We start from the raw sequence: 245828 nt of genomic DNA on the forward strand, positions 1-245828 counted from the left end.
TAAATGCAAATTACGCTTTGCTCAGCTCAGTGCAGCTGTAGTGTAAACGTGCCTTAAAACACATCCATAAAATAGTTTCATTTTTGCTTGTTTATTGTTCACAATATTTCGGGCATATTGTCACCTTTTTGGTATCAGGACAGCGCAATAAACGGCCACACTTTTTTAGCAGGTCCTTGATTGATTAACGCGTTTTTTCGCGATAAGGCGTGTGCATTGATTACAACCTGCCTCTACACAGTGCACCTCTGGAAATCTCTACTCACCTATCTATCTGTTTACTTGGATTAACATTGTACAAGCCCATATAACTATTACTGTGAGGAACACTATTATACTGTCGTGCATTGGAAATCTGCTGGATGTTCTTTGAATTTTGGTAAGTTGTTTTCTGTGCCGACTTTCTTTAATGTTTCTACAATATTAAATAGGTTTTTCAAGGTACACAGACTACAGTATTCACATTCTACTCAAACCTTCTTAGCATTTGTGATAATATGTTTTCAATTTAGCTATAAAAGGTGAATATCGCAACAACCCATGTGGCTATTAAACTAATCTGGTTTTAGCAACTCATGTAATAGAAATACTTGTCTTTTATTCCAAAAGCTAATGGGCCTAATATTCGTTCAAAGTGAACTTTTTCTAAATTCATTTTAAGTTAGGTACAGACTATGCATGGATCTGTAATGTTCACATTAACTGAAGATTATACAAGTTCGTATTGAAACGTCCGTATAAAGATGATGTCGATCTACTTGAAATTTTTTGCTTTGCATATCATTAGTAAGCTACAATATTAAGTAATATTACAAAACTTTAGTGATATTCGCGTTGTTTAAACCTAGTCAAAGTCATACAATTGTATAAGATAACTTAACACCTTAAAAATGCACTTTAGCAATTCTCGTTTTAGAAATTCTGGTAACCAAAAACTATATAGTGAGCGTTATGAAATCGTCGTTCAGTAAAATGTAGCCACAAAATTTAGTATTGAACTACTGTACTTTTGTCAACATTGACCAACAAAATCAACCAACTAGGCTCAATGAATATACCTACTGCTAATTAACGAAAGTAATACTTAATAAGAAAATCCCATGAACCCTTTAAATCCGGCCCGCGGCTCATTTTCAATAAAACTTTTTAGGCAAAAAAGGCCTTGAATTTTTTTTATTTTGATTTTAGAATATTTTATTCAGTGCATAACTCTTAAAAGGCATCCGTACCTATTCCTACTTCTATAGTTTGTCAAAAAGTATATTAAAATATTTTTTTTTTTTTTTAAAGTTGTCACACGTTGTATTATGTATATTCGAAACCACCTTTTTTGACATGATCCCCCACATTTTTTTCTCCTGCATTTTCTTTTTCTCATGCAGCATAATTGCCCACCACTGCCTTAGACCCTAGAAAAGGATCCTTGGTTAAAACAATTCTGTTGTTTAAGTCTTACCTCATTGTACTGCCATATCTTGTCCCCCTTGATAAAGTATGTTTGCTTGTTTGCTTTCCAGATAAACGCTGCGTTTATTCCACCTTCGTCCATCGGAAGACCGAAGTCACTGATCGGTTTCGGGTAAGTCCCGTTTAAACGTGTTCCCTTGTACACCCAATAGTTTGTACCTGAGTTGAAATAAGATAATTCGAAGCTGTTAACAGTTCGACTTACCAAATGTTACACTGACAGCTTGAGACCATTTTTAGAGGCGTAAAGTAATGGTATAGTATCATAGTAATAGTTTCAAATAATTAATCATCCAGTATATTTTCTATGCTTTATGTTTAGCATCAAAGTGATATGAGGGTGGTTTACATTTGGCTGCAACATAAATTATGATTGCCACAAAACATTATTTAATATGAGAATACTCAAACCTTTTCTGTTCGCGTACAAACTGATATTTAGGCTGTTTAGCAAACACAGGTATAAAAGCACATTCAAAATCTTTAAAAAAGTACAAAGTGTATCTAAAAACCTCAACAAAACTACAATAAAAGCCATTGAAGTTGGAATTCTATTATGTAAGGCCCGCAAAACACATATGATATTAAGGTCCCCAATACCGACAAGCTTTTACGAAATATATGCTCGCGCCAAGTGGAAGTTTTTTCTCCATAGGCACATATCTCCACGTAGCTTACCTGAAAATATGAAAATCATTCCCTTTCTTGCGTAGACCGCGTCAATCGTTACGTCATCAGGAAACCCGACCCAGAACCGGTTCATTTTGACGTCACTATCCAAGTCGCCTTTCTTCTTGATGCGCCAGAAGTGGTTTCCCTGCAGAAAGGTAGGCGTTAAAGTTTCTAAAAGTCGTTTATCTTCTATTGCTATGTGCTTTATACTTTACGTGGGTGTATATGAAGGCAAATCACACATCAGCATTCATTAATGCAGAATTAGAAGGTGTTTAGTTTTCCGATTGTTTTCACAAAACGAATTTGATTTTACTAGTTTTAGCAATGAATTACCCTCATACTATACATGTTACAAACAGTCATGTGAGATCTATACAAACACCTTGGTTTGACGAACCCTCAAACAATTTAGGGCCAATTGATATCCCTAATAGCCTTTCCGAAGGCACGATCATATAATATTATGTTCTGCCATATTTGTTGGTCGATAAGTACTTAGCAAGGCTAGATCACAGTATATAACCAATGTAGATTCCATGGCACAGTTGCAATTCATTATTATATCACGAGAATATTTGAGTGGCACTTAGTAATTAGCTGCAACTCGTAGCACTTTATATTATTACTTTGCCAATACTACTTGGCTAGTTTTATCTTATTTGTGTTATCTTTATAGCAATGCCTTGAACTAAAACAACACGATGCAATAGGAATTAAGATTAAACTACGACAAAATATTAAACTTTTACAAAACTTAGATACCAGGGGTTAACAAAAACGATTAGATTTCGTTTTGATGGAAACTGTAGAAGAAACTTAAAGAACGAGATTTATTTTAGGTTTTCAACATTACATTAGAACTAATATAAGAGCAAACAAACAATTCATAAATTAGATTGGTATTAAAATTAGCCGCATTTTGCTCTAATTCATTAAATTAGAAAACTAGTGTTATCTAGTTGTCTGAGTGTGGTCTAGAAGCAAAACAATCAAGTGTTTTATAAACGGACATTTCAACAACTTAAATTTGCTAAAACAGCTGTTGTATTCGGCTGTGGCCCATGATAGTCTGTTACAAACAACAGCGTGTAAAAAGCCTTGAATTAACAGTAAAATTCAGCTGTTTAGGGCAAAATCAAGTTTTTATCGAACATGAAACATGAATTGGCAACTTTAGCTCAAGTTTCGATAAAGTTGATTGAATTAGAAAACTAGAGTTATCTAGGATTCTAGGTTTATTGTCAAAGCACAACAAAATTAAAACAACACGCCAAAGTAAAAGTACCTTGAAGAAGTAAAGTCCTCCCCTGATATTAGCGGCGGCGTCGAACGAGTAGGAACAGTTTCCTATTGGCTGATCGCTTTCGGTCACGCTTCGCTTGTTTTCACGTCCCACAACCTGACCGCTAGTGGCGGTATGGGGCGAGTCGGCTAGGATTGGTTGAATATCGTCGAGAAAATCCCTGACGAGACCCCCTGAACCTGGGTAATGATAAGCTGGGTAAGTCGGTGGTTTTCCACACATTTAAGGTCCTAAGGCGCCCAAAATGGAAAATCGTAGCAAAATATTGGGAAACCTACTAATAATCTGGGGCTTAATGGTTCGAGGTTGTAGTTAGAAATGAAAAGGCGTAGAATGAATATCAAAATCCCTTACAGAAAAATAGGTAGCAATTTGTGAACGTTTAAACTATCTGTTTATTTATTTTGTTAAAAATCAAAATGCCACCTACTTTAGTTTGAGCTTTGACATACTTACTACGTCCACTAATACTTAAATTAAAAATGTAAATGAAAACCTTGGTTGAACTGCGGCACCAGATAGATGAAGGATTTACTGGCAATCAAAAACTTTTAGGCATAGTTAAGCTCAGTTGGTAAAGCGGTGCGCCGAAATAGCTGAGGTCGTTAGTTCGAATCCTCACAGAGACCTTTTTTTCTTTTCGACCATGCCTTGTTGTTTGGAATATTGTAAGCTTGTTTTAATTTCTTAATCGCCAAAAAGTCTTTTAGTGGGCCCTTAATATTCCTGATCAGGGTGTGTATAATGAATAGCTACATAACGAATCACCCGCTTTCGTCCTGAATGATTTGGATTGGAATTATTAAAACAGTCTCACAATAATTTTTAAACGTCAGTTTGATTTAAGGTCAGTTAATTTGAATAATCCCTGTTAAGGCCCCTAAAGCACTATAGACACAAAATCAGAAAAAAATCCGACCAAAAGCCGTGAGCCATTAAGGGTAGTTGCACAAACAAGACAAGCCTAATCAAACAAGGCTGCGGTGGGATTCGAACTATAGACCTTAAAATGCGGTTTCCTAATTTACATTATCTCGTCTAATAAATTCTAACTAATGGCAAACCTGTAGCTTTAAGCGCAGATGTCGCGTGCCGCTAAAAGCTTTCGGCTTAACGTGTGCATCTGTCAAAATACGACGACGCGCGACAAACAACAAGAAAACCACGCGCGACGCGACACATTAGTCGCCAAATTGAATCAATTTCAGATTTGACAAATCCAATTATTTCATCATAACACAAGGGTCTCAAGCCCGGCGTCGTGAATTTTTCATGTCGCGGCAAAGGAGAACAGCGACGCGACACGACCGGGCTTTAGCGGGCGACGAGCGACACAAGTGGCGCGCGACATTTAACGGACAAAGTGTTATGTTTATGATTTGTGACGAATTAGGAAAAGTGGGACTAATAGTAATGAGTATGATGATTATTTTTTGACTTGTCATTACAAATTAAATCGTTTACAAATTGCCCGCACAACGTTACAAAATTTACAAAAACTGTAATAAGCTTTTTAAATTTGTTGTTCGGTTTAAAATTTTATGTGATGATAACTTAGTGATTAGTTTAGATGCAACATTGTAAATTAATCCATGCAGAAAGATTTGTTCGATTAAATTATATCACAAACTAAAAATAGTAAGTAGAAAAAATAGCAATAAACATAAAAACACCGAAAACTTCCTCATAGAATATGAGGAAGACGCGCCTAGTTACGTTAATGCATATGCAATGATATTAAGAACTGGGATCTAATAACCTGCGGGCCTAACTTGAACGGAAAAATACCTTTTGCACTAAAATAGGAAAAATGCCTTGTAATTTTGAACAGCCTCATTGAAGCCCGTTGCACTCAAATCCAAGATCTTTAGCCAGTGTTTTATCTAAACCTCGCAAATGTTAAACTGCGCAAATGAACCCCATTATAATTTACGCAATAAAATTCCAAATTAGTTTGTGCATTTCCGTCATGAATTGTGATCCAAGGTGGTAATTTCTAGCTTAAAAAGTAATTTTATCACAAACTGTAGGTTATCTAATTTTTTTTACCTGTTTACTTGTCTAAGCTTAGTGATGACGTCATTCGGTGTCGGACCAGAATAGCGATATTTTTTTTGTTGAAAATATAAGGTAACGATATCGGAATAAAACCCATCTGAAGTACGCAATTGCAACCCTTTAAGATCAACAGAAATTAAGGCATTTTCGATGTGGATTGATGCTCGTGAAGCAATTTATCACAATTCCTTTGATTGCCGCAGATTGAATTTCGATTCAACATAAAGCCTAATGTAATATTGATTTAACGCCTTGTGTACAAAGGGAGCGATTAAGATTAAGGGCAATTTGTATTTGATGCTCAGCTACTGGTTCAATGTCAACTCTTCAGGATTTTTACGCGATTTCCATTAGAAAAATGACACCTGTTGGTTAAATGAATGTTGGGGCAGATTTTTAAATGACATAATACTATAGTTAGGACTAATTGATACTTTTGTGTAGCCTATGCTTTAAAAAATATAATACATTCATTATAACCACAACGGATTGATTGTATAAAAACGCTTTGACGCCTGATCTTTTGAATTTTCAGTTAAGTTTATCAATTAAGTTCGATAAAAAACAGCAGGTTTACAGGTTTTCCGAATCTACTAGTAGAAAAAGGAGAATTGTTTCGTGGTTTGCTTGACTTTGAGCTTGTGAGGGAGGAATAGTAAAAAACTTTTGGAACCACTCGCCTAACCGATTTAAAATTTTTGTGTCGGACTTGTTTGACTTGGTTATTATTAAACGATGAAAACCATAACAAATATTTTCCACAATATGAAATGAGCTTTATGAAATCTCCGTTTGGTTCAAAATTTCACCAAAGCCTATATTTGCCTCCTATAAACGCTTACCGTAAAGGTTGTAGACAGCCCTTATGTCATCATCTCCAAGTCTAGCGTTGTGCTTGTAAGCTTGGTAGAATGGCAGCATCACAGAGTCCGAGTTGTTGCTATGTCCAAGACCCAAGGCGTGTCCAATCTCATGCACAGCAACCATGAATAAACTTGTACCATCTGCGGTAAGCAGCAGAATACTTTAGTAAAGCTAGCAATTTAGGTCAGATACTATCAAAAGATCTTGATATACATATATATTTCTCCAGCAAAGGCATTCGTCAGCAGGTATGGTATCTGTCTACAATACTTACTGCTGCGTTTTCAATTCAGATATACTGACGTTACCTTTGTTGGCGAAATGTATATCTATATCTTTTAAGATATTTCTAATGGTCAAGGTGATTTCCATTATCACATATTCAGCGCTACACCTGTGATTAATTGCGTAAATTAAAGTGTTTCACCCTTTGAGCTCCGGGCATTTGTTTATACTGGATAATTTGTTGAACAAATCTTGTTCCTCCATTGAGTGCAAATTACAAATAACCTTTTTTATCCCTGATTAACAGTCGTTGCGGTTATTAAAATAAGATGTGTAAAATCGACAAAACTAAAATGTTTGAACCTGCAGAGACATTTCGGAGTTTTGTTTTGGCTTGGGAATAAAAATGCTGCCAACAACGGCACTATAACCAGCACTCGTTATTCGTAACCAGCTACTTACTACTCGGTCCATAATAAGTTCTACTCGCTATCCATCTTAAACTCACTACTCATTATTCACCTATCGTTACTCTCTACTCATTTTTCTCTACACGTTACTCGCTACTCACCTTAAACTCACTACTCGCGATTCAATTTAAACTCGCCACTCGTTACTCGTTATAAGTTACTCACCTTGATTATCGCTGTATGCCCACTTCTCGTCCTCGTCGAAATGTACGTCACCACTCCGTGACCCTTGACCCGGGTAGAAGGCGTGTGCGAGGGTGTGTCCCCTGCCGTCGAACGGGTAACCGTCGTTATGGTAACCGCGCTCGAACGAGATCATGACGTCAGCGTCCTCGCGCCATTTCTGACGTCACAATAGGTGAGTTATAAATCGGCATTAAAATGGTTTTGAAATATTTTTAATGTTTTTTTGGTAAAGTTGTTTCTTTAATTTAAACCTGGAAAACAAGATTTTGGAACAATGAATTGAATTTGATAAAATACATTTTTTCGTAAAATTCATCAAACCTTATTTTGGAAAAGTCATTTAATTTGTTTTTTAATATGTGCCAATAATTTTTTTTTTTTTGTATAATATTTTAAAGAAAAAAGCTGTACGGGTGTAGAAAGTGAAAACGACCTGTAGTTGCGTCCTGAAAACTGTAAGAATTTTTAAGCAATCCGTAACTCCACAGTTAAACGGAAAGAGTTTCTTTATTTAATAATAAATTGCTTAAAATCTGAAGTTCGCTTTGCAAGTTTATGTCTGAGGTTTTCAACAAAAAACACTCTAATAATTTCAAATTGAGTATTGCTGTTACAACTTCCTCAAAAGTGGCACGCAAACTTATCCGACTGGGTTAGCGTAGAAATCCTGGAAATACCTCAAGTATTTTAGTTAGGAAATTTAAAATGGGAAAATTAATTGGTAAAAAATGTTTTTCAAATCCGAACGTATAATCTTACAGTTTCCCAAAAAGAATTTTTGAACTTTACAATACTGTCACCGCGTTGTTCCGTCATTCAAAAAATTATAAAAGATCAATTAATTATTAATGCCCATATAAGGCGTGATAGGACGCCCTGTCGCCTAACCCTTGTCTCCAATTTATATGCGACGTTTTTATGCATCGTGCGGTTTTTTGAAACCGTAAATAGCTGTCACTGTTAACCACGTCATTCGTGTGACGTCATACATTGTGATTTTATTCTTTTGGGATAATTAAAGGATTCAATGAAAACAAATTAACGCAGATTATATTTAAACGGTTGTGACTATTTTCACTTGATTAAGTAACAGATTTCAAAACTAGAATATTTTATTTTTAAGTTTTCCAAAAGAGGTTGGAAATCTTTTTTTGATTTTGAAATTAGACTAGGATTTGAAAGTAACTAATCTGCAAAAATATTCAACTCAAAATCAAACTAAAATAACATTTTGATTAAATAATGATCGACTTGGATTGATATTTGGGTTCGAAGGCATACATCAGTTGGCAACAAAATGAAAAATCTTAGATTTATATAGTTTAGCTCAAAAAAAAACATAGCTTTATTAGTGGTTCTCAATTTTTTTTTTTTTTTTTTTTTTTTTTGCGACACCTCACAAAAAGTTGTTCGACTTGTGACACACCCAGCGATAGGAGTTTTACTAAATTTCACTAAAATTCATGCAAGACATTTTATTTATTTGTATGTTGAAGGAAATCGTAATCCATTTACGGTAGATACAAAACGAAAACATTATGCGACGCCCTTGAAATATTGAAACAACGCACCAACCAGGGCGTAGCGACCACATTTTGACAACAGCTTATTAAATCTATAGCAGAACTTCCGAACTGGGAGTTTAAATTTCCTGAATTACCGCTTAAACCCAATTATGTGTCACTTATTACTTATGACAGACATCCCTCGTGGAATTGTGTAAGTTGTTCCATGGAAGGGGTGCCACCCGTGAAAAGTTAAGAGGCACTGTTAAAGGGTTAGTTACACGTACAATGAATATCCAAGTCCATACAGAAGTAGGTTGCATGTTAAACGTTTTAAATAAGTCTGAGAATAGCTGAAGTTTGTAGTCAGACATAATGCATAATAGATCGAATTTTTTTCATTCATTTTTAACGTCAGATGTTAAAAATATATGTAGAGATACTTAAGTTGCTTTTTTAGCCTGACCTTGCTTGTACTATACAATCCTAATCAGCAGTGTTGTAAACAAGTTATTTTAAATTCACTTAAGTCCCAGTCAAGTTATTTGTAAAACAACTTAAGTCCAAGTCAAGTGTTTTTGAATAAATAACAAGTCAAGTCGCAGTCCAAGTCACCAGTTGCGCAAGTCCCAGTCAAGTCATAATTAGAGCAAGTCAACTTCAAGTCATGTCCTTGTTAAAAAATAAAATTTTAAACTATTAAATTGTTTAAATTTGTATGATTATGAGCAATAACTGAACTAAAAAATAAGAAAAAAACGCAACATATAGCAAGCAATTTGTTTTATGTGCTAAAATTAGGATCAATTTTATACAAAAAATACTTGAAAAAAACGCTTCATTTTAACCCAAGTCATTTGTCCAAATGACTTAAGTCAAATCATTTGTCCGAAAGACAAGTCAAGTCAAGTCAAGTCGGTTGAAAACAATGACTTAAGTGCACTTAAGTCATTACAACACTGCTAATCAGGTTGACCGATTTCAGAAGGCACCTTGTGTACTATACGGGTGCCGTTATCGTTGGCCAAAACGACTTCAAAAGCTTGGTGACAGAATGATGTATATGTACGTTTCAGTTACTGCTGAATGGACGAGGGTATTCTTACAACACTGTTATAAGCCTTTATGCTTTACTGTACGAACTTACAGAAAGCTGCTACTTGTTGCACTTTGCTTAATTTACTAGAAAGCTTATATTAGTAATACCGACCACAAGTCATGTTACTTGCAGATGTGAAACGGGATAAACGAAACTCAACACCAATGTGGTTGCATGAATATTGCATTTTGAGCAGCACTCAAGCTGTAACCCTTGTTGCTTACTTGAATGTATAACGCAGTTCGTTGATTTTGTGAAAAAAAAACAGTTTACATAAACACTTAAAGTTGCTTTCCTTGCCTTTCAGGAATTCCTTGTTTTAAACCACTGGTCAGTTTTAGAACAAGCTAAATATTTCGACCAATCAGGTTAAAAAGCATAATGCTACCTTTTCCTTATTGCGTGCCTACATGAAGTCAAACCAACTACACTTTTCGATTGTTAGACAAATTTCTAATAAAAATGTGGCAATTGTGTAAATGTTCGAGTTTAATTGATTTTCTCAAACGCTAAGCCATAAAATGTCGCCTATAATCTTTGTCCCCGGCGTAGTAAAAAATAGTTTGAAACATATCCAAATGTCCACGCTTAGCTTAGTTTTGTATGTACCTATAGTTTTTTTTGTATTGATGCCAGGGGTTCTTAAACATTTCTAAGGCGGACCCCTAAAACATTTATTTTTAAGTAGAAATGTGCAGAAAGCTTGTCGAGAATACAATACAATTTGTTTTTTATATAGTGATATCAAATTACACTATTAGGTTTTCACGAACATCTTTCTGCGGTCGTACGCTAAACGCACCTGAGAGAAGGTGAGAGGCGTATCATCGCTCCAAACTGACAGAGCTTGCGAAATGACGTTTTGCTGCTGGACTGGCGAAAGACTTGAAGTGTAGCTTCGAAAACTAAAAAAAAGTTGTAAATACGACTATAAGATGATTTTCTGGGAAAGGTTTTCACATACAAATACCTCTAAAGTACCCATACACAATCAAAAAAGGTCCACTCTAAAGTGCATAACTAAAAATGGAGTGACGTGTTAGAAATATGACGTCATAACTGATAGGAATGTACGACCTTCGACCATATAGCATCGATACTAGGGCGGTATCGGTGCCGATCCGATACTTTGAAATTCATTATTTTTTCGTGTTGACCTTAGTAATGACGTCATTTGGTATCGGATCGGACAGCGGTCCGTTTTGTCCGATATATAGGGTATCGGTATCGAAAAAAAAATTCCATATAACACAATTCTATTCACTCATTTGTCAGTTTGACGTCGGATTTAAAATCAAACTGTTTAGAAAAAAAAATGTGCAATTCTGGTTATTTATTTTTGCATTTAGTATTTAAATTTAGTAAATAAAGCCTTACAACTTTTCTATTTAATTTAAAGCATTGTTATCTCAATTTTTCATTTAATAAAACGAATTTGTTAAAAATTGAACGTAAACAATGGTGTTCACTCACCCGTAACTGACTTCGGTGCTTGGCCACCTGCTCACCAGAGCGTAACGCTTCTTTCGTCGTGAAATCGATTCAGAAAGATCGGAGATTCTTGATTTTGCGATGTTTGTGTGTGGCGGCTTGTTCGAAGAGTGAAGTAATTTTAAACTTTCTGCGGCATCAAAAATCGTTATCGTTCTTAGCAAATCATAGTAGAACTAAACGATTTAAAAAGGGAGTTAGGATGTCCGAAAACTGAAATTTTATGTCGATATTATTTTGTAATGGATTTAAATGAAAATCGTTTCATTGGTTCGCCAGTGTTGTAAACAAGTCATTTCAAAATAACTTAAGTCCAAGTCAAGTGTTTTTGAATAAATAACAAGTCAAGTCCCAGTCCAAGTCATCGGTTGCCCAAGTCAAGTCCCAGTCAAATCACAGTTAGAGCAAGTCAACTTCAAGTCCAGCCCTTGTCAAAAAAAATAAAACTTTAAATTATGAAAACTGGCAAACTCCTCCGATTATTATGAGCAACTCAAGTTAAAAATAAAATAAAAGCAACATGTTGCAAGCAAATTCTTTTATGTGCAAAGATTGGGATAAATAACGTAATTATATAAATAATTGCTTAATTAATACAATTTATTTTAACCCAAGTCATTTGCCCAAAAGACTTAAGTCAAGTCAAGTCATTTAAAAACAGTGACTTAAGTGCACTTAAGTTAAGTCATTACAACACTGTGGTTCGCAAATCATGAAATTCCTTGAATCAATTGCTATCGGATCGGCATCGATATAACCCTAATATCGGACGAGCACCGATACTACAACTTGGTATCGGGTATCGACTACTATCCGATATATCTGACATCCCTACTTAAAGGGGGTAAAGTTTAGGGTGAACTATTATGTAACTCCATTCGCCACGTAACTCGATAGTAGGCAATTATTTTTGACGGGGGTCGCAAGAGAAACAAAACAACGGGATCTAAAATACACATATAATATAAAGGATCCTTCATTTGAAAAGAAAGCTGTATCCATCCTTGTTTTGCAAAGCTGGTAAGTGTAGGGTTAGGTAAGGATGCCTTGCAAGTGTAACTTATTCAATAAAATGATGCCGTTGGGGCTTATTTTGGCTGAAAAAGGTTTTCCGGAGAATGGGAGGCGGGTAAAATATATTGGTTCGCAGGCCTTCAGTTTGCCCAGGACGAGTCTTTTACCGCTTCTAAAATTGTTTCGCTTTGAATCGCGCTTTGTATGTTTTAGTAGGCATTTAAGAAATTATCGTAAAAAGTTCATAGCGACTTTTTCGTAGCTTTATTTCGTTTGGTAACCCTTCTTTTCGCCCGACCAAAATTTTAAAAAGCCTGCTAATTATGTCAAACTTTGCGTAAATATTTGTACGTTTTTAGACGAAGCTGTCTAAACACCCTAAAAATGTCATTTCGCAAGTTTTATGACAGAAAATCCTTTCATTTTAACTGTCTAAAAACAAAAACAAAAAATCCTCATATTTTCACAACCTTGAACATTATTTTTCGCCAAAGCTTAACCTTGACACCGTAACATGCTTTGGCCATTATTGGAAGTTTGTTTAGTCTGGCAAACGAAATTATACCCAACAACGTAAGCATGCACCCCAAACCCAATTATTATCGATACGCAATCGATGAGAAAATAGTATTTTCGAAAATACAACACGATACGGCACCACTTTGGCGCCAAGGCCAAATCTTTGACAAGTTTGAATTTTTGACGTCCAAGACCCGATTTGTAACATCCAAGGCCTATAATTTTACGTTCAAGATCAAATTTTTGACGTCTGAGTCCTAATTTTTCACAAATTGCTATTTTTGTTGTCTAAGAATGATTTTAACGCCTAAAATCCCATTTTTGACGTCGAAAACATAATTCGTTAAACCCTATCAAGTTAGGCCCAACATTAGGGTCTAAAACTAAATTTTTAACGCCGAAAGACTCCAATTTTTAAACCCGATCAAGATAGCCGCTGCTTACCCACCCTCACCAAGATTTAAACTTACACTCCCAAAATAATTTGCTTTTCCTAAGAGTTGCTAAACATTAAGATTGCCTTCCAGAATTGGACATTCGAATAATTCTTTTAAAACAAACGTTTATTAAATTTCTCATATTTTTATTTTTTTAGCGCAAATTCTTGCTATATAACTTAAGCAATGGCGTCTTTCGATAAGATATTTTTTTGATTATGATGCTAATGCTAATCAATTTCCGCCTTGCCTGGAATTAGACTTGCGGCAAACCTAATTAGATGAATTAAATGCTCCTTAAATTAGGATTTGTTTTAATTTCCTGTGTTTACTCATTCGGTAAATCCAATCTAATTTGCCAAGGCTAAAAAGGTTTAACACTAAATGTATTCCAACTTAATAAAACTTTGAAAGGAACATATGTAATGGGCCATGTAATATAGGCCCATATCAAAATCAAGCCAAAAAATATTAGGCCCTAACTAAATAGGCGTGAGTTTAAATTAATCGAATAAACAAATTGGACAACAGTTGTGATCACAATTTGCTCTGTTGTGGTTCGCCCTTCCCAGTTATATAGCCTTGTGCAATGTGCATACCTAGCAAATGTGGTAAAAGTGAAATTAAAAACAGAATTAGCAAAGCTTAATTCAGCAAGAAAAAGCCTACTTTTTATCCTTAGCCTTAGTACAATAAAAATAGAGCCCTAATCTACGCCGTTTTTTTTGTAAGTAAACCTTAATATCGCGTGTCGAACAGGGTTATTGGAATAACTTTACTCTATATTTGGCCTTTAATTGCAAGCCCTTGTCACATTATTTTTGAACCATCCAATGATTGCTGCATTTATGTTACAACATTACCTTTTTTGTCCAATTAAATCAAAGCCTATTTTATTACCTTGGGACAGATTTTTTTCCGTATACAAAAAGCAGCAACATCTCATTGAAAACCGAAGTATTTTAAAATTACCCACTCACCTATACTTATGAGATTATTATCGCACTGCATAAAATAAAAATTCGGGCAATTTAGATTACACAAGGACATTAATATTTTTGTCGCTTTAAAATAAAAACACGTTTTAATTTAACTTTATGACGCCATATGTGACGTCATCCCTCTATTTTTTAATACAACCCCAAACAAAATTCCTAGATCTGCCCTAACTCACCCCTATCTGTGAGATCAGCGTTGGTATCCAACTTTTGATCTGTGAGGCCACATCGGGGTTTGTGCATAAATCTGCGGGTTTTGTGGTCCATTTTTCCCGTCGGTTCCAGGCCGTAGCTCTGTTGAAACCGGGTGACAGCTTTTGTGATGTCGTACGTGGTGAACTTTGAGGAGCCGGGAAGGTAGCCGTATTGCACCAGGAAAGACTGCGAGAAAATTGCGGGTAGATTTTATATCAAAAACACTTTTTATATATTTTAATACATCTATAACTAAACTGTATAGTCTACCCAAGAAAACATCTGAAAATTTCTTCAGACCAACTTGGAATTTTTTTTAAGGGGGGGGGAGGGGGGTGGTCGACAATGTCACGTTTTTTGAAAATCTGTAGTAGCGTAGCTATACGACTCTTCTAATCATAATGTTCATTTTTAAACTACCAACCGACAAAATACAGAGTTACACCTTATTTACGTCAATTTGAGCCGTATGTATCTTGGATTATGAGAAAATTTTTATAAAATATTAAGTAAATACAAGAAAATTATATTATCAGGGAAAATAAATTTTAATAGGGAAAAAAAAAAACTTTTCTAAAACGACAAATATTTGATTCGTTTCAGGGACATTTTTTATCGGCTATTATAGTGTTGTGGCAAAGTAGTGTATAGACCAGGGTTTTTTAAACTGGGGTCCGTGAACTGATATTAGGGGTCCATGAAGGCCTAATTAAAGAACTAGTGTATACTTAAAATAATTAATTTTTAAAAAGAAAACATTTTAATTCAAAATTATACGGTTTTGCACTGAATGTATAGTTAGACTCCGTTTAACTTTAACATTTTTCGGACCGAAATAACAGAGTCATGAAGTCTATTTGTATTGTGACGTTAATTGATGACGTCAGTTTGGAGCATTTCTTGTCTACCGGGGTCCATGCAAAGCAAAAAAAAATTTTAGGGGTCCGCGGTGATAAAAGTTTAAGAACCCCTGGTATAGACAGTTCACATGTCGTCAGTTTTTAAGAAAAAATATACATTCGCAGCACATTTTTTGACGGCATTTATTTCAAAGGACACAGTTTAATCAACAAAATAAATATCTGAAACACCTTGGAAAGGGAATTAAATTTAAGGAACACAATTTAATTAAAGAGCACTGTTGTGTTTCGTGTTTGGTTGAATAACCTTAAACAAGAGCTTGTAAATGTGAGTGTAAATTTCAAGCGACGAGAACAATGTTTGTCGAGGATTCATTATCCGCCATTAATAATGAATGTGGGACATTGACGCCTTGACACCATCGTTTCAACAAACGGTAAAGCTACACTTTTAAATATCGCCAAGATTATTACGTGTGTAAAGAAAACGTTATTTCGTTTATATTAGAAATTTATAAAATATAAGTTGAAAATAGCGTAAATGATTTAAAAGGGTTTAACTTGAGTATAGGCTTTAAAATAATAAGCTTTTAAACATCTTCAGAGATTGTTACGCGTGTGAAGAAATTGTTACTGCAGTAATTCAATGAATAAGAGTTGGTTGAAGGTTCAAAATGCTGCCTTCTTCTGCATTGGATTTGATATTCTTTCTAGGTCTTACCACAACCTCCAACCTCAAAAGAATATTCCCATAACTTTCATTCCGTTGCTTAAAGGGTTCTGGTATACGAAACACATATAGCCTACTTAACACTAAAAGATTAAATCCCTTGCAAAGACACAACGCGTTAGTAAAGGTTGTATTTAAGGAGGTTTCGCCAAACTAATATGTTATGGTACACAAGTAGTTTTCAAACTGTGTACCATCACAGACTAATGTGCCTCGCGAGATTATAAAGTTAAGAATGTAGTCAACAGTTACTTCATACCACCTTTTGATTTTCTTTTTGATTTTTTTCGTAAAAATGGAATATTGCGGTTTTTACCTATTGCTGAACCTGTAGTTAGGGTAATTGTCAAGTTATAATTGTTTTTGTGTATTGGTAAAAGTGTTTCACGATTAAGTTGACTATGTTACACTGTGTGTTACTGTATATATCAGTATTTTTTATTTTTTAACCTCACGGCGTCCTTGGCGAAGGGGGAAGTTCTGATTTTTTTTGGAAATGCTTGGTATTTTTTTTAAAAGCCAAGTTTTTATTTCATAGACCTCTTAGTTGCTTTGTATTTAAATAACTGTGAGATAAATGGGAGAAACCTAAAGTGAAAAAAATGATAAACACATACAGTGAAGGTTTTATATTTTAGAATATTTTTACACCGGTTAAGATGCTCTGGTATGTATATATACTGTATCGTGAACTATAAAAGTGGAATAGTAGAACCCTTGCATGACAGACCTTAGTGAAGAGTGTGTATTCAACCGGGCAGCTATCATATAATCTGCAATCGGAAACGCAAATCTCGGGACTTAGCCTTGGAAAATAAATCACTATATGATTAGACGCTTTCCCAGGACGTGGAAGGCGATTAAATGCCCTCTAGGCTCCCGAGAGAAACGAAAACACGAGACGCATAAGTTCAAAATAGCCGGATAATCGATGCAAATTGAATGTACGGGTCGATCAAGTTAGGAGGGTTGCTGGTTCAATGGTCGATTGCTTGCTTTCCTTTTGTCTAAGAACCTCAACCTTGTCGTGCAATGTGCACTTGACATTGCTACTCCATCACTGGCTTACTGTCATCTGGCCCCTGCTTTGAAAATATTGAATGCGTTCGGTGTGTTCCTGATATTGAATTGGTTTGTAAAATTTTACATCGTCTGTGTCCTTACCTATACCTCAAAAACTGAGCCTCTATAATCACTGGCTTACTGTCATCTGGCCCGTGCTTTGAAAATATTGAATGCGTTCAGATTGTTTTTGAAATTAAATTGGTTGTGTAATAGTGTACATCGTCCATGTCCTGACCTATACCTTAAAATACTGAGCCTCTATAATTACTGACTTACTGTCATTTGGCTACTGCTTTGCAAGGACAATTAGATGTTACCTATACCTCAAAAAAGTGTTATGTTCGTTTCTAATATTGGATCGGCTCTGTAATATTTTACATCTTCAATGTATATATTTTTTTTAAAATGGGTGCCTCTAAAATCACTGGCTTACTGTCATTTAGCCCCTGCTAAAATATTGAATGCGTTCGGTGTGTTCCTAATATTGAATTGATTCTGTAATATTGTACATCGTCTATGTCCTCCTTGACAACTGTTCGTCGTAAATCACTAGCTTACCGTTCTTTTCAAAGATGTCAGTTTCAAGTTCAGATGGCATAGTGCGTGAATCGCATCAATATTAGATTATTTCACAGTGCAATGCGCCCATATAGTGAAACATTAAAAATTAAATGTAAATATCTTTAAAACGTTATGTGCTAGAATAAAAATGAGAGCATTTTTAGAATCAGCGCCGAAAACACTTTACGAATCTACAGTATATATCAGATATCCGTTTAAAATTTGCGGTTGACCAGTATAATTTAATCACGGTTGTCTGGTTGCCCTCAGAGTGACGTAACTTCCGGTTTGAAAACCCACGTACAAACCGGTGCTTTTTTTGTTGTTGGAATTTTAGCATTAACGCCCAAACAAAAATTATTTTTTTCCCAAAACACCAATTTTATATAAAAACTGTTCTTTGCAAAACAATTGTGTTTGTTAATCCACTGTTTAACTATACCTAATGGTGTGAACATCTAGTTATTGTGTATACTTTGGGGTTAACATTAAAATGCGCGACAAAAAGTGACCTGAAAGCTGTTGCCCAATGCAGGTCACAAACACTATTTTCATTTCTGTATAGCTAATTATAAACAGACTTTTAAACTTTCGCCACTAAAACAAATACATTTTTTTAAATTTACATTATAACAATTTTAATATGTTTTGATATTTGATTCTAATTTTACAATGGTGTATTACAAAAAGGGACGAAAAATCGTTATCTTGTTACAGTCCGGTAGAATAAAAAAAATGTCGCTAATCTACGCTACTATAGTTAGGTAATTGGTAAAGTTCATTTGGTATTCAATTAAAAGCAGTATATTTGCCCAGCGTTTGGATATTAGTTTTGGGGAAAAATCAGAAGTAGGCTACATCAAATAAGATTTACATCAGTAATAAAATGATAGAAACAGTTCAAATTCTATAAAGAACTTAAAAACGGAGTTCCGTTGGCATGGTAATTAATTATGGATAGAAATCGAATTTGCAAACAGGGCGCTGGTCTAAAATCCTACCACATTTTCGGCCAGGCGTTTATATTGCTAACATTATTTGGGCTACTGTGCAAGTTGGCGTTCGGATAGGTCAAATGTATTATTAGTATATTTAATCTCCCATAACTATTTCTTTCTTGCAATTGTAATTTTGACAACTCGTTTCGTTACTGCCGAAAAAAGCTGCAGAATTCTAGATCAGGGTCAAAAACAGAGTCCAATGCTCACCAGGTCTTTATGGTGTATTTTTTCGGGCAGGTTAGATTTTCCTGCATTCAGAGGCACGGCGTGCGAATTTTGGAGAACTGACAAGACTCCTAACGTCAGAAAAGCGACGATTCGCATCTTTAAATAGTAAACTTTGGGTGGATAGTTGCCAGATGTAACATCAACAATTTGACATAGCTTTCTTCTTTGTTGCAAGACGCGTGTATCCTTGATTAAATACGATAAGCAAACACCAGTGTCGCCATTAATCGAGTACAGCGCTACACTAAAAACACAGTCCTTTAAATTCGCGGCGAACACCTAAAAACAAAAAGCCTTTGATTTAGTCGACGCCGCTACACAGTATGTCCATTTGCAGTCTACAGCGGCTTCCAGCTACTGTTTAAGGCAAAATAAATCGCCTCTGAGAGAAAACTGTTTGTCGACTGTAGTTGCTTGTCACTTGCTGGTAAGTTAGGCTGCTGTGGCATTCAGTCTATTCGTAAAAACTTGGCGATTGTTGTTGCCTTTGTTGTCAAACAAACGCTAAATTTTAAAGGCAAACAGTGCGCCACGGGTCTATGTTTCACTGCGGGTAATTAAATTATACCAAACACACCTTTTGGTTTGTGGCAAACCAAGTATTGGCTTGCAACAGCGTAATTAATAATCTCAATATTTAACTAAATGTGCCTAAACTAATGACTTTAGAAATATATTTATATACATGCGCAGTGTTTTAAGGTGTTTTAGGGCCGGAAATGTCTCTCAATTTTTCCTAAAGAACGCCGCTTAAAGTATATCCTACTTCTGTAATTACCTCCGAGAATTAACAGTTATAGTCTTTGTAAGCGGGCCGCTCTGGTAACTTAAAATTTGTCGACGGTGGCCGAAACTAAACTTTAAAAATAACTTATAATCTTTAAAGTCGCACTGACGAACAATAACGTTTGGTCTAGGTAACTCTCAAGAACATTTTCGCAAAAATCAAACATTTACGCTGCCTATCTGGATTGCTTCTGTGCCTGCATATTGCCTGGAACTTTCATTGAAGACTGCGCCCAAGATGCAATTCAGCAATTAGGATTCCTCGAATAAGTTTCAGGTGACAGCACGAGCAGGAAAAGCTCTCTCACAAATCCCTAAAAAACCTTCTAGCTTTTGCGGACAAAATTCGACAACTTTTTCTCGAAGCGAAATTCAATTAGCGCCGAAGATTTATGCGTTTAGTGTCCAGTCCTGATGCTAATACAGGTAATGGCGGCCCGGAATTGAAATCGCAATGAATCATTAAACAGTACAAATCCTTGTTACTCTGCAGTTGTGGATTAGCGCCGCGAAACCGCGTAAATTCCCCTTGGAAATCATTCCATGTCGATTTGGAAAGCGCAAAATGCATCAGTATAGGGCCCGCGATTGTGACGCACTGATGGGGAATCTTGGATAAGCAGGTTACGTAGCCGCTTCTCCCTGATTCATAGAAAAACAAATCCTGAAAGTTTTGTTTTGGGGACTTCGAATAATAATAACGCGAAAGAAAAGTCTTATTTGTGACAACATGCCTAAAAAAGCACTGATATAATGTCATTTGTTGCCTTAATTGAAATCTAACAACACATAATGGCTGGACGTTTTAGTTAGACGTGGCTTTATTATCAAAACCCATACAGAAGTTGCACAGAATATGTGATAATGAATATTACCTTGACCTTTGCAAGATAAATGTCGACCTAAATTCCTGATCAGTAACCGCAGAGTACTCTAGCAAAGCTAACAAATCAGGCTAAACACTATTAAAATATCCTAAAATATACAAATATTTTGCCATTAAAGCCATCGTCAGAATCAAAGGAATTAAGATATAGACCTACTAATTCGAATTAAGATATACTGACGATGTGCTGGCGAACTATATTATATATATATTTGAAGATCTTTCAATAGTGTTTGGCCTGAAATTGCTAGCTTTAGTAGAGTATTCTACCATAAATACTAGCATTTGTGAACGTTTTGAATATATCTCAACATAAATGTCTGGAGGTTGTAGTTAGACGTAGATCAAAAGCAAAGCCCATATAGAAGGATGTAGCATATTTTGTTCATTTTGCCACTGGGTAAGTCAGTTTTAGTAAGTTTCACTAAATGCTACGTAATTTTGCTACGATATTTGATATCCATGCTACGACTAATGTATTCAATAGACATTAAGCAATCAATTATCACGAGGGTCAAAAGTTTGTCATAGACCCAAATTCTACTTGACTTTTACGTAAAGCCCAAACACATACAAATAACTTACACAACAGCAAATTTAAAACCATTCAGCCTCATGTAAACTAAATAAATACATTTTGTTCGCTTGGAAGCATTCCATGTTGGTTTATAACCATTTTTCTGATAAATAGCCCCAGCTAATCCTAGGTTAGGTTTGTGTATTGCTTATCTTCAACGCATTTAATAAGTCTAAATTCTGCAATGCAACTTACAAATTGGTCCACCAAGCCTTACAAAGTTTCTTACATGCAATTAAACTATTCGATATTCATGTTACGACTAATTTATCCAATGGACAACAAAAACATCAACCATTCAGCTTTTGCAAACTAAAAATATATTATTTAAACGCATACTTTAAAAAAAATAGTATCCGTAGTTTCCTATAACCACTTTCCTCATAATTAGCTTCAAAAACCTTATAGGTGTGTGTATTGCTTAAATGCATCTGCTAAGTCTAAATGCTGCAATGCTAAAATTGGCCCAGCAGGTCTTATCAAGCTACTTACATGCGATTAAACTACCCCCAACATACATATTGTTTCTACAGTCTGCTCCAGACCCAATAACAAATCCCGCTGAGCTTTAGAAAGCAATTTAAACTACTTTTTCGCGCGAGTCTATCTATTCCAGGTTAAAGGCTAACTCGACAGAAGGCCGAACAATTGATGCGATGCCGCCTTGAAAGAATTACCTTCTTTCTCTCTGTCTCTTTGATGTAAAAGCCCGTTTTGTGTGTGACCCTACGACAGTACAACCCAAAACTGTTGTGATTTCCGCAGTAGTACATTAGGTCGGGAAAATGAATCTTTAAAGGTGTTAGGCCCGTTTTAAAGGGTCCTGGGCCGTGGTTTTAACTTTAGATTGTATCTTATAATGTCTTGGTCACATTACAGCGTTTCTAGATTATCTACCTTCTATTTTGACGTAAATGGCAGACTGACAAAATGGTTAAGAACCGAACTTTTGTTTTTTCAGAAGAATGGCATATGGTGCAGTATTTATTCAAAACTTAATTTACTTAAGGACCAGAAAGCCAGGTACAGCATAAAAGTGAAAAATAACCTGGTACGCAACAGCTTATAGGTCGTTGGTTTCCCTTTTTTTCCCAACAGCCCATATGTCACTTTTTAACGCAGACTTCTAAAAAACACTTTGTCTCACTTGGATGAGAGTCGGCATGAACGTGACGTCACATATGACGTCATTGAACAAACAGACTTAATAAATCTGCTGTTTTCGGTCAAACAAATGTGAAACTGATGTCCAAGATCTAGAAAAAAGCACCCAAGCATTTTTTTTATTTTTGTATTAAACTTAGTTGATACCATTCTTTGAATGTTACCCTATTTCAATTATGTCTCTTGCACCCCCTTGAACTAGTCCACGTACCACAAGGAGTCTATGGACCCCAGTTTACGAACCCCAGCCATAGGTAAACCACAGAAACTTGTTAATGAGGCACAATAAATAAAAACTTACGGTTTTAATTTTTATTATTACCAATACACAAATAGAAAACCCTTTACGAATAGCAATGTAGCATATTTACCAAATAATACTTCCAGGTATTCCTATAAGAATCTACAAAAAATAACTGTAAAACGAATAGGACAGAACTTTTAAGGCGGTGTTCCGTTGAAAGGGTGAAGGGGGTCCATAAGTGCACTAAAAATCCTAGGTTTTATCAAATAAGACAGATTTCTTTAATGTACATTTTGTGTTTAAATAATTCTCTCCTCAATGTAGACGTAGATTTGCGAAACTTTCTGGTGATCGGTTCTTTTGAAAAGGAGGGTTTCGTCAACAGCCTTATAGTGTTTCAAATCTTGGAAATCCCTTCTCTAAACCATTTATCTCCATGTTGAATTTCTATATTTTTGCCGGCTTTGCTATAACTCCTAAAACACTTGACAGGTTTTGCGTTTTAATTTCGCATCCCTGATGCAGTAAACTGATAAGGCGACACGGCGTTAAACGAATACTCATAAAATATGCAGCAAAGTTTATACAATAACTTCATCTAGTCTTGCAATACACAAGCCTTTCTTTCTAGTGAGATTGAATAGGACTATATCGCTTATTGTATTATTCATATCGCTCTATCGATTCCAAGCGGTTTTGAAGACTTGGATGAATTTTAGGAATAACGGCCTCCAAATTAAAACCTAATAACAACGCCTAGGATATTTTGCCACTTTAGCGAGCAATGAAAAGGGTATAATGACTGATATTAGTTATTACTTGTACTCAGGGGATTTACCTACCGAAACGCTTAAAAACATTTAGATATGACGTCACAAAGTCATGTCATAACTATATTTCGAAAACAAATACCCTTAGGAAAACGTGAAGTTCATTCGATGCTGGGCACAAATCTTAGTGCAAATACATTTGCGGGATAGGCTTGTAAAAGAGGACATTCCATGAAAAAAAGAACTTTTTACCGGAACTTCGTTTCGCACCGTTCCTGCTAACTTTCATCGATTACCTTAACCTAGACCAAAAAAAACAACCAGTTTATCTCTTAATTTAAACAAAAGTGTTTAACAGGATTGGGTGTATCTTGATTTGATTGGCAATTACAGTATGTCATTTCCTATTTCGATAAAGTGTGAGTTAGACCTGTGTTAATTTATTATTAGCCATTTTTTTTTGTATTTTGATTAAAAGATTATTTTTGCAAGTCTTACTATTACAAGCTTCGCCAATGGTATGATTTGTTTTATTATAAATGTGTGTTGTTGTTATATTTTTTCTTGTTATATGATTTTTATAATATGACGCCACCAGCAAATAACAAAAAACATATATATTACTGGTATCCAAATGTGCAAATTCTTCTCTAACACTTCTAATTTGCTGAGCTAGTCCTACTAATACAGATGGCAAATATACCTTAGAAACTATGTTTGCAACTACTTTTCTAGGGCAACTTGAAATATATATTACGACATTCTAAATAACTCATACTTTGATTCTTTTCAGGTAAGTTTATTAAAAAGGTAAAAACGAATCCGCTATGGTTTCACAGTACAAGGTTAGCTTATAGAAATAAAACGCATCAAATTATAGAAAACACGCAAATAGTAGAATGACATGGTTCGAAAAAGATTGTCCACGTAACAGTTAAAGCATGGTTCTATCACAATGAAATATAGAAGTAAGAAAAACTTAATTGTCAGAGCAAAAGTGTGAAAACATAATTTCAAAAAATGACACTTTGTATAGAAGAACAACAAGAATAATGGATATAAAAGATTGTGATGTAAGAACATGTCATTGTTAGGATTGAAAGAGGTTCAACAAAGCAAGCAAGTAAACCTAAAGAACCAAAAACGGGATCACAGTAGATAAACAATATTTTTTATTTTAAAATCAGTGGCTTTTGTGACGTATTCTTACGTTAAAATATCAGTAATGTCACAATAAAAAAGGGTATATATTTTGGCCAATTAAAACATTATGAAACGTTGGCCTAGGTATTGAGTCAGATTTTTTTTTCTAAATGAAATGTGTTTATTTCCTGAATACTAGAACCGGTTAATTTACGAAAAATACCTTTTTTTAAAGCCCGGCCTACGCTTTGTTTTCGGCGAATATAACCAAGTCCAGATTAAACGGCATAAAGTGACAAAAGCTATAGGTAACTGGAAGAAATATATAGGTAACTGAAAGTGACACTGGAGCTACTGTACAGTTTACTACGTGAATATATGTGAGCTACAAGCTAGGTTAGTTGCAGGTGGCAGGTGTTTCAACTAATCTCGTTGTTAAGGTTTGAAGTGCTCTGATGAAAGTGCTTTAAAATGCGGCAGGTGAATCTAAACTAAATTGTTGGCAATCAGAAACGGGCAGGTTTCACATTATTTTACAGTAAATTGAGTTCTATATTGTAAAATAAATGGGTATGCGGTTAAGACAATTTTTTTTGGTTAATATAAGCTTAAGCATTAAAACTAGGCTAATACAAAAACGTTTGGTTAATTATATACCCTAAAAAGCGTATCAATTAGGACAAGGTTTAGAGTTGTGAATAAAAAATAACAGCCCTAAAGCCACTACTGCTGGCCAGAGGCTACTCCGTTCGTTGTGACTTCACAGTGACTAACACCTGACGACGAAGTCCTCGATTTCGTAAGCGGATTGTGGAGGGTACCTGGGAATAAATAAAGGTGGGCTTAAAAAGCGTGGAGTGACACATAAACCAATGCAAATGATCTTGAAATTTAGGTCAGTGTTGTAAACAAGTTAGTTTAAAATGACTCTTAAGTCCCAGTCAAGTCATTCCTAAAATACCTTAAGTCCAAGTCTTTCAAATAAATAACAACTCTAGTCCCAGTCAAGTCATAATTAGAGCAATTCCAAGTCTTCCTTGTCATAAAAATTAATCGTTAAGCTATTAAATAGGGTAAACTCGTCCCATTATGAGCAATACCTTAACTAAAAATACCAAAAACGCAATATACTGCAAGCCAATTGTTTTATGGCCAACAATTAGGATAAATAACCCAATTATACAAAAAAATGCTTATTGAAAACAATTAATTTGAACCTAAGGATTTGTCTAAAAGACTTAAGTCAAGTCAGGTCATTTAAAAACAGTGACTTAAACGCACCTAATTCAAGTCATTGACTTAAGTCATTACAACACTAAGTTAGATAGAGGGTTATCAAAATTAATTTAATCGCACTAATCGGACCGATTAAAAGAGAACGGAACTAATTAAATATTTAAAACACTTTTAATAACTTGAAAAAAAAAAAAAATTTGACTTTTGATAAACGTATATTGCCTTTGGCTTGCAGAATTGAAATACTAGCAGCAGAACGCACAAAAATTAATCAGGCCGCCGTTTGAAAATATGAGACTTATTTAACCAAAAACAGAATGAGCCTAAAACAGAATGAACAACGAGCATAGATAACTCACTGGTAACACATGTTGGAGACTGTGTTGAAGTCCTGTTGTTGTGAAGTATCGATGGTGTCAGTAGCTGGTTTCATACAAGTTCTTGGTCGACCATGCTTCTCAATGAATGTCGACTTGGTCGTTGTTGAGAAATCCTGGGCCGCCCGCAGCTAATGGGATAGAAATCGAAATAAATAAGATTTCTATTGTACGACCAAGCCGAATAATTATATATTACGGCCTTCTTTCTACCATACTAATGTTAATATTAGAAGTATTTTGGGACTGGCGAAAGTTTGTTGAGTCCTTACAGATTTTCGTATATGCATTAACTGTGTGTCGCAAGCTACGGGCAATTTCTAATTTTCAAAGGGCAAATTTGTTATTTTTGTAGGCAGTGTAATTGTGATTTATCGTTGGTGCTTGTGTTAATGTTGCAACTTATTGTAAGCGTCATTTCATGACCTTGCTTAAGAAATTTTCGAGTGGCATAGATGCTTGGTAATAAACCAGTGTTGTAAACAAGTTATTTTGAAAGTACTTTAGTCCCGGTCAAGTCTTTAAAAAGTTACAAGTTAAGTACCTGTACATCAGATGCCCAAGCCAAGTCCTTGTCAAGTCACTGATATAATAATGTTACGATAAACCATTAATATTGGTAAACTCGTTCGATAATAAACAATGACTCAACTAAAAAATACCATAAAACAACAACAGTCTTATCGTTTTGCGTTTAAAACGTGAGATAAGTAATTCAATTTTCTAATAATTAAGTGAACTTAAGGCAAGCCAATTAACTCAATACAACTCTGGTGCAAACTAAATTTAAAAGAGAAAATTAGATTTGAATAACAGTTAAAGGGGTCCAAGAATTAAAAAGTTGAGGAGCACTTTACTTTATTACACTGGTTAACATAACTTTATTTGAACTACCCCATCTGCTCACCTGTGGAATGTAGATCTGTTTACAAGCCTCGTGGAAATCACCGAACCTCTGTCTCGCTTTGGGCGCCCAGTCCTTGTAGGCGCTCTTGTTGGTTGTCACCCCTCGAAACTTACCCACGAACTCGGGTGAGTTACTGTGGGGTCGGTCTGCGGGGGAGGGACGGACCAGGGATATCTCCTTGGGAACGTAGTCGAACTGAGGGGTAAAACATGGGTTAAAATTAGATTTTTAGGGCAATTGTCAAAAATATATAGTTTTTTTTTTCAAAAAAGGGGGTTAGTTAGGAAACTATTTAATAAAGGGGTATATTTAAATAAATAGTAAAATAAAGGGTAATGTTAGGGAACCAGTCAATTGAAGGGGATTTTTAGGGACCAGCCAAAAATACACAGGTTAACAGATTTTTTTAGCGAGACACATAGGTTACAGTTACAGGGGTTATTCAGAAATTTGTGTATATTGGGTTGTATTGAAAGGAAGCAGTCAGTCTCGGGCAAAAATAAATGGCTTAAAGTGGTTTGTAAATGTTACCAGTGATTTTCCAAGTACTGACCAATCCTAAGTTATGCCAGCCTAATTTCATTCGCGTTTCACAGTGTTGTAAACAAGTTATTTTTGAAATAACTTAAGTCCAAGTCAAGTCTTTTGCAAAAATAACAAGTCAAGTCCCATGCAGTCCAAGTCATCGGTTGCCCAAGTCAAGTCCCAGTCAACTCATTATGAGAGCAAGTCAATTTCAAGTCATGTCATTGACATAAAAGTAAATTGTTAAACTATTAAAATTGGTAAACTCGTCCGATTACAAGCAACAATTTAACTGAAAAAACACACAAACGCAATATACAGCAATAAGAGTGTTTAATGTGCAAAACTTGAGATAAATTTAAATGAAAAACACTTAATTTACTCCCAAGTTATTTGTCAAAAAGACTCAAGTCCAAGTCAAGTCATTTTGGACAAAGGACTTCAGTCAAGTCAAGTCATTTGTAAACAGTGACTTAAGTGTACTTAAGTCAAGTCAATGACTTAAGTCATTACAACACTGGCGTTTTACCAGGAGCCGCACTGTAGAGTTAAGCATTTGCCTTACATTGGTGGTGCTCTTAGTCTGCATGGGTTCCTGGGACAGCTCGGTGTTGTCCTGAAGTTTGGAAGCATCAGGTCTCGGGAACTTTTTCACGTCCCACCCGTGGTACTGCTGCCTTTGTTCCGTCACAAACGGCATGCTGTAGTTTAAATAAAGCGGAGTGGTAAATGGTAATAAATTGGTAATTATCGCCCTATTTTAGCAAAAATGAAATCGTTGGAATCAAAAAGCAGAGAATAGTCAAACGCATTTAGAGCAACTCATTTAAGGCGCTATATTCAGATAAAAAGTCACCCTATTTTGTTGGTTCAATAAATCACACGAAATAGCCACTTTTTATACTTAAAAAACTTATCAACAATTATTAAGACTTTAAAAAAAGTCTATTAACTGTTTATACATTCTACTTTTGTATAATCTTGGGTATTATCCATTGTTCGCCGACAATGCGAATTATTACATTGGAACGTTTGAACAATGCTTATATATTCTGCTTGGTCCTATAGTGGTATTTTTAAAACATAATAATCCAAATTTTCATACAAAAACAAATTTTGTTCACGCCAAAAAGAAGCTTCATTTCACCACTACGACATACTTTTTGATCATTTTAATCTCGAGGGTGTCAGGGGCTGGGGTGGCTGGTTTGGGCGGCGCCGGGTATTTCCCCATCTTGGGAAAGTCGGCCTGGTACTTGCTGGTTAGTTCCATGGCACGCGTTCCCGCTGACCTTGCGTTCTTTGAAGGTCGCATGCTGACCGCCGCTTGACCTTGGCCGACCTTGAAGTTGTAGGTCGAGCGATGCGTGGTCTGCAGATTCCGGTCACCTGCGCACGAAACCGTGTGACGATAAAAATTGTATTTTAGGATGTTTTGAAAAATAATGACGTCACTGCTGTTTTGCTGACTGGTTATTTAGGCCGTTTCTTTGATGGTTAAAATGTTACGATTATGTTTGAGAAGTAAGGTGACTGAAAAGTTGCAATTGGTGCCTTTGAATTAATCTTTGAAAGAAATCATAAACATACGTGAGGCTGTGTAGCCTTTAAAAAGCCTAAAAAAACAATAGTTTCAGTACCTTTTGGAATATGCAACGAACAGTCTTTTGCATGTGGCCCATATGTAATTATGTATATGCTATACCTATAGTCTGCATATAGTTTCACACCACGCCGTCATAAATTGATAAAACAATATTCTAATATCATATGTTTCAGTAGTGTCGTCTAAATATCAACTTTGCTGCGGTAATTTACGATTTATAGAAAGAGTGCTAGAAGTAAGTCGGGACCGTGTTTCGAAAACTAATTGATGCAGTTAAACCGGTAACGAAATGCTTAGTAGAGTTATTTCAGTTGCATATTTGCGAACGACGCCGAACGGTAACCGAAGGTTACTTGTTTTAGAAGTCGCGTTACGACGCAACTTTGTGGCCAAGAGTTCCGGGTTAAGGTTGGTTCACAATAGACGCGTCTTGCGACTGGCGTTAGCGTTTGGCGCAAAACGCTAGCGTCGTCCAGTTCACACACAACGCGTTACCAGCGTTAAGGTAAAGTTTCCTCGCTCCTAAAAGTTAAAATATTTCAACTTTCCGCAACCGAAAGCGTTTTTTATGCTTTAGGCGTAAATGTTTTGTTGACGCCAGACACGTCTAGTGTGAACCAACCCTTTGTCCAGGTAAAACAATTGTACTACATTCACCCCTATAGTTTGAAATAAAACGCAGTTAAATACACGTTTAACGATTTTACAACACTCGGCCTTATCATAGATCGGATCTCTCATTTTTTCGTGTTGAGGATTATGAATTCTTAGCGTTTTCAATTGTGTTCACATTTAAGCAAACAATCCTAATCTCACAGTTATTCTTCTCACTAGTTCTTTAGTATCCTCAATGTTATCGCTATATCTTCGCAGCGGTTTTACGTTGTTGTGATCAAAGTGCTGTCAAGCACAAAGACCAAATTGTACGATGTGGGTTTCTTAAGGCAACAAAACTGTTTTTGAATGCTGAACCTTTTCACTCAGAGAGTTGAAATATCTTGAGTGGTTTCAAGATTACTGAATAAAAGAACGTCGTTCCGTGACGATGTTGTGATCGCAAAATTGATCGCAGTTCGCGATTTAAAACTTTCAAGTTTGTAACTCTTCGATGTCGCCATTTAAACTTTATTTTTGATAGATGTACTACTGTTTGATTCATTTGCTGTCGAATGCCAGCTTACAGTAAAAAAAAGCTAAGTTTGTAAGGTTAACCGTAACAGATCAATGTTGTTCCTACTAGGCTGTCTTAACGCTCTTTTTTTAATGCTTTACTTCGAAATTAAGAGTAAAAATACTTTATCCAACTTGATGTTGAACTCATAACTTTGTCAATAAAAAGCTCCTAATACTATTTTCTAAGGAAGGTATTGCTTTATTAAAGTAATATTTAAGTAAGAGTCAAAATAACTAACTACGAGTCAAAAATATCGTGTTGGGCTCGTAACTTCGTTCTTAAAAAGTTACTACCGGTAATATTCTTTCCAAGCAAGTATTGCTTTATTTAAGTAATTTCGTAATTGTCAAATAACCTTTGAAATTCAACATTACACAACTTTTGGGACTCATATCTTCGTTAGCGAAAAGTTCCTACAAAAAAATTCTTTCTAAGCAAGTCATCGCTTTATTAATTTCAAGGAAATTTCTAAAGTAAGAGTCAAAATACCTTCTCCAACTTTAATGTTCGGCTCAGCCGCTTTCACCATCTGTGGTTTAGGGATGGTTTTGTAAGAAAAGTCCGCGTGGCTACGTGACTGGAACAGGTCTTTGTCGTCCCGCATGGCCCGCTTGCCCGGGTATATAAGCGGCGCCGTGAAGGCCGGGAATTCCCCGTACCGCTTCCTGGCCTCGGGCTTCCAGTCCTGGTAGGCGTGCTTGTTTGTGGTCCGCGAGTCGAACTTGACTTGACGGGATTCGGGCTCGGTGTCTGTCTTGGGACGCTGTGGAGAGCGGGTTTGATCTGATTAAATGGCCTGTTCACATGGGGGATTTTGAATTGCTATATTCTGTCACCCTTTGTGATTTTCTAAAAACATTTTGCGGCCCTTAATGCCAAAATCAGATAGGCAAAACGTTTTCAGTTGTGGGTTGTGTTTTATTAGTTTTTACACTGCAATTTCAAAAAAATTGCAACCTGTATAGATGGAACTCTTAGTGTGCAGCTAATGTTGGAATTACCTCGTAAAGACACTATGTGTGGGAAGTCCTGTTATGATAAGCGTTTCAAAAACACAAACTTTTTTTAAATGCTTTATTTTAGTGGTTTTATGGCCCCTTGTTTTCAAGTGCCAATCTGACTTGGTATTTTTTATCTTTGCAATTTATCTTTTAATGTTCAGTTTGAAGTTTATTCTGTAAATTTGGTTTAATATCAATATCAGGCTGTGTTTGTTTTATACCCGTGATTGTAAAAAAATGCTTTTTAGTATTAAAGTCAATACATTTTATATAAAGGCGCATACTTAAAATCTTGAAACTTCTTTAGTAAACTAACTGATTTGTTAACTTTAAAAAAAAAAATGTCTCAAAACAAAACGTAAAAAATGTCTCACAAAACAAAACGTTCCATATATTACCTATATAAGGTAGAACATCATGTTAAATTAGTGTTTTATATTTGTGCAATTCCCAACTCAAGCTTTGGTAGTTAAACAAACCAAGTGCAGGTAAAATAAGTTGATATTTACCTAGATTTCCATAAAACAATATTACCTAAACTAAAGTGAAAGTACCATTTGAATGGAGGGAAGCACTGGCTTGGCTGGAAATTCATTCCTGTATTCAGTTACATTGCTGAAAGGTTCTTCAGAAACTTCATGCTTTTCCACCTAAAACATAAAACACAATTTGATTAGGTATTTTTACAAACAACTGATCTATAGCAAGTCATTAACTTTTATTGAAACCAAAAAACTGATGCACATTTTAACACTTTAATCTTTAAGCGCTGCAAATTACAACCTAAATAAACACCAAATTTTTTTACCAGAATATTTGAAAGAAAAACAAAAGAAGCTACGTAAAAATGCTTTTGGTGATGTATTTAGGATTGTAAAAGTTCTATATTGAATTAATCTTACAGGCCAATGGGTTTATCATCACAGCAGAATGTTACTTTTAATTCGTAATTCACCAACCGGAATTATCATTTCCCTTTTCGCTGCCATGTCCTTGGCTACAAAACTCTTCATTGTGGTCGTTTCAGTTTGCATTGCTGGGTACCGCGGTTTCACTGGGGTTTGAGGTGGTTTCAATGTTTTCGGGGGCTTGAAATCCCTTAAAAAATATTTCATTGAAACTTATGCATTTAGTTTTAGTAAACATTAAAGTTGTTTTTTCTTTGATAAAAAGCCAAGTTTTTAAAATTAAATTAAACAGCTGTCAAACATGGTTATAATATATATAAATTTTAAAGCCTTTTTTTAGCTGGTAATAAAGTACTTTATGGCTTGTAAAAATAGTAATTTTAATATTTATTCATCAAATTTTAAGGTAAAGAAAGCAAATGAGAATAAATTACATGAATTTCTAATGTGAATAATACTACTACTAATGCATTTTATAACACAAATTTGGTATACCTTACAATATCGGTACATTCGAAAGTCTGAAGCTTTATTTTAATAAGTTTTTCTACATACACAACACAATGTCTAATTAACAACCATTTTTATTATTTTTTGAAAATTAATAGTTTCTAATCTTTATCATTCCTAATTGAACTACTCCTTTCTAATTTAAGCCTAATTTTTAAAAATAAGACAAACATAGCCTACTATTGTTTTTAAACAGTGTTTGAAGAACTGCTATACGAAATGCCAAACAGGTTGTGGAAATCATTTAAATTGGATATTTGAAGACACGTTTCAACCAGTATCACTTACGAATAATATATTTATGAGTTACAAAAAAAACTGCCAACCTGTGTTCAATGTATGTTGATCCATAGGCAGTCTTGCTTCCACATAATTTGCCTTGATTTACATCAACCGACTTGGAAAAGTTACGAATAACTCTTGGACGACCCATATTCTAACCTACCCTCTTTGTATAAATAAAAACTATGAGCAATACATGTTTTTATACAACTATTTCCTAAGATAAATATTCTATTTATCACTATGATAACATCGGTTATGGTTGTTTTTTCTTTAAGTCATGTTTGAATAACACTCTGTTTTTTAGTTTGGTCAAGTTATTTGTCAAATTAGCCTACTTGTAAAGCAACATTAGACAGGTTGGAAAGTAAGGCCTATTTCCCACTCAGCCGTGGTCACAGCCGCGCATTTTATGTAAAATCAACATTAAATGCGATCAGCGAAGAATCGCTGAAATGCGCAAAACTTTCGTAGCACTAACGGTTTTTAGTATAATACTCCATTTTCAGCTGTCCAAATTTTACAAATAACGCTATTACAGCCGCGCAAATTTGGGCAGAAATGTAACTACAACCGCGCAATTTCAAGCTGCAAAATCGTCTCCCCCGAACAGAATCCAAACTTTCCAATCTGGATTAGACCTAGGTCCTAGTCCTACAAATGTCTGATTCACTAAAAATTGAAATCCAAGTGAGCCAAGTCTGCATTTCATGGCACTTCTAGTCGACATTTTTGATGTGCAGAACCAAATTTTGAGATTTTGTTTTGGAAATAAAATGTTTGGAATTAAAAAAAAATCTACATTTTTCCAAATTTAAACTGTGTAAAAAAATCTTGGGTGTGTACCTAGTACCTGCAACTTGCAGATTTGCTATGCCTAGATGTCCCATCATAAAATTTAACTGAATTAAAAAAGTGGACTTTAGTGTCTAGCTGCACAACCTTTATAAAGTAAAGCCCAACATTTTGTAAAATTTCTGGAGTGGACATTCATAGTTAATAAAATCCAATAAAAAATATATTCTGACAAAATCTGCATCAAGCAAATCATTGATTTAAACGTTTTAAACTACAACAATATTTACTGACAACAGCTACGTATTCAATAAAACAATGCAGGGCCAACTGACAATCGCTTAAGGTTGTAACGAGCAAATGTCTCGTTTGATCAAATATCAGATTTCAGGAAAATGGCTTCTCTAGAAACCGACCTAGTTACTGAGCGGACGCTACTATTCATAACGGTTCGAGTCGGGCGCAAATGTTTTTTGTTCATGCACCAATCCTAAAAAAAATAACGAAAAACATTTAGTTTTATAACAGAAAGTTGAAGTATTTCATTTTTTCTTATATTGTTGGAATGTAAATATGCACGTTAAAATTCAAAAGCATTTTTTTGTTTTTGTTCGACATTACGGCAACAATCTCCCTTGTTGAAATATAGGCTAAATACTTCGGGTCATATTGCCTGCAATTTTAAAACAAAAGGCGCTTAAAACTGTTGGGGCAAAATCAATTTTGTTTATTTACCTGGCAATTAACTTAGGCCAGACCGCTTTCGATAACAGACAGCGTTTCGTGTTTAACTAAAAGTTTTACAGCAGATTTCACGACAGAAGAAAACGTTGATATTGTGCTGCAACCAGACTTGCTCTAATCCCGAGGTTTCCAATCCATTTAAAGGAAGACACCAAACAAAGAAAACATAAATATCGCGACACCCTTCCTAGCGTTTTTCCTTCTGTTTCACCAATAATAATGGTTATATCAAAATATTTAAATGATTTGTGTACCTTTAGCCGTACACGAACAATTTTTTTGAGATGCTGACTAAAATCTTTGAGAATAAAAAACGGCCCTCGGCGACCCTTTGGATTGGTACAGGCAGCTAAACCTGGTAATAAATATCATTGAAAACAGTACACACTAATGGTTGTTGATGGGAACTTTATTTTGACGTCTAGACTACTGCGACAGTTGGACACATAAATAGCGGTTGGGCATTACTTAACGAAACTTTAACTATATGTTGGTGAATTGCGTTTCTTTCTGATTGTTGTTGTTTATTGGTAGTTGGCAGCAAATTCTTCGCCCTTCTTAATAGAACCCTTAAGCTCCGGCACACATTTCTCAACCAGAGTTTTCTCATAAGCGGTCAGATTTCCCAAACCGTAGTTCTCCTTCACTCCGTTGGGCTGAAAATTAAAAAAAGTTGTTCAGTTATTAGTTGTTATTACTACGGCGATAATTTTCTGACTTTGTGAAAAAGTCGAATTTTATTCGAAATTCACACGTCACTTTAAAAGGAAGTACTTGGCGACGGCAGCAGGTACTATCATAGGTAGGCCTACTAGGGTTTTCTATAGTTTTACACATAGCAATTACGGCAAACTGATGACTATATACATATATTGAAGTCATGAAAATCGTTTAAAACTAAGAAAGACATAGTTTAGTTGTACTGAGATTTGGACAAATGTATAAAACAGCATTGAAGTTTTAAATTCAAATATGCATGTCTAATCCTAAAGCACATTTATACAACACCTAAATAAAAGAAAAAAATGTCTTTCGAGCATAAAGATTTAAATAACGACTCTTTTATGTTAAGTCTGTAGTAAACAGATGTTTTTAAGATTCCTTGAAAAAATAGTCCTAATTAGACAAACTTTGCACTTGAATAAAGCCTCTAAAATCTAAAAAACAGGCGATGCGAGGGGCGACATGTGTTATTTGTCAACACTTCGACAAATAAAAGTATTTTTACTTATTGAAACCCGATTCATAATCAATTCTCAAGATAATTCTCTATACTTGCACCCTCCTTTTAAAATAATAGCCTTAAAGCACTTACCCCGAGGAGAAGTGGGGTTGAGAAGTACGACGCTTCGGTGATGGTTGACTGGATGAACGCACACTCAACCACACCTTCCTTGCCTGAGATCGCATCAAGAGCCGAAGCAGCGAAACGAGCTCCCGCGTAAGCCATCGACAGCGTCGCTGATCCCTGGGGAGAATAGAACGGTAAACTTACTCAGAACATAACCTTTGCCTTTGCCTTTGTTTTCAATTAGTAGGCAAAGACAGTCTCCATTCATTTCCAAGCGAATACTTTTAATCAGTGTATACTCCCATTTACCTTTGAGTGATTTAATATACTTAACAATTTCCCTCGCCTAACCTATTTAAGTTGTGTAGAGGTTTAAATTAAGCTTGGTACTACTAGATAGTGTTAAAAATAAACTAGCAATAAAGTTCAGCAGAGATGTGTTTAGATTGAGGTATTTTGTACGAAACAAAAGGCCCATCTAGTTCACATATTTTTTTTAATTAGGTTGCTTGCTGAAAATATTGTTACAAAAACACTTTTGCTTTAAATAGTTAAACCCTAATTATAACTGAAGAAATAATTTTATGATTTGAGCCAATAAAAAAGGGTAAAATGCAAATCCCTTTTACAGAGTGTAAAAACAGTTTCAAAAGTGTCTTACCGCTCCAGCTTTAGCCTTAACCACCTCGGTACCAGCATCCTGGATTCTCTCGGTGATCTTTTTAAGCGCACTTTCGTCAAATGACACCGATGGGTTGCATTGCGATATCAGGGGTATGATTGTTACGCCAGCGTGACCACCAATAACAGGGACATTCACCTGCGAGACGTTCAATCCCTGAAAAAATAAATTGGTTAAGGGTATGTAAAAAAAGGTTTCTAGGAGTATGTCTTAAAATGACTTATGTAATGTTCTGATTGGATGCTTTAAATTTTTTGTAACAGTTAACCACAAGATCAATTACAAAACATACACATATAGTTTGTTGTGACGAAGATTTATTAAATCTGATATAAAAATAATATGAGCACTTAAGTTTACCATATGATAGAAAGGTAATTATTATTTTTCTAACGTACCTTAGCTTCTGCGATGAAAGCATTTGACCTAACCACATCCAAAGTTGTGACACCAAAGATCCGACTAGTGTCACTCACACCAGCTTTTTTGTACATTTCGCATGCAATGGGCACAGTTGAGTTGACCTGACAACAATATTTCATGTTGCTTTATTAAAAGGTTTTTAACAAGTGATAAAAAAATTTAAAAGTCTAGAAGAGTCATTCCCAAAGTGAAGTGACATGAAGTAGAATGATTTTATTTTGTTAAAACTCAAAACCCAAATAAGATAACTTTGGAACACAATACACGGGTTTCTTTAGTAATTTCAATAAAAATATAAAAGCCATAATATTTGATAATCTTTATCTTCACTTGATTTTTACACTGATGATGGCAGGAGTTATTGCTGAAACGTCTGTAAATTGCTAAATGTCGCTTTTATCAAATATTAGGCACAAAAAACTAAATGTATCCCATTAACCTAAATTGCTATATTTTATTTATCAAATTGGCCAAAGAATCTGTAAAAATTTGCAAGTGCCAATTAGTTTTTACTCCCAGTCTAGGCATTTAAACAAATGACCAGCGCCAAAATCGCCCGACAATTGAGTTTGCTGCAATCATGCAAATTGACCCATTTTACAAATTAACTTTAACTAGGTAGGGCCGGTTTCATTCGTCAAAACAAATTGGGCATTGAATCAATTGTAATTCATCAAAATTATTCACCCCTAACAAATTAACACATCAGATTCTATACAAGGCAATTTTTGTTTCAAAGTATAACGCCTTTAAAAATTCCGGCAAATTATCTTATTCTAAACACAATGGCTGATTGTAGAGAATGAACATAAATATAAATACATTTATCAGATTACTTTTTGTTCAAAAATATCATGTATTTAAATAATGTTATGTTTAAAGTTACCGGATTGGAAATAATGCAGATGAAAGCTTTTGGGCAATGCTTGGCACAAGCCTTTGACAGGTCGGCCACAATACTGGCGTTTGTGTTGAACAAGTCATCACGAGTCATTCCTAAAAAAAGAGATATATACATTTAAAACTAAGAAGCTTGGTAAACATGACCTGGTACCATATTATTTTGTAGAAATGAGCATTCTACCCATATAACAATTTTTTTTTGTAATTAATAGCTGGAGAAGCGCTCCACTTTGAACAACAATCAGTCAGTAAGGCAAAGTTAAAAGTTTTAAACCTTGCCGACTGATTGTTGTTCGAAGCGGTTGTGCTAGTTAACTTTTAATGTCAGCACGTTTTGTTGAAGGGTAATAACACATACTAAGCGCCTGTAATTAAGTGACTATAACCAATATGGCGAAGGCCACAAGCCGCCACATATACCACATTTTTTACCTGGTTTTCTTGGTACACCGGCAGGGATAACAACTACATCACTTCCAGTAAGACAATCACCAATCTGCTCCATTCCCATGTGACCTGATATAAAAATGGTACACAATTATAAACACCTGGTAAACGTTCCTGTTTTATGCTAACAGTGGACAGTATTTGTTGCTAATTAATGACAAACAAATTTGCTTTAAAATTATATTTAAATTATTTTAGATGACATTATGACAAATACAAGATTTTTTGGTTTAAAATAATCATTTAATCTGTTTTACATAAAATATCAAGAATATCAAAGCCCATACAGAAGTTCCTATAATTTTGAACATTTTGAATATCTCTTTAAATATTCATTTTCAACATCTCAAAAAAACAAATCTTTTAAATTGCCACTTTATATTTGGAGCATAATGGTTGAAGGTTGTACAAGTCTAAGACGTAGAATGAATATCAAAGCCCATACAGAAGTAGCATTGTGTGAACGTTTAGAATAAATCTTAGATAATGGTTGGAGGTTGTAGTTGACGTAGAAATGAATACCGAAGCCCATACAAAAGTAAGTATCATTTTGAACGTTTGGAATATATCTTTATTCATTTTCAACATCTCTCTAAATGCTACTTCTGTATGGGCTTTGATATTCTTACTACGTCTTAGACTTGTACAACCTTCAACCATTATGCTCCAAATAAAAAGTGGCAATTTAAAAGATTTGTTTTTTTAATATCTTTTTCACTAAACCAAGACAAATTTAAAATGTTCCTTTCATTTTTTTACCAGAAACTTGGGCAGCGGTGTCGATGTGGCTGAGATCTGCCGCTACCCCAGGGGTGTGTGCGATATCATATAACGCTAATTGTTTGATGGCCGGGGTCTGCTTCAGGAGAAGTGACATTGGTTGTCCGATACCACCGGAGGCACCAAGAACCGAAACCTTGTAATTGCTCTAAAATCAAGTTTTAGGAATTTTATCTAAAAAATCATAGGTACATTTTAACCACATTGTTTAGCCAAAGACGTTTGTAATTGAGTACAAAATTTAATGTATATGAATTTTAAAGTGCCCCAAAAAAGAGTTGTTAAATATTGACATATTAGAGCTCCATTTAAAAAAACACAAAATTAAACTTAACTGAAATGCTTAGCTTAAAACAGTTTGCGTAAAAACAAATTTTTTTGTGTGTGTTTAGGAGTAATTTGTTTAAATTTTGTAATTGTATTGCAATAATATTAAAAAATATATTTTTATTTTAGTTTATAGATTATGTAAATGACATACCTGTCCAGAAACCGAGAAATTTCTTACGAAGGATTTGATAGCCGAAGGCCGCAACATCTTATTCAGGCTGGATGCCATTTTTAAAATTTATTTTAAACTATTGTCAAATTAAAAAGCTAACAAAATATAAATGCGTTCTACTGCAAAATATACGAGATATTTATGTTACTTTCAAAATCGGAATAAAAACAATTCGGAATACAAGGAAACTTTACTGAAATTTTAATTCAATTTTGGTGGTTAAAAGTGTGCAAAAAACATTTAACACAACAGTTTGTTTATACTGATTTCGCAAATTATTCACATATCATTAAAGGCAATTCAGTCGTCAAATATAAACATCTGTTTTCTTCAAATTTCACAGGATGTTAATTCTTTTTAGTAAAAAGACCTTTAGTCATGGGGTCAAAGGTTATTCGGGTTTTATCTAACAGCAAGGTCATCATGAAATAAATGGTAAACGGCCCAACTGATATTATGATTTTACCTTTCGTTTAATTGCAATATTTTTTGCAGTTAACAACTTCATCACAAACGAGATAAAACAGCTACATTATTTGACCCTAATAACTATCGTATATTGTGTCATAAATGGTTCGGCTTTGGGTTCTGCCAAATCATTTGCGAAAAACTTAATAAACACTTGTTTAAAGAAATTGTTGTCCAAGTGGTAAATTTAAGTTATATAACATTAACGCTAATTAATTATCTCATTCATTGGTATTTTTACCAAGTTACAACTTATTTTCAAATTATTAGATTGATCTGATTTTCTCATAGAAATGTATATATTTTGTAACTATGGCTCCGAAGTTGCTTTATTTTATTTAAAGCGGTTTCTAAACTGTATATTTTGTTGTGAAGCGAGTTTAATTATGGCAAAGATAGTTTTGATAGAACCTACAGAGCTATACAATATTTTAAATCAGCACACAGTATATTCGTGTTTAAGTGATCAAAACTTTCTTCTGCTTTTAGGTAAGCGATGTTAGAAATCAATTTTTACGAACAATTTTTTAAAGGATTTGGCGGTTCGAAAAGTTCTCCTAATCGTCAATATCTTTGGTTAAAGATTAGTTTTAAAATGTTTTTTGTTGGATAATGTACCCTGTTTCGATATTTTACTAGGTAAAAATATATTATTGTTAAATGTATTTTTAGATGCAAGAGACAAGATAGAATATGATGAAAGCCACGTAATCACAGCAAAACGAGCTCCTTTGGATGAGGATGGAAATTTTAAAGTAACATATGACGCTGAACTGGAATGTAAAACGCATGTCATTGTCTATGATAGCAACTGTAGATCCTTAAGAGAAAAAAGTAAGCTTTAAATATTAAAATAATAAAAATACAGTAGTCTCTTACAAGACATTAAATACAGGTTAAAATGAAGATATTCTTGTTTTTAACCCTTATTTTTAGTTGGTCTAAAATATTGTAAGTACCACCGCACCATATGTCGATATTCAAGGTCCAGTTTGCATTTCATGGTACACGCCTATATAATGTTTTTGCACACCTGAGATACGGATTCCTAACTTATTTTAACTATTTTTTAATATAAGTTTGCAATGTAGTAATTTAATTTATGTGCGCACCTGCCACAAAATGCAGACTGGAGATGAATGAAATTCAAAGCAATGTCACATATAAAATATTTTACAAAATTTTTAAAGCCAAGTGTCTTTATATTTATAAGACATTGTTTTGCTATCTTAGGTGCAGCGGTGTATTGTGCCTCTGTTATGGCCAATAATGACAGCAAAAACCCGGTTAAAATTCTCAGGGGTGGATATGAAGATTTCTCCGCCATGTATCCTTTCCTAAGAACACAGAAAATCATCTACATGCCCCAGGTACATATGTTTAGAGAATTCTACTTGCTGGGTTACCTTAAGTCTTATTTTAAATGACTTTTCATGGATTTGGTAATTAGAATCATAATGTTTTTTTAAGTGTTGAACTAATCTGTATGTGGAACTTAATTGAGGTTTGTATAATATTTTAAACGATTCATTATTATTTTAATATTGACATTAAAACTGTTTTGTATTCGATTTATTGTTGCATGCCTTCTTTTTTATTAAAAAAACAACTTCTAATATTTTTTTTTACTTTAGTTTATTTTATAGAAACGTTTGGTTACATCGTTTAAGGTAATTTTATGTTATTTTAAAGGAATATGACAGCATCCAGACTTTTCCTTGTGAGGTTTTGCCTGGCATAATGTACATTGGTTCCAGCAAACAGGCAAGAGATCAACTGATACACAAAGAACTTAAAATAAGAGCTCACATTAATCTGTCACTGGAAAAAGATCATTTGTAAGCAAACACTTTTTAAATAATAAAACATTGTTTATAATGAATGAATGCAAAATAGTTATAGGGAAATTTGGTTGTGGTTGTTATTCTACAGTGTTGTAAACAAGGCATTTTGAAATGACTTAAATCTCAGTCAAGTCACTTATAAACAACCTAAGTCAGAAATAATTTTGAAATAAATAACAAGTACTGTGATCAGGCCTGCTAATTAGTACTGGCCACTAATTACAGCATACTTAAATGGTTAACCTCGCCGCAAGCTAGTTGATTTTTCTTGCCTGGCCTTGCTTGCACTGTACCCCTGATTGCGCTAAATGATTATTGTAATAATACCCTTTCTGAAGGTATCTTTTATATAAATATATGCTGTTTACAGTTTTAAAGATGAAGACACTGAAACATATTTGCACATCCCAATTGAGGATACAGACAACGCTGATTTTACATCTCACATCGACAAGCTTGTTTCTTTTATCGGTGCGTTTGGTTGTAGAAACACTCTAACTTGATAATTTTACATTCTTGCTGTTGTATAATAACCTGATAGTTGTAATAACTCTTAAGCATAAATCTTTTCTTAGAGTTTAACAAAGCGACTGTGATTTAAAAAAGTTATGTTATTGTAGACACACTAAAAATGCGCAAAAACATCAAACAAACACTTATAAATTTTTAGATACCAATCGCAATGAGCTAAACACAATCCTAATCTGGTCATCAAACGGAATCAGTCGTAGTGCAGCAGCCTGCATTCTGTATTTAATGGCTTATTACAAATGGCCTTTAAGGGTAAGACAAAATGTCAGTTGATTTAAAAATGTGCAGTATATGTTTAAGATAAAGTTAGGCGCATAATAATATTAGTGGCAATGATAAGTTGACTATGTTTTATATAAAATAAAAATAATTCAAATAAAAATATAGTTAGGAACAAAATCATAAAAGTTTTGAAGTTCAATTTTTATACATTACATTGTGTATGTGTAGTAAACGAGGGCTACATAATTTTTAAATTGCATAAGCATTAAGTGAACCTTAATTTGCTTAAAGATGGTTGTTATTTTTTTTCTTAGGATGCGTGGAGACACATGAAATCTTGCAAGTTCACAATCCGGCCAAACAGAGGTTTAGTCAAACAACTTTCACAATTCGAGGAAAAGCATTTGGGGAAAGCAATGACAAATATTGCAGACCCAAACTATTAAGAGAAAAAAATCAAATTACTGTTTATTATATACTTTTATTGTTTTAATGTACAAATTTAATAAATTATAAAAAAGAGGAAACATCATAAAACAACTTTTCCTGAAAAAGATAAAGCTGTTTTAATTAGGTTTTCTCCAACAGGAAAAGTATCTTTTAAAAAGTTTGTGGATAGTTCACGAAATGTGCAGCAAAGTCTTCGACCAGAAATATCTTTCCTGAAATAAATATAAAAGATTACACATTGAAATAAACTTTTTTATGTTGGTTTGTTATTCACCAAACAGCGATGCAACTAATCTAAAATATATATATTGTTTAATGTGCTTACCTTTGAATGGCATGCTTCCATATGTGCCTTGCTTTGCCGCTTAGGACCACAAGCGATCGACGATGTAAAGGTATTTTAACACAAACTTGGTTACTTAAAATTTCATTTGCATTACAGTAATCGCTGTTTTTCAAATGTGCAACAATAGTCTGATCTACAGCTCCACTAGGAATTTCCTCTAGATAACAAGTCTCTGTTCTTTCACAAGTCATTGTCAGCCAAGAGTCCGACAAAAGGTTAAGGGTCACCAGACGTTCGCCCCATAACCAGCTATCATCAAAATGTGGGTCAATTGCTGAACCACGTGATTCATGATATTCCAAATTGCATTGTTCAACAGTTTGAAAATCAACTAACGAGTCAATTTCTTTAAACTTATCCACAGCCACTTGTTGTATGTACCTTGGTAGTCCAGTGAAGTTACTGGCATTGACTTTTTTCTTTTTAAAATTGACTTTAGGGCCGTAATCCTGTTTTCTTCGTCCCGATTGCGATTCCTTCCAAGAACTTGCGTCTATATTTTTTACCAGTTCTACTTCTTCATCTTTTGTGATAAAATCTTTAACAATCGTTACTCCTTCAAATGAAAAACCAGCATAGCTCCTGTCATCAGGCTGGGAAGATCTTTTGAGACATACCGCTTTACCGAGGGTTGACAAATATATGAAGGTTTGTAGACCCTGAAAATGTGCAACAATAAAGCATACAGTTGATGGTAGGACATTGTTAAATAAGATGCCCTTCATACTGAAGTAATTAGCAGAAAATAAACATAATACAAATAACATCAGACATAGGGAAAGTGCAGAAACCTTGGTACTTACAACTTACCATAAATTACCAAAATACCTGCATTTAATTTAAAAAAAATGTATATATATAACAAAAACAAACAAAGGTAACGACTAAACCAAATAGTTATTTATTTGCAACTTTGTTTGACAAAAATACCATACTTGTTTAAAACTAACAAGTTACCAGTTACCTCTTTTTCTTTTAGTATATCAGGGCTGATTTGTTCGCACAACAAGCAACTTCTACAACCCTTGCAACCGCACTGTTTCGTGGTCGACATTTTACAAACTACTTCAGAAACCTCTGAATGGCTATTAAGACATTTATTTAAAGATAAAATACATCTAAAAATTACCTACTAAAAATAGCAATTACAATGAAATCTATACTAGTCACTTCAAAGTTTAGTACGAAAAGTAGCATAATGCAAATACATATGTCAATTAAAACAATCAATTTGTCAAAAACACAATACGCTTAAAATTGGTTATAAAAATTAAAGAACATATTGAACCAGAATTGTTGAAAATATTTTGGCATGAATGTAGCATTTCAATATGAATTTCACAATACTACTGTATAAAAAATATAAAAAGTACACCCAACATAATAACCTTATATGCTTTTTTACTAGCTTCGCTACAAAAACAATACATGTCCTAAAAAGAAAAATTTTTAGTCATTTTAAATTCTTAATTTTACAATATGAAATTTCAAATAATACACTAAGCATAAAAAACACACAACATATCAACTAGACATCATATTGCTGCTGTTGTGAAACCCTTGCATATGAGTTTGACAATTGCTGGTCCCTTGCCCAAAGTAGCTCACATATTTTGTTTAAAAATGGTGCGACATCTTTAAAATGATCTGCGTCACTTGCAGAATGTTGTGTCAAGTTTTGGGTTCTCATCACTGGAACATTTCTAGTTTCAGCCAAGTCTTGTATTTCATCGTCACTTATATCGCTGTGGATATATTGATCTGATTTGGTTCCTATCACAAGACTTGCTGGAATTTTATCGACTCCATCCGTCAAACGGTTTAAATATTGTGAAAGCCCAGTGAAGCTTGTTCTGTCAGTGAATGAAAACAGAAACAAAATACAGTCGACTTGGTCTTTACAGGCTGGTAGAATATGGTCGAATTTCTGTATTGCATTGTCACCAACATCCCAAAACTGAAGACAGAAGAAGACAATTTGACCTGTGGTGATTAAACGTACTGGCCAATACACAGAAGTGACTTCAATGCCAATCGTTTCACCAACAACGTTTTTATGTACTTTACTGCCAGCCAGCTTTGCAACGGTTGCTGTTTTACCGACATTCGATTTTCCACAAACGAAGATCTTATAGTTTATAACGTCAACCACTTTTTGTGGAGGTAATGATGGTCTCTCAAGAAGACCAAACTGTTTTCTTTTGCCGTGGTTAAGTAGTGAGTTAAAGTAATCTTCTGATGATTTTGTCTTATACCATTCCCAGTCAATTATATCGGACATATTTACAAACCTATAACTAAACCGGAAGATTGCTTGAATCAGTTGTATTGAGAAATGTTTTTAAATAGAGCGTTTTAACAGTTACAAAAATCACCAGGGTATTTTTGTTGTCTTATGTCTACGACAATGGTTGCCACTTTTTTAGACTTTTTTTGTTTGAACTAAAATGAAATTCCTTTTTCCTATTACATTCTGAAAAAACGATAATATTTGTTTTTTGTTTTCCCACCTTAGGTTAAAACCATAATCTCTTTTGTTAAAACGAAAATCATAGTTTCGCAAATAAGTACAGTACAGTATGTTACCTGCCTAGATTGTAATAATATCAACAAACATTCATTACTGTACAACTAAGACCATTAATGAAAAAAAAATATTTTACCAAAAAATTTTACTCACTAATTTACAAAAGTAGGTAGTTGTTGTAAATATATTTGAATATTCTGGCTTTAAAAGTAAATTTAAACTATAAACGAATAAATTTTCGCATGTAGGATATTTAGTTGTCTCATTGGATTACAGATAAGTTTTATTTTTTGAAAGAAAAACTAAACTTGCTACAACTGTTTATCTTTGCAATGTCTGACGTTAGGCCATCTTGCCTTGTAATTTGTAGCAGCCATAAAGAAGGAGTTTGCGCCCAATCCTTTATACACGCCTTCACGCTCACCAATTCTGCCTTTACGCTTTCCATTGCCACGCCGCAGGTATGAGGACGTTTTCTGTTAAATCTTATTATGTTGGCCAAAGCACGCCAGACAGTATTTTTTTATTTTGGACCACAGAACAAATATGCCATTATTTATTTTCATGGTTATGTAAAAAAGGGTGCCGACTGAGTAACTTTGGAATATATTTCATGTTGTGCTTACAACACCTATAAGATTTACCGATTTAAACAACTTGTCACTTTTAAGTTAATTGGATTCTAAATTAAAATTGTGGTATTTACCTGTTCAAGATTAATTGATCCATATTTGCAGTCCATTTTTAAAATATTTAATTTGCTGATACCCACTGGTTTTAAAAGGTGGCCACATAACACCCAATTGCATTTGTGTGCCTTGCCGCCAAAGGTCTTATACATGAAATGCTTGTCAGTGGCATCATTTGGCATGAAATATTGCTGGCCTAGTTAATTTTCAATAAGAAATGGCTGTTTTGGGCATGTATGTTGTGTATGTCATATTACAGCAAATAAAATGTTCGCGTAAATCTAAGGCAGGCACACAATATGGAATGTCATTAAAATATCCATTTACATTTGACTACCAACAGTGTATATTAAAATTCAACTTCACAAAACCGTAATTTAAAGTTTTCTCTGGGTTTATAAAACTGTTTCATAAATATGCCATCAACAAAATAATTTAGGCTTTCTGGGTATATTTAAGATATCTTAACAGCAAGTTAAATGTTTTTTTCCTAGGGCAGGGATGTCCAACCTGCGGCCCGCGGGCCACATTGTGGCCCGTCTGAAATTTTTGTACGGCCCGCTAGTCATTTTTACTCCCAAGTACTGTTTTAAACGTTCAATATTAGCCTAATTAAAATGTACCAGTCAGCTTTTAGGGGAGCACTAATAGTATAGTACGGGTAAAAAAAATATATATAACTCTAAAGGCCCGTTATAACTTTAAACAGCAATACTTAATCTTGAAACTTAATAGGTTCTGCGGCCCATTAAATTATTTCAAGTGTCAATGCGGCCCACTATAATAAAATGTTGGACATCCCTGTCCTAGGGCATTCCCATCGATTTCATTAATGCTGATGATGCCAGTCGTCGTTGGATCACTGATTTCCGTACAAAGAGCTACGCTTCACCATTAAAGTTAGAATCTGTGGAACCTTCGCAATATTCAGCGCTGCTAATTCCAAGTTCTCCAGGGGCTGTATATGATTTGTGGAAACATGATTCAGCGATGCACATACTCAGAGCTTTTGTCAAGGAAAAAAGTTAGTTGTTTTATTTTGGTGTAATATTTGTTGCTGTTTAAAGGCTAAGAGTACTTTTAGATTTGATTTGTTTGTTAGGATTAGTAAACTGATTTTTATTAAATCTCGCTTTTTATTAAATAACAAATTATATTTACAAAATGGGGAATTTTTTATTTAGTTTGTGAACAGAACATAACAGTGGCTTTTAAACCACTTAATATGAAATTAAGGAGTATAAGAAGAGCTTCACAAATTTTCCTGGCCGTGCACAACGTGACTTATTTATTGTCACTGCATACCACCTGATTTCAAAAATGTTTTACTCAAATTTAGTGCGTAATAAAACAAAAAGTAAATTTAAAAAGTTTTTCCCACTTGCTACTGATTGTGTGCAACAGATCAATTGATCTGGCAACAAGAGAATGTAACTTTTTGCAGCTACAATAATATTATGTGACATGTGGTTATTTTTCCAAATGATTGTTTTATCTACCAGGCCAGGAACAGGTGGTTTCACAATGTAAAAACTTTACTTTCTTTATAACATTGGCTTTCTGACATAATGTCTTTTTCTTGTTGAAAAACTTATTTATTTTTAAACAGCATTATATTAACATTGTGTAAAGAAATTTTTTTTATGATATGCTACAGAGCCAATTTGTGCTATTGGATTTGGAGCTTGTGTTCTTGCAGCTGGAAAGTTTGAAAACAAGGAATGGTGTTTCAAAAACTACAGCTTGACCGGCCCTTCCGTTCTTGAACTTATACAAAGGCCTGATATAACAACGCTGCCAATCATATTTGAAGACTTTGCCAAAGACAATCTAGCCTCCTACACAGGTGCAAAATTACATGTTATAAGTTTGTTGTTTTATTAGACGTATAAGCAATGCAAGTTTAAAACTTGCTGGCTTATATATTTTAACATACCAAAACATTCAAAAATGCATTACAAAGTACATTAGACTTACATCTTAAACATTATTTTTAGTTTGTAATTGTTTTCACTTACTGATTTTTACTTTGTGTAGTATTAAATACGCATCATGTGGCATGGTTTTTGACTTTTATAAACATATTATTTATAAAAAGTAAAAAAAAAAACACTTCATCATTTTTGTAGTTTGTAATAGTTTACCTTGGGTAAGAATATAAATGTATCATGTGGTATGTTTTTTGGCTTTTATAAAACATTATTTAGAAAAAATTAAAAAAACAATTTTTTTTTTTCAGCAAGTGAACCAGACAATGTTCATGTGGTCATTGATCGCCATTTAATAACAGGACAAAACTCTCAGTCAACCCTAACAGCTGTGCAAAACCTAATCCTGGCCACAAATGGAAGATGATTTGCCATGTTAGCATTTGTTCTGTTTTTTTCTATTGTAACCATTTGTTGTTTTATTTATTTTACATCCATCATTATTATTGATTTTCAGTCAACTTTAATTTTTCAGGTTTTATTACAATCAAACTGAGTGATTACTTTAACCTTTTTAAAATGCCTTCTAAACTAACTCACTCAATCTTATGTAGCGACCCAATTTGTTTAAATCTTGTGTAAAATTTTATTTTGTGTTTTTATATTCTTCACGCCATTAAGCTTTCAATTACTTGCTTACAGCAAGGTATAAGTCATGTTGGTTGAATAACCATCATTTCAAAAATAATAAAGAATGAGAATATTTCTCTAAATTTTCACCATTTTGGTTGTGTTTATTAGCAGAGCATACTCCATTTCAGTAAGCCAAAAATAGTTTCCTAAACAATATTTTCCTTCAAATGCTCAAGGAAAAATTCAGGAATTTTTAAACCCTATATTTTTAAACGAAACCAAATGAAGTTGTAATTTCTTTTTGACAAACTGTTTTTCGGATGCTATTAGATTAATTTAACAGTAAAATGTTATAGAAATAAGTTTGCAAAAAAGTGTTGCGACCCCTGAAGCAATTCTTTAAAAATAGTCAACGATGTTCTTTCCCTGATGGCATGTTAGCGCTCCGGCAAAATAAATGAATTATCTCAGTTGTAATATGTCTAAGCGCATTTTAATAAATCGTTTTAAACCAAAGGTGTTGATGCGAATCATCGCACCGTTAAAAATTATAATTTTGGCGTTTTTCGTTCGCGCGAATCGCAAACATCTTTGTAATGTAGCTTTTGTATTGAAATTAATAAGTGTGTTGTGTTCTTCAGGTCGTTTCATTGCCTCGGCAATTCATGTTTTCGTAAAATTGTCACAGATCTGCCAATGTTTCAAGTTAAACTAATTATTCACTGTTTTTTCGGAACTTTTGCGAAATCAGCGAAAACTAGATTTTTGTTTTTATTACTGAAGAAGTGAACACTAGTTTGACACAAAAGTTTGCAGCAAGTCAGTCAATATTAGTCAATAAATCAGCCAGTAACCGCTTCGTCACATGCTCAATTTGTCGTTTGTTTGCTTTCGATGTGTTACTGTGTAACTATATATGAACTTAGGCCAGCTTTTGCAGATGAAAGCAAACTATGATTGAGTGGTTGGAAAATTGTTTTGCTGAAAATTAACGCAGAATAAATTGTTTTTATCATCGAGAAATTACGTAGCAGTATACACAATATTACGTAGGCCTACGTACGATTTACCAAGATATTAATAATGGTTTTTGCTTAACAGGGCTAGACTTGTGGCTGCTACTGTATTAAAAGCCATGCAACAGGTTAATCCACCAGATGCTAATGCACCAAACCAAAACGCAATAGTTTTTGAGGCAGAAAGGTTCATTTTAAGACTTGAAAACGCCCCTGCCGTGGTTACAGCAGCCTCAGATGCAGCGGTTAAAGTAGGGGTGGTTATGGCAGGGGGTTACCTTGTTTACAAACTTGCCAACACCCGTGCTTTCCTTGGGGCCTTAACTCGTGTGGTTGAAGGACTTGGTGAAGCTTTCATCGAAAAAGTTCGAGCTGGTTCGCTGGAAATAACTTTAATCGCTGAGAATCAACAAACCGCCGAAACAATTCGACAATTCTACAAGGAAGGAACTCTGTTAAAGCAATTCAACATCGCATTGCGCAAATATGGAACAGCTAACAACGATCCTCAATTGGCCTTCATAACGATTAGTCTTATTCAACCTACTAGAGTAGAAGTTAATCCACTAGATTTGCCAAGTCTTAGGTCAAATGCAGATGAAGAATTTGAAGAGGCCTCTGTTCTTGGGATTAAATACGAGGTAACTTAATTAAGGCAGCCCTGTAAGGATTTATCCAAGGGTGCTTTCATATCGTTAACATATGAACAAATTTGTGGGACTAAACACTTATTTTATTGGACCTGTTCCGAAGAAGTATCATGCAGAACTGCTTTTAAATATTAATACCTTCTGCTTGTTACAAAAAGGAACTCGTTTTCATTTCTTTTAATCGCCACCATTTTTACCATAAATCCAATATTAAGAACGAACCGCTGTTGTTTACCTACCCTATTGTTTAATTTTTAACATTTATCAAATATAGTTTCTATTTTTCTTTCTAAACTGTTTCTACGAATTTATTTGATGCAGAAAAATCCTTCCAACGCTCGAAATTACGTTGAAATACAGACGACCAAGGAAACTATTTCTAAGACCACCAGACAGAGTAAGTTAGCCTTTTAAAACAGTGTTTTTAAACTTTTTTAACTTGCTGTAGGTACATTAAATAAACAAAGTTAATTCGGCACACTTTTTGGCTCCTACATTACAAGCTTTCCTAAAAAGTTTGGTTAAACAATTCAATTTAATTCAATAAGTCCTATAACTTTATATAGCCTTACCAATAAGGCAAATATAGGTAAACGATGGATAATGTGCATTCAGGTCTCACAATCTCACATGCTTGCGTACATGTCTATTTGTAAGTCAAAAACAAATAAGCTATTTTCCAAACTAGCAAAACTCACATGGGTCGAGAACCAGCTGCTTTACAGTGTTCTGTCGAATTATTATTCGTTAATTAGTCCAGGGCTGCGGGGTCGGTTTAGTCCAGGGATGCGAGTCGGGACAGGAGTGCGACTCCAGGTAAAAAAATCAACGACTCGGCTCCGACAAAGCTAATACAGAAGTAGGCAGCACTTTGAACGTTTGAACGTTTCGAATTAGGCCTACTCTTCATCCATTTTCAAAATGCTATATGCTCCAAAGTTTATTGTCAGCCACTTACTATATGGAGAAAGAACGATGTTAAAAACAAATAAAGAGGTATTCGTAACGTTTAAAATACTATACCTACTGCTGTATGGGCTTTGGTATTTTTTCTGCGTCTAACCGTAACCTCCAGCCAATATGTTAAGATTTATTCGAAACGTTCAAAGAGGTACCTATTTCTGTATGGGCTTTGATATTCATTTTACGTCTAAATACAACCTCCAGCCATTATCTTAACATTTATTCGAAATGTTTTCAAAACTCTACCCACTTCTGTATGGGCTATGAAATTTAGACTTTGATGTTTATTCTACGTCTAACTACAACCTCTACCTCCAACCATTATGCTCCCATGTTTATTTAGAAACAGAAGTCCGATATTACAAGGATGAGGGCAACACATCATCAACTTCCGCTTGTGAATTACCTACAATTCCTCGCCGCGAACCACTTGCTGCTTCATCTAGTGATACCGTTAAAAGTTCATCCTGTGAATCACTTTTGACCTTATCACATGAAACAAATGTGACTTTATCATGTGAAATTCCTACTATGCCATCCCGTGATAGTGCAACTCATGAAGTGTCACAAGCCTCAAATACAACGCCTAAACAAAGTAAAGCATAATATAACTGTTTTTAATTTTACTCCATATTTTTCTGACTATAGCAGGGGTCGGGAACCTTTTTAGCTAAATGAGCCATAAAAGCCAAATATTTTTGTTTGTATTTCCATGAGAGCCATATAATACTTTTTTAACATCTACAGTTATAGGTTTTCAAAAAAAGTAAATTGAGCACTGAGCAGGGCCGGGATAACAGTCTCGAAAACAAATAGGATTCGCGCGAAGCGCCGGAAATTTGCTAAATAAAAAGAAAAAAAAGCTAAGAAAGCGGTTGTGGCCGCATGCAGTTTTATTTGGGATCATGCTAAGAAATAATTGCTTAGATTTTTCTGCCATCAAGATTCTTTCATCAAAAGAGCCATATGGCGTCACAAAAAAAAACCTATATGGCTCGCGAGCCATAGGTTCCCGACCCCTGGACTATAGTTTATTCAAATATAGGCTACTTGCTACTCCCTACATTCAAAAGCTAAATAGCGCAGCTAAGAAAAGGTGCTCTTTTAAGCCAAATGTAAATATAATGAAATATCCTTTTATAAAAATAATGTATCTCTTTATAGTTCTATTTTATGAAACAATCGGCGCTAGTTAGCAGTCTTTCGCAGCGGATAAATCATTTTTAGTAACACGATTTTTTATAAACAGTAATGTATTTCGGACCGATAGAAAATAGCTTTAATTGGTTTAAGCATTTACAACTTGACGCCTTTCACTGATGGTTTAAAAAAAATTAAAATGGCGTTCGTTTGTTTTAGCAGAATCGGGAAAACTGGGCATCAAGGACATAGAGTCGATATTCGGTAAGTGACCGCTTATAATTTTACCACTTATAAAACCAAATGATTGTTGTTCCATTCAATAAAGCAAGGGTTTTGCTGAAGCATCTACAACCAGGGCTGTGGGTTAAAACAACTCAGTCCGACTCATTCTGAAAAAACAAAGTAGGGTTCTTTTTTACCTATTCCGTGGAGTCCCGGATTTGGTTTAAAGTCTACATCCTGTATTCCACCAATATACGTAAATAAAGCAGGGCGCATACAGCAGTATTCTAGTAGGAGTGCAATATAACCCATCATTAAAAATATTCAAGCAAATGCTATTCGTCCCATATAATTTACAGTTCGACTCGAGTATTCTCACTCGTGTCCCGAGTTCCGACGCCGACGCCGACTCCACAGCCCTGGATACGAGGAAACAGTGTTTAAGTAAAGTTTCGGCTATTTTTGCAACGTCGTTGTACTTAAAACCACCATCAGGTTTATTGTGGTAACATAGTACATTTTTTTAGCCGCAAAAGACGAAAATAAGTACCAGTAACGACAGTAAACGAATTGCCTCGATGATTGCCTTGAAGAAGCAACTTTATACAAAAATGAATAGCGGAAAAGTAAAACCAAACTGTCCTAGAAAAATTAGCATTGAATTTGCAAAATATTCAAACATTCAATTTTGAAATGTTACAAACTGATACCCAGTCGACGCCGTTGCCACGTAAATGTAGAACGGGCAGTTTCCGATACTAATATGGTTATCGACAATAGACGAAATATATGTTTCGCAGGTGTTGTCGACATACTGAGCACTGGAAATCTCCACAAAGTTGAACACGTGGTCGGAAATCGAGTTTTGGACGAAGCAAAATTCACGATGATGGGCTACGTTCAGTTTCACAAACAATGCCTAACAAAACAACATTTCAGTCAAATCGGTTTGATAAGAAACAAAATGTTCAATTTAATGGAAACCAATTTTAATGTGTCAGGCAATGATCTTAAATCTCTCGCTGAAAAAATCCACAAAAATGGAAACGTTTACGAAGCGATTTTGTTTTACGAAATTTCCGCAATGTTTTATCTTCTAGATAATTCTGTTGAAACTAGCACCGGAATTCGTAACTGTTTGAGGGGCATTTACAAATCGCTGATGTCCCTCAAAGTTTCGCACAAAGCTCTTTTTAAACCAATCGCACGTGAATACGTAATCCCAGCGATTCTAGATTTACGACAGTCGGTTCAAAACAGAAAGAGAGAAGAAGTTGTGGTATATTGTCAGTGTTTGCGCTACATTGGCCATTGTTATGTTTTGGCTAAAGACTACGATAGCAGCTTGTCCACATATTCTGAAGCTTGTAGTCTTTTGCAAAAGACTCGCGTCAAAGACGATGCCGAAGCTGCCAAGGTTTATCACGTGCTTTTGAAAAACATCGAAGTCACAAAAAAAAAAAAAAGATGTCCAAATTATTCCGTATACACTATTAATTGTTTAGAGCAAAACAAACGTACAATAAGTGCTTCTAAAGTGTGAAAAACATAGCAGATTTTAACAATTTAGGCAACGTGGTTTAAAGTAAATGCAAAAAATTTTTGACAAAATAGGTTTATATACCTTACGAATGTAGCACTACGCGAATCTGACGTGCGCATGCGCAGTATAAAATCCGAAACCTATAAGCTTGCGTACCAACTCTAAAATCGTTCTTTAAATCACTTATAAACCACGTTTTTTTCTACAAGCTGCATTTTGCTACCCAACTTTATTCGCACTTACCCTGAATTAAATACCATATACGGAAAACAAAACTACAAACTAACGTGCTTATACTGTATAAAAGTATACCCTATGTATCAGGGGTGTTTAGGGAGAAGGGGTGAATCCAGGGGGTGAGGGACACTAGGCCAAGGTCAAACCAAGCTGTGTTTGTGCCCCTTTTTGCATGAATGCAAACATTTTTCTGGAATCTATTTTATGCTTCTACTATGCCTTGAACCGATTTTTAAATAATTTTAGCCCAAGGGCGTCATGTGCCTCATTGCTGCTTTAAATATGAAAGTTTAAGCAACTTGAACTTTGAAAGCGCGTTTTTGACGCGGTTCGCAAGTGTTTTCCTTCTTTTAAATATAAAAAAACGTCACTTGATGACGTAGTTTTATGAACCTCACGTTTTTGACGTAACTTTCTAACGTCTGCCATAAACGTGTTTCATGGTCCCCCGAACAAAAAGCAGCTGCATTTTTAAATCTATTGAAATTAATATAAACAATTGCAAATAATTGCTCGCCGTATGGAAGTTTGAAACGAACCGTCGTTTTTTAGACGGTTTCGTCTTATTCCACTCCCTTATAATAGTCCAACAAACCTACCCTTTCCTAACACACTACAGGCTTCGCGACGCTGTAACGACTTCGTGTGTTTCGCCGCATTTATGTTTGACCAGTTGTGTAAACTTACGTCGTCCTAAATTAGTTTCGTTTTTAGATTTTATCACTCTTGTGCAATAACAGATTGATTTAAAAACTCGTTCCGCTGTTAAATATTCAAGTTTTAAACTGAGTCAAGTTTGAAACTGAAACTGCAATGCTGGCCGCTCGCCGAGAAAATTTAATAAAACTTTTTTGACAATGAGGCTCTAAAAGCCGAATTCGACTTAAAGCAATAAATATACGTTGTTGTGTAATCGTGAGTAAGGTTTTCCCATATAGCGCAGTTCCTTTCGTACGTTTTTTTTACGTTATTTGAAAATATACTTTTACGTGTTGAGTGATTTTTCGCTTTATAATGCCCATCAGAAAACCAAAAAAACAAAGGACTATGAACTTTTTCTGAACCGAAATGAACTTTTTCTGAACCAAAGGACTATGAACTTTTTAAAACTGGTGTACGTCTCTTAAAGCGAAAGTTTTAAAAGTTGACAACTTTAACTGACAACTTTAACATTTTTAAAAGCTGACAACTTTTATTTCCCATATAGCGTAGTTCGTTGGTACGTTTTTCAACGTGGTTTGAAAATATGCTTTTACGTGTTGCGTAATTTTTCGCTTAAGGACTATGAAATTTTTAGAACCGGTGTACGTCACTCAATACGGAAGTTTTAAAAGCTGACAACTTCAACAAAAGATGTTTGTAATCTCTGAGTAAAATTAACTTCGAAAAAACAAAAAACTCGAAAAAAAAAACTTCGAAATATTTTAAAACAAAAATTTACTCGAAATTATTGTAACACGCATTAAGTTTTTTGATTTTAATTTATTTCATTCGACGAGAAAAAAATCAATGCTATCCAACAATTCTAGTGTTTCTCAAACTTTTTTCGCGTATAATAGGAAAGCTTTGGTGAGACAATTCTCTTTACTTAACTTTTTGTTAGGTAGCAAAACTTACGAAATCATTTCTAGAAGTTTAAAATTAACTAATTTGAGCAATGTTTTCCTATTGCTTCTAAGGTTTCAAATCAAATCTTGTGAATAACAGCTGTCGGCGACTAAACCAAATAAAGCAGGGTTTCCCAATCTGTGGCACGCGACTAGCCTCCGGTTTTTTCACAAAACCCTGGATTGACAACTTTTATATTTTGTTTACTTAAAAAATTATCTCGAAACTCAACCTTATTGCAACGTAACTATTCCTATTGTTTCGAAACAATGCGATCTTCAAAATACAGGCCATGTCAATTGTCGACAAGGAGCACAGTTGCTTTGTAAAGCCGTACAACGCTGTGGGATAGTGGTCCAAGGTTATTTCAAATGATTGCTCTTAATAGATATAATCTACTGTTTTTTAGCTCAATCTACAAATAGCGTTCAATAATTCTAGTTGTAAGCTAAAATAGATAAAAATATGATTCGATCAAATTAGTTTTCTGCAAGAAGTGGTACGCGTGGCCGTACAGAGCGTCCAAGGGGTACGAGATCGTAAAAAGGTTGGGAATCCCTGAAATAAAGCGACCACCCCGTTTTGGGTGGCGACCCATGGTTTGAGAAACACTGCTATTAGCGGTCATTAGGCTACCTATCGGCTTTATTGACTTAAAAGTCTTGGCTGTTCGAGTGACAAAGTTTAGGAGTAAAAAAACGAAAAGTCGATTTAGGAATGCAGACGAGCAGGTTTTTGAGTTGAGCAAAGCCAGGAAACATTTCTTGAACAAAGAAACCGTTTAAGTAACCCGAGCCCGCCTTCAATGTGAAACCAAACCCGCTCCGTTAGAAGGAGTGTGTTTGTGCTGGCTTGTAGGCGGGCCGTTACAGATGTTAGTCTTTGTGGGCGAGCGATTAGTATAAATTATCCACTTCATTTCTGGCGACCATCAATGCTGCGACGAAAGTGTCACAACAAACTTGCAGGAATTTTAAGCGCGCTTACGAGATTCAGGTAATTTTATATTCGCTACAACTTGCTTTGTCGATATCATTTGTAAACGGTTGTGTGTTGTATCGATTCTGAACAAGGTGGAAATATGAAATGCCCAAGCTTTGTTTGCTGTAAGTTAACCTAGATTGTGGACAATATAAAAGTGCCTAGCGATTTATTGCATGAAAAAATAAATACAGTAGCTTCCTGTTTGTAGACGTGTTCTGTTTGCAATAATCATTTAGGTGCACTACGGACGGATCTGTAATGTAGCTTGATAATAAATTTTAAAGCCGAAAAATTAGGGTAGATCGACATCTTCCTAATATAGACCTTTCTACGTAGTATCATCATCAGTTAAAAAATGTCACATTGACTGACGATGGTACAAGTTTGTATCGAAAATTCTTTATTAAGATGATGTCGATTTACTAGACCTTATTGATTTTGAGATTCGGTATCAAGCTACAATAACCATGTTTAACAATTAAAGCATTTTAAACGTTTATTTGACAGCAACAGATTACAATGAAGAAGAAAGATAGAAATCTTAGCATCGTCAAGAACTTAACGGCGGACGAAGTTGGATTGCCGGACAGAAGAAAATTCCGCTCATTTTCTGCGCAACCAAGGTTATTAAAAACTTTTTTTTGGACAAATGGACTGTAATAAGGCCGCAGATGGTCTGGAAACGGACTGAAATAACCACAATTTTTAATTGTACGGGCAACAATTCATAAATGTAACTTTGCCTAATTTTGTTATTTAAACTATGTAACTTGGGTCCGTAAACTTAATAATGTTTGAAATTGGTCTGAGACACAATTTATTTTTTTTCTGCAATATATTTTTTCCTAATTTAAAAGGTTACAAATGTTTTAAGACATTCATGATTTATTGTTTCTATTTTTGTAATTATTTTGTAGTCATTTAGGATATCCCCCTTCGACTTTTTATTGGCAGGAAATATGACCAAGTGATAAAATATATTTTAGTAGCAGTTCTTATAAATTCACCTTAAACAGAATGCTGCTTCGGAATAGGCTTTTTTAGGCTGTTATACTTAAAGCAGGCGTTATTGGCGGATTACAACTCTAACGACGTATTTTAAAAGCAAGAAAAAACAATATTATTCAGGCAGTTGTGTCTCATCGGTAAGATAAGTTGAGGAAAAATTTGCTACATTTGTTGTATTCAATAATGTAGTAAATATAATAAATTATTTACAGCTGTAAACAAAAAATAGGCACACCTAAAAATATAAGAGATAATAATCTCTTTTCCGTTTACATTTATCACTTCTTACTATGAAATCGTATCGTATTGGTTTGCTATCACTTGGTCCGTAGCGTTTCAACTTTTTTGTTTACAAATTTTTTCTTAACTGAAGGTGACAATTGATTGATTTGTTGCCCACGAAATATCCTCGAAGTTAATTAGTTCTACTGTCGTCGTTTAGTTAAACAGGGTCAAGAACTGTTGTAGAACGGCAAATGGTGCCGGTCTAGAATCCAACCACAGCGTACATTATTTGGGTTAAAGTGGGTCAAGTATTATTATTATTCAATAATGAATATAAAAATACTTGACCCACCCAAACCCTGCATTTTCGTCCGGAAGTTTGTAGCCTATTGCTAACAATATTTAGATTAGGGTGAAAGTAAGCGTTTGGAATTGGATGGGTCAAGTATTAATATTATATTTATTCTTACATACTTATGCCTTCCTTGCAATTTCAACTTACACAACTCAGTTGGTTGGTGTTAAAATAATTATGTCTAGGATTCTAGACCAGCGCCGTTTAAATTGCTATCAATATTTAGATTAGAGCGCGAGTTTGGGTTCGGGTGGCCAAGTGTTATTATCACCAGTTATTCTGACATGTTTATTCCTTCCTTGCAATTTCCATATTTGTTTCTTTTCTTGCAAATTGGTTGACAACTTGATTCTGTAAAAAAGTGGTAGGCTAGGGTTGTAGACCAGTACCTAGACTTGTTTTTATCATTATATTTAAAGTCTGTGAGGTTGTTAATACTTAATTATCACTTTATGTTTTGCAGATTTGCTGCCCTAAATAAACTGGCATCTTACAGAGAAAAGAAGATGGATGAAACAAAACAAAATGAAACTGACAAGTATTTTCATTTATCTATAAATGGATTCAGACGTATTAACGTTTTACCTGTTTAACTGTTCATTTAAATTTTTTTTTCTAAAATTAAGCAAGTTTATGTGTATTGTGCAAATTAATTAACCATTTTGTTTTATAAACAGCAAAAATTTTACCTGGCTTGTATGTTTCTAGTATTGCTTAGTTATTGTTTTCTAAATGCATAAATAAAGATAAGTATGGTATGTTTATTGTGGGCTTGTACTTTTTCTTTGAAATAGTTTTAAAGATACAATTTGTATTTGTAACTGACAACAAAATTCAAACTTTGGCAACTGTCTTAAATTTTCCAGTTGTTCAAACAAATATAGTAATTACCACATTACTACAGTCGCAATGAAATATGAAAAAACAGTGACCCATTTGTATTTTACTAACTGGAAACAAGTGCACCACCGTTTTATTATATTTTTGTCAGTGGTTAATTGAAACATTTGACAATCTTTGCTTTGTCAGTGTTGTCAATAACCTCCCTAAAAATATTTTCATTGTTTACTTACAATGCGTTTTTGTTTAGGGAGAGTTCCCAGGAACGACCGGCCACATCGGCCACGGTTTCTCTCGGCGATGGTCTGAGCACGTCCGGAAGCGAGCTGGTGCCGAGTAAATTCCATCCCGGCCGACCCGGTTTCGCTGGAAGCAAACTGAAAGTTGCTAAAAGAAGTAAGTTCTAATAACAGAATGTAGGAGACGTAATAAGAATAACAAAGCCCATATGGATATTATTTGGATGTTTCAAATAACTCTTCATTTGGCGTTGAAAATGGATAACGAGTTTTTCAAAACGTTCAAAATTATTCCTACTTTTGTATTGGCTTTGTTATTATTACTACGTCTCACTACAACCAGCCATTATGCTCCAAAGAATGTAAGAACATTCACTCTACTATAAGCTTACTCATGCAACTTCTCACAATATACAGCAAATTTAGAGTTTTTTGTATTTTCAATAAATTAAAGCTTTAGTGATACGATGTAGCCCATCAGTACATATAAATCTGATTAAGTGGTATATTGAATAATCTGGAAAAGTGAACATGCAAACCATTTGTTTTAAACAGCTTAACCCCCCAAAATAATCTTTAAAAGTGTTTGACAAAAGGAACAAAATTTATAGAATTTTATTATTTTTTTTTTATTGAGCACATTGAGCAAAGCCATGACCCTTGGTTTTGCTCTGGATTGGATTTCAATCTTAAGCCTTGTCTTAAAACATTAAATTTTCTTATAGTTTCGTTTAATTTTTCTTATAGTTACAAAAATGCCTTTTAAAAAAGACTTTATTTGTTGCTTACTAATTCCACCTTAATGCAAGTATGTATAAAAAATTGAACTTATATTTATGCATATGTGTTATTGTAGGTTACACAGCACAGCCGATCATTCCAGCCGACAGTGAGGATGTTGTTGCTGTTGCGCAATCAATGCACAGGGACAAGTTCGGCCACAGACTGAAGAAACTATTTGAACCTGAAACTAACGCAGCTATTCAAGCTATGCAGTCTGGTGAAGCAATTTATTTGTGCTTGTTTGAATATTTTTGTGAGATGTTTTTGGTTACTATAATTTGTTATATAATTATATTTGTCAGTAAATATCTCTAAAAAGGCCTCCTAATTTAGCTGATTTATTGCATATTTTATATAGATTTTATACAATTTAGTCCACCCATAGTGAATTTGCCAGCGGTTATCAAATTTATTTGCCTGACCCCTTTGTTTGCTTAAAATTTACATTTATTTCAAAACGAGTCAGTTGAATAAATCCTGGTAAAATAGCTCTTTGGCATTCGAACCACTGATCTAGTCTATTTCTTTATACAAGCTGTAAAATAATATATTTAAAAGCATGTTTCACAGACCCTAACAGGCTTGCCGGCAAGTTTTAGAACCACTGCCATTTTACATCCGAACAGTAAAATGTTTGCAACTCATTTCACTTTTATGTATACTTGAACCATTATAAATATTTAGTTCGATAAATTATAATTTTTAGGTGTCTATGTTGGCTGGAGATGTCCTGACTTCACATGGGATTGCATCAGAGTAGGAGACACCAGTCTTTGCTTTTGTGGGCACAAGCTTAATGAGCACAACCAATATGCAGGTAGGAAGCATTAACGTAATTTTATTCAATAATGGGACAAATTTTTCGGGATGAAGTTATTTCAAGGGCTTTGGCCTTGTAATGTATAAGTGCTCTGGACAGGATAAATAGCACACAAAATATATCAGCAAATATGATTTTAGTTTAAGTGTTTATTGGCTTGATGCCAGAAAAAATGTTGGTTTGAGATAATTTTTAATTTGTATTCCTTTTTCATAGTTTTTCTGCATTTAGTCTCTTTATAGTTTAAATAACACTTTTAAGTAACTCAAATACCTTTCAGTTGTCATAAAGCATTTTGTTATGAAACCAATTCCTTATGAAAAAAATGAGTTAAGATATTTTTGGCACCCTGATATGAACTTGTTTGGTCAATTATGCATTTATACCCACACTAGATACTCTTCAGATAAATCAATTTATTTTTATTACACAATATTTAAAAAAATATATATTTCAGGTGGCAAATCGCAGGTTCCTTGTTCGACGAAGGAATGTCGCTGCCGAGCATTTGCGTTTGTTCCCTCGCGACCCGAAGATGTCGGGGAATTCTGGCTCCAACGACGACCTGGATACGACCCAAGTACTTGGAAAGCAAAGTGCAGGTTTGACTATTTGTTAGTTTTACCCTACCTTAAAGTGGCACCAATCGTTTTTTGGTATTTTAATTAATAAGATCAATTTTTATGTCGAATTTGTTTGTAGTTTAATGCCTATTTTCAAGAATAATACATTCTGCCAAAAAATTGCCATTTTTTTATTTTGAATAGCTTTTTTCATTTAAACTTTTTCCTGTTTTAAGTATTTATAATTTTTTGTCTGGATTTTATGTTTTTACACATAACTATTTTGTGTGTTGATAGATGGCAATGTTCATTTTAATTATCAGTATAACTGCCATTTCATTAAGTGTGTGCATTAGCTGTTACAGCTGTGTAGGAATAAGGAAGTCTAACAGACAGTCATTAACCTAATTTCTTTTCCAGGCTGTATTCAGCTGCCTAATGTGTTAGGTTAAATAAAACGGGATTAGATTTATATATAGGCTTAGAAACTTGAGAGTTGTATTTAAATGTAAATGCATTGGTCATTATAAATAAATCTTTGACTTGAGGCCTCCTAAATGTTACTTTTTGTTTGTTTAGATGCAAACATCCACATACAGATCATTCTGCAACTGGTATAAGGCAATGCAATGCTAAAGGATGCAGGTAAACATATTTTGGCCCGCTTACATCTATGCCTTTTTAAAATTAGTTGGCCTAAATAGATTGTTTAAGCAAGGCAAGGTTAGAAAATCTAACCTTCGGTGAGATTCAAACTCACAGCCTTGGTCATACTGGGACTGCAGTTCTACCAATTGAGCTACGCAGGCTGAGTGAACACAGTACCATTGCCATCCTGTCTTACCCTGTGGTGAGAGGTAAACTCACATATCGGGACTGTCTCTCTACCAACTGAGCCACACAGGCTCAGTTGGAGCTGTTTCGAGAAAAATGCCATTTGGATTCTGCATTTGCAGTAAGGTTCGAACTCAAGGCCTCGCAGTAAGGTTTCAAACTCAAGGTCATACGGGGACAGGTTTCGGGAAAAGTGTCATTTGCTTTACACTGTTCCTAAAATAAACAGTAGTTGTAGTGCAAACTCACAACATCGCTGATACAAGAACCGTTGCCCAACTGACTGAGTTGCATAGGCTTGGTGGGAGCCGGTAGAGAAAAGAACATAGCAGCATTGACAACATGCTGTTAAACTAGATTGTGGTGAAATTCAAACTCACAATCTCGGTCTTACCAGGACGGGCACTCTACCTACTGAGCTCACTGGCTCAGTTTAACCAAGTCAAGTATTAATCATAGCATGTTTGCCTGCTGCGTCGTTTTAGTACAGTGTTTCTTAACCCATGGGTCACTGTTTGATTTACTTGTTGCCTTGTTGGGTCGCCTACTGAAGTAGTGTTTATTTGGTTCGGTTTATTAGGAGTTTGGAGCAATATTTTTGTTTGAAATTTGCAGAAGCAGTTTGACGACTTATATCATATTTGTTAAATTCAAACTAATTAGTGCTTTTTTTCTGTTTTGTTAACTTACAATCGCCAAAGCTTTGTTTATACTTACACCTAATATAAATATACTGTTGCTGCGAGCCATTCTTATAATTGTAAAACTGTTCTTCCGGCAACATTTTATTAAAGTTCCAACGATTTGACCACATATTCAGGCAATCTTCTTCAGGGCAATATTATTGCAACTATAGGCAAAAAAATATTAATATGTTTCTATTTATGGCAGGTGTGGTCAGTTCCAATCCAACTTTTTGTGTGCTGCTTGCGACAAACATTGGGAAGAACATGGAACTTTCTTCGATTCTGAAGATAACAGAGCCGAGAAGGGACTTCCCCATGGTAAGCAAACGCTGTGTTTTATAACATCAATATATTTAGAATAATCAGGTGGCACTATATAAAGACAAATTGTGTTGATTCTCGACAAGCTTTTACACAGCTATACTTCATGAGGTCAAAGTTAAAAAAAATAATATATATATATACCTGATGAAGCACTGTTATGTGAAAGCTTGTCAAGATTTCAAAACAATTTGTCTTAAAATAATGCCACTTGATTACCCTATTTAGAATTGGACAAATACAACTATTTACAAAGATTATTGTATTTGTTTCTATTCCTGATTATTGGGTTCAAAGGTGGAAGGAACATTTAAAATTCATATATTTGTTTTTTTTGAAAAAATAACCAATTTTAATAGGATATGTTTTCCTAAAAAAAAATGTTTTTTAAGTTGTTAAAATATTATAAAAAAATATTGGTTGGATTGCTAAGGCATGTTTAATGTTTTCTTGCTGACTTTAAGAATATTTTAGCACGAGGTATTAGAAGGTAGCTTATTCACCCTCTTGTTGTAATATTTCTGTAGACACATAGAAAGACGGTATTGTTGGCTAGTCTTTTGTTCCTAAAGATAATAAGCAACAACTAGTTGTGACTATAAATACCTCCCATAAAAACAAGACATCCTGCTTTGCCTGTGGGCATGTAAACTACTAAGCAATCTGTCTGCCTGTAAAAACAACAGCCCTTTTAGTTCCTTTAAGGAGGCAATAAAGTCTTTTTTGTTTATGTATTTATTTGTAATATGACATGTTACCCACATAATTAAAATTCTTTGTATTGTCCAGCAGTGAGTAATAGTCATTTTACTTTTGTGGAAATGGTTTTAATAACTAAACAGATTCTAATTGAAATTTAAGGCAACCTGATGGTGACATTTTGTAGTAACTGTCTACCAGTTTTTGCGTATTTTTTGTTACATTGGTGTATTAGCAGAATAGCCACCTTGGCTTGCCTTTGTCATTAGTATATTTTTACTGATAATATAATATAGCTGGCCCTTTTTATATCCCTAAAGGCTTAAATTGCATATTTTTAATCCCTTGAATAATTGCTAAATGTACTTTAAATAGATTTAGAGACAAATATATTTTTTAACTCACTTAGTTGAAGACCGTTTAATATGTCTTTTAAACCAAGATCTTTTTGCTTTTAGGGGAGGAATATCTACCTTTTGCCGAGATCCCTCGCCTGAGAAACATAGCTTTGACAGGCAAGAATGACAGCAGCAAATATAAAGCACTCACAAATGGTTCTGGCCCTAATGACGTACAACCTGCTGGCCATGTCGACAATAATACACCGGTGCCATTTGGATACCAAAGACCTAAACAGTCTCCTTTCAGTTAACCACCTTGTGGGATACTGGGTTTAGTTCAGTAGCTACCTCTCTAAACTAATTCCTTTCTAATTCTTTCAATATGAAATATATTTTGCCTAAAGAATCATATTTGAAATGGTACCTTTATATAGTGTTAATTTACAATCCTTTGCTTGGGGTTAAGACTTTGTTTAAAGATAACTGGGTAATAGGAAGTGGGGTTGTGCACGTTTTATTTCTTTTAATCTGCATTTTTTAACCCACACTGTTCTCTATTTTTAATGAAGTTTATTGTTGCAAAGGCAAATACATACTATTTTACTTGCTGTATATTTTTTATTTTTCTAAAAGTTATGTTATTCACAGCATAATATATAAAAATGTAAAATTTACAATAATCTTTTGTATTTAAAAAGTGTTTTACCACTTAAACCGTATGTTAAAGCAAACAGTGTTGCAAAACAAGAAGCTATATGCTAACTGGTGCTTTGGCTTAAAATTAAGCAAAATTAATGTTGTTTAAATCCATTTTTTATTTTATTTTTTACCCTTTAGTTTTAACAGTTAAACAGAACATGTCTTAATGTTTGGGAATGCAACTATTTTGTCAAGTAATATGCAACCCTTTTCCCCCTAATGTGTGTGAATCAGATGTAGGTCCTTAGTTTTGTAAGCTCTGGTTTCAATATTTAGATTTTATGCTGATAATTCGTGATAATTGGCACTGCTAGTAGAATTACATAAATGTTTGCTCACAAAAAGCTTTTGAAATTTTTTAGCTTAATTTTTCAACTACCCGCTTTGCCAACCTAGAACCTAGTTTGTTCAATTTCAATAGACAAACTTTTCTCTGAATTAATTTAAAAAAATATAAATTTCGCTTTCAGTGGTAAAAACTTTGTGCATTTGAATTAGTTGTATATACATATTAACTATAATTTGCAGCCATTTATTGCAAATTTTGTTTATTTTGCATGAAATGTTGGGCTAAAGTTTTTAAAAGCCTGGTGTTTTATGATTCATTATGAAATAATTTTCCTTTTCTGCACTTTTACCTAAAACAATTATCTATATGTTAATAAAATGATTTCTTTACACATTCAAGTACAATACAATATCTAATTCAGGGCTGTTGAGTTGGTTAAAAAAAAAACAAGTCTGACTACGGTCAAATGTGCGATTTCGTCAAGTCTCGAGTCAGGCCCCGACTCTTCTACAGCCTGTAGTTGCCAATTTGCGTAACTAAAATAACGTGTATATTCAGCAATTCACTTATAGGGGTGTGATATAATTTATTTACTCGCAATGCATGGTTGGAAAATATCCCACCATTACAATTTCATATCAGTTCTAAAACTTGACATGCATGTGCACGTCAGACTCGGGGTAGTTTTACGTGGTCTTACTAGAGTCTTGTGTTCGACTCCAGCAAAGCAAACCAACTCCGCACCCTGCGTTCTATCTACAAAAATGAGAGTAAGCGGAGATAGTCCAAAATTTATTATTTGCACAAGTACAAAAAAATAATTCTTTTACAAACCATGAATATTTGGTTACTGTACTACTTCAAATGCAGTAGAAACAAAAATATAACAAATATATATATATGCAATATGGTTTACGAAAGTGCACAATTTGAGTTGCAGCTTTAAGATCATAAGCGGAAAAATGTAGTAATTGGTTACTTAGCAATTGTGTGTTAGTTTATATAAACAAAAATGTTACATACCAGTTGCATGTATATTTGCTTTAACAGTTTACAGAAATGTGCAGAATTTAGCAAAATCCCTTGTAATTTACATGTTTGTTGTTGTTTTACAAGAAAGTTCACTTCTGCTGAATCATAAGATTTATATTTCATTGAGATGCTCTAATTTAGTGATACATCCTTAAACCATTTCATGCACAGGGCACAAGTTTTGTTGTATAGTTATTTAGCATAAACAAATCGCTTCATTGTGTTACTTCCATAGGATCTGCTGCTTGCTTTTCTGAAAGCATTTTATCGCAAGCAAAAATATTATGGATTATATCTCTAGGATCCATTTCAACACACAGGTCATCAACAGCCCTTTCCGTTTTACTTTGGGCGCTGTTTTTTAGCGATTCCTTTAAATTGATAATGTAGTTGACACTCCTGGAAAGCGTTTTCACTGCTTTCGTCAGTCGATGATCCAGGTTTTGAACCTGCAAGTTAATTTTCTCCAAATCTAAGGAACCGATTGGCCGCTGTGGGGTATTGCTTTTGGTTCGGAGAAACTCCTCAGCCACCTCTTTAGCGTTTGCCTCTTTGTTTTTGTAAGATTGAAGCATCGCCTCCCATTCTTTGCCTTCCTTCTCAAGCATACCGAACCACTGGAGGGCGCTGTTGTGTGCACTTTCATTTTCAACCTTGTTTATTATTCCGTCAACAGTATTTTCGGAAATATTACTTTGGTTGTTTGCGGATTGTGTGTCTGAGTTCTCCGGCGACAATAAGCGCTTGCGTTTTGGAGTTTCGGCCAGTGGGCTTTTTGTAGCATTTGGCAGGTTCTTTAAAGTTTCGTGCAGTGACTTGCGACGAATCGAAGAGCGTCGTCGTTTGATCGGAGGAAGTTCACAAATGTTAGGTGACGCAACGCGACTTGACTTTGATTTTCTTCTGCTAGATTTTGGGCTTTTAATTGGCACTGCTTTCTGTTCCATCATGCTCTTTGTAGCAACACAAAATTAAAAAAAACTTTGACCTACATTTCCTAGCAGAGAAAGAAAATGTTTTACACTTTTCACACATTACAATAATAATAAAGTATTTTATAAACAATCTTGAAACATGTTCACTGCACAGAAATAAATAAAAGAGAATTGTCAGCTATTCGCACAACATTTGAACAGAAATATTATAATTTACACGATGAAACAACAGTTAAGTAGTTTTTAGGACAGAAACGTCATTATGATGAAATATAGCAAAACTATTTAGGTAAAAAACAAGCGGTAAAAACAATAGCGATGTCCGTGAACTTAAAATCTTCAAGTTGCCGCCACCAAGGTTTTCTCTTTGGGCTCTTTTAGCTTCTGTTCTGGCTCTTCCAGCGCAGATGTCGGCACGTCAGGAAGATTGAGTTTCTCTTCCGCTTCTGCGTCTTTTCCCATCAGTTCATCGAGCTCTGCAAGAACGGATGACTCATCCTCTGGAGTGAGGGATCCGGCGAGAAGATCATCAAGCTCCTGCTGATACTGGATTCCCTCCTGGGTTTCTTCCAAAATCTTCTCCACATCCTCGTATGACATGATCTTGTGCATGTCTTTGAGCGACGCATTTCCCGTCTTCAAACCTTCCATGACGCTCATCTCGATTTGAGCGAACTCGATGTCGTTTGCCATCACTTCCAAGTTGTCGATTTGTTGGTCGGTTTGTGCCATTAACGTTTCCTGCCTCTTTTTCTTTTTCAAAAGCAGCTTTGCCTTGTTTTTCTCCCCATTTTTCAAACATTGTTTGGCGAGTTCACGCAGCTTCGATTGTTCAATTTCAATCCTTTTCTGGTAAATCTGAAGCTGGTCTCTCTGCTTTTTCAGCTGCAAAATAGCCTTGTCTTGCTCGGTGACTCGGCTGACCTGCTTTTTGCTTGAAGATGAAAATAGGCCACCCATGATTAGCTATATAGCTGTGTTATACAAAATAACTGTGAAAAAGTTGAGGTTTAAACACAATTCGCTTTGAGATAATTTAAAATAAGCATACTCAAATTATTTTTCCTTGTATGACAAATCTCTGCTCGATTGACAGTGTTGTAATTATTAAGTCATCGAATTGATTTAAGGCATAAAAGTTTTTGACAAATGACTTGGGTTAAAATGAATTGTTTTTATAAAGCATTTTTTATTATAAAATTGTGTAATATATCTTAAATTTTGGCGCCGAGTAGAATCCCACCACAGCGTTAAAACAATTATTAAAGCAACAAACATTATTTGGGTTTGGGTAGTTAGGCAATGTTATTAAATAATAATACTTGATCAACCCTCCCCAAACACAAACAATCCTATAGGCCTAACCTAGTCCTAAGACTCCAAACCCAAACATTGTGCATTGATTTGATAATTGTGTTTTTTTGTTTAGGATTCTAGACCAACGCCTAAATTTTGCTCATAAAACAATTTGATTGCACGTAACCGGACTAATTTACCTATTCTAATAGTAATGTTTCAACTTTTATGACGAGGACTTGATTTGAAATTGACTTGGTCTAATTATGACTTGACATGTATTTATTCAAGATGACTTGACTTGGACTTAAGGTATTTTACAAATGATTTAATTGCGATTTTATTCATTTCAAAATGATTCGTTAAAACACTGCTGATTGATCAAAACATAACTATGGGCGCAAATATTTAATCACTACACCCTAACTTGCATTTCTTGAAGAAAACTGCTGATGCGTACGCTGATGGCCTTTTGAAATACATTTAATAAATCAAGCGTAGTAATATAATAGCTAAGGAACTAATATGATGCGTTGTAAAAAAAAATAATCACATTGGTATGTTACATTGAACCGAATCAGTATCAAAACTTTACATTTAAAAAACAAATTATTAAACACTCTTACCAAATATCTTCACATTTTTTTGCCGCGCAAACCAAAAAGTTATTGCTGTAATAATTGTAAACGTATTACCTAAAACAAATAACTATGATGTTCAGCATAAAAATTTTGTGTGAAATAAATTAATGCAATGATTTTTCTTCCAATATTATTGTTAGCGACGATTTTTAGCAAATTGAGATTTTTACCTTTCTGAAGGCCGGTTACCGTGTTACTTCGCACGCTCGAAACATTTTGCGTCATGGTAACAAATCAGCTGAGAAAGTTGAAAGTTGTTTTAAAATACAAAAACTATAAATAGCTTATTGTAAAATGTAGAGCATTTGGTAAAAGATATATTTATTTGAACCCCATTTGCAAAAGGTCCTTAAAAATGTTGTTAAAAAAAAAACATGTTCTTCTTCATTGGAAAAGGTTAGGAAAAACTTTTCCAAAATATCAAAATATGATGTAGGGCATTTTTAAATGTAAGATGGCTTCCTTCCAAGACAAGCTGCTCTTTACGGCGTCTACGCCTAAGCTGCCAAATATCAACAGCAGCTCCATTGCAAGTTTGGGAGCGGGAGCATCCAGGTAATAATAATAACATGAAACTTAAATATTTGCAAAAATAAAAATGATGTGGCTATTAGGGTTTGAGTGGTTACATTATTAAATTCAATTCCCTGTAATAACATTTCCGCCTAAATTTGCACGGCTCTAATAAGGTTATTTGTAAAATTTGCAAGTCTGAAAAAGGATTACCATACTGAAAACCGTTCGCGACGAAAGCTTTTCCGCGTTTGAGCGATTTTTCAGCCTGGTTTAAACTACTTTGGTGTCCAGCAGGTTAACCGGTCTGTAAAGTAGGCACATCTTGCCAAGATCTCGCATGTGCACGTGAAATAAAAGGGATGACTTGGTAAAAGTAAGGCCCGCCTATAAAATACCCCGCCATTATAAAACAAGGAAAAGCCGGGTGCACATTTATTTTCTCAGGATGTAATAGTCTGTTGAATTGTTGGTGCACTTTCCATACTTTCCATATTGGCAGGTGAACAGCCTATAAACTTAATTAAAATCACTTACTTCTCTAAAAACTTGATTTTACCACAATGCAGCAGAGATAGGTGCTATTATACATATATATATATATAAGTCATTTAGTAAAAACTGGTTTAATAAGTGAAATTCATAATGTAATGCTAGTCAGAATTTGTTAACAGTCTTAGTTAAACAAGCCCAAAAATGTTGTTCTGATTTAAGTTAATGTTTTTTATTGGTTACATTTTGTGCAGAAAGCCACAAAGCATACAATGGCTTGGCCCTCTGAAACAGCGTTTGGATTATTCCCTTAACTACAGTGGGAATCCTCATGTAGAAGATGTTGAAGAACTAAGCAAAGAAATCACGATGCTAATGATTGCTGCTTTGCAACCAAATGCTTCAAAACAAGTAAATATAAAAAAAGAAAATACTCCAATACAAATAGAGCACCTAAAATTTTAATACTTTAGTTACAAAACCAACTAAAAATAATGTGCCTGTGCCCATTGATTTATTTCACAATTTAACATTTGTTTTTCTTCCTGAATATACAAAAAAGTTATTTTTAGCTTTTAAAGTATGTTTTTTTTTAAAGTTGATCAGACAAAATTTTTTGTATCACGATTACATTACAGAGTTTTAATTGCATTCTGAACTTGAATAAATAATAATATTATTATTACTTGTTTTGTTAATATCGGGATCTAAGCCTGTTCCGACATTTCTAATTTCATTTCAAAAACCCTACATTTCTAGTTTCATTCAAAAAGTTGTTTTGGATCTTTTTGATAACCTAACTTCTTTCAAATGCTATTTACTAACATATTTATGCTGACAACGAATATTATTTCTTCTTTAGATATGGTTGGACCTGAACCATGTACTTGCTGTGGTTTACCCCTACAAGGAGTTTCTTCGCACAGCGTCAATTTCTCATTATGTGGAGCGTCTTTTTCTCCACTACTCATCTAACATGGAAATGCTCTTCGACGTTCCAATTCTAGATAGTTTGCAAAGTGTAAGTCATATTTTTTCCTAAATTGCTGTATTATTATTTGTTTTTTGCTGGCTTAAAGTTTTGTAACTGTAAGTCAAAAAAACGTTAATTAAAAAAGTTTGTTTTGGTATGCACTTTTGCTTGGACTTCATTTTGTTTTTCAGCTGCTGTTTTTACAAAATAAATTTAGTTTTAATTTGTGAAATGTCAACTGTGCGAAGTTTCTCATTGGTATGGTTTAAAGTCAGACCGAAAAAGAAGCATACAATGCCCCAGTAAATTATTTTTTTTACTTATTTTAGATGTTTCCGTATGACATTGAGAGACTTCGTTCACGGCATGGAACTGCTGCTTCATCTCCAGAGCGTTTTGTTACAAGAATTTTAACTCAAAATACAAAACCAGACATTACAACAGAAATTGGTAAAAAGTTTATTTATAGTATTCATTAAATTTATATATTTTTGTAAATGCTAGATTAAAAGCTTAGTCTGTTTGTTTTTAATGAGTTATTTCTAATATTACTGAAGTAGCTGTATTAAGGTATTTTAAATATTTCATTTTAAGGTTTTATAAATATATTTAATCAATTTAAAATTTTTAATAGATAAAGAAAATACATTTTTTGTCAACCTAGAGAACTGTGAGTAAAGTTAGTGAATGAACAATTGTTTATTTCGGAGTGTTTTGATTTAAAACAGAACCAGATTAACTGACAACAAAGCTCATTGTTTGTAAAAAGCTTTCAATTAAATCTGATAACAACTTGATATGATTGAATGAAGGAAATGTATCACTGTTGTTGTTTGATAAGGATTACATTTCACACTTTTCCCATGAGCTAAGTTAGTAAACACTAAGCGCAGTTACTACCAACACTACTTCAACAAAAGGCTCTTGTTTAGGTTTTTGTGTACTTAAGGAGGATTTATTATACACTTTTTTCAAATTTATTTGTTAAATTTGTAGCGATCTGTAATGTAGCTTGAAAATGAATGTCAAAGTCAACAAGGTTAAGTAAATCAAAATCATCTTAACAAAGATATTTTAACATTAACGCAGGGGTTCTTAAACTTTTTTTACTGCGGACCCTTAAAATTTTTTTGCTTTGCATGGTCCCCTGTATACAAGAAATGCTTATAAATTGACGTCACAATACAAATAGACTTCATGACTCTGTTATTTCGGTCCGAAAAATGTGAAACTTAAATGGAGTCTAACTATACATTGAGTGCAAAACCGTTTAATTTTTAATTAAAGTGTTTACGTTTAAAAATTAATTACTTTAAGTATACGCTAGTTCTTTAATTAGGCTTTCATGTACCCCCTAAAGCTAGTTCACGGACCCCCAAGGGGTCCATGGACCACAGTTTAAGAACCCCTGCATTAACAGATGATAATAGAAGTGTGTAATAAAGTGTCTTTATTAAGATGATGTTGATCTACACAACCTTTTTGACTTTCAAATTTATTTTCAGCTGTTTTTTTCTCTTAAAGGACATTTTTTGTGATTTGTAGAGGTGAGTATTTTGTGGTGTATTATTTGTTTAAATAAGTTATAATATTTTTCCTTAACATTATTTTTTTCTTTCCAATTTTAAATATTAATTTGCCTTAAACAAAGCATTTTTTTTTCTACTTTCTGTGCACTTAAACACTAAAATAACTTTACCCCAAAGTCCCAAGTTATCCTGACAAATATTTTTTTCAGATCAAACTGAAACAGCTCCGCAACTTATTTTACCCGACGGCAGAAATCCGTACAATCTCATCAGGCGAGGCGATGAACCGGAACGACACTTCAAGACAAAGAAACTCACATTTAACACATTAAGGTAATTTCATATAACGAAAATGCTATTGATACTTCCGCTATTTGTTTATTAGAGTTTTTAAAATGTGATCCATATTGCATTAATACACACATCAAAACAAACAACTTGGCATTTTTAGTAAAACATAAAAACTTATCTTTTGTAGTAATAATATGAGCTTTGCTAAATTAATTTTGACAATTGGTGAAATGTATGATTGCTATAATATTTCAATATTCCACATAGATCTGATAAACTTCATGGATGCACATATACTGCAAAACTTTAGAAACAGCCTGGAGTAGTTTTAATTTTTTTTAATTTATAAATCTTTTGCAGTGACAACATTGGTTTTGTTGCTACGGAGACAGCAGCCAACGAATCAAAATGGCAAGAAAACGAAAGCACTACTGTCGCCGCAATCAAAGTTGACCTTCCAATGTCCTTTGAGCATGTTTCAGAATATGGGTCAAGGTTAGTCAGGTTTAAAACTGCACCTTTTCATTACCTTTTATGTTTTGGTCTATAAGGCTGTCCAGGTCAACCACAATCTTAAACTTTTTTAAGCTTGCAAAACACTTGGAAAATCTTAAATATTTCATGGCACACTTTGAAATGACCACAATATAGTTGTATCAATTTTGTAACAGATAGTGTATATTCAAGTCTGAAATGCTTTCACAAATGCATATTTGTAATACAATAAATTAGTTTAAAAAAATTAAATTGTAGATTAAAAGTTTTATTGCTGTATTTATAGTATGTTAAACAGTAGTACATATCATATTTACTAGGATTCAATCTAGTTTACAGTAGCCATTTTTCCACCCATTTTTCAAGGTCAACTTATTCCTAGTACATGTAATACTTTTATTAGCCTGACTGCACTTTTTGAAAGAGGTTTGCCTAAACTGGTGAAATCCAAATGAATCACACACTAAATATAACATAAAAAACATGTACGATTAATTATAAATAATAAAAAATGTTTTAAATTTTGTGATACAAGTTTAAACAGTTTATGTGTATCAAGTTAAATTCAACAAATTCTGCTTGTAGATTGTTGTTATAACCTGTAACATTTGATCTGTTTGTGAGAGTCACTATTTCGACTTACAGGGTAAAACAAAACATTTGCCCTGCTTTGTATGTTCAAAGCAGTAGTAGTGTTTTTTGTGCCCTTAACTAGCATAAACAACAGTCCTGTGAAATTTGATATCATCCAGAAACAACGAACAAACAAACAAACATCTCTGTCCAGTAAGCGTGTCCTTTTCTAGGACAAATGTGTGTATTCACATAAACTAGTGGCACCAAAGTTTTTTTTCATAAAAACCTGATAATTATTAGGCCTGAGTATCGTGGGCCAGTTAACTGTTAAGCCTGACCATCGTGGGTTGAATAACAGTCAGGATTTACTCTTACTTGCCGTATATAAAAAAAGTTTTCTAACTTTATTACCTTAATTATCCTTAAAAGAATAAAAACAAAAATAAACATGAAAGAAAACTTGTAGTGAGCCTTGGTAAATTTTCTTGCAGTTTAAATTTCATCAAAAATTAGTTTGGAGTGCATCTGTCTTTCAACTGAACTTCATCTTTATTTAAAAGGAATAATGCAGCCGGGTGGCAGAGGCGTAGCTAGGGGGTACATATATCCCCGGCCGCCAAGGTACAGGGGCGCCAAAATGAGGCTTTCAAAAGCCAAAATGAGGCTGATTTTTCTTTAAATACCTTGTTGTATTAAAATTTGATTTGTTTTTTCGTTCAAAGTAAGGTATATTGTGTTATTGTAATAAAAAATGTGATCAAACATTGATGGGCGGCGCCACTTTTATAGTTTGCCCCCGGGCGGAAAATACCCTGGCTTCGCCTCTGTCGGGTGGTAAAATTATCTCTCCGAGACAGATCTTTGGCCCGCAGGTCGCAAGTTTTGGTAAATAAAACCAGATAAAAGCAAGTTTTTTGCTAATTTAATTATGTTGATTTTGAACATATAAATTATTAAAAACGTTCAAAAAAGGATACTTACTATTGTATAGCTTTTGATATTTTTATTACGTCTTACCAAAACCTTCAACCATTATCTTAAGATTTATTCGAAACATTCACAAAGTGCTACCTAAGTCTGTTGGGCTTTGATATTCATTTTATGTCTAACTACAACCTACAACCAATATGCTCCAATGATTTAATTTTGTTTTTAGTCAAATGTCGAGCAGACATTCTCTGGACTTATCGCATCTACGTCAATCGACCTCTCCGAGGAAAAAAACGGATGATTTTGTTTCTATGAGTGGGAGGCAAGCTGTTGAACTCTTTCTCAAACACAAACATCTTCACAAAGTCAAGTTCATATACCTCAATAATGCAAAGAATAGACATTACAGGTACATGCCAAGTCAAATTCTTTGTCATGTTAAATAATAATGCTGTTTTATAGTTCATTCCTTGAAATAATAAAGGTGAACATTTTATATTTATCTTTTAATGTAAAAATATTGTACTAAACCCCAACTGCCAATAGTTTTTTAATTAACACTAAAATATGTATTTTTGAACATAGAAATATGCACTTGTACTGTAAATCTTATTAGGTTTGCAAAAAAATTAATTCAAACTGGCGTTAATACAAGTGTATTGCTAAAAGAATGTTGATTTCGTAAACCTAGTTGGCTTTAGAAATTCGATGTATGCACTTTAATATTTTGGCAATGGTTTTACCTAACATACCCCACATTAACAATTAATTTGTTATATTTGTTATTTTGTTTTTTTAGTTACTAAGAGATGTGCTAATATTATTATTTTTGTCTGACTGTACCTGCCAAAATATTCCTACAAGGCATAAATGACTTTGTTATTCTTGACTTTGGTCAAAGTATTTAAGAGTTGTACTAAAACTATTTACCCTCCCCAGACCGTACGACCTGGTGTCTGTTCCCCGCGATATGGTGAACAACGAGCACTTCATATTTTCTTCTTTCGGAGTTCTTCACATTTACCCGGAAGGTAACCATTCGGACACCTTAACCCTGGCGGACTGGAACAAGCACGCAGTGCTGTGGAACGCAATGCAAAAGATACCCTTCTTTAGAAATTACCTCATAAGGAAGACCTTCTCAAGGTAAATCTTCGGGAGAGAGAGACTTAAGTTTCCCAAACTAATCATTCTATGCAATAAATTTTATATACAAATATGTATTATTTTTTTTCACGTTTTACATTCTTAGACGACACACTTCTTTGTTTCACAATTGCTACAAGCTTTTTCACTATTCTACCATGTCACAGACTTTGGGTGAACGATTTCTTTCAAAAAACATATTTTGCACGCAGATGTGTTCAAGAATTCACTGAACGAAATACTTTTTGTAGTAAACACGTTAATTATGGATAGTTATCCATTGATGTATATTCGGCGTTTTAAAGCGCTCCACTGACGCTATTGGTAATTTTCAGCAGTTAAAACGACAAAATTAACTAAAATACAAGCTTCAACTGTTTCCGACTTTCATTTCAACAAAAACATACCAACTTCAACGAGCATATGGCGTTGTTGACCTCAACTCCTTACCACAGTTGGGTTGCTTTAGTGAAGAAATGTTTTTTTTTTGTAGTTCAATAACTTTAAACACTACATTCACTGTTACCCCACACTGACACTTTGCCACCGTTTCTCCTTAGTTGGGTTGCTTCAGTAAAGAAGGGGTTTTGTTAAGTAGATTTATAACTATAAAAACTACACTGAAGCTTATATAGCGTTGTTACCCCACACTGACACTTTGCCACCGTTCCTCCTTAGTTAGGTTGCTTCAGTGAAGACGGGGTTTTGTTAAGTAGATTGATAACTATAAACACTACACTGAAGCTTATATAGCGTTGTTACCCCACACTGACACTTTGCCACCGTTCCTCCTTAGTTAGGTTGCTTCAGTGAAGAAGGGGTTTTGTTAAGTAGATTTATAACTATAAACACTACACTGAAGCTTATATAGCGTTGTTACCCCACACTGACACCTTTTCACCGTTCCTCCTTAGTTGGCTTGCTTCAGTAAAGAGACTCCGCTACAACCGGATCCGGGATCAGATCTCCCTCTCTCTTATCCACGCGGTACCGGACTTCGGATCCTCACTCCTCCATGTCTTCCGACTCATCACGGAGCTCTCGGAGGTCAAACTGCTCCCGAACAAACCGACAACCGCTCTCCAGTACACCATCATGGAGTTTGAGTCTGATAAGCACAAGTGAGTGAATTCACGTAATCTATTGTATGAAACATGCGCAGTGCACACCATATGTGTGTTAACGACTGTGATCTAGCCCTTCTGAAGCTGTTTTTTCACCAACGATTGCAAGCATTTGCGTAAGGTTGTTTCTCGACTCGTTCCCTTCTGAGCCTGCATAGCTCAGTTGGTAGAGCGACGGTCCCGGCTTGACCAGAGGTTGTGAGTTCGAACCTCACTGCAGGCTAGTTGTTTTTCTTGCCTGCCCTGCTTGCATCATTGATTGACAGGTTCGATGAGTCTGCGATGGCGTTCGCTGTGCTATTTACGTAAACTAGTTTCAGAGGGTCGTTATTGGCCAGTGTTTCTCAACCCATGAGTCGCTCCCCACAATTGGGGGGCCATTTAATTTGGTAATTTCAGGGGTGCTTCTAGGCCTAATAGAAATTTGGTGTATAATTAAAAAATTAACTTTATTATAAAAAAAAAGTTTAATCAGTAAAACGCCTTTGACGCCTATGTCTTAAATGTATTTAGACTTATTCAGTTTAAACAAAAAACACAGGTTTCTTAAGTCAACCTTTGCCACGTTTCCATATATTTAATTGGATACTTTTAAGTTGTTAGATCAGTGATTCTCAATATGCGTCCCTCAAAAGATTTTCAGGTTGTGCCGCAAAAGTTTATTAACCGTAGTATATTATACCAAGTCAGGATTGCAGTGTCCAGGCTACAAAAACAAATAATGTGGCTTTAGTGCAATTGAGTTACTCGTTTAAATGACTTGTCACGACCTAAGTTGTTTTGGTAACATGACTTGGATTCATCGCGTATTGGACTATAGTCATTGAATTAAATGACTAGGGTTGAAAATAAATGTTTTTATTTAAAATTTCATTAAAAAATCGAGCTATTTAACTCAAGTTTCGCACGTAAAACTTGCTAAATGTTGTTTTATATTACTTTTTCGTTGAGTTATTGCTCGTAATTGGACGAGCTTACGTATTTGAAGGGTTTATTGCAGGGGTCGGCAACCTACGGCCCGCGACCTCTTTTTCAAACTAGACACAAGGCCATGCCTCACATTTTTAACTTTTAGAACCATACGAAAATGCAAAAAATGTTCGCGCTTCGCGCGAGTCGTCTTCTTCCACTTTTAACTACATGTTCCTTTAGAGGAAATTTTCTAAGACCAAAGGGTCTTGCGCATAAAACCTTTTTAAGTGGAAACTAATCCTAGCATGGAACACTCTAAAATGTACGTTCCCCAACTTAATCCTTATAATCCTTTCTCTCATGAATTCCGTCTTTTATGATAAAAATTACACCTAAGGGTATCAGAAATGTGTCTGATTTCAATTTTGTGTGTGCGCAATGCGTTACGTCTTCTTGCAAATTGAAAGGCAATTTAAAGTTTTAAAACAAACAAACGCATTTTTTTCGCGCTTTAAGTTTTTACTATAAAATAGATATTTGTATTCAATTGCATAAAACATTTAGGTCCGACTCCGATTCAGAGGTATTAAAAACCACACGTTTTATAACAAAATTTTTGTGAGAATTGATTGCGGGCCGCCGAGAACTTGCTGAGGTTGGTTTGGCCCGCGACTAGCAAAAGGTTGCCGACCCCTGGTTTATTGTGTTGTTTTATATCGGTGGTTTGACTTGAAGTTGACCTTCTCTGATATTCACTTGACTGTGAATTGACTTTTTTTTTGTATTTTTTTAAATTCTTGACTTGGACTTAAGTTATTTTACGAATCACTAAAAATGACTTGCTTACAAAACCAGCCTGCGGCGAGGTTCGAACCCACGACCTCGGCCATACCGTAGTATATTGTGTTAGTTTTGTATTTCATTAAGTCCATCGTTGTTGTATTTGTAGAATGAAGCTTGAGGCCACAGAGTTGCTCGACTTGTTTTTCCAATATTGCAAGAAGGTTGTGGACATGACGAGACAATCTTGCTTCGAGCAACTAAAGTATTACGAGTACCAGGTATGATTTTGACGCATAATTGTAGTATTTACTGGCAGGGTACGTGACACACAGCGACGTATTAGAACACAAGTAATGAATAACGAAGTACTGCAAGAGTGGCGCTTATATACAGGCATAGCAATACGTCATAAAGGTCGCACACAACAATCCTATACAACACAGTATTAGATATAACAACTCTACAATAATGGTTGGAGGTTGTAGTGAGACGCAATAAGAATATCGAAGCCCATACAGAAGTGGGTGGAACTTTAAACGTTTCGAATAACTCTTTACTCATTTTCAACTGTTTACTTTTGTATGGGCTTTGATATTCTTACCCCGTATCACTGTTAGAAACACATTAAAATAAAAAAGATAAATTCCGTGCTTTGAGTGGTTTTTGTTTTAAATCGTTTACTGCCAACGAAACTGTTTAGATTGTTTTAAAGTATATACAATAACTGTAGAACTCGGTATTTCAAACTTATAACTTATTTTAACTGATATTGCCCTTTTTTTAAGACAATTAAAAAAAAATTGAAAATAAATGAAATAATGAATTTATGACACATAGATGCCTTATCTGTTTTTTTAAGTAATCGACGCTATTTATGTTAAGTGTTCATTTTTATTTGACATACGCTGTGATTTCGCGATATTTTTTTCCGAATAAGAATTCGAAAACATAACTTCGTTTTCTATTCAATTTGCAGCTCTATTCTTAGTTTAACAAAGAAACAACAAGTTGTTTGTTACGTCACAGGCGAAACAATCGAAGCCATTGTTCTGCAAGGAGTCGATTTACATCCAGAGGCGAAAGCGCGAGGCTCGAACCAACAACCTCCGGAAGTTCCAGCTCATCACAAGGAGGATTCCAACTTTCGTTTCACTCGTCGATCAAGCAATCTCTGTACACTTGGTGGCGCTGGCACGGACCGCTGTCACTCAGTGAGTTTTGTTTTGTTTATTTAAAAAAATTAGTTTTTTTTTTAGTTATTACATTTATTTTTTAGTTGTTGTAGGTTGTTTTTATAGTTCTTCGGTATTTACTAAAATGCCCTAGTTTTTTATTGAAATCTTTATTATTATAAAAAAATGTTTATTTATTATATTTATTATTTTGTTGTTGTAGGTTGTTTTATTGTTTTGTTTTTTATCTTGTTACAAGGCGTTTTCAATGTTTCAAGTTTTTTTGGTAATGTTAATATGTTTTTAAATACGAAATATTATAGGCTACAATTTTTGTTAATTTTTTTCTTGCTATTATTTAATAATTTTATTTTTCGTCAAACAGGTTGTATTTGTTGGTGTAGGTTTTTTGGTGATGTTGCTGAAACTTTTTTTTATGCTTGGAGTAATTTGCCTTAAGATTTTTTAGTACCGATACTACTACAAGTTATTATTTGTTAGATTTTTTTTTCTTTGCTTACTGGCGAGTCTGTTTTATTTTAGGCAAACTAATAAGACCATTGTTAACATTAATATGTATACGAATTTGAACGCCAAACTATACTTTTGTTGCTCAACAGTTATGTTGAAGATCTGCTGAGTCATCTTGAAGGTAATGACGAGGATGCTGACGAAGAAAGTCTCTCAACCATGACCGAAAGTCACGTGACGAGCAAAGGTATTTTTTTATAGTTTTTAATAAATGTATTGCCCTTATTTTATGCTTGGTGTAATTAAGACACACTTGTACACTTTTAAGTAAACTTATCAACACAAATCTCGCTAAATTGAATAAGGTAATCTACTTGTGTTTCTAACGACGTTTTGTAACATCATTATACATTGAAAGTAAGTCTTGTTTTTTATAGGAGTTTACTGCACACATTTCTGTTTTAACACAGACTCAAGCCACTATGAGCTTCTTGAAATAATTCAAGTTGTCATTTGTTTAAAAATATGGCGTTAACTTACTTGCAAGCGTAAAGACCAGGATTATTTAATGGTCGAGGCATTTTAGGTTTTGTTTAAACGAAAAAATATATTTAAATAACAAATAAGTTAAAAACTTATTGGTCCACTTTAATTGAAATAAAATAACGTGTTTGTTGGGGTGTTTGAATCCGTGCAGAAAATAAAATAATGGAGCTAAATGCATTATATAGGAATTTTGTGATACTACGTAACAAAATAGAATGAATTTAACAATAAAAAAAAAAAACGTTTTAAACCTCGAAATGTCGATTTTATTGAATAGAATAACGTTAGTATTTTATTGAAATTATTGAGGTGGATTCAAAAGAAGATTTCATGTGTTTTTTTTTACGAACATTGCAAAACAGAGCACTTTTGACTCTGACCCCGTACATGTTTAGGCAGGTTATTATTCTAGGTGACCAACAGCGCTCGCAAAGCATGCTGATTAATTTGCAATATATTCAGAAGCGACAAGTTCGAACCGCGACCAACTTGAAATACTGGCTTCTGTGTTTGCGACGAAGTTCGTTTTCAACAGGGAAACTCACCTTCTAGAGATGCAGCCCTCCCCTGAAAAGTAAGCTCGTCTCATTATTTTCGGTGAATCTTGAAGGACGGCAAATCATTGCACAGCTTGTTATGACTGTATTGAAAATAGGAATAATTCTAGGAGAAAACTGTGAGTGATTTGTTTCAAAATCACGATAGCATTGGTTTTAAACCAATTTCTTCTATATTCAAGGCGATGCTATGATGTATCACTACGGATTTAATTTGATAAATTTTCAATATTTTTAAAGCAAAAATATAATCTTTTAAATATTTGTTCAAGATTCCGAGCGACATTACAGTCGTCGATATGACATGATTATTAACAGTGAAATATTCTAAAAAAGTCACCATTTAAAAAATTAAGTTTCCAGGCTGCGATAACATTGTCGACTATGACGTACACAATAGAAATTATTACTCAAAAACTTTTTCCAGATTTCAGGCGACATTACAATTGTCGACCATGAAGTTGTTATTACCAACGTAATAATAAAACAATGTCTTTCAGATGGCAGAATTAGAATCGTTAACTATGACGTCAACAATAAAAGCATCATTCAAAAACCTCTTCTAAATTTTAGGCGACATTGCGATTGCCGACCATGACATTATTATTAACAAAATAATAATAAAAACAATACCTTTTAGATTTAAAGCAGCATTACAATCATTACCTATGACGTCAACAATAAAAGCATCATTCAAAACTTCTTCCAGATTCAAGTCAGCCATTCAGTCTTCAGTGGAGGACACCCTCGACTTGATGTGTGGTTGCGCCCGTTCCATGCATGTCGTCATCATGACGTCACAGTCGTCCACCAGGCCCGGGTCGGCGCCGGCCTCCATCGGTTCCACGGGCTCCGACCCCTCTGACGTGTCCGGCCGCTCGTCCATTTCCTCTATGACGTCACAAAGCGAATCGGTGCAGAGGGGAAGCACGAATAACGCGGCGGCGAGAAACAAGGTGAGAAAAAATTTAGATAATTTGGATGAATTTTAGTTTTCAAAAACGTTACAGAGTAAGGTATGTGATTAATTTTATGATAAAATAATGCAATATATGACGAGGTGTTTTGTATTGCAATTAGAATGTGCCCTAAACAAAAGTGACAGCAGTTAATTGATAAAAAGTGGTTTCACGTGCTTAAATTTCTTCAGACTTTCTAATACTGTGTTCAAAATATAAATTTTAATGAACATTGTGCATGGATGTTACAACGGTATCAGTCTAGTTTTCTAGTACAACTGTTTATGACTTATATATGGCGTCTAATTCTGGTGATCTAAATCAGTGTTTCTTAAACTGGTGAATGGTTCACCCCAGGGTGAATAAAATGTTTGCAGGGGTGAACTAACCAATGGGGGTGAATAAGGGTTAACCGTCAGAAATGAATGATAGCTCCGTAGTAAATCGACAACTGAACTGTTGTTTCTTGGTGTGTTTTTTTGCTTATTGTAATAGTGAAGTTGGTTTGCACTGAGTGTAAAGTACAAAAATTTGGTGACTGTGTTTTGTGCTTTTGTAGCTTTATATTTCTGGACTCAAGAAATTGTAGATTCGCAATGGTAAAACTTAGCCTGAGTTGATCTTAACAAACGTCGAAACAACCTAAGTAATTTTGTGCTGTTATATGTAGACGAGATAGTTTTATCATATCATGAGACAAGGGTGATTGAAATCTGGAGATAGAAGCTAGGAGTGAACGAAACTAAAAAAGTTTAAGAAGCACTGCTCTACATGACCTGGCGATTATAGATGTCCGATATCAACCATATTTCCCGATACCCGATATTTTGAATAAAACCTTTCGCGATCCGATCCAATACTAAATGACGTCATTACTTTGCACAAGCGTGAAAAACTAGATGGAAATCGGATGTCCACCGATATCAGCCTAAAATATCGGACGAGTACCGATACTGTTACTTGTCATCTAGTATCGGCTCTGAACCGATATTATCGGACATGCTTATCTATTTTGAATGAGAATAACTTAACCGATTTTAAACTAAAAAGCATGTTACGTACGAAAATATAACGTAGTTTTTATTTTTAAACGGTATTCTGCTGATAATACCATTGATTAACATGTAAAGCAGTGCTTCTCAACCCATGGGTCGCGACCCAAAGTTGGGTCGCTGCTTGATTTGGTTGGGTCACTAACCACAGGAGTTTACGTGTCTATACTAATTGGGATTGGTTCCTAGCAAGATTTTTCAATCAAAAAAATCAAGGAAGTAATACAAATAATGTCTTATAATAATCACTAAATTTCAAATTATTTATGCTAATGCCTATTTTTTGTTCGCTTACAAGAAGCTAGTTTTTAGTCCGCTTACAAGAAAAAACAATTGGGTCGCCAAAGCTTAGTTGTCCTACTTACGCCTAATATATGGGTCGCGGAGAAAAAAGGTTGAGAAGCACTGATGTAAACTTTTGCACCAAATACAACCCAAGTCAAATTTGAATAAAAAATAACTTTTTCAAATGCATGTATCAATTTTGGTGCACTATGCAAAGATGATAATGAATCTCAAGGCCAAATTGTCGAGTGTATCGACATCATCTTTAAAAAATACGTTTTGATACGAACTTGTTTCATCTTCAGTTAATGTTAATACAGGTTCGCATCGAAACGTCTTTATCGAGTTGATGTCAATCTACCGGACCTTTTTGGGTTTAACATTACCGAGCTACATGTATCAGTTGGTATACCAAGAGTTGAACGCCATATAAACATTGCCATATTTACTTTTCACAGACGACTGGTACTGCTGCAAGCGGCAAGTTAACTGCTTTACAAGCCGCTTCAGGTAAGTGACCTACAGCGTTACAGTACTTTCTAAACCAGTGTTTCAAATAAACCTATAAGAACATAAGCTTAAAAATGTAAAGACAAGTATAAAAAACTTGATATCATAGTGTTAATTTTCGACGAAATATCATTTCTTGACAAATCAATTGTGATTCCTGTATTCTCCCAAAAATAATTCAACTTATTTTTCTCATGTTGTGTTTTAATGAAGTATTAGTTTAGAGGTTAATTGGGTAATATTTTTTCTTTTTTCTTTATTGTCAAAGCTTAAGCATTTAAAAGGATTCTTTAAATTTGCAGTTTGAAAGAAACTATGTCCACCATATGTTATTTTTATCGCCTCAAATTTGTTCGTAAAAAACAAATCATTATGTTGTCTCAATAATGTGTTCCAATACTGGGGTATATAAGATTATTTTATGCAAATCCTTTAGTTCATAGTTTTTTAAAGTTTCACTTAAAATTTATGTTTTAGCTGGGTCCCGTACTGCAGTATCATTTCGCAGTTAAGAATTCAGAGTATTTATATTTTTTATAATATGCCTATTTTCCAGTTTTAAGTCTTTATTTCGTTCCACAATCTAATCAACTTATTATAACCCTAGGATATAATAATAGAAAATTATCCGAAGAGCTTCCAGTTTGTATACCATACCTGGCAGCAATATCATACTCTAGGGCAGGGTTTCCCAAATGGTGGCGACTGCACAGGTGGTCCGTGGCGATATGACAAGAAACTAAAAAGTCGCACATATACGTTGTACAGTACCTATACTTTCGAAGATATTAGCCGCAGTTATTCACAACTTAATGATTTCGAAAGCTTTTGCTATCTAGTATCGCAAATTTCACTTGTTCCGCGAAGATTAGTGAGCAAAAAGTTTGTTGTGAGCCAGAGATGAGAAACGAAGTGAAGTTACAGGATAATTTAATTGTGTGATTATACTGTCATTGAATTAGTTGTTATGTTTACTAACTTAAAATGAAATTTTGCGGTCCGCGAATAAACAGATTCACAAATAGTGGTCCGTGGTCCAAAAAAGTTTGGGAAACCCTGCTCTAGGGCACATTTAACATAGACCGAATCCGCACTTTTGGACATATTTATCCAGAAACTATACACATCGATTTTTTGTCAACGTAGGCCTTACTGACCCCGCAATTTCACCCCGAGTCCTACCAACCAAAGAAGAGGACGCTGAGGGGGTAACCACCCCCGATATGATGCTTAATTCGGGGGCTGAGGGAACCCTGGGGATGGTGGTGGGGGGCCAGGGGATGATGGGGCACCCAACCCCCCTGGACCAAAGCAAACTAAAGGATAAGATGCTGGAAGACTCAGAGGTAAGGTTTGCATGGAATGCTTGATTGCAGACTTGGACAATAAGATAATTCTATAGTTTTCTAAATCAATGAATTGGAGCAAAATGTGGTTAATTTGAATTCTAAATTAACTTGTGAATTGCTCGCATGCTCTAATTCTAGTTCTAATCTAATTCGGATTTCACCAAAAATGTTATTTTTTTCAACGGCATTTTTAGTCTCTCAGTCGATACAATGACTTTAAATTAAACTCTTAAGGCATAAAAATTATCACACACTTTGCGATTTAAATTAAATTGATTGTAAATAGTTAAATGCTAGTAATTCTAGTTCTTTAAACTCGAGTTACGTTACACTGGCTTAAATATAAAATTAATCTTAGAAGAACACGAGCTAAGCGATAAGGTTTGAAACAAAATGCTAATCTGAACTTTACGTTGTAAAACCTAGATTCAGCGAAGAATATACTGGTTTCTTGGTCTTAATATTGTTTCAACTGATAGTTTTAATTTATTTATTTGCATGACCTGCGCTTTTATTCAACTGACAAAGTAAGATTTCCTTTAATTAAAATAGGTCCAAATGACTTTCGACAAGTGCCATCCGCAATTAATTCCACGCTATACATTTTAGTTAGGCACCTGAACACTTCAAATACATTAGAACTTTTTGCAAATATTTTCAGATCGTCGAGGCCATTGCCAGGCAAGACCAGCTCCTTTCTGACGCCATAAAGCAGGTGACGTCATTCTGTGACGAGCACAACTCGTGGCTTCGCGAGATTCGAACCTTCGCCTCGACATGGAACGACGAGGTTCTCAAGAAATGGGCGGGAAAACCTGCCAGGGTCATCGAGGAACAACTCAACAGGATAAAGTCCTGGATAGAACAGGTTTGGCGTCAGGAGAATCTCACTTATGTTTCTAGTATTTCTAAGCCAATTTTGTAACATAGATTTGGCCAATAGGCGTCCTGCGTCTCATTGCACCCTTAAAGATAAAAGTTTCGTTAACTTAAACATTGTAAAGGTCTTTGCGCGAATCGATAACATCTTTGTAATGAAGCTTTTTTAAAGTAACACCGCTTGAACTTCAACAAAAAAAACAAATTGCGTGATCTTCTCAAGGCTACTTCTTTATGACGTCGCGTTAATATGTAACTTTGTACCGTCACGTTATGACGTCACTGCTGAAAACAATGCATGCTGCCCCCCACAAACATCTTGAATCCGCGTCTGTCCATTATAATTTTTATAGGGTATGCTAAACATCTTAGAATTCATTTACTGCTAACTTTTTAAAGCCGTATTACTAATTAGTGGATACAAGCCTGATTTATATAATACCAACGTAAAATCATGAACAGATGTTGATTTAAATCAGTGTAGTTTTCTTCTTTTTATAAGTTTTCGCGTTTATTGAATCATTCGTGCCACAGGAAATGTTAAGTTTTGCAAATAGTTTAATTATAAACCTAGAAATGTAAAATGTATTTACTTGCCTATCAGCTGTTTTACTAATGTGTTTTGTTGTGCAGGTGAAGAACATGGACCGTGCCTTGGTGACCAGCAACCGACTTCTTTACGTGGATTGCAGAGCGCCTTACGTTTCACTTGTTCCCGCACTCAATTCCATCTTCAAGAAACTGATTGCTGGTGTAAGTTATACAGTTTGTTGCCCTTTGTTTTTTAATGGTTCGCAGACTGGGCTAATTCAAGACGCATTGCAGTGTAAAATTTAACGTTAATATTTTCCAAAATAAACATATGAAAGCAGTATAGATTAGGTAAAAAGTTTCAAAACAAAACAGGCTGTCAAAAGAAGACTATGGCTTTCTGCAAGGGGGATCTTAATATTTTCCTATGTTTTCAATTTTGTTATTAATTTTATTATTACTTTTGCTATGTGTAATTTACTTTACTTCCAGGAACTGACGATGCCAGTATCGGCGAAATATGTAACCCTTAAAAATGATGTTTAATCCTATGTCGGGTTGTTAAACTTTTTTATATGAAATAAGCTTTTTTTATTTGTTTACTTTACTTTACTACTCCTTTTAAAGGCCGTATTAGAGACAAAGCGTTGTGTCTATCGACCATATTTGTGGTACCTTTGTAACTATGATTCATTGTTTTTATAGCTTTTTGGTCATAAACTATTTTGTGCGTAGTTTAAAGTGAACGAAAACCGTTTTTCTCACTTTTGCGACCAAGTTTTTTTACATAGCTTATTTTTAACCCATGTACTTTACCTTCCTTAATTCCAGGCTGTATCAGAAGCAAAGCATTGTGCACTTAAGGTGACAGCCGAGGCAAAAGACGCGCTTAAAATCCTCAAGAACAAGAACACTGATATGAGGTCGTTCGCTGAGTACGCAAGAAAGGTCACAATGTCGCAGAAGAGTAAGGACTCTATGACCGAGAAAGTCACCTACATCAGGTCGGTGGTTTGGTTGATTTTTTGTTTTTAGTGTTGTAACTAAATGACTTAGAAATGATTTAAGTCCCGGTCAAGTCTTTTAAAAAATAACTGAAGTCCAGGTCAAGTCTTTTTAATGAAGTCCCAGTCAAGTCATAATTAGAGCAAGCCAATTTCAAGTCAAGTCTTTTTAATTAAGTCCCAGTTAAGTTTAATTAGACGATGTCAAAGTTATTGTTATAAAGAGTAAACGTTAAACTATTAAAATTAATAAATTTGTCCGAAAATTTGCAAGAATTAAAAATAACACAAACGCAACATATAGCAAATAAATTGTTTTATGTGACAAATTAAAACAAATAGTCCAGTTTTTATGACAGATGCTTGCTTAAAACACTTCATTTGTCCAAAATATTCAGTCAAGCCGTTTGAAAACAGTGACTTAAGTCAAGTCATTACAACACTGCCGTTTTTGAAGAAATTAAAAAGATAATCAGGAAAACCAACGACCTGCTAGGTACAAATTAAGACGACGAAAAAAAAATGTTGTTATAGCGAAAACTGCCTTGACTTTTGAAAACAATTGTTAATAATAAGGAAATGTATGCCACATTTTTTTTCAAAATGGGAACAATGATTTTTTAAAGATGTTCCCCTTGTAATATTTATTTTTATGATTTTTCGTGGCTTACATTTCAAGAAAGTAAATTTAGATGAAATTTAGTTTATTAAAAAACAATTTTACCCATTATATCACTATTCAATGTGTTTAATTTTATCGGTATAAAAGAGTGCGTTTGCTCACAATGTACAAATTAAGAAAAATAATTGAAAATATGCCGCATTTCATTTGTTTTAAGGTCGTTGTTTGAGGTGGTGCGTATGACGTACAGACAACTAACCCAAGATGAGGAAAAACTAGAAGAAAAAGTCAAGTCGACCTGGGAGGCATTCCTATATCAGGTACTTCCCCCTAGCTACCGGTAAACGTTTCGACTCTTTTACTTTAAACGCCCTAATGTAGTTGATTTTAGGTTGAAGTTAGAGTAATTTAGCTATATATATGTGGAATTTGTGACGTCACAACGAAAATCAACAAACACGTGGAATCGGATATTTTCGTTTAAATTTACATTTGCACAATTGGCGTTCTTCTGTAAGTTGTCGATAAAGATCGCCTTTAAATTAAGCAGATGCATTTCGATTGTAATAAATATAGCATTTAAAGTCGATAACTATACCGATGGAACACAACAAATAAAATAGAAGACTATACGAACTTTATCTATTTATCACTCCATTGTCATGACTTTCGTTCACATCCTACAACGACGCAAAAACTTTTTTAAAGGTCTAAAATACCTAAAAAAACACGTTTTTAGCTGAAAGACGCAAAAACTTTCTCTAATGTCTAAAATAACCACTTTTTCAGCTGAAAGACGCCAACAACTTCGTCACCAACCAGCGTCCAATCATAATGAAGCAGCTTGAATCAGTATTCCAAACGCAATACGCCAAAGCACAATGCGTTGCAGCTAAAGCGTCGGAGGGGATGGCAGTAGACCCTTCGTTTGACGCTACTGAGGTACGTTGCTGTGTTAATATTAACTGTTTTTAGGGCGTGACAGTAAGATATGCCGCTGTTAACAGTTAATTTAAAAAATCAATGAAGTCCAAGTCAGGCCTAAATAGTTAAAAAAAATAATGATTTTCTCGAGCAATATTATACTTAGCTCCAACAAATATCGTTTTTTCCTTCACTCGGTCGGGGATCGAACTATCGACTTCGGGAACTCGCTAATCTAATGTTCGTCTAAAATTTAAGCTGCTTTTCTAGCGAATAAACTTTTTCTGACAAAATCAGAAGCAATTTCAAGGCCCAAAAATATCGGTCGTTTTGTTTTCCCGAGGAGGTTATCGAACCATGAACCTTGGGAACTCGCTTAACAGCTGTTCCTCCAAATTTAAAGACGATTTTCCAGCAAATCATTGGCCTAATTAATACTGATCCACTAAACTTTCTTTCACACCTTAATCTTGCACAACCAGAAACATGCCATGAGCTAAAATTATCGTTGTTTTTTGGCTTTCTCCCAGTAGGGGATCGAACCCTGAATCTCAGGAACTCTCTTGACCACCTTATCAAACTTACAGGTGATCTGTGAGCTGAGCTGTTGCATCGAAGAGTTCCACGGCTTACAGGAACGTCTGAGGGAGATCAGTCGTTATCGTGAGTCTGTGTGTGGTGAGAAATACAACTTGGTCGACCTCGCAACTCTAAGGGATGGAATGGAGGCAAGACTCAACCTGTGGAAGAACGTTAGCGTGACTGGATACACAATAGCAGAGTGGAAGGCTGTTGTTTTCAAGTAAGTGAACTGTTAAGTTATCTAAATTGTTTAAGTGTTCTATGTTGTCCTTTCTCTCATGCGGTTTAATTCATGTTTTGGCCTCACGTGACCTTAATCTTAGTTTGTCCTTTATTTTGTGTTTGTGCTTCAAGCAGTAAGGAGCTCCAGCCTTTGTATTATAGCTTGTTGGTATTTTAAGTTGCAGTTGCGAATATGCTAATATGTTCATAATTATCATTATTATATTTACTTGTTTCATATAAAATTATTGTTTTATATTCATTCGAATTAAGTTACATATGTTACTGTGGTATAAGTTTATGTAATTATAACAAATAAAGACTTCTGTTTGTTTACGATTAAACTGGATTAACATAAACTGTTGTTTTTATTCTCTATTATTTCCCAGCTTAGGATGGCGCAGTTTTATTTGTATTGAGCCTTTGTAGAACAATTAATATTAAGCCTTGTAGAACAATTTTGAAACGTTTTATTTCAAGTATATTGTGAAGGCACTTGTTTTATTTCAAGTATATTGTGAAGGCACTTGGCTATATATTACTTATAAATTCCTAATTGACACGTGTTACTAATGTAGGATAAGTGCTTATAAAAAAATGTTCGCAATCAGATGTTGACCGATACCACTTTTTCAGACCGATACTTTATTTTATGTTTTTGTCAACCGATATCCCATACCGATACCGATATTTTTATATACTAGGAATCTTATTTTTCCGTAATTATTATATTTTTTTCTTCGTTAGTATTTTTTTTCCCTAATAAGAATCTTAGTTTTCCATATTAATAAGTATATTTTTTCGTAATGAACATTTTAGTTTTCCGTAACTAGTATTTTATTTTTCTTGTTTTTCTGTAATTATTATATTTTTTCCTGAATTTGTATTTTTTTTCCATAATTAGTAGATTTTTATCGTAATGAACATCTTATTTTTCCGTAATTAGTATTTTATTTTTCCGTAATTAGTATCTTGTTTTTCTTGAATTAGTATATTTTTTCCTTAATAAGTGTTCTATTTTTCCGATAATTTCGAATCCGAGTAGAACAATTTAAAACTAAACGTTTCGATAAAAATGATAAATGCTCCATTTACGGATTTTTATTCGGTCAAAATAGTTTTAAAATAGATTAATTGGTATGATTTTAGAAGGCCGTGCGTTTTGTTAAAAGAAAATTTTATTGGTAACCCATTAAATACAAAGTATATGCCATTGAACAATGAACATCACTGAATACGAACTATTAATAGACACATGGATTATAAGATATTCCAGTTATGAGCATGTGTTTTTTCTTGTTGTTCTTCCAGGAAATTCACAGTACAGAATGCGATCGACAAAGTCCAAGAATGGCAGCAAATATCGTCGACCTTCGTTGAGCAACTTCCTCCAAACGACCCGGTCTTCAACAGCTGGACTGAAGTCAGTTCTTTGAATTTGTTAACCGCTTTGTACAGCTTTGCAGTGTTTGTTCTGTAGGCTGAAAATTATTACTTGAATAATTTAAAATTTTAGTTTGTTTCCAATAATATTATTACAGGTTCTTTTCTTTTTTGTTTAAGCATTGAACCTTTTGTACGAAGTGTTTTTTTATTGTTTACGGAACAGACAGATTGTCAAAATTGCCCTATACATAATGGTAAAGCAACTTTGAATACTCCCTGAAGTATTAACATTACTGCTTTGTTTATTGTGATCGATTATTCTATTCCGAAGAGAATAATTAGAAGGGAATAATTTATTGATTTTACCGTTTTTTTTGTTTTTGAAAACGAAAAACTCGTTTTTTTTAGACTCTTGACGACATTGGTAAAGAGCTTCCTCTGCTGATGCAATTGTCGAGCGAAGCAATGAAGGCTCGCCACTGGAGGGAGGTATTCACGGGGATGGGGGAGACTTATGAGGCGGATTGGACTTTCACTGTTGAAGATCTACTATCGTACAAACCATCACAGTACACAAGCACTATTAAGAGGGTGAGTGTAGTTCCACTTTTTGCTTCTAAATAAAATTTGAATTGAAAAAAGTGAGCTGACATTAGCTAATGTAAAACAATTCTAACACCGGTGAAAAACTTTCACAAATTTGTACTTTATTTACAAGACAAGTTTACAGTCATATGCGGCTCAAAAGTAGAAAACAAAAATAATACTATCTTGGTGTTCGAAGCGTTTAAAATGCTACCTATACTTCTATATGGCTTTTGACATTCTTACCACGTCTTACTACAACCTCCAACCATTATGCTCCAAAACCTCAGGTCTTACTTCCTCTTACTTCAGATTTACCGCAACGCTAATGCCGAGTTCTCGTTGGAGCAACTTCTGCGCAAGATCAAGAAAAAATGGGAGGAGCGGCAGTTCCAGTTGGCTAAGCACATCTACGTAGTGCAAGTTCCCAGGAAAACTGAGACCACTGAAACTACGAGTAAGTAATAATGATTTTCGAAATACTGTAATAATGTAAATGTTGATTTCAGTCAAAATAAACTTTAATTATTCTTTTTTTCCTGAAACTACAAGTAAAAAATTATTATTTTTATCCAAATGCTGTTAACAACGTAAATGTTTATTTTTATCAAAATAAATTTTAATTTTTCGTTTTCTAAAGGCATTATGTATTTTTTAGTGAAGCAACAAGTAATAATTATAATTCTCTGAATGTAACGTAAGTTTAGTAGACTTATCTATTCGAAACGGAACTTGGCAAAGTAGGCCTATGCATTTTAATCTGGCCCGCGAAATACTAAGATGAATGATTTAAAAAAAACTTAACTGACTTAATATTGATAACGTCGATTGTCTGTGGTTCCAGGATGACGTTTCGATTGATGCTTGAATAAATATATTTGTTTATTATATCTTCAAATTTGTAGATACTTTATTAAAACTGCTAATGTGTTTTGCAATACAAGCATAGATTTTGTCATTTTCGCAAATATGTGCAGTTTTGGCCCTTTTACATTTTCTCACAAAAAGGCAACATAAAGGCACAGTTTTTTCGTTTGTTATAAAATATATTTACTGAAAAGTACTCAAATCAAGTGTTTTAAAGCAGTGTAGGTCTACGGTAGTCGGTAGTTGATTGTGAAACAGACAGCCACCGCCTATTGCAGCGACTGTCGGCTAAGACTTCGCAAAAGACTTCTCGAGAGAAAAGCTTAAAGCCGCTAAGAAACGACATGTATATAGCCAATACGTAGGAAGAAAAAGAACACGAAAGTTACGTCATATTTGACCAATAAGACTGGCCGGCACTCTGAAACATGGCTAGGCATTACAGCGGCCATTCTAAGGCCAATTTGCAGCGGGAGTCAGACACCAGCGAAACAAGTGGCTTGTTTTGCAGAACGTGAGAACATCGCCCACAAGACTGACAGTTATAGATTACGAGATTAAAGGTTACATGTCAAGTTTGAAACGAGGCGAACTGAAGCAGGAAAACTCAGGAATTTTACACACAACAATACGGAAAACTTTGCATCATCAAATATGATATTATGTAACTGAAGAACATATTTGGCAAACGAAAGCTGAAACGCGTAATCTAAAACCCTATTTATCACATCGTAAAATCACTTAATGAACTCTAAGATTTGGCTTATGGCAATTAATTAATTTGGGTGTTTAAGTGTTGATGAACACGTAACAGTGATACTATAAAAGACTTACCTCGGTAATGGATTAACAAATGTTTTTATATACTCTAGGCGGCCCCAAACCCCAGTATAAGAACCAGAAGCTCTTGGGACTCACAGAAGATGTTTTTATTGAACAGGTAAATATTCGCAAAAACGTTAAACTATAGAAAATACAAGCTGAGCAACAAAACTAGTTTTGACGTTCATAACTTTTTTTGATAAAGAAGTTAGTTATTATGTTAAAACATTAAATAAAGGACTTTAAATATAAATTTATTTCCTGTCTCAAATACAGCTAGATAAAAAGTTTAAACAGTTTGTTTGAATGTAAAAAATATTCGTACATATGCTGGCCTCGAAGGCATCTACTTCTTACACTTAAAATACTTTATATTTTAAGTCTATATATATATCAATTGCTTTAAAATAAAAGCATAAAAAATCTGATTTTGATTCAATACAATTTAGTATACCTAGTAAGTGACGCAGTTTTTGTTCCATAACATAAAAAAAGCCCTGTTTAAACTTAATTTTTGTCTCAAGGTATGTTCAGTTTTTAATATTTGTCAATATTTGTAGTTTAGTATACTTCGTAAGTGACCTAGCTATCAATAACATAAAAAAGCCTTTTAAATTATTATTTTTTGTCTCAAGGAGAACGATAGTGAAACTTTCACACTGGTTGGTGTGGATGAACTCTTGCGTGACGTATCGGACAGTCACGTGACCTTGCAGGGAATGCTCCAATCAAAACACGCCGTAGAGGTCAAATGGGACGCCGAGATATGGAGTGACACTCTTCAGCAGGTGAGTAAGATTGGCCAGTGTCGTAAACAAGTAATTTAATCTAAGGCAAGTCATTTACTTAAAATAATTGCCATAGTCGGATAAAACATTGGCGTTTCTGGATTAGCTAAAACGCAACTCTATGTAGTCGAAAAGACATATTGTTTTGCGGAACTATTCACACAATGTCATTACTCCTGAAAGCGTTTGCTTTTTTAACTTTTCAAAAATCGCTCGAAACACAAAAAATGGAACAATGATTTTTCACTGAAACGTCCATATACACAATGTATATTCTGTGAACAAGCCTTTATGAAGTCGTACTGGCCAAAGATAACATCACCCATTATATATAGTAACCCCTGCTCCCCTCAAGCCTGTGTAGCTCAGTTGGTAGAGCGATTGTCCCGGTATAGCCGAGGTTGTGAGTTCGAACCTCACCACAGACTAGTTTACGAACACAATGTATCAGGCCATAGTGCTGTGCTTGTTTCTCGACTTGCTCCCCTCTGAGCCTCTGTAGCTCAAGCGATTTGTCCCGCTTATGGCCGTGAGTTCGAACCTAACCTAAGCCTAGTTTTACCAACAATTTAGCAGGCAGCGATGCTATGGTTGTTCCTCGACTTGCTCCCCTCTGAGCCTGTGTAGATCAGTTGGTAAAACTAGGCTTACGAACAGGATACTGCAGGCAACGGTTTTAAGGTTGTTTCTAGACCTGGTCCCCTATTAGCCTGTGTAGGTCAGTTGGTAGAGCGATATGAGCAAGGTCGTGAGTTCGAACCTCACTTAAGGTTGGTTGTATTTGGCCTTGCTTGCGCTACCATCCTCAATAAGCCGACTGATTTCTGCAAGCTTTTCCGACGGCTTTCGGGGAACACTGATACATTTGCTGTATTTCACCAACATTCTTTTTCAGATCGGCGAGATTGTCCACCTGTGGATTTCCTGCCAAGACAAGTGGATGTATCTGAACAAGGTTTTCAACGCAGAGGATGCACTAAAGTTCCAGTTCCCCCACTTAGCAATACAGTGGAAGGTGGTCGACCACAACTACAGGGAGTTTATCAACGCGATGGCGTCCGACCCAAAAGTACTCTCTGTAATGTCGAGGTAAAAATTTACTTCTAGCAATAAGCAGTTAGTGATGTCATTTTTAACAAGGGTACGCACTGGTGGCTTTTATCAGCTTCACTGCTAAAGTTATTATTAAACTAATTTAAATAATTTCGATTTGTACCAATTCAATCTTTCATTTGAGGCCAGAAAAAGATCACAATACCTTAAAAATGAAATACCTTTATGAGTTTAGGATATAAAGGGCAAAAAACTTCTTTCTTTATTGTACAGAACAGACAACTTACCTTAAATTTAAGTGCAAAACAGTTTACAAACTTGCAATTCCCCTTTTCTAGACTTCACGGTCAAAAGGGTTGGAGAGATCTACAGGGCGATGCTCTTCGCCGCCACCTTGTGTCATGCATACATAAGGAGGAAGACATGGTTCAAGCGATTTCATCACTGCTGGACAACTTTAGAGCAAAGTTTCCGAGGTAAGTGTTACTTGATCTGTGTAGAGTGAATATTTATCCAGTTTGAGTATAAAATCCCAGTGTAATTTGTTTCAAATATAAATTAAGTCGTTTTAGCACCGTTTTTCTATTTTAGTAAATTTATAATTTTTAAATTGAAATCCATACCAGGTAAGTACGTTGGTTTGCTGCATTACTAAATCGTTTGGCTCATTTTACAAAAAATAACGTTATTTCATTTCTGTCGTGTGTTGTCATCTAAATCCTGTTTAAATAATGCAGTTTTCATTTGGAAACTTTATAATTCGCCAAAAGAAAAAAAATCGAGTTGATATTTTCTCAGATAGTTTAATTTAATAAAGATGTAAACAAAATAAAAACATTTGATTTGATATATATATACGTACAATGAATACATTTATTTTAAATACTTTTTTAATTTTTTTTTTGATTTACATATTTTTCTTTACTGTTTAATAATTTTGTTAAATCTTTTCTGTAAACTTACTATTTTTACCTAATCATAAACAACTTTCCTTCCAAAGGCTTACAGCAGGGGTGTCCAACAAGAGGCACGCGACCTAATAAAAAATGGCACGCAAGCCCTCCCCCCAAAATGCTAAAATTATTATTTAGCCAATTGTCAAAAAAGCTCAATTTGTTATTCAGCCAATTGTCAGAAAATACTAAGTTTGTTATACAGCCAATTGCCATTGTTTGTTCACAATATAAAACAATCGCGGCAATCACGACAACCAACGATTACTTTTGGTATAGTAACATTATACTGTGTGGAGGCTAGCATTCACATAATATTATATAGCTTGGTGTGAACAAACAAAAGTCAGCTCACCGAAAGACACTTTGATGTAGTGATGCGCATTTCTACTAGACAGTTTTTTTTCAAGTTTAAATAAACGTTCTGATTAAAAAGAATTGGTTTGGTTACGAAACTTTGGCACGGGAAGAAGTTATAAAATAAAAATAGGCACGCCGGCATGTTTGAGTTGGACACCCCTGGTTTATAGGGTTGACTTCTTACATTTTTACTTTTAGCTTGTTTTGTTACAAACAAAAAACCTTTTTTTCTTGTATTTTCTTTGTAATAAGTTTACCTTTTGTGTAATATTAGTTTTTTTTTAAATTTTTTGTAACATAATTAATTATCCCACTTTTCTTCAGGTTGTACTTCCTGTGTGACGAGGATTGTGTTAGATTGCTTGGAATCGCTCGTCAACCAAAAGCACTTGTTCCATACGTGAGAAAGTGCTTCTCCGGTGTCAAGTCGGTCACATTCAGTCTTCCTAAAGCTCTCAGGACGAAGCACGTGCAGGGCGGACTGACCTCGCTTGACCTTGAGCTACACTCACACAGGTTCGCGCGCATTTTGTATTGATATCAAAATATATTTTTTATTCAAGGTATACTTAATAGCAAACCTTTAAAATGAAAATGGCCTTTGAAAAAAACCTTAAGCCTTTGAAAAAAACCTTAACAATTTTAATTCTGAATAAAATTGCTAAATCAGGTCTGATTTTTTTTGATTACACGAAACTACTAATTTTTCTATGCAGAGCTAATACAACTGCTTCAATTATCCCCCAAAAAACTAAAATTCATCATAATTTTTTTTTTGCAATTTTAGATAAAAGCGTAAATATAATGAAGCTTATTGCTGTTTTAGAACAAAAAAACTTGGTAAAAAACGCTAAGGAACAGGTTTACTATCTTTCATGTAAAGGTAACTCATTTCAGTATTTATTTACGACTTAAAACATTTCTATCTATCACTGAAGGTTGCAGGCCGTTGCGGTTCTCGGCAACCACAAAGAAATCCTCGCGATCGAGCCATTGTCTGCTCATTCTGACGTCACAGTATGGCTCAAAATGCTCGAGAAGCGAATCGAGTCGTCACTTCGCGAGCAACTAAAGGAACTGATCGAACTGAAATTGCAAAACGGTAAGTTGGCCGGGATTTAAAAACCTGTTCAGAAGTGGATAGCTTCTAATGTCGAAAATAGATGAGTTTTTGCGCCGATTAAGTCCGACTCCGCAGTCTGCATTTCTCCCGTTTATACATAACTGAAATAGGGTGGATAACAGCCATCCACTCGTAGGGGTATCATAAAATTCATCCACCAACAATACAAGGTTGGAAAATATCCACCATAAGTTATTCCACCTTAACAATTTAAATTTTTCGGCCTTATGAGTTAGTACTGCGCATGCGCACGTCGGACTCGGGACTCGGGTAGTTTTATGTAGTCTTATACTTGATCCCCGATTTCTGAGTCCTAAACCAGCAAAGTAAACAGACTTCGTCTTTTTCCGAGGTTAAAAGACTCCGATCGTATCTTCCTTACAGATCTTCCCAGCATACTGGAAGCGTTATCAGATGTCTATCATGTCGATACAACTCTAGACGAGACAAGCCCCGAATCTCTGCAATACAGGTTAAAATACTTTAAAAAATAATATGTGTCCAATATAACTTAATGTTGCGTTCTTAATTAAATTGAATTGTTCTTTTTTATATCCAAATGTAATCTTCTTTTATTTATTGAACTGTTTTGTTCTTTTGTTTATCTATCTTCAATGTCACTTTTTGTTAAACTTATTTTTTAAATTTAAACTAACTTTACTTTACCACTTCACAGTTTATTTAAATATTTAACTTTTGTTTCAAAAATATTTATCAATTTAATGTTTAGGTGTTGATTTAACTTGTTATAAGTTCATGTCCAACATTTACATTCTAATATGAAATCAACCAGTTGATGCAGTCATTTACTTATACTACAAATATCCAACACTTCTGATAATTTATGTTTTATATATATAAACTATACACTGATTAGCATGAGAGTAGAGCTATTACACTCAGTTTCGTTTTAAAACCTTTAATGTTTGTTTGTCGCCTTCAAACAATTATAATGTATGTTTACTTTTCAACCAAGCACTAAGTTATACTAAAGGTCAATTTACCTTTACATTCATATCATTTCGGTAAGCCTGTTCAAAGCCATCTTTCGTACTATATATACGGTGCGTTGACCAGACTAAAGAAGAGCTTGACCACAGACTACACATTATGTTTATGAAATAAGCTATTGCTTCCAGGCATAATAATATATAACCGAGTATTTCCAGCAAGCAGCAGCAGTATAATAATCATCGACGTTTCGACGTCCTATACATAACGTCTTTATCAGGGTACTGGCGTATCATGTAAAAAAGAGTTTTTTTCTGTTGTTATATAATACTGCTGGATCAGCAACACTCGGTCATACATTATGTATATGTATGTTTCAGTATAAATATATCCAACTTATAATTTTTACTGAACACCCAGGCACTGGTTGCTGAGTTACCCCAGTCAAGTTGTTCTTCTCGCCAACTCTGTGATTTGGTTCAAGAATGTCGAGAAGTTCGTCAAAGATGGAGCAAGGAAAGCAGATTTCGAAAATCTCAGAAAGGAAACCGTTCACCAACTCAAGCAGTTCGTGTGAGTCTTAAAAAAAAATTGTAAAATAATAAAAAAAAAATAAAAAAAAAATTTGTAAAAAATATGCTTTAGTGTGAACAAGAAATTTCATAGCATTGGTAATGTTGGTTTGTGTTTTCTCCGACTAAAACAGCCATTAAAAATGCTGCCCCTTTTTTTAATTTAGCTTCTTTATGAGTTGAACCATCTTATGTATAACATATAACATTTAAACATTACCCATTTTTAGTTTTAAGCTTGCCATTTTATTACTTTTTTCATTTTTTTTCCATTTTGGTTTTGAATTTTTTTAGCATATTGATAAACCTCTAACCATTTAGATTAGCAAATTCCCTATTGAACAACCTATTTCTCATTTTCGTTTACCATTTTACCATTTTGATAAACCATCTTTTTAGTTGGTTTTACCATTTTTTATTGTTGTAACCATTGTGCCTTTTTTATTTTCATTTATCATTCAACCAATTTGATTAACCATTTTCCGACCCACAGGCAAGCAACGCAGGACAGTCTATCAGCGACATCCAGCTCTTCTGCCCAGAAACGTCTACAGTCAGTTCTTTCCAACCTCACAATACAAACAGCTTACCACAGAGATGTTCTAAAGTCGCTGGAAAAGTGCCAAGTCAAGTCTATAAACTCCTACGAATGGCAAAGTCTACTAAAGTAAGTTCAATCCTTAATTGTTTTGAAAAACACCAAAATTCAGGACTGTTGGAGGTGGAGGTTGCATTTTTCAAACCTTGCTACAAAATATATTCTTTATATCATTCTCAACTTTATTTAAATTTGAAATTTCAACTGGACTTACAATCCTGAGTTTGTGTGGATAATTTTTTCAAACTACGTACAGAGTCGTCCGGCAAACGAATTTAGCTCAAATATATTTATTATAAAAAATTCGTTAATCTCCTTAATTTTATGTTTTGTGTGCACAAATCCGTTTATCAATACAATTTTTTACCCGTTAATAAAAAAATTAACACAACCAAGTTTTTGCCTTTAGAAAAACAAAACTTACCCCAAAACACAATTTTCACCCTCTAACAACAAAATCCCCTTTAAACAAATGTTTTACCCTTCTTTAAACGAAATCACTTCCAATTTGAATTTTTTGCCATTTAAAAAGCAAAGTCGCCCCCGATCAAAAACGTTACCCTTTAAAAATACATTTTCTTAAACAAAATAACCCCTAACCTATTTTTTACCCAGACACACAGCAAACATCAAAGATTACTCCAACCTCGGAGTAAAACGCGAAGAGGTTATCGAAGGCTACCCGCATTCTGACCTCACAAAGGCCGCCATTGTCGTCGATTGTTACGTCAGCCAGCTGGAGCGGCGAACGCCTTACGGATACGAGTATTACGGAATGCAGAAGGGAAATGACTCGAATATCGGTGGAATTTGTGCTCCTACTGTCATCACCCCAATCACAGAAAGGTCCGTCGGTATTTTGTTTGATTTCAATTTGGTTACTTTTTTTGATTTTTTTAAATATTTCTATTTTTGATTTTGAAACAAAAAAAAATTACTAGTTTTTGCAGTAATTAAAAACAATGTTAGGGATTTGTGCTCCTACTGTTATAACCCCAATTACGGAAAGGTTCGTGTGTTATTTTAATTGATTTCGATTTTTTAAATATTTTGATTTTTGATTTGGAATAGTCTTTATAAGTTTTTGTAGGATTTAAAGAAATGTTGCTTCTTTTTAAAACATAATATTGCTTTCACGAGAGTTGACCCCAGGTGTTAATTTAACCTGTCCTATAACTTACCATTATTTTATTCTTTTTTTACTTTTTTAATTACGTTTCGTATATTTGTGCTCGTTTTTCCACCTCGGGTTAGTTTCTTTATCTGTTACGTAGGGATTTTTTTTTTATTTTCTTCTTTATTTAAACGAATCATATCTTCCACGAGAATTCACGCCAGATAGAAAATTTCTTTTTAGTTTATCAATAAGTTTTTGTAAAGAGTGGTTTGTAGGTTTATTTCGAAAGTTGCCTAAATTTTATCACGGTAATGTATCATTCAAATCAAAAGCTTCCAATTCCTTCCTATTCACCTCACGTGTATGATGAATTTTTTGCTCTGCAAGTTATTTTCAATACCATCGTTTTGGAAAACAATATAGTTTTTAAAGCGTTATGACATACAGTTCAACCCTACCCTTTTCTATTACTTCCCATTTACCCAATATAAATGCTGAACCTTTGGACTTTTTTCAATCTTACTCAACTTTTTATAATGTTAGCCTATATACTATTACTAATGTCATTTTGAAATGACTTAAGTAGTCTTTTTAGAATGAACAGCAAGTCACGTCCTTGTCGAAATAATAAAACGGTTAACTATATTAGAATTTTAAGACTCGTACGATTATGTGATTAAATAGTTTAATTAAACCAAAAAATAATGAAAACACTTTAATTCAACCCAAATCATTTGTCCAAAAAACTTACGTCAAGTCAGGTCATTTTGCCCAAAGTCTTAAGTCAAATCAAGTGATTTGAAAACTGTGACTGACGTGCACTCAAGTCAAGTCATTGAAGTTATCGACTTATGTTATTACAACACTGGTATTTACCTTCAAATGTCAACTATTTATTGTGTTTTCCCTACTTCAGATGTATCCTGATCCACCCTTTTTACAATGTTACTTATGCTTTTAAAATGTTAGCCTATGCACACTATTTGCCTTCAAATAGCAACTATTTTTTTATTTTTCTAACCTAGATGTACACCCACCCTTTTTACAATGTTACTTTTTATATTGTTAGCAGTTTTATATTGTTTACCTTAAAATATCAGTCATTTATTGTTTTTCCACTTCAGATGTATGTTGAACATCCACCCTTTTTACAATGTTAGCCCATACATACTATTTACCTTGAAATATCAACTACTTATTTATGTTTTCCACTTCAGATGTATGCTGAAAGTAGAAATGTCAACTGTATATTTATATTTCCCTTGTTTTTTTTTCTGTTCAGATGCATGCTGAACCTCTCGGTCGCATTCCAACTCTGTCAGGTTGGATGCGTGTTTGGGCCAAGGAATGTGGGAAAGTCCCACGCGGTGGCCGAGTTGGCCAGGGCGTTTGGGCGCCCGTTCGTCAACCTCACCTGCTCCGAGCAACTCACCCAAGAAATCATCAAAAGGTCGCTTGAAAGTTGCCTTGTAGTGATTCAAATTGGATAAAAAAACAGGATTAGGATGTTTCCGGAACCTGTTCTTGTTCAGATTTAAACAATAAGTGCAAATGATTAAGAAAAGCAAAGCAACAATCCGTATATTAACCAAATCAGACAACAATTTTATTTTACTGAGATAGCTATTTTTTTAAGTATGGTTTTAGTTAGTTGTAAGACGAGGATAAAATACAACAGTTCACTATAAGTATATTATTAAATTTTCGAAAAATACCTTACAAATGACCAAAAAGAGCAAAGAAGCGATCCGTATATTAATCAAATCAAACAACGCTTTTGTGTTGCTTAGATTGCATTTTTTTTAAAAGGTGGGTTAGTTTGTAAGACGAGGATAAAATACCACAGTCCACTATTAGACAAAGATATTATTCAAACTTTTCAGATAACTGGGTTGGTTTCTCAAAAACAGGCTGATTACAGCAGTTTAAAAGTACTTTGATTTGTTTTCTTTTGCATTTTGTTTATGCAAAATGTTTTTTCTTGGTTTCGCTACTCATTTCTGCTTTTTTTAAAAAAGGGTTTACACTAGGTTACCAAATTTGGGCTATATTTTTATAGTTTGTAACTTATTGTTAGATTCAAAAACAAACTGCCTCCTGCAAAATACTGTCTCTTAATAAAAGCCCAAACGTATCTTACGGAACATGTTCTTCCAAGACTCTATCTGGATTATCGAATAACTACTTTGAACTTTATTTCATAGGAGCTGAAACATTGGCACTTTAAAAATACTTTTTGTTTGCGTTGGCGGTAACTAGCTTTGAATTTTAAGAAGTGTAAACATTAAAAGGTTTTTCTAATATGTACGCTTATTACTTAACCCAATAACTCTTTCTGTAACACCGTTAATTAAAGAAATTAATAAGCATGAATCGCCCTCCGAAGCATAATGGGTGTAGGTTGTGAAAGACGTGGCAAGAATTTTAAAAAGAAATAAAGAGATATTTATACTACGTATCAACCTAATCATCTCTTCTCTTACTTAACACTTTTGTTTCAGGACTCTAGACGAGGATAAAATACCACAGTCCACCATTAGACAAAAAAATTATTCAAACTTTTCAGATAACTGGGTTGGTTTCTCAAAAACAGGCTGATTACAGCAGTTTAAAAGTACTTTGATTTGTTTTCTTTTGCATTTGATTTATGCAAAATTGTTGTTTTTATTGGTTTAGCTACTCATGCCTGCTTTTTTTCAGAAAAAAAGGTGAATACAGGTTAACACAACTTAGTTTAAAACTTATTGTAAGAGTCGAGAACAAGCTTGTTTCCTTGACCTAAATAATAATGTACAATAAAATTGTATCAACAAGCCTCTGTAAAATCCTGTTTCTTAATGAAAGCCACCTGTATCTTACTGAACACTTTGTGTTTCAGGACTCTATGTGGATTAGTCGAAACTGGATCTTGGCTTTGTTTTGACCACGCACAGCGTCTTCAGCAAACAACATTATCTCAATTAACGCACTCCATTAAGCAGATCCAGGAAGCTTACAAGACGGTGAAGCAATCATTCAACACCAGATATACTGTGCATGGCTACGATGCCTCACACAGGATCAAGGTTGGAACATTTATATGAAATTTTGTTTATGTTTCGTTGTGTTTTGTGTTTCGCAGATGTTCCTTTACTTTTTATAACATTAACAATGCCAAGATTGGATTTTTTTTACTTATAACCTCCAAGTTTTGGACCGAATTTTTTTTTTCAATACTTCAATATTTTAACAATTTTTTTTGTACAAGGGTGACCGGGAAATTTTGTTAGTAGTAATTAGACTTAATACACAAAAATGTCGTTTTAAAAAAAATGTAGATAGTTTGTGAAACCATCCGGATGGACAACGTATAAACTTTGGGATAAGTCAGTGGAAAAGTTTTGTTTTGGCCGCATAAGATCTTATATTTTCCATAGCTTTTTTAAGCTGATTGATTAATTGATTAATTTATAAGTTCTTGTGTTATTATTTTGCTTTTTGGGTAAATAAAAATAGTGCACATAGTTGTCCTCCTGGTTGACCACGTGTTATCCATTATTTAAATTACTAAAGTGAATAATTATTTAGTTTATTAAACTTCTTCCAATAAATGTTTGGGACTCCAATACTATAACTTTTCAACTGCGTTTACCTTGCAATATCACCAAATTAATGTTTTATCCCTCCACCATCAACATGTTCTTCTTCATCCATGAATCAGTGGAGACGTTTAAGTTTGGTTATTTCAGTGACACCTTAGCATTACTGTTGATAAGTTCACGGCAGAATCTTGCCCCCCAACAGAAGAAATATAATGCAGCCGATAGAAGTATAAGTTCAAAGACCTTTATAATATAAGTTTTAAGACCTTTGCTGGCTGATTTTGTTTAAAACGGTGCGCTTTTCAAGCTATTATTTCACATGTTTACCAATGTCCAATTTATTAAACTTCTTTCCGATTAATGTTTGGGATACTAATATTTATACATATTCCTTCTTCCAGAGAAGCAACTCCGTGATCACTCTTCACAAATCCGACTCCTCGTTGCCATGGCAACCGCAGGTGGAGTCCTCCTTCCTTCGATCCTTAGGAAATCTCTCCTACGAGGACAGTGACGTCAGGATGACGTCATCCACCTACCAAGGTCACCCCGACCTCTGCTTGGCGTTGGACGATAAGTTGCTGACAGTGAGAGACGGCTTCGGCATTTTCATGACCTTTGCAACTGAATCTGGGTGAGTCGATTGTTAACGTGTAATCGAAAAAATGCGAAATTCCGTGTTTTACCTTATAGTTTAATGTTTGTTGTAGATGTGTACCGACAGTTCCCGACAGTTTGAAGCTGATTTACCGTCCAACTTGCTTGATCAAGCCTGATGTCTCCAAGCTGATTGAGGTAAGTTGGCAAGTGCTACTACACAAGATGCCCTCGAAAAGGCTTTCAGCCTAATCAGGATTGTAGCGCAAGCCAGTTCAGGCTATAAAACAACTAACCTGCGTTGAGGTTGCCACCATGACCCGCTGCATCTTGTTCATAAATACAACATTCGTGAGTTGATATTCCTGTAACTAACATCGATTTCCAATCGCACAAGTTGAACGGGATCGTAGAGAAAGATGCAAGAGATGTTTGGTTGTGGTTTTATCCGACAATGCATCATTTTACGACTTCTATTTGTTAACGTTAAAAATGTTAATTTTAAATGGGTGTGCTTATTAGGGTTTTAATTACTTTTGGCGGCCAATATAACTCTTCAAATGCGCAACATTTTCAGGCCAATGGTTTGCTGTTGGTCCGTTACCTTGAAATTATGTTTGTAACATTTCCACAGTATTCCAGGTTTTACATTACTTTGCTAAAATTTGTTGTTTTGCTTTTCTGGCGTTTTGATATTTTACACCAGTTTCTTTAAAGTAAAGTTTTTAATCCGAATTAACTCCGCATCCACTACTTACGTCGCCGCATCAAAGCTATTTGTTTGTTAGGAATTTGTCGCAACCGGCGTCTTATTTATGCCAGTTGAGTTCCTACAAATTTTCCTAAAAAAATCCCCATTCACGGATTCCCGTGTTACAGGTCTGGTTACAATCCGCTGGATTCTCCGACTCAACCAACCTCACCCACAAACTCACTTTGGCTTACAACTTGTTCCAAGCGAACTCAGATCGCATCAGCTCTGATCAGGAGTTCATTGACCCCGAAGCATCGCAGGTAAAGAATATGTTAAGGTTTCGCAAAAAAAGGGTTTTGCAGAAACTATTGTTGTTCTCCCGACGTAATAATTTTAATGTTTTATAAAAATAAAACACAACTGTTGTTTGCTGTGTTTAATTTTAATTTTTTATTTTAACTGTGTTTTGCTTTTCATTGTACTTTTATCACACAGAGTCTAACATAAAACTAAGGTCATATCAATTAAGCTAACATGTTTTTAAAGGGTCTAACGTTTTATAAGTCTACCATAGTCTAATGTGAACTACTCTCCTGGATGTAGAAATCAACACAATGAAGACAATATTTAATATAAATTTTAATTTAATTAGCAAGAGCCATATCTTCCGATTGCTGCTGCAGTTTACTTAATTTTGGAACAATCTTTTTTAAAACCAATCTCAATAAATTGAAACAATGTGAACTACTGCAGTGGCGTCTTATGAACCCGTTTTAACTCTAGAAGTTTTTTTTAACGTATAAGTAGGGACATTTTAAACCGGCAAATATTTCCCTAGCTTGCACATGTTGGCATATCCACTCTTCGCACCTTTAAAACTCTCGCCACAAAATCTAATTTTGACCTCATTACTATAGAGATATGACTTTTGGCTACGTTTAAACCCTAGACTATATTTTTATAACTTCTTCGTCTAGTCATACCAGCAATTAAACCAGCAATATATTTCTTCAGCTTGCAAACGTTGGCATCTCCACTCTCCAATCTATTATAACTCTTTTGTAGCCAGTGTTCTAAGAACTTAAAATAGGCATACAGGCTGTAGAGTTGGAATCAGACTCGGGACGAAATCGCACATTTGACCGTAGTCAGGTCTCAGTTGCCGAACTTCGCAGCCCCACTGGAAAACCGCAGTTGTCGCAAAAAGTTTATTAAAATAAAAGTACAACTTCCTAACCACCACTCATATTTCCTCAGCTTGCAAATGTTGGCATCTCCACACTCCGTTCCATTATAACCCTCGGTGCCAAACTGAACACGAGACTGCAGAGCCAGCAAAGAAGCCGGACGCAATCCCAGTGCGACAGTGAGGCCCCTAGTGGCAGGGGGGTATACTCCCCCTCAGTGACGTCATCATCTACGAGCGTGAGCCGATCAAGTCGAAGGTCCGAGATGATATTGTCGAGTCACAATGAGGAACTGGCGCTGGTCAATGCGCTTATTGTGACGTGCACAATCAAACTTGGAAGGTGAGTTGAAATATGTTTTGCCTTGATTTAATATTTATTGCTTTTAAATAAAACAGATTTTAAAGTTGTTTTGAACCAAGTATAATATGGTTAATTTAATTTTCAAATGTAATTAAAAATGTTTTCGTGAAAGGTAATGTGGTTTAATTTAAAACAAGTAACTGTACAACATTTGATTTTTGCCAAATAATGGGAAAAAAAGACTGTTAAATTTTATAAATTATTCCTAAAATTCTACTGTTTGGACAAAGAAATCTTTAAGAAAACTGTTATTTTCGCACTAAACACTAGTTTGTTGGTTGACAACATTTTTCAAGTACTTCTTTATCTGGTTTCGTTTACAAATTCCTCATTTTAAATGTTATTACACTTTTTAGCCCCGAATGCAACACGAGGTTGAAGGAGATGCTTCGTCCGATATTTCCAACGATATCCCGACCACTTGCCCCCAGCAGTTTGGACAGCAAGCTTGCTGGTAAGTAAACATTTTTGAACTACTAGGTTATGTTTATACGATGGTAAATTAGGCGTAAGTTTTGCTATGAGACTTGTAGTTCTTTTTCACAAAGGCCAATTTCTTGTGGAAAAACTTGTTTGATTAAAAAAGGTTATCGTTTAAAGAACAAATAATCTTTTAAAAAACAAAATAATTTTTAAAGAACAAAGTAAAATATTAATAAACATTCCGATATATCTTTTTACTTTTATTAATATTTTAGTCAGAAAAGAGTCCAAAACTTCAATAATTGTCTGAAACAGCTTGAACAGCAAGCTGATTTTGTTAAAATAAACAATACTTTTTGTTATTTTTCGTGCAAAACCAACAAAAATTAGCACTCGATAAATCTCTCAAATTTCTAAATAATAATGAAGTATGTACCAAATTATGTTTTTCCATCACTTAAAATACCTGGCGGATGTTTATGTGGTGTAACTTAACATCGATCATACACCATCCATGTAAAACCCCAACTATATGCTTTGCTTGTTAGAATTCTAAATTTTAATATCAATAGTTTTACTTTTTTACAAAATTGGAACCAAAAGCTTTATCTTGAAAGTTGTTTTGAAAAGCTTGAAACCATTCAAAGCTGTGGTTTAACTCAACATAGATATAGATCATTCATGAGAAACTTAATCATATGATTTTATTTATTTTTTATTATTCTAATTTATAAACTGTTGCTACGAGTCATAATTATCAAAAAGTGGTTTCTCTAGTATCTGTACAAAACCAGAGGAGCTATTCTCAATAAACTATGATTGCAAATTTAAATAGTTATATTTAGTTTTTACAATATTGACTCTTTAAGGTTTGCATTACAAGTTGTTTGAAGAATTTGTAAAACCATTAAAACACACTTTTTCCAGGAGCGATTCACCAGCAGATGGTCACCGATGGTTTTCAACCAGCGAGTGATTCGATCGAGAAGGCTTGCCAGCTTTTCACGCTTCTACGTCTCAACCAGAGTGTGGTGATTGCTGGTCCCGCTGGTTCGGGAAAAACAACCATTTGCAAGTAAACATTCAATTAAGATGCTAACCTTTGTTGTTTTAAGATTTTTTTCATATTCTGGTAATTGGAAAAAACAACTGATTTAAAAAAAAAAAACATTTGCAAATAAACATTAACTTACTATGCTAACTATTTGGTTGTTTTATAAGTTTTTAATCTTCTGGTAATTTTTGGTTCAGATTTTTTGTATGAAGTTGCTTTATTTCTGGTTTATGTAATAAAAGTTGATATGGCTGGTTCCCGAAAAACAACCATTTGCAAGTATTTAACTCTTCACCTAATTTGTTAACCTTTTTGTTGTTTTAGAAGGTTTTAATATTCTGGTAATTTTCATTTAGGTTGGTTGTGTGACATTATTATATTTCTGGTTTTTTAAATAAATATTGCTTCGACTGGTTCTGAAAACAACCATTGAAAGTAAACATTCTCTTGAGATGCTAACCCTTTGGTTGCTTTAAAAGGTTTTAATAATCTTAAAAAGCGCACCGCTTCGAAAAAAAATCTGCCAGCAGGATGTTAAAATTTCTATTATAATCTATTATAATTCTGCTGATTTTTACTTTAGTTTCGTTGTCTGCTGGCAATTTTAATTGTGGATGTTCGATAAGTACTCTTAGGTTTTGTGGCATGTAGACTTTTGCTTTTAGAGATACAATTTTATTTAGGTAATTGCTGTATTTGATTGTAGCCTCTTTTTGCGTACACTATACTGTCTGTATTTTTTTAGTTTAATTTGTGATTTTGTTTTTAGAATCCTGGCCAAGGCCTTGAACTCACTAAGCTCCGAGACGCTTGTCGAGGCAGGAATTACCACAAGCAATACTTCATCCACTATGAAGGTAAGTGACTTGTTCAGTTGAACGTTATCAACTTCTCCAAATTGGATGTTACAAAATATACCTCCAATATAAAATGAGAGTTCAAAATAAGTAATATAATCTCCCAAGCGTTTATTTGACACTTTCTCAGGTGTTTTTGGTGTTACCTTTAATGAGGGATATTCAATTATGGTTCGAAGCTTCATCCTTTATTTGCACATGTTTGACTTCATTGCTGTGCTAAAATGACATCTTTTTTAGTTGATGATGAAATACGCATTACCGAAATTAGAAATTTTAAAAGGCTTTATCTTTAATCAAGGTCTTTTTGAGATTGAATAGCATAAAAGAGCTTTATGTTTTTATGTTTCTAAAAAACAACCAAAGTAAACGTTTTTTACGTGTTAGCTAAAGAGCACAAAAAGTGCAGTGTCAGCTTCGGAAATGAGTGATCCACATTTTCACTCGGATGTATTTGAATTCCACGGTAAGAATTTTGTCATTCTATGGTGTTATTTGCAAAAACATACTGTTATGATTAATGGTTAACCACCAAATCTTATCACACGCCCATAAGATTTATTAATTTAAGTCTTTGTTTAATAAATCATTGTTCAAGTTGTAAATTATCTACTGTTAGATTATTAATGTTTTACACTCAATTAATTCTTTTTATTTTTAACCTTTACGGCATTGATGTAAAAATCAAATCTTCGTTAATACAAAACGATTATGCAAAGATTACCAAAAAAAATACCAATAATATTCTTTTAAACACTAAATCGTCCGATTTTTTTATAATTCATCTCCGTTTTAATTAATATAACTAATTAAAGAAGGCGGTTGTCCAACTCTGCACTGCTTTTCCTAATTGCTTTAATATTTGCACCGATATTAAAACAAGGTTACAGCTGGTACAATGTTTTATTTTAATAATTGTTATGCTCTTATAACAAAATGCAATGTTTAATTTTTTTTCTTTTTCCACAGAAGGCGATGGTTTCGCCGATTTGCTTGATGTCGACGGTTACGGTCGAGTGGACAGCACCACAATATTCCCAAACGCCCACAACATCGCCGACATTTTCGGATTCCACAAACCAAAGAGTCAAACATGGAAGGACGGTGAGATTATAAACCCTATTAGAAAAAGGTGCGATACCCACTAATTATCAAATGGCGTATTTGTGGGCTGAAGACAAAAACAACTTTAGTTTTAGTATGTTATAGTAATACCGTAAATCTTTTGGTAAATATAAAAAGATGGTGAGATTATTTGCCTTCTTTTTGAATGCAAAAACTGTTGGCACTTTTCTAGATTCTTACCTTTTTTACATTAAAGAAACGAGTTGTCAAAGTTAAAATTGCAAGGAAGGCAGAATTAATATAATAATAATACTTGACCCACCCAAACCCAAACGCTAACTCTCACCCTAACCCCAATATTGTTAGCAATATAAACCCCTGGACGAAAATGCGGAAGAATTCTAGACCAGCGCAAAACTTTTTGGTAAATTTCTAGAAATGTATAGACGTAAATCTTTAACTTCTACAAACTAAAGAACCAAATATGGGTATTTATATCTTCTAATTAAAAAAAACACTTTTTTGATTTGCGTGTTAAATATGTGTTTCTAATATCGGATTATTGCGTCCGAAAACGCTATATATTAACCTTCACGGTTTTGCGTTAACTCCTAACAATGCTTTCAGGTCTGCTTGTAAAGTTGTTGAAAGACTGCACGGTCATCCACAAGGTGGGAGCAAGGAGCAAGGGGAATAACCACAATCGGAAATCGTTGCAGCCGTCTGCGGGAAGCCCCAGAAACGCAACCACCGAGCCTGAATTACCAAGGTAACCTCCACGATTTGTACAATGGCGAAACCAATGCTGAGAAACTTTATTTGTAAAATTTTCGCTAAAAATTAAAACAAGTCTAAAGAAATAAATAGGCCGGGTATGTTAAAAAAAATTATGTCATAAAAATGATAGTAAAGAAGAAGTAAGTAAAAGTAAAGATAGTAATTAAGGGTTGTGACACGATTTTTCCCATTAACCAAAAGTAGGAATTTCTGAGCAAAAAAAGGCAGGATTTTAACTGAATTAGGTAAGAACCCGCAGGGACCAAGTTACCTAATTCAAATAGACTTTATTTACGAAGTATCATACCAATCTCACCCCTTTAATCTCACAGCCTCAAGAAGTGGATTGTATTGGACGGTGAGATCCAGCCAACCTGGTCGGACAACATCAGCTGTTTGCTAGACCACCACCGGAAGGAGCGGTTAAGCAACTTGGACGAAGTTTCGATTCCACAATCGACATCTTTCATTTTCGAACTCTCAAACTTCGCATCAGCCTCGCCCGCTATGGCCTCAAGGTGGGTAAAAACTAATGGATCCGATCCGATCCTGAAGTCTTTATGTACAGGAATTTATTAATAATACGAAGGCTTACACAAGTGGATTCATATCTTATTCGAATGAATACAATACAATTTTATTGAAACAGAAACAGCTAGGGTGTAAGTTGAATATCATCGCCAAACATTTACAAGTAACTAACAATATGAGTTCCCACCGCAACAAGGTAGTAACCAACTGCCGTAGGGACAACTACAATGTCAAGGCACCATGTGCTCAGTGACATTTGACCATTTGACCGCAGGTCAAATATGCTTACACAATTAAATCGGCCATAAAGCACAAAATACGCTTTAGCAAACTCACTGTTAATCTTAATAGTGGGAATAAAGAGACGACTTAAATAAATGTTGCACTGAGTGTGTGATAGTTGAAATCACATTGACCCTTGAAAATAGACGTCGACCTCAATTCTTGATCAGTAATAGCAGAATCTAGCAAAGCAAGCAGATAGAGCGACGGCTGCATTAACGTTGTACATTGCAGTGTTGTTTTACCAGCCATACCAGTCCTGGGCAAACTACGCCCGCCAAGCAATATAATACGGCCTGCGGTTCATTTTCAGTAAAACTTTTTCAGGCAAAATAAGCCTTACTCTTACCAGATTGTCAATGAAGGATGTTTAACGTTTAACGATTTAAAGATTCTTTCAAAAGGAATCACTCGAAATCTCCATTTTTTACGCGGCCCGCCAATACATTTTCTATTTGTCATGCGGCTCGCTGTTGAAAATATCGCCCCCCTGTTCTATACTGTATACCAAAGTGTGTGCTGAATCGAAACTAGGTTTTGCAATTGAAAAAATGTACATGAAGGGTTTATAAATTAGGCCTATATCAGTGCATGTTACAACTGTGACAGCATATTTTTTACGACATTTTCAATGCTGTAAATGCACGGCATACAAACCTATGTTAGATCGTTCTGTTTTGTATTGCGAGGGATACAACTAATATAACCGTATTACCAAACAACTAATGGTTTATTTGGGTACAGCACTATGCACGGATTTGTAATGTAGCTTGATAATAAATTGCAAAGACAAAAATGTTGAGTAGATCGACAGCATCTTGATTAAGACGTTTCGATAAGATCTTGCATCATCTTCAGATAATGGTTTATTGTTTTTTTAAATAAAAGTTATCGATTGTATGTAACAGAAACTTTGTATTAAAAAAAATTAACATTTTGTAGAAACCTAATGTTTTATAGAGACTAAATCCTTAATAGGTACTTAATATTTTATAGAAACTTTGCTTAGTTGTGTCTTTTTGTTTGACAAAAACTAAATGCTTAGTAGGTATTATATCTTTGGTAGAAACTTGGTATTAACTAGAGATATAACTAAATGATAAGATTTATATATATATATATTTTTTTTTTATGTATTTAGAACTTACATTTCTTTGTCTGAAACTACTAACATCGGCGACCCTGTCCAATTAAACGGCCTCCCAATTTTAGGTCGAGACCCTTGGGTTTAGAAACACTGGTTTATATAATGCAGGGGTTCTTAGACTTTTTTGCCGCGGACCCCTAATTTTTTTTTTTGCTTCGCATGGACCACGATAGGCAAGACATTTGTCGATTTTTTTTTTCATAACAATACAAATAGACTTTCAGAATGTGCTAATGATTGAAGTGAAATTAAAATCGTCCAAATACATTCACTGTCACAACGTTTTACTTTCAATTAAACTTTTTTTTTTTAAATTGATTAATTCTTGTATATACAATAATGTTTCAATTCGGCCTTAATGGACTCCAGTTTAAGAACCACTAATCTAATTGAATCTACATTGCCAGGTGTGCGATCCTGTATTGCGACATCGCCGACAACTGGCGCAACATCGCCCTCTCGTGGCTGGACACGGCCTACAGTCAGTTCAAGGTCACGCAATCCACCATCCGGATTTGGAGGGATCTGGTGGAGGACCTTGTTCCTCCTGTTGTTCATTTCCTCAGGAAATCTTCCGGGTCGCTCCTTAACACTGGACTCGATCACACCAACAAGGTTTGCTCATTTAGAAGAACTTTAATCAAAAATCATTTCGAATGTATAACAAGCCAATGGAGGAGTAGGGAAGTATTTTGTAAAAGTTTCGAACAAATCTTTACCAACAAGGTTTGGACATACAGATCATTTGTAGTTTTTTTACAAGAACATTTCATGTTTTGTACCAGCGTTGGGTGTCGTTGAAGAAGGCGACTGGCATTGGTTGCCGAAACGTTGGTAAATAATTATAAATACCAGAGGAGCTGTTTTTTTATTTGTATTACTATGCCTGGTAGCAACAGTTTATATAAGGTTTGTACACGTCTAAGATAAGAACTCCAACGGAAACAAATTTCGAATCAAAGCTCATAAAGATGCAAAAAGTGTGTTGTGAAAGTTTGGAATATATCTTTACCAACAGAGTTAGGAGATGTAGAAAAAATAACACCAGAACTTTAATAAAAAATATTTCGAAAAAGCCAATGCAGAAGTAGAAAGCATTTTGTGAAAGTTTCGAAGAAATGTTTGCCAACAAGGTTGGAGATGTAAAGCAAATTATACACGATAAAAATGTAAAAAAATTGCAATAAAAAGCATTAATAACACCGGTTGGACTCTCCTAACTAAAAACATTTCGAATGAATATTATAGCCAATGTAGAAATAGTAAGCATTTTGTAAAAGTTCGAACAAATCTTTACCAACAAGGTTTGAAGATGTAAAGAGAATTAAACAACACAGAAATGAAAAAAAAATTTATTGCGTCTTTTCTTCTTTTAAAATTCACCAAATTAACTTTAAGTATGATTTGACTTTTTCTATAGGGCTGTTATTTTTTGCCATATCACTATACCAACTCAACCTGTCCGGTCTAGTCAGCAAAGTAAATATATTATCTAACGTTAATTTCAAAGATGCAACAAACAAATTACATATATAAAAAAATTAAAATAAATAAACAACTTATTGTTTCCGCTAGGTGTCTCACGGCGCCGCAACCGGGGTCCACGAAATGACGTCATTCATCAACATCTTGTCGTCATGCTTGACTGCGCACGAAGTGGTCCGGAACACATCGACGCAAAATCAAGATGACGTCACTACTAGCAAAAGGTAACATGACGTCATACTATTGACATCAAAACATTCTAGATATATATTTTATTTTTAATAAAAAGTTTTTACATGTTTTGTGCATGAAAAAATAGTCTGTAACAGCCTAATGTGTACAAATAAAATTTTGAATACTGATCTTTAATGAGTAGAGGATAATTATTAAACTTTTCGTCGTGGACGTGTAGAAAGAAAAGTTTAAATATTCACCTGAAACGAGTGGAAAACAAAACGAGTTCATAGTCGTCAGAAAGACAAAAAGTTTTAATGTTAAACGAATAACAAAATCAAGTTTCATAACTCTGAAAATAGGAAGAGTTAAAAATTGAAACAAGAAGAATTTAAATTTCAATTGTGAACGAATAAAAAACGAGTAGGCTTTTCTGTGCAACTTAATTAAACAACTTAAAAGTACGTTCGAACATGACTAGACGTTATGAGTCAAAGTACTTGTGTTAATCACAATCATTTTGTATTTCATCCTCATCCGAATAATCACATTGAATGGCAAGCCGTGACATCCATTTACAAAATATCCCCTACGCTTTCCATGTCTTACCGCAACTCAAATTACGGTCCAACATGACTGGACGCTATTGTTTTCGAAGTGGGGTTTTCATTACAACACTCATATACTCGTTCCTAGTCTGAGTATCCATGTTGGATACCAAGCCGGTAAAAAAAATTGTTCTCATTCCAGGTCTCACTGCAACTCAATTAACCAACTCTTAAGCATGGTGCAACATGACTGGACGCTGTTAGTCTAAGTACTCGTGTTAACACTCCTGTTCTCGGGACTCGTTCCTAGGTCGAGCACTAATATTCGAGGTTAAGTCTTGACGACCGCTTCACCTACTCTTTCCAGGTCTCACCGCAACTCAATTAACTAACTGTTAAGTGCGGTTCAACATGACTGGGCGCTGTTATTCTAAATATATCACAACGTTGGATACCAAGCCGTTAAAAAAGTTATTTTTTCCAGGTCCCTTCACAACTCAATAAACCACGACGACGCCCAATCTACTCGAACTCGTGCGAGTAGCAACCGCTCACGACTCGACGACTCGGTGCCGGAGTCCTACTTCCAACTCGCAATGAACCTCTTCGCTTTTTCCTTCGTTTGGGGGTTTGGGGGGCAGTTGCAGGAAAAAGACATTCCCGGGTTCGATAAAGTTGTCAGGGACGCTTTTGCCAAATCAAGGTGATTGGATTTTGTTTAAGTATTCTATGTTTACCTAGCTCTCATGTGGTTTATGTGTTCGTCTCATGTTATTTTCATCCTGATTGACCTTCACTTTGTATTTGACCTTAAACAGCAGATAGTCTATCCTTGCTACTATACTTAGTGATACATCTTTGTTGCTTTTATGTGCTAATATGTCATTAATATAAATCATCTTTTTACATAACAGTGGATTGTTTTTTTGAATTTTTAATTAACTTGGTTATCGTTAAACGTAATAAAAAATAACCACACAATAAAAACTGTGTGAGCCTTAATTAGTTGTCCTACATTTTAAAATTTCATTAAAATTTTGTTTTGAATTGCACCCAACATCCGTCAACTGTACTTCATCTTCATTAAGAAAATAGGCCGTGGGACGGATTACTTGACCCGACCGGCGGGATCTGGCCTGTGGGCCGTAGTTTGATGACTCCTGACCTAGATTAACAGTTTTTTAAATCACCAGTTATTACATAATCATTGATACATTATTTGTCACAGACACGACATTTCCTTCCCCCGTTATGAGTCGGTCTTCGATTATTTCGTTGATGAGGAGTTTGGAAGATTCAGTTTGTGGGAAGACAAGATTGACCTCCGACCCCGCGCACTCATGCAGAACGGATCGCAGTACGTTCCGCTTCACCAGGTAAAATATTTAGCGTCCTTTAAATAATGCACATAAAATAATTTGTAATAGATATAAAAAGAAAAACAATTTCGATAAAATCCAAATAAAACGAAAGTCGTTTTAAGGTTAAAATAGCAAACAGTTTGCTCCTGCCTTGGAATTTTGTAAATTAAGCGTTTCTCCTTTTGTAACAGTTTTCGTTTGTAAGCAATTATCTATTTTTAAACATCAGGATTATCTTCTTTGGTATATATTTGTAGTTTTGTATTTTTTCTTTATTTTTTTATCATTCTGTATGGTTGTTTTTATACCGTTTTTGTATTAGGCCCATATTCTGGTGCGCTTTTAATATTTGTTTTTTCATGTTGAAAATTTTCTAATTTTTGCTTTTTTGGTATCTCTTTAATGTCGACATTCTTTTGCGTATAGTTTTGTACTTTTATTTTAACCTAAAACGCTAGCCACGGGAGTATAGGAAAGATCTAAAAACAACTTAAAACACACAACAACAAAATACTTCACTTACGCCGAGAATGGCATCTCCAGTTCCTCCACAAACCATTAAACTAACATACTTCAGTTGGAGCGGTATGCCTACCTCTCGTCAGTGCTCCTTCATTCCCGGAAGTCCGTCCTCCTAGTGGGAGAACCTGGATGCGGGAAGTCAAGTCTTGTCAAGAATCTCCTCCAAGCAGATCTCGACATCACCAAGATTTCAATATCGCCAGGTGATGGGGCATGACTGGAATATTTATATTCTAATTAGCTTTGTTAGATGTTATTTACACGTTTTTTGATTTATATTGTTCTAATTCTTGTATCTCGACATCACCAAGATATCAATGTCGCCAGGTGATGGGACATAACTAACTTATCAAATGTAAAATTGCTCTTTAGGCAGGTATATATGTTTTGCGTAAGAGCAATTTTGCATTTGACACAATTCCTGGCGGCAACCGTATATTCATAACTAACTAATTTTTGGGGTGCATTTTGATTGTGTATATATACTGAACGCAATTTCTCGGTTAAAGGTAGCTAGCAACGTTTATATTTTGAAAATACCTCTTAAATCTGGGAATTTACATTCTTGTATGTTTATACATTTTAATCCAGTTGTCCCAGCAAGCCCGTGCTTGTTTAAAGACTATTTTTACAAACTATTTTTTCACAAACAGACGATGCAAAATAAGTTTTACGCCCCCGTAAAAAATAAATAATTGTTTAGATGCCAGGTTTATCACTTCCACGTTTAATGGAGTACAAAAGATTTTTTTCCCACATACGTGTTTTATACCAGTGTTAAGTATTCGTACCCTTTGAAAAATAAATTAATATTATGGGTGCCAGGTTTGTTAGCATCTCACTTCCAACGCTTGATCGAGTCGAAAGCTCTCCCCACATCCAGGCAACACAACCTTGGACTCATGGCTCACCCGAACGCCGTGATCGCATCGCGAAACATGATGAGCCAAATCGCGCTCTTTTTCCTCGATGACCTTTCGTGCGCAAGGTCAGCGCATCACCAAGGTCACGAGGTCAAGGTTCAACCCACCCTTGAACTTCTGAGACAGGTGTGGGTTTTTACGATGGTCCTAGATTAGAATGGTGTCTTTAACTGTACTGAGTTTTAGTCTGTGTTTACTCTCGCGTTATAAAACATATTAAAAATATTTGAATGTTCAGAACTTAGCTTAAACATTCAATCTTTGTAAATAGCTGTATTTTTCTATTTCGAAATAGGTTTAAAACGTTGTTTGTACCTTGACCTGATGAAGCACGGTTGTGCGAAAGCTCGTCATGATTTCCATAGAATTTGTCTTAATATAGTGCCACCACATCACCTTAAATATGTAGTGAATTGTATTATATCGAACTCACCGTTTCAGAACTTGTATTATATTCTTGGGAGATTTACACAATTTGAGTTTTAAACTTTTCAAATTCTATTTATTTTTAGCGGAATATTCAAAAAGCCCAGTCTTTCGCCCTCATGTTTACAAGCAAAAACCACAATACTTCTTGAACCAGTCGATCATTAAATAAAAATGTAACTCCAGCTGTAGAAATGCCAAAATATCACTTTTAAGAAATAAGTGCTAAAAGGCGATAGAGAGTGTTCAGTTGTGAAAGAACCTTATCCGCGTGAAGAAACCGCAGATTCATTTCAACAACAATGGTCAAAAATCATCTAAACCTTCTTTTAATATGTTATATTCCAAAAGGTACCAAACAACCCTAAAGGCCCGCTTACACTACAGCTGCACGGAGCTGCGCTGGGCGTGAAATTGTTTTCACTACAGCTGCGCTGAGCCGAGCTGGGCGTAAAAATCGCTCAAAACGTAACGTTTTTCTATAGCTGTAATGGGCTTGAGTTTAGCAAAGCGTGAAACGTTCGCCACAATAGAATTTAAATGTAAATTACGCTTTGCTCAGCTCAGTGTAGCTGTAGTGTGAACGGGCCTTTAATCCAACATCTCTTTACATTGTGACGTCACTTATGTATTGTTAGATCATAACGACGAACGGTGTTTACGAACTCGATCGTCTGCTCTTCAAATCGCTCGAGGCTGAGATCGCGTTCGTTGCCACGACAACCACGCCCGGACTTCCGGGTTCCGGACTCGGCAAGATCGGCCACACGATGTCGCCACGGCTCACGAGAAACTTCACCGTTCTTAATTTCTTGAAGGTGTGAAAACTTTTTAATTTTTTAACATGAGACAAAAATCTGCTTGTGTGACACCTGGAAAGCCTTCTCGTTTCAATATTTATATATGTACAACTACACCTGATTGTCGTTGTGCAACAACACCTGAAGAAATGCATGCCCTCCTCAAAAATGCAGTTTTACCTGTTTTAGCTACGTAAATGCTAAGATTGAATCTAAAAAACGTTTCTGCAGCACAATTTCTTTAAACAGTTTTGTTCAAAGGGCGTTGGTTTCTCCTCACATTCTAGAAATGTAAGTTTTGGCGACTTAAACGATTAACTGGTGCTTTTCACTAATCGATAACATCGTTGTAATGATGCGTTATTGAATCACCACTGCGACCAAAAAAAGCATAAAAAGTTAAATACCACTGATATAGAAGTGATTTCAGTCACATTGGTGGAGATGCTTAAATACGTTAAAGTTGCCACGGTGTATTTGACTTGTTTCAGCCTTCCAAGGACGCTATACTGAGTATGCATCATTCCGGTGTGCAATCCTGGCTCGAAGAATTCCCAGCTTACTCGCTCGTCAGACACTACGACCTTTCCCAGGTGGGCTCATTACAGCTATAGTCGCTAATTATTTTCTTATCGTTTCGTTGCTCGCGTTTATTTCTGCTTTTTTCCTTTTTTGCTTTCCATTTATTGTACGAGCGTTCAGTGTCATTCACCCTGACGAAGGCGGCTTGTATAGGTTGCTGAAACGTTGGTTAACAATTACAATTACCAGAGGAGCTGTTTTTGATTTTCATTACAGCTAGATTTAAACTTACAACGTATGTTAAGCCTTTTCGTTTAATTTCAGCTCATTTGGCTTATTATTAAAAACTTTGTTAGGTTAGCTTATTATTTTGCTTGTTTCTTTATTGTAATTGATTTTTGAAATCCAGCATTATTTAGGCTGAGTTTGTGTTTTAATTTTTTTACTCAATTCATCAATTAACATGCTATTTTCAATAACAAAAAAAGTATCCGACATATTTCTATTTATAGCAACCTGTTTTTTTATAATAACCTGTTTATTTTACAGGCGATTATATCGGGAGCTTACGACCTCTACAGCTCAATATCAAGCCATCTAAAACCGAGTCCTACAAACCCACATTACGTATTCTCTCTACACGACATCAGCCATGTTATGCAGGTAGATGAATGTTGAAGAGTTGAGAAAATTTATGAACTGATTCTTAATAATATTTTAAACTTTTTTCGACATCAGCCATGTTATGCAGGTAGATGAACGTTCTGTAAGCAGATGTCCATTGAGTGGACCCGGTTTGTAAGCCTTGGAATAAAATAAGGATTTTATAAACCGGTTCATAAATAAGTTATTTTATCTTTTTTAAAATTTTTTAACGTGTTATCTTTTAACTGAAGTAAATTCAATCGAATTATTGCAGCCTATAGGAAACTTATTACCTAAAACCCAGGCTAAGCGTTTCCATTGACTTATCAACCCAACCCCCCCCCCCCCCGGCTTATTATGACGTAATTCATTGTTGATTACGTCATAGGCTTTACAAATATTGACGTCACACGTTTTAAAATCGTTATTAAGCACTATTAAAAAAAACATATTATTTTCTTTAATCGTGCCAACATGTTTAAAAAAAACACAACACAAGGTTTAAAAACGTGACGTCACAATTTACCAAAAAATATTATAATATTCGTGACGTCACAGGCTTGACTAAAAAGTGTCGCACGTAAAAAAACATGGCGTCACAAGGTTTGGAAAACGTGACGTCACGCAGATAAAAGTTATAATGCAATGCAACCCCCACACAACGTGTTTAACCCACTTTTCACCCCTATTTCCAGGGTTTGTTCCAACTGACCCCTCGCACCCGGGGACGCCCGATGCCGATCAGGAGGAGAGGAGCAAATGAGCAGAGGAGGAGGCCGGGTGGAGGAGTTGGAGGAGGAGGGGGAGGGAGGCAAGCTAGCAGGTTCATGAGCAGGAACTGGGGTGAGTTGGTGACGGATGCCGGAGGTCGTGAGTTCGAACCTCACCACAGGCTAGTTTAATTAACGGAATGCAGCAGGCAACAGTGGTGTGATTGTTTCTCGACTTGCTCCTCTCTGAGCCTGTGTAGCTTAGTTGGTAGAGCGACGATGCCGGTATGACCGGAGGTCGTAAGTTCGAACTTCAGTAGGGCTAGATCGTTGAACACATGTGTGTGTGTATCGTTCATTAAATGATGATATGGCAAGGTAGATGCTCTTCATTGTGAAGTTGCTTGTACTAACAAAATGTAGCAAGCATTGGCGTATGGTTGTTTCTCCACTATAATACTGATAGTAATAGTAAGGTAATTACTTATTGGCTTTCAGTGTAGTGTTGTTACCCAGTTCAATCCCTGTCTATTACAAGCTAAAAATGATAACTGCACAAAATGCTTTATTAAAGCCATAGTTTTGCGGACGTTTTAACAATTTCTAATTTAATTCTTATTTTACATAGTTTAGTTAACCAGCCTATTATATGCAGTTACCCTCATTTGTGCTTGTATAAATTTAATTGCCTTTGTTTCGTCACATACCTGCTTTAAATTGTCACACGTTCAAAAAATATGACGTCACAAGGTTTAACATTTGTTTTTTGTTGTTATTTTATATAATACAGTTAACAACCGTCTTACTTCTAGTTACCCTCATTTGTGCTAGTTCAATAACGTATCCTCTGTCGCTAGGCGACGGAGGCCCCGCTCTTCCGCCGATGATGCGGACCGTGATCCGGCTCTGGCTCCACGAGTGCTCCCGAGTCTTCCACGATCGATTGAGCACTGATGAGGATCGAAGATGGTTCTCCAAGACGCTCCACGACCAACTGAAGAAACACTTCTGCACTAGTAAGGATGTGTTAACATGAATTATACGCTTATTACATCGAAAAAATAGATCACTTAATCACTTTTCATTTATTTAATATTAACTCAGTTTCCAATTTTTTGCTGTAGGGCGCTTATTTATTTAATTAGCTTTATGAAAGACGCTCCACGATCAACTGAAGAAACACTTCTGCACTAGTGAGGATGTGTGTATGGAAACTTATTTGAAAGAGTCTTATTGCCTGGTGTTGAATAGACGAATTATAAGTTTGTTCTATAAATTAAACGTCTCTTAATCAAGAGGCTTTTTGGTTGTCTAACATTAACATCTGATAATAAATTATCAATAGAAGAAAAACTTTAAAATATCACGTTTCAATAAGAGCACACACAATTACTCAAATAAAATGAAAGATCAAGATGAATTGAATAAATTGTCCCATATTTATTTCCCTTTAGCGTGAACTCAAACTGTTGTATTCCTGCCTGAATGCTTTTATTAAAATATGTTTTTCTCTTGCCTAAATGCATTTTATTGCAACAAAAATTGATTTGTGTTAACACAAAATGTTTTGTTGCAACACAAACTGCTTTTAAAAAAAAATATTTTATTCCAACACAAACTGCTTTTACTCCAACACAAACTGTTTTGTTCCAACACAAACTGCTTTTACTCCAACACAAACTGTTTTGTTCCAACACAAACTGTTTTGTTCCAACACAAACTGTTTTGTTCCAACACAAACTGTTTTGTTGCAACACAAACTGCTTTTGAAACAAAATGTTTTATTCCAACACAAACTGATTTTACTCCAACACAAACTGTTTTGTTGCAACACAAACTGCTTTTATTCCAACACAAATTGTTTAATCAACCTCCTATTGTTCCTTACCAGGCAAGGTTGACCGAGCTCCCTCCCCGGACAAGACGCGGATCGTGAAGACTCCAGTTCCTTCTGGAGGAGGTGGAGCAACTCCTCTCCCCTCTCACTCATCCTCAGGGAGCCTACCATCATCGTCACTCGGGGGAGCTAGCGACAGCTTTGTAAGTTGATATTAATTTTAACTTAAAAAAAGCTGCACGTAAACATCAATATCAATATTCTATAAACAGCAATGAAAATGGGCAAGTTGGCAGAATTGAACACTGACTCTTTTACTCCTGATTATTTTTTGTCTTTGTAAGGGTTAATATATGACAATAAAGTGCACACCATTTTGCCCCAAACTGAAAGTCTTTTAAACCTTCCGATTGTTTAAATTTAAATGCAAATTATAACTTAAATATTTGGTTGTTGTTTTCAAAAATTGATTACACTACATGTTTCCTGTTGTCTTGTTGCTTTACATGAGGGAAATTAAAATTCGTTAAGATCTTGCTAGGAATTTCATTTGACAAGATTTCTTACACGATTTTTTGCTGAAAAATTTAAAACAGGTTGCTTAAAAGTGTCGATACCAAAGACTGTCGTTTGCGAAAGTATGCGCTTTGTATATAAAGTCATAAACAACTAAAGTTAGAGGACCTGCATAGGTATATACTGAGATTTAGCTCTGCTAAAGAAGTATTGACTGACGATCACAGCGTTTACTACAGTCGGTGGTCAAACATCGCGGCTGGATAAAAGAATCTGTTACCTTTTTGACTTGATTTATTATTAGCAAATCATGAAAACAAACTAAAAAATTTGAAAGTATAAAGTGAGCATTATAAACGTGTGGTTAAGTTAAATTTTATCAAAAATTAGCTTAGTCTGCATTTGTCAAGCATTTGTGATTATAAACTACACTGGGTGCCTTCGTAAAGACTTACGAAGGGGAAGGTTTGATCGCAGAATACGCATCTTGTATATCTATGTTTCAGTTGTTAGAAAACTGTTGATAACCTTGGAACATAATGGTTGGAGGTTTAAGTAAGACGTAGTAAGAACTTCGAAGCTCATAAATATCAATGTTGAGAATGAATAAAGAGTTATTCTAAACGTTCAAAATGCTTCCTACTTCTGTATAGGCTTTGATATTTTTACTACGTCTTACTATAACCTCCAGCTATTATCTTAAGATTTATTCTAAGCGTTCCAAATGTTACCTACTTCTGTATGGACTTCGATATTTTTACTACAATAACCTTGTTTTAGGAAATAAGCCGATTTAAAAAAAAAAGATTTAAAGCGGTGGGCCGTAGTTTGGTAACCTGCTATGGTCAACAAACCACTGAAGTTTATTTGTTGTTATTTTCAGTTTCAAAGCAGCCCGGAGCAGCAAACCGGATACGATGGGGACAGGAGCTTGGGCTCGGAAAGCGGTGACCAAGTAGGCATCGAATCAACGCCCGAAGCTGATTATGACGTCACTAAAGGGAGTACAATACGTCACAGGGAACGAGTAAAAAATCCTTGATATTTCAGTTATTTTAGGATGAATTCACTAAAAAGCGCATTGAAATGTTTAAGAGGTGATTCACCTCTTAGAATATACAAACGTCATTGGTGAATTTACAAATTTTTAAACACTTTAATGACTACTCACCATTTTGGAAATAGATAAATATTTATTTGTAACATAAAAAATGTTACCTGCTTGTAATATGGTCTTAAATATTCCTACTAAGTTAATAATGATTTTTGGAGTATCAGGTCAAAATTTGTTTTTCCTTGGAAGCCAATTTACCATTTTATTGTAATATTTAAATATTTCTGTTCAGATCCCTTACGAAGACGATGACCTCCCAAGAAGCACAAGTTACGCTTCCTCCATTGGATCGGCAAATAAAACGTCAGACTTCTACGAGACCGATGAAACCCAGTCAGGCGTGTCCAAAGTCGAGACCAGCACCTCATCAAATACTGCTAAAGGTAACTTGCTATAGGGATATAAATAAACTGTTTAAGTAGTATTTTAAACGTTTCGAATTACTCTTTATTCATTCTCAACATTGATTTTATATGGGTTTTGACATTCTTGCCAAATCGTTTACCTGATTCGATAAATACTTCACTTGCTAATCTTTTTTTAAGCTGGTGTTCTAATTTATAATTTGTGTTTTTTGAATTTCACTGGAATAGAGTTTTCAATTGGCGTGCAGTTCTAATCAATATGTCCAACTTACTATGTTAATTACTCATTAACAGACTTTGTCGATATAACTTCCTCCCGTTGTGTTATCAGTTAAAAAAAGGTTAAGTTTTAAAACGTCACGGTTGCCAGCATTATAAGACAGAAACATGTTGAAAATAACCAAGCTTTAATGCTAAGTGGTCAAAACGACTAAAAAGACCTAACAACGCATTTAAAAAGGTTTAATAAGCCAAAGGTAACTTGCTTTGTGGACATGAATCGAATGTATATTTAGCTGTGACCGAATGTTTCTCTCTTAACAAGTTTTCCTGTAAAACTTAAATTGGGTGTGCAAGCGCCTTTCCACCTTTGCCAGTAACTTTCAGTTCTAATTATTTAAATCAGGGGCGTGCAATCTGCGGCCCGCTGGCCAAATGCCGCCCGCGGAACCAAAGTATGTGGCCCGCGGGTGCTTTGGTTTTTGGCCCGCACAACTTAACGTTCAGGTGTTAAAATATTGAAACTTCCTGACTGTTCCTTAGTCTAGGTCGCCTTATATAGCATGTCAATTTTTAGTTTATAAGAATATGAAAAGGTTGCACGCCCCTGATTTAAATTATGCTAGCAAATCGATGGAGCTTAAAATGTTCTCCTATATTTTAAGAGCTCCACATCGCAATTCCATCTGCATCGTCGTTACGTGATTCGTCGTTGGGAGATGAGTTTAGTGAAACAACAACCACCCAGGTGCGTTTGTATATCGAGGGTTGAAATTGTGTGTGGGTGTATTTGCCACTGGAAAAATTGGAAGTTTGAGTTTTTAGATGGTGGATAAGTAGTTTATTCTAATCTTGCGTTTATGGGAACCGTTTTCAGCTGAATACTTAACAAACTTTGGTTTAAATCAGGTGAGTTTGTATATCAAGTAGTTTTGTTTAGGAATGGAAAGATGAGTAATTTATTCTATTCCCGGTTTAATGGAGCCATTGATATTTTCTTGTTTTGACCTTGGGTATTGAAATAGACTAAATGTTTTACCATTGTGTCCTGAAATAAACTTAAAACTCTATTCTATAGTCCTATGCTTTATTTTGGAATTTTTATGTCTAATGTTTTTATTTAAACTAAAGCAGCTTATTAACTTATTTTTAAACAAACTTTTATTGCATATAGCAGGTATTTTTGATATTACTCCCAAACTTACCGCTAGCTATCAAAGGGCACCATTTGACATTTAAACTTTGTTTAAAAATTTCTAATTGGTTATTTGAATTAATGGTACTGTATTATATGGGCTCCAATCATACATTCGTCTTTATTTTCTAATTTGTTTTTTAATTTGTCTATTATTTTATGCTTTACGTTATTTAAGTATTTTTCAAACACATTTTTTTGTATTAGTACTCAATTTAAAAATGCCTACTTTATCTTCTACCTTAGATTCACAACGAGTCGAGCATGACCTCAGGTGACCTTGAGTCGCGACCCGTGACCGAAATGACGCATGATGACGATGCTAAATCGACCATGACGGGATACACAACCGAAGCTGAAACAGGTGAGTTCAAGTTGATAGGCTTGTAACAAACATGAATAAATACACCTTTGTTTTGTTCGTATTTAAAATAATTTGCTTAGTGTTTGTAAAAGAAACAATTTTTTTAAAGATTTTTTTTAAAGAATGATTTTAATTAAATATTTTTATGAAAAATGTTTTGCTCTCAAGTGCGTCAGCTGGGAAAACGATGTTTAGAAACAGTCACAATAAAAAAACATTATTAAAAATATCTCATATCAAGAAAATCTTGTTTACTTTAAATTCTTACTCCGTCCATGATTTAAACTGCTTTAGCTAAACGTTTAATTTGTGAAAAACGATAAATTAAATTAGACGCTAGTCATACTATACAATTCTGACGCTATATAGTCATAAGATCACTTCTGAGCGAATCCAGCAATAATTTCTCCTTTACTAAAATTATTGCTGGATGACCTACAATTCTGTCTTTCGGAAACTAACGGCATAGAAAACGAAAAATAAAACTATTTTGCATCTGAGAAACAAAACAATAAACGTCGACTTACAACTAAAGTTTAAAGCTATAGTAACAACCATTTTGTGCAGCTGGGAACAACTATTTTATACAGCTAATAACAACTATTGTTTACAGCCAGTAACAACTAGTTTGTACAGCTAGGAACAACCATTTTGTACAGCTATAGTAACAACTATTGTTTCACAGCTAGTAACAACCATTTTTACAGTTGGTAACAACTATTGTTTACAGCCAGTAACAGTGTTATGACGATGGAAGCTGGTTCCAGTGATTCAGAATCAAGTGAAGAGACCAACCAACAAAGAACAGAAAGCGCTGGAGTCACATTTACCGGTAAAGTGAACGTTTGTCGACCTTATCTAACGTGTTACCTGTAAACCTTGTAACTTATTAGTTTAGTCAACATATTCAGCAAATGCTATCCACTTCTATTCAGGCTTTTATGCCTTTACTACATTGAAAAATGATAACAAAACAATTGAATAACTTTTAAATCCACACGACATACTCGTAGCATTTCACAGTCCCCCTAAAAAAACATAGGTAAAGTCATTAGATGTAAACTTTAAAGCTTTATAATATTTAGGAGATTTCTGTATGACCTTGTAATTATAGCAACTTCCTACTTTAATACATTGAATGCTGTTACAAAAGAATTATGAACAATCCATACGATATACTGGTAACATTTTACATATACCTAAAACACCACAGCCATTAAATGTGAACTTCACAAAACTAAGAAGACTTTAATTCCCCAGACCTAGCCCCACCCATCAGCAATTTCAACTTCCTAGTTTAATACATAAATACTGTTATAAAATAATTATGAACAATTCATACGATATGCAGGTAACGTTTCGAATAACCCCAAAACAACACATTTAAAGCCAAAATTTACAATAATCTGAAGATTTTTATTTCCCAGACCCCGTCCCTCACTCATCTGGAAATCCCCCCGAAAAGATGGAAAAACCCGTGCGGCCCCAACACGGGGGTGGGGCCAAGTTATCGCGTCCCGGTGGGGCGAAGTTGGGGGTGACATTTATGCCGGGGTTAGTGGACGATGCTGATGATGCGGTCAATATGGCCGGTCCCCTGGTCAGCATGGAACAGGTTGGTAATTTTTATTATTTGGAAGTAATTTCAATTTTATATTGAATTTTGTGAGGCCCAACTTCTTTTTGCAGTTAGCTTGGAACGGGTTTGTGGTTTTTGTTATTCCGCTTTTGTTATAATAATATTTTTTTAAAGTAAGTGAAATTTGTGAGGCCCTGTTTTTGTAGTTATAGATTAGGTAACTTTACATTAGTATCAAAGACAATTTATGGAATACTAATTTATATTATTCTAAACCGAATTTTTTATATATAATTAATATATTTTATACGTAAAATGCTGTAAGTTTTAGGCTTTAGAATGCAATAAAAATTCAGGTTATATATTTTTTAATATATTTAAAGTTTAAAGGACCTACGTTCTTTTGTAGTAAACTTGGAACAGATTTGGTAAATTTGCTGTAATATTTAGGCCTACAATTAATACCGTAAATTAATTTCAGGCTTTAAAACACAATAAGAACGTCTAAAATGTGCAGTAATTTTGTAGGCTAAAAAACACCATAATGGGGCATTTATACCAAAAGCATACCGTAGATTTTCACTTTTGAAAGTGTAGTTAAACCAGTGTTTCTTAATCTACGGGTCGCGACCAATAATTCAGTCGCTGTTTGATTTGGTTGGGTCACCGGCTGTAGTAGTTGGACATTACTCATATTAGGGTGTATCTTTATAGAATCGAAAACCATCGGCGGCAGGTTTTAGCCAGTCGATCACTGCTCCGCTGACGCGTATATTAACAAGTAAAACTCATAGTTAAAAACATGAGTAAAAACTACTCATTTACTCATGTTTTTAACTATGAGTTTTACTTGTTACTCATATTAATTACATTCGAACTTATTTATGCTATATGGTCTTATAAACGCGTATTTACAATTGTTTCTATCAATTGTTATATTTTATTAAAATGGTTACTGGCCTAGAGCATATTAAGCAAACATATTCTAGTCAAAGAACTTAGTGTTAGGATTCAACTGGTCAAAAAAAATCTTATAAACTTGGAATGAAGGAATTCTGTGATATATCCGACGTGTAAAAAATAAACTTAATATAAGCGCCTAGAACAAATTTGAAAACGTATTAACATAGCATAGGTACAGTTGGTTTAAAGCAAAAGTAAAGATAAAAGCTTTAAATATTACGTTCTTTTTCTTACAATAAGTTCAGTAAAGAAAATTTAAATCTTCGCTGTTTTACTTGCACGGTTGCCGCCAAACAAGATTAGGAAACATTGCGTAAAACTAGCAGTTTCTTAAACACTTGTTGTAACTATACAAGGTACTGGATGACAGTGAGGAAAGCACGTCGATCATATTCACCCACAACATCCTCCAACCCAACCGCGATCAAAAGGGGGTTTCATTCTACGCAGAAAGCACCTTGCCCCAACTTGCTGGGACGCTCAAACTTGGTCTTGACACTTACAACAAACGTAAGTTAGAACCACACTAGAGTGACAACTTAAAACAACGGGATCTGATACAATACTCAAGTACTTATCAGTTTGTAAAATAATTACCGACAAAAAACTTTGGAGCGAAATGGTTGGAGGTTGTAGTAAGGCGTAATAAGAATATCAAAGCCCATACAGAAGTAGGTAGCATTTTGAACGTTTCGAATAAAGCTATGTTGAAGATGAATAAAGAGTTATTCGAAATGTTCAATATGATACCTACTTCTGTATGGGCTTTGATATTCTTATTACGAATTACCGACACAATTAAAAATCTGAAATTATTTGCAGTATTACAAGAAAGAGTTTATATAAACAATAAACTCAAAGTTTGAAAACCTAAGTGTAACACAGAATCAGATTTTTGTGAAAGAAATATATATTTCGCATTTTCCTTAATTATTTTTCCTTAATTCGAATCCAACCTGATTCCTTAAAGATTTACCTATTTATGGAATAAAGTGAATCAAATACGATACTGAAGTCTTTATTTATTTACAGAATATATTACCAACGCAATTGAAAAAAACTAAGATATTTGCAGTATTACTCCTGTAACTGCTGAAAAACGAAAAAATTACATTTATTGTTACGGACCGTTGTCGCCAAAACAATTAATACATCAAAAAAAAAATTTTTTTTAACGAAACATCAAATTGTCAAAGCAGGAAGCGTTGGGTGATTTTGTGTGAAAGTGTCGAATGAATCTTTTCTAAGTTCAATCTTTAAAGCTCAATCTAGGTAACTTTAATGTTTTACGTACTTATAACTGGATTTGTGATTTACTAAATTTGAAAAACACGACTTTCTTAGTTATCAGAATCTGACAGAACAAGCAGCTAGAACTTGAAGTAATTTCACAGTTGTTAGATACACACGATGCCATTGGAAAGTCTTACCGAGAAAAAACAACTGGCCTGCAGTGAGGTTTAAACTCAACCCCCGGCCAAACTAGGAACTTCGAGTTTTTGTTTTTCTAGTCCGGCCTTGCATGAACTACAATGCTGATAAGACTACTAATTTTGTTAAGTCTCTCCGAAGGCATCTTGTGTACTACGTAATATGTAGTGTTACCATTGGCTAGTACGACTCCAGAAGGGCTTGATCACAACATACACATTATGTATATTGACGTTTTAGTTGTCACCTTGCTGTGATAATTCGTGATTAATTTTTACTGCAACTTTGCAAGCAGAATCAGTTGAAGGCAAACAGATGGAGCTTGTTTTCTTCGGTCAAAGCATTCGCCACATCGCTCGTTTGTCGCGAGTTACGTCCATGAAGCAGGGAGGTCACGCTCTGCTGCTCTCGGCGTCTCGCTTTGTCGGTCGCCGCTCCCTCACCAGGCTCGTGGCGTATCATTGCGGTGCTACATTCATGTGTATGGAGGATGTGGATACGGAGAAAAAGACGGACAAGTCTAAGCTTAGGAGGTAATTTTGTCTCAATTTTCGACTAGGGAATCTTATAATATCTAATTTGAGCTAATAATGAGAATTGTGTAAGGTAACGTCACATAATTACGTTATAACAATACGTCTAAAAACGTTACCTTTAAGGACCTGAACGATGTAGTCAATAAATATTCAACTGAAATCTTAGTCGAAATTCTTTCACTGAGATGACGAGAAGACCTGGTAAAAAATAACACTCTTTAACGGTACAGCGTACGTCGAATTTTGTTTACCGGAATGGCGTTCCGGACCGTTCCAGGTTACTTTTGGATCCAATACCCAATGCCAAGTTATAGTGAAAAGCAGGGTGGTTTAGGGGCAATAAAAATATGTTCATTTTAGGGTTCTACTTTGAAAGTTAATTTTCCAAAAAATTACCACATAAGATAAATATCTTCCTAACAAAAATCGAATTATTCGACCTAATGCCCGCAATCTTAATATCAATGCATTGTTCTATTTCATAAATTCGGCTTATTCGACTATATTTATGCTTATACTTGCTTTGGGTTGAAGAAATAGGTTTGTGTCTGAAGACATGTATTTAAACAAGCAAAAAAATAAAACAGGCGTTTTCACCGACAAAAGTTGAACAATAATATATTTCGCAGCTTAATAAAGCAAGCTAGTTTTGAAGCTGGAATCCAGAACAACAAAGTGATTCTACTGGTAGAAGAACCCTACTCTACCGACCCGGATTGTTTAGACGACGTGTGCTCTCTTATTCGAGATGGTAAGTAATTAATGACCAAGGAAATTTTCATTAACTTCATTGAAAATGTGCATTAGAGTATTTTATTTTTGAGTTGAAATTCATTTTCCGTTAGTCATTTCGCCCAAAAGACTTAAGTCAATTAATTTGAAAACAGTGACTCAGGTGCACTTAAGTAAAGTCAATATATTAATCACCCATTGTTCTTCCATTTAAACCGGTATCTTAAAAGTAATAAGTTAAATTAGGTCAATATCCGTTTTTTGTAACATTACAACTATCTTATTTACCATTTTTGCTAGGTTTTTTTATTCTGAAACATTTTTCTTCATCATATTAACTGTATTTTTGTAATCGAATTTCCTTATACAGGCCAATGCCCGGCGCTTTACACAAATAAGGAACTCGCCAAAATCGCGTCGGAGATAGCTCCGGCCCTCTCATCCGTTTTGTCCACGTCTGAACCGAACCTGGCCTCTGGTGGAATGACAGAAGTGGAGAGGTTGGACCAGTACCTGGATACTTTCTTCTTAAGAGTGCTCACCAATCTTCACGTGGTCGTACTGTCGCCATTCCCACAAGGTTAGCTTTGGTTTGTTTGCTTTTACGAGAAAAACTAAATGTTTATTTAAAGAATTGAATTACCTTTGTAAATAATAACGACAGGTGATAATAATGTGTGTATAGAAAAATTGAAAAATTGAATAAAAAATGCCCAATTAGGAGGTTGCCACTTTTTAGGTGTATTGCTGCTAGGAGAATTTTAAATACCTGTACGCTGACTAGGAAAACTGAAAGTTGCAAGCTTTTACAAATAAGATTAAAATTAAAACATGTCCAAATTGATCTATTTGACAAATGCCGATTTTTTAAATATTGTTAACATAAATAAAATGAATTACAATGACATGAGCAAATATACTTAAAATGATGTTTAACCTGCGGCACAAATAAACGTAATAACGTATACGTGTTCAATGTTCACACTTTCTATAAAACAACAATTTATAACTTGGAACTCGCCCGTAATACATGACTAGGCATTAGGTAAATGTCTTGATATTATTAGTTTCCTAGTAGATACTGTGCATTTCAGTCTTACGTGTGTGTATGGGGTTTGTAAAACTAATAGGTTAACATTTTTGAAAATAACAAAACCTTACGCGACACATAGTTTGGCACTCACTGCTTTAGAGCATATGATATATATAAGGTTAAAGAAATTTAACCAGGGAACCTTAGGTTATGGCTTAATGTAGTACATGAATATACAATTGAAAATTGAAATTTTAGTCTTAATTCCTCCAAGATCACAAGATGGCCTGCTAAAATATAACCTTTCACCGCTGGCGTACCTGGAAAAATTCTTTACCGTAACGCCGTTTCGGAGAATTTTCACCACTGTTAAGCACAATTGGTATGTTTACAGACGCCGGTCCTGCATTCAGTGGTGGAGATTCACAAAGCGTGTTATTTCACAAAAGCAAAGACTTTCAAAAGTTCCACGAAATGCTGCGCAGGTAATTATTATAGTATGTTTCAAGTTAAAATCAAGCAGCACAAATCTAAAATTTACCTATTTTGCGTTTTGTTTGTATCTATAATATAATAGATAATAGAAATATAATGTGATAGTATGTTTCAAAGCTAAAACAAACTAGCACAATTTTAAATTCAAGTTTAACGGTGAAAATAACGGCCCAACCTTTAAACTTATGAACAGATCCGTGTATAGTGTTCTAAATTTAAGTTGCTTTGTCATTTCCATGTATCGATATTTATGAAAATCAACTTGGTGACATTTCTTTCTAAACATTGCATTCTAAAATATCTTACCGTAAAACTTTTCGTTTACGGTTCAACATATATGAAACTGAAATAAAGTCTAAATACATTTTAAGAAAGGGTGCCAAAGCGTTTTATTCAAGTAAAGACTTTCCTTAAAAAATGATTTTTTCTCGATTTATGCGCAAAGATAATAATAAGTTCTTCGTTTACACGATTCAAACCCTAACACGTCTCTCCAAAGGGTCCACTGACCCCTGTTTAAGAACCCTCGCGTTAAATAACTGACGAAACCCCGAAAACCCTTGGGTATCTGAGTATGGAAAGCAAACCATTTTGATTGCACATCAATATTAAAGTTTAAACTAAAAACATAACTTGATAAACCAAAAATAAGTTCATTCGATCTAAGATACTGATGATGCTTTTACGAACCAAATATATTTATCATATAACACCCCAACAAGTGATTTTTGTAATAAGAATATCAAAGCCCATATATAAGTAGGTATCACTTTCAACGTTTCGAATATATCTTGATTCATTTTCAACATAAGTTATTACTACTTCTGTACGTTTTATTAAAACCTCTAACCCAGTGGTTCTCAACCTTTTTTCTTTCGTGGCCCATTTTCGTTGCACAAAAATTCTGTGGCCCAATATTTTTTTATGAAATAACAAATTATAAGAAAGGTTTAGAACAAAAAGTAGTGAAGCATATACCAAAACAGATTATGTATTCAACCGTGCATTAGGAACTTGCTTCTGAACAATCAATTTACGTTTCATTTACATTCCAAGCCATTATTCCTGTAAAATTAGGTTTGGTGACACAAATTAAACTAAATTCTTCAATAAATCTAGCTTTTTAAATTGGTCTGTGGCCCACCTAAAAAGTTTTTTGTATTTCTTTCAACCACCAGATGTCCCGATCTCCTGACGAGGTTTTCGTGCGTTGATCTCTACCGCTCATGGGACGAGAGCTCTTGGAACTTGGTGGCCAAGCATTACCTGGAGTCATATGCTGGACTTAACACTAGTGAAGGTGCTTAAAGCTTGTAGAGTCACTTGATTTTCATCCCCAGCTTTAATGTTAAGTATGCAATTGAGAGTTCTCTGAGCCTGCCTAGCTTAGTTGGTAGAGCGAACGTCGCGGTATGGCCGAGGTCGTAAGTTCGAACCCCACCGCAGGCTAGTTTAACGAGCAGGATGCAGCAGGAAATGGTGCTATGATTGATTATTAACTTGCTTTACCACAATGTGTAGCTCATTAGGTAGAGCGACGGTCCTGGTATGACCGGAGGTCGTGAGTTCGAACCTCACTGCAGTTATTTTCCTAACCTGCCTTGCTTGCATCATTTATCGACTGATTCGGTGAGTCTGCGATGGCTTTCTTTGTACTAATGATACGTAAGCCGTAATCGTTAAACACATATGTGTGTGTAAACTGTGTATCTTTTATTAAAACAGGGAATTCTGCAGTAAGAACATAGTACTTTTACCTTCAATTTTTTTCAGATGCTAGAGTAAAGCTTCCTTGGTCAAAACGTAACCCTGTTCAATACCAAGTCACTTGTCTCAGTTTCGTGATGTCATTCATTCACCACGACGCTCTGGAAAGACTAAAAAGTAACTTTTAAAAGGGAATAATGTACATTAGAGTTTTCTAACTTAAAAATCTACTCCGTAGTATGGTGGTTGAACCTTTCTTGAACGTAGGGAATATTTGAACCCCCTAAAAGTTGGCAACAAGCATTGTGTGCGTATCTTTTTTTTTACTTTCTTGTCAAACATCCTGATTATAAAATCTTAAGAAAACAATGAAAGTTTCGTTAAAAGCTTTCACAGAATTACTTCTGCACGGTATTTAATAAACTTTTTCTACGCTTAAATCGATACAGAATTAAAAGAAGGCATGAATCATAAAATGGAATGTTGACGGGTCAAAATTAAAAATGGTGTGTTCAGGTTTTTTTTTAAGGTTTGGTTTGGGTGACCGCTAAGTAGTTTTAAGAGACCGCAAGTGTTTCATTTAAATACCAAAAAGTTGCAAGTCCAAAATTTGGGAAACCGCTGGAGAAAAAAACACCTTAAAAAAAACACTGGGTGTGTTATGTCATTAGGTGATAAAATAAAAAAACCGTGTAACTAAACCGTACAAATGTTTAAGTCCCGAAGTGCAGTGCTGGGCATTTTACCTGAGTAAAGTTATCAACAAACAATTACAAGATACCTTCGGAGGAGCTTATCGAAATAAGTCAGCCTGTTTAGGATTCCAGACTGTCTGATTCCAGTAAGCCTCTCGGAAGGTATCTGATGAACTATATTACGGGTTCGGTTATCGTTGGCCAGTAGGATTTGGCCACAGTATACACATTGTGTATATGAATGTTTCAATTACAACCAGTTACAATTTAGCTTTTAAGAATACGTTATTTGTATCGGCGTGTTATCGCTACTTTGTTTTAAGCTCTTCATCCAAACGCTGAAGATTTTGCCAATCCACTGATATTTGAACAAATGATCCAACTGTGTGTTGGAATCGCAAGAATGGTTAGATCAAAGGAAATTGCTGTCATTGAGAGGTACGGAGTAAATTATTGCAACTAAGGAGGTACGATAATATCGGATCGAAGCCGATACCCGAGGCAAATTAAAAGTATCGGTACTCGTGCGATACTACGATGGTATTGGTGTACATCTGGATTCTTGGCTAAAATCTGATATGAATTCCATCGGATTAGAACCGATACCAACCTAAGATCGGACAAGTACCGATACTGCTGGGCTTAGGGTGCGTTTCTATATTATCGGGCTTACTTAATATACACTGGTACTTCGGATTTTAGCTCAGTTTCGATATTATCAGACATCCTACTTGTCATGGATCTTTTTTAACTACTCGATTTTGTTATTATTACAAAACGATTAAAAGTTTTATTTCCCGCTATTGGCACAAAGCTTGTTTGTATTATGCAGCTAGTTTAATCCTATAATACCTTTTCTGAACCACAACAAGTTTTCATGATTTTGTCTAATAGGCCCATTCAAATCACTTGATTTAAGTCGTGGTCCTAAGGTCCCATTACAGTCGTGGTCCTAAGGTCCCATTACAGTCGTTGTCCTAAGGTCCCATTATAGTTATGGTCCTAAGGTTCAATTACAGTTGTGGTCCTTAGTTCCAATTACAGTCGTGGTCATAAGTTCCATTTACAGTCGTGGTCACAAGGTCCAATTACAGTTGTGGTCATAAGGTCCATTTTCAGTCGTGTTCCTAAGGTCATTTTAAGTTGTGGTCCTAAGGTCTATTTTAAGTCGTGGTCCTAAGTTCATTTTAAGTCATGGTCCTAAGGTCCATTTACAGTCGTGTCCTTCTCAAACTTCTGCAGATACGAGCAAGCTCTCACCAAAGTGCGCGAGGCTGAGGCTTCCCTCCACGGTTACTATGACGACCGTGTGACGTTGCTTCCTCGTCTTGAGGACGCGAGAGCTCGGGAGCGATCGTGGAAGAGGCACGTGGAGGAGGAGAGACAGGAGTACGCGGAGGCGAGGGAGAGATGCGCCATCGAGGAAGATAACATCGAGATGCTTGAGTTGGAGCTGGAGATACTCAAGAACGACACGTCAAGTTCTTCAAGCAAGGTCAGTTCAAGGTCAAAATTTGGTCGTAAAAGTCGAATATTGATCGAAAAGTTAATGAAACAAGGACGAAATTTTGTTATTTTAAAGTTAAATATTAGTTAAGAGTCAAAATTCTGGTGCCTGAAGACCGACTAACATTCAAGGTTAAAGTTTGGTAGGTCATCTATTAATCTAAAAGATAATGACTCAAGATCAAAATTAGGTTATCTCAGGGTTAAACATTAGTATAAGGGCAAAGTGTTTGGAAGAACGACTAATATTTTAAAGTCGGTTGCTAAAAAATAGAACTCGAATAATATTTTAAGGTAGATTGGATTGTAGTTCAAGTTCGAAATTCTGTTATCTTACGGTCAAATTGCCATTTAAGTTTCAATATAACCTATTATTCTTGGTCAAAATTCCGCTTATTAACGTCCAGATGGTTTCCACTGTGCGGTATAAGAACTTCCAGTTAAAATTGTAGTGTTAAAAGCTACACTTTGAGAGCAAACAAAAAAAAAAACGTTACTCAGAGTTACATTTTAAAGACACGCTCTACACTTCTGAAAGCGGTTGATGAAGCAGTGACTAGCGTACCATTTTGCAAACCGCTGCGATTTCTTAACTACATTACCTGTACAGTTGCGTTCTGCGGTTACTGCACGAATGTTTGCAGAGCCCTTGTAAGGCATGTAGTGGCTCCAAGCGTAACATGAATGTTTTATGTGCAATTATTCTGAAGGATTCCTACCTTATGCAAGATGTATAGTCACAATTTAGCATAGTAAGTCATCTAATATGAAAACAACTTAATCCTTCTATAGCTATTACTTTGTTTCAATTGGTTCCTTTTTTTCAGATATCAATTTTTTTTTTTTTTACTATAAAGCAGCATTTGGTTAAGTCAAAAACGGACAATTTTTTCAATGATTTTTATTTAGTGATCGTTTAATAAAACTTATTTCGGTAACTATTGAGGGGTTTTCAGAAAATTGGAAACCAAATTTGTCAAATCATAAATTCGGGAAAATAAATAAAACTACTAATCCAGCACAATTAACGCCGGTATCCAAAAAAAAAAAAAGTAATCAAAGACACTACTTTTCAAGATTGTGTTTTTTATTTTAAAATCATACTACTGACAGGGCTACTAAGTAGGTAAACTTAACAAGGTTTGCACCACAAGGTTAAAACCAACCAATCTGCCAGAATACTATAACGAGCCACGATTAACACCAATCTTAACCATAACCAACATGATCATGACGAAAGGTGTAATTTAACTGTATTACAAACAAAACTTAGCCTTACGATGAATAATTGGTATTTAAAATTATTGCTTTATAAAAAAATATATATAGCGCAATTTCAAAAAGCAACGAGAAATACAGTTTTGGAAATTGCTTCAAAATGCTTGGTGTTTTTCCGGCGTCGAAAATTTGGTTTAGGCCTTTAATATTCATTGTGTTTTTTTGTGATTTCGCCATCAAAGATTTGATTTAAGCCTCCCAGGCTCCTTTGCTTTGCCAACCTTCTTATAAACAAGTTGAGCTGAAATGTGAATTGGCGAAAGATTCATTTCGGGTTTCTTTCCAGTTTCAACGTCGATGTATTCGTCCAGAAACACTTCCCTCAGCACCTTGTAGTCGGAATGCTTAACCGATCGTTGTGTGTAGTTTGACGTGGCCACACCTAAGGCGTACTCACACCCTTTCAACTCTGCAATCTCATCAGCGATCCTGTTGAACGAGCTTAAAATGCCCCTGCCTCTGTAATCCCGCCTCACGCATCCCATACCTCGTAGCAGATATTTCTCGGTGTTTAAATCGTCGAAAACATCGCCCAAAACGTGCTTTATAAACCGAAAAACGACCAAACTCTTTTCGCTTATCTTCGGCGTGGTTTTGTAGAAGTTGGTTTCCTTAGCGTCATGTATAGTGTTCATTTCAACAGCAACCAGCTCAGACCCTTTCACAAAAGCCCCCAAACAGGTGCCGCTTTTCAGGTTGTCACGTGCCTTTATGAGGTCCATATCCCCTACGTCATCAGGTGTAACTCGAAACACCTCCCTTATCGGATGCTGGTAGCTGTAGTTGTTTGCCAGCAGTTCATCTATTTGTGGCAAATCACCCTCGTTTAAAATGCGACAAGTTATGCCTGGTTGGATTTCCACGCCTTGGCCTTGATACTTTTCCATTTTACTTTCAACTTTGTCTTCAAACTTGTGGTTTAACCAAATTTGAACAAACTGTTTGGGCCTTATAAAAAGCACAAATACTGTTTAACTTAAAAAAAAACTTTCTAACTTTTTTACAACATTTTCCAAGCAAATTATGAGCGCTTGTTCGATAAACGCTATTTAGCAATTGATAGTTTAACTTCATTCAATAATTTAAATTGTTAAAATTTCAAAAAGTTGCCTGTTTTTGAACAAAATCTTTAATCATTAGCAAAGATAAAAAGCTTTTCGAAACGTTCAAAATACCTTCTTCTACATTGGCTTTGATATTTCTGAAACGTCTACCTTAAACTACGAAACATTTGTTTGCAGGCACACGATTTTTTCTAAAAGAATTTCTCCGAATGACTAAAGCTGTGCAGTAAACGTCAAACTAAATTGCCGTGTATACACTATCTGTAGTTAACAACCTTACTGAGATGTTAACAACCTTTTAGTTAACAACCTTACTGAGATGTTAACAACCTTTTAGTTAACAACCTTGCTGAGATGACATAACCTCGTTCTTTCGGTTGATCACACACCGCAAATTGAACCTGGGCCACGTTTTTCACCTTTATCTAAATATTTTTTTCTATTTATCCACTATTTAGTTATCATTACGAATTAGAATAAAGGTTATAAAGTAACAAATTATTGATAAAATGGACACTTGTTGTTCACAAACATTTTGGCAATACCTACTAAGTGTTTTCAATTGACTTGGCTTGACTTAAGTCTTCTGGGCTAAATGACTTGACTTGGATTAAAGTTATTTTACAAATGACCTGACTGCGACTTAAGGCCAGGGCTATGGACTCGGAACCGGACTCGGGACTCGAGTGAGACTGCGTGGAACTATCTGAGTCCCGAGTCCGACGTGCGCATGCGCAGCACACATTTCGAAACTGATATGGCTGCCAACTAATTGTAAAGGCGGAATGCATATAGTGGATATTTTCATCCATATATTCTGAGTTAATGAATTATATGGCACCCCTATAAGTGTATTACTGAATATCCACTGTATTTCAATGTGTCATTTTTGTCGTATTTCCGCGTTATTTGGCGGAATACGACAAAATGGCACATTTGGCCAGAGTCGGATTTGGGTTATTTTTGACTTCACAGGGCTGCTTAAGACATTTCAAAATAACGTGTTTGCAATACTGATTTTTACCCTATACTCTTAGGTGAATCCTCTTTTCGAGGCCGCTCGTGACGCAGTGGACGCTTTGAGTGAAAACAGTTTGGATGAAATGAAAAGGTACAAGTCGCCTCCCGAGAGCACCTCGCTCGTGATTAGCTGCCTCTGTCACATGTTTAAAGTCTCGCCAGCCAACTGGGAAACAGGAAAGGCGCTCATTAGCCGAGAAGGGTGAGTGCTGAGTTCCGAAGGTCGTCGGTTCGAAGTGGGCTGAATCGATCTTGTTTGTGGCGTTTTTTAATGCTATACTATTATTCAATTTTGTGCGCCTTGAACTGAAATTATGTATGAAGCTATAAATATATACGTACAGTTTCAATATATTAGTTTTAAAATTATTTACGGTTATGATTAAAAAGCAGGACGTTGTACATTTTAAACAGATAATCTGGGGATGTTCTTCTTTCTTATTTTTAGCAAATTGTACAATTAAATAAAGCTACATTCCTGGTATACATACAGAGTTAGTATAAACCCCAAAACCGCCTGTTTTTGCTACATCTAGACTTAAATGCTTACAATAATCCTTACTTTATGTAAGCTGTCTTCATAAAATCACATGCAGTGCTAGAGTTGGTATATAGTAAAATAGTGTTTCTAAACCTATGGCTCATCACCCAAAATTGTGTCGCTGTTTGTTTTGGTTGGGTCGCCGATTGCAGTTGTTCGTGTTTATTGAGATTGGTTCCAAACAGGTTTGCTTAAAAAAAAATTGATAAAGCAATACAAAAGCATGGCTCATTTCAATTTGCTTTTGACTTGGTGTTTTGTTTCACGTTAAACTTATAAAAGTTGAGCTGAAATTAATTTTGCGCGATAGCCTCGCTGTTCTAGTTACACTAAGTATTTCGGCCGCGTAAAAAGGTTGAGAAAAAATTCTGTTAATCACAAACCTACATGTTTCTGAACCATCTTGAAGTTGAGTTAAGCCTGAACTTAGCAATTAGGGATGTTCAAAGCAGGGCTGCGGAATCGGAGTCGGAATCGGGGCTTGTGACTCGAGAAATACCACGTAAAAATCCCGAGTACCGAGTCCGACATGCGCATGCGCAGTACCAAATTTTAAAACTTATATGGCCGCCAACTGGAAAATGGAAAATGTGGAATAGCATATGGTGGAATATATTCCAACCGTGTATTGTGAGTGAATGAATTATCTGACACTCCTATAAGTGGATTGCTGAATATCCATGTTATTTTAGTTACGTAAATTGGCGGAATACAGGCTGTAGAGTCGGGTCTCGGGACTCGACGAAATCTCATATTTGACCGGAGTCGGGATTCGGGTTTATTTTTTTGGCCGGAGTCGGACTCGGGTTATTTTTAGCCGACTCCGCAGCCCTGGTTTAAAGTACAATCATAAGGGATTCACATTTGGATTCAAATCTAAGGAACCCATATTCTAGTTTAAACATCTCTAATTGTGTTTTTTGTTTTGGCAGTTTTTTCCAGGAGCTTGAGTACTATGACAAGGACAACATCCCGGAGAACATCTACTACACTTTGATGAGATACGTACAGATGGCAGAGTTCTTGGTGAGTTTGTTGGAATCAAGTCACGTGACGCAACTACCGCTAACAGCAGACTTGGACAACTAGATTTATTTTAGCTCTTTAAAATTTGAATAAAACTAAAGTTAGAGCATATAAGTTCTTCCGAAATTAGATTAGAATTAAATGATTTACGTTTTCTCAAATTAGAATTAATTAGATTTACTAAACGATTCTAAACTAATCTTTTTCTGTGATCAATCTCTTGTGCTATTGTCAGAACGACGGCCTTCAATCGTCCCATACCATCTCCTAACGGCTTTAAATGTTATTTAGGCCATTTATATCTTTTGCAACGAATTTTGGCCTTTTTCCGTCTAAATATTACTCAGTGTATGTTTTTAGTACAACGTGTTGGTTTTAATTCGACGGTAATAAAGGCATTCCGCTTTAGGTATTGTTGCTTATAGAGGTCTTATTGTAGAATAATGGCTGAGGGTTGTAGTAAGACGTACCAAGACTATAGCTAATAAAGAAGTAGGTATCATTTTTAACATTTCAAATATCTCTGTATTCATTTTCTACTTGTATATATTTTTTAGAATCTGTGTCTTCTGACCATATTAAAAATAAATAAAGATGTATTCGAATCGTGGAAAGTGTAACCTACTTGTGTATTGGCTTTGACATTTTTACTACGTCTCATTGTTAATTCCCATTTGGTCTATTGTTCTGCATTCCGCAAAACTGCCACAAATCCATCCATTTTGTTTCACAACAGCCCAGCCACGTCATAAAGGGCAGTCGCGCGGCGGCCACGCTGTGCAGTTGGATGCACGCGATCTACAAGTACGCAGAGACGACCAGGATCCTGCAGCCGATCCTGGATGCGCAGAAGAATGTGGAGAAAAAACTGGAAGCTGCTCAGATCACTCTTGGAACAAAGAGAGTCAGGTGCGTTGAGGATGAACTATTGTTGGTTGTAGGGTGAACTACTATAGGTTTGGTATCAATTGGTTAAACGCAGAATGCAGCAGGCAACTTTGCTTAGGTTGTTTCTTGACTAACCTCACAACTAATTAATAGAATTTTTTTTATTTTGTGTAAAAAGTTATAAACCGCCCTTTCGTCAGCAGATACCAGCTGACCTCATCAGGGCTAATAATTAAGAGGATAATACCCTCAAGAGTTTAAACATTTCTTTGGTGTTGGGGAAATAGATTTGTAAAAAGCCAGGCGATGGTGAAATCACCCAAATAAAGCTCCGTGACTAGAATGGAATTATTAAACAACTGGGGTAAAGTGAAAGATGGGTCGGGAAATTCCTAAGTTTAAACAAGAAACTCAAGATGCCACCGTCCAGAGCGTTCCGAGTGATCAATTTAGAAAGATTTTGTTTTGCGGAAAGTTTAAAAAGATTTTTTTTCAAAACTAGTTATAAAGATTAAAGGTAGCATCATGCTTTAAGAATGTTTCCAAGTATATTTGATTTAGAAAAATATTCTTTGAATAGGTGTATTAGTGCGGAACGATTAGGTAAGTGCATAATGCAACTGTGTCCTTCAAAATGACGAAAACTATTTATTTTGTTTTGAGTGAAAGTGCTATTTTTATAAAAAAGGTAAATTCATTTCTTTTTAAAACACAATGTCGAACAATTTTAACAGGTAAAATGTGCACTAAGGAAATTCGAACCCAGCGGTGAGAACCAACATTTTAATTATGTTAAAAAATTTAACTTGACTCAACAAAATCAACGAATTTGGTCGAAAAATGCATTTTTTTTAGCCAAAGCCGAAAGTCATTCTTCACTCTATTTTGTTAAGCTCCTTTGGAATCCTAAATAAACCAACAATCTGCAAACTGTTTCATAGACATTAGATGTTGCCTAACCCAGCTATATAATCCCAGATGCAACCAGATTAAGAAAGAGCTCGACGCAAAAATCCAATCTCACAAGAACGCGAGTCAAATGGTGAAGCAACTTGAAAAAGAACATAAAACTCTAGAATCAAGAATATCAAAGGTAAACTAAAAAACTTGTTTTAGGTAACTCCAAAATTTTTGGTCCAATTTTATTTTTATTGCCAAAATAACAAATTCAGCTTATAACTTAGAAATATTTTTACAATCCGTACATGCATAATTGCCTACCTTACAGTTTTGTTTTATAATCTATCTTTAATCCCTGATTTTGTGACTTTCGAGTGGTATTTTTAGTTTTGTTTGGAAGATTCATGTAAAAAAAGTTTGACAATACGTTTTTCTGTTTTCTATTTTATTGGTACTTTTTTCTATACTGATTGTTGTTTTGTTATTTCGCTTTCTCGGGTTCAAAAAGTACATTAAACTGTCCTTATAATAACCATAAATTCAAACCGCAACAAAGTTTCAAACCAGCATTGTGACGTCACAGGCTGAAGAGCTGATGGAAAACATGCAGGAGCACGTTGACCACTGGAGGTCGCTGCGTAGCGATGCGTCTTCTCGGCTTGATTCAGCTATGGGAGACAGTGCGTTGGTGGCAGCTACGATTGCTTACCAGGGATGCTTGAATGTGGAGCAACGCACACTGGCCATACAACAGTGGAAGGATGCCTGTATACATGTGAGTGGTTTTAAACACATGTTGTTAAACCTAAATGGCTATGTACTTGCAAGTAGTTTTTGACTCTGTGTCGTGAATCGTTTGACCGTTTTTTGTCTTTTTTGTAATTTTGACTGGAAGATTACATTCAAGAAGTTAGGCGCCAGATTATTGTGGTTATACTGCACGAATTTCTGTAATATTTAATTCTAACATTATGTTTATCTTGGGCAAGAATTTTTGATTAGAACGTCTAAAAAAGGCGCGTGCCATATTAAATTGCTTGGAGGGCTGTAGTTTGGCAAAGTCTGATATTGTGTATTACCTGCGTGCAAATTCGGACTATTTTTTTTAAATCCCTTACTCTAATTTCTATTACGGCTTTCAAAATGATAACGTTTAATTTTTATCATAAGGACTTAACTTGAAGTTGACTTGCTATAACAATGACTTGACTTTTTATTTATTCCAAAAGAATTGACTTGAAGTTAAGTTATTTTTCAAAAAATTGTACTTGGACTTGAGTCATTTATAAATGACTTGTTTACACCACTGGAAACCCTTTTGACCAAACTCCCCTAGGGTTACGTTGACGGGGGTGAGTTGAAAGTGCATCCATTCGAGCGAGCTCGTGAAGTTGACGAAACGACAACAACCGACACTGATTCTTTGTGGGGAGACATCGATGAAGATTCGGGAACTTCAAGCGTCGGACCTCGGATGTTTCTGAGGGTAAATATGCAGTAGGCCAGTGGTCGGCAAACTGTGGGCCGCAGAGCCATTTTTAGTGGGCCGCGAGTTACTTGTGAATAGCTTAGTGTTATAATGTAGTTGTGGGCCGCCTGATAGCCGTACATTCTTGCACCTTAATTTAAATGTTGGTGTGGAATAGAATTTTTAAATTGGCTCAGCTTGTAAAGGCCCACGTGCCAAATATGGTCCTGGGAGCCTGTCGAACTATATATTTTGCCAACTTCTGTATGTGATTGGAATTTTTTTCGCGCTTTGCGCGTATATTCTTCATTTTATAGTATGTTTTACATTATGATATGTCAGTGATTTGGGCAACAAGGCGCCGTGTTATATTTCACGTTAAAATAAAATATCCTGAACCCGCCACTTTTTCGTAGTGGTTTTAAGTAGTGGGCCTTCAATAGCTCAAAAAGAGTACTTTGTGCCGCGACAAAAAGTGTGCAGTAGGTGGGTTTCACCTTTACTTAAAGCTGACGGATCAAAATATAGACTTGGCGTAATAATTACGAAATTGTATAATGACCATTATGACCGTTCTATATTCATTACTTTATTGTAACCGACAATGCCACCGTTTTGGAATAGCTTTGATATAACTTTAATTTTATTTAACTTTAATGTTTAAGTTCAATTTATTTTAAGAAAAATATGAATATTTAAACACCCAGCATTTTACCTACGTTTTATAATCTGTAGTATTTTTAAAAGTTAAATTATACTTGTCATTCAATAATGCCTATTTTTACCATGCAATTTATATTTGGTTTGTCAGTTATTGTGACGATGACAATGTTATTGTGTGTTTTAGAACGCTTAAATAAAGCAAATAGCAAAAAGTTAGTATAGAAGTACTATCCTACCTGTTACAACCAGCTATTAAAGCGTCGATAATGTACAGGTTTGAAATTATAATGCCACTTATGGCTTTAATATTATTTCCACTTTGAAATACAACGTACAGTGTGACGTTAGACATGCATATCGTTTTACTAGAACGTTCAAACAATTCAACGAAGTACTCCAGTACTGTCTTTACCATAAATCTCCGCTACAACTTTAAGTTGTTGAAAATGAATAAAGATTTATTCGAAACGTCCAAGATGCTGCTTACTTCTGTATGGGCTTTGATATTATTATTACGTCTAACTACAACCTCCAACCATTGTGCTTTAACTTTAAGTTGTTTACTCATTTCCCTAATCTTTAAAAACTTTCCAGATCCGCGACAACTTTGACCCGCTCGATATTCTCTCGACCCCGAGCGAGCAGCGTCTTTGGCACCGCGGGGGGCTTTCCCGGGACCGCTCGGCCCGCCTGGACGCCCTCCGGCTCCACGCCCTCTCCCTCTACCAGGACTTGGCCTGGTGTTTGATCTTTGACCCCGATGATTGCGCCCAAACTTGGCTCAACGCCATTCGCGACAAAGTCAGGAAAGAAATGCAAGATGAAACAATAGCGCCAGGTTGGTTTGAAGATAAATTGGTCAAAAAACAGCTATTTTTGGTTTTATTATTTTTTTAAATGTGGTGTAATTGATTTTAATAGTTTTTTGAAAAATTATTGTTATTTTTGGTTTTATTAATTTTTGAAAAAAAGTATTTGTTTTGATTTTGTTTGTCAACCGATTCAGTCCTATTTAAATTAAAAATGGAATTTAATGTAGAATTTGAAAGGTTAGACAAACTGTCGTAGGTTTAAAAATGTTTTGTAGCAAAGCTCGTGGAAATCTAAAGTATTGGAAAGGCAAAAAAAATGCTTTTAAATAAATATTCTTTTTTTTAATTTACAAGATGCTACAGGCAACGGTGTTATAGTTGTTTCTCGACTCGCTCCTCTCTGAGGCCGTATAGCTCTATTTGTAGAGCTAAGGTCCCGGTATGACCGAGATCGTGAGTTCGAAACTCACTGTAGGCTAGGTGTTTTTCTAGCCTGACTTTGCTTGCATTATTGATCAACAGATTCGTTTAGTCTTTCTATGCCTTCCGGTGTACTAATGCTACATAAGCCGTAACCGTTGATCAAAAATCCGCTTTAGAAGGGCTAGATCACAGTTGTACAATGTACATATATGTGCGTGTGTGTATCTTTGATTAAAACAGAGAATTCTGCATTTCCGAACCTATAATCCCGATCAGACTGACTGATTTCGGTAAGTCTCTCCGAAGATCTTATTTACTATATGTTTGTCGTAATCCTTGGCCAGTGTGACTCCAGAAGGGCGTGATCACAGAGTACACATTTCGTTTATGTGCGTTTCAATTCCACTTTTGCCTCTGTTGATTACTAATCTTCTTATCTTGTTTTTTCTCCAGCCACTCCTTGCCTGGATTGCTCCCGTCCTCCCACTTCCTCCTCGGGGAGTAAGAGTGAGAGCATCCGAGAGGAGGAGGAGGGGATTTCCTTATCATCTTTGTCGGATGCTGCTCTGAGGTCGGAAGTTGTGAGCGCAGCTGAAACAGAGGTAACACTTGATTGTTCTTATCTTGGTTAACTTTGACTAAGGTTGTATTTGTGTTAATGGCCTCGTGATGATTATATTAATCTCTTTGTTGACGATGAGTTCCTTTAAAAAACCTATTTTTTAGATTTTATTTGAAACTATTTTTTGTTATTTTTTTTCGAAGTGATTTTTTAATTTTTTGCTTAATTCAGAACGACATCCGTTTCCTAATAAATGTCGACCTTAGGCGAAATTCGTTCAGGCAAGGGCCTGGCAACATACGGCCAGCAGACAGTATAATTTAAAAATTGAATATAGCCCGCGTCCACAGTCTACCGTAATCTACTTGCTTACTACGTCAAGTATTAGTGACTGTTAGTTTTTCTTTAGTTTTTTGTTTTTTTGTGTGTTTATAAATTCTTTGTTTTGGGTTCAAATTCGTTTAGAATTTACAATAAGTATTATGCCAAGAAACGTAAAGTTGACAAGAAGCGTCGCAAATTTAAAGGATTATTTGCCAAAATACTTTGTCACTCAATTCGGTAAAAATGAGTATATTTGCTATATAATGACAGTCTTGCGGTGTTTTAGGAGTGCAACAAAATACGATTTATTCCTCGTATAGGTGGACGATTCAGGAATACGGCCCCCCAAGTAGGCTACTTAGTTTTACCATATCTGTTTCGCCGACTGGAAAATTTGCCCGCCCCTAGTTTAGGCCAATACTAAGTGATTTTTACCGCTTAACAACAAAAATGGATCTCATGAATAATCTTTTCTCTTAAAATAAAAAATAAGTTACAAGAATTCAGCGTTATATAAAGTATTACTTCCTTGTTGGCATCAACCGATAATAAAGCTTTATTTCACCTTTACAATTTACAGTTTGCGCCCTTATCGGTTTAAAACTTGCTACTGCGCATGCGCATGTCGGACTCGGGACTCGGGTAGTCTTGCAAAATCTTACTCGAGTCCCGAGTCCGACTCCAGCGAAACAAACCGGTTCCATCTCCCAAGCTATAGCATAAATTGCCACTGAAGATAACGCGTTTTTCACCCAACCAAAATTTCCCAAAACAATTAAAATTATTTAAGTAAAATGAAATGCATATTATCTTGCCGAGTTCACTAGCGTTAAGATGGTCTTTAAAAAAACACTAGAAAAACTCACCGAGACTGGGAAATACAACGGTATTGAAATTCCGTACTCGCCTAAGCGCACACCTTCCACATGTCAAGGCCATGTTAGAGACTAAGAAGCAGTCAAAAATCAGCATGCCGAACACCTGGGTACCAACCATATAGCTAGGCCAATGACTACAACTACATGGGTATTCCCCGAAGGTCACGATCTCTGTGAGCGCGACTGGCACCGTGAGGTCAGAGGTCACCAAGGAGCAGGGGAAGTCCCCGAAAGGAGTGAGGTTCGCGGAAGTTGAGGAAGAAGAAGAAGTCAGTGATGAAAAAGTGGAGCAGCAGGAATCACAGCAGGATCTGGCAGTAAGTAGGGCTTGGGGCTTTCCTGTTGTATGTTTGTTATTTACAAAATAAACCGAATGTATCAGATTTTTAAACTATTTTTTAAATTAAGGCAAAATTTTTTGAATAAATAAATTTCCAGAATTAAATAAATTACTTGGCCGTTTTTTGAAAGTAATGTTTAAAATGTAACTGTTTATTACGAAATAACTAATTGTTTACTAAAGAACACTATTGTTTTGACTGAAAAGTATGAAAAAAGAATGAAAACTGGAGCGTTTTTTTCCACCAAATCATTCCCCGACAAAGTTTTTCCGCGAGAAAACAACTTCTTTTAATCAGTTTTAAAAGTTTAACTAAGAATTCTTTAGTTGTATGAAAACAACTTATTTGATATTAGCAATCGGTGAAAAACTCCGCCCTTGAAAAACATTGTTAACGAAGTTAAAAAATTGTTTAACAAGTTTTCATTCCCCTCAAGAAAATTAAAAACGTGTATAAATCAAATGAATTGTTTCCAGCCAGTAAAAGTTTAAATATCAATGGAAATAAAATATTTAATAAAACAACTCATTCGATTGTAGCAATCAGTTGAAGAAGAACTTCCACCTCCAAGCTTTCCGCTTGACCGACTCTGGGTTTGCAAAGCGATCGACCCAGACCTCGACCGCCACCTAGCGAGCGCAATGCTGCACGGATCTTGTCTTCTCATTACACAAGTGGAACAAGCCGATGTTCCGCATCTCTGTGTGTCCAGGAAGCTCGCCGCTAAACAACAGAAGCATCCCGACTTCCGGCTCTACCTGTCAACTAGTTTGACGCCGCTCGAGTTTGCAACAAAATCGCCAGGTTTCAATTTTTTGTTAAATTTTTTTGGTTGTTTAGTTTGTGGGTTTAATTGAATAATTTAAAAAGGAGCGGATTTAAATAGGAGTGGACTTTTTATTCCTTGCATGAATATTTCAGCATTTTTTAAAAATGATTCACACCAAACATTAGTCTCAGTAAAAATTAGATATAATCTCCGTAACTTCTCAGTAAAAATTAACCTGACGAACTCCTTGATGTATAGTGTCACCAACTTGACCAAATAATTCTTAAATCCCTCATATATTTCAAAAGGTCTTCATTCGCTTCCAATTCACAAGTTTGCCTCCAGTGATCTCTCGCTCAACGAGGATGGACTCCTGGAACAACTGGAGCATTTTGTTCTCGCACAGGAGAGGTCGGAGTTTGAGGCGCAGAGAAGACTCATGGAAGCTGACATCTTCCATTTAGATGAGATGATGGAACAGTTGCAGGATAATTTGCTCTCCAGGGTAAGTTTGTGAAGCTCGCTAAAATCCGTCGTTTGTGTGAAATTATTGTCGGTATACTTAAAAGTATGCATTTCGCTTTTTTCTAAACTTTAATTTTTTTAATTTTTTTTAATTTTTTTTTTTAAGGTAACTTCAAGATAACTTTGTAAGTTTGCGAAGCTGCATGAAGTTTGTAGTTTGCGTTAAGCTAAATATGTCGGTATACTTAATGTGGTTTTAATTTTTTTTCAAAATTTTTAATATTTTCTAAACTTTTTTTGTAAAGGTATTTTCAGAATAACTAGTGATTTTTCTAAGCTCGCTAAAGTCTGCCATTTGTGTTGAGCACACATGTTTTTTTGGTTTTCTTATCGGTACACTTTAAAAAAATAAAAAAAATGGTGAATTTTAAATTTTGTTATAAGGCCTCACCATATAAAAATCTCTTAGACAGTTAAATACAATTGTCAAAAGTTCCACTATCAACCAAGATTGCACTTTGTTAAGGTTGCCAATGTTGAGGGGCCCATCCTTGCCGACACTGGGATGTTACAAGCGATTCAAACTTACAAGAAAGACACAGAAACGACGATTTCGAGCTTAAAGGAAACAACGCTGATGGAAAACAACCTTATGCAGGTAAGAATACCGAGATACGATCACAATGCGACAGGTGGTGGCTTTCCTGGTTCGGGGGGTTCCCAACCTGTTGCCATAATTGCTCTTAACTTGAAAAAATAATCGCGTATGTTTAGCTCTGAGGCCATTACTGCTATATGGAATACTTGTAGCCAGAAAAATAAAATATGACTATCTGGAAATAAAGATATATAGATGAAACAACGTGTGATTTTTTGACGAAAATTTATTGACGAAAATTTATTGTTTTTGCCGTTGTTTTAACAATACGACAGGTTTCTTTGAGTTTATATTGTTTTAAATTCCCTTATTTTTCAAACATTTTCTCTTCTGGACAATACTTATACGTTAATCGGTGATGAATTTCACCGTGTGAGATTCCCAATTGCCTTAATTGTGTGGATTTGGCATATTAAAAAAATGTTTTTATTAAATTCCAGCTAATGCTTGTCATTTTTTTTTCTCAAGTAAAAAACAAAATTTCCTCTTGTTTCAGCAAAAGTTTCAACTGTTCTAAATTTGAAATTAAATTATTATAAGATCACGTTTTGGTAATATAAGTTACATTTTGTGTAAAACTGTGACATTTTCTTTTTGTCATTTATATTTGTTTGGCATATTTAAAAAAAATTAAAAAAGTTTTTCATTAGATGCCAGCAAATTCCCGTCACTTTATTTCAAAACAAAAGTTTATTTTCGTTTACTAAAGTTACATAACGTTTAAATTTACATAAAACTACATAAAGTTAGCATATATTAAAAAGATCAAATGTAATTAAATACCTGTCACTTTATTTCATAAAGTATAAATACAAAGTTTCTTTTGGATTTAGAAAAAGTTTGACTTGTCGTTTGTGGCGAGCCACGGTCTCCGTCTCTATGAAGCATTCCGCTCTATCGCCACCGTGCGGCCGCTACTCTACAAGATGACGTCATTGCAGTTCGTCGCGCTCTACCGCGCACGCTTGAGGTCGCACGTGAGGGGCAAGGCGAACGCGGGAAACTCGTCCACTGGGGGCAGCAGTGGCGCGCTGATTAAGGTAATATGTGCTTAAATTAAATCAAAGCCCATACAGAAGTTAAGTAGAATTTTGAACGTTTCAAACAAATCTTTGTTCGTTTTGGGTTTTGATAGTCATTCTACGTCCTACTACAACATTTTAAGTCCTACTCCAGCCATAATTATCTTAAGATTTAAGAGTTAAAAATGCTTTCTACTTCTGTATGGGCTTTTATATTTATTCTACGTCTAACTACAACTTCCACCCATTATCTTGAGGTTTATTCTAAACGTTTAAAATGTTACCTACGTTCTGTGTGGAATTTTATATTAATGACTTGATTTGACTTGCTCTTATAATGACTTGACTGATAACTTGAGCTGGCTCGTTAGTTGAATATTTAATTTGGACTTAATTTATTTTGCAAATCACTTAGGGCTGTTTTTTCTGGGACAAATCATTTCAAAATGCCTTGTTTACAACACTGGTAATCTGGTATGTTATCTATTTTAATCTTTAATTCTCCGTATTTATGTTATAGTCCCGCGTTGTGGAGTTGAAGCAAGGCTTGACTGAAAGTCTCCTCGATTTTGCCGAGCAGCGAATGTTCTCCCAAGATGTGACCTTACTTACAGCACTGGTCAGTCTCAGTCAGATGGTCACCACTGGCAAAATGACCGAGGAAGAAATGAAAGAGTTCGTAGAATGCTCCAACACAGAGGTAAACGTTTACATTTGATTTGTGTTTTCGATGAAGTTAAATTGACCTATTGTGAGTATGTATTATATATAAATATTTTATATTGAGTACATATATATAATATTTATTTATGCACGTATTTGTAATGTCTTCTGATGGTGATACATGTTTCGTAAACGTCTTAATTAGGATGATTTCATTTACTTGACCTTCTTGGTTTTTAAATTCATTATTAAGCTATATAGTATAACTATTTTTATGTAAACCTTTTTTTTACTTTTTTTTTAAATGACATGCAGCCATCGTTGCTTTATAACTTTGCTTAAAAGAGCGATTTTAACCTAGCGTTGTCTGTTTATTTCATGTTATTTTAATTTATTGCACTTTTTTAAAAACCAAAAGTTTTACTGTTATTAATCCTGGTCGTATTTTTGAACATCACTGTTTCAATGAAATAAGTATACAAGATGAATGGATATTTCTCAATGACTCCTTTAATTAATTAGTTTTATGTAATAGGCTACTTAGAAAAAAAAAACATTCTTGATGTTTAACATTTAAACAATTTATATTTACTCTATACAATAATTATAAAAATGTTTCATTTTTTATTTTGCTTCATGTTTACGTGCAGCCATTACAGCAACTCCCGGCCGACATTGCTAATCTCCACAAGCCAGTTTGGATGGATGACCATATTTGGCAGCAAGCTCTTTTGCTGACTCACCGTCATCGCGAGGCTTTCCAGCATTTTGCTTGGACGTTGTCGGTAAACCAACGAAGATGGCGTGAATACCTGCATTCACCACCTGTGCTACTGGCCAAGGTTCCGTGCAACAAACTGCACTGTAAGTAGTGGACAAGACTAAATGACACTTGTTTTTTTGTATACTGTTTTTATGGGTAAACTGTTGAAGGGGACATTGTTGTCCTTTAGTTTTTATTCGAACTTATTGCTTTGTTTAAACAAAGTAATACTACGCCAGGTGCAATTATGTGTTAAAACGCTTTGTTAAATTAAGGTACATGACCAAAAGATTATCTGAGTCGGAATGAAAATGTTAAATATTTTGGCATCCTTTTTGGTAAGTTAAATATTATAAAACTATACGTGCACTAAAAAGCTTCCTTTTCCAGCTTTAACACTTGGACAAAAAGCTCTGCTGTGGAAAATTCTCCGCCCCGAGGTTTTCTCTCAAACGATCCAAGACATGAACGCGAGTGTTCTGGGGGGAGTGGCCGCTCGCAGCAATGTAATCGACTTTGACGAAGTCGTGAAAAAGGCAAAACCTTGCGTACCTTGCTGCTTCGTCCTTCCTGAAAACCCACAAGGTAAAATAACATAGCAGTAAGCGAATACCCCTCTCAAGCCTGTGGTCTAGTTTTATATACGCTAAGCGTCGTATTTTATACACGACTGGTTGTATCCAATAAGCTTATGAAATTAAATTTTATTGCCTAATGACTCTATTATGTAATTAATATTAGTTGACAACTTAATAATATTGAAATAAATAGAGGCAAAGCTCTGCGTACCTTGCTGTTTTGTCCTTTCTGAAAACCCACAAGGTAAAACTTGATTTTATTGGAGTAGTTAATTAAGCCACTGTGGAATCTTACCCAGTTTAAGTAGAATCCTGTTTTTTTCTTGGGGTGCATGGTTTGTTTGGGGGGAATGTCCTGAATACCCTCTCAAACCTGTGGTCTTTTTCAATATTATGTGGCTATGGTAAATGTAGCAGGGGCGCAAATATTTAGATAACGTTCAAAAACCTTCGCAACAACACATATTGGATAATTATGCATCTAGCTGTGAATTTTGGGGGTAAAAAGGGGACATATTTAACAATCATAAGGTGTATTTCAAAAATATATAATTAGCAAGAATGTAACCTAATTGTTGGCTAAAAATTAATGTTTGTTGTATTGATAATTTTTTTTTAATTTTAAGATTCAACTTATTTACCAGCCATCCACATTCTGGAAAAAGCCAAAGCTAAACGCATAGTTTGCATTGAAAGGTATGTTTTTAAGTTGCTTTTCTGGAATATTATTTATGCTTACTGTAACATATTTATTTCCAAATAAAATATACTTTGGTCTAATCAGGTAGTTCAGGGGTTCTTAAACTGGGGTCCATGGGCCCCTGGGGGTCCGTGAATTAGTTTTAGGGGGTTCATGAAGGCCCGATTGAAATATTAGTGTATATTTGGGAAGTAATCAATTTATCAAACAAAACAGTTTATTTAAAAATAAAGCGGTTTTGCACTGAATGTATTTAGACTCCATTTCACTGTCACATTTTTGTACCGAAATCAGCAGATTATGAGGTTTATTTGTACTGTGACTTCAATTGATGGCGTCATATTTGAATTTTTGCCTTCTGTGCAAGGCAAAAAAATATTTTAGGGGCCCGCGAGGAAAAAAGGTATAGAACTACATCAGGAAGAACCCCTGCTGTAGTTCTATATTAAACAATTGTAGTCTATTGGCAGTTTTAATGCTTTTCAATGAGACTTTTAGCAAATAACTAAAACGTGTAACAAATGGAGATTTATTGTAGGAATATAGGTTTAATATTTCAAAATATAAACAACAATATGCTTGGGTACACTACTATCGGGTCTGTGATGTACCTTAATAATAAATTTCACTTCAAAAAGGTCGAGTAGATCGACATTATCCTGCTATTTGCGTTTCGATATGAACTTATATTATCATTAGTTAATGTGGAACTTAAGATGACATTAACTGATGATTGGAACAAGCTCGTATCGAAACGTCTTTATCAAGATGATGTCGATTTAACCTGTTTGGCTTTAAAGTTCCTAATCAAGCTAAACAATTATGTTGTAAGAATATCAAAGCCCATACGAGGAAGGAAGCATTTTGAACTTGTTAAACATCTTGGTGATATTTCTTATAAAAGCACTTTAATCAGGTAGCTGGAAATTCTTGAAAGCTTTAGAAACAATGAATGGAAGCTAAGGTTGTTTAAAGTAGATTTTCACATCATTAAGAACTAGAGCTATTTCAAACAGTCGTTGTTAATATAAAGTAGCTGGGAGAGATATACTTTCATGCAAAGCTCGTTTTCATGCGCTAGGGAGCTTTGTAATCCTATTACTACAATTATCTTGAGAGTTATTCGAAAGGTTTAAAATGCTTCCTACTTCTGAATGGGCTTTGATATTTTTACTACGTCTTACTACAACCTCCAACCATGATGCTCCTAACCAACAACAGTTTTCTTGAAACCTCCAATGCAGAAAAGCCTTAGAAATCAATCTCACTTTTACCATTTTGTCCAGATCGGCCGAATTTCCCGACGACCTCGGTGAAACGATGGAGCAATGCATGCTTAACGGACACTGGCTGTTGCTAAGCAACTGCGAACTGGCCACCAGGTGGCCTCACAAGTTCGTGGCGCTGCTGACGTACATGGCAAACGAACGCCAGGTGGCAGTAGAGGCGGCGGCTCGGCCGAATTCCAAGGTCAAACTTTCGATTCTGGCCAAAGTGGTGACAAATTTGAGGTCGATTTCAACAAGCACTGAAAAGAAGGTGAAACACCAGTGTTAAGTGAACTTAAGTCGTTTGAAGTCACTGCTTTAGAAGGAACTGGCTTGACTTAAATCTTTTGTGCCAAATGACTTGACTTTACTTAGGTCTTTTAAACAAATTCCTTGGGTTAAAATGAAGTGTTTTCATCAGCAATTTTCTATAAAATTTAATAATTTATCTTAACTTTTGCAAAGTTTTTTTGCTTGGTGTTCGTTGCGTTTATTTAGAACCTGTTTCCAAAATATGCAATCCTGATTACAACAAATATTAGTCTGCTGTTAAAAAATATTTAACATATGTTTTTTTAAGTCGGTCAATGTGGAAAGCATCGACACTGTTGAACACGAGGCGGCAGTTCACCCGCTTTTCCGACTTTGGATTGTCACCAGGAATAAACCAAGCCTTGCCGCTGACATCCCTCTTCAAATTCTGCGCAGCGAAAACGTATTCACCGTTGAAACCCCGGTTTCTCATAAAGATCTTGTCCAATCAACGCACAAGCTGCTCGCCAACATTGCGCCTTCTTTATTACACCTGAGTGTGGCAAGCAAGCACCCTGTTATTACACACACAGACCTCCACGTTCCATATAACGTGAGGGCGGCCATTAATTGCAAAAGCGATGGTTTTAACCATGGTAAAGGCAACCTGCTTATCCAGCTTTCAATGCTCCACAGCACTTTGCTCGAACGCTTGCACTTTAAGACCTCAGCTTTCGTCAAACCTTACCCTCTGACTGATGCGGAATTGGTCAATGCGCTCCAATCTCTAATGATGGTGGAAAATGTGGATGTGGCTAAGGCCCTGTGCTCCAGTGCTATGGCACAACAAGTTCCCGAAATAAGGTATAAATACAGATATTTTTGTATAAAAAAGACTACTAAAGTAAAAATAATAAAAAGACGATTGAAGTTTAAAAGCTGTGCACCCCGCTATTGTGCAACAAATGTTAGAATTAAAGCGCAAACATAAACTGATTTATTTTGACGAAAACCTAATAATGCCATAAAAAAATAATTTCTTTAAGTTCATGGATGGTCAAAAGCCCTTGCTAAAAATTGTTTTCTGATATTTACAGTGTATTTATAGGTTTTAGAATATTTTTGTCAATATTTTTTTGTTTATCATGAAGGTGATTTTGAGAGCCTAAACATTCATGGTATCACAAACAAATGACATAAATCACTCAAACTATTGCCTGTTTTGTCAAAAAATAGGAAACGAAAAAAAAATAACTTAGAAATAACTACCAGGGATTTCCAATCACACCTAAGATTTAACACAATGTTTTTTATGTTTTTTTGAACAGAGACATGGAGATTACAAGAGAGTTGTCGACGCAATGCATTCAGGTTCCTCATGAAAATGCGATCAGCCAAGGACTCATTGATGATATAAAGCTTGTTTTGCATTACTGTCAAAAATCAAAACCATCTTTCGACATGCTTTTGCAGGTTCGATATATTTTTTGGCTTTTTTATTCATAAAAATATGTAGAGCTGTCATTGTATGTAGACCACTATCTTAGGTACAATTGGATTTAAAAATAGTAATGGTTAGTTACTTAGGCACTTAGTTTCAACATTGGCAAATTTAATAGTTTTGTGGGGTAATTTTGGTAATAATATTTAAAGTATGGTGCCAGTCATTAAGTTATTATTTTTTTGTTTAATCATTAAACAGCTATTCAACAAGTTCTTTTCAGGGAAATATAGTTTTAGGTCTTATGGTAAACGCAAATTTATCAGTTATACAAATGTAAATAATACAATCCACAAATCAAAAAGATCGATGTTAAATTATTATTATTTTTGGGTGATTTATCAAAATTAAGTCTACATTTTACAAAAGTGTTAGCACGTTTTTACCAATTTCTTTCACATTTATAACTACAACAAAATTTCTTTTTCTTTTTACTAGAAACCGGAATTGGCGAAATTAGGATTACCGATGTCGTCTGAAATTAACCCCATTAATGCATGGAGCAAGAAATATTCAACAATTCTTACCGGTGCCTGTCAATCATTGGCCACTGCAGTGGGTAAACTCCCTAACTCAGGACTGAATTCGTTGCTGGTGAAATCAACAGAGACTCTTCATATTAAACGAACAATCGAAAGCCTTCTTAATCAGGTAACATCACTAGCCAATTGATACATCGTAGGGCCGTAAGCCATCGCGAGCTCACCGAATCTGTCGATCAATGATGCAAGTAAGGCAGGCTAGAACGAACAATTAGCCTGAAGTGAGATTCGACACACGACCTCCGGCCATACTGCGACCGTCGCTCTACCAACTAAGCTACCCAGGCTCAATGGCTGTAAAAACAACTAGCCTGCCTTGCTTACATCACTGATCGACAGATTCGTTGAGTTGCGATAACTTTCAGTGTACTAATAATACGTCAGCCGTAATCGATGGTCGAAAAGCAGCTTCAGATGGGCTAGGTCGGTCATGTTCAAATGGCGGATCGCGATCCGGTTCCGGATCTTTTCAGCGTTTTGTGCGGATCTTCTAATGTAGTCTTAAAAAAACAAACTTTCTACAGTGTTTTCATGTGAATACCAATTGTCAGTGTTAATGAATTTTGTAAAAAATCAAGCATAGAACGAGATTCCCAAATGCTAATCTTTGTGAGCGTTTGAGGATTTAAGTCAGCGACAGAAAACCCAAATTCGATGCTATTGTAAGACCTAAAGTCTAAAACAGGGGTTGGCAACCTACGCCCCGCAGGCATACCTAAAAAAAAATCGCGCTAATGTGTACAAATTGATAACTTTTCTTAAAATAAATACAAAACTATTTCTGAGATAGTTTGTTTTTATTCCTCGTATTTAATTATAGATTTTATTCTCTTTTATATTGAGATCAGACATTCTTAAACTTGGGTATATGTGAAACCCTTAGGTGTAAGTGAACTACTTTTAGGTCTTTCACAAAGGCCTAAATAAAATGCTTTCACCTTCTCTTTAATATGTTTGGCTCTAATTGAATATCATATTGGGCATACGTTCGACTAAAACAGCAGGTTTCTTAAGTCTACTTGTTTTATAACATTATATCGGAGAAATTTCATGCTGACTAATGACTGTGGTCCACTTGAACTAAACATTTTTAGGTGGTCTGTGATAAAAAACGTTCCAGCTAGTTGTCAGATGTATTTAATTCATTTCCATGTTCAGCATTGTTCACATTTATCTTAAGGTTATGGAAACCACAACTCCGCAGTACAACAAGTATATACTTTCGCCGACTATGATGGAATTCTACTCCTCGGAAGTACAAAAACTTAGAACCGCGATAGCAGTATTACAGAACGATCTTTCGATGTGCCTTGCTGCAGTAAAGGGCGATGAAGAGGTATTTCTTCAAAACTTGCTCGTGGCAGAATAGATTAACCTCGGGGCTTCTCTAGCATTTTGGTCTTTGCCTTTTTTAGTTGGTTAAAACTTTTCGTCCGTTCTATGTTTAGTTATGAAAATAAATCAACCTTTTTGTTGTTGTCTGCTTTGCAATGCATTTGTTAAAGCAATGTAACACTAAGATTTGACTTGCTCTTTGTACTAGTTTTGACATTTGCATTTTAAAACTCGAAAGCTGCTTTTATACAGGTGTAACACTTGTTGGTGAAATTAATAGGCCGACTTGTAAACTTGTCACGTGACACCCCAGTTTGGAAGCTCTGGTTTGAAAGAAAATAATGTCGGTATTTTCCTAGAAAATACATTTATGTTGGTTGATATTACAATGGGTGACATTTTATCGTCATTTTTGTGGTTAATTCTTAAATAAATATTTTTGTCATCTTTTAGAAGGAAGTTTGTTTTTCAAACTTACAATTGTGTTTACAACCAATATTATCATGTTATTAAAAATTATAAAAACGAATAATTGTACCACCAGATAACCACCACGCACGAAGTCCTTATCGACAGCTTTGCAAAAGACCAACTTCCCAACACTTGGTGGCAGTGCAACCGTGAAATTTTTAAATATCACCGGGGACACAGTTTACTTCAGTTTGTAAGCTGCCTTGATAAAAGGGTCAACCTTCTTCACAAATACATGGAAATCGCTACTATGTCTTCACAGGCTAATGTTGTCAAAACTAAAAGATCAAATGAGGTGAAAAATGCATTTTTATTTTTTTTTTTTTTTTGAAATTACAACAGAAATATAATATTTTTCTAAACAAGATTTACATTTTAGTCTTGATAAGCAATAATTTTTCGTTTCTTAGTGAAAAAATAGATAAGTTTGTACAAAAATAGATGTAACTTATTTTTAAAAGGCTGTTTTATAATATTTTTTTCCTCTTGAATAATGTCACACCAGAATTGTAATATTTGTTTAAACAAACGGTTTGCATTTAGAAATTTAAAATTCCAGTTTACTCTTATTTATACGAAATGAAATTATTTGGTTTAAATGCTAGCTAATGTTTTACCACTAGATTTATAAAAGCGGCACATTGTTTAAGTAAGACCAAGAGTCCTAAACTAGCAAATAGGTTTGAAAAAGTTAGAGCAGTTTCTGTTATAGAAGGGACGCAAAACTTTTTCATAACGGGCTGAATTAGGCTGCTGCCTGACGATCGCGGGCGGGATATAAAATGTTATTTCCAAATTTAAAGGCGCATTTATAGTTAAATGAAGAAAAATAAATATCTGTTGAACATTCAGTTTAACTTTTTATTAAAATTCTTAAATCTGTGAAAAAAAGCAGAAAAGTCAAGTGTTAGATTTTTTTTCTAATTAAAGTCTTGTTTGTTTACTTTTTATTCCACATGTGTCAATTACCATTTTTGAAATGCAAACGATTTTTTTTTTATTCAGAGCGTGCATTCAACTATTTCCAAAACTTCGTCGTCCACTCAGACGCTCGTGAGCTACAACTTATCAGTTTTCCTCCGGCCTGACCTCTTCCTACAAAGTGTGTTGTGCACAGTTGCCAAATCAAAGCACCATGACCCCCACAAGTACCAGTTCAAAAAGCAGGTTAGCTGGCATGTTTACACAACAGGTCAGGGTACAAGTCTAACTTCAACCGTCAGCCATTTTTATAATTTATCCCAAGGTCCATCAAAACCTTAATTCGGTTCAAGGTCAGGGTACCTATTTAATATGTGGTTTAAACGGAAATGCATAACTTTATATTATAAACTTTGAAATATAATAGCAGAAGGTTGAACATCTTTTAAAATTAACAAAGAATAATTCGAAACGTTCACAAAATGCTACCTACTTCTGTACGGCATTTGGCATTTTTTTCTCCATTACTTCCAACGCCTGCCACCATTATATTAAGATTGATTCGAAAGGGTGACAAAATGCTACCTTCTTCTGTATGGGTTTATATTCATACTACCTCTAACTGCAACATCCAGTTACTTATTAAGATATATTTGAAATGTTAACAAAACGCTACCTACACAATGACTTGGTGTTTATCATACAGTCATCTATGTTTTATAACACCTTTCAAATATGGTGACTCGAAGATCAAACTCTGTCACCGCTACACTAACTTCAAAATTTAATAGAAGAACTTTGTAAAATAATTATGTACTTTTTCATTTCAGTTTGTGACGGACTCTGACGTAGGCCAACAAGAAATCCCCTTGATACCTTTCCAAAGCATCTACATCGATGGGCTTCACATCCACAAAGCCATTTACGAGCGAAGGTCATCGACCTTACAACAAACCACATCCCATGAGAGCAAGAATATGCCACTGCTCTGCTTAAAAGCGGAGAAAGTTTCGCAATACAAAAGGTTGGCTTGCAATTTATGCTACACTGCTTTAAATACATATTGGAATTTTACTTGTTGTAACAAAGGTTGCTAGTATTATATGAATAGAGTTAATCTAGTTAGAATTAATCATAACTAGGGCGAATATTTTTTGACCAAAAAATAGGAAATTTTGACCTGAAAATAATTCATTTTGACAAAATCTTGACCTGTTAGAAATACATTGATTTAAATAACCTAGACGTCATTATTAACACGTTTTTTATAACGTATATTGCTCTAAAAAGATATAATACGGTTAAAATGACTTTGAACTTATATCAAAACTAATTTTTTTTTTGATAAAATGTAAGATAAATTTCAAAATAACCGAACGACCAATTTCAAAAAGCTGACTTTTTTTTTAATTTTTTAAGCGATTTATGTGCAATTTTATTCGATTTCGACTTAGAACGTGTAAATTTTGACAAAATTTTGACTTTTTTTGACAAGTCAAAAAAATATTCGCCCTAATCATAACAATGCACCCTTTTAAAATTTGTGTCTGATCGGTATCTTTTCCATTTTTTTTTGGTTAGTAAAACAAAATTTGAATAAAGAGGCTTAAGCGAGAGTCTACTAACCCATACAAACAACAAGGTTTTCAAGCAAAAAAAAAATCACAACAGTTTTTAATTTAAAACAACTATTTAAACCCAGACTACCTTCCACTGGTGATATCTACAATTGCCCGGTGTGGATCTGTGACGAAAAAAACCCAAACATGTTCAGCAATGAAAGTGTGATTACCCATGTTCCTATTGCAACTTCCCACCCTCCGCTGCAGTGGTTTGCAAAAGGAACTTCACTTCTGTCAAAACTGGAGGATAATTAGTTGTTTTGCTCAATTGTTTGCCAAAAATGTAAACTGTGTATGTTTGTTCCTAAAGTGTGCGCTTGCCTGTCTATAGCTTTCTAAAGGTCTCTATATATTTTAGCTATGTTCATGTTTTTACCTCCTTTTGTGTCCTATATGTTCTATATCCATCACTGTGCCTGTAAACTGTTTTGTGTAACCTTAAACAAATTCAAGATGTGAAATAAAATAGTTTAATAGAAACAAGCACTTTAGAAAAATTGTCACAAAGTGAAAATTTACCTAAACTGACAATAATTATTCGTGGTAATGACAATTGTACAGCAATAACCACCATAGAATGCAACCTGCATAGCTCGGCCGTAATTGCTAACATTTCAAAAAGATAACATTTTTCTACACGAAGTTTCATTTTTTCTGCCCGGACATTCTTTGTCTTATAAATTGGTCAACGTCCAAAAATCTTTCCGAGCAGTTCGACAAACAGGTTTCTTGCCGTCCGAGGCTTGTTCCAACTTTGTCCACGCACTTGTCCCAACATTCGCTCGTTAGTTTGTTCACAATTGACTTCAGCTGCATCTAAAAATCACAAAAAGTACTACATAAAAATTCCTGCAAATCTTACGATAGGAATAAATTTAATAATAAAAGTTTTTGGGTTAAACTGAATACATGTAGTCCCAGTTACATCTGTAACAAAAAAGAACTATATAACAATGTTGCTAAGGTATAAATACTGTATTTTTTAAACTATATTTTGTTATGCGTTATATGGCTTTTCAGGGTCTGATAAGAATGTTTGTTGAAATAGATTATAGATATGTTCTGTTTTTAAATAAAGTTGCTTTAGATCTTTTTAAACAAGTTAAAATTCCTGGCGCTGGTTCAACATCCTTGCCACACTGCATATTATTTGGGTTAGGGTGCGGGTTTTGTTGGGTTAGGGTGCGGGTTTTGTTGGGTTGGGGTAGGTTAAGCAATATCATTAATAATAATACTTGACCAATCCACACCAAAACACTAATCGACACCCTATCCAAAATATTCTGCATTGTTTTAAAAATTGTTTCAATGCTGTGGGAGGATTCTAGACCAGCGTCCAAGTCTTTCACTGTGATCTTGCAGCGCCAACTTTTTTAATTTCGAGGTGTGCAGGTGTGTAATTATGGTTTCAATAAACACACCTAAAGTTTAGAACAACTTTGCCTTTTTTCTGGAATTTAGGTTTGGAAATTATTAATTCAAATGTGCACACAAATAGCTTTAAGAAAAATCTCTGGTGTGCACAATGCAGACTGAGTTGGATCTCTTGTGTAACTGTACCAGACATTCATGAATATTATAAAGTTATGCAATTACATAAATATTATTGTTGTCATTGATAAGGTAGAATACAACACGTTAGAGGTTTGCTGTATTGGGAGTGGCCATATTCACGAAAAATTTAGTTTAGCATTAATATTGGTCTCCAAATGAAATTCAAAGTGGTAAAAAACACAGCATACTTGGGCTTCCAATTTTTTCTGTTCCTCCATTAGCATATTTGCCAATTCCGGGTTGTTCTTAAGCTGTTGGGCAATTTCTTCCATCTTGAGCAAATGGACACAAACAAACTTCTATATATTGATTTAATTTATCTATAATTTTATCATAAAAACAAACAAATTCAGTTTAGAAATTGCACAAGATTTACAAATCACTCACATGGTTCTGCAATCCAGACCTACTGAGTACTTAGCTATAAAACACAATTATTTGATTTATTAGTAATTAGGTTTTGGAAGCAATGAAACGAAATAAAAATGCTCATCATTTACTTATAAAAAGTGCTTAAAGTAATTTTTTGGTTTTAATGTAAAAAATCAATCTTTTTAAAATTGATGACTTACTATTTTTATAAGGTGTCTATGGTTACAAGTAACGCATCACCAGGTTTAAATCTTGGTTTTGCTTGACTGATTACTAATTGGTGGTTGTTTATAAAACTTCGGCCGTTTTTATTTTGAACAAGTTTGACACTTAACTCTATTGTTTGGCGTCTTAGAAAGCTTGTTAACGGCTAATTAACTGGCATTCAGTCGCCAACGCTTGGAGTGAACGTTTTTTGCAGTGTTGCGTAGATTAGCAATTTTAAGAGTTTTCTTATTTTGTCTAGTAATTTTTATTTGTAATTTTTTATTATGATTTTTATTTATTCTTTTTATTATGATTTTTGTCATAGTGTTTTAGAAGCATCAGCTTCTTTAATCTTAAGTGCTGTAAATACGCTTGGTATTTACATCTCCATTTTTTAAAAAAAGTACATATTAACATATACAGGTATGCCGCTGTGGAAAGTATGGCAAGTGCACCAGCGAGATTTTTTCAACCTTTTAAAACTGCACCCCAAAATCTGCAGCCGAAATATGTAAAACGCTTGTGCGGAATACGTTTACACTGTGTATGCAATACAGAATGCATCGGAAAATCATGAAGTCCACACTAGGTGCACTTTTTTTACCTTTGTTGCACCCGGTCACCCGGATTTTTTCAGCCGTGAACTTGCGAGATCTCATCGAGATCTGCCATACTTTCCAGCAGTGCAGGTATGAAGATTAAACTTTAGCTGATATATTTATTCATTTTTGCAGTTTAAGCATCTTTAAATTATGTCCAAGCCAATGTTTAAAGAAGTTCTTCCAAAAAGTGGCGAATTATACCAAGAAGATTACCCATCCATTGTTCTGTGCAAGCCCAAGATTATGCCACTGAAGTCAATCACCCTTGAAAAGATGGAAAAAATGCAACAAGACGCCCAAGAAACCCTTAAGAACCAAGAAGAACAGGCAAAGAACCAAGCTTCATCATAAACTTTTCCTTTTTGTGTAAAACATTATGCAGACTCCGAATAAACCACTGACACTTAGGGGAAAGCAAATTCGCACCCCAAAGAGTGCGCCCGCTTACCGAACCAAGTCGTACAATTCGAATGTCGACGAAACCCTGTTCGGAACCCCAACGAGGTATTCCCAGCAGAAAGAAACCCAGCGCATGTCGGATGGAAAAGACTGGGACCCTCCGTGGGCGACAAGCCCCACAAAAAAGGGGGTTCCCCTCCTGTGGACTCCTTTTGATTACAAGGATTTCAATGGTAAAAGCCACATATTTAAATTAGTCTTTTAACCAAAAAGTTGCAGTCCCATACAAGCTTGGTTTGTCGATAAATAATGATGTATATTAGTACCCAGAAAATGTAAAATTTCCAAAACCTGATAAGATAACATTTAAATTGTAAAACTGGAGTAAACTGTGTCTTAATGCCCATAAAAATATTATTTTTGTATATAATTTTATCAATGCTTATATGACTATATTAATATTGTTATTTGATACTAAACCAGGTCATACATTGAGTATCACTTAGTCAATTTAACCTAAGTTTAGGAATTCCCTAGTCCCAAAATTTTAAATTGCACTTACTCTACATATGAAATATATATATATAACAAAACTAATTTTAGTAGCAATGTTTACCTGTGTTTATACAGCGTTTAAAAACAATAACGTTTTTTATTTTTAAAAATAGATGAATGCACCAAATAAAACACTGTTATTCTACCCAATTAAAATTGTGGTCATTATTATGACTTAAACCAAATATATTTAAAATGCAAATTTAACAATTATAATCTAGGTTCACTCGGACCAGACGGGGGAACAACGCCAAGTTCAAAGCCGACCACACCAAGGTCAGCAAGGTCAAAGACCAAGTATAGGTGAATGCTACTTATTATTTTCTACATTGCTTCTTCCGCACATGTGAAGTAGCATCAATCAAAGTTTCCTTACAATAACATATAGCTCATAGGTAGACCAGTACCGGGCTTACATAATGTTGGTTATGGATTGTCACGACAGTCGCTCTATGAACTGAGCTACGCAGGCTCAGAAGGGAGCGAGCCGAGAAACAACCATAGCACCGTTGCATGCTGTGCCTGTTCGTAAATTTAAAAATGCTGCAGACTTTATGTTAAGCTTGTTAATTTTAAACCAGTGTTTCTCTATCTTTTTTTGTAGCTACCTAATACTAAGGGTAAGTATACAAGCGACCCTTTGGCCACCCAATGTTTTTCACTGAATTTTTTGTAAGTGAACAAAACAGAAAGAAAAATGCTATAAATATATCGGTATTTAAGTAAAGTAATTGTGAACCACTGCAGTCAGTGTATTTTATTTTTACACAAGTAACTGATAACACAGTAACACAATACCAAAATGCGAGTCATTTATATGAGCACAGAAATAAATTGCAGTAATACATTTTCTGTGTCTGATTCAGCATCCCCGCACCCCCTTGGAACATTTCCCCCTGCATTAGAGGTAACTATCCCCACTAAATTCATAATATTTTACAGACTTCGAAGTCACGCTCCCACATATGTGGATGAAACATTATTTGGCGAGCCCAAACTAGAACCTTCTTTCAAAGCTCCTTGGAATAGCAACGATAACAACAACAACCGACATCTACTATGGTCACCACAGACAAAAACTTTACCATTTACTCCACGAACGGAGGCAGCTGCAATGGAAAGACCATCGTGCGACCCAGTAAGGAAAAAATATCATTTTTGTAAATAAATTAGCTCCTTAAGAAGCAAAACCATTTACTCAAATAAAATAATACAGCTTAATTTGTTTACTGAGTAACTGCAAAACTAATTTTATAAAGTGAAGCTGAAGTCAAGCTTAGAAAATAGATACCAAAAAAATTTAGACTTATTATACAATTTAGTTCCTACTTTACCATGTGTATACAAAATCACATTAAAAAAAGACAGGAATGCAAACATTTATATTAGAGGAATCAGGTGGCACTGTATTAAGACAAATTGTATTGGATTCTCGACAAGCTTTCGCACAATCGTGCTTCATCAGGTCAAAAGGGTTGTGCGAAAGCTTGTCGAGAATCCAATACAATTTGTCTTTTAGAATTAGACAAAAACGGCCATATACAAAGAAAACATTTATGTTGGTTATCTTAGGAGTGAAACAACTAAAACTTTGATATCTGTTAGCCTTCTAAAGCTTCCATTAAGTCTCTTGACTAGCCTTGTTTTATTTTATCAAGGGTGAGTATAATGACCCGTACATACCCCCAACTCCAAGGGACCCCCCAGTGAACAATCGATCCACCCCTGTGATTAAACAAAGACCCGGGTCAGCAATAAAAACCCCAAACAAGTTGAGGAATAGCGGAAGCGCAAAGAAAGTCAAACAGAAGTTAGAATTTGGAAGTAAGTTCGAATGTTTTTTCCAATCGTGACATACAAATGCAGAAATAAAAAGTATGTGTCACAATGATTTGACGGTGTTAGGTTTTTAGTCTTGTTTATACGGTTTCAGGTATTTACTTTTTTCAGTTTAACAATTTTTTATATCCCCTATAAATAAGGTTACATGTAAATACTGTTGGAGCAATTAAAATCCCTGCAATTTAAACGTGTGGTCACTCAAAATATTTAAAAATTAGGAATCGGATCATATTCCTGTTGGGGTGCAAATTGGTAAAAATTATGTTGGTATTTGGAAATAAAATTATAAATCTCATATATTCAAAAACAACCTACAAGCTACAAATAAGTAAGATGAAGGTCATTCCTAGTGTGTTTTGACAAATAATTTTTGCTTTTAAAAACTATATTTTGATGTGTTTTTTTTTAATTTAAAAATATGTTTACTAGAAATCCTGTATATAAATTTTTTAATCATGCAAATTAGCTAATTGTTTTTGACAAAGATTTTAGATTTTTTAGCTAAAACTTTATGTTTTTTAAGCCCTAGTTTTAAATATATATTTCTTCCTTCAGATACTGACCACGAGGACAGTGAGACAAAAGCTATCATCGAGCGAGCCTTGAGGTTGGCGCAAGCAACTAGGGACGCCGCTGTAGAAGGAAGAAGGAATTCCGACGCTGTCTCGCCTTGGAGGAGGCCAATGTCTGCTAGAGGTCAGCAAAGTGTATCATGTGTTACTGTATAAAACTAATTTTTGCGTTTTTTAAGTAAAATAGTTGTTCTTACGACAGTCTTTTCATCCACATACCTGTAACGCAGTTATTTTTCATATATCTTCTGGCAGTCTTGGGTCTTAAAACAGTTTAGGGGTGATCGGTATTTTGAATTTCTAATAATTTTTGTACATTTTTTTTGCAAACACAAGTGACTGCAGCTTTGCAGTCACTTCATTAAACCAACCTATCATACCATCAGGTATTTTTGCAAAATTTTACTTCAAATTATTAAAGCAGTTTCCTAAGCAGTTTCCTTGCCATGGTAATTTGTCCACACTGATAATTTTCTATAGCTGGGAAAGCAGTTTAAAAGGGCAGAAAAGAAATGGCAGACATGTTTGCTGAAGTTTGTTATAAATTTGTTTTTATATTTATCAAAATGTTGATATCGGATTCTACCTTAATGTTATTGTAGCGATATACATTTTTTTTAATCCTTTCAATCCAGGATTCTATATTACTGAAATGCAAACCCATTCAAAGTAGTGTATATTAATGTAAACACAGCTGAATTGATTGCCATATACTATTGGTTATGAGGTGGAATTTTATTAAGACAAGTTATATTAAAATCTCGACAAGCTTTCTCACAACCGTGCTTCACCAGGTCAAAGTAGAAATGAAAACAATTAAAATGCACGAAGTAGAAGCACAAGCATGCAGAATGTTCATTTTGCATCCAAACCACACTAATATAGTTTGTCACCCTATTGTAGATCAGTGTTTCTTAAGCAGGTGAATGGTTCACCCAAGGGTGAATAAAATTTTTGCAGGGGTGAACCAACCAAATGAAGCGAATAAGGGTGAACCGTCAGAAATGGATGGTAGCTTGCGAGCAGGGTGGATGTTCTGGGTGTTCATTTTGTGCTGTTATATATAGACGGGATATAGTTCTATCATATCATGAGACAAGGGTGAACGAAATTTGAAGATAGATGCTAGGGGTGAACGAAACTAAAACAAGTTTAAGGAAGCACTGCTGTAGAGCCCCATTCACCCCGCATAGTACATAATAATGCTAAATCCAGCTTAATTTATTGCCGTACAATAAAGTTCAGTTAGGTTTAAGACTCAATACCACACTAATATACTTTGTACTGTAGAGCCGCATTCACCCCGCGTACCCAAGATCCGCAGCCCCCACATAAGCGAGTACGCTTCAGATGATGATGACTTGTTGTCGGCCACTGGAAGGAGGATGCCATTGTCAGCAAGAAGTGACCGACCCAACAGTGGGAGGCCAAGCTCTACCAGGTCAGTAAAGATGGTTAGGGATACACTATACACGGATCTGTAATATAGCTTGATAGTAAATCTCGAAGCCAAAATGGTCGAGTAGATCGACATCATCTTGATTATTAAGACGTTTCGATACGAGCTTGTATGATCTTCAGTTAATGTGACGATGATACAAGCTCGAATGGAAACGTCTGTATTATCAAGATAACATGGTTAGGGATATTTGGGAATATCAAGACGTGACATAATCGATGCTTAATTTAATTTATTCATGCATTTTTTGAGCTTTTCAATTTCACCTGTTTTGGTTGGTTGGGCTTAATACTGACGTCATTTGCTATCGGATTGTAATATTTTCGTCCAAAATATCGGGAAAATATGCACAAAAGTGCTTGAATGTAAAGTGTCTACTAAAGGTGCCTAAACATGTGCTAGTGTACCACGAATAAACATGTAACTAGTTTAAATAAACAGCTCACCGAAAAGCCATCGCGTGTGTGTCTTTCATTTAAATAAACAGCTTTTCACGTATAGTAGGAGCAGAAGGCACAGGAGCCGAACATTCAAAACATTTTAGGGCATTTTTTTCTAACCAGTGCAAAAATAATTAATATAATCGCATGAATATTGTGACAGTTCTTAGATAACAGGTTTTTGCGTTGTTGTACGTTATCGCTGAACCAATCTATATAGCATATAGTGTAACTTTCTAACAGCGCCGTTAGGCTAAACAGTTTCCTTGAAAATGGGCAAAACGTAACATTAAATCGAAAAAAAAAATGCATTTACGTAAAATTAAAAGATATAGTTTGGGGTTCAATGGCCTCGTGCCTATACGTGGTAATCCAGGAAAAGTATTAAACACTTTTAGTGAACTAAAACTAAGCTACAGGGATTAATTTTGCACTCATTTATTTCGCGCGCAACTTGGCTAAATTCCAGTGCGTTTTGACACCTTGGCAGGAATCCAGGGCGTCTAAAAACGCTTTGCACGTCCACGTTCGGTGCCTATGGTAAGAGTACTGGGTATTTTTGTAGTAAGTTCGCTGCTCTGCTTGCGCTCAGTATTAGATTCGCCGCGAGAAAAATTAAGAAACACTGTTGTAAACCAACAACTCGTGAATTGCATTTAACAACTTATGCTCTAGACAGGGGTTCTTAAACTTTTTTTACCGCGGACCCCTAATTTTTTTTTTGCTTTGCATGGACCCCGGTAGGCAAGAAATGCTCCAAAATGACGTCATAATACAAATAGACTTCATAACTCTGTTTATTTCGGTCCGAAAAATGTGAAAGTTAAATGGAGTCTAACCATACATTCAGTCCAAAACCGTTTAATTTTTAATTAAAGTGTTTTCTTAAAAAAAAATAACTTTTTAAGTATGCACTAGTTCTTTAATTAGGCCTTCATGGAATCCCTAAAACTAGTTCACGGACCCCCAGGGGGTTTAAGAACCCCTACTGTAGTAGTTCACATGGTTAGATTTATTGAGATCACTTCTCACAACGTGAGAAAAAAATCACATTAACCACACGAAGACATAGCTCATTTTAATTTAATTCTACATTATTATTGCCATCATCTTATTTGTGTTTTGTTCACTTTTGACTTACAAAGCATTCATTAAAGAAAATTGTGTCGCTGAAGCTTTGCGGATATTCCTTTACTAAGTATTTTGATTGCCGCGGGGAAAAGGTTGAGAGACACTGTTATAAACCAACAACTCGTGAACAACTGATTGCTGTAGTAATTCACAATCACATGGTTATATTTATTGAGATCACTTCCCACAACGTGAGAAAAAAATACATTAACCACACGAAGACATAGCTCATTTAAATTGAACTCTAACTTATTTAGGCAATTATTTTATTTGTTTTTTTGTTTGCTTTATACTTACAAAATATTCATTGAAGAGAATTTTGTCGCTAAAGCTTTGTGAATATACTTACACTTAGTATTTTGGTCGTGGCTAGAAAAAGTTAAGAAACACTGTTGTAAACCAAAACAACTAGCAACTCGTAAAATTACACCTTACGACTTATTGCAGGCTGCGCTCCCACTCTGCTCAGCGAAGCATGTCCGGCGGTGCGCAACGACCTTCGTTTCGACCTTGAGAAGCGTAAAAGTCACTACGCGACAGAATATATGTGTTGCCTCTTTTCGTGAGCAGTTTCTTGTATTTTTTGTTTTGTTAATTTCTAGAAGTGTTTGGGATTGGTGCTTATGTTTTCTTGCTCGTGTCATATATATTCGTTAAAAAGAAAAAGATTACAACTATTTCAAAAGTTGTTTATTTTACAGAATGTCAAATAAATGCGTTATTGGTATTTAACTACATCATAAACGGTTTTACGCTGTGCAAAATGTTTTAGATATACACAAAACACTTTGTTTAATGTGTAGTTTAGTATTTGGTAGTTTTCGTTTTATAAAGTATAAAATTTTCTTGCTTTTCTTCAAAAATATCTGCTTATTTAGTCCATGTTTTTTAATAGCAAGACTTAGTTATCGATTCTTCCATTTTATTGCAACACTTTTGAAGCGTTGTACATTATGATGTCATAGAACACTTGTCGTTGCAGTATGTGGCCTACTGGTTTAAATAAGTCCTACCTCGGCGTAATTATAATCGAAAAATTATAAGTATTGTTTCTCCAACCCTTAACTACCTGTTAGTTTGACAACTTGTTGCCAAACATACTAAAACAGCAGTTCTTTAACTTTATATTAAAAGGCGTAGTAAGAACACCAAAGCCCACACGGAATAGGTAGCATTTTGAACGTTTCGAATAACTCTCCATGAATATAGAAATTATATTCATAAATAAAGAATTATAATTATTCGGATCGTTCAAAATGCTTCCTACTTCTGTATGTGCTTTGTTATCCCTACTTCGCCTTACTACAACCTCCAACCATAATTCTCCGAAATATATTAAAATGCATTTAACATATCTCCATTATTAACTTATCTGTTCTATTAGTTAGACAATTCACTTATATTCTTCTTCTGTCTATATTTCGTAGGCCACATTGAACACGTTGGATGTATACGCTAACGCTCTCGTTAAAATATAGGTTTTGAGGGAAAAATGCCTTTTTCGCATTGCGCTTAAATTTAGTCTTAAAATGACACGTTTTAAACTTGTAACTAATGTTCGAGCATTTTCGTGAAATTACCGCATGTACCAAACCGTATATTGTTATTGTATTACTATTATGTTGTTGCTTGTTATGTGTATAGTTTGTTATGTATACTATAGTGTTATCGTTATGGTGCCTATAAAGCAGCGAAACATACGACAACATTGTAAACAGGATTTTAAGGATGCATTTTGTCCAGAGAACAAACTAGGATTTCTAAAACTAAAGGTTGAATGCGCTGATTTGCTTAAGGTTTTAAAGCGTTTTGATCTTTGACTAAGTCTAAAACAGATTGTCTTAAAATTCGTTCCTTATGACTCCCCTTAAAGCAGTAGGTGCATATTCCCGCGGTCGTGAGTTCGATTCTTTCCTTGCACCGTCTTTTTGTAACCGCCAATGTTGAGTAAGTTACATTTCGCAGCTTACAATATAGATAAAATTCGGCAATAATACATCACATTTAACTGGCTGTTTTTTACTGCTTTAACACAAATCATTAAATTGTCTGCTTGGTTATATAATAAAACTTGTTTCTTATTTAAGGAGTATCATTTACCTTTTAAAATATAGATTAATATTTTTTGGCGCTGCGCTATCCTTTCAAGTATGTTATAGATTAGTGTTAGGTGACACATTTTGTAAATATATATTGTTTTTGTTGATTTTTATTGGCTTGTTTTGCTATATCGATTTGCTTACTTAACTATAATTCGCGCAAAATTATCTTGCGTTGTTGATTGACAGCCTATTAAAATTGCAGTTCTGAAACTATACTTGTCGCTGTGTGCAATTTTTTAAACGGTTTGACTTAACTGCTAAGAATTTTTGCAGAACAACAGCCTAATTTATTTACTGAGTAAGCTTGACCAGCTTGCACAGTCCTAATTAATATTTATCTTTTTTTTGACAGAAGAGGGCCATGATTTGAGGACCATTCGATAATTAGAGAGACCGTTTCGGTTAATTGAAACAACGTAAAAAATACTGGTGGAAATCACCAAACGTTAAAGAAAATTTAATGCCCGTTTTTTGTCTAAGAATCAAAAAAACTGAATGCCCGTTTTTTGTCTAAGAATGAAATGACTATTTACTGTAAAAAGGAAATAGTCTCCGACGATAGTATGTTAATTTTGTAGGCAAAATTTGAGTTGGTAAAAGTTTACAATAGCACACTTATTTAGTATTCAAAAGTTCACAAGTCTTGTTACTGCATACTTGTACCCAGATTATTCAGAAACAATTTTTAATCTCTATATTTTTTTACTGTTTTTTGATTGGATGCACCAACATTACAGTGTTGCAGGAAATTAACAAACCTTGATTATTATAAACCGACTTTTGCTTTAAGACCTGAATTAATTGATATACGCTTGTATGAATTTCAAGGTTATATCATATATATTATGTTTCTTGTTCTATGTATTTTCAAAAGCTAACATCGACATTATTGGCCACATATATCCCGCTATTTGGGCTAAATTCGTTGACAAAAATAGTTCTCTTTATTTGACACGATGTACAATTGGACGCGAAAAAGCACGGATTTGACAATGAAAAGTAAACAGCAAATAAGAGCATATAGAAATATTTTCTGGCGTACATTAAAAAAATAAACTCTGGTACCACTAATACGCGCAAAATACAGGCATATTACTGCAGATACATTTCAAGCTGGCATAATAATGAAAAAGCTGGACGTCTTAAGAAATATGTATACATATTGGCTGAGCTTACACTGTACAGCATTGGACGAATTTTGTAACATGTGATCAAAATTACAATGTGGACGCATTTTTCATTAAAACAAACAAAAATAGTTTTACACTTTATGCTTATTTAATTAAACCAATATGTAAAATTGTAAAACATTGCTTGAGTTGTGTAACTCTGTAAATTTGAACAAGATAGCTATTTTTTTATATTTCCAGCAATACATTTTTAGAGCAAATTGATTTGTGTAAATTATTCTTTCAATTTCTTAGGGTGTCGCAAGCTAAAAAGTAAGCGAGATACTGATGTAGAAGCTATTACAGTCAAGCTGCACAAGTTTCTGCTTAACGGTGAAAATCTGACATTTTTGGGCAGATATTTTGCAAGTTTTGGGACCATTTTCTAAACCGCGGCACTAATAGCGGGCGGCGACTCTACGGACCCGGATTTTTTGACCGCCATCCGTCCCGCTTTTCTCTTCTCTCGCTTCAAACTATCCGCTGCGGCATGGTCGCGTTGAACAGAGGCCCTTTCTCTCAGGCACGACTCTACCGCTGCGGAGTCGACGCTGATTATGGGAGGACTCACGTTTTCACCCGAGGCATTGTTGCTAGATTGTGACGACATAGAAAGCAGGAAGCGTTCCGCTTCAGCGCTCGGATCCTTGGTCTTTTTCTTGAGCTTGCTTTTCTTGGCTTGTTTTGATTGATTTGTGGTCGGTGCGTCTCCGCAAGGATCGTTTTTGATTGACTGTAAAAATATGAATTAAAGTAAATTTGTCAAGAAACATGGAGGAAAATATATCCGTGGTTCAGAAAGGTAAAATATAATTGTACATAGGTATTATGACTGTCTATAAAATTATCTTTTGATTTCAATTTTTTGGTCGGGACACTGCTACATAACTGTTTATACATTATTGGACTAGCTTTGTTCTATAAATAAATATGATGTAGATTTTTTTTAATTAAAGTAACATTTAAATTTTTTTAAGTTAATCGTTTGTGAGGTTTATCGTCGATTAGGAGCTTTTTGCAGAATACAGATTTAAATAATCGAACTGAACCTGAAAAAATATCTAGAACAAGGTTTCTTGAACTTTTTTATCGCGGACCCCTAACTTTTGCTGCTTCGCGTGGACAACGGTAGGCAAAAAATGTTCAAAATTGACGTCATCAATCGAAAAAAGTAATTGTGAAATAGAGTCTAAATACAGTCAGTGCTATAACGTTTTATTTTTAATTAAACTGTTTTAAAAATTAGCTGCTTAAATATATAATATTTCAATTAGGTTCTCGTGGACCCCCTAAAACTAGTTCACGGGCCCCAAGGGGTCCATGGACCCCAGTTTAAGAACCCCTGATATAGAGGGATGTTTATAAATACATTCGATTATCTCCGAAATAAATTATGTAGTGGCTTCCTTTAATACAGAACCAGCCAATATTCATTTTTTTCTGTTGAAAACTTACAGCAGATTCTTCTTTAGTCTCCGTTTCTTCTTCTTTTGCTGGCACCTCCTCCTCTGACGTGGCGGCTTCCGATTGGATGGAAGCGACACGCTCCATTAACGCCGGTTTGTGACCTTGCTTAGCTCTCGCTAGAACAGAGTCGATAAAACTCATGCTCTCTTCTTCTTTCGTCTGCAAAATATCAACAATTTTTATGTTTTTGCTATTTTATTGATTTTAAAGCGTGCTTGACCCTTTTAAGGTTACAAACAAGATAATTACAACCTGTCCTTTTTTAGAGGTAGTTTGGTAACCAAATAGGAATTCCACAGTTTTTTTGTGTAGAAACGAAAAATTTGAAAGATTTAAAGAAAAATGGAAAAACAAAATAAGAAACTCTCAACACATTTTAGAATTTAAACTCAGTAAATCGCACTTGTTTAATATTTGTCGAACTACTTATTTTGAGAGAAAACTGGGAATATTCGCCCCCAAAAACAAATATTTAAGTAAGTTACGTGTTTCAAATAAATATACAAGAAAAACTCTTACCTAAACTTTTACTTTATCTAGCAAACTTAAAGTCTTACCTTTGGCTCTTCAGTAGACGTTGCGACTTCGGAAGGTTTCGTGCGTGGTCGGAAACGTTCGGGAATCTTCTGGTCCAGGGGGTTCCCCTCGGCGAAGAGCTTGGTGAGCTTTTTCATGTGGAAAACACAGACCGGAAACTGGTGGATTTGGTTGCCTGGAGAAAAAGTAAGTTTAAACTGTGTTGTGCTAGTTTTTTTTTTTTTTGTTCAATGTTAACGACAGAAAACTGTAATGTAAAAGCGTTCTTTTTTTCATATTTTTTCTGTGTGTGTGTGTAATTCAGCAGTGATAGAATCTAACTGATGTTTATAGATCTAAGTTGGCGGCGCAATTCCATATTCGTTTTAATCAAATACAGGCCAGTCAGTGTACTCTGAAAGGATCACAGAATCGTGCAGTTTTAAGATTTTGATTGGCAGTAGTTTAGCGATCAAGTAGGTAGAGGTGAAAAGACGAGCTTACCGATTGAGGGTGCAGGTAAGTAAGGTTGGGTCTTAAGGCGAGGAATGACAGCTGCCCAAGTCTAAATAAACCCATTTCTATGGTATAAAATAAGATAAAGTCATTTTTTCTAGCTTGAATATGACCTAAACTGCGCCGAAAACTATTGTTTGGTTTACAAAATACTGGGCGATAGTTGCTATATAAGGTAAATAATTAATTGCACAAATCAATGAGGTGTGTCCCAGTCAATATAATTCATCAGTCAATGTATTTAAAAATGTTGATATCTTAAAACTTCCACACGGACTCCAATTTAAGAACCACTACCTTATTTTTTTGTAGTGCCGCGCACAAAATCAGATAAAAGTAACTTACTTGATGTGGCAAGGTTTTAATTGCAAGAAAATAAATGTTACCTGTAACTATAGATAGACCGATATATCGGTTTACCAATAATATCGGCCGAAACTTGGCTTCTACCGATATATATCGATAAATGTAGGTCAATACCCCGACATATATTTTAGTACGAAAATATGGTATCATTTTTCCTGTACAACAAACAGCTTACCCTTTTTTAAACTAAAACGTTATTCTGATTTTAGTTTCAATTTATTCAAGCTTTGTATATTCTTGAATTTATTCTCGGTGTACCTTACGGTCTTTCGCTGCATCCTGGAACACACAACTGTAATTTTCTTTGTAAATTTGTATTGCGTTCTAGTTGTTTCGGTTCCAAAAAAATAAAATCTATCTATCTATCTATCTTTGAACAATTCCTAGTTATGTAAAACCTTAGTATCGGTATCGGGAATCGGTTGGCAAATTTGTAAAATATCGGGTATCTATTATTAAAATTGTAAAATCGGGTAACGGTGTCGGCCCCAAATGTGACATCAGTCGGTCTCTACCTGTGACATCGAGCTTGGTGAGTCCTTTGCATCGCTTGATGGTGGCCGGTATCTCGGTGATTTCGTTTCGAGAAAGGTTGAGCTCCTTCAGAGATTTGGAGAATTCCACTTTCTTTGGAATTTTTTTCACCTTGTTGTCGGAGAAGTTGAGATAAGTGGCAAAACGTAACTTCTTGATGTCCTCGGGAATCTCACTTAAACGGTTTCTTGAGACGTTTAGTGAATGAACCTACAGGGTAGAGAAGTTTTATGGTTATATGATCTTGAAACTCGTTTTTTGGAGCTGCGCGAATTTCCTTTTGATAAAGAATACGTTTAATCAAAGTCACTGTTTTTTACAGCTTTTATCTTCAGTTGAATTGTTACTGATGATGGCATAAGGTATGTTTTACCAAGATGTTTGTAAACAGCGAAATAACGATTTTATCGAATATTATGCCTTTGGCATTTGTTTGGTTTTGTTCCAACGTTTAATTCATTTTCCAAAGTTAAATAATCTATTTTTTACGTAAACAAAACTACTTCAAACTGTCATAAACATAGTTTTGGTAATATATATATTTCTCTTAAAAAAATCTTTTCTAAAAAACAAAGCATTCTTACTGCTTATGAGAATTTAACTTTAAAATGACTTTTGGTTGAAAATTACGGTTTTATATATAACTGAACTATTTTGAAAAGCGTTAACAATATTCTTCCACCCACCGATCCAATAGACTCCAGATCTTCTGCAATTTCTTCCAACTTATTCCCGGAGATGTCGAGCCTCTTTAGAACACCAGGTGGCGCGCTTGAGGGGCGAGTTAGTTTCGAGATTGCGTTGTTGTTCAGATTTAATGTCTGTGACGTAACACAGTGAAGTTTAGGGTAGGCAAAAACGAGCAAAGACGTTGCTCAGTGTTTTTTTAAGGTGTTTTTGGGGACCGAAACGGTGCCCCAAATTTCTCCAGCGGTTTCCCAAATTTTGGACTTGCCACTTTTTGGTATTTAAATGAAACACTTGCGGTCTCTTAAAACTACTTAGCGGTCACCCAAACCAAACCTTAAAAAAACCTGACGATGCTTATTATTTTGAATATCTATGCGAAATATTATGATATAAAGTTTGAATGCCATATTTTTTTTTGGTTGGAATTTGTAGTAAGACGTCATAAGAATATCAAATCCTATACAGAAATTTGGAGCATTTTGAACGTTTTTAAATAACTCGTTTGAAATAACATTTACTTTCATCATCTTGAAAACTAAATAAATGTTGAAAATGAATAAAGAGTTCTCCAAAATGTTCAAAATGATACCCACTTCTGTATGAGCTTTGACATTCTTATTACGATGCTCTTTGTTTTGACTATTTATGCGAAAGATTGAAAGATTTGACTATTTATGCGAAAGATTTGAAAGAGAAATTAGAGTTGAATGCCATATTTTTGGAAAAATAAATTAGAAGCAGGTTACTACAATACCAACTAAACAGGTAAAAATTGTCAAAAAGTTTAACTGCTCGTGTATTTTAATCAAATTACGCAACTCGTTCAAAGTTTAAACTTAAATTTGTTTATTGCCACCGAACTTTATGTTTTAAATGAAGTAAGTTACTCCTACCTCTAATTTCTGCAACACCAATATTTGCGGGTTCACTTGCTCGATTGAGTTGAACGAAACATCGAGGGTTGAGAGTGAAGCGAGTTCGCACAACGTTTCGGGAAGGATTTTTATTCTGCAAAAGGGACTTTTTAAATTAAAAACATCTCACAGATATTTTACATAGCACATGACGTTATACCCTTAATTATTTTAACACTTTATAAATTGAGGTTCGAGAAAATAGATCAATGTTGACCCCTTAATATTGTTAGGTAGGCTGCTTTATATTCTACATTAAAAGCTTTTAAACGAGTAATTCCACTGTTTTTGTTACTCATTGTTCGAGTATATATATCGTGATAAGTTTCAATCTGTATCACTCCTTTGTAGTAGAATTTTTTTATTGTTTTTCGACCATTTTATTTTAATGATTTCTCGGGGAATAGTTACTTTGCTAAAACGAGTACATCTGGAATGATTTCTTGTTACTAAATGAACATTTTTTCCAGCGGAACTATTGTAGGGCCTATGTATTATTTTGCCCCTTTCATGTTTATATGACGATACATTGGAAAACCGAGTATTTAAACTCGTTACTCGGTCGAGTCGAGTATATGCGGAGATATATTTCGAATTACATTATTATGCGACGCGTTTATAAATCTATAAATAACCTAATAATCGGAAACGAGTTATTCCTGGCTACTTTCTACTCAGTAAAGTCGGCAAACTCCTTACTCAGTCAAGTCGAGTTTGTCTGGCGTTATTTTCCACAACTATCCTGTACCTACTTGTTATGCGCCGCGTTTATCATTCTATAAATAACCTATAATCTATAAATAACCTAATATAATATAGTAACCTAATATATAGATAATTTTTACTCAGTAAAGACGCTAAACTCGTTTCTCGAAAGTTGAGGCGTTATTTTCGACAACTATCTGTACGCACTTGTTATGCGCCGCCTTTAGAACGGCCAGGTGAGTCCACTTTGACAAGTTTTCTGGTAGAACTCGCATTGAGTTACTCGCCACGTTCAACTCGGCTAGCGAGTAGAGTTGCTCCGCACTTGGGGGAAGCCCCGTCAGTTTGTTGTTCTCCAAGTTGAGATTCCTGAGCAAACGAAGCCGACCCAGACTCTGCGGCAGTGACGTAATTTGTGATGACGACAGATCGAGTGACGTCAGGAAACGCAGCTCGCTGAGCACGTGGTTTGGAACGTTGCCTGTGACGAGATAAACGTGATTATGTTGAAAAAGGTTATGCAGTAGTTTTGTGCGCAAGAGAACTTTAAGTAAATCAAGCCAAAATCGTGTCGTAAATCACAGGATAAGACTCAACTTTCCAGCTCTAAAGCAAATTTTAGCCCCACAACCTGGAAAAATCAACTGTGAACGTTTCAATTTCATCGATTTTGCTAATTTGAGCTTAGTTATGACGTCATTCGGTATCGAATCGCGTTACTTTTGTTCAAAATGTCGTGTATCGGAAGAAAATGTCAAATATCGGACGATAATTTTTAAACGATTAAATTGCTGAACTTAATCTATTACAGGTAATATTTTGGAAAGCCTATATAAAACCGAACTAGAGCACGAAAAAGGTTTATCTGAAACTTTGTAAATAAAACAGAAAGTCAATTTAAATTAGTTTGTGCAAAAAAAATAAATTCAGTCCTATTTTAAAAACAGCGACTTAAGTTATTGCAATACTCTAATAATTCCTGAGCAAACAAAGTGACATAGCCATTATTTTTCAATTCGTGACATCACCATTTTAGCATTATGACGTCACCTCCATAGCCAATGGCGTCACCAATTTAGAAACGTTATTTTTACCCTCATTTTTCTTTTCAAAATTGAAGAAAAAATCAACGATTTTCGATCGCAAATTTTTGGCTTACGTCACAATCTCGGCATACGTCATTACCGATGACCTAACACCAACCTGAAAAGGCGTTCCCGTTGGCCCGGAGCCGTGTGATGCCGCGGGGCAGGGGGCCGTAGGGACTTTCCAGTTTATCGAGCTTGTTGTTTGAGATGTCGACTTCTTTGAGAGATCGAAGAAAGCAGAAAGGCTGGGGAAGTGATGACAGAAGGTTGTTGGCGGCGTTCAGTGTGGTCAGCTGACCGAGTTTGCGAAGTGATGTGTTTAAACTGCAAAGCTGGTTGTTGCTGACGTCGATTGAACGCACCGAACTACGGATTAATTGTGGTAAGATTATGGGATGTAATCCCGGTAGTTTATATATTATAGCCAAAAGTCACTGTTATAACATCCCCTGCAGGGGATCTCCCGAAACGAAATAAAAGTGAGATTTAGGTATTTAAAATAGCTCTGTTTTTTTTTTTTGAAAAAAGGTGAGGTACCCTGGCCTACGGTTCGCTTCTAAAGGGGGTAAATAATCAATGAAACAGGTGTTAAAATCTAGAAAAAAGATGTATTTTCTGGTAAAACCTTTATAATCACATACAAACTAAAACACATCTTGGCCATAAAAGGCGAGACAGCACAAAAAAGTTAAATAAACAAACAACTTTGTCCATTTCGTTGACCTTGGATGCGTATGCCACATCACAGAAAACAACTTAAACTATAAGCCGCTCAAGTCGATATTTTAAATGAAGAAGGTTGGAAACAATTGCTTTAAACCAAAGGCCTTTACATTTGTTTCAGTAAGGGCTGGCGATCGCGGGCCGCATATAAGATTCTGTGTTAACTTAAATGTTGTTACGCGAAATATGAACTACGATACAGCAAAAACTGAAGTGATCTTCAAAAAATGTCGATCACTTTAAAATTTCTTCAAAATTTAGCTTCTAATTGCATTCAGCAACATTTTAACTGTACTTCTTCATTAAGGAAATCTACTGCAGGCCGGCCGGTGGAATTAACTCTGAGGTCGGATCTGGCCTGCGGGCTGTAGTTTAGTGACCCCTAGTGATAGACATTTGACAACGGATTAAAGGGTAAACCCAGTTCGAAACCGATAAAGCCTAAACAAAGAAATATAGTTTAAATGTTAAGTGTGGTAAAATTTAACATAATATTTCTAATTGGGGCGGATCCCAGAATTTCTTATGGAGCAAGAATTTTGGAGGTAACCATTTAAACACAGTTCGCAACAAATGAAAGCCTAAATAAAAAAATAGTTCACATAAACGAAAAATACTCACGTCAGATTGCCAATAGATTGCGGTAAATCTCCTAATTCGTTGTTCGCGACTTGAATCTTCTTAAGAGCTGTCAGTTTCCCAATAGAGTCGGGCAGCTTCAGCAGTTTGTTGTCTGACAGGTCGAGGTTGAACAGGTTCGGCATCTCACCAACTTCCCCTACACTTGAGATTCTGTTGCTCGATAGATCGGCCGTTACCAGGTTGGGCATCTCAGCAAGTGACGGGATGGATTCGATTTCGTTCCCGGAGAGGTCAAGGCCCTGGGAAATATACGTTAAAAAGTAAAAAAAAAGTGAACGAAATTTGTTTTTTTTCAAACCTTAGGTTGAAAATCCTACCAAAATGAGCGTTGTTTGAAATTGATGTATGCAATATACAAATTCAGATGTGCATACAAATTTTTTCAACAATATCGGGTGTCACTTGCCACAGATTTATTTTTTCTTCTAGTACGTTGTTTGCTAATTACAATATGTTTTAATGCAAATGAGTGAACTTGAATTTGACTTGTATTTTTGTCAAATAACTTCCTAAAACCCCATTCACCAACTTGTAAGCTTTTGGCCCAACTTAAAGGGGGTTTTCCAACAGCCCCCATTTCACCCACCTACAAGTTTTTAAACCCCACTTTAGGGGATTTCTCAAAACCAACTTTTCACCCACCTTTAAGTTTTAGACCCCATTTTAGGGGGATTTCCCAAAACCCTATTCAGCCATATACAGAATTTTGACCGCATTCTAACCCTCCAGGCCCCTGTTTCACCCAAATGTAACACTTTGACCCAACTTAAGAGGATTTCCCAACACCTCCATTTCACCCACCTGCAACCCCCTATTTCACCCACCTGCAACCCCCTATTTTACCCACCTGCAAGCTTTTAATCTCCTTCAGCTTTTCTGGAATTTTTTCGATCTTGTTTCCTGCGCAGTCGAGCGTGACCAGTTCTCTCAGTTCGGCCAGCTCTTCCGGCAGTGACGTCAGTTTGTTCTCACGCACGTCGAGGAAGCGCAGCCTCGCGAGCGCCCCTAGCGTTGGCGGAAGTGAGTCGAGTTGGTTCTGGCAAACGTCGAGTAGAATGAGTTGGGATAACTCGCCCAGACTCGGCGGCAACTCGCTCAGCTGGTTCTTAGTCAAGTTGAGAGATTGTAGGCTAGAAGGAAAAAAAATAATTTTTTTAACCTGACACAAAAAAAGTCAAAACGTTAATCTAAAATGTCAGAACGTTAATCTAAAATGTCTAAAAGTTTTCTGTTTATGAAATGAGTAATAAAAGTTTGTCAAAATAATATGTGTCATAATGACACGTTTAAAATGTGTTTTTTTAATAAGCCAGTTAGAAGTTATTTCCGGGTTGAATCAACTTAATTTGCATTGTGCGGTAATAATAACTAATAATAAATAAAAAAGTCCACGTGCAGTAGAACACACCATATGTTATAAGCACAAAAATGTCATCATATACATAATTCACTTACTTCACGAGCATTGCAATTTTGTTGGGTAAGGTTTCTATCTGGTTGTGTGACGCTTCAATGCACCGGAGCCTCTGATTGGCTGCTTTGCCCTTCTTTAATTCTGGTTCCGGTAGATGGCGCAATTGGTTCCCGCTGACGTTGAGAACTTTCTGGATCTGATAAACCGACTTCGGGATCGATCTGGTAAAATAAAGGTTGTTTTGTTACGTTATAATATTTCAGTTTAGTACTTTAAACATTTTTGCAAAGCGGATTAAATCTCACATCAATTTTTCCCCCAAAAATAGTCAGAGTCAGATTGTGGCGAAAGACATAATTTAAGTTTAGAAAAGCTTACTGCTAAACTTAAAAACTACATTTATATGCTTTGCGGATAACACTGTGTATTTAAATCGAGCTGAATTTCTTGAAATTTATACAGGGGGTCATAATTGTCCGTTTAGCATGGTGACCTGCTTTGACCGAGATAATATATATTGTTTGAATACAATATATTGTTTTAAATTGCCAAGGTAGCTCTCATGCTCATGCCTTGTTATTATACCCTGTAAAAATTAATAGCCCCGTATTACAATTAGCCGAAAAATACAATTTTGTGACAGAAAATCCCATAAAGACACATTAAATTGTTAAATTGATTTTTATCCGGAAATTCTTACTAAGAAAATGACATTTTTAACTTACAAACGAATAAGACTTTTAATTTTTGTAATATAATTATACATAATAGACGTCTATATGGAAAAATAAGTAATATGTTACATCTAAAAAACTGATTTTATATTTTCGAACGATTTTACACCTTTCGTTGCACTTATAAATGCTAATAATAATCAGTGTTTTTTCTCCATTCGCACTAATGCAGATTCATTTTGATTCAAAAGTAAATTTGACGCTGCATTATATCCCTAAGAAAAACCCAAGCCTTACTTGAGTGCATTTTGCCCAGCGTCCAGCATAAGTAGGGCGGGAATCGAACCCACGCCCTGCGGAAGATTGCGCAGCTTGTTGTGTGCGACCCGAACCGTTGTGAGAGCTGCGCACTTGTGTAGGTTGCGTGGCAACAAGACAAGCTGGTTGTAGGTCGCGTTAAGTTCTGTGAGTGACGAGAGGCTGCAGATTGTAGATGGCAGGTTGTGTAGCCTGGAAAGGAACAAACAAATTGTGCGTCTGTTGCTGTTTTGGGCGTTGGCCTAGAATCTTACCACAGCGTACAAATTATTAAAGCAACGTACAATATTTGGGTTAGGGTGGGTCAAGTATTATTATATTCATTTTTCCAGCAATCAATTTTGACAACTGGTTTCGTAACTGTATTTTATTGCTGTAAAATGGGTAGGATGCTAGACCAGCAGTGCTATAGGGTCGTGGAAAAAATGAATAATAGATTAAATATTAAAAAATTGGAGTTTTAAACACTAATTGAAATTTTAATACAAATTTAACTATTACAGTATTTAATTTAACTATTACAGTATTTAAAAACGTACTAAATTGTAATTGGAATATATTATAATCCCGCATCACCTTCTTTAAACAAATTATTATTAAATTACCTGGACAAATGATTACATTGTTAGTACATAATCTCACACCAGTTGTTGAATCATTTTCAAACAATTTACCAATTAATTATCACATACAGCCATCATCAATTACTAAAAAAAAAAAAACTTGAAAGTAACTTTTTTCACCTGTTTTTTGAAACGTCCAGTTTTTCCAGACACTCAAAGTCCCCGATTTCCAAATCGATCGATTTTAAGTTGTTGTCGGATAAATCCAGAGCAGTGAGGTACTTGGCGCATTTCTCGTACAAAAACTCGTCCTCAAAAAGTTCCACCGGCAAACTGCCCAGTTCTAGACCACTAAATTGCAAAGAAAACCTCAGGCTGTCTTCCCTGACAGTCTTGGAGCCCCCTGTTCGTTTTAGAACCTTGCCAAGAATTCTGTCAGCCTCTTTGTTTCTTGATTTTGGAGTTTTGAGGTTCCTTCGATACTGGACAGTGGCGAAGTCCATGTTCTGTTTTACAGTCGACTTTCGTAGCGGCATTTTGGTTGTTAAGCTCCAAACAGTCGAATTTATTTATCCTAAAAGAACAAAGAGTTGTACTATAAAGTAGTCCTACTAGTTTTTTTGGACGATAATCGCAAATTAAATTAAATCGTTTTCTATACACGTATTTTCTTGAATTTAGACATTTTCCCTCCAAACTTAGACTAAACAGTCCAGTGCCTTACTAACTAGTAATCGTCTGAATTCATGAATAAAAGTCATTTTGCACATTGCAGCGCTTTGAAAGACCCTATATTTCCTAAGCAACCCAATTTTGAATTCCGTAATCCAGCTGCCAGACCTTGCTAAATTAATGCTGCGCACTTGCAGACTTGATTTTTTTGTTGAGTAAATACTGGATTTCATTTTGCCCAATCGTTTCCATGGTCTACACGTCACAAAGCACAGCGTACCAATGGCGATATTTGTCGCATAACAAGGCGTCTTTGTTCGCTAATACATTGAATAAGTGAGCCACAATAAAAGCTGTGTTTGTAGAGCTGAAATTAGGGTGGATCTTCCATTGTAGCAAAGCAATACGCGTGAAAAGCCTTTGCGGACATTTAAGAGTAATAAATAATGAATAAGCGCTCTCTAGTTTCGCTCTGTAGAGCTAGCAAGTTCAATGAAAGTCGCTAGGCTGCTTTTGCTTGCATTAACAAGTGCAAAAATTCAGTTGTTTTCGTTTAAGTTTGCACTACAACAATTCCCTATTCAATTTACGATTGAAATAATAACAAGAAAAGCGATTTTACAAAAGAAATAACCATTTTGCACAATGTGTAACTGTATTGCAACTTAATTTTATATAAATATATTGAGTTGACTCTTGTCATCTTTCTTAAAAAAAACACAGTAATAGAAATGCAGAGACACCTGTTCTGAATAATAAAGTAGCACTTTGGAGTTAACTAGCGATTTTCAAAACTGAACTTTGGAACTGATCCAGGTTTGTCCAATCGTTTAAAGTTGTGCACGTACGTGAGATAAAATCTTTAAAGCCTTGTAAGTTTGCCTTAAACAGACTGAAATGAAAGCTTAACCCGCCTAGTTCAGTTTGCTTAAACCAGCTTTGAAGCTTTAGAAATAAAGCTATTACCACATCGCAGATTTAACAAAGATACGCTACTGACCCTGTAAAACCCGGACTGAATTTAGAATGACACCAAACCCAGGTTTTCCTGTAGAAGGTGTAACTTACACAACTTTCATTGTACAAGAAAGAAAACAGGATGTAACCCCAACAAAGGTCACAATTAATTAAGGCCAAGCAGGGATAATTACACTGGCTGGTTCGATCAGGTTTGTACATTGTACCCTTGCGTTTTAATAGGTTTGTAATAACACGCCATTACAGTTATGATATGATGGTTTTAGCATCGAACTTTATAAATAGATTTTTTATTGAACAATTTGAAAATGTAGCCTATATAAAATATTTCCTAAAACGAGTTACCTAATGAAACTATAATTGTATTGTCAAATGTCTTCTTTTAAAATATAGGCTTGAGAAGTTTACACAAAAACTCAAGTTTTGTTAATTTATCCAGGAATCTGCTAGCGTTAAAATTTTCCTCTCACTTAAAAACACATTTTTTCAAGATGAAAACTTCGCAGAGGGAACACTGCGAGTCATATACATAATTCAACCCTAGTCAATTATCTTCATAAAATAAAAGAGCCTTAAGCGCGGACAGCTCAAATTTCACCAAAAATACACCATCTTTGTTCGTAAAACGATCATAAACTACAAGTTATGTCAGCTCTTTCATCCCACCCAAGCTATAAAATCCTGTAACAACAAGTTCCTAGTGTAAATGTCGCGACAACAAACCGACTCAAACCGGCCGGAAAGTTGCTTTTGCACAAGTCGCAAAAACAACAAAAGTCTCGCCGCTTCACTTGTAAACCTTGGAATCTGCTCCTAATGGGAATTTCGTGTACGTGACTGAAAATAAACTGCTATTTTTTTTATTATAAAAATATCTTGTTTACGCCTATAATTCTGCCTCTACAATAATAGAACAATCACATTTTTATACATTTAAAAATTTCGCTTATCACTGACATCCGATTATTGGTTGGTGTAATGGAAAATACAAGTGTCCTTATATGAAATAAGATGGGCTATAATTCAGTTAAGATAGTTAAATAAAACCTTTTGAGGGTGAATATTAAATATATGCAGCAAAACTCGTTGTTACGTCTTTTTGTACTGGGAAGCGGTGTTATGCACTCAAAGCAGATTTAAAATCCCCGATTTAACTATTTAAAGCTGGAAAAAGTCTAGAAACCTTTGTCAGTTATGGCAGCGAGGTTACAGCTTTAAATGCGATCATTACCCTCAATTATGTAGTTACGTGAATAGTAGGAAATGCCTTTGTCAAATATATTATTACTTAGGAACATATTTCGGAGTAATCAACAGGCAATAAAAATAAAATTTTAAAAAGTGTGTTTACCTTCCTAATTTTTATTTTGTCAATATTTATTTTAAATACAAAAAATGACACAATGAAACTAATAAAAAGTTAAACATTTTAAAATAAGTAAAATGTCACTTGGGTATTTCAGCACCATCTGTACAATATTGCGCGGGAGTTTAATTTTGTCGAAATTCGGGCTTTCCCTTCAAATTCTATCAACCGAAAGTTTGCGCAGACAGACTCAGACACGCCGTGAACATTTTGCGACTCCGTTGCTATGACAGCGCAATGTAAATAAAGCGGATAGACGCGCGTCAAAATCAAGTCGCTAAAGTTTTAGCCGATGTAAGTTGATTTAAGTCTACGCAAACTTTATTTTCTGACTACCTTTACAATGGTGCTGCTGTATGTTCATTGTGTTGAAAATTTTATTTAGTTTAACAAACAAATACCGCATTTTTGTCACAGAAATCATTTAACTCTAGTTAGAGCTAATATATGCTTTTGCGCGTAGAAAACGAGTGGTTTACGTTTTTAAGCTATGTATAATTGGATTTAATTGGACGTGAAACTAAAATGGCTGCTGTATTCATTTAGATCTGCGTTGAAACTGCAAGTGTGTTTCGAATGTTTATTTAGTTAGGTCGTTTACCAAATACAAAAAATTATTTTTGTCAGAGTTATCATTAACTCGCCAAAGCAGCTAATGTAGGTTAAATAAAACCCCGATCTCATATCTTGTCTAAGCTGCCCTATCGCTGCAATTAACATGGTTTTTGACTTTTAAAGCCGTTTAACCAAAGGCAAGCCAACCGACCATATCTCTCCACTTTTTAGCAGCAAATTATAAATACTAGCATATACGCCAAAATATAAACCTACACTGCACGAACATAGAAAATCCAGTAGTCAACGGAATAACGTGATACTACAGTATATTCACGTTTAAACCATATTCAAATGTCTAAATTTAAAAAGTGTCCTGCGATATCCATGTTAAGCTTTCTTAAGCGGCTTACCTATATCATCAACAAATCATATCTGGAAAAAACATTAAACCGCAATCCTTTTATAGAAGCAATCGTCACCTGTTATTAAAAAACACAATATAGCAAGCGAAATGTAATACAGGGTGATATCGCATTCCTACAAAGCGAACCCGTCTTACAACCGCCGAACATTCGTCATAGCTCGATATGTTGGCAGCACGCCATATCACGTTACACCGGTACAAGCCAGCTCTGACGCTACAGCCAGGGCATGACCCAAGTATTCTTCGTAGGGGGATCTGGCATTTTAAACGTGGCTACAAAATGTGGTTATGTGCATCTTATTTGGCGGTGCCAAATAGAAAATACAAATAATTTCATGACTAAGAGATAAAAAAATAACGAGTTGTAAGTCAACATTTTAGTTTTTACGCCCATATTTGTTTTTTGTCCCATAAAGCCCCATAAAGTTTCTTGCATTTAGAAAAACTGACATAATAATAAAGCATTTTTTTTATTTTTAACGAAACAATTTCAAAAGTTTATGAGGAACGTTAGTTATTTTTTAGCTCCCTGACAACCTGAACAACTTTCCATTTAAAAAAAATGTAAAAATTAAAACTATGATAAAAACAATAAATTATTATTGAAGATGAAATATATTGTACCAGTAAAAAAAATAGAAAAAAATAGCAAGTAATATATTATTAGGTAAAAGGTTCAAATTTAATTAGTATATCATTGGTTTTATTTTCGTCATAAATTAAATTTTTTATATTTTTATTTCTATGTCTTTACTATGTGAATCTTTACCCCTCCCATGAAAATTTCCAGGCAGCTTGGAAAACTTTCCAAACCTTCGGGCGCTAGTTATTTGTTCGAGCGATCCAAACTCTTGTTTACACAACCCTCCACCACAAGTGAGTAAACAGCGCGGCGCCTTTAACAAGTGCCTGATTCATACGTAACAAGCCCTTGTGTGTGACGTCATAGCATCTGTTGGAAAAACTGGAATTTCGCGCGTTTCGATATTTCTACAGGATTTTGTTTTGTGTAGTTTAGATTTAAAAAACAACACAAAGGACATTTATCGACGTCACAATGCTACAAAGGAATTAAGAGCCTTCTCGAATTACGATTGTGGAGATCGAAAATATTATTCGCAAAGTGTTACGTCATAAATGACCGCTTTATTTTGTAACAGTGTCCGACAAACAAACTGACAAGACTTTGTTTCGATTTTGCCATCCGTGCAATATTTTTTTACTAAAATATATGATTCAAAACCGGCGGTCATCCATAATTTATTTCGTTTTGTGAATAGGTTGGATTATTTATACTGTTGTCAAATTATTTATTTTCCAATTTTACCTGCGTGCGTGCTTCGCGATTCCAGCGAATTTCATTTGCTGTTTTGGTAATCTAAGCCCGCTTTTGGAGAGTATGTTCAGCACAATAGTGCCGTGAAAAGTTCCCCGGTTTCTGGCACAGCTATAATTAGAATTCATACTTACAAGTGTTGTACTTAAGCGCCCTTTAAGTGACTATTTTCAAATGACTAGACTTGACTTTGGTTTTTGGCCAAATGACTTAAAATTCAGCTACTTTTTTTTAATTTGTGCACGTGAAACAATTTGCTTACTATATGACATATTGTTTTTATGATGGCATTGACTGGGACTTGACTTTTAATTTCTTTAAAAGCTTAATTATTTTCACAAATTACTTGACTGGGACTTTAATCAAAATGGTTGCTTATAAAACTTATGCTTAGAATAATACAACTTGCAGTTGTGTGGATAATTATGCTTCTTTTTGGTTACGGCTACAAGTTGGCATATGTGTTTTGCAGAACTGATTCCAGTGTTTGTGAACAAATGGTGGCTTCGAAATTGTGCCTGCCGGTCAATAAAAAAAATTTTGCAGCGTTCTGCAAGTGTCAAAAAAGTTGCGAACTAATATAAACAAATAAAACATTAAAATTGTCATTTTCTGACCAAATGTTAGTCTTATGAAGTTTACCGGAATAGGTTGACTAAACGCTGGCATATGGAATAAAAGTGTTCGTCATAAATTTTAATTATAACGTATAATTGATACAATGCCAGCAGAAACACTAATTTCGTCTGATCATGATCACAGGAATTATTCCACTTTTCGTTTTTAACTTACTATTTTAGGTTTAAACTTATTTGCTTTTATTTGTTTATTTTAAAAGTACGGCGTTCAAAAACGAGCTGTCACTTGATTTACAGCGACGCCGGAAACGCGAGCGCGTGCGTCTAACAATGGCTTTACCTGCACGTAACACTGCTTTGTGTGTTACGTCACAATGCCGTTTCGCGACAGCGCAAACATGACCCAGCCCTTGAATTACAATGGCACCGAGGTAAAGTCAAGACCGCGAGACATTTAGCGACGACGTTAAGTTGTTTGCTTTGCAAATGTTACAATAAAAAGGCGAACAAAGTCAAACCCAGGTTTAAAGTGTTTTTCTGGGTATTGGTTCTCTGCAGAGGAGATAGACATTCAGGTCTGACTTTGCAAAATCGCTCTTGAAATCTGAAAATGGAGAGTGAATGTGAACTTCCAACACCACACGATTGTGAAATCCACTTTATAAAACCAACTGCTCGGTTAAACCTTCCCAATTGAAAATTACAACTTGTACTTTCAACCGTATCAAAACTTATACTTCAAACATTTTCGTTTCTTATGTTTGTGCAGATAAGAAGCTCTGGACAACATTTCCTTGTGAAATACCACAGTAGGGTAGGGTTAATATATTTAAACGTCTTTGGCGGATGCTCGAGTGTGGGGTGGGGTACCTTATTTAAACAGGAAAAATACCGGATAATTTGATCACAGTCAAAGTTAAATCACTGTTTTAAAATTACCGGGACTTAATTCTTTGGAACAAATTCCTTGACTTGGACTTAAGTATTTTGATTGGTTTCAATAATTAACTATTGATAATACTTGGTTAGTTTTTATCCCAATTTCTACTTGCAAAACAGTTTGCTCGCAATATGTAACACTTTTGTTATTTGCAAATCAAAAATCTATTTCATGATTGGACGAGCTAACCAACCGTTTTAGTCTAACATTTTATTGTGATGAAAGTGACTTAATTACGTGCTATTGTTGCAAATGTCTTACAGCACTGTCAGAAATATCATTTTAAATCTTATTGTGATCGTTTTTATCTCTAACTACAAGAGATGTGACGAAATAGCTGTATATACCGCTCTCTAGCGACACCAGTGTGAGGTATATTGTCTTGAAGCGAACAGTTCGATTTAGCCATTTACCGATTTTAGGTCCATAGAAACCGCTTAAGTAAAGGCCACCACCCTTGAAAAAGAATCTATATATTTTAAGGTAATAGTTTTACGTGTAAAAGTTTAGATAAATACCTTTAGTGTGTTCGAAAACAAAAGAGAAAGAAGCACAAAAAGCGGGGACTCTCGCTGTGTTTTGTATTATTTCGCATAAAGTGCACTAAAATCTGCCTGAATCCGGCGAAAACAAACGATTCTGGTTGCACATCAATGATAAAGAATAAAGTACGTAACTTGGTAAACCTAAAATCAGCTTGTTTTAATATAATTTGATAAATATGCTTTGCTCCTAAAAGCATCGTCAGTATTTTAATTCAGTATCGAATGAAATAGAATAAACAAATTATATCATGTAACACCCGAACAAACTGATTTCCAGGTCACTACGTTTTATGCTTATAGTTTGATATTTAGATGCAGGTATGAGAATACACCTTATACAGGTATCTCTATTTAATCAAAGCGAGGCTAATACCTCTTAAAACCAAAGCTTGTTTGCCATTACATCTTATTTCTCCACAAGGAAGCTATTGAATCGAAACCACCGGTGATTTCCCAGCAGATATGCAAGCTCAGCTGCGATCGCGACAAACACTTTATTCCAAGACTTGCAAGCGACTTGCATTGTAACTGAGAAGGAAGTAAGCCAAGAAACGCGCCTTAGAACTATCTTGGGTTGGGTTAAGGCGACGAAACATTGCTGCAGTCGTTTATTTGAGGAAGCAAAGTAGTGCATTTAAGGCAAATCGATAAGTATTTTTTTAAGGAACGTTTTAGGCAGACTTTGGACAACTGGATTTATTTTACCTTTTAAAAATTAGATTTAAAATTTGAGCGTTTTGGTTTTAAGCCTTTTTTTAGCTCGATAGGCTTTTTTAAGGAGTGTTTTTACAACTGATTTTGTTGTATAAAAGAAACTTGCTTAAATGTAGCAGTTCTTGTTCTAGTGTTTAAACATCGTCTGTCTTAATCGATTGATTGCTGCTTTAGACAGGCATACAAAGTTCACAAATTCAGGTATAATTTCACAGTAAAGCACATACTTGCAATTGCAAGTAAACAGTTCGTAAGGTAAAAGCAAGACTTGGCCTATTTGCATAATTAATTAGGCGTTTAATAGCTAAAATAAATCTCCAATTATCTGATTTCAGTTCTGCTTGCAAAAATTTGTACAAAACGTTAACAAATTGCAGAATCTTGCTTTAAGCCAACACTAAGTAGTAAATGAATGGACTCCAATTTTAACGCTATTCAACGTACAATTAAAACAACGGATAAACCTTCCTTTCCTAGCTTAAATTCTTGCTCAAGAGCACTGTTTTTCAGCGAATAAAAGGTTTAGGTGGAAGGAAATACAGACCAATATAATTAAACAAACCCTGCATTTAAAGACAACCTTTTACTCCGTTTATATCTGAAAATGTCGCTGTTTATCAAATCCATGGATTTCTAACGTTTTACGCTAATTGCAACCCGCCCAAAAAAGGAATAGATGCTGCACCCTTGTTAGAATTTTCGTTATCTGGTTCACTATAATATCACACACAATAAACGGATCTGTAGAAACACACATCAACTCAAAATGTAGCATAATCTAGATTGATTGATTTCACTTGAATTTTCCAAAAAAGTTGTAATAGGTTTACCAATATAGCAAAAATAATTTCTTAAAGGTTCCTTAATATCTCTCGGCACCCTTGAGCATGAGAAAGAGTTTTCCAGTGTGCCGCGGCACCCCGGTTGGGAACCACTGATCTAAATAATCTATTATCTGGCAATGCATATTAATCGAGGTAAAATGACAATTTGAATTCAAAAGTTTAACACAAAAACGTGTGTAAAGTAAACAATTTTATTTCCCACCCTTCATAAGTGAGTTTGAATTTAAGAGCGTACCGAAACATCTTTAATATGAAAATGTCGATTTATTCGAAATTTTTGGCTTTGACATTAATTTTCATGGTATTCTTGCAGGTTCAAGAATTTTACCATATATCACATTATTTGTTCTTTCTCGTGTATGGCGGATAGCCATTACTTGAACCCGACATTTCACAATCAAAATTCAGGCAACCAAAGTCAAACTATGGGCAAGGAAAAAGGTAAGTTATGCTACGTTATTCAAATGAATGTATATTTACGTTGAACTTGTTCTCATTGTGGTTTATGGGCCAACGACAGGGTTGAACCAGATCAGGGGAACGATCAGTCCTCTTCTTTATATTTTAATTTATTAACAAAGGAACGCTTCACGATTTTGGGTGTCATCCTTGCGCAGGGGCTATATGCTACTATTATATTTTTTATATTATATTGTTGCTTTGTAGGTCTTATTGCGTATTCCTGTTTATATTTAGAGTCCTACAGCAAACGTGGATTGTGCTGTTTGTGGAGTCTTGGACTTCTGATAATCCTCGCCCTGCTTATCTCTTTGATTCTAATTGCCACGTATTCCGTTCTTCAGTACAAGGTATGTCGAGCCGAAATGTTGCCAACTTTCGCGAACGTTTACGAAAAAACGCCAACTTGTTTCAGCAATCGCAATATTTTTCATTCGTGGCCACCAATATCAGTTTGCTTCAGAGCAGTGGTTGTGACCTTTAAAAATTCAAACTCATTAATAAAAAAATATTGGCAGTAGGGAAGTTGAAAATAAAATAAGAAAAAAAACGTCGAGTCGTACGATAATGCAGTTGGCAGACAAACTTTACCTTCGACACCCGTCAAGCGATTTAACCGGAGAAAAACATTTTTTAAAGCAACTTTGTTTAAAAGCAGAGTTGGCTATTAGGGACAACAGCAAAACAAAAAAAGTTGTTTTAAATGAAAACAATTAAGTGACGTTGCAATCGGCCTTTTTCTCAAACAACACAAATCAGAATGACTGTCGCACGATTGTTTCGAATAACTCTTAATTAAGATAATGGCTGGATGGAGGTTTTTAGTTGGACGTAGAATGAATTTCGAAACCCATACAGAAGTTGGTAACATTGTGTGAAACGTCTGGTTATAGTCTAAAACAGTAACGGCCCTTTTGTTTTCCAGAGCCAAATTATCGCTGTCTTTTTTTCATTTCAACCGGCCACCCGCTTCCACCAAAGCGGCCGTTTCGAAAGTCACGTGACCTAAAGGTGACGCGAGAAGTTCCTTTGACAAGGAAGCGCCACTTTTGTGACTTCATAATTGATTAAAGGCGCTTGGTCGCGATTTCGCTCGGCGCGTTGTAATTTCCTTCGAGCAACGTGCCTTCGACATTTTAGCGCGGTTTGTTGATTGTGCAATAAACGAACGGCGCTAAAATGTCGACTCCATCCAGCCATTATCTTAATTAAGAGTTATTCGAAACACTCAAAATGTAACCTATTTCTGTATGAGCTTTGATATCCTTTCTACGTCTAACTAAAACCTTCAGGTATTATCTTAAGATTCATTCAAAACGTTCACATAATCCTACCTACTTTTGTATGATTTGGACTTTGTATAAAAGCAGCAAGCTTAGGTCGCCCAGGTCTTGTTCTGTTTACCATTTTCTGATTTAATTTGGTTTTAATACTGACTTTGTTATATGCAGAAGATGCCTACATATGACGAATCATCAAGTAAGTTCAAAGCAGACAAATATTTTTGAAAGCTTGCGAATGTCCTCGTTAATAACCTTGTGTTTTTATAGAGGTAACACCTCTATCTTGCAATCAATTACGACTGGGCGGTGCAACAACTTCTGGCATCTATTATATAAACCGTGAAAATTCAACTCAAAAGGTATATTTATGTTGGATGTAAACGTTGTTTGACCAACATCTAATTTATAATCTATTGATAGCATAAACAAGGGCTTTTAAAACTGGGAGTCGCTACTAGGGATGTCTTTTACTTGACATATTTTTTTGATACTGATACCCGATATTTTGGACAAAAAAGGTCGCGATCCTAGTCGAAACATGCAAAATAGAGGAAATTGAAACGTTCAAGGTATATTTCCAGGTTAATAGATGAATATTTGCCCTTAAGAAGTATATACATACCTCTATTGTAGGCCTAGTATTTAAAAATACCTTCAAGTATATCAATTACTGTGTATAGTTGTTTGAAAAGCGAGATTTGCGAGTGTGGAGATTGCAATTGTTCTATTTACCGTCATGACACGTGTCTATAGTCTGCTATGCCCTTCCGAATTTTGCCAGCTCAGAGACATTAACGCTTCTAGGCAGGAAGTCTTAAATGCATGAAGCGTATTGTGACGTCACATAATTGTACTTCAGGTCTACTGTGACATGACAACCGACGGAGGGGGGTGGACTTTGATAGCTGCTGTGAATGTTGTCAATCCAGCAGAAAGGGCCACCGACTACGATTTTTGGTCGTACCTTGGCTCGGATTCACAGACTGTATCAGGTAAGCCCATAGGAATGTTCCCAAAGTATAGGTGGCCTCCCAATGATAAAACAAAGGGGCGCGCAGATACCAAAATTGGGGTTGCTGTCAAGTTCAAAAGCTAAACAAACATTCTTGCAATAATGAGTTGGTCAAAAAATGTAGACACCCAATGGCCTGCCTAGGGTTGTTAAAGTGGGGTCGATCGACCCCTTGGGGGTACGTAGACTAGTTTTAGGCGGTGCTTTAAGGCCGATTTAAAATATTCAATAATTCGTGATATTATAAATCCCAAATGCTTAGGTTCTATCAGTTGGATAGATGAAGATACTGCAGGAGCCCTCACTGCCGCTATGCGTGATTACAAGAGCAGTGCTTACTTTAATCTACCGGTAAGTTTCACAGCTTAAAGTACCTTCACTGATTGGTTAATATGCCGTGTAGGTGTATCGTGGCCTGTTTAATATAAAAGAAAATGAAAGAAGGTGCGAGGTCATTACGCCTCGTTTTTTATATTTGTACCTTTTCGATATTTCAAGTCATCTTGGACAATCTAAACACATAACGTATGACTTGCTGTTACGTTTTGTAAACCTGTAAATTACAGAACACCATACCAAGGACCTCGTATCGCAATAGATACCCTAAAAACATTAACTTTGGCGAGCGGCTGACTCAAAACCAAAATCAAAACCTTCAATGTCTATTCGTTTTTACACCTGATAAGTTTGCCTGTTAAAAGCAAATAAACATCTCTCGAACAATACACCGAAAGCCATCATAAACTAACCTAATCTGCTAGTAAATTATGCAAGCAAGGTCAGCTAGAAAACCAACTAGCCTGTAGTGAGGTTCGAACTCACGACCTCGGTCATACCGGGATCTTCCCTCTACCAACTGAGCTACACAGGCTCAGAGGGGACCAGGTGTAGAAACAAGCTTAAAACCGTTGCCTGCTGCACCCTATTTGTAAAACTAACCTGCCGCGAGGTTGGAACTCAGGACAAAGCGCGACCGTCTCTTTACCGACTGATTGGTTAAATCACAGTTCACAGTTGTTAATCAACACATATGTGTGTGAATCGTTCGCTCGAACAATATACCTAGTTCCTGTCCAAGTCAATGGAATAGCGTTTTATTAGCCTTTATAACTCTTGCGCATTATTTCATTTTTTGTTCAGGCGTCCGATGTGCTAGTAACCCACGTTCCCAACTTTACCCCAGTGAGAGATTACGATCGAGCGGCCTTCTTTAAATATCACACAAGCAACCACTTCCTCGATGATTACGGATCCTCGCTACAAACATTCTTCGGGCAATATGCCAAGCTTAAACGTTTGACCAATGTCGGTAAGTTTGCGGAAACGTATGTTTAACTGCAAATTAATAAAGAGTTAATCGAAACGTTCAAAAAAGCCACCTACTTCAGTATTGGCTTTCATAATCTTAGTACGTCTTACTGCCTCCAGCCGTTGTGCTCCAAAGTTTTTACTGATTAGCTAAAAATATAAAAAACAAAATCATACAACATAGGATGCTGGAAATGAATAAAGAGATATTCCCAGTGAATAAAGATACATTCCCAGTGCTCTTTCCAATAAAATTCTAAAAGTTTTTTTATTTAAATAGCAGAAGAAAAGATTTAAGGAATTAAGAGGCAATAAACAAAGCTAAAATTTTCCCAAAATGCGGTTAATAATTAAAGCGTTTCAATGCGTTTTCATACGTCACTAGTTACCTGTGACGCAACAGAACTTTTTTAACTTTGGATATAACGCTATTGACCTTTATTTATCATTTTTTATTCGACAGGCATAGACAGAAAAATCGTCAACCTCATCCGAAATACCGGGAATCTTTCCTCGCTCGTATCCAGTTACTACAACTATTCTTACGACGGTCGTTCCAATTACATCAACAATGGCGGCAAAAACATGCTTCCTAACTCCGGAAATAGGGTAAAAATAGAGTAACTAAAAACTAAAATTTAATCTAAACCAATAGTTTTCAACGTTTTTAATGGGTTTGTATGGGGTCTCTTCTAAATTTTAAATTGATTGTTAAGACCGTGTTACCATAAAAAAACAGTTGTTTTTGCGCTGGTTAGCATCCTGCTACAACACACGCAATATTAGGTATAAGGTACGGGTTAGGGTTTGGGTAGTTTGAGCAATGTAATTAGATATTAATTCTTGACCCACCCACACACAAACACTAACCCGTACCCTAACCCTTATAAGATGTGTCAATTTTATAATTGTTTGAACACTGTGGAAGGATTTTAGCCCAGCGTTTTTCTTCCTGCATAGAACCACTGATCTGACCTTCCCGATAGAAATAAAGTATATTGTGTTGTAGAACGTATTTAAGCTAGATAAAAAACACTTGCCTTGAAATCTATTAGTTAGTTATTTTCATATTTCCAAACCCAAGTGAAGTAATACGTATTCCCAGAGACCCAGAATCAGCTTTTTTGTGAAAAATAAATAAATAACCCTGCCCCAATAAGGAAAAGTTCTATTAATGCAGAGGTATAATAGATCTACCTCGAGTGTAAACATCGTTTTAAATCTGCTGTTGCTAAATTCCATTTTATCCTTTCAGAGATTAAATTTTGAAAGTTTAAAAAACTCCATAATGTATGTTTTTTGCAATAGTCATTTTTTCAACAAAAAGACCGTTTACAAAGATTATATTTTAAAATTAATCTTAATAGCCACCGTTGTGCAAAAGTCAGTAAAAAATCAGTGTAATTCAGCCTTCAAGTGACAAAATCCAAATAACCTGTATCATAATTTTACTATAGGTCTACTACAGTTTGAATGATCAACCGTTCGTTCCCGTGGACTATGATAAAACTTACACGTAAGTTGGTAAATAATTGCAAGTGTTCGATTTATAACATACAATTAGCACAGCGGTTCTCAACCAATGGGCCATGGCTCACTGGTGGGCCATAAAAACATTTGAGGTGGGCCACAGACCATTTTGAAAAGCTAGATTTAGTTTCATTTGTGTCACTATATTTAATTTTACAAGATAATGGCTTGGGAAGGAATTAAAAAGGAATGTAAATTTATTGTTTAGCCGCAAGTATCTCACTAATGCCAGTTGAATAAATAATCTGTTTTGAAATAGGTTCTGCTGTGTTTTGTTCTAAACCTATTTTAAAGCTTTTTCTTTCTTAAAAATTCTATTGTGCCACCGAATTTTTTTGCAACGTAAATGGGCCACGAATGAAAAAAGGTTGAGAACCACTGATTTAGCATTATGGAGCATTTCCTCGTTATAGCGCTGCCCGATAATACCGGATCATGGACGATAACCGAAGCAAAATTTTAGTATGTTGGTTTCGGTGCCGTTCTGATACCAAATTGATACAGGAACTTCAGCCATGAACTGCGTTACGCAGAGGTTCCTACCTAGAAAACTAAAAAATAATAGAGGTTAACTAATATGAGGTGACCAAACTTTTCAACGACAAAGCAAATTTGGACCTAAAAACCTTGAAAAACTACTGCACAAGGTTTCACTTTTATCTATATTTTGCTTGTCTGAGCATAGTGATGATGTCTATCTTTCATTCGAAGAATGGCAAACTGCTCTTAACAAATTTAAAAATTGCATTAAGTGAGTTTCTAAAAAAAAAACTTGTTTTCCTAAGCCTTTGTATTAAGTTCGGTGTCACTCTATCTTGCTCACATTACTTTAAGTTCATACACCAGATTGAACCTTTACTTTTGCAGAGATTCCAAAACCTTCCACATCTCCAGCGCAACAATCCAACCTTTCGTGACTCTCGCCTCTGTCAGTTCGTTCGATGGATACCCGAGCAAGTTTAGATTGAAGGTTTACGTTTTACTTTTTAGAGTAGTCATATTCTTATTTGATTTGGTGTTTAATGCCTTAGGTTTTTTTGAAGCTATAATAAGTTATCCATTATCTTTAAAATCTACTGTGTTTATTAAAAATAAGCCTAAATTCTATCCATTCATCGAATGCTTCATGCATAAGAGCACACAGGCCTTTCACAGTGGTGAAAAAAAAGCCGAGACGGTCCGGAACAGCTTTTCGGTAACAAAATTGCTAAAAGTATTATTTTTTAACCAAGCCTTTCGACATAACCTTGAATGCATTTAAACCAATATTTCGGTTGCATTTCTGCACTACATTAAACAATAACCTCTGGTTTCCTAACGTTCTTTGTTTTTGAGATTGACGTAAGTTTTTGACATTATCTCTTTAACATTTTACGCGTCTAGTTATTTTATAGTCACCTATTGAAAGAACAGGACATGACTTTTCAACATTGTTTTATAGGTTGTTCACGGTTCAGCTACTCAAGACCTGTACAGATCTCGCAAAATTATTGATCTAAATTACAAAGGAATGCATATCTCTGGACGGGATTTTTACACCTCATCGAGAAATCAATCAATAATAAGCGCGATATTGTTTCAAATAAGGGTATGAAAAGTCAAATTGGAATAAACATTTTGGACTTAGTGCTAATGACGTCACTGCTCTTATATAATTGTGTTTAAAATTACTTATAATTGACTTGACTTAATATTAAATTACTACCCTTAAAAGTTTACAGTTTATTTGTTTACAGTTTAAAAGAAAATGCACCATTTTATATACCGAGTCACTAATCTTATTAAAAGTACGTTTTTCAACGTGAAATCTTGGTGAAATATTCATAAATGTTGCTAGTGAAAAACTGCATTCTCGTAACCATAGTTGTACGACAGAAAAATGGATTTGGTAGTACTGTTTCATTCGACAAACTACAAGTGAACGACTTCGAAATAGTTACAACCCTTACAAAGCCAAGAAACGCCCTAATCGGATACGTCCTATTATCGAGGTACAGTTTATTTATTTTTTTATTTAAAATTATTAGATGTATTCCAAAATATATATATTATAGAGAGCGCTTTGTAAAGAGTTTTGTGCTTCTTAAATTTTGGTCTGTGAACAAAAAACTTTTTGTTCTTTTCTTTACCACCGTTTTAATGGTTTTGTTCTATGGCGAAGTAATCAATTTAATATGATTGGTGGCTCTTTGTCAAACGTTTATCAGTGTACCACAATAATTGTTGTTTTTAACACTTGTTTCTCCATATATATAACCTACTTAATGCTGCAAGTTAAAACAATATTGATAGGCAAGCAAAACCCATCAATATAACGCCTTTTTCCCAATAAACAAGTTAATGATGAGCTTAAACTGTGTAATATTGCTATGCTATAAACCTGCTACTTACGCTTTAAGGTTTCCTGGAACGCAGTTCATTGCGGACAGTGAAATAATTGATGTTCTGAAGAGAATTGTGGATTTTACAAGTGAGTTAAAAATGTAAAAGTAACTAAAAACCCGAGCGCATGCCACGCAGAAATGCCCGATATGATCGATTTGGAGCCGATACTCGATACCTAATACTATAATCAGTACTCGTCCGATACTAGGGTGGTATCGGCACTTCTACGATCCTCGGCTGGTATAGGTACTTTTCCGATACTAGAGTGGTATCGGCACTTGTCCAACGCTAGGGTTTTGTCGGTACTCGTCCGATACTTGTGTGGTATAGGTAGACGTTTTATATTTAAGTTATGTAGATATTTTAGACTTGGTTTACAATGTTTATCTTTCGGCATCGTAAAGTAAGCTTTGTGACGTAAAGTAAGCTTTGTGACGTAAAGTAGGCTTTGTGACGTAAAGTAAGTTTGTGACGTAAAGTAAGCTTTGTGACGTAAAGTAAGCTTTGTGACGTAAAGTAAGCTTTGTGACGTAAAGTAGGCTTTGTGACGTAAAGTAAGCTTTGTGACGTAAAGTAAGCTTTGTGACGTAAAGTAAGCTTTGTGACGTAAAGTAAGCTTTGTGACGTAAAGTAAGCTTTGCGACGTAAAGTAAGCTTTGTGACGTAAAGTAAGCTTTGTGACGTAAAGTAAGCTTTGTGACGTAAAGTAGGCTTTGCGACGTAAAGTAAGCTTTGTGACGTAAAGTAAGCTTTGTGACGTAAAGTAAGCTTTGTGACGTAAAGTAAGCTTTGTGACGTAAAGTAAGCTTTGTGACGTAAAGTAAGCTTTGTGACGTAAAGTAGGCTTTGTGACGTAAAGTAAGCTTTGTGACGTAAAGTAGGCTTTGTGACGTAAAGTAAGCTTTGTGACGTAAAGTAAGCTTTGTGACGTAAAGTAAGCTTTGTGACGTAAAGTAAGCTTTGCGACGTAAAGTAAGCTTTGTGACGTAAAGTAAGCTTTGTGACGTAAAGTAAGCTTTGTGACGTAAAGTAGGCTTTGTGACGTAAAGTAAGCTTTGTGACGTAAAGTAGGCTTTGTGACGTAAAGTAGGCTTTGTGACGTAAAGTAAGCTTTGTGACGTAAAGTTAGCTTTGCGACGTGAAGTAAGCTTTGTGACGTAAAGTAGGCTTTGTGACGTAAAGTAGGTTTGCGACGTAAAGTAAGCTTTGTGACGTAAAGTAGGCTTTGTGACGTAAAGTAAGCTTTGTGACGTAAAATAAGCTTTTACGACGTAAAAGTAAAGTTTTGTTTTAGTTTTTGCTTAGATTCTATTACAATAATTATGAGCTAACGGGCATCCATAATCAATAACACAGAAGATATTTTTTAAGGCTGGCTTAAACTATTTTCCTGGAATAGGAACCACTATAAAGGTTTACTAAAACAAAAACAAAAAAAACATGGTTTCAATGGTTTAATTCAATTTTAAAATTTAATTTAGGGTAAACATTTTTAGTAAATTTGGTTTAAAATTGATTTCTCTAAATCATACTATTAAAATAAACTTTTACTGAACAAAACAAACTATTTCAAGTTAGACGGGTCAAATTTTGTACCTGCTCCAAATGTGATTGCATCCCCTAAAAATCTGTAAAGTTGTGGGGCCACTATTATTTACTGACTAACAATTTGATATATAAACTTCGCTGAAATTTTATTTTTACATGTTGTGCCAATTATCCTCAAGGATTAAAAACTTGTTTCATTTGTGCCTTATTTACAGTTTATTTAAACTCTATCTCTAGCAATTGTAAATGGGTCATTTTGAAATAACATAACTCCAAAATATATATTTTTTTAAATATAGTCATAAATCTTTCTATAGTCATTAATATATGGAATAACCTAAATCGAAGTCACGTCGTTTTGACTAACTAACAACAAGTCCCAGTCCAAGTTAAGTCATGACCAGAACAAGGCACCTTTAAGTAAAGTACTTGATAAAAATTAAACGTTAAGGTATTAAAATTGCTTAAATTGTCCGATTAAGAGCAATAACTAAAAAGTAACAAAAACACTTAACTTTCTCGAAATCTGACTTGACTTGAACATGACCTGGGCAACAGATGACTTAAACTGGGTCTTGATTTTTTTTTATTTAAAACGACCTGACTTCAACTTAGTTTATTTTACAAATGACGTGGCTTTTAGTCGTTTTAATATGACTTGTTTACAAAATTGGTTTTTAAACAACTTTCCAGTCTCGGCCTCGGCCGATATTCGTGATCTTCACCCGAGAGATGATTTCGTGTTTCCCGTGAATTTCGTGAAAGGAAATCTCACCTACTCTGGCTCAAACGTCACTTCCGGCTACTTGCAGTTCCGTGCATATGATTTCTATGGCGCTCCATACGCGATGTGTCCAGGAGTCAGGTAGTGCGTAAAAGTAAAGGGTCAATTTTGAGGCCTGATGCTTTAGAGTTATAGAGAGTGCCGCTGCACCCTGGGGTGTTATTTCTAATGCTCAAGGGTGCTGAGAGATATTTGTTCTTTTTTTGTACTATTAGAGGGGAATAAACCATTTATAACTTCCTACGTTGTGTAAAGTTAATGTGTGTCGTTCCAGTTCCATTTATTGTGACATTCTAGGGAATTACCTACGGAAAAATCTTGTAGGGGTGCCGCAATCTATTTATTATTTCTGTGGGTGCCGCTATCCATAAAATGCTGAGAAACACTTATACCAAAGTTTTAAACCTAAATTTAAAGGTTTGTGACTTTGCAGCGAGATAACACCTATAGGGCTAGATTTTAGACACGAAGTAATTTCGGAGTGGTAATATAAACGGTAGGGGTTAAAAGCTTCATTGATGGTCAGAGGCGTTATGCAGTGGGCTATTAATATCAGCCATTGTTTTATTTCTTGACGACCATTTCAATGCAAATTATTACGACATACCGTAGTCGTTTATCCATTTATTTGTTGCACAATGAACGTCTTATGAACTCAGTAATATAAATAGAGTTTTTACAAGGCTAACAATGCTTATAGGCAGGGTTCAATCGGCTAAGACCAAAAATAAGCTTCTCATTAGTAATAATACTCTTAAGCCAAAAACTAAGCACACATTTACAATTAGGCACGTTTTCTCAGTGTTAAGCACAATAGTATTTTCTAAAACAAAGTGAAAAAAATAAGCACAAATCTTCGAACCTTATTTCTTTGGAAAATAAATTGCAAAGTTTGTTTTTAGAGTAAACAACGAAGACCCTTCAAAATACTGCATTGGATCGGCAGACACAGTAACATTGGACAAACAAAGATGCGGTGATTTTTCAGGTTTGTAAACTTCTTTATCAGTGCTTCTCAAACCTCGAGAGTTTTCGAAATTTCTTGCGCTGGTTTTGTATCTGCAGTTACATTTCGTGCGTGTTTTTTTAGACACAATTGAGTAAATAAACATTAATAAAATTCCTATCGTTGGGTAAGTCGCGAGGAAAAAAGTTGAGAACTACTGCCATTTGTAGTTGTGGGCAAACTGTGCACCCCGTGTGAAGGCTGATTTTTGTTTTTTGCGCTTTGTATATATTAGTACAAACTTTAGGCCATTCTAATGTTGTTTATTTATTAACTCGATGGTTCTCAGCGTGTGAATAACTAGTTACCCACAAAAACGTTTTAGTTAATTTAACATTCTATAGTTTAACACTCAAATAAACAAATGTAAACTAAAAACCGTTGATACATGGTTGATATATCCACAAGTGTCATTTAAGCCATCGGGCTGGCAAGAAAATTGTTACCTCGAGCACACCGTGAAACTTTTTTTTCTTTCTTGTTGATTAAACATACGTTTTTGTTTGTGAATAGATTGGAGCAGTCTTCCTGATCACGTGTTTGTGAACCGATCTTTATCACGAGGGAACTTCGTGAACGACATGAGTTCGACGATCATGATTTTCACGAGAAATCACAAGGAACCGACACCATAGGTTTTCTGTGTCCAGGAGCAAATTTTAGGGAGTTAATGACGTAATACGAAACCCTGTTGACCCATTTTTATACTGTAGAATTCTGAAATGTTTGAGCAAACTGTAAATTATGTATCTTTCGTTTTAATAAGTCTGCGTACACTGCACTAAAATTACTTTTTGACCAAACGATATCACAGCAAAATGCCTAAAATGTATTTAAGTTTAAATAATCTAAAGGCATCACTATAAAAGCTATGTCACTGCCTTATTTTCACAACTGAAAACCAACACAAAACTCCTAGCACTCAACCGCCAATACAAAACCCAAATGGCGTTATTAAAAAATGCTTTAGGGTTTAGAGCTCATTTTTTTTTTGTTTTTTTTAACCGTTCTTTTAGAATTATCTAAAAAAACACTTTTTCCAGTTAGAAATATATAGTTTGAATCGCAAGAGGTTCGGCATTGAAATTATTATTCGGCATTGGGTAAATTAAATATAACAAAACCAGAAAATAATTTTTGTAAATATAGCGGAGTGCGATGCGAAAGTACTAAAGGCAAATGACTGACGTTGTTAACTCTTTATAGCAATTTTGTTTACCCATACTTACAATATGATTTTATCATTTTAATCCTACTTTTTGACTTTTTTTAAGTCTGTCTTCTCATTAGTATCATTTGTGAAAGGTTAAGTGTCTGAATTATATTGAAAAGAACTAAAACTGAAAACGTGCATCTTTTTTTAACAATACTTTAAAGCGTCCTTTGTACTTTTTCCCAGATAATTTGTTTTTATTATCTTCCATGTATTCACAAGCCATACTTTTAGGACAGCAGAAATCGGGTTAAAATGCTGTCGGTTTTTACGGGTTACTAAAATGGTATTTAGAAAACTATCAAAAATAAATACACAGCGCACAAAATTTAAAGAAAAAATTAAAAGAGGCTGTAAAACTTGATCTCTGATCGCGATTTTAGTACACTAATGTTGGTCGAGCCTACAAAATGGAAACACTTTCTAAAAACAATCTAAGGAAGGCTGTGCAGGAATTAAAACTGCCAACGTCATTATAAAAACAATTTAGGTCGACATTTTGAAATAGTAACTTTTTACCCGTATCCTGTGCATTTTGTTTAATTAAGTTTTTTTTTTTTTGTAAGTAAAACAAAAGCTAAATCATGTAAAACTGGCAAAGTTCTGCTTTTGAAACCTTTTGAAAAAAACGCGTTTCTGATTCATTTTATTGGTTTGTATGATTAAATGTTTTGTAGTTTTAATGTGCGTTTAAATCTCATGTACGTCGCTGACGTTGTCCCTTTACATTTAGTTAACATCAATGTTGCAGTTTGGTAATTATTTTGTGTCACATTACGACTCTGTCTTGACGCACTTACGCCGTTTCAACCGCCTTCAGCACTACTGGTAGTTTACTTTCAAGCTTGTGCCTATGAAGGAAGTAATTGGAATAATTAACTAAGACCGTTTCCTATAAGTTGGAGCGATGCCAACGCACACGTGATATAGCCACGCTGTATTACAGGCCTGGTTTAATGTAATTAATGTTGGTTGTAATATTCAAAGTGCTTTACATTGCTTTATACTTATAGGATTTTAATTTTTATTCAAAATTATGACAATTCTTTTCAATTTGTCCGCAAGTGTATATTTCGCTTTCACGCAAATCCTGCGAATCACTAGAGCTTTCCACATTACAAAAAATTGTGTTTAGAAATGGATTCTTAACCAGCATTTAGGTTTCCAACCCATTAGCATGTAATGATCTGTTGAACGCATGTGTTTTTTTATTATGACTGTAGAGATTTTCCAGTATAACGTTGCGTGACACTCTTTTGAAACATAATTGTCACAAATTGTTGATAATCAATAGAAGGGGCTATCGTACGTGAAAGTTAAGAACCACTTGTTTATGGGAACACATTGATTATATGAAGCGCAAATTCCTATTTACTTGATAAATAATGTGACAAATGAACTATCATATGTAGAACAACGACAATAGACAGCAAATAATGACGTCTTGTTGTCCAACACCCTAATATATTTTATTGTGTTTAAGTATTCTGTGCAAATATTGTTATAATGTTTCTTGAGGTTGTTATAAATCTTAAATTTTCACATGACCTCGCACTTTTTTGCAAAAATGACATTTTTGGTTAAAAAATAAGTAAAGATTTATAATTTTGAGTGCATCCCTGTTGTTCCACTAAATTACGTACTTCTCCGCGTCATTTTGTGCGTTTAGTTTTTTCATCATCATGTCCAGCATTTAAAACAAAACTTCGGGAGCAGTTATTGCTAATAAACAACACCGGAAACTCTTGGTCGATTACTTCGGAATGAGTCAAATCTCGTTCGGAAATTTAATCACAACCAACAAGTGCGCCATGTCAGCAAGAAACTCAATGTTGTGGCTACGCCTTCAGTAAAAATATGCAAACCACTTATTTATGTAAAAGTTCTGTTAAGGTGATTTTGATAGAATGTCCTATACTTGAAATTTTATTCCGATATCGATAACCGATATTCTAGACAAAAAAGTATCGCGATTCGATCCGATACTAATGACGTCATTACTAAGCTTAAACAAATTCAATAGATTAAATTGGCAAAAAGTTTTTAATTACCGTCAGTTGTTAAACAACGTTTTTGATCAATTAACCTTTTAAGGTAGAATTTGCTGCATTAGGTAGCAAATCATGGTGAAAATATTTGCATTAATTTGGTATCGGATCGGTACCGATACCACCCAAGTATCGGACATCCCTATGGTTTTGAGTAAGTTTATCTGTTAATTCAAGGGTCGGCAGCCTTTTCCAATTCAAGGCATCAGCGATATTTAGAATGGTAACGGAAAAAATATTTTATCAGTACAACTATTGATTAGGGTTCGACCCAGGATTTTTTTTAATTAGAAGTAGTTAAGTTTTGGAAAATCCATTCTGATTTCCATATGGCAGCAGGTATCGTATTCGATCCGATATTATCGGGCATCCCTAGTTACAGCAAACCTTATATAACCTACTATACCAACCTCCCATACAATGTCCAAGATAGCTGACATTGTCCAGCGCAAGCAAGAAAGTGATTGCAATTGAAAAGCAAACCCTGTAAGAAATACTTGCGATTTTCATTTCACCGCGGTATGTTTTACACTCGTGCTGTTTAGCTTCTCAGTCCTCGTAGGTTGTCGACCCCTGGATGCAAAACACAGGATATCAGTAAAACGTTTCCTGTTGTGTTTTAAACTATCCCTGCGCAATATACCTAATATTGTGTGACGTCATCGAAGTGAAAATGACGTTGCGCTTCTCGAGCTCGAGATTTTGCTTTCGTATGCGTGACGCGCGTAATTGTGCCTGTGACGCGCGTATACGGAAAGTGAGTCGCCTCACGTGCCGTAATGTAAATTGTAATTAGAAGTGGCTAGAATTGTGTTCATGCAATTGCTTTGATTCAAGATAGCTGCTAATTTGCCAGAGATAACAAAAGTAACTAATAAGTAGTTCAATGAAATATGCATACACATAGTCATACGTGTACATCAACTGTGATCTAACCCTTCTAAAGTGGTTATTTGGTTGACGACAATGCTGTAATATAATATGGTACAACGTAAGACCTCGACAACTCAGGCTACAACAACTAGCCTGTGGTGAGGTTCGAACTCACGCCCTCGGTTATACCAGAAACGTCGCACAGTGAGCTCAGTTGGCAGAGAGGCGGTCCCGGTAAGGATGAAAGTTGTGAGTTAGAGCGTTGCTGCATGCTAGACTTATTAACTGTATGCAGCAGACAACGATACTATGGTTGTTTTTCGACTTGCTTCCCTATGAGCTTGTGTGCCTCAGTTGGTAGAGCGACGGTTCCGGTAAGATCTGAGGGCGTGAATTCGAACCTCACCACAGGCTAGTTGTTTTTCTAGCCTGGCATGCAAAATATCCTTAATTGATCGACAGATTCAAATCTGTTAAAGACTAAAAGTACCCAATACCCCGGAAGTATATTGGGATGGCATAACTGTCTACTTGATTGCACCTCACTGTTTTGAGTCGGTTTACATTCGCCAACCCAATAAAATGCTTAGTGAAACCAATTTATCTGCGAAGCCAACTTTGGACACCACTGGTTTGGTGAAATCACCACGTTTTAACAGATCGTGAATAAAAATGTGAAAAGATTAAGCCAACAACGGGTCAAAGAACTATGAACCACTTTTGAAGTAAATTAACACGGTTTTAAGCGGGTTTTTATATCAATAAATGAGGTTAAAACACACGAAAAAAGTAAACGATTTTAACAGTGTTTAAGTTATACAGCAGGACTAAAGAGCTAGAAATACAGAGATAAGTTTGATAAAATGACACTGGGCTTGCATTACATGCCAGGGTTAACAAGACTTGAGAGATCAGGTTGAGTACCGGCAAAACGTGATATGATTTGTTGTATATGCCCTTTCCCTTATCTAGGTCGTTGTGATAGTGCGTTATCATTGCGTTAACCCAAAATACGAAACTCGATGACATTTCGCTTGGGTGGCTCCAACATTACTCGACGCACGAATCCACTTTTGGTTACCATAAAGAGAAAATAAGGCCAGTCATGACCACGACATTTTCGCTACAGATTTCCATGCAAAGCGTCATTTTCCGATTTCTGCTGGGCTGCTGTTATTTTAAGACGGAAGTTTGGCAAAATTGGTATTAGAACATTTGAAAGCTGCCAGCAAACAAAGTTAATCAGATTTTCTTTGCTTTGGCGAAAACAGGCAAAAGCTTAGGCTAAAATCGAATTTTAAAGCATAACTTCTGCGTATACTAACCGTTTTGCTTTGAATGTCTAATGTCTTTAAATGTCTTTTTATTGATTTGGGATTTGAAAAGTATTTGAAAACCTATGTTTTGCCAAAAGTCATTGAATAGAATTTTCATTTATTTTTTATATGCTGATGAAGTTATGTGTTTAGAAAGTGCCGCTAAAAAACTCAATTAAAACCCTATTAGCAATTGTGTCGACCATTACAATTATAGTGTTTTGTTTTCGAATGATGTTCAAAGAAACGTCTAGCAATCCAATTTAGGTTTTTAAGCATCTGAAAAAAAATTCTGAAAAGTATTTCGTAAGTCCTAATTTTTTTTTATAAAATTTGTGCGCCCTGTCATTGATTGTTATAGTTCATTTATCTAAACTATTTGGTGATGTTTCACGTAGCAGACAGTTAGATATGCAACCCAGTAGTATAGAATAACTGTGGTTATAGTAGATCATTACACAAGATACAACGGCCGACTGTGGTAGTTGGCATTTTTGAAAAACAAGCGCAATAAAATAAAATTTATTGTTTTTACGACTTTTTCCGCAAGCTTCTGTATTTTCTTGACCATTTAACACTTTATTCGGGCAGCTTTGTATTTTTTGTGTATAATTTGCTGTGAACCAATTTCTCTATTGTTAAATCGCTTTTAAAATCGAGCGCAAAATGGGAGACAGGCCTTACGATGAATACCTGACCCCAACTTACGTAAACCCAGACCCACAAACCCAGCCGCAAGTTCAAGCCAACAAAGTGGAGAAAAGTAAGTTGACTGATTCCAAAGTTACTGGAAACTTAGGCTTTGTGTTTTATTTGGGAGGGTTTGAGAAGGCGTTAACTTTTCGACATAAATGACTTGATTCGCTAAAATAAAGGCAACGAATGTCAAAAACCACTTTTTGCTTTTTCTTTTTTGTGTTTCTCAATTACGTAGCATTAGTAGGTAAAGTCTTTTAACTGTAAATCTGCTTTTTAGATTTGTATGAAGTACCTCTTATCGCTTTTATTAAATTTGTGCTGTTGCTACCAGGTATCGTATCTACTAAAAATAAGTTATTCTCATACCTATTGGTTTGCCCGATGTTTCGACTACCTAACCAGGATGTTTTTGTGCATTTTTACTTTGCATGGTGTTGTCACATTGCCTGATGAAAGCTTCCTAGATAGGTAGCCGAAGCAGCGGACAAACAAATAGACACCAGAAGAACTTATTTTCAGTATATTGTGTTGTACACCTACTGCAGTAGTGTTTTGTTAGATAAATGTCTGCATGTAGCCCACAGTAACATCCACACAACTCATTTCTTGAGTAATCTATGAATTAGTTTTAACTCAGGTCTCACTTTTACGTTTAGAAAAGCAGGAGGAATCATTCAACAAATCAACCCTGTGTTGTCTTTGGACTGTTGGGATTCTATTCATCCTGGCTCTTCTCATCTCACTCATACTGATTGCAGCTTACGCCGTTCTTGGACACAACGTAAGTTTGTGCTCCAACTGGTTATTTTTCAGTGAAATCAAATTTTTCCCAAAAAAGAGTAAAAAATATCTTAAAAGAGGACATAGTCCTAGTGTTGCTGTCATCACGTGTTGACTGCTGAGTCCCCTTGGTTTTTAAATGGAAGACCCCATACTCTATCAAAATAGGTATCACAGTATGATAAACACTACAAGCATTAAATGCAGTCATAACAACTATTCAGAAACAGGCAATTCGATTATTGCTTACAAGAATTTAATGAGATTTATGTGTTACGACTTACATGTTTTGTAAATTAAATCGTTTTAAATAAATTGATACCGTGAAACGTCCTTACGGACCGCATTTCCAGAAGAACTGGTGTTGTTTTGTCCTTGTGTTGTTTTACTTTGCGTGAAGTTAAGAGTGATGATGTTGCATTCCCTGATGTGATGTTGTTGCATTCTCTAATGAGGGCGTCCTACATAGGTAGAAATTTCCTAAAAAATAAATAAATACCGGAAGAACGTCTTTTCAGTATGTACTATGGCTGGTAGCAAAAGCATATGTATAAAATATACTGTGTTAAGAAGCCTAAACGAAATGTAAAAAAATGTCTTTCTTCTTTCAAATAAAACGTTTTTTTATCTTTCAAACGTTTGCCTGATGGAGTTTTTTATGTATTTCAAACAGCATATTGCTTTCAACAAGAAGATTTTTCGTGTTTAGTGCAACCACTTTTCTGTCTGGGGTGAATCACGGTTTCGCTTGCGTCAAGTCACGCACCGCGATCGTACGTTTCCGTTCTATGACGGTACGGTATGACGTCATCTTAGCCTTAGTTGCTTCTGTGGAAGTTGTCAGAGTACAAGGGAACAACGGAAGTAGGCGTTTATTCTTGAATTTTTACTCACATTTTTTTGTCCAATAGCTCCCCGTTTATTTTAGTCCTAATAGTTTGTTAGACTTGTTCCAATACCACTCTTTCGTTAAAAAATGCAGTTAAAACTGTAGATACTTTAACAAAACTTACGGCCCCAATTAATTGACCAAATAACGATTGTGTTGCTTTTCCGTTGGGCAGTACGATTGTACAAGGGCTTACTCGCAGAATATACACAATGTTTACATCAGTGGTTCTTAACCTTTGGCAACCTGTCGAACCCCTATGTTATTCTGCAAGTTTTCGTCGAACCCAAATTTTCGCTCAGTATTCGTTTCTTTCTTCTAGGCTAGCAGCTGAAACTGGGCACAATCAAATTATAAACTTGCATTTATATAGGTTAAATTGCCCAAACTTTCAATTTATAACGTTGCATGACACCTCGGCACATAAAAGAGATTCGAATTTAGCTTGAAATAAAAGCATTTATGTTTCAGAGGACATTTTCGCCGAACCCTTGAAACAGCTTTGTCGAACCCCAAGTTCAATCGAACCCAGGTTAAGAACCACTGGTTTACATGAATGAATGTTTCAGTTACTTTCAAACGAATACATTCAAATAACAGAATCTTTCTTTAAATTTAAACGAAACAGGTGATATTTGGTTAAAGTTCGCGACACTGTAATTTGTCCTTGCCAAGATTTATGGCTTATAATAAATCATTTTATCCCCTGGGTGTAAATTCTCCAAGTTCAAGAATTCGTATCTTAATCCAAAGAAACATTTGTAAATGTGCACAACATAAACAGATTAATTCGATTTTTTTGTTAGAAGCTAAAATGTGGCGTAAAAATCATAAAATAAATAAACCATTAAATCGTTGAAACAACAATGTTGCCAATTTTTACAGGTTACAGATTTCCCTGGGTCCAGTAAATTGACACTGTATGAATAAAGACGTCCATACGAACTTGAATTATCAGTTAATCAGGGCCCGATTAGCCATTAGGCTATTAGGGCCCTGGAAAAATTCGGCCCTCAATTTTTGAAGGTTAAGTTTTTGTCCATACGTTTGCTAAGGCTGGGAAATGTAATTTTAAATATATATTGTAATACACTGTATATGGTACTTAGTTACATTTAATACATGTTTGATGTTATGTTTATGTTATTTTGCAGTAAATAGTTTGAATTTGTCATGTATGTGCGGTATTTTTATTACTTTTTGTAGCTTGGTTTGCAAAGTTAGGCGCTTCTCTAGTAAACAGCCTTAGACCTATACCAGCACCCTTAATCCGGACCTGCAGTTAATGTTATCTGATAATAATTAAAATTTGTTTATTGTTTCTAGAAATCGTTCCCAACGGATTCTACAGCATCAGCCTTGTTAGGATCTAACCCTGGTAATAACATTTTTAATCAATTCATAAATCATCAAATAATACAATACCGATGTTCCAGACGTTAAAGCTATCTCGTGCAAGCAACTACGAATGGGCGGTGTGACAAAGTCAGGCCTTTATTACGTAAACAAGAAGACATCGAGAAGCATGGTAAGCTACGTATTCAACTGCGATCGGTATGTATTTCAAGGACAGGTATTTATTTGGGTTGTTGTAACTCTTTCGCAACTAAACAAATTACGCGGCCTAATATTTTCATTGTAATGAAGAACAAAATATGTACAGCAATCGCTATAATTGGATGCCAAAATTTGTTTTATGTTTTTATTGTATATCCACCCACTGTGTCTTCAGCTTACGTATATGCGAATAGGGTAAGAGAAGATGGCTTTTGCGATAGGGGTAAACCTTTTCTAAAATTGCGTTTTTAAAAAATGAAAAAACAACTTTGTAGGAAAGACGACTTTTGTTATAATTTATTTTGTGGTTTAGCGGAACTTTATTAAACTAAGTAATTTGTTGAAGACATCTAAAGCTTTGACAATGAACTCGGACATGTTAAGCTTGGAAACCACTACTGTTGAATGCAGGGGTAGAAACTATTTTTTTATCAAAATTTAATAACAGTTATTTACTTCAATGATTCTGCTTAAAACATTTTTTGTGTTAAACAATTAAGTCCTGGCGTTGTGTTGAAAATGGTGATTTCGATTGATCAGCTCATTTCGATCGAAAATACTTCAACAACCGCGTTATTGTGACGTCACATATTTGTTTTCGTTCAAAGGTCTATTGTGACATGACAACGGACGGAGGAGGATGGACGTTGGTTGCTTCTGTGAACGTGAAATTGCCAGGAGACCGATGTCAGGCTTATTCAAGTTTTTGGTCGCATCGTGGTTCTGACACCGGGATAGGTAACGACAATCACCAAATTTTTCAATTTGAAATCAAACAAGTCAATTTAAAATCAATCACTTTAAACTGAAATTCGTCTAAACCTTTTTAAGGCAATCTCAGCTTAAATTATTTTGGGGTTAATTTTTACAATATCGGTAATTTTTCCAAATCAAGCAATTTTGAAAAAAACGTTAAGCCAATCGTTTTGGATTGAATTGAGTTAAAATAAAAAAAACAGTGTTGAGTGCTGAACGAAAACTAATATTAAAAACTATCTTATTTAAATATTTGAGATTTGGGTGGCTTTAACAAAATTGTATTTTTATTAAGTGAGAAGATTTAATTACAAAGCATTTCGAACAACCAAGTTTACTTCATTAAAATTGTTTAGTGCACAGTTGTTTGTCAAACAAAACCCCCAAGTGCTGTATTGTTGTTTAATATGTCTATAAATTTTCTAATGGCTGCAAAATGTGTGATATTTAATCTGCTAAAACTATACTGGTCGTGCCGGATCCGCGACAGGAATATGTAAGATTAAATGAGTGTTTTCAACAAGTCGTTTAGTTGTGACTGAAAATCAAATTAAAGCATTTTACTGTTGGAATGCCCTAAATTAAGTTACCTCATATTAATTAGGCCCAAACAGTTGACCCTAAGAATGTTCCAACAGGTCTGGGTATTCAGTTAAAAATAGTCCGAGATCGCGTCCAAAAAAATAAACCCTAGTCCAACTCTAGAGTTTCGCGATTTTGCGCAATTTAGTCGAGTCCCGAGTCTTGCTCCGACTCTACAGCCTGAAACCCGTCTTTGTATCTAAAAATAGGTGTTCAGTAAACCACTTGTGAGGGGGTCATACAATTAATGTGAGTTTGGAACAATTTTTACCATTTAATATCCTTCCTTTCAAACTTACAAATTTGCGTTTTGAAAAGTTTTGAAATTTGGTGCTGCGCATGCGCACGTCGGACTCTGGACTCGGGACTCGGTTAGTTTTACGTGGGTTTTGTTCGAGTCTCGAGTACGCAGGCCTGGTTTCGAAACAAACATATTTCTAATAAGGCAGTTAGTTTAAGATCTTTACGTTATAGGTTCAGCAAGCTGGATGAACTCTATAACTAAGGGCTCGGTGATCGAAGCTACCCAAGACGACTACAAGGGACCCGCATACGTTAACTTAACTGTAAGTTTCTGATGTTGTATGATAAGGACGGTTATTCAATTGTTTGCGATTTTTCTCTAGCTTTTTGTGTCAAACCAAATACTAAAGCAGAAAGTTTTATGGCGAAGCTTTGGAGACCCTATTGGCTTTAATGATCATTTTGTAAGCAAACAAAAACTTAGGAATTTAGAATTAATCCGTTCCATGTCGTTATTGCTTCGGCAATTTCTTTATTTTTGAAGAAATCTTTTTCAGAACCAAATCTTAATAAATCTAATTGCGTAAAATTACTGCAGTCGGTCACCCAACTATCTTGGAAAGCTAAGTAGCAAAAAAAGAGTATCAACCTTTAAAAATAACATTTTCAATATTTGTTTGATGCGAATTTAAGGACATTCGACAGTTTTTAATGATGTTGGTTAATCGCAAGTCACAACTTTACAATATTATTTTTTCTGGTAAAATTACTTCCAAACCTTTTTAATATTACTCTTAATCGTTTGTTGACTTCAAAATTATAAAAATGTTAATTAATTAAATCAAAGTCACGTTTTTACAATAAAATCAAGTGCATTTGTGCATACTTTGTTCAGGTGTCCAATGTACTAGTCATTAAAGTACCAAGTCAATTCAAAGTCAACCCTTTATAATCAAACTCTTGCGCATTATTTCATTTTTTTGTTCAGGCGTCCGATGTGCTAGTCACCCACGTTCCCAACTTTACCCCAGTGAGAGATTACGATCGAGCGGCCTTCTTTAAATATCACACAAGCAACCACTTCCTCGATGATTACGGATCCTCGCTACAAACATTCTTCGGGCAATATGCCAAGCTTAAAACTTTGACCAATGTCGGTAAGTTCAGTAGGATAATAGTCTCATGGAGAGAGGCTAAATCTTCAATCTAACTTAAATATATTCAGACTGGGTTGTAACACAGAGATTTAGGCTTATTGAGTGAAACTTTAAGGATAATAAACTATACAACGCATTATAGTTGTTTTTTCTCCGCAACCTCGGTTTCTTTGCATCAGGGGCAAAAAAGAAGATTTTTACCGGAATGCATAATTTTTTTAAAAAGATGACGTCACAATGTTACGTCACAACAAGATGTCTAAAACAACTCATTTTAGAAAACCTGATGTTACCGTTCGATATAATGCAGAAATTATAGTTTAAATATATATTGGAATATAGCGGGGTGATCTGGTAAAAAAGGAACATGGCCAGTTATTTTTTTTTCATAACATAAAAAAGAATATATAAATAATATTTTTTATTGATACGGCGTTTATGCAAATTTTTTACACGAAAGTTTCTTGTACCGGTAGCATTTAAATTACCAAAACGGTGTCCCAGACCGTTCCGGCTGATTTGTAAACACGAATAAGGTTTTTGTTGTGGAAACAAGCTACCATTAACTATAGTTAACTTAACCTCGTTTATTCTAACGCAGGCGCTGAGGTAAAACCCCTTCAGCTCATCCGAACTAAAGGAGGTTTAACGCCGCTCGTATCCGCTTACTACCCTTATTCTTACGACGGTGGATCCAATTACATCAGAACAGGAGGAAAAAACATGTTATCTAGACCTGGAAATAGGGTAAATGTCCTTAAATTTACAAGTTTATATTTTTAATTTTTTATAAGTTACCTTTGACATTTTAGGAACCTTTGATTTTTTTGTATACTTAATGTTTGGTTAACTGTTTTATTGAATTATAAGCTTGGTATGTTTCCGGTTCAATTTTTCTAATACAAACTTGACTTTGAATGGCTAGTCCAGGAATGTCCAACCTTTTTTGCAAAGGGCCGCATTGCAACTTCAAATATTTGAATGGGCCGCACAATCTATTAAATTTTATTTTGCAAATAATGACTAGTAGTGTAAACGGGACTTTGTAGCTATATACATATTTTTTTTTCTACATGTAGGCCTACTATACTATTACTGCCCCCTAAAATCTGATTGTTATATTTTTAATTAGGTTAAGATTCAAAGTTCAAAATACTACTTGGAGTCAAAATGACTAGCGGGCCGCACAAAAAGTTTAGGTGGGCCGCACTGTGGCCCGCGGGCCGCAGGTTGGGCATCCCTGGACTAGTCTAATTTTAAAAATACTCTGCAAACAGACGAAAGGCGATTTAATTATTTTTTTATATAATACCTTTATAATGATTGTCAATGTCAAAAAAGTCGAGCAGATCGACATCATCTTAAAAAGACGTTTCGAAAACACACCTACCGTACAAAATGTAACTTTATAATACGTTTAGTATAACAAAAACTTTAGTTTAAATAAACAGTCGTTAAGACCTTTCGATACAAACTTGTATCATCTTTAGTTTGTGTTTGTTTTGAAACGTCTTTATTAAGATGATGCCGATCTCCTAGAACATTTTGGCTTTGAAATTCATAATCAAGCTACATTACAGATCCGTGCATAGCAACCGTTTATTCTATTTCAATAAATTAAAATGATATTTCAAAATGCTACCTTCCTATGCTTTGGTGTTTTTACAGTTTATTTCATTTGTATTTCATGTTGTCAGGTCTTCTACAGAATCAATGATGATCCCTTTGTTAGCATGAACTACGGTCAAACTTACACGTAAGTAAAAACTCTTTTACCCAATAATACCGGTTTCGGAAAATGTTACTAAAAGCAGTGTTTTTATGTTTAAATATATCCCCTTGCAACAAATACTCATTTTACCTTGCAATAATACTCATTTAAACCATTAAAGTTACTAGAAATTAACTAGCTGACTTAGTGGCGTTCTGCTCAATCACATTACATCTTACCAGCTTTTTTAGCATTTTTGTAAAATTGAGTAAAAAAAAAATTTAATTTATCTTACATTTTGCACATAAAACAGTTTTCCTCCTGTGCGTTATGTTATTTTTTAGTTAAGACATTGCTCATATTCGAAAAAATTACCAATTTTGATAGTTACCGTTTAATTTTTATACCAAAGACTTGACTTAAACTGACTTGGGCTAATTATGACTTTGATTGGACTCGCTATTTGATCAAAAGTCTTGATTTAAGTTAACGTAAGTTATTTCAAAACGACTTTTTGGGGTATATTTTCAAAATAATTTACAAACACAGCCGTTAAAACGTTATTAAGTTTAATGTTATCATTTTAAGTTTGATGTTATCATCTTTCTAGCATTACAAGAGGAATTAAATGAGACAATTCCTCGAAACTAATTTGCCAGTTTTGTACACATATCTAAATATTTTTGCAAATAGATTAAGAACCCCTGCCCTAAGCAAATTTTAAATTGCCTTTAGCGAGTTCCTAAAGCCTAACATTCTTTGTTAAGCCTTTGTATTAAGTCTGATGTTACAATCTTCCGATAACACTATATACTCCCAGTTTTTATAACAGAATTAATTCTTCAGAGATTCCAAAACCTTCCATATCTCCAGCGCGGCAATTCAACCTTTTGTCGCTCTCGCCTCTGTCAGTTCATTCGATGGATACCCGAGCAAGTTTGAAATGAAGGTGGGAGAAATAACCTTCTTTACATTCCTTATTTAGAGTTTTGAGCTAAAAAAAATACGGGTACCAACCAACATATTCCTATATAGGCCTAGTGTTGTTCCACGAAAACAACAAACAAGGAAGGATAAAAAAGTTATAATTTAGCCCATAAAGACACACATATGTGTTCAGCAACTTTAAACTAGCCCTTCTGAAACTGCTTTTTGACTAACGATTACGGCTTGTATCGTTAGTATAAGTAGTGTAGATAGAATTGGTGTATATTTGTTTCTCGACTCGCTTCCCTCTGACCCTGTGGAGCTCAGTTGGTAGACCGACTGGTTTTGGATGAGGTCGTGAGTTCGAACCTCACTGCAGGCTAGTTGTTTTGTTGCTTGCATCATTGATCGACAGATTCGGTGATGCCTTCCGGTGTAGTTTGACCCATGTTAGATTTTTTTTAATTTCCCATAGATAGCACACCGATTTTTTTGTTACAAAGCGACGAATAAATGTTTGTTTTCCATGATTGATTTTTGAAGATACGGAAGAACTGGATCTAGGTGCATCTAACTACATGCTCCGCTCTATTATACAGAGTAAAAACTGTATTTTTAGTGACTTAATTACAAAAATCAGACAATGTAGTTGGTCCTTTTAAAATAGATGTTAGAATGCATAGGCAAAAAGTGGTTTTAATCGTATTTTTATTTAGTTTAATGAATAATCTTGCAGGTTGTGTTCGATGGTGCCACATTCAGCCAGCGAACCTATCGTTATATTAGCTTCAGCTACAAAGGGATGACGGTTTATGGACGAGGTTACTGCATACGTACAACAGCTGAAAGCGAAACCGTGATTTGCCCTGTATTATTTCAAATCAAGGTAGGACAGTACAAGCAACTTCACATTTAAGGGATCTACATTACCATATCGTTATTCAATGAAACATGCGAACCTATGTGTCTTAACAACTTTGGTCTATCCCTCCCCTTGTACTAACAGAATGTAGCAAGCATTGACGTACGGTTGTTTCTCGACTTGCTCCTCTCTGAGCTTGTGTAGCTTATTTGATAGAGAGGCAGCCCGTGTATGACCGGAGGTCGTGAGTTCTTTGTTACTGCGCATGCGCGCGTCGGACTCGGCTAGTCTTATGTGGTATTTACTTAAGTCCAATTAACAGTTGGCGGCCATATCAGTTTTAAAATTCAGTACTGCGAATGCGAACGCCGGACTCGGGAATCTGGCCGTTTAACGTGATCTTTACCCGAGTGCCGAGTTTAGCGCCCGACTCCAGCAAAACAAACCGACTCCGTCGAGTCCCGAGTCCCGAGTTCGACTTTTCAGCCGCGGTGTCCAGACCACAAAACATTCACTCGACCTGTATTTACTCTCATCTTCTTATTAACTTATGTACATAGAGACTAGGATTGTCAAACCCAAGGATTGTCATTGACACTGAGGAAATCACGGACTTTAAAATGGTAGCGAGGGTCGATAATCCGCAAAACATCTTGATGGGATACACACTGCTGGCTAGGTGAGCGCTTTTCAAGTGCCCGTTTACAGGTTATGCACATTGTTTATATAAAGGTTTTATTGTTTTATGGTCATGCAGGGAATTACACTTTTGGGTTCATAAATAAATAATGATATGCAGGGAGTTACACTTTTGGAACATTTTCATCAATGAATAATGATAAAGATGCTAAGGGCAATAATCATGTTTATGTTTTATTATTATTTTTGAAATAAAACTTACCTAATATTAATGTACCTTGGAGACGTTGCAAAAAACAACAATAATATTTCACTGGTTTAAATATGTTGTATTTTTAAGAACTTCCAACGTAAGCTATGAAGCTATTTCGTCAAGTGAAATCAAAACCGTTTTGGCACGCATCGTCGATTTGACAGGTAAGTAAAACTTTTGTCAGAATCCAAATTAGTCATTTTATAAGGTAATAGGAGAAATAGATGTTTATAAAAATGTATTTTGCGTCTCCAGAAAAAAAAAACACCGCCAAGCAGATATGTGCTGTTACGCTTGTTTTACAACTATATTAACATAAAACTCTGAACGTATCTCTGCCCATTCAAAACACAAACGGTCCCGGTATGACTGGAGGTCGTGAGTTCGAATCTCACTGCAGGCTAGTTATTTTCCTAGCCTGCCTTGCTTGCATCATTGATCGACCGATTCGTTGGTCTGCGATGACTTTCTCTGCAAACATAATGTGTTGTGATATACTATTTAGTAATCATATATTTTAAATGTCTTTTTAAAATACTAAAACTGTAGTTCCAAATATAAATTGATTATTATTTGTCAATAATTTTTTTCAGTCTCGGCCTCTGTCGACGTTCGTGATTTAAATCCGAGAGATGATTTCGTGATTCCCGTGAACTTCGTGAAAGGAAATCTCACCTACTCTGGCTCAAACGTCACTTCCGGCTACTTGCAGTTCCGTGCATACGATTTCTATGGCGCTCCCTACGCGATGTGTCCAGGAGTCAGGTAGTGTGTAAAAGTAAAGGGTTTAAGGGTTAAATTCAAGGGCTATAGGTCTCTGTAGTGAGATAATATTTGGGTAATGCTTTGATGTGATGAGTGAGGAAATGTCAAAGTTAAGGTTTTTAGGTTAAATTTAAAGCCTAAAAATGTTAAGCAACTGGTAGAGCTGGTTTATGTTGTGGAAATTATACCCAAACATCCTCTTTGTAACAAAGTCTAGCGGGGCATAGGACTTTCAAAAAACTATTGCCAAATATTAAAGATAAGTTTTAGACTTTCGATTTTTTTTAATTTTCCCGAAAACAAATAATAAACGTTCGTATATCGTCCAAGCAACCAAATCAAAACGTTTTAAAGGCCGAACATTTATTATAATAATATAATTTTTTTTCCAGGATAAACAAGGCGGATCCTGCAAAGTATTGTATTGGAACTTCGTACAGCTCGGGTCTGCTGAAGAAAAGATGTGGCGATTTTGCAGGTTTGTGGCTGTATTTCAACAGACTCCAGCCATAAAACAGAAATAAAAACAACATCATCGTCGCAATAAAACACAGTTCGGAATGCGACCAAACTAGGTCTGATATCAAAAATCTGGGATGAAGTCTAAATCGGAATAAGACTTATATAAGGGGTGACTTACTTCAATATTCGTATGTAAAAAAATGATACTTAACGATAACCAAACGTTTCTGTTTGTGCCAACACGATAGGAAGTTCCTATTGCAAAAACATCTTGTGCTGTATTAACGTTTTTACAATGATTCTTTAAGGCAAATGCAAAACACGATTTCCGCAAACTACAGGCTGACAAAAGTGTTCTTGTATTATTAAACAGCTCAAATAAGGTCTAAACAACCTTGTGTAGTTAATATTGTGGTTTGGGGTTAGGTTGTTTTACCTAACCCAAACCGCACAAATATTCAAAAAAATTATCAATCACTCCACACATTTAAACTCAACTTCGAACCCCATAACCCACCCAAACCACAAACTAGGACATACAATCTGGTGCCAAAATAGCGGCGCCCTATCGTCCCATAGCTCTACCAAGGCTTTAAATGTTATTCCGATGAGTTTCGTAATAAATATAATTGCGCATTTTGGTATTTTTTTAATTGCACTTCTAAAGTTCCAGTTGGTATTTAGTTTTGGAAGAGGTTATTACTCATTATGAGTGCGAGCGTAAATAAGTGATCCGGTCAAGTAGCCACTTCCCTTAGTTTTACCTTTTTTAAGAAAAACTGAAATAATCAAAAAAATTATGTTTTATGTGGTTAGATTGGAGCAGCCTCCCTGATTTGGAAGAGGCTATTTATCGGGACACTAAAGTAAAATAAATAATCACTAGCGGGTGCAAGTGTAAAACGACGATCCGGTCAAATAGCCTATAGACACTTCCTGAGGCTATTTACCCGGCTAACAAAGTAATTTAAATTGAATTAGGACTAATGCGTGGAAATTATGGAAAATTAGGAACAATAAATTTAATTCAACCACCACCCAAACCCCAACCCCAATTCTAACCTAAATCAATACTCATTATAAGTGCGAGCGTAAATAAGCGATCTGGTCAAATAGCCACTTTCTTTAGTATTACCTTTTTTAAGAAAACTGAAATAATCAAAAAAATTATTTTTTATGCGGTTAGATTGGAGCAGCCTCCCTGATTGGGAAGAGGCTATTTATCAGGACATTAAAGTAAAATAAATAATCACTAGCGGGTGCAAGTGTAAAACGACGATCCGGTCATATAGCCTATAGACACTTCCTGAGGCTATTTACCCGGCTAACAAAGTAATTTAAATTGAATTAGGACTAATGCGTGGAAATTATGGAAAATTAGGAACAATAAATTTAATTCAACCACCACCCAAACCCCAACCCCAATTCTAGCCTAAATCAATACTCCTTATGAGTGCGAGCGTAAATAAGCGATCTGGTCAAATAGCCACTTTCTTCAGTTTTACCTTTTTTAAGAAAACTGAAATAATCAAAAATGTTTTTTTTATGTGGTTAGATTGGAGCAGCCTCCCTGATCACGTGTTAGTGAATCGATCATCATCAATGAACTTCGTGAACGACGTGAGTTCGACAATCATGATTTTCACGAGAAATCACAACGAAAAAGTTGTTTAGAAATACTCTGGTTGACTGGGTGAATCATGCAGGGGGAAGTCTCAGAATATAAATGTAAATAACGCAGAATATGTTTTCTGAATGGAAAAATTAAATCAAATTTGTTTTTATTTTGTAAAGGCAATTGTTAGATGCTACGTCCAATCATTTTTGTATTTATCTACTAACAATACCAAAGGCGGCGATTGTATTGCAATTCTAAATAATGTTTGTAAAGCAGATATGAAATCAAAGTTTTTAAAGCACTTGTAGTAAAAAAATGATGACATTTCTAATTTATCTACTAAAATTCGGTGGTAATTTTACCAAGCATTAGAATTTTATTAATCTGCTTTAAATGGCTATAAGCAAAACTAAGGTAAAAATACCACTTTTTTGTCTTTTAACAAGCTGCTATAGCAAACATTGCAACTGTTATAATTGATTTGTGCCTGTTTTTCCAAATATTTCGCCGGTATTTTCCGCTTTTACATGTTCAAAACCATTGTCAAATTCTAAATGTTGGTTACGTCTAAAATTGCAATGGTGTGATCAATTTAAATAGACTGGAGTTAAGATATCTTTCAGAGTCTAAAACTTTAACATTTTTCTACGTTTATCATTAGGTTTAAAACTGATAGTTTTTTATTTCCTGTTAAAGCTGTATTGAAGATTGCAAAAGTTTACGGCCACCAATATTTTCTATATTTTGGTATTACCGTGTGGCTTTCAAATATCGCAATTAGTTAGTTAATTGTTTTAAATATATTGCTGTTCAGGTTTTGTTGATTAGTTAAATTGTGGTTGTTGATTAATGCTGCAAAACCCATTCACTCTTTTGAAATAAATCACTAAGCTACAAGGCATTATAATTTTTTCCTTGTTTTGTATGAGCATCGTTGTATTTAATGCGTATAGATTTTTACCTTGACGTGTTTTGCAACTTTGCATATTATCGAGGACTCTTGCATAAACGGTTTCGAAAAATAAAAGAAGTAAAGTGTAGTTTTATTTTTTAAACCAAAAGTTGTATCTTTATCCACTATCTATTGTTGAAGTTTTTATATTGATAAAAATTTAATAAAATTATATTCACCATTAAATTTAACGCTTAGTTGTGTTGATAGGCAAAACGGAAATTGCGTTATTGTTCTTTTTTTTTTAATTTGTCTCCCCCCCTCCCAAAAAAAAATCAGTAGATCCCATGTACTTCTTAATAAAATTGGCTATGATTCCAAAAAGGCTTTCCGATTGGGTTTTGGCTGATGTCAAATGGGTGCGATTTTAAAGAAGAAGTCTCCGGTTCGGTCTGTTTGTAAAGCCGCAATAAAATACAGTCTTAAGTGGCTACTTGTTACAATGTATCAAAATGAATCACAAAGGTTAAAAACGATCGAAAAAAATATTTATTGAAATACGGAATACTGCAGTCCGCCAAAACCGACATCAATAGTTCTTCTTGGAAAATAAAGTTGAATTAAGTTGTTCTAGATTTTTTTTAACCAAGTGGATATTTAGGATCGTATAGCGTGGGTGAAGGATAAGACATGGAAAAACAACAACTGGTAGTTTTCGAACAGGATTGGATCCGAACATAAGCAATTAAAATAATAGCATTATCCTTATTTTTGCCTTTTTATAATAAGATTCTATAGTAGTGAAAAATCGTCAATGTAAAACCATCTTGTTTTGTGCTGCTCGCTCTAATTGAACCATAGGCAAGCTAATGTTTACAGACACAAGGCAGAATGATGACTCTAAAGATAAACCGAAGCAACCAATTGCTGGTAAGTCAGTGTACGTTGCGGTAATGCGGCTGATAAGCTTGGCAAGGTCAGTAGTTGAGATCTGTCCCTGAACAACACCGATAAGCACAAATTGAGGATATTATGGTTTGAATGAAATACGGAACGCGATTGAAGGTTGAAAGAAACTGAAAAGTCGAATACCCACTGGCCCACATGACCAAATCACCTGTGACGCAACAATGGTGCGAGTGTCGCAAACGATTGTTGATTTATCAAGACCGAGCGATTGATTGTTAGCTCACATTCTCAAGTGGCGCTTTTTAATCTCTCTGACCTCAAACAGAGGTGGGCGATATTCATGGCGCGTCGTTCCAAAGGTCGTTTGTCGGATAACAATCGACGATTGTTGAAAGACAAACCAGTCGCTAAAAACTACCTGAAGCCACAAGATGCTCAGATTTACAACTGCAATAATTTTCTTTATCTCGATCGCCGCGACCGCCGTTCGTAGCGATGACGTCACTCGGTTCAGTGACGCGCGCGGTCCTTTCAATGACGTCATGGGCATGATGAGGGACGCGTTTCCCGCCGAAGCCAGGATCGAGAAATTATTGGAATCGAGGAGCGACGATTTACCGGAATTTCCGGCCTGGCAGGGGGAAGTCCCGGCACCGGGGAGGAACATGGGTCAGTTCTTGGACGCCTTGGAAAAGTGAGTTTTTGTTTTAAGTTGTTTGAAAAAACATATAATAGGTGTGTCCGATTTTTGGCATTTTGATCAGCTAACGATATATGTGAAGATATCATGATAATCATGTGAATGTTGAACCTAATATGTGATAATGGAAACCCCCTTGACCAGATAAAAGATAAATGTCGACCTTAATTCCCAATCAGTAACAGCAGGAAACCACCCGATTCGTTAGAATTCGTGCATTTCTAAGCAGAAAGGTCTACGACAATTAGGACATCCAAAGGCAGAAGAGTCTGAATTGTAAACCTTGAGGTCTTGGCAATGCACTAATTGTACCTTAAATTAAACTCCCAGCGTAAATATATTGAACATTCGATAAAAAATCACAAAAGATAACAAAAATATGAGATAGAATTAATAGCACTTGACACCCCTAAACGCCAACCCGCATCCTAACCCAAATAATGTGCGTTAATTTAGTAATTACTGGAACGCTGGGACAAAGCCCAAACTGGATGGGCATAAGATGGTTTCTCGTCCATTGCATATAGGATTGTTACGTCACAAATTGAGGTATTGAGACCTGAAGCGTTTATGTAATTATGAAATCAGCGCACAATATTTGGGTTAGGGTGCTGGTTATCGTTTGGGTGGGTCAAGTAATATTAAACTTAATCTTTTGAGTCAAATGACTTAAGTCAAGTCAAGTCATTTGAAAACAATGGCTTAAGTGCACGTCGAATCAGTACAACGTTGATACTACCACTTGGTATACAAACAATTTTCAATATTTATTACGCCCTAGAAAAATTAAGCCAAGCTGAAGACTCACTTCTTTGGCTTGAATTAAATTCTTGTTATTTTTTGATATATCATATTGTAATTTTGGATTATTTTTGTTGTCCATCTACTCTACCGTTTTGCAATTTATTATCAAGCTACATCACCGGTCCGTGCTTAGTGTACCCATGAATTCTTGTTATTTTCTATATATCATATTGTATTTTTTTTTTCTTTATTTACAGATCGATGCAGGCCATTCTGGGGGACATAGCGGCACACACAGACTCGACGGGGGAGGCCAATGACTTGGTGCAGTGTATCGATGACGTAACCATGGTGTTAAACGATTCAAGACACTTGGATTTTTCTGCGATGAAAAGTAAGAAGGGCTATAAAACATTTAGATAAATGGCGACGCAATGTTTTTGACTTTTTAAACAGCAACTTTAAACTACGAATGCGTTTTTCGGGTTAATAGGTCACAATTTACTTAAACGTTAGAATGTTGCGTTTCATCCAGTAATCAACCAACTACTGTTTAATAATTTTATACTTGAAGGAGAATCGCTTAGATTTCAAATCATGGCTAAAATTCCTTTATAATTTACATTTGGTATCGGACCGGCACGGATAGGAGCTAAGTATCGAAAAAGTCTTAAGGGCTTTTTGCACTTAATATTGCAAATTATAGATGAACTTAGAAATTTGTTTTGCTAAGCATTCGAGGAACGCCAACGATACAACGTAAGGCGTTCAAGAAATAACTTTTGTTAAACTAAATTTTACTCAACGGCGACTTTTTTACACAAAATAGTTACACAAATTCCAACCGCATTTAAGCAGAACGCAAAATAATTGCCGCAAATCCAAGTTGTAAATAGGTTATAACCTGGAGTGCATGACTTTGCAATTTTAGCGGTTTTATATTAATTTACCTACTAAAAACGTTTTCACTGGTAAAATCTTTAAAACATTGTTTTAACAAACTCTTTAAAACATTGTTTTAACAAACTAATTTCTTTTAGTCGAATTACAAAAGTAGACTACATTTGTTAGGTGGTTACACAACGGATATTTGTCCATTTTGGTTTTGAAATATGTATTTCATTTCAATTTCAGTGTTCGATTCATGGGGAACCCCGGAGAGCGGTATACTGGAAGGCAATGTTCGATGGCCAGGTCACTATCACGAATGTAGGAGCACAATAAACTACGGTAAAGCGGGAAAGTGGTGCAACTCTCACTTCGGTGTTCGGCTACAGGTCAGCCCTTTGACATTGTTCAAATTTTTTTCTTTAAAATTTTCACTTAGAAACCTTAATAAACAGTGTTTTAGAAAAGTCATTTTAAAATGAATTAAGTCCCATTCAAGTCTTTTTAAAATGAATCAAGTCCCAGTCAAGTCAGTTGTAAAATAACTCAATCCCAAGTCATGATCGAACAAATAACAATTCAAGTCCTAGTCCAAGTCATTAGTTGCGCAAGTCAGGACCCAGTCAAGTCATTAGTACTACTTATACTCAGTATATTACCATGCTTTATAAGGTTCGCGTTAACATATAGCCCTAATTACCCAGGCTTACCACACTTGATAATGTCTGAGTTAACATATATCCCTAAATACCCAGGTTTACCATACTTTATAATGTCTGAGTTAACATACAGCCCTAATTACCCAGGCTTACCACACTTGATAATGTCTGAGTTAACATATATCCCTAAATACCCAGGTTTACCATACTTTATAATGTCTGAGTTAACATATAGCCCTAATTACCCAGGTTTACCTTACTTAATATTGTTCGAGTTAACATATAGCCACATTCATTAAGGTTTACCATACTTTATAATGTTCAAGTAAACGTATAGCCCCAATTACCAGATTTACCATACTTGATAACGCTTGAGGTAACATATATCCCTAAATACCCAGGTTTACCCAGCCAATTACCCGATCGACATCAGTCTTGGTTCCTGTTTTCCTTCTTCATGTTCTGAACAGTCGGTTCGTGTCATACTTAACGTCACTTACGCCACCACTGGTTTGTTGGATGTCACCTGTCCTGTGCATGATAAAAGTCTTACAACGCCCGATATCATCGGAATGTAAGTTAAGTTTAGAATGTGGAAACGAAACTTTTGAGAAAGGTTAATGTAAATTGTCTGACCGAAATTTTCTAGAGTCTTAGGTTATAACACAATGTTTTGCAAACTATTTTTGTAAATATTAACCTTATGTATAACTACGACGCTTTGGCGATCCAATTGTATTTACTACACTTATTGTAAGTGAATAAAACATAAGATAAATAGCATAAATAAATTCGGAATTAGTTAATATGAGCCATGTATTTGGCCTAGAGCTTTCATAAGCTTCAAAACTGAATAAATTTAACCATCTAAAAATATTGCATTCGGCAACCCAACCAAATCAAACAGCCACACATTTTTGGTTGACAAACTTTGTTGTAGCACGTCACATAGATTAATTGATTTAAAAGGTCTATCGTGTTAATTTTTTACGCTAATAAAGATCTTCATTAAACGAGAAAATATTACCATAGATGTTCATTTAGGCCCTTTAACTATGAAAACAACAAACAGTTTCTGTATATTTCTTTAGCATAATTTGATTAATTACTTTACAGTATTGCGCAATAAAATTTAATGAAGTGCCAATGGTGCAATATATTGTTGTGGAACAACATGGCCTTTACATAGGTTTAACATTCAAAGCAACGTATTTGCTTAAATACCCAACGTTTACTAATACCACTTTGATATTTGCCCTCCTGACACCTTGTGTGCTTTTGATTTGTTAATATTTACCACGTGCTAAAGCAAACGCACTCAGAAAGACGAATTTAGAAGGCATTTTACTCCGTTGCATAACTGACCAACCTCTGACCTGATTTACGACCTTAAGTGTGTCATTCCAGGAATTTGAAACAACGTTCTTCCCGTAATACTATTATCGCGAAATAACAAAATTATATCAAACTGACATAATAACAAACGAAACTAGATGGGAGTCGATAGCTACAGAGAGCTAAAACGATGACGTCACAGTATTTTAGGTTTTATGTCCCCCAATCGAAGGTCCCTAGGGGTATAGACTAATAAACCTCTTATGCACACCTACATCCCACTCTATGTCTTGTCTAAAATTTTGAAAATTCTACGATGTCTACTTTTTCTATAAAGCTTCGGACAAAAATCGTTCTGAAACATTTTCGGGTAAAAAATATCAAATTTAAATTTTAGGTTTCTTTTAATTACTTCTCGTTATACTATTATCGCCAAAAGACAAGATTATATTTAACTGACATAATAATTTACTATAATTTTAAGTTTTCAATTAAGGTTTTTCTCTTTTAATTGCACGATACAAAATCGGTATATTTATTCTTAAGAGGTTTTGTAGGGAGTTGAAATTCAGAAATAGCTTACAAATTAAAATCCGGTTTCTTAAAGTCGCAGGATCTAGAATTCGTTTACATTTTCTATTTTTGTCTTGTATTTTACTTTACGTGCTTTCGGTGGCATTCGCCTTAAAAAATAATTTCGCCTTAAATAAGATTTATATTCCAGGTCGTTGAAAACAGATACAATCACTAAAGAAGCATTTGAATAAGTTTTTAGCAATTTAAGATCGTTTACAACAGGTTTGTTAAAAAAAAACAATTTAAAAATAGGTTTAAAATGGTGCAAAAAGACCTGGTTGCAAACTAGTAGCGCAATATACCCCCGCAATAAGCTTATTCTGGTTGCAGCGTATTGACGCATACTTTAACTGTTACAGAGTTGTCACATCCATTTTTGCACTGCTCGCTCTAATTGGTACCGCAAGCGAGCTGATGTTTGCAAACAGAGAGCAGAATGGTGATATGAAAGATAAACCGAAGCAACCAATTGCTGGTAAGTCAGTGTACATTGCGGCAATGCTGCTGATAAGCTTCAGAAGGTCAATAAATAATGACAACGTGCGACGGCCGGCTGTCAATCTCTTCTAAATCGCTCTGCTTCCCATGTTTAATTGTTCACGATTGCCAAAATTATCGCGGCCCGAACAAACATATATTGTCCATCACAGACAATGATTATTTTTATCTTCCTAGTATTTTTTTTAAAGTATTATTTTTTATATTAAATTAATTTCGTTTTTCAGATATATTTTTATGTTTCGAGAAGGGTTGGGGAGTCCAGTCGGTTTGTTTTGGTGGAGTCGGACTCGAGTAAGACCACGTAAAACTACCCCAGTCCCTAGTCCGACGTGCGCATGCGCAGTACCAAATTTCGAAACCGTCAAGGCGCAGACTGTAAATTATTAAGGTTAAATGACACTCGGTGAAATATTTTTCAACCATTTACTGTGGCTGTAGGTTCAACGACACCCTTTTAAGTGGATTGCTGTATTTTAGTTACGTAAATGGATGAAATACATGCTGTAGAATCAGAGTCGGACTCGGGTTAGATTTAACCGACTTCGCAGCCCTGGTTTCATCTAATTACTTTTTTTGTTACGCAATTATCATATATTTATGTTTCTTTCCGGTGATGATTGTCATATTCTTCCAGTAGACATAGTTTTTCAGATATATGTTACGTTTTAACTAATTACCATTTACATTAAGCTATTACCATATTTTCATATTCTTTCAGTGAAAATCTTGATTTGCTTCTCCGTGATAAAGAACGGCAAAGCGATTCTTGATATGAACCAACGACCGGGTACCATCCAAACGCTTCATGGGATTCGCTTCATTAGCACCACGTGGGTTGTGCTTGGTCATGCGTATCTCTTCTATGTGTACGGCATTGGTAAGTACGAGCTGTGAAATGTAATTTAAAAAGTGATAATTTCATTTAAACTTCATGATATACATTTTTTATACTTAGATTATGATAAAATTTTGGCAGGTCCATCCAGCAAATCCATTGAAAATGACACCGAATTTTTTTTATTTTAAAATGTATTTTAGACCAAAATATTTTTCTTTTGGGTTTAAAATTTACTTTCTGTAGCTAACCTCTTGTAATACTAACATTTTTTTTATCTCTGAAAAAAAAAACTCAATTGAGCAGCTTTTGCTTCAGGTTATAATAATAATCCTGAAGAAGCATTTTCTGGTTAGGCATAATTTGATTTAAAAGCGGTTATATAAGAACAGCATTCAGAGTTGCCTTTTCTAAGAGACTTAAAAATATAGTCGTTAAACATTTTAAATATACTATTTCGCAATTAAATATCCAGTGAGTGTTTTTGGACGGAAATGATGTCAACTGATATGTAGAGGGCCTGGCTTTAAATCGAACTAAATGGTTTTGTTGCTATTGTCAAAACGATAAAAAAGATGAATAAAGAAAAATACACACACATAAATGTACAACAACTGTGGCCAAAAATGCAAGCAAGGTCAGGCTAGAAAAACAAGTAGCATATAGTGAGGTTCGAACTCACGACCTCGGTCATACCGGGACCGTCGCTCTACCAACTGATCTACACAGGCTCAGAGGGAAGCAAGAATTTGCTTGCGTTACAACCACTTTATATTGAAAGGCATCTACAGTACTATGTTATTATGTATATTCACACAAACCACTTTTTCAGACAATGCAGCCACGGCTGAGAGGACTTTCAAGGCTTTCGGGTCTTCGATGCCGATCGTGAACGGATTCTACTCCGTTGATACTTTCTTCCTCCTCAGTGGAATCCTGGTCGCCTTCCTGGGAACAAAACATCTGCGCAGAAGCGGAGGAAAGATCAATGTACCGATGATGTACCTGCAAAGATACCTAAGGTATGTGCCTATAATGCAGCTGAAAAGATACCTATGGTTTGTAGTCATGATGTACCTGCAGGGATACCTAAGGTTTGTAGCCATGATGTACCTGCAGAGATACCTAAGGTATGCGATAAACTTTTAACGATTAACTTTACTGGGTCTTAAATTATCTCGAAATGTCCTGTTCACAACACTTGTTTCAAAGTCATACTCTCATTCATATATCCTAATTAATTACATATCAATAATTTCTTTGCAACACCAAAGGTTTTTAAATGATAATATTGTTCGTGTTCACACAATCAACATTTTCCATATTCCACTGATTTTTTTGTTATTTACAATAAAGTAACTAATGTGACTCATATCTCCTTTATTTTATTAGACTTACCCCTACTTAGGCCTACATGATCCAATCAACATTTCCCTTTTTCCTATTACTTGTTTTAATATGTACAGCCAACTAACTATCCTTTTTGATATTTACCGTCAGCTAACTAATTTAAATCATATCTCTCCTGTTTTACTAGACTTACCCCTACATACGCATACATGATCCTTATCGTTACTGGACTGTTCAAGTTTGCTGGGACTGGTCCCTTCTGGCCCGATATTGCTTCTTTCTTCAACAATAGTTGCAAGGACGGTTGGTGGGCAAACCTGCTCTATATCAACAACCTCTACCCGCTCGACCCAAAGGTAACTATTACGTCATACACGGGTTGTTTTAAAAGATGCGATTTCCAACTGTAAACTGAAATCCTCTGTATAATCCTTGTATTTATTTCTGTTAAATTTCTAATCGATTATTTTTGGTTTGTTAATGAACTGCTCGACTCAAGGGTAACTATGACGTCATACACGGGTAATTTTAAAACATGCGATTTTAACTTTTTTTATCGATCATTATTTGTAGCAAAAATTGTAAAGCGAACAACTGAATAAAAAGAACAAGGAAGTACCCCCACAGTTTAATATGCAACTTTAAAAAGAATTCTAATGTGTAATATGCGACTTTCAAACTTTTATTACCGTAACATAGAGGAATTTAGATCCGAAATCAACCAAAATAAGGATATAGTAATAGAAAAGTGTAAAATTTTAAAATTAACAATTTAAAAAACGATCTACACTATTAACACTAATGACTAACGCTTTGATTATATTAATATGCTAAATGTTTGACACACAGGAAACGTTGTCCAATAAAACCGTTATTTTTCAGTGCTTTAACTGGGGTTGGTACCTGGCAAACGACACCCAATTTTACATCATTTCACCCATTTTCCTAATCGCTCTATACAGGTGAGAATTGTTTACTTGAAATATAAAACCTTTCCATATTAATATATTCAGAATTTTCTTTAGAATGAAACAAACGATTCTGATTACACATTATCGATAAAGATTAACAAAGTACAGAACTTAGTAAACCGAAAAACAAACTGAGTTTTGGTTTTCTAAATTCTGTACTTGGTTTTAACTTTTCTATAATAGTCAGATATTTTTATTTATCTGTTACAGATTTCTTGTTTGTTGTTAATCCGGTTTTTGTAGTATCAAGATTTTTTATTTGGATTGAATTTGGAGTATGTAGATTTTTTATTTGTTTCTCATTCTTTATTGTTAAGATTCGCTATCATAATATTTTTTATATTAGGTTGAATTGTCATTTTTAACAACAATCATGTTATGTTAGGATGTTTTTATTCTTTTAAGATCCAAAGTCCTCGGTTTGGTGCTGTCTTGTCTGATGCTAGGTGGTAGCATGCTTACCACTGCGATGCTGACGTACAACTACAACCTTCAGCCAATCACCATCTACGAGGGAATTCAAATCTCGTTGTAAGTGCTGATTGGCTAGTTCGATAGTCCATTATTTATTCATTATTATCTTTCAAATAGATCTATTACGCCATTAATAGATCTACTTGAAAGTAATCTTATGAATAGCTTTAAGCAGGAGTGTCCAACATGAGGCACGCGACCTAATAAAAAATGGCAAGCAAGTCCCCCCCCCCCCCCCTAATTACGACAACAAACAATTACTTCTGATATTATAACATTTTACTGTTTTTATTTTTTGTGTAAAAGCCCTTTTAATATTAGAAAAAAAAGATAGTTGCTAGACTTTGGCACGGAAAGAAGTTACAAGATAAAAATTGGCACGTCGGCATGTTTGAGTTGGACACCCCTAGCCTTAAGAGTTTAAAATACAATCACGATAGGTACCTCTCTATCCATATTTCAACGTTGACTCACAAAAAAATATTTTAGTTATGTTATTGCGGTTAAAAATGGATGGTACCCTCCCAAAAGTAATCAAAAATTATTCCATTTAAACGCAGTTTGTAATTATGTAAAATGCTAACAACGTACATTATTTCATAAAAGTAACTACTTTGCTTCAATGCCAAATGTAGAAACTCTTATAAAACTCAGCTTTCTTTTTTTAATTCAGTTGAAAAAAATACAGCAAAAGTAACATCTTGCAAAAAATCAGTAAGCACCTGTCGCAAACACATGCCCTCATTTCGGGCAATAAAAATATGGTGTTAGGTTTTGTTTAGTTAAACCAGACATATATGTATACATAAAAGGGGCTTAGACGTTGGAAAAAATACCAAATAAGACAGATGTTTAGTCACGCTAAGTTATTAAAAACTGACTACTTGAAAATTTGACGCAAATGTGGAGACGACATAGATCTGTTTGCGGTGTATGTTTTTTGAAGCTTTATTGCTTTTACAGCTTTAGTCGTTTCTTGTACTACGGATCAACTGAGACAACGTACACCACGAAGCTCCAGCAGGACACCTACCACGCCCCTTGGTCCCGTATATCCGTCTATATGGTCGGAATAATCGTCGGGTATATACTGCACGAGCACAAGAAACAGATATCAAAGATGTCCAAGGTGATCTTGTATATTGTATATTTTTATGGTTGGGCAACTAAATGGTGAAACAATATGCTATTGCTACCAGGCGTAGCCAAAATAAGTTTATTTTTAAAATAAGTTTATTTTTGTAATTATTTTTTTGTGTCGATTTATTTACGTGGTGTTGTTACATTACCTAATGAAGGCTTCCTGGATAGGTAGCCGAAACGTCGGTAAAGAAATAAATACCAGAATACCTGATTTTCAGTTTATAGTGAAACGTTTCTTTTTGTAACAGTAAAAAATACATTCACAGCTTGTCGCATACTTCAGCGACGTCTAGATTTATTATTTTGAATCATAGTCTTTTATTTTATTCTTTTCGGTAACGCATTCTGGATTCACAATTATACATACGAGTAAATGTTTAATTTCAAAATGAGTTTTTTGCAGGCGACTGCACTGACATGCTGGCTGCTCTCTGGCGTCATCTCGTGTGCGATAGTGTACGGTCTTTTCCCAGCTTGGCACGACACCGCTTTGCTCAGCAGGGAAATGGCCACATTCTACGAGACGTTTGCGCGTCCTGTCTGGGGAATGTGCGTTGCTTGGGTGGTCGTGGCATGTTCCTGTGGTTTTGGAGGTGAATACCTAATTTCCTTCAGTAAAGTTTTGAAACAAATTACGTAGCACAATAAAAGCCCTCTGAATATTGATTATATTTTTAAACGATTGACTTAGCTTTTGGTAAATGGAAATGACTTAACGTAAGCAAAGTTTTGACGTTTTAACACGAGTAGGTTATTTAAGCAAATTATTTAGGTTAGAATTGAATACACTTTTGGACAAACTTAACTTGCTATGTGTGAAAAAAAAAATTACTTAAGTTAACCTCTATTTGTTGATAACGACTTAAGTAATGTAAATTTGTTTTAAAATAGTTGTTTATAATATTGATACAAAGCGTCAAGGAAAAGCCAATCTTCAGTGCTCTAAATATTTGCTTAACCCAAAGCTCTTCAAAATGCACAGCGTAATATAAGCTATGCAGAACTAATTTTGTTATTATTTTTGTATTAGTTTTTTTAATATGACACAGTAAATGCGCACAGTTCTATAGATGATGAACTCTTTGATAGGAACTTCAATACTTGTTTTTTTTAATACATGGCATAGGTGCAAAGGTGAGCCTAGGATTCATGACTCGAAATGAGATATTTTTCAAAGCGCTGACAAGTGCGCAAGGTTATATACACAATTTACTACTCGACATATAGCCCCTTGTTGTTTGCCACAGGTCCGATCACTAAGTTTTTGGACTGGCGAGTTTTCATTCCTCTGAGCCGACTCACCTACTCAGCTTACCTCGTTCATATTCTGCCTCTTTTCTGGTTCCTCGGATCACAAGAAATGCCGATGCACTTCCTCAACATTAACACGGTCTATTACTACCTCGGTGAGATTTGGTACCTAAAACTACGGTATTCGCATTAACGTCCATAAATAGGGGCTTATATGGGGTTTAACGTTTTCGTTTGTATATTTTTGTTAAGAAATAAGTTGTTTTTAGAAGAAATATTTTCTATTTATCATACCGAGTTAAAGATTAGGAACCTCTTGAAATTAAGTGATCGACAGTAACCCTTTAATTTTGGTGACCAATAGTAACCCCTCTAATCTATATAACTAATAATACCTTTGCAATATTTGTTACCAGTAGCCTCCCTAATGTAAGCGACCTGTATTAACGTTTCCAATCTTTGTGGCTAATAGTAAACTCTTCACTATTGAGATAAATAGTAGCCTTTCATATCTTGATGATCAAAAGTAACCTCTTCAAGCTTAGTTACAAACAGTCACCTCTCTAATCAAAGTAACCCCAATTAACCTTTCCAATACTATAGTGACCATTAGTAACCTCATTAAGCTTAGTGACTATTAATTACCTTTCCAATCTAGGTGACCACAACTTACCTTTCCGATTTTGGTGACCAATTGTAACCTTTTCAATCTTAGTGACCAATAGTAACCTCTTCAAGCTTAATAACCAATAGTAACCTCTCCAATTTAGGTGGCCAATATCAAACAACTAAATGACCGGTAGTGACCCTTCCGGTTTTCGTTCAGGTTCACTGCTCATCTCATTTGGTCTGGCTTTTCTTCTTTCCTTGTTCATTGAGTGGCCACTTTTGGGGTTACTAAAGTTCATCAAGCCAAGCGGTCAGCCGCGAAAAGAAAAGGAAATCGAAGAAAAGAACGAAAAAATGGAAGAAGTTTTCTGTGAAAATAAATCCGCTTCTAATGTTGGTTATGTCGATGATGAAAGTTCGACTTCGTTGTAATTTTATTGAATAAATTTTGGTTCACGTGTCTTTTTTGGCAAATAAAAATAAAATAAGTTTATGAAATAATAAGTTCATGAAATAGCCTAAATTTGATAAAAACTTTGTTTTCTTAAATTGCTAATAATAAAATCTAACTGGTCCAGTTTGTGACATTGCGAAAAGAAAATAATTTAGAATTATCACCAAAATTAGATATTTTAGTTGTAATTGCCGTGGCTATTTTAAGATGTGATACAAAAACTTTGTTTTCCTAAACTGCTTTTAATAAAAATCTAACCGGCCCGCAGTTGTAAGATTACGAAAATAGGATAATTTAGAATTATTAGGAAAATAAGATATTTTAGAATTATCATACAACTTTTTAACGAGGGTAAGGGACGATCGGGGACCGTCAGTCTGGCATCGGCCGTTTTGGTGTCGAGGTTTGGGCGCCTTACTTTGAATGCGCTATTAGGGCGCCGCTGTTTTGGCACCGGATTTTTCGGCCTAGCTTTGACGAGAAAGGTATTTTTAGTCGATGTAGTTGTCTGTAGGAAAACATGGAGTAACGCTAAAATTAACACGGATAATTAAATGTGTGCCGCGTAAAGGCAGATCATGTTACATCAACTTGTGAAGCAAGAACACGTGTGTTTTACGCATTTAAGAAGTCGTTCTAAATATCTGTTGCGTTGTTGTGATCGTGATAACACGCTGACTATAATTACCTTATTGGACACCAGCCGAGTCCTTGATGTCGCAGCGGGTGTCCTACAAGTGCCAAGCCTACTAATTGACTTGTCAGTTTCTAATTTCTTTTATCTCAATGACTATCAAGTCTTACACCCGGTGTACTGTTTACAACTTTTTACCTTTCACACTCTTGATCAGTTTTACTTTTTTCCGATAGATACCTCTTTAGAGTTTTTTTCGAACTTACTTACGGTATAAAAGTGGTTTATTACTTGTGATAGAGGTTAAGTACGACTGAACTACCAAATTAATTTGCTGAGTTCTATTTTCTAGGGAATTTGCTGAGTTTTAAGTTAAACTATGACAACAGAAAAGGTTAGTAAGCCACAACAGAGCGATGATGAATTATCTGACGAATCTTTTGCCATTTTTACGGATTGGTTATCACAAGAACATCAGTTTGTAACTCAAACGTCCGACTCTCACAGGCAGGGTATGCAAAATCACTGCAAAATCACCACGAAGAAAAGCACGAATGTCTTAAAAAGGAAGAGAAAAGTTGAAGATAGCAACTTAGAGCTTCACTGTCACATTTGCGAAAAGTTGTTCAAAAAACGTCGCCTGCTTAAGGAACATATGTCCGGGTTCCACTTCAAGAAACACAAATGCAAGTTTTGCGGGAAACTGTTCGGAACAAATAGAGATCTCAGCACTCATACAAGCGTTCACACTGGAATAAAACCTTTCAAATGTAAACTATGCGAAAAGTGTTTTAGCCACCTCGGTAATCTTAAAAGACACGAACGAATTCACACCGGAGCAAGACCTTACATTTGCAAAGTTTGTGAAAAATCTTTTACCCAGCCAGGAAATCTCAAAAAACATGAAAAAACTCACAGGGGAGAAAAATCTTGTAAATGCAAAGATTGTGGAAAATGTTTTAGTAATTCGTATTATCTTAAAAGGCATGAAATAACTCACTTTCGCGAAAGAAAGGTGAACTTTATATCAAATTATTTAGGCTAACACCTGGAACTGTTTGTTTTTGTTGTGATGTTAATTTGAATATCATATCACGCGCTCTTTCCAACTAGTTCTTGTTGATTTTAGTTGACTCGCTTCGAAACAACGTTACTCCTTGATTTTTTGTAAACGCAAAATAGTTTCGATGCTGATGTGCATTATGAACATCATTTATTTTCCCGGTTGTGTTGATTCGCATTTGTTTGAAATTATTTTTCATTTTCCATGTAAAGCTGTTTAAATAAATGAACGAAGTCAAAGTTTATTTTTTAAAGATCTTTATATTAAATAAGCCATTTTGCACAGTGGCAAATCTAACAAAATAATAAATTTGACAATTTTACAATATTTCTGCCGCATTTTGTACTTATTGCTATGTTTAAGTTTCAGTATTTGCGCTGTTGAAACGCTCGAAATAAAACAACTTTACAAAACACAGCAACAATATCAAGTTTTATCTGCGGGAGTTGAGGACAAATCTCCCAAGTTAACGTTCTAGTTGTCTCCTATATATAAAAAATCTAGTTGTATTTATTAAAACATTTAAAGTCGAGGTTCGGTTATATGGAAAAATACCGTTTAAGTATCTAGTCAGCTTTCCCTGCCTGAGATTCAAATCAAGGATTTTTAATAAAGAAAATAAAGCGAAACGAAATACATTTTACAATACATTAAATTGAACAAAAATAGCTTTACATTTGAAACATTCGGTGCCATCCACCCTAAAGAAGGCGATTCATAGGTTGTATAGGTTGCCAAAACGTTGGTTAACAAATTACAATTATTAGAGGAGCTGTTTTTGATTCTTATTACTATAAAAAGGCTATAATAGGTTGCCGAAACGTTGGTTAAAAATTAAAATTACCAGACGAGTAGTTTTTTGCGGACTCCTTTTCCACAAAGACTTCGCTCAATACAAGAGAGATCGACAGCGCGAACTATTCATTTGAGTTGGGTTTTTGCGTTGAAGCCAATTAAAAATGAGACAAAACAGTTATATCCTCTTATTTGACAATTTATACAGTATCTAAGTACTTGAAAAGGGTTTAATTCAGATTAGTTTACTGTAGTTTACTGTTTAATTCAGATTTAATTTGCTGTATTTAAATAAGCTAATTCGTGAGTGCGTACAATTTTTCCATTACGAGCGTGCTTAACTTCAATTTAACCCAATCAGCAGAGAAGGGTGATGTAGGGTG

General features: G+C 35.1%; 15 protein-coding genes and 1 pseudogene across 16 annotated transcripts in view; 8 read left to right on the top strand and 8 right to left on the bottom strand.

The window, feature by feature from the left end:
* The window catches only part of LOC146166490 (stromelysin-1-like), a 16585-nt gene extending 843 nt beyond the window's left edge, over positions 1-15742 (bottom strand). The window contains exons 1-9 of the mRNA XM_083386257.1: positions 15674-15742; positions 14488-14692; positions 11326-11473; positions 10655-10757; positions 7228-7405; positions 6346-6507; positions 3428-3624; positions 2146-2284; positions 1457-1626 (exon numbers count right to left, since the gene is read on the bottom strand). Of these exons, the coding sequence (XP_083242383.1) occupies positions 1457-1626; positions 2146-2284; positions 3428-3624; positions 6346-6507; positions 7228-7405; positions 10655-10757; positions 11326-11473; positions 14488-14692; positions 15674-15742 (1371 nt within the window). The remainder of the gene's footprint in view (positions 1-1456; positions 1627-2145; positions 2285-3427; positions 3625-6345; positions 6508-7227; positions 7406-10654; positions 10758-11325; positions 11474-14487; positions 14693-15673) is intronic.
* An 8953-nt stretch (positions 15743-24695) lies between these two features.
* LOC146166491 (uncharacterized) lies at positions 24696-33252 on the bottom strand. The gene is made up of 9 exons (XM_083389119.1): positions 33092-33252; positions 32307-32445; positions 31902-31997; positions 30836-31109; positions 28727-28955; positions 28132-28267; positions 27042-27236; positions 26117-26265; positions 24696-25342 (listed from the first exon to the last, which is right to left on the bottom strand). Exons 1-9 carry the CDS (start codon positions 33196-33198, stop codon positions 25291-25293), a joined length of 1377 nt encoding a protein of 458 aa, XP_083245245.1. The 5' UTR covers positions 33199-33252; the 3' UTR covers positions 24696-25290.
* Positions 33253-34979: 1727 nt separating this feature from the next.
* LOC146166492 (malate dehydrogenase, mitochondrial-like) lies at positions 34980-39735 on the bottom strand. The gene is made up of 8 exons (XM_083382748.1): positions 39594-39735; positions 39092-39260; positions 38318-38401; positions 37869-37978; positions 36958-37083; positions 36539-36715; positions 35902-36054; positions 34980-35242 (listed from the first exon to the last, which is right to left on the bottom strand). The coding sequence occupies exons 1-8, from the start codon at positions 39669-39671 to the stop codon at positions 35111-35113; spliced, it is 1029 nt and encodes a 342-aa protein (XP_083238874.1). The 5' UTR covers positions 39672-39735; the 3' UTR covers positions 34980-35110.
* Positions 39736-40438: 703 nt separating this feature from the next.
* Positions 40439-44089, top strand: LOC146166493 (serine/threonine/tyrosine-interacting-like protein 1). Its single transcript, XM_083392172.1, has 7 exons — positions 40439-40571; positions 40755-40916; positions 41316-41452; positions 41775-41920; positions 42297-42397; positions 42597-42709; positions 42994-44089. Exons 1-7 carry the CDS (start codon positions 40469-40471, stop codon positions 43123-43125), a joined length of 894 nt encoding a protein of 297 aa, XP_083248298.1. The 5' UTR covers positions 40439-40468; the 3' UTR covers positions 43126-44089.
* LOC146166494 (alpha-ketoglutarate-dependent dioxygenase alkB homolog 4-like) lies at positions 42655-44574 on the bottom strand. The gene is made up of 3 exons (XM_083392164.1): positions 44440-44574; positions 43455-44134; positions 42655-43341 (listed from the first exon to the last, which is right to left on the bottom strand). The coding sequence occupies exons 1-3, from the start codon at positions 44527-44529 to the stop codon at positions 43209-43211; spliced, it is 903 nt and encodes a 300-aa protein (XP_083248290.1). The 5' UTR covers positions 44530-44574; the 3' UTR covers positions 42655-43208.
* A 279-nt stretch (positions 44575-44853) lies between these two features.
* On the bottom strand, positions 44854-45793 carry LOC146166495 (ciliogenesis and planar polarity effector 2-like). Its single transcript, XM_083389852.1, has one exon. It carries the CDS (start codon positions 45754-45756, stop codon positions 45004-45006), a length of 753 nt encoding a protein of 250 aa, XP_083245978.1. The 5' UTR covers positions 45757-45793; the 3' UTR covers positions 44854-45003.
* Positions 45794-46318: 525 nt separating this feature from the next.
* LOC146166496 (glutamine amidotransferase-like class 1 domain-containing protein 1) lies at positions 46319-49686 on the top strand. The gene is made up of 4 exons (XM_083392182.1): positions 46319-46463; positions 47502-47715; positions 48349-48537; positions 48931-49686. Exons 1-4 carry the CDS (start codon positions 46335-46337, stop codon positions 49044-49046), a joined length of 648 nt encoding a protein of 215 aa, XP_083248308.1. The 5' UTR covers positions 46319-46334; the 3' UTR covers positions 49047-49686.
* Positions 49687-57512: 7826 nt separating this feature from the next.
* On the top strand, positions 57513-66556 carry LOC146166497 (protein FAM221B-like). The gene is made up of 10 exons (XM_083389038.1): positions 57513-57630; positions 58126-58241; positions 59670-59744; positions 60297-60442; positions 61142-61285; positions 61775-61885; positions 62346-62490; positions 63031-63096; positions 64177-64289; positions 65450-66556. Exons 2-10 carry the CDS (start codon positions 58138-58140, stop codon positions 65641-65643), a joined length of 1098 nt encoding a protein of 365 aa, XP_083245164.1. The 5' UTR covers positions 57513-57630; positions 58126-58137; the 3' UTR covers positions 65644-66556.
* Positions 66557-67099: 543 nt separating this feature from the next.
* LOC146166498 (charged multivesicular body protein 6-B-like) lies at positions 67100-69274 on the bottom strand. The gene has a single exon (XM_083388828.1). It carries the CDS (start codon positions 69245-69247, stop codon positions 68627-68629), a length of 621 nt encoding a protein of 206 aa, XP_083244954.1. The 5' UTR covers positions 69248-69274; the 3' UTR covers positions 67100-68626.
* A 1366-nt stretch (positions 69275-70640) lies between these two features.
* Positions 70641-166667, top strand: LOC146166499 (dynein heavy chain domain-containing protein 1-like). The gene is given in 102 exon segments (XM_083386466.1): positions 70641-70779; positions 71484-71640; positions 72092-72250; positions 72532-72652; positions 73941-74064; positions 74383-74526; positions 76262-76432; positions 76963-77169; positions 78084-78290; positions 80155-80266; positions 81015-81199; positions 81781-81878; positions 82640-82751; positions 83444-83745; positions 85532-85540; positions 86687-86886; positions 87551-87757; positions 88402-88521; positions 89131-89303; positions 90143-90245; positions 90715-90867; positions 91437-91651; positions 92965-93076; positions 93448-93630; positions 93937-94081; positions 95364-95431; positions 95949-96101; positions 96997-97190; positions 97493-97630; positions 98792-98983; positions 99406-99569; positions 99975-100062; positions 100962-101114; positions 101607-101780; positions 102327-102557; positions 104111-104278; positions 105707-105893; positions 106811-107043; positions 107120-107204; positions 107886-108020; positions 108958-109229; positions 109607-109704; positions 110601-110748; positions 111497-111584; positions 111972-112050; positions 112554-112688; positions 113277-113418; positions 113759-113944; positions 115794-116001; positions 116962-117095; positions 118078-118296; positions 118822-118969; positions 119532-119679; positions 120302-120525; positions 121464-121643; positions 122117-122218; positions 122697-122810; positions 123488-123639; positions 123969-123973; positions 124360-124518; positions 125394-125542; positions 126739-126882; positions 127202-127352; positions 128219-128301; positions 128995-129112; positions 129843-129944; positions 130540-130727; positions 132011-132164; positions 133381-133618; positions 134251-134372; positions 134724-134933; positions 135781-135871; positions 137060-137181; positions 137655-137765; positions 138607-138721; positions 139526-139778; positions 143169-143353; positions 144625-144718; positions 145455-145627; positions 146585-146699; positions 147090-147281; positions 147843-147992; positions 149232-149475; positions 150326-150474; positions 151798-151953; positions 152517-152781; positions 153055-153251; positions 153738-153869; positions 154703-154909; positions 155412-155591; positions 156205-156418; positions 156708-156902; positions 157522-157591; positions 158882-159134; positions 159444-159979; positions 160444-160588; positions 161055-161267; positions 162339-162494; positions 163038-163259; positions 163970-164131; positions 164716-164909; positions 165588-166667. Coding segments are annotated over 102 exon segments (16449 nt in total). The 5' UTR covers positions 70641-70678; the 3' UTR covers positions 165763-166667.
* LOC146166500 (putative mitochondrial import inner membrane translocase subunit Tim8 A-B) lies at positions 165964-167422 on the bottom strand. Its single transcript, XM_083390934.1, has 2 exons — positions 167250-167422; positions 165964-166323 (listed from the first exon to the last, which is right to left on the bottom strand). The coding sequence occupies exons 1-2, from the start codon at positions 167331-167333 to the stop codon at positions 166153-166155; spliced, it is 255 nt and encodes an 84-aa protein (XP_083247060.1). The 5' UTR covers positions 167334-167422; the 3' UTR covers positions 165964-166152.
* A 957-nt stretch (positions 167423-168379) lies between these two features.
* LOC146166501 (BBSome-interacting protein 1-like) lies at positions 168380-168593 on the top strand. The gene has a single exon (XM_083390936.1). The coding sequence runs from the start codon at positions 168393-168395 to the stop codon at positions 168591-168593; it is 201 nt and encodes a 66-aa protein (XP_083247062.1). The 5' UTR covers positions 168380-168392.
* A 25-nt stretch (positions 168594-168618) lies between these two features.
* Positions 168619-176946, top strand: LOC146166502 (uncharacterized). The gene is made up of 7 exons (XM_083390933.1): positions 168619-168874; positions 169418-169499; positions 170139-170334; positions 170855-171020; positions 171594-171734; positions 172901-173051; positions 175088-176946. Exons 1-7 carry the CDS (start codon positions 168619-168621, stop codon positions 175152-175154), a joined length of 1059 nt encoding a protein of 352 aa, XP_083247059.1. The 3' UTR covers positions 175155-176946.
* A 717-nt stretch (positions 176947-177663) lies between these two features.
* On the bottom strand, positions 177664-189605 carry LOC146166503 (uncharacterized). Its single transcript, XM_083382950.1, has 13 exons — positions 189222-189605; positions 188458-188670; positions 187528-187707; positions 186920-187202; positions 186052-186311; positions 184823-185073; positions 183827-184100; positions 182894-183008; positions 181997-182131; positions 181292-181520; positions 179936-180090; positions 179367-179537; positions 177664-178644 (listed from the first exon to the last, which is right to left on the bottom strand). Exons 1-13 carry the CDS (start codon positions 189575-189577, stop codon positions 178297-178299), a joined length of 2970 nt encoding a protein of 989 aa, XP_083239076.1. The 5' UTR covers positions 189578-189605; the 3' UTR covers positions 177664-178296.
* An 8709-nt stretch (positions 189606-198314) lies between these two features.
* LOC146166504 (uncharacterized) lies at positions 198315-210259 on the top strand (annotated as a pseudogene). Its single transcript, XR_014494773.1, has 16 exons — positions 198315-198438; positions 198694-198806; positions 199908-199935; positions 200007-200098; positions 200599-200731; positions 201014-201102; positions 201892-202060; positions 202523-202668; positions 203517-203575; positions 204457-204559; positions 205031-205177; positions 205465-205580; positions 205989-206059; positions 208216-208390; positions 209209-209294; positions 209826-210259. The product of XR_014494773.1 is annotated as an uncharacterized LOC146166504 (transcript).
* A 20755-nt stretch (positions 210260-231014) lies between these two features.
* LOC146166505 (nose resistant to fluoxetine protein 6-like) lies at positions 231015-242931 on the top strand. Its single transcript, XM_083386690.1, has 14 exons — positions 231015-231157; positions 232165-232301; positions 233042-233184; positions 233856-234028; positions 235725-235840; positions 236585-236743; positions 237534-237723; positions 238239-238407; positions 238934-239013; positions 239428-239553; positions 240460-240625; positions 241043-241232; positions 241887-242045; positions 242717-242931. Exons 1-14 carry the CDS (start codon positions 231015-231017, stop codon positions 242929-242931), a joined length of 2166 nt encoding a protein of 721 aa, XP_083242816.1.
* Positions 242932-245828: the final 2897 nt, after the last annotated feature.

This window comes from Ascidiella aspersa, chromosome 1 (genome assembly GCF_963924565.1).
Source record: "Ascidiella aspersa chromosome 1, kaAscAspe10.2, whole genome shotgun sequence".
Classification (NCBI taxonomy): domain Eukaryota; kingdom Metazoa; phylum Chordata; class Ascidiacea; order Phlebobranchia; family Ascidiidae; genus Ascidiella; species Ascidiella aspersa.

Bases quoted from the DNA above. Each gene is read 5' to 3' on its own strand.
- LOC146166491 (XM_083389119.1), bottom strand. From the start codon at position 33,198: ATGGGTCGTCCAAGAGTTATTCGTAACTTTTCCAAGTCGGTTGATGTA. The intron at 26,266-27,041 runs GTGAGCAGATGG...CTATCCCATTAG, and splicing joins AACAGATCTACATTCCACAG to CTGCGGGCGGCCCAGGATTT. The intron at 25,343-26,116 runs GTGAGTTATCTA...ATTTATTCCCAG, and splicing joins GTCTCCAACATGTGTTACCA to GTACCCTCCACAATCCGCTT.
- LOC146166492 (XM_083382748.1), bottom strand. From the start codon at position 39,671: ATGGCATCCAGCCTGAATAAGATGTTGCGGCCTTCGGCTATCAAATCC. The intron at 38,402-39,091 runs GTAAAAAAATGA...TTTTTATATCAG, and splicing joins CACCGCTGCCCAAGTTTCTG to GTCACATGGGAATGGAGCAG. The intron at 36,055-36,538 runs GTAAGACACTTT...TATTCTCCCCAG, and splicing joins TTAAGGCTAAAGCTGGAGCG to GGATCAGCGACGCTGTCGAT.
- LOC146166493 (XM_083392172.1), top strand. From the start codon at position 40,469: ATGGCAAAGATAGTTTTGATAGAACCTACAGAGCTATACAATATTTTA. The intron at 41,453-41,774 runs GTACATATGTTT...GTTATTTTAAAG, and splicing joins AAATCATCTACATGCCCCAG to GAATATGACAGCATCCAGAC. The intron at 42,710-42,993 runs GTAAGACAAAAT...TTTTTTTCTTAG, and splicing joins ATTACAAATGGCCTTTAAGG to GATGCGTGGAGACACATGAA.
- LOC146166494 (XM_083392164.1), bottom strand. From the start codon at position 44,529: ATGTCGACCACGAAACAGTGCGGTTGCAAGGGTTGTAGAAGTTGCTTG. The intron at 44,135-44,439 runs GTAACTGGTAAC...GCACATTTTCAG, and splicing joins ATATACTAAAAGAAAAAGAG to GGTCTACAAACCTTCATATA. The intron at 43,342-43,454 runs GTAAGCACATTA...TATTTATTTCAG, and splicing joins TGGAAGCATGCCATTCAAAG to GAAAGATATTTCTGGTCGAA.
- LOC146166495 (XM_083389852.1), bottom strand. From the start codon at position 45,756: ATGTCCGATATAATTGACTGGGAATGGTATAAGACAAAATCATCAGAA.
- LOC146166496 (XM_083392182.1), top strand. From the start codon at position 46,335: ATGTCTGACGTTAGGCCATCTTGCCTTGTAATTTGTAGCAGCCATAAA. The intron at 47,716-48,348 runs GTTAGTTGTTTT...GATATGCTACAG, and splicing joins AGCTTTTGTCAAGGAAAAAA to AGCCAATTTGTGCTATTGGA. The intron at 48,538-48,930 runs GTGCAAAATTAC...TTTTTTTTTCAG, and splicing joins CAATCTAGCCTCCTACACAG to CAAGTGAACCAGACAATGTT.
- LOC146166497 (XM_083389038.1), top strand. From the start codon at position 58,138: ATGAAGAAGAAAGATAGAAATCTTAGCATCGTCAAGAACTTAACGGCG. The intron at 59,745-60,296 runs GTATTTTCATTT...GTTTTTGTTTAG, and splicing joins AAACAAAATGAAACTGACAA to GGAGAGTTCCCAGGAACGAC. The intron at 64,290-65,449 runs GTAAGCAAACGC...TTTTGCTTTTAG, and splicing joins CGAGAAGGGACTTCCCCATG to GGGAGGAATATCTACCTTTT.
- LOC146166498 (XM_083388828.1), bottom strand. From the start codon at position 69,247: ATGGGTGGCCTATTTTCATCTTCAAGCAAAAAGCAGGTCAGCCGAGTC.
- LOC146166500 (XM_083390934.1), bottom strand. From the start codon at position 167,333: ATGGAAGAAATTGCCCAACAGCTTAAGAACAACCCGGAATTGGCAAAT. The intron at 166,324-167,249 runs GTATGCTGTGTT...TGTGATTTTTAG, and splicing joins AGAAAAAATTGGAAGCCCAA to ATGCAGCTGAAGTCAATTGT.
- LOC146166501 (XM_083390936.1), top strand. From the start codon at position 168,393: ATGTCCAAGCCAATGTTTAAAGAAGTTCTTCCAAAAAGTGGCGAATTA.
- LOC146166502 (XM_083390933.1), top strand. From the start codon at position 168,619: ATGCAGACTCCGAATAAACCACTGACACTTAGGGGAAAGCAAATTCGC. The intron at 168,875-169,417 runs GTAAAAGCCACA...ATTATAATCTAG, and splicing joins TGATTACAAGGATTTCAATG to GTTCACTCGGACCAGACGGG. The intron at 170,335-170,854 runs GTAAGGAAAAAA...TATTTTATCAAG, and splicing joins AAAGACCATCGTGCGACCCA to GGTGAGTATAATGACCCGTA.
- LOC146166503 (XM_083382950.1), bottom strand. From the start codon at position 189,577: ATGCCGCTACGAAAGTCGACTGTAAAACAGAACATGGACTTCGCCACT. The intron at 187,203-187,527 runs GTAAGTGAATTA...TTTTCCTTCTAG, and splicing joins AAAATTGCAATGCTCGTGAA to CCTACAATCTCTCAACTTGA. The intron at 186,312-186,919 runs GTGGGTAAAATA...TATATTTCCCAG, and splicing joins AGGAGATTAAAAGCTTGCAG to GGCCTTGACCTCTCCGGGAA.
- LOC146166505 (XM_083386690.1), top strand. From the start codon at position 231,015: ATGAGGGACGCGTTTCCCGCCGAAGCCAGGATCGAGAAATTATTGGAA. The intron at 239,554-240,459 runs GTAAGTGCTGAT...TTGCTTTTACAG, and splicing joins GAGGGAATTCAAATCTCGTT to CTTTAGTCGTTTCTTGTACT. The intron at 242,046-242,716 runs GTGAGATTTGGT...GTTTTCGTTCAG, and splicing joins CACGGTCTATTACTACCTCG to GTTCACTGCTCATCTCATTT.